This window comes from Eulemur rufifrons, chromosome 5 (genome assembly GCF_041146395.1).
Source record: "Eulemur rufifrons isolate Redbay chromosome 5, OSU_ERuf_1, whole genome shotgun sequence".
Classification (NCBI taxonomy): Eukaryota; Metazoa; Chordata; class Mammalia; order Primates; family Lemuridae; genus Eulemur; species Eulemur rufifrons.
Window position 1 is genome coordinate 55,009,905 of NC_090987.1, and position 288,358 is coordinate 55,298,262.

The following is a 288,358-nucleotide window of genomic DNA, read 5'->3' on the forward strand; positions in this document are numbered from 1 at the left end:
TCTCCCCTTGCTTCTGGTGGCCGTGGGCCATCTGTGGTGTTCCTCAGCTGGTACACACATCACTCCAATCTCTGCCTCCAGCTTCCCGTGGAGTTCTCTTCTCCCTTATGTATGTTACAAGTACATCCATCATTGAATTTGGGGCCTACCCTAATCCAGAAAGTTCTTATTTCAACTGAGGTCACATTATGAGATTTCAGGCAGATACGTCTTTTAGGGGGACACCACCCGACCCACTGCATTACTGTAGTGGGCGCTGTGGTGACAGCGGCTGACACACAGCCTCTCCTTCCCATGGAAAAATATTGGACCCGGAGTCTCCTGCTCAGGCAAGGAGGAGTGTGTTGTGCATGGTAATGAGATTAGGTTGGTCCCTGATTCAAGGCCAGCCATCTGCTTAGGGTGATTATGGTGCGGAATAGGCCAATCAGACTGGCTCCTTTCAAGATTTGGATTGAAAGGCCGGCGCGGTGGCTCACGCCTGTACTCCTAGCACTCTGCGAGGCTGAGGTGGGAAGATTGCTTGAGGCCAGGAGTTTGAGACCAGCCTGAGCAAAAGCGAGATCCTGTCTCTACTAAAAATAGAAAAATTAGCCGGGCATGGTGGCACATGCCTGTAGTCCCAGCTACTCAGGAGGCTGAGGCAGGAGGATCGCTTGAGCCCAGGAGTTTGAGGTTGCTGTGAGCTAGGCTGATGCCACGGCACTCTAGCCAGGGTGACAGAGCAGGACTCTGTCTCAGAAAAAAAAAAAAGATTGGATTGAGAATACGTACACAACGGTTGAGAGAGAGAAAAGGAGATGACAGTTGCCTTTAGAAAGAGACAAAAGCGGTATAAAAATACTATGCACAGGCCGGGCGTGGTGGCTCACGCCTGTAATCCTAGCACTCTGGGAGGCCGAGGTGGGCGGATTGTTTGAGCTCAGGAGTTCGAGACCAGCCTGAGCAAGAGCAAGACCCCGTCTCTCCTAAAAATAGAAAGAAATTATATGGACAGCTAAAAATATATACAGAAAAAAAAAAAATTAGCCAGGCATGGTGGCACATGCCTGTAGTCCCAGCTACTCGGGAGGCTGAGGCAGGAGGATCGCTTGAGCCCAGGAGTCTGAGGTTGCTGTGAGCTAGGCTGACGCCACGGCACTCACTCTAGCCTGGGCAACAGAGCGAGACTCTGTCTCAAAAAAAAAAAAAAAAAAAAAAAAAAAACTTTTAATGAGAGATGTACAAGATCTCTAAACTAGAAACTACTAAGCATTACTAAAGGGATCCAATAAAGATCTAAACAACGGAGCGGTATACTAAGTTCATGGATTGTTAGACTCATGGTTAAGACATCAGTTCTCCCTAAGTTGCTCTATTAGGTTCAATGCTATTCATATGAAAATTTTAAGCAGTCTTCTTGGAGAAATCAGGCTGATTCTAAAATTTATATGGAAATATAAAAAGTCAAGACAAACTTGAAGAAGGACAAAATTGGAGAATTTATGCTATGTGATATAAAAATTACTATACAGCTACAGTAGCCAGGACACTGGTATTGGTGTCAGGACAGATATACAGGCCAGTGGAAAAAATATAGGATCCAGAAATAAGTTCACACACGTATGGTGACTAGATTTTTAATAAAGGCTCCAGCGTAATTCAACAGGAAAGGAAGATCTTTTCAAAATGGAGTGGAAGCAACTATAAATCCATGTAAAACAATGAACCTTGATCCTTTGCCTTATACCAAACAGAAAAACTATTTAGAAATGAATCATAGACTTTAATGAGAAAGATAAAACAATAAAGCTTCTAGAAGAAAACAGTAAAATATCTTCACGCCTGAGAGTAAAGAAAGATTTTTAAAACTGGATATAAAAATCACTAATCATAAAAGGAAAAATATGATAAATTTGACTTCAATAAAATTGAAAACTTTTGCTTATCAACAAACACCCTTAAGAAAGTAAGGAAGCCACAGACTGGGAGAAAATAGTCATTGAACATATACATAGTACCTAGATTATATAAAGGACTCCTACACATTAAAAAGAAAGTGACAAAACAAAAGAAAAAAATTCGTTAGTCATCAGGAAAATACAAATTAAAGTCACAATGGGATACGACTGTACCCCCAGCACAGCTAACTGTAGAAGGCTGACAGCGGACGGTGCTGATAAGGCCGTGCCACAACTGGAACTTGCACGCGTGGCTGGAGGGAAACTGCTTTGCAGTTTCTTCTAAACTTCAATATATGGCTCCTCCATGATCCAACAATTTTATTCTAGGCATTCACCTAAGAGAAATGAAACCGTAAGTTCACATGGACCGTACAAGACTGTTTATCTAGTATGATTCAATTTATACAACTGTCACAACTAATGTGTGGAGATAGAAATCAGAACAGCAGTTGCCTCTGGGGGGATGTGTGTGGGATTGACTAGGTTGGGGCATGAGGACACTTTCAGGGTGATAGAAACGTTCTTCATGTTGGTCTGGGTGGAGGTTACATGGGTGTAGGCATGGATGGAAATTCACCAATTGTGTACTTAAGATTTGTGCATTTGACTGTGTGTAAATTATACCTCAACAAGAAAAATAAATAGATCAAGAGCCAGAGAGAGAATAGCTAAACCCCTCTATGCTATCTTCACAAGTTTCTTATTTTCTAACATGAGCTGACCTAGTCTATGATCTTTGTAGACGAAAGGACTTGCTCTTGACCCCAGAGTGGCTGCATCTGCCCCAGAGGAGCCCGCGCTCCCGAAAGCCCGAGTGCACATTTGCATGCACTGTGCAAACGCCCAGCATGGTGTTTCTTAGCCAGCAACAATGTGTTTTGATTTCTTTGGGTGTGAATGCCTATGAATGGCTGTAGATAGGGCAGGCACTCTCTGGCCTGTGAAGTCTGTCTCTCGCCACTGTCTGGCCCCTGAAGGCATTTTGCCCCAGGAAAAAGTACTTGGGGAAAGGAATGAAAATGGGGCCCCCCATTTTCATCAGCAGAACTCGAGGGCTGTCTTGCTCCAGCTCCTCCCTGGTGCTGCCCTGCACCTAGGCCCATGGCCCTCCCTCCCCATCTCTCTGCGCCCCCACTGGCCCCTGCCCTGGGCCCTGCAGGCCCTTCTCTGAGAGGCCCATGAGCAGTGAGGGCAGGACAGGGCCACAAGAGCTGGCTGTCCCCTCTTTGTCCTTCTGGTGGATCCCTTCCAGGAGCTCCCTGTGGGTGGGCTCTCTGTGGGCTGTCCCCACCTAGCAGCGATGCTGAGCGGCAGGCAGTGTGGTGCCCTGCAGCCCAGGCAGGACAGCTGCAGGGAGAGCCGCTCATCCCGCCCCCAAAGTGCTCGTGATCCCACTGCACACAAACAGCCCTGACCCTATGTCCCCGCTGAAATGGGTGGCAAGAGCGACAGCAAGGGAGGCAGAGAGTAAGTGAGGCTGGCTGAGCTGGGAAGGAGGGCTGTGCAGCCTGGCAGGGAGGAAATGACCAGCCCTGTGTCACAGCCTTGTAAACAAGCATGACCTCAAGCTCGTCCCCGCACACACCCCTCTGAGGTCAGGCAGACCCCTCCCATCCCCTGGGCCTGCCGCACATGGGCGCTGACGCCACAGGGCCTTGCTCCTGGGGGTGGGTCTGCAGCTTGCGCAAGGACCACAGGAACATTGGCCATTTGGGGAGGACACGCCAGCCCCACCCTGTGAACCATGGATGAGAAGTACCAGACGCCTCTGTGTGCCAGGCCTAGGCCTGGGTACTGAGGACACGGGGTGGGCCTTGCCCTCAGGATCTCAGGGCTTGGCGGGAACACCATCGTGTGAATATGTTACCACAGTACAGTGGCCAGACAGGAGGATAAACGGGGATTGTCCAAGGCCCCAGGGCACCCAGCAGAAAGAGAGATATCTTCTGCCCATGGGTTAGAGGAAGCTTCTGGGAGGAAGAAATTTTTCCACTGTGTCTTGAAGGAGCTTGCCAAAAAAAGATAAGGAAGGGATTCCAGGCAGGGCTGTCGGGGAAGGCCCTGACCATGCTGGCCCAACTGCCTCCGGTTTCTTCCATTTCTCCTCCCAGAGGTACCCCAGGAGCCATGCAGATTCAGAGCAGCCGAGCACTCCTGGTTGCATGTCCCCAGTGAGCAAGGATGGCAAGGGAGGTCCCTCCCCACCCCCACCCACCAGGCCAGGCAGGCCCCTGAGATCACGTGGCTCTGACGTGAGGACGGCCTGCCTCCTGCCCAGCGTGCCCCTTGACTCCTGGCCCCCATGTCTGTAATTTCCAGGTGGCCCTCAGGGTCTTTTTGTTGCTGTTTGATGACATTTTTGTGCACGCCCAGAGCAGTGGGGTGTTGCCGAGAAGTGCTGGTTTCTCAGGAGCTGTCAGGTGACCGAGCTGGCTGATGCATGTGGTTTTGCTGTTGGGGTCCTGAGTTTTGGTTGCCATAGCAGGAGTCGCCCATGTGACCAGTCCTCTCTACCAGCTGGGATCCTGAGACTCCAGTGGGCTTTCCTGGGAAGAGACATCCGCGTCAGTCCCTCCGGTTCTCTGTCACAGAGAAAAGTGTGCCCTGTGTGACCTTTCTGGGCTTCACACGACGCAGGTCTTTTTCCTGTCGCTTTTGTTAATAGTTTGTACCCTTAGCTGTGAATATAACCTGGAATTGAATCCTGTGAGCTCTTCTAGTGAATCATCAAACTCAAGGGTGGTCTTGAGGCCCCCAAAACAGCTGCTTAGGGGGAAGTCATGACACATTTGCCCACAGCTGGCACATGGAGTGGGCCTCAGGGATGGTGGCCAGAGTTACCATCGCCAGGGCTTCAGCCAGTTCCTGGCTTTCCGCACTGGCCCCATCCTCGCCTCTGACCAGCAGGGGGTTTAACCTCCACCTTCGGCTGGTTCTGCCCTTTGCTTCCGGAGTCAGCATTCTTTCCCCATGGCTCTTTCAGACCTGACCTCCCGCCGGAGCATCCCTGATCCGGAACACAGAGTGAAGAGGCTGACCCACGACCCGACAGGTGAGGCCGGCCCCTTCCACAGTCCAGCGGTGATCAGGCGTGTTCCCCGGACAGGAGAGCAGGCCCGCGGGGCTGGACACCCTCCCGTTGCACGTGCAGGGCCCTGCCTTCAGGAGCGGCCTCTCTGGGTGGCGCTGCCCCATCCTAGAGGAGGTCAGTGTGGTCCGTGTGATCAGGCTAGTCCTGTGGGGCCAGAGTGCTGGAGATGGAATCAGACCGCAGGAGGGCGGGGCAAGCCTGGAGCCATGGGGAAGACAGGAAGAAGTGTGTGTCAGATGGTAAATGTTGCCGGACAAAGAATGAATGAATACATGTTGTCAAAGCCGCCCAGCCAGAGCCCACCAGGAACACAGTCCGAGTCAAGCTGGGCCTCAGCGAGGGAGAGAGGGGTGGGGGAGGTGCTTACAGGATGTGGGCTCGTGCTGGGAGAGTCTAAGGAGGGCCTTAGGGAGAGCGGGTCACTTTTGGATTGGGTGCTGTCAGGAAGCAGGGGAAATTCGGTGATTCTTTTTATTTATTTATTTATTTTTATTTTAATAGAGATGGTGTTTCACTCTGTTGCCCAGCCTGGGGTGCAACGGCACGATGCCAGATCACTGCAACCTCCAACTCCTGGGCTAAAGCCATCCTCCTGCCTCAGCCTCCTGAGTAGCCGGGACTACATGCGTGCACCACCACGCCCGGCTAAAAATTTGGTGATTCTTAATAACTGTTACCCAGGAGGTGGGAAGAACAAAGAGGGTAGTATCATCATGGGTACAAAAGCAATATTTGCCCAGGGAGCCAGAGAAGGACCGTCTGGTGTTTATGTGATTGTGTGCTCGTCTCTGTCTAATTCTATCATGCTTATGGCATGGCCTTGCCCAGTTATTGTCATATTCTGCAAAAGTTGCTTATATTCATTTAGGAACATTATAACCTCTGTAGCTGCCAGGCCATTTTTCACTTTCTCAATGTGTAATCCAAGTGGTTCTGTGTTTTCCTGTTCTTTGGGGTCACCTTCCTCCCTCCACCTTTAATTTCCAAGTAAAATAATCTGGTGTGGTCCCTCCCAAGTATTCCTGGGAAGTGTGGACACATCTTACAGCATTGGTAGTCCCCGAGGAGTCATGCCTCCCAGTATTCAGACCTTCCTCATGTAGTCCTTAGGCTGTGAGCTGAGCTAGGCACTTGTTTTAGACAATAGATTGAGTCAGAAGTGACATGGAGCCAGTTCCAGTCCTAAGCCTTAGGAAGGTCTGGCAGCTTCCACTTGTGCACCTTCTGAGCTGTCATGTCAGGAGGACCCGCAGCCCCACTGCCAGCTGCCAGGCAGGAGTGACTATTACTACAGTACAAGGGCATTATCATTATTACATGATAGTATTACACTGTATTAGTATTACCACATATGAGCCATTATAGTGTTGTTATTATTACCATACACATGCTGTTCATCAGGGATTCAGGTTAATGCAAACCTGACCTAAAGCCATTCTCAGAAACATGCCTTGTCAGGAACCCTGTGTTCTATTTTTTTAAAGTGTACTATTCAGTGATACTAATTACATTCACAATGTCTGCAACCAACACCACCATCTGGTCCCAAAACTATTTTTTCAAGATTTTTTTATTGTGGTAAAATACACATAACAAAATTTACCACCTTAACCATTTTTAAGTGTAAGTTCAGGGGCGTTAAGTACATTCACATTGTTGTGCAACCATCACCACCATCTAATTCCAGAATTCTCTTTATCTTGCAAAACTGAAATTCTTACTCATTAAACAATAACTCCCTGATCCCCCCTCCCCTCAGCCCCTGGAAACCACCATTCCATTTTCTGTGCTGTGAATTTGATTACTCTGTGTGCCTCAAATAAGTGGAATCCGACAATATTTGTTCTTTTGTGTCTGGCTTATTTCACTTAGCACGATGATTCAAGGTTCACTGAGCTTGTGTCAGAATTTCTTTGGTTTTTAAGGCTGAATAATATTCCATGGTGTGCATATGACGGTTTGTTTATCCGGTCACCCGTCCGTGGACATCTAGGTTGCTTCCGCCTTTTAGCTGTTGTGAACAGTGCTGCTGTGAACAGGAGCACAACCGTGTCTTTGAGATCCTGTTTTTAATTCTTTTGGGTATATACCCAGAAGTGGAATTGCTGCATTGTATGGTAATTCTATTTTTAATCTTTTGAGGAATCGCCACACTGTTTTCCCCAGTGGCTGTACCATTTCACATTCCCACCAACAGTGCACAAGGCTTCCGGTTTCTCCACCCAGCCAACACTTGTTTTTTTTTTTTCTTGATAGTAGCCGTCATAATGGGTGAGAGGGGGTGTATCACTATGGTTTTGATTTGCATGTCCCTAATGATTAGTGTGTCAGCATCCTTTCATGTGCTTGTGGGCCACCTGTGTATCTTCTTTGGAGAAACATCCTTTGCTCATTTTTGAATCAGGTTTCCCTTGTTGAGTTGTAGGAGTTCTGTTATGTATTCTGGACATAAATCCTGTATCAGATATCTGATTGACAAATACTTTCTCCCATTCTGTGGGTTGCCTTTTACTCTGTAGTTAGTGTCTTTTGATGCACAACTGCTGCATTCTATTTTTTCTAAGTAATTATGTCCAGCCTTCCCATGAGGTGAGCTGAAGGATTGGCCTCACACCCGATCCATCAGGCAGAGACAAGCCTCAATGGTGGCAGTGACCAGCAGCTGGTGCACGTCCAGAGTTGGGTCCCAGAGCAATGTTGTTTACAACACAGGTGGGGCAGAGGCTGGCATGGCCTCAAAGCACCAGGCCTCTCAGGGGCTGGCCTGCCACCTAGGCAATATCTACTTGGGATGTCACTGGAATTCAAGTCCTTTGCTGGAAAAAATGGAAGCAAGGGACAATCACACAATACATCTTTATACTGTCATTAAAATTATGCTTATAAAGATTTTAGTGACACCGAAAAATCCTCCTTATACAATAAGTTTAAAACATAAATTAGATATACTTTAGGAAAAAATATACACTTTCGTATGAAGTCAGATTTTGGACTTAATTTACATAGTCCAATGAATACAATGAAGCCAGCAAATACCGACGCCGGCCGCGCAGGAGGTGCTTGGCAAGTGCTGCACCAATTAACCTGCTTCGCCAGTCACATTCATGAGCTCTTCTGGGCTGGGTGGCTGATGGGAGCAACTGGCTGAAATGTGACTGTGCTGATTGCTTAGATTTACCCAGGTTTGCTCGCCTTGGTTTGAGTATTTTGATTGATTCATGCGAAGTGTGATTAGACAAACACTTTTGTTTACAGATGCCTAGAAAAACATTCTGAAAGAAATCCATCAAGAGATCAACAGTGGCCGGGAGCGGTGGCTCATGCCTGTAATCCTAGCACTCTGGGAGGCCGAGGTGGGCGGATCGTTTGAGCTCAGGAGTTCGAGACCAGCCTGGGCAAGAGTGAGACCCCGTCTCTACTAAAAAATAGAAAGAAATTAACCAGACAACTAAAAATATATAGAAAAAATTAGCCAGGCATGGTGGCACATGCCTGCAGTCCCAGCTACTCGGGAGGCTGAGGCAGGAGGATCGCTTGAGCCCAGGAGTTGGAGGTTGCTGTGAGCTAGGCTGACGCCACGGCACTCACTCTAGCCTAGGCAACAGACTGAGACTCTGTATCAAAAAAAAAAAAAAAAAAAATCAACAGTGATTATCTCCGAGTGATGAGATTGTGATAATTTTATTTATTTTTTATACTTGTACATTCTGTTTTGTTCCAAATTTTTTGCCCTCCCCTTTCCTGTGAGAGATCCCTGCCCATTGCCTGTGACTCCATAGTGCTCCCTCCGGGAGGAGCAAACTACCTCTCCCCACTGACGCTGGACTTGGCTTTGTGGTTGCTTTAGCCAGTGGAATGTGAGCAGAAGTGACTCCTACGATGTCAGAGCAGAAGCTTCCAAAGCCATCGTGTGGTTCAGCCAGTTCTGCCCTTGCTACGAGAACAACGTATCCTAGTGGGGCTGATTCTTTCAGCCTGTGTCCTGCAGTGGACACATGCGAAACTGAGCCTCGCTGGCCACTGCCGCCATGGAACAGGAGTGAAAAATAAACCCTGTCACTGTAAGCACTGAGATGCGGGGTCACGCGTCACTGGGGCACGTCTCAGTGAAAGCTGATGAATGCTTTTCTTTATTTTCCAAGTTTTCTATAAGTAATATGCATGAGTTTCGTGATCAGTTTCTGTAAGTTATTAAAATACATATTACTCTAAGGGTATTTAACACATTGCTGTAAGTAAATCTATGATCTGTCCAGAGTCTGTGTTATGAAATTCTCACTACATTAGATTCTGATGGACCACCAGGGTCTGAACGTTATCTGGGAATAATTTAAATAAAGCCAAGGCTGTTTCGGCCCTTTTGCCTGCCTGAGCCCGTGGAGGGTGCTGGGTAGGTGTGTGCGGGCCCTGCTGGGGCTGGGGATCAGTGGTCGCTGGTGTTTCTGCTTGTCCCACACCCATCCCCTCTGCTGAAGGCGCCCTATTTTCCCTCCAAGCAGCCCTCACGCGGCCGGTGGGGCGGACCCCTGCCCCACTTCCGGGCGAGCGCGGAAACCTCCGGCCTCCGTGATTGGCTCAGGGAGGGTCACGTGGCCCGCGGCGAGCTGCCGTACCAGGCGTTCGCCAAACCGCTGTATTCTCCTCCTGACCGGCTCCGGCCAACGGAACATGGGCAGAAGTGACGGATGCCCCTTCCAGGCCTAACCTCACAATCTCCCCGGCAGATAACTTTCTCTCTTTTGCCTTCCCACGGTAACCTCGGGGCCTCACACTGAAGATGGTGGCGTCACAAAAGAGGAGGAGCCTGGACATCTCAGTGACCCCCCGACAAAGCTCCCATTCCCCACACACATCGGACTGTATGAGGGAAGCAGTAACATTTTATTATGTTAAGTCACTGAGACTTCGGGATTTATGTGTCACCAGAGCAAGCCTAGCCTACTCTGACAAATATATGACCCAAACCCAAGCCAGACTAATCAGAGTCGGCGCTAAGGACTTTGGTTTGGAAAGTTACTCTCTTTCCCCTGGAATTGCTAGGCTGCTAGGATGGGAACCTGGCGTGCTAAGGGCCAGCATCCACTGTACGAGTATTTACTTCACTGTGCAGTATTTATTGCTCCTGACTACGCTCCTGGCGCTGGCCTGGACTCACAGGGTAGGGCTGCAGAGCGGGGACGAGCCAACCTGAGGATGACGCTAACACAGAAGAAAGCCAAGTTGAGAAGCAGAGCACTGGTTTAGACCCCTGGACCCAACCATACCTGAAACCACCTGCACTCTTTATAAACCATTTTGAGTGGGGTTTCTGACACCTGCATGCAACAAATCGTAACTAATTCAAGGATAAAACTGAAAAGCAAGGTCATGGGTCTGTGGTGTCACCCAGAGGGGCTGATTAGAGAGGCAGCCTGCAGACACCGACTTGGACAGAGCTTGTGAGAGCAGAGCCCGTGAGCACCAACGCTGTGCAGGACCGGGCATGCCCTGGGTTACGGGGACACCGTGCAGTGAGTGGTGCCTGTGCCTCGCCTGGACCAAGGGCAGGAGAGGGAAGAGCAGCCCTGGCCCTGAACCACTGAGGCTTCCTCTGACGCCCAGCCTGGGCTGTGGCCACACATGCCAACCTTGGGTTCTGACTGCCCAGGTGTGCTCCAGGAGCACCCACCTCGCTCCTGACTCCAGACTTTGTAGGCTTGACAAAAACTACAGGTTGAAACTAGAAGAGGCACAAATGAAAGGCAATTCAGTTGCATTCGCCTCCTGTTTGCAGGGTCCTGCTGTGTTCCACTTCCAGTGCTGGCGTAGAAAAACCATCCCGAACGCTTTCTACATGGCAGAAAATGTTTTCTTCCTCCATTGCTCCCTCCTTCCCTTCCTTCCTGCCATTTAACAGTAACTGAACATGGTATCAGCAAGGCCATCCCTGTGTTGGGCAGTGATCGTACAAAAATAAGTGGGACACAGGGGCTTTGGGCTCACAGCAAGCGTGCGGTCGCTGTGCTGTTTGTGAAATGTTTTTAGCTCTCCATATTGTGAGCACGTGGTAGGATCACACTTTCTGGCCTCCTCGTTTGGGTGGTGTTGGACAACCTATGAGTCAGACAAATGAACTGGAGCAATTAATTGCTTATGCCAGATCTGCCAAAGCTCTCTTTCCATCTGTGATGGTGACAGTTGAAATGATAGCTGCTGCTTTAGCCTGGGTCCTGGAGAAAGAAAATACAGAGCAGAAGCCATAGATAACCTATTAAAAACATGTAACGTGCTATACATGTTATTGCGGCATGGCGTCACCTCTCCTGACTGATGTGCCAATTTGCCAAAGGGCACAACATTAAGCTCAATAACACACACAACAGAGCTACTTTCATAGCACAGCTATGGGTCTCTCAAGAAGCCCTGCTCCAAGAACACCATGCTCCTGCCTGCCGGAGGTCTTGTCCCCTGCGAGGGCCCTGCCTGTGCACTTCCGCTCTCCCACAGCAGACTGCAGCTCCGCTCTGCCTGGGTCTGGCTGCAGACTGAGCTGGCCTGGCCAGGACAACCTGCCAGCAGCCTTGCCTCTCTGAAGGTGTATTAGCTTCCTGTCATTGCTTTTACAAATTGCCACAAATTTGGTGGCTTAAAACAACAGAAATGTGTTCTCTCACAGTTTTGACCAGAATTCCAAAATCAAGGTGTCAGGGGTGTCCCGAGGCTCTAGAGGATGATCCATTCTTTGCCTCTTCTGTTGGTGGCTGCAGCTTCCTTGGCTTGTGGCCACATCACCCCAATGTCTGCCCGAGGCTCCACATCACCTTCTGTATGTGTGTGTTTATTCTCTTGTATGTCACTTGTAAGGACGCTTATTACTGGATTTAGGGCCTACCCAGACAATCCAGGATGACCTTCTCATCTCACGATCCTTAACTACAGCTGCCAAGACCCCATTCTACTAAGTGAAGTATCCCAAAAGTGGAAAAATAAGCACCACATGTACTCACCATCAAATGGGTTTCACTGATCATACCTAAGAGCACATTTAGGAAAAACATTAATCGGGTGTCGGACAGATGTGATGGGGGAGGGGAGGGGTATATACATACATAATGAGTGTGATGTGCACCGTCTAGGGGATGGACACGCTTCAAGCTCTGATTCAGAGGGAGGCAAGGGCAATATATGTAACCTGAACTTTTGTACCCCCACAATATGCTGAAATAAAAAAAAGAAAAAACAAGATAACATTTATAGGATCTAGGGATTAGGACAAGGACATACCTTCTTGGAAGCTACCACTCAGCCAATATGTATGTCCCCAGGCCCAACTAAGGGGTGGGTGTACTGGGGCCCTTTGTAAGAGCCCATGGCAATGACTCCTTTCTCTGGTTTTTATATTTTTATTTTAATGGAATATTTAGGTAACATAAAATGGACAATGAAAAGTAAAACAAACAAAGGCCCAAGACCTCATTGCTGTGAAGAGCAGGGACCAGCATCCTGTTGGTTGAGTTCCTTCCACGTGGCCCGATAAAGTGTCCAGGGCTGGAATGAGAATGTTCTCGTCATTTGGGTGTTGGCTCTTCCCTCTAAGAGTACTTCATGTGAATTCTTCTGTCCAAATAGTCTGCAACTTACGCCGTGGAAATTTTTCTGATCACTGAATGTGAGATCACCATGCCTAAGTTATTTTATGAGCATTTAATGATTTTTCCCTAATTATGTAAGTAATGCTCATTAGAGAAAATTTGGCAATTACCAAAAAGTGAATGAGAAACCTGCCCAAATCTTACCACCCAGAAATAACTGGTAATATTTTGTTAAAATATCTTCTTAATATTTTCTCTGGCCATATGTTTATTGCATTTTGCTCTAAAAAACAAACTGGGGACAAAGGTTCTAGTAAAGATGGCATAAGCACACTCTATCCTCTCTCTCCCACTAAGCTCAGTTAAAACTCCTGGACAGCATTGCCGCTGAGGACTCTGGACAATAAAGTGAGACTTCCCATTTTCAGCTCGGCAGGTGAAGAGCTAGAAGCCATCCCTCCACCCTAGCAAATAAAAAGCGGCATAAAGTGAAAAATCAACAGCTCTGCTTAGATCCGTCACAGAAATGAGGTCACAAGGCAAACTGCAGCCCCCAAAATTGGAGGGACAGACAGGCAGACACGTAGAATCCCACCTTCACAGGACAGAAACCTCCACCGGGAGGCTGCGCCGGGGCAGGGAGGCTGAGCTGTGGGGCAGGGAAGCTGAGCTGCGGTGGACGACGCGCCAGAGGCTCCACGTGGGCAGATCTGAGACACGAAAGCTGCAGGAGGAGCAGTCGTTGGGGCCGGGGCGACGCAGTTTTGTGAATCGCACCTCCAGGAGCTCAACCAGTTCTCATGGTGAATACTAGAGAAAAATCTCCTTGTTCTATAAGTAGGGGGTTGGGAAAAGCAACTTTTTTTTTTTTGAGACAGAGTGTCACTCTGTCACCCAGGCTGGAGTGCAGTAGTGTCATCATAGCTCACAGCAACCTTAAATTCCTAGCTCAAGTGATCCTCCTGCCTTAGCCTCCCAATAGCTGAGAATACAGGCGAACGCTACCATGCTCAGCTAATTTTTCTTTTCTTGTAGAGGTGGTGTTGGGGGATGGTTCTTGCTATGTTGCTCAGCCTAATCTTGAACTCCTGGCCTCAAGCAATCCTCCTAGCTCCACAAAGTGCTAGGATTACAGGCATGAGCCACCATGCCTGGTCAAAAGTAACACTTTCTAAACTACACCAGAGCATTCTCTTCTTCCTAACAAGGCCTGCCCTCAGAAGAAACTGTTTAGTTAGAGTTTTATCAGAGCCCAGCTGACCTGGGAGGAGGAAATAGCCAACTCCAGCCCCTATGGCCTGCCTTATGGGGGAAGGGAAATACTCAACTGCAGCCCCCTCCAACTATCCTGTCCCACCTACGTGGGGCAAAACTGGTCATCATTTTGTGAGGTTCACAGTCTACAGGTCCAGGCTCACAGGACTGTGGACTGCGTCCCCTCCCTGCACACCTTACCGCCATGTCATTAAAGGCCTATTTACAGCAGTTCCTTTTACCTACTGTTACATGTCTGCCTTTCAACAAAACATAACCAGGCATACTAAAGGGCAAAAAGCACAGTCGGAAGGGACAGAGGAAGCATCAGGACCACACTCAGATGTAGCAGGGGTGTTGGAATTATCAGATTGTGGATTTAAAACAACTATGATTAAAACGCTAAGGGCTCTAATGGAAAAAGTAGACAGCATGCAAGAACAGATGGGCAATGTACGCAGAGTTGTGAAAATTCTAACAAAGAATAAAAAAAAAAAATGCTGGAGAACAAAGTTACCATAATAGAGACGAGAAATGCCTTTGATGGGCTCAGCAGTAGACTGGATGCGGCTGAGGAAAGAATCTCTGAGCTTCCAGATGTGTCCATAGAAACTTCCCAAACTGAAATGCAAAGAGAAAAAAGAATAATAAAAGAAAATGAAACATAATATGCAAGAACTGTGAAATAAGTGCAACAGGTGTAACACAGGCATGATGGGAACACCAGAAGGAGAAGAAAGGAAGAAACAAGAGAAATATTCAGAGCAATGATAACTGAGAATTTTGCCAATGTCAGACCTAGGAAGCTCAGAGACTTATCAAGCAGGACAAGTCCCCCCAAACCCAAAAAACTAAAAACAAAAAGACTACCCCTCAGCATATCATATTCAAACTGTGAAAAATCAAAGATAACAACAACAAAAAATCTTGAAAGAAGCCAGACGAAAAAATTGTTACCTATACAGGAGCAAAGATAAGAATTAGATCTGACCTCCTCAGAAACCATGAAAGCAGGAAGAGTAAAGTGAAATATTTTAAATGTCGGGGCCGGGCGCGGTGGCTCACGCCTATAATCCTAGCACTCTGGGAGGCCGAGATGGGAGGATCACTCAAGGTCAGGAGTTCAAGACCAGCCTGAGCAAGAGCGAGACCCCATCTCTACTAAAAAAGAAAATAGAAAGAAATGATCTGGACAGCTAAAAATATATATAGAAAAAATTTGCCAGGCATGGTGGCACATGCCTGTAGTGCCAGCTACTTGAGAGGCTGAGACAGAAGGATTGCTTGAGCCCAGGAGTTTGAGGTTGCTGTGAGTGAGGCTGACGCCACAGCACTCTAGCCCGGGCAACAGAGTGAGACTCTGTCTCAAAACAAACAAACAAACAAACAAAAAAATAAATAAATGTTGGGAGAAAAAAATCATCAATTTAAAATTCTGTATTCTGTGAAATTATCTTCCAAAAGTAAGGGAGAAGTAAAGACTTTATCAGACAAACAAAAAGTGAGGGAATTTGTCACCAGTCGACCTACTTTGCAAGAAATGTTTTAAAAAGTTCTTCAGAGAGAAGGTAAGAACCTCAGATGTACATAAGAAAGGAAAAGTGGCCGGGCACGGTGGCTCACGCCTGTAATCCTAGCACTCTGGGAGGCCGAGGCGGGTGGATCGCTCAGGGTCAGGAGTTCGAGACCAGCCTGAGCAAGAGCGAGACCCCGTCTCTACTAAAAATAGAAAGAAATTATATGGACAACTAAAAATATATATATAGAAAAATTAGCCGGGCATAGTGGCGCATGCCTGTAGTCCCAGCTACTCGGGAGGCTGAGGCAGAAGGATCGCTTAAGCCCAGGAGTTTGAGGTTGCTGTGAGCTAGGCTGACGCCACGGCACTCACTCTAGCCTGGGCAACAAAGTGAGACTCTGTCTCAAAAAAAAAAAAAAAAAGAAAAGAAAGGAAAAGCATTGTAGAAGAAATAAGTGAAAGTAAGATCAAAACTTTTATTTTTCTTATTTTTAATTTATCTAACAAATAATTTGTTCAGATAATCATAGCAACAATATTCAATGAATATAGCTTATGTATAAGTGAAATGAATGGCAGCAATAATAGAAGGGACGGGAGGGAGGAATTGGAATATTTTGTTCTTATGAGGCACTTGCACTACCTGTGAAAGTGGTATAGTGTTCTTTGAAAGTGGACTTGGATTAGTTGTAAATGTATATTGCAAATTCTAGGGAAGCCATAAAAAAGTTTAAAAAGAAGTACAACTGATATTCTAAGAAAAAAGGGAAAATGGGATCACATAAAGTGCTCAGGAGAAACCATAAATGGCAGAAAAAGAATGGAAGACAAAATAGGAATAAAGAACAAGGGCAGTTAGTAGAAAACAGTAACAAATGTAATAGATATTAATCCAACTACATAATCACTTTAAACATCGGTGGTCTAAATACACTGATTAAAAGACAGAGATTGTGAGAGTGGATCAAGAAACAAGACCCAACAGTACATTGTCTATAAGAAATCCACTTTAGGCTGGGCACGGTGGCTCACCCCTGTAATCCTAGCACTCTGGGAGGCCGAGGTGGGAGGATAGCTCGAGGTCAGGAGTTCGAGACCAGCCTGAGCAAGAGTGAGAACCAGTCTCTACTAAAAAATAGAAAGAAATTATATGGACAACAAAAAATATACGTAAGGCCGGGCGCGGTGGCTCACGCCTGTAATCCTAGCACTCTGGGAGGCCGAGGTGGGCGGATCGTTTGAGCTCAGGAGTTCGAGACCAGCCTGAGCAAGAGCGAGACCCCATCTCTACTAAAAATAGAAAGAAATTATATGGACAGCTAAAAATATATATAGAAAAAATTAGCCGGGCATGGTGGCGCATGCCTGTAGTCCCAGCTACTCGGGAGGCTGAGGCAGGAGGATCGCTTGAGCTCAGGAGTTTGAGGTTGCTGTGAGCTAGGCTGACGCCACGGCACTCACTCTAGCCTGGGCAACAGAGTGAGACTCTGTCTCAAAAAAAAAAAAATAAATAAAAAAAAAATAAAATATATATAGAAAAAATTAGCCAGGCATGGTGGCACATGCCTGTAGTCCCAGCTACTCAGGAGGCTGAGGCAGGAGGATTGCTTGAGCCCAGGAGTTTGAGGTTGCTGTGAGCTAGGCTGATGCCACGGCACTCTAGCCAGGGCAAGAGTGAGACTCTGTCTCCAAAAAAAAAGAAAAAAAAAATCCACTTTAACTATACAAACACATGTAGATTAAAAGTAAAGGGATGGAGAAAAATATGCTAATATTCATCAAAAGAAAGCTATATGCTATTATCAAAAACACAAGAGAGGCCGGGCGCGGTGGCTCACGCCTGTAATCCTAGCACTCTGGGAGGCCGAGGCGGGTGGATCGCTCGAGGTCAGGAGTTCGAGACCAGCCTGAGCAAGAGCGAGACCCCATCTCTACTAAAAATAGAAAGAAATTATATGGACAACTAAAAATCTATATAGAAAAAAAAAATTAGCCAGGCATAGTGGCGCATGCCTGTAGTCCCAGCTACTCGGGAGGCTGAGGCAGTAGGATCGCTTAAGCTGAGGAGTTTGAGGTTGCTGTGAGCTAAGCTGACGCCACGGCACTCACTCTAGCCTGGGCAACAAAGTGAGACTCTGTCTCAACAACAACAACAAAAAAAAAAACACAAGAGACAATGAATTGTTGGCAAGGCTGTAGAGAAAAGAAAATCCTTGCACACTGGTGGTAGGAATGTAAATTAGTACAGCCATTATGAAAAACAGCATGGAGCTTCCTCAAAAAATCAAAGAGAACTACCATAAGACCTAACAATCCTACTTCTCGGCATATCTCCAGAGGAAATACAATGAGCATCTTGAAGAGATATCTACCCTTCCGTGCTCGTTGGAGCTTTGTTCACAGTAGCCAAGACACACAAACAATCTAAGCGCCATGGATGGATTAATGGATTCAACACATATGAACGGATAAAGAAGATGTGACATGGACACGGACAGTGGAATATTATTCAGCCATATAAAGAAGAAAATTCTGCCATTTGCAACAACATGAATGAACCTGGAGGACATTATGCCAAGTGAAATAAGGCAGTCACAGAAAGACAAATACTGCATGATCTCATTTATATGTGGAATCTAAAGGAGTTGAGCTCACAGAAGCAGAGAGCAGAACAGTGGTTGCCAGGGATGGGCGGGGAGCTGGGGGGAGACATGGGGAAATGTTGGTCAAGGGCATAAACTTTTAGTCATACGATGAATAAGTCCTGGGGCTCTAATATACAGCATGGTAACTACAGTCAATAATATTGTATTGTGTACTTGAAATTTGCTAAAAGAGCAGATCTTAAGTGTTCTTGACACACACACACACACACACACAATGGTAACTATGTGAGGTGATGGATGTGTTAATTAACTTGATTGTTGTAGTCGTTTCACAATGCATACACATATCAAATCATCACATTGTACACCTTAAACATATATAATTTTCATTTGTCAATGATAGCTCAGTAAGGCTGGGGGCAGGGGAGAAATGTGGAGTGGCTATATTAACTTCAGACAGAGGAAACTGTAGAGCAAGATAAATAATCAGGGATAAAGAGGGGGCATTCCATAACGATAGTGGAGTCAATTCTCAAAGAAGACATAACAATCCTTAATGTGTATGTACCTAACCACAATGCACCAAAATATGTGAGGCAAAAACTTTAGGAAGAAATAGATGAATCCACTATTATAGTTGGAGACTTCAACGCCCCTCTATCAGAAAAGGGCTGATCCAGCAGGCAGGAAATCATTAAGGACATAGCTGAACTCAACAGCACCATCAAACAACTGGATATAATTGACATCTACAGACAACTTTATCCAACAACAGCAGATACACATTCTTCTCAAGTTCACATGGACCATTCACCAAGACAGACCACATTCTGGGCCACAGGACACACCTTAACACATTTAAAAGAACAGAAATCATACAATGTATGCTCTCCGGGCACAAAGTAATTGAACTTGAATTCAATAACAGATACCTAGAAAATCCCAAATCATATGCAGATTAATTATCACACTTCTAAATAACACATGGGTCAAAGAAGAAACCTCAAGAGAAATTTAAGAATATTTTGAACTAAAGGAAACTGAAAATACAACTTATCAAAATTTGTGGGATGCAGTGAAAGTAGTGCTTAGAGGGAAATTTATAGCATTGAATGAATATTTTAGAAAAGAAGAAAAATCTCAAATCAATCATGCATCGTCCTTAGGAAACTAGAACAAGAAAAGCAAATTAAATCCAAAATAAGCAGAAGAAAAGAAATACTAAGAATTAGAGCAGAAAACAATGAAATTGAAAATAGGAAATCAGTAGGGAAAATGAGCTGGTTCTTTGAAAAGATCAGTAAAATTTATACACATCTAGCCATGTCAACTAAGGAAAAAAAGAGAGAAGACACAAATTACTAATATCAGAAATGAAAGAGGAGCAGCACTACAGACTTCAGGGACATTAAAAGGATAATAAAGGAATACTCTGCACAACTCTAAGCCCACAAATTTGATAACCTAGATGAAATGGACCAATTCCTTGAAAGAGACAATCTTCCAAAACTTATACAAGAAGAAATAAACAATCTGAATAGTCCTATATTAATTTTAAAAATTGAATCAATTACTGATAACCTTATAAAATAAAAAGCACCATGCCTAGATGGGTTCACTGGTAAATTCTGCCAAACATTTAGGGAAGAAATTGTAATAATTCTCTACTATCTCTTCCAGAAGTTAGAAGCAGAGGGAAAACTTCCTTATTCTATGAGGCCAGCATTACCTGAACACCAAAACCAAACAATGACGGCATAAGAAAATAAAACTGCAGACCAATATCTTTCATGAAGATATATGCACAAAGCCTCAAAAAATACTAGCAAATCAAATCCAACAGTGTATAAAAAGAATTATACACATTGCGAGTATGCGAGATTGATTCAACATTCAAAAATCAATTAATATAATTAATTATATCAACAGACTAAAGAAGGAAAATCATATGATCATATGAGTAGATGCAAAAAAAAAAATTGTCCTTAACTTGATGAAGAACGTCTACAAAAAAGCTCTGTAGCTAACATCACGCTTAATGATAAGAAACTAGAAGTTTTCCCACTAAGATCAGGAACAGGGCAAGAATGTCCCCTCTCAGCACTCCTTGTCAACATCACACTGGAAGTTCTTGTTAATGTAGTAAGATAATAATAAGAACTTAAAAGGATACAGATTGGGAAGGAAGAAATAAAACTATCTTTGTTAATAGTTAACATGATTGTCTATGTAGAAAATCTGAAAGAATCAACAACAACAACAAAAGCTCCTGGAAATAATGTGATTATAGCAAGGATTCAGGACACAAGGTTAATATAAAAAAGTGAATCCTTTCTTGTATAGTAGCAATAAGCAAGTAGAATTTGAAAGTAAAAAAAGGATACCATTTCATTAACACTCAAAAGAATAAAATACTTAAATATAAATCTTTATTTTTGTTTGGGGTTTTTTGTTTGTTTGTTTTGAGACAGGGTCTTGCTCTATTATCTAGGCTGGAGTGCAGTGTGTGGATCACAGCTAATTGGAACCTTGAATTCCTGGGCTTAAACTATCCTTCTGCCTAAGTCTTTCAAGTAACTGGGACTATAGGCATGCACCACCATGCCCAACTAAATTTTTTTTATTTTTTGTAGAGACAGGGTGCCATTATGTTGCCCAGGCTGGTCTCAAACTCCTGGCTTCAGGTGATCTTCCTGCCTCGGCTTCCCAAAGTTCTGGGATTACAGGAGTGACTGACCGCATCCAGCCAACTTAGGTATAAATCTAACAAAATGTGTATAAGTTCTATATGAGGAAAACCACAAAATGCTAATGAAAGAAATCAAAGAAGAACTAAATAAATGGAGAGATATTCCATATTCATGGATAGGAAGACTCAATATTGTCAAGATGTCAGTTGTCCCGGGTGCGACTGCTCACCCCTGTAATCGTAGCACTCTGGGAGGCTGAGGTGGGTGGATCCTTTGAAATCAAGAGTTTGAGACCAGCATGAGCAAGAGCAAGACCCCGTCTCTACTAAAAATAGAAAGAAATTATCTGGACAACTAAAAATATATATAGAAAAAATTAGCTGGGCATGGTGGCACATGCCTGTAGTCCCAGCTACTCGGGAGGCTGAGACAGGAGGATCGCTTGAGCCCAGGAGTTTGAGGTTGCTGTGAGCTAGGCTGATGCCATGGCACTCTAGCCTGGGCAACAGAGCGAGACTCGGTCTCCAAAAAAAAAAAAAAAAGAAAGAAAGAAAAAAGAGGTCAGTTATCTTAGTCTGTTTGGGCTGCTGTTCCAAAATACCTTAAACTGGGTAATTCATAACTAACAGAATTTATTGCTGAAAGTTCTGGAGACTGGGAACTCCAAGATCAAGACATCGGCAGATTTGGTGTCTGGTGAGAGCCCATTCTTCATAGATACCACCTTCTAACTGTGTCCTCACATAGAAGAAGGGGCAGACAAGCCTTATAAAAAGACTCCAGCCTCTTTTCTAAGGGCACTAATTTCATCCATGAAGGCAGAGCCCTCATGACTTAATCACTTTCCAAAGGCCCCACCTTTTAATACTATTGCATTGTGTATCATGTATTAATATATGGATTTTGTGGGGATATAAACATTCAAACCATAGCATCAATTATTCCCAACTTGAGCTATAGTTTAAATGCAATCACAAAATTCCAATAAGTTATGTTGTACATATCAACAAATTGATTCAAAAGTTTAGATGAAGAGGCAGAAGACCCAGAACCAACACCATGAAGGAGAAGAACAAAGTTGTAAGACTGACGCTACCCAATTTCAAGATTCCTATAAAGCTACAGCACTCAAAGCAGTGTGGTGTTGGTGAAAGAACAAATAGATCAATGGAATAGAATAGAGAGCCCAGAAATACACCCACACAAATACAGTCAGCTAATACTTGACAAAGGAGCACAGGCAATACCATGGAGCAACAACAGTCTTCATCACATGGTGATGGGCATCCATGTGGGAAAAAAGAATCCAGACACAGTCCTTACATCCTTCCCCCAAATTAACCCCAAAATGGATTATAGTCTTAAATGAAATGCAAAACTATAAAACCCCCAGAAGATAACATAGGAGAAAACCTAGATGATCTAGGCTACAGTGAGGACTTTTTAGATGGAACACAAAAGGCATGATCAATGAAAGAAAGAACTGATAAGCTGGACTTCATTAAAAATAAAAACTTGTGTTCTGCAAAAGATGCTATCAAAAGCAAGAGAAGACAAGCCATAGACTGGCAGAAAATATTTATAAAAGAAATATGTGAAAAAGGGCTATTATCCAAAATATAACAAAAAGAAGAAGAAAATGAACAACCCAGTTTTAAAAATGGGCAAAAGACCTGAACAGACACTTCACCAAAGAAGACATACGGTGGCAAATAAGCATATGAAAAGATGCCCAAAATTATATGTCATTAGGGAATTGCAAATTAAAACAATAGTGAGATACCACTACACACCTATTAAAATGGCCAAAATCCAAAAGAGTGACAACACCAAATGCTGATGAGGATGTGGAGCAAAAGGAAATTTCATTTGTAGCTGGTGGGAATGCAGACTGGTACAGCCACTTTGGAAGAGAGTTTGGCAATTTCTCATAAAACTAATCATATTGTTACCATACAACTGACCAATCACACTCCTTAGTATTTATGCAAATGAATCAAAAACTTATGTCCAGATAAAAACAAATATTTATAGCATATTTTTTCATAATTTCCAAAACTTGAAAGCATACAAGATGTTCTTCAATAAGGAAAAGGATGAAGAAACTTTGGTGCATCCAGACAATGAAATATTATTCAGTGCTGAAAAGAAATCGTCCATCGAGCCATGAAAAGACATGGAGGAAACTTAAATGCATGTTAATAAATGAAAGAAGCCAATCTGAGAAAGCTATATCCTGTATGATTCCAGCTACATGAAATTGTGGAAAATGCAAAACTATGGAGACGATAAAAGGATCAGTGGCTGCCAGGGTTAGGGGGATGGGAGGGATGAACAGGCAGAGCACAGAGGACTTTTAGGGCAGTGAAACTGTTCCGTGTCATATTAATACTATGGTGGCAGATACATGTCACCGTACATTTGTTAAAATCCATAGAATGCACGACATCAAGAGTAAACCCTAATGTAAACTACGGACTTTGGGCAATGATGATGGACCGCTCTGGTGCAGGGTGGTAAGAGTAGAGAGGCCATGCATGGGGGTGGGGGCAATGGCGCAGGGGGTGCATGGCACTTTCTGTACTTTCCACTCAATTTTTATATGAACCTAAAACTGCTCTAAAAAATAGTCTATTTTTTAAAAATATCTGATAGCAGATGGATTAGGAAGGAAAACAGATCACTACATACCACTGAACTAGCATGAGCCCCCCTTCCGCTTTTATCAATATTTCCCTTTGGTATTTCCTGGCCTAGACTCAAGGGCAGCATAAACCCAGATATGTGTGCTGGCTGTGAACAGAACTGCCGGTGCGCAGAGTGCGCAAAGGGCCCCGCACGGGACAGCGGGTGGGGATCTGTTTGTTTCCATCTCTTCCACCCCACTCCCAGCAGTCTCACAGAGGGACATCAGCGGTGGCAGCTGAGAAGGTACCTAAAACTCTGAGGGTGGAAAACCCTTTGTGAGCAAAGGAACTGTGGTCCCAAGAGCACAGGGGGAATCCTCATGGCGTTTTCTCCTGTGTCCTCTCACTGCTCCGCTCCACAGGCAGACACAGTTGCAGAAAGTATGTGACACAGCAGGAAAACTAAAGTCCCAGTATTCTAGTTAGAAACCCAGCAAGTTTTATGTATGTGTGTGTGGGCTTGACTGGAAGCAGAAAAGTGCTGGAGAGCTCACTTAAAGGAAGGAGCTCAAAAAATCCATCTAATCCTCATAAAATTGTGTATGAACTCTTGAACTCAACTCTTAGCTGTGCATGTGCCTCCACGGATCTACCCTAGACACTAAAGCAGGCCAGGCACGGTGGCTCTCGCCTGTAATTCTAGCACTCTGGGAGGCCGAAGTGGGAGGATTGCTTGAGGTAAGGAGTTTGGGACCAGCCTAAGGAAGAGCGAGACCCCATCTCTACTAAAGATAGAAAGAAATTAGTGGGGCATGGTGGCACTCACCTGTAGTCCCAGCTGCTTGGGAGGCTGAGGCAGGAGGATCGCTTGAACCCAGGAGTTTGAGGCTGCTGTGAGCTAGGTTGATGCCACGGCACTCTAGCCCGGGCCACAGAGTCAGACTCTGTGTTAAATAAATAAATAAATAAATAAACAAACATCAAAGTAATGGCTTTGAAATCTAAATTACCGGGTAGACCCCTGTTCACGTCCCAGATTAGCAATGGGATTGTGCACCCATAGGACAAATATAAATATAATACCTCCACAAAGGCTTTGAAAACTAACCTGAGATTGGAACTTCAGCCTTCAGAAGGCAGGTGGGCACTTGACTGCTAAAACATGCAAACAAAACTCAACATTCTCTATGAGATGTAAACAAGACTTAGAGTTCCATGACGCAGTAATTCAGAATGTCCAAGAGACAATACAAGATCGCTCAACATACAAAGAACTGGGAAAATCTTGACTGTTCTCAAGGGAAAAGATGCCAACCCAGAGATGACACGGATGTTACTGGAAGATTCTAAAGTGACTACTATACTCACGTTCCAGGAAATAAGGGCAAACAACCCCTGGAAGGAATGGAAAGGCAGAAAGTCTCAGCAAAGAAATAGAAGATACAAAAAAGAAATTGGAAATAAAATAAAATTGGAAATTTTAGAACTTAAAAATGCAATAACCAAAATAAAGAAATCCACAGACTGGGAAAGGAATCACTGAATTTGAAGACAAAGCAATAGAAATTATCCAAAATGAACAACAGAGAGGAAAAAATGTAGAAGAAATGAACCTTAGGAGCTTGTGGGACAATAGCAAAAGGTCTAACATTTATGTCATCCCAGTTCCAAAAGAAAAGGAGAGTGAGGAGTGCAAAAATATCAGAAAAATAATGGCCAAAAACTTGAAATATTTGGCAAAAACACATAAACTTACAAGTTTAAGAAGCTAAGCAAACCACGAACAGGATAATCTTAAAGAAGTCCATGCCCAGACATATCATAATCTAATTGCTGTAAACTAAAGATAAAGAAATATATCTTAAAAACAACTAGAGAAAAAGGACACACAATTAATAGGGAGACATCCATTCAAATTACTGCAGATTTCACATCAGAAACCATGGATCACAGAAGGGAATGGAAGATTATTGCTAAACTGTTGAAAGAAGAATTGTTCAACATGGAATCCAACATGGATCCAGGAAAAACATCCTTCAGAAATGAGGTGAGACAAAGACATTCTCTGAGGAAGAGAAACTAAGATAATTTGTCACCAGTACACTAGCTCTGAAAGAATCACTAGAGGAATTTTTTTCAGACAGAAGGGAGATGATATGAAAAGGAAACTTAAAACATCAGGAATAAAGGAAGAGCAGCAGGAACAGTGATTATGTAGTAAATATAAAGGTTATTATTTTGTTAGATTCTTTAAAACACTTTAAAACATGTGATGTCAAAAGTAAAATTTATAGCATCGTCTGATGGGGTTTCTAATGCATCTAAATACAAGACATAAGACAACTACAGTGTAAAGGGAGAGCGCTTGGTAAAGTTTCCTCTTTTCTACTTGAAGTTAAAATGTTGATTCTGAGAAGACCATGAAAAGTTACATACACATATCGTAATCTCTAGGGTAACCACTAAAAAAAACGATACCAAGACCTTTATCAGAAACATATAGATAAATTAAAATGGAATATTGAAAAATTTTCAAATAATCCGAAAGATGGCATCTTTAGGCTGATACCACACTGTCTTGCTTACTGTAACTTTCTTTCTTTTTTTTTTTTTTAATTTTATTTTTTATTTATTTATTTATTTATTTTTGTTTAATTTATATCCAACCCTTACATACAATTCACATGCAACTTTCAAAGTCCTAAAACCAGGTGTGGTTAGCCCTTAAACCTCATTGTTCTAAAAGTTACTTTAGCTATTCTAGGTTTTCTGCATTTACATACAAATTTTTTAAATTATTATGGGTACGAAGTAGTTGTATATCCTTATAGGGTACATGTGTTGTTTTGATATAGGCATAGAATGTGGATTAATCAAATCTATCATCTTGTCAATTTCAACAAAAAATCTTCTTGGGATTTCACTGAATCTATAGATCAATGTCAGTAGGACTGACATCTTAACAATATAGAGTCTTCTAACACACAGAGTATATCTCTCCATTTATTTAGGTATTCTTTAATTTCTCTCAGGAATGTTTTCTAGTGCCAATATACAGGTCTTTCACATCTTCTGTCAAATTTGTCATGTTCTTAATCCTATTTTAAATGATATTTGTTTTTAATTTCAATATCTGATTTTCCAATCCTGGTATGTTAATTTTTGTATATTTATTTTGAATTCTGTAACCTTGTTAAACCCACTTATGATTTCTAGTAGTTTTCTTTTTATAAATTTCATCATCTTTTCTCCTTAGGGGATCATGCCACCTGTGGATAAAGCCAGTTTTCTTCTTCTTTCCAAATGTGGAGGACGCTTTTTCATGCTTGATTGCCCTGGCTAGAACCACTAGTACCATCTTCAAAGGAAGTGGTGAGAGTGAACATCCTTGTCATCTTCCTGGTCGTAGGGGTAAAGCATTCGGTATTTCCCTGTTAATATTCTGTTAGCTGGGTTTTCCATAATGCCCTTAACAGGGTGAGGAGGTTCCCTTCTATTCCTAGTTTGCTGAGATATGGGGGCCTTTTTGTTTTGTGTGTTTTGTTTTTAGTTTCTTAGTGTTGTATAGCAATTTCCTAGAGCTGCTGTAACATATCACCATAAACTTGGTGGCTTAAAAAACACAGAACACAGAAATTTATTCTCACGTAGTTACAGAGGCTTAAAGTCTGAAATCAAGGTGTCAGCAGGGCCATGCTCACTCCGAAAGCTCCAGGGAAGAACCTTCCTTCCTTTTCCACTTCTGGTGGCCCCAGGCATTCCTTGGATAGTGTCAGCGTAACTCCAGTCCCTGCCTACCTCCGTCTTCATGTGGCGCCTTCTCCATGCTTCTCTCTATGACCTCTCCTCTGCTCTTTTTATAAGGACAACAGTCAGTGGATTTAGGGCCTACCCTAAATTCAGGATGATTTCATCTTGAGATCCATAACTATTAATAATTATTCCTCTAAAGCCCCTGTTTTCAAATAATGCTGCATTCTTAGGTTCTGGGTGGACATGAATTTGGGGGGAACACTATTCAACTCATTAAATATGGCAAGTTTCATTGTTTGATTTTAGAATGTAAAACTAACTAACCTTGTCTTCTCAGAATAAACCCCTATTGGTCAAAATGTATTAATCTTTTTATAAATTGTTGAATTGTATTTGCTAAACTTTTGTTTAAAATTTTTGCATCTATAGTCATTAAAGATTTTAGTCTATCATTTTCTTTTCTTGTAATGTCTTTGTCTGGTTTTGATATCAGCATAATACTGGCCTCCTAGAAGTAGTTAAGAAATATTCCCTCCATTTCAATTTTTTGGATTAGTGTGTATAAAATTATTATTATTTCTTCCTTAAGTGTTTTGTAGAATTCCCCAGTGAAACTATCTGGGCTTGGAGTTTCCTTTGAGGTGGGTTTGTAACTACACATTTAATTTCTTTAATGAATATAACGCTATTTAGGTTATCTATTTCTTCTTGAGTCATCTTTGGTAGTTTGTGGCTTTCAAGGAATTTGTACATTTTGGCCAGGCGTGGTGGCTCACGCCTGTAATCCTAGCACTCTGGGAGGCCGAGGTGGGCGGATCGTTTGAGCTCAGGAGTTCGAGACCAGCCTGAGCAAGAGCGAGACCCCATCTCTACTAAAAAAATAGAAAGAAATTATATGGACAGCTAAAAATATATATAGAAAAAATTAGCCGGGCATGGTGGCGCATGCCTGTAGTCCCAGCTACTTGGGAGGCTGAGACAGGAGGATCACTTGAGTTCAGGAGTTTGAGGTTGCTGTGAGCTAGGCTGACGCCACGGCACTCACTCTAGCCTGGGCAACGGAGTGAGACTCTGTCTCAAAAAAAAAAAAAAAAAAAAAAAGGAATTTGTACATTTTATCTAGGTTTTCAAATTTATAGACAAAGTTTTTCGTAATACTACTCTATTATCCTTCAAATATCTGTAGAATTTGTAAAGATATAACCTCTATCATTCCCAGTTTTGGTAATTTGTGTCTTCCCTCTTTCATTCTAATCAGTTTGGCTAGAAGTTTATCAATCGTATTGATCCTCTGTAATGTTTTTGTTTTCTACTTTATTGATTTCCTCCTTGATCCTTATTATTTCTTTCTGTGCTTGTTTTGGGCTTAATTTGCTCTCCTTTCTCTTATTTCTTAAGGTATAATATGAGGTCATTGATTTGAGATATTTGTTCTTTTCTAACACAGGTGTGTAGTGCCGTAAATTTCCAGCTGGACTTGCATCCCTCAAGTTTTGATATGTTGTATTTTCACTTTCATTCAGTTCAGAACATTTCTTCAGAACATTTCATTCAGTTCAGACATTTCTTTCTATTTTTAGTAGAGACGGGGGTCTCGCTTTTGCTCAGGCTGGTCTCGAACTCCTGACCTCAAGCGATCCTCCCGCCTCAGCCTCTCAGAGTGCTAAGATTACAGACATGAGCCACTGCGCCCGGCTGACAGAATTTTTTATTCCATACTTTCAAAATGTTGTTCCACTGTCTTCTCCAGGCAAGAAGTCTGCTTTGTTCCTCTGTGCAGAATGTGTCTTTCTTCTCTGGCTGCTTTCGGGTATTCTCTTTATCATTGGTTTTTGAGCAATGTGATTATGATGTGCCTTTGTGTGGTTTTGTTCGTGTTTTTTTGCTTGAGCTTTGTTGATCTTCTTACATCTGTGAATTTATATTTTTCATTAAATTTGGAAAAATTGGGGCCATTATTTCTTCAAGTATTTTTTTCTGTTTCTTTCCTCTCTCTCTCCTCTCCCTTGAGGATTCCAAATTACACATATATTATGTTGTTGACACTTCCCACAAATGCTGTTTTCATTTCTTAAATTTATTTTTTTCTGTCCGTATTTCTACTTCACTACTTTTTTTCCTCCTGAAATGTCCCATCTGTCATTAATCCCCATCCAGTGTATTTTTCATGTTAGATATTGTAATCTTCATCTCTAGAAGTTCTGTGTCTCTTATTAACTCATTGAATGTTGTGATTCAGGTATAACAACTGTTAATGTTGCTGTCTGCTGTTCTAACACATGAGTCAGTTCTGGGTCAGTCTCAATTGATTGTTATCATTCTCACCAGCTTTGTGTGCCAGGGATCTCTGACTGGATTAGAGGGGGTGTGAATTTCAGCTTGTTGAGTACTGAGTATTTCGTATTCCTATACTTTTTGCTTCCCATCTGTCGGGGATTACTGTCCTTACATTGACTAATGTTCTATGTCTTGAAACCCATTGTTTATATATTTTTCCTGGTTTTGCTTGTTTGTGTGTAGTTGTTCTTGTTGTTTTTGGAAGGAGGGTAAACCTGGCCCTGTTCATTTATCTTGGCCAGAAATGGGAGTCTACACCATCTGATTTTAAGACGTATTATAAAGTTACAGTAATCAAGAGTGTGATATTAGAGAAGGGCAGACACACAGATAAATAGAAGGGAATAGAAAGTCCAGAAATTAACCGACACAATGATGGCCGATTGATCTTTTACAAAGGTGCAAAGGCAATTTGATGAAGAACGGATAAAATTTTCAACAATTTTGTTGAAACAGTAATGAACCTCATGTTAGACAAAAATTAATTCAAAATAGATCATACATCTAAATGTAAAACAAAAACTGTAAAACTTTTAAAAGAAAACATAGGAGAAAATCTTCATGATCTTAGGTTAGGCAAACAGTTCTTAGATATGACACCAAAAGCATGATCCATAAAAGTAAAGCTTGATCAATTTGACTTCATCAAAGCGTTAATTTTTTCCTGCAAATTAAACCCACAATGAGACACCCTCACATACCTTTGAGAGTGGCTAGAATTAAACAAACAACCAAACCAAACCTCATCAATACCAAGTGCTGGAAGCAGAGCCACTGGAACTCACGCCCACGGCTGATGGGAGTGTCAAAATGGCGTGGCCACTCTGCCAGCAGTTTGGTGGCAGTTTCTCATAAAGTTAAACATGTACTACGTATGACTCAGTAGTCCCACTCCTACATATTTCCCCTAGAGGAAAGGAAAATATATATTCACACAAAAATCTTATGCAAATGTTTATAGTAGCTCAATGCATAATTGCCGGGAATCATAAATAACCCAAATGTGACAAGCCACTGGTTGAATAAACTTTGGCTCATTCGTAGAATGGAAGCCTACTCAGCAATGCACTCTTTTTTTTTTTTTTTTTTTTTGAGACAGAGTCTCACTCTGTTGCCCAGGCTAGAGTGAGTGCCGTGGCGTCAGCCTAGCTCACAGCAACCTCAAACTCCTGGGCTCAAGCAATCCTACTGCCTCAGCCTCCCAAGTAGCTGGGACTACAGGCATGCACCACCATGCCCGGCTAATTTTTTCTCTATATTTTTAGCTGTCCAGCTAATTTCTTTCTATTTTTAGTAGAGATGGGGTCTCGCTCTTGCTCAGGCTGGTCTCCAACTCCTGACCTCGAGCTATCCTCCCGCCTCGGCCTCCCAGAGTGCTAGGATTATAGGCGTGAGCCACCGTGCCCAGCCTAGCAATGCACTCTTGATACGTGGAACAGTGCGCGTCTCAGAGGCACTAGGCTGAATGGAGAAGGCAGACTCAAGAAGTTACACACTATATGATTCCATCCATATGACATTCTGGAAAAGGCAAAACTGCAGGGACAGAGAACAGATCAGTGGTGGCCAGAAGTTAGGTACAGAGGCTAGGTTTTCTACAAAGGGGTGGCACAAGGGAGATTTTTTGGGGTGGTGAAACTGCTCTGTACTCTAATTGTGATTGTGGCCAGCCTTCCCCAAAGCCAGAGGCTGGACTCTCTTCTCCAATTATGTAGCCACTGGATATGTCCTTATTTGGCTCCTATGACATGCATGCCACTGCGCTGGCCAGTGTGGGGAATAAGACAAACCCTGGGGGGCTCCAGACATGAGCACGTGGCAAGGCGGGGCTCCGACTCCGAGGTTCCCAAGTCAGGCGTGCGCGAGCGGTGGCTCCTCCTAGCGCGGGTGCTGGTCTCTGCCCCGAGACCTGCTGCTTGCGGAATCCTCTTCAAGCCACCCAGTAACTCCTGTCCAGTCCTGCGCTTTCTCAGACACCTGGTGTTTGAAACCAGTCCCTTCAAGGTTTTTCTCCCTGCCCCCCTCCCAGGGCGTCTAAGCTCTAGGGGCTCAGAGGTGAAGGGGAGCAGGAGGGTGCCCGGCTGTCCCCACTGCTGTGGGGTCCTGCAGATCTGGGCTTGTCCTTCTCACCCTCCTGGCACCCAAGAACTCTGGGTGACTGTCCACGTGTCTCCCTACTGGCAGCACTCGGGTCCCTCCTCCCAGGTGGGCCAGAGCCCTGCTGCTTTCTAGGCTGCAGGGCTGGGCCTGGCCTTCCTAGTGGACTCCTGCCACCCTGGGCTCACCTGGGAAGGTGTCCTCTGTGCTAGGTCCCTTGAGCCTCTCTGGATTCTGGCCCTGCTTTGCCCTCTGGGAGTTGGGAGGAGTTGAAGCAGCGTCCCTTTTCAGAGGCTCAGACAAGCCGTACTTGCCCCCTGCCCCAGGAGGCCCCGCACCAACCCCGGGAAACTGGCTCTCGCAGGCCCTGCCAACCAAGGGCTCACGCTTTCTAGTTTGGAATTCAACATCCCCTGTCTTTCGTACCTAAAGGCCTTTTCCCTAAGAGCTATGGATGATCCAAGCCATGGGTTCCAATAGTCACCCAGCAAGCACCTGGCACTGCCCTGTGTCTTCCTCCAAGGGCCAGGAGGATAGGATGCTGCGTGAATAGCAGGTAGGCAGGGAGCAGGAAGTACAGACAAAGAAATCCCAGTTATTCTGCCCAGCTGACTTTGGAAACAATGAGAAATGGGCTTGAATAATACCTTACCTACTTCCTAACCATGGGACCGTGGCAGCTTCTTAACCCTTGGCCACTGTTCTCCTGGCCTTGAACTGGGAATGCAGGCAGGGCTGGCTCCAGGGACTGCTGTGAGGAGTCGGGGATAATGTGGCTGACACAGCAGGAGTGTGTCATGGTGGCACTCTTAAGTGGTTAGCACCCCAGTGGGGGATACATGGCAGGAGTCTCAAACAGCCAGCAAGCCCTGCAGAGATGAGGCCCATCGCTGATTTCCCCTAAGCTGCGAGCCTCAGTCCCAGCCCAAGTGAGCTTGTCTTGACTGGGAGCAAATGAGGTTGGCCAGAATCCTAGCTGCTGCCACCTCCACTGGTGGAGAGCATGGCTTTTCCCTGTGGAGGCCAGGGCTGGACACAGCTCCAGACTCCTAGGGCACCTGAATGCATCATCTTGCCCCAAACCAACCCCTCCCTGTGGGCCCTCAGGCCCTGTCTTAGAGCTCCTAGAAAGCTTGCAGGTGAGCGGTTGGACATCCTCGAGACTGGTCTGCCCCGAGGGACTTCGAGGCCACCCCAAGTGCAGCAGAAGAGGAGGACTCCACACACAAGGGGCTGCCGAGGACTACGACCCGTAGGGGTAGAGCACTTGTCACAGACCCATGTGACCTTGGAAACAGTCCCATCCCCAGCATGAGCCTCCGTTTCTTAATCTGTAATACAGGAACAGCAATAGTAACTCGCAGAGTCACTGCACAGACCGGAAGAGACCAGGGGAGGGAGCGCACCCGGCGGCGGCGGCAGCAGCAGCAGCATTGCTGAGCCCGCCCTGATCACGATGGTGACAATGAGGATGACGATGATCGTACCCAGAGGGGTTTGGTGGGCTGGGAGTGAGGGGCTCCTACGACCTGCAAGGCTGAGCTGTTGGGGTCCTGCCTCCCCACATGTGCTTGCCTGGACGGTCCCCATGTGGCACAGTTTTTGGATTCTCTGGGAGAGAGAGGTCAGCGGTCCCCATGGTCTCCCAGAACTGGGGCCCCATGACCAGGTGGCCTGGGCTCGCTCCTCGGGCTTGTCCAGAACGTGATCGGTGCCGTCTGGTGGCAGGTGCCACCTGTGAGCGCTGGCGAGGGGAGAGGGGGGCCGGGCAGACCACCCGGCCGGAGGGAGGGCCTCCAGCGCGGGCTGCGCGGTCTGGATCAGATCCCCAGAATGACAGGGGGCTGATTGAAATACTTTTTGCATGATGTATTTATTGCATTTATAGAGCACATTATTTTAACTTAGACTTCTGGACAGCTCACTGTACATATTTGCGTATGACAAACAGAAAGAGTGTGTGTGTGTCCGGATCTGTCCTGATGCCCCTCTCTCAGCGGAGCAGCCCAGGACAGACCGAGGCAGCTCTCACCTGGGCCGCTGGGCGGGGCGGAAGCCAGGCCTGCCCGCGTGGGGGCTGGGAGGTGGGCGGCTGCATCAGGGCACCGGCGTCTGCCACCCTCATCGCATAGCTCTCAGGCTTTGTGCCCGGGAGAGCAGCTCTGATCGGCCTTGCCCTACCTTGATCCTTCTGGCGAGGGCTGCCCAGGCACGAGGGTGACAGCTGCCACTGAGACTGACTGAGCAGAGCGCGTGACCCGGAGCAGGAGGCACAAACTGGGTGCCAGTCCCTGTGACCCTCCCCTTTACAGGTGCAGATCCCGAGGCCCCAGCGGGGAAGTCACTCGCCCACGGCTGCCATCTTAGTCGGGTCCCCCAGAAGCAGACTCTGAGACAGGAGTTTGTGTGCCAGGAGTTAACTGGGCGCTGCAAGCAGGTTGTTTGGGTCCAGGTTCCCAGAAGGCACTGGGAGGGCGTGTGGAAGCAAGGCCGGGAGGCAGGGGGACCCACGAGGGTGTGTTATCGAGCAGGTTAGCTCTGGGGCAACAGGGGCTCAGACCCTGGGACCTTCTGAGAGACTCAGACGAACGCGCCTCGAAGGCTGTCTCGGAGCCGAAGGAAGCTGGGTCCTTATGCTCCCACCTCCATGCAGGGCCGTCAGGCCGGCACTGCGGGCCTGCCCTGGGGAGAGCCATGTGGGAGTGTCGTGTGACCTAGGGCAGGCCGTTCCCCTGGTGGCTGCTGTGTTCCCCAGTAGGAATAGACAGGCCGCAGTGGGCCTTCTCCCACTGGGACATCTGGGTTCTGGGCAAGACTCTGCAGCTCCTTCGCCGCAGACTCAGTTTGTCCCCTCCCCCGCACCGCCCTCCACTCACACTTGAAGCACAACCCCCAGTGGGATGGTGTTAGGAGAGGGGCCTGGGGGGAGATTAGGTCACGAGGGCGGAGCCTGAGGAACGGGATCAGTGCCCTGACAACAGGGAGCCCAGACAGCGAGAGCGCCGCTGGGCACGAATCCGGAAGTGGGCCCTCACCAGATAACAGATCTGCCAGTGCCTTGAACTTGGACTTTCCGCCACCAGAACTGTGAGAAATAAATTTCTGTTTAAGTAAAAAAGTATAAGCCCCCGGGCTGTGCTGTTGCGCTACAGCAGCCCAGAGGGACTAAGACACCTTCCTCGGGGCCGGATGATTTGTCCCCCATTACTGTGGCTGTCTCCAGGCCCCGTCAGCTCTCACCCTCCGCGTGGCCCAGCCCTCTCCTCTGTGGCCATGCCTCAGCCCCATCTCTGTGCCTGTGGTCCCACAGCCCACGTCGGTGTGACGCTCACGTGGCCACCTCCACTGGATGGCCCATGGGCACCTACAGACTGGCCTCTGTGTCTCCCCAGAGCAGGAACAGTGGCCAGCAAGCACCTGCTGAACCTAATGCAAGCTGTGTCTTTGCAGAAGAAACGTCTAAGGGCAGCCTTAGGTGGACACGTGCACACACTGACCCTTCCCTCGGTCACCACTGCCTGGGGGCAGCCACCCCGAGGGCCAGCTGTGACCCACGACACAGCCTGAACTGAAGGAAGGGGCAAGGGCCTCAGAAGAAACCTGCGTTCACACCCTGCCCTGCCTCTCCTCAGCTCTGGGCCCTTGGCCAGCCAGCACCCTGCCTAGCCTTGACTTCCTCATCGGTAAGTTGGGGACAATGACAGAGTCTACCCCAAGCACAGGATTAAATAAGATGAGGCAGCCCAAATGTTACTGACTTATTTCTGTTACGATCGTAACAGTGTTTTTCCTTACATGCTGTTGTGAAGACTAAATGTAACAGTACAGTCAGGCACCAAGCACGCTGCGGGCATATTAGCAGGTGTTCCATGAACCAATTTATCTTCAACTGGAAAGAAGGAATGAATGATGGACGATGGGATCACCATTCCTGGGGGTGCCAAGCTGACGAGTGGGTCCTCGTCGACCACTGAGCAATAGGCCCCCACCGAAACCTGGAACGTGGATGGGGGTGTCTCCCTGGGCAAGGCCAAGGTGGCATGGCTGAGAGAGGGCAACCAGAGGTCGTGTGCCTCCAACAGGCATGTGAGAGGAAGCTCCCAGCCTTGCCTCCGAGATTTTTGCCCAAAAAGTTGAGCCTGAATCCAGTGAATTAGTTTTACAACTGACTTTCAGTTTCAAGGCAGAAGGGGACATGGAGAATCCAATGAAACAGCCCCTCTAGGCAGCCCAGACAAATTGGGAGGGAGGGGCGACACTCTGCCGGCTGATGGACCCAGCCTACGCAGCAAGCCAATGGCAAGAAGGGAGGCTGCAGGGAGGACTCTAGATTAAAAGAGAATTAAAGCTAGGTTTGGTGGCTCACACCTGTAATCCCAGCATTCTGGGAGGCCGAGGCGAGAGGGTCAGTTGAGGCCAGGAGTTCAAGACCACCCTGGGCAATATAGCAAGACCCTGTCTCTACCAAAAATAGAAAAATTATCTGGGTGTGGTAGCACATGCCTGTAATCCCAGCTACTCAGGGGGGCAGAGGCTGGAGCATCACTTGAGCTCAGTAGTTTGAGGCTACAGTGAGCTATGATTGTGCCACTGTAATCCAACTTGGACAACACAGCAAGATCCTGGCTCAAAAAAATGTTTTTAAATTAAAAAATAAATAAAAGAGAATTACAAAGCATAACACCCAACTATGTATGGCTTTTGTTTGCATCTTATTTGAACAAAATGCACGAGAAAAGACTTAATGTTTGAGGCAGTGGGAAAAGTGACCACGGACTGGGCATTGGTGACATCAAAGACCTCTTGATCATTTAGTGTCATAGTGGCATTACAATCAGGTAGGGAAACGTCCTCATGAAGTATGAAGGGGTAAAATAGGATTTGCTTTTGAGAAAGAGACATAATTTTTCCTAAATGCCTGAGTTCCACAAAGAATAAGAAAGAAAAGAAAACAAAGAAAGGAAAAACTATGATGGCAGACCAAAAATTTACAGTTATTTTGCACAAGCTGTCTGTTTACCAGTGGCCTCTCTATTTGTCTATAGTACAAGAATATTCTTGACAAGCAGATTTTATTTCTAAAAACAAAACAACAAAGCAAAAATTTTGAAAAATTAATGATAAAAATTAATGCCAGCAATGCTGTTGTGAAACCATAAATTCATTTATCGATAGCAAAAGTATATAAGCATGTGGGAAAATAATCTGGCAGTGAGCCCCAAGAACCATAAAAATGTTCATATTCTCCAGTTCAAGAAGCCCACTGCTGGGAATTTACTCTGACGAAATAATTGGAAAGAAGGGGAAAACTCTCACAAGGGTGTGGCCCTGGAGTTATGTGCTTTGCTCCTTGGCGCTGGAAAGCAAAATTCCAAGGACCGTGTCGCAACTTGGGAGGCCCTGCGGGCAGATAGCCCGAGGCCGCCGCGGGAGGGACAGCCAGGGAGGCTGCACCGCCCAAGGGTTGGGACACAGGGGCCTGGCGTGCTCGCAAGCTGGTGCCATGCTGCCTGGCCATGGGTACAGCTTCAGCAGAAAAGGGTCCTGAACCGGAGTGCCCTGGGAACACCTGGTGAAAACCCAGCCAGCCTTACGTTGGGGTGAAGCTGGGTTGTCAGAGGCCCTGGGGGGTCCCTGTCCCCGCGGCACTCCCTAGTCAGCCAGTTCTAGGGCTCTGTGCTCACGCACTGACCAGCTTCCTCCATAGGCTGGGATTGTCACACCCTTTCCAGAAACGTCGGCTGGGGAAGGGGTGAGACCATGCAGGCAGAGTGGGAGGGGGGGAAGGGCTGGGGAGGAGGGGGAACAAAGTGAGGACACTTCTTGGTGCTAGGTCCTTTGCACATTCATCTCGCTGCCCCAAGACCTTTTTGAGGTGAGGCACAGTTTAACATCTCCCTTCTCTGTTCCTTCATCATAGTCTACAGTAGATATTATTATTTCCATTTTACAGATGAGGAAAACTGAGGCTCCAAGGGATTTGTTGAGGAGATTATTACCATTAAATGGCTTTGAGTTATTGTCTATTGATTGAAGAATTGTTTTTCTGGATGTGGAATTCTTGGTTGACAGCTTTTTTCTTTCAGTACTTTACTTTTTTTATTTAAAAAAAAATATTTTTTGAAATAAAGTCTCACTCTGTTCCCTGGGCTAAAGTACAGTGAAGTCGTCATAGCTCACTGCAACCTCAGACTCCTGGGCTCAAGTGATTCTCCTGCTTCAGCCTCCTGAATAGCTGGGACTATAGGCACCCACCACCATGCCTGGCTAATTTTCTTATTCTTTGTAGAGACAGGGTCTTGCTGTTGCCCAGGCTGGTCTCAAACTCCTGAGCTCAAGTGATCCTCCCACCTTGGCCTCCCAAAGTGCTGGGATTACAGGTGTGAGCAAACAAGCCCAGCTTCTTTCAGCACTTTAAATATGTCAACCTTCTGACCTCCACGGTTTCTCATGAGAAATTAGCTCTTATTGAGGATCTCTTATATGTGACAAAGTTTACTTCTCCTTTGATGCTTCTGAGATTCTCTCCTTGGCTAGATGGGAGGGTGAAGTAAGACTTTCCAGTGATTGTCCCACTGCAAAAACATCAGTTTGAACAACTATCCATGCTTGAAAATATCTTCATAAGAGCCAAGGAAACCAGGTGAGAGATCACGGTAGCTGGTTGTAGCATACGAATAAGAAATGACACATTGAAGAAGGTAGGAAGGACACTTACATTACCCACATCACTCCTTCCCAACTCTAGGCAACACCAAACTCGGAGAGATACCATCCACTTGGGGAAAGAGAGGGAAGTGAGCATAGACTTTAGCTTGGACCCCAACACCAAGCCTGCCCTAGTAAAGCCCATTACTGTAGCCCCATATTCCAGGCCAACACCCATGGACTTGGCCTCTAAACCTGCTCTAATACCACATCACATACAAAAATCAACTCAAAATGGACTAATGACTTAAGTGTGAAGAACCCAAATTATGAAACTACTAAAAGAAAACACAGGACAAAAGCTCCATGACATTGGCCTAGGGAATGACATTTTGGATATAAACCAAAAAGCACGGGCAACAAAAGCATAAATAGGCAAATGGGATTACATCAAGCTAAAAAGCTTCTGCCATCAAAGGAAACAACAAACAGAGTAAAGAGACAACCTATGGAATGGGAGAAAATATTTGCAAGCTATACATCTTACAAGAGGCAAATATTCAGAATATATAACGAATGCAAACAACTCAATGGGAAAAAAACAAAACAAACAATCCAGTTAAAAATGGGAAGGCCAGGCGTGGTGGCTCACGCCTGTAATCCTAGCACTCTGGGAGGCCGAGACAGGAGGATCACTTGAGGTCAGGAGTTCGAGACCAGCCTGAACAAGAGCGAGACCCTGTCTCTACTAAAAATAGAAAGAAATTATCTGGGCAACTAAAAATATATACATAAAAAAATCAGCCGGGCATGGTGGCGCATGCCTGCAGTCCCAGCTACTTGGGAGGTTGAGGCAGAAGGATGGCTTGAGCCCAGGAGATTGAGGTTGCTGTGAGCTAGGCTGATGCCATGGCACTCTAGCCTGGGCAACAGAGCAAGACTGCCTCCCCCCAAAAAAAAATTGGGCAAAAGACATTAATAGACATTTCCCAAAAGAAGACATACATATTACTAACAGGTATATGAAAAAATGCTCAACATCACTAATCATCAGAGAAATGCAAATTAAAACTACAATGAGATATCATCTCACACCTGTTAGAATGGCTACTATCAAAACAAAAGAGAACAAGTGTTGCCTAGGGTGTGAAGAAAAGGGAACTCTGGTACACTGTTGATGGGAATGTAAATTGGTACAGCCATTATAGAAAACAGTATGGAGGTTTCTTGAAAACTTAAAAATAGATCCACTACCACTAGGTGCATAGCCAAAGGAATCCTAGCTCATGCCTCCCAAGTAGCTAGGACTATAGGAGTGTGCCACCATGCCAGGTTAAGTTGTCTGTTTGTTTTGTAGACACACAGGGTTTTGCTCTAGTGTCCAAACTGGTCTAAAACTCCCGGCCTCAAAGGATTCTCCTTCCTCAGCCTCCCAAAATGCTGGGATTACAGGTATGAGCCACCATGCCTAGTCCCCGCCACCTCTCATGTAGAGTAGTTTTTGATGGTATGCTGGACATTGTTATGCTACATTATTATGGGAACAGATTATGTTATTTTCCTTTAAAGAGTGCTGTATTTTGTTTGCCTTTATGTTGTCTCATTTGAGTGCTTGGTATTCAGCAAGTTCCTTTTATTTGGGCTGTTTGGAGCTACAATTTTTTTCCCACATTGTGTGACTTCAGGAATCTCAGTTCAGCTCAGTTTCTCAGTAGTTTTTCTCTGATTGGCCTCACAGAGTATTACCCTGAGCATTCCAGCTTAGTATTCGGTCAAAGAGTCACGGGAACCACTATGCACATTTCTAAAGTTTCTTCTTTGCACCACACCCTCCTCTCTGTCAGTCTGCCCCACCAATTCCAGCTGCAACGGCAGTTCTAACCTCTAATCTTCGTTTCCTCTGCCCAACAAGACCAATGCTTCCTATTTCAGCAACAGTTTATTGTTTGGAAATTGCTCCCAGGCAGAAAGCTGGGATTAATATGAACTCACCACATGTTTCTCTTTTTTAAAAATCCCGTTTCTGTAGTATTGCATCACATATTTTATACAGTTTTACTGTTAGAAGGTAAGTCTAATACTTGTTTTGCTGTCATGGCTAGAACTGAAAATCCTCCATTCTACTTTTCTGCATTGTTTTTTTTGTTTTTTTTTTGTTTTTTTTTTTTTTTGGACAGAGTCTCCCTCTGTTGCCCAGGCTAGAGTGCCGTGGCGTCTGCCTAGCTCACAGCAACCTCAGACTCCTAGGTTCAAGCGATCCTCCTGCCTCAGCCTCCTGAGTAGCTGGGACTACAGGAATGCGCCACCATGCCTGGCTAATTTCTTTTTTTTTTTTCTATATATATTTTTAGTTGTCCATATAATTTCTTTCTATTTTTTTGGTAGAGACGGGGTTTCGCTCTTGTTCAGGCTGGTCTCGAACTGCTGAGCTCAAACGATCCACCTGCCTTGGCCTCCCAGAGTGCTAGGATTACAGGTGTGAGCCACCGCGCCCAGCCATGCATTGTTAAATGTTAATGAATAGTCAAGGATTACCACATGTTTGAAGAAAGCTTCTTATATCAAGTCTAGAGACCAAAACTAACAATCACGCAGACAACGAAACAACTTGAATGAGGAAGAAACCACACATGGAAAGAAAAACTTTTAAAAGAAACCTATTATTATCCCCAGAGAGATAGCGTATCCAGTGACTGACGAACAGGATTTTATAATATATTTTAAAAGGGTAAGAAACCATCCAGAGAAAAAGACTGGTTACAGAAAATAAAAACATGATCTTAGAAACATAAAGTTCAACAAGAGATAGAAAATATGAGGAGAAAAAAAGATTTAAAAATTTCTAACCCAGCCCAAAAAGTCTAATATCTGAATAATAGGAGTTTCAGAGAGAACAGAAAAATCAAAGGAGACGGAGATACCAAAGAAATGTTCAGGAAACCTCCTGGAAGCGTGAGTCATTCATTCTGAAGAATGAAAGGACCACTCCCCCAGAACAAGTGCCCTACACAACCGATGCAAGTACACCAACACCAAACACATCCCTATGAAATTTTAGCACATTGAATAAAAAGCACGTTTTGTAAGCCCCTGGGTAGAAAGACGGAAAAAAAAAAAAAAAAAAAAAAAAGAAAACATGTTCCGGCCGGGCGCGGTGGCTCACGCCTGTAATCCTAGCACTCTGGGAGGCCGAGGCGGGTGGATCGCTCGAGGTCAGGAGTTCGAGACCAGCCTGAGCAAGAGCGAGACCCCATCTCTACTAAAAATAGAAAGAAATTATATGGACAACTAAAAATATATATAGAAAAAATTAGCTGGGCATGGTGGCGCATGCCTGTAGTCCCAGCTACTCGGGAGGCTGAGGCAGTAGGATCGCTTAAGCCCAGGAGTCTGAGGTTGCTGTGAGCTAAGCTGACGCCACGGCACTCACTCTAGCCTGGGCAACAGAGCGAGACTCTGTCTCAAAACAAAACAAAACAAACAAACAAACAAACAAAAAAAAACATGTTCCACAAAAAAAAAAGATCAGTAATAATGCTTCGGATGTCTCAATAGCAGCTCTGGAAGGAAGCAGGCATCTTCAGAATGTGATGGGGAAAAAAAACACTTCCAACCTAGATACGTGTATCCAACCAAACCACCAATCATGTATGCGGGTAGATTAAATACATTTGCAGAGACGCAAGTTCTCAAAATAATTGTCTCCCATGCCTCTGGTTTCTAGAATGTGCTTACAATACCAAGAAGAAAATGAAGAAAGAGCAGTCATAGGATGCAAGAAAGAGGCTTGAGCTCAAGAATGAGGCCGAGGAGAGCCCCAGAATGGTGGCGGAAGGAGGCCCCTGGTGAAGGCCGTGGGCCGGGCACGGGGCCCACGCCGCTCGTCCAGACGCGAGCAGGTCAGCAGGCCCTGGGAGCCAGCTCCTCGGTAACGCTTCAAGCACATCCAATGTGTCTTTACACAATCGAAAGTAGATTTCTCTAATGAGGGAAAGTCTGGGGATAAAATTAGTGCTAAGTTCATGGAGAAACAGACGACGGTGATTACCTCTAGTGCAAAGAGCTGCTCTAGGAAAGGAACGGTGACCCCAGCACCACGTGGTTGGTCTGTGAATAGCATTTGTACAGCCACAGTGACATTGCTCCTGAGCAGCCATCTACCAAAATGACATGAAAACTGCATCTATTGGGAAGGTGAGGGGTTAAAAGTTGATGTGGGAGCTGGGACAGAGAGGGAAGGAAAGAGCCCTAAATTTTCATCTTGGATTGCGAAACACTTAAAATGAAACAATCAACAGTCCACAACATAACCTGCTACTTAGAAGTATAAAAGTTAATGTTTAAAGACTCAAAAAGAAGGGTTGAACAGGAAATGGAGGGACTGCTGTTCTCGGTATGATTCTTGCACAATTTCTGAAGTCTGTGTTATCCGCATGCAAAACTTTGATGATCAACAATAAATTTAAAACAAATAACGCTGTAATAAGCACTTCTATGCAGAGAAGGGTTTCTTTTTTACTTTTTAAGAATTACTTCCAAAGATTCCTAAAAGTGAAAATATTGGCCGATGGTGTACCCTTTTTAAAGTTTTTTGCCACATTTTGACGTATTCTTTAAAGAGTCGTCTCTGCCCTGTTCCCTGAGCAGTCTGCTCTGACCTGGACCCCCGTAGCCCTCCTGGCCGCTGCGCTGGGCTGCAGCCACGGACCGAGCATCTCTGGTGCAAAGGCCTGAAGTTGGACCGCTTACCGGTGGGTTGCAGGCCCCCAGAGGAGAGCGGGGCCTTCTGGGGTCGGCTTCTTGGAGAAGGAGATACTCAAGAAGAAAAAAGAGTTTTGCATGCGGGGAAGGCTCTCTGGCGGGAGTGGGAGAAAGGCATTTCCATGGTGGTGGTTTTCGTTGGTGTTTGTTCGGTCAGACGCAGCCGCAGGAGGAGACTGGGGCAGGGTCCAGCACACAGGGCGCAGGCAACGGAGGCAGGCACGCCAGCCAGGGAGCACCGTGCTCTGGGCGGCGGAAAGAGAAGCGAGGGGAAGGTCTAGGCCGGAGCCTGTTGGGGGGTTTCCCTGGGAAAGGCAGGAGGGGAGAGCAGCTTGGAACTGGCCAGCTTGGTCCCCGAGTGCCTAGGCCCCGGCCCTGGGCTGATTGAGGCAGAGGGATGTTTCCCCCGGGCGTGTGCAGCCCGGCAGGGGACGATGGTTTGCGCGTCCCAGGCCTGCAGGGTCAGCCCGCTGCTGGCGCTAAGAATTGGCTACTCAGGACAGCCTCTCGCCGGCCAGAAAGGTTTTTTTTTAAGATGTCAAAACATCATAATATACAGAAAATTAAAACTATAAACAAATCAAAAGCCGGCTCAAATTAGCTGTAGGACACACAGGAGGGGCAAGGGGGAGTAGCCTTAGGGATGATGGGAACCAGCAACAGGAACACCAGCTCTGCCTCAAGCCTCCCCTTGGAGAGAAAGAGTCACTGGCCTCGCCAGGGAGCCACACTGCCCAGGGCTGCCACAGCTGTGGTTGACCAAGCTCCTGGGTGCTCCAGGCAGCGTGTGGTTTGGAGGCCCTGGTCACCCCACTGGAGGCTGCTGGACCCCGGGGAGCTGCCCTCTCCCGGGAGCCCAGTGATGAATGCCCGCTGTGCCGAGGGACGCTCCGGCTGGGGGCCAGGGCTCTCCCCAGGGCAGGAGAGTACGGCTGGCTGAGTGATGGCCCGCAAAGATACCCAGGTCCAGTCACTGCAGCCTGCAAACGCTGCCTTCTGCAGCACACCGGGACTCCGCAGATGCGATGAAGTTGAGGGTCTCGAGAGGGGAGACTGCACGGGCTTATCTGGGCGAGCCCCAAAGGCAGCAGGTGTCCTTGTGAGAGGGAGGCGGAGACAGACGAGACAGAAGAGGACAGAGGACGTGATCGCAGGGGCAGAGACTGCAGCAATGCAGCCACCGGCAGCCGCCAGGGTCTGGGAAGGCCGGGAGCAGACACCCCCGGCACCTCCAGAAAGCAGCAGCCTTCTGACACCTTGGTTTTAGCCCGTGAAACGGACTCTGGGCTTCTGGCCTCCAGAGCTCTAAGGGAATAAATTTTTGTTTTACGTCATTGAGTTTGTGGTAGTTTGTCACAGCAGACATCAGCTGTGGGGTGGCTCCTCCTGTACGATACAGGGGTCCCACAGGGCCTGGGGAGGAGTCAGCTGGGGGTTGAATCCAAAGCCAGCAGCCCCCAAGCGCCCTTACCCTCCCCCGACGGGTGGAGCCACATCTGCTGGCTGTTGTTTCCAGTTCCCTGACCTGCTGGGGCCTCCCAGCCCGGCCCCGGAGCGGTGCCCGCTGGTGCAGCCGGCTCCCGGGGCATTTGCAGCCTGCCTGGCCCGCGGGATTGCTGAGAAGCCCCAGGCGGCTGGAGAAGTGGGCTGGGGCCCCAGGCAGGCACTCAGCGACCTCGCCAGCTCAAGCCCCCCCATTCAGGCCCCTCCTGCCCTTTCACCTTTCAGGGTCTCCACTTCTGTCCCTGTGACTTGCCTCCCTGACCCTCATCGTGCAGAACAGGCCTCGGAGGCTGCAGCAGGGACACAGGTTGCCTGGCTGAGGCCGGGCCTGCCACCCTTCCTGCCGCGAGTCCTGGAGCAGGGGCCAGCGCGGGTCTGCCCCAGCTTCCGCACCCGCTCCCAGGGACGGGCTGCAGCCCACAGCCCCCGAGAAGGCGGGTTTCCTCTGGAGAGAGTTGGTGCTGTCTTCCTACCCCACACCTCCCAGGCCTCCCTTCTGTCCACTCGGCCTCCACCTCCCCGTGGAGTCCCACAGCTGCGCTCTGCTGGGACTTCACCATGGCCTGAGACAACCGGCTCCGAGCCCGGAGTCCTCTTGGCAGGGGTGGAAACCAGTGGACACTGGACCTAGGACAAAGGACTGTGCTGGTTGGTTAGCTGAAGCCCGGGGCGTAGATGGCAGGCATGGCTGGTCAGGGCTCCGCCCAGTCCCCAGGCTCACGGATCTCCTGCCACCCCAAGTGTCCCCCAGCTCTGCCGCACTCTGTGTTGCCTTCAGTCTCGGCCAGGCCCCAGCCGAGACCTCAGACTTCCATGTGCCCAGCTGAATAAGCCCACGAGAAATAGTCCCTCCGAAAGTCCCTGAATAGTGTCTGCTCATCCTTGGTTGAACTCCTGCCCAACTCAGAAGCAATAACTTTGGCAGAGAGTGGAATTCTCTGAGTCAGCCTGTGGGCCCCGTGCCTGGTGTGGGGTGCGGAGGGGCCGTGCCTCTGGAAGCCTGTCCACCGAGGGTGGGGCGGGGGGGAGCCGTAAGGGAACACACCACGAGAGAGAGCGTATGCTTCACCTTCGACTGCATGTCTTGCAGGCTCCCCTGGGCACAGCCCTGTCCTCACTGTCCGAGGGCCGCCCCGCCCTGGCGGTGGCGCTGTGCCTGGCCCCCGAGCCTGCTGTTTGGGCTGCAGGGCCTCTCTGTGTTCTCTGCGCCCCTGTCAGCGCCTGCCTCAGCCCCAGCCTGATGGCCTTGGCACTTTGTAGGAACCAGACCAAGTCCTGCCACGAAACCCTCCTCACCTGCCCCAGCCAGAAGAGGCAGTGACAGGAAGCAGGGGAGTGAGATACGTCTGCCACGCAACACCTTGGGGAATTAAGTATCAATCTCTCTGACGTCAGCTTCCTCATCTGATGATGGGGGCGGTGGTACTTCCCGCTCACCTGCCTGGGCGAGGGCGAGGGTAGCTATAGGAGGATGCTGTGCCGGCTAAAAGGCGCTCTGCAGGAGTCCCGGCAGTTCCCCCTGAGTGGCATTGAACTTGGAGAATGTGCCCTGGACCAGGGTGTGTTCCCCAGGTCAGCAGGTCCAGGCTGGATTCGTCCGTGCAAGCCAGAGGCCACCTGTTAATTTTTAGAGAGATTCATCCTGGTCCACGGAAGGCCACCAACAGAGGGCGCTCTGGAGCCTGGGGCTCAGGGCTGGGGAGAGACCAGTCCAGTGTGGCTCCGCCTAGGCTGCATGGGCCTCACCAGGCACAGCCCCTTGCTCAGGGGCTCCTCACACCCTGTCCCTCGACAATACCCAGTAAGAACTCTGTGGCAAGGACAGGCCTGGCCAAACATCCGCTTTGCAGAGTCCCCTCTGCCTCGCCTCTTTCCCCGGCAGGGCTGGATGGGCAGCGTTTGCCTTGGTTTCAGTGGCTTCCCATGCCCGGCTCAAGCTTCCATATTCTGAACTTCAGGCCTAGTCCACTCCCAGGGGAGCAAGACTGGAGGATGGAGGGTTCCCAAACCCATCCCTCAGCCACGCGGAGGCTGGTGTGGCGGCTCCCATGTGTCCCTGATCCTGTCCAGAGAGTGGGAGGTCCCTGGAGGCTGCTCAGAGCTCAGCCAGGTTTACCAGTCTGTGTGCGCAGGGAACAGGGGAGGGGCTCACAGCAACCCCCAAGCACCAGGCACTTGGCCAGACACAAGGGGAGATGCTGCAGGCCACACAGCACTGAGCTAGTTCTGCACGAAGCCCAAAGTTACTGTTCCTGGGGGTTGGGGTCCTCGGGGAGGCTCCCCAGAGGAAGAAGCAGGCCTGGGACGGAGAGGGTGCCTGTGGGCGAGGCTGTGGTGGTGTTGGGAGGCAGGGTGTGGCAGCGTGGGTGTGGCCAGCCATGAGCTTGGAATTCCCCAGGGCTTTCCAGAAGCCAGCGACCCAGGGTGGAGCGGATCGGATGGTCCCTGCAGTCTTGTCCTCCCACACCAGCCACAGCTGGGAAGCCCTGGGCAGGCACCCATGGTCAGCTGGCACACTCTGCCTTTGGCGGAGAACTGAGATGGGGTGGGAGGCGAAGGAGAAGGGGGAGAGGTGTCCTGGGGCTGCGGGACAAGGCCCTGCCCTGCACTCAAGATAGGAATTGAGGTGCGGAGGGGAGTGGTGAGGAAGGGGGCTGCCCCGTCCAGCTGTGGACCAAGGAGAAAGGCAAGTCTCGCATCCAGTTCCAGGGCCGGTGGGGACTGTTTCACGGTCCCCGGTCAGCTCTAGCAGGCCTCCCCGTGCCCACTGGCCCGGAAGATCTGACTAGGGAAGGTGAGGAAAGCGTTTCCCATGGTCAGAGAGGAAATGGCCTCACCCCAGTTTACAGACAAGGAAACCGGGGCCCAGAGCGTGGCTAAGGCACCCCACGGGCTGGGCAGCGGGGGGCGGGCTGGGCAGCCGGGGGGCAGGCTGGGCAGCGGGGGGCAGCCTGGCAGCAGCCCAGGGTTGCTGGGCGCTGGCTCCAGATGGGAGAAGGAGGGGCCGATGGGCCTGTGCCGCGACGGGCAGCTCGGACTGCTGACCTGGAGAACAGGAGATCTGAGAGTCAGGGAGGCCAGGAAAGCGGCCCTGGCTTGAGTGTGTCCCCAGAGTTCGTGTGTTGGCAGCTTAGCCCCCAGCGCAAGTGCTGAGAAGTGGGACCTTCAAGAGGTGATTAAGTCACGAGGGCTCTGCCATCCTGAATGATCAATGCCATTTTCCAGGGAGTGGGTGTGTTGCAAAAGCAAGTTTGGCCCCTTCTTGCTCTCTTCTGACCCGAGTGCACACTCTCCTGCACCCCCACCCTCTGCCGGGATGGTGCAGGCCACACCAGATGCCACCCCTTGATCCTGGTCTCCCCAGCCCCCAGCACTGTAGGCCAAATAAATTTCTGTTCATTATAAATTGGCAGGCTGTGGTATTCTGTTACGGCGACAGAAAATGAACTAAGACGGAAGCAGAGGTCAGCTCAGGCGGGGCGGGGCCCAGTGTGAGCCAGGGTCAGGAGCAGGAAGTTGGGGCAGCGCGGGGGCTGCCCAGGAGTTCTGGATCTGCTCAGGGCCTCTGGGGCTTCCTGGGCCCAGCCTTGTCACCTCTGCGTTCACCTGCCTGACCCCTAGCTCCTTACAGCCCCCTGCAGCCAGCCTGGTCTCTTTCATGTCCTGCGCGCTCACTGCAGCTCCATCTCCCACACTGAACCCGCCTGAAACAGCCTGTGCTTCCGAAAAGCCTGCCTCCTTGAGCTTTATCTCGGGAGGCCCCCGGGGAAGCTTTCCCGGACCACTCTGGCCCCCAGGGCCCCGGGATTTCCTGGGTCCCGGAACACATTGGCCAGTCACTCAGCACCAGCTTGAATACAAGTGTCTGTCACTGCACAGAACTGACAGTCGTGGGGGAGAGACAGACGATATCACCTGGGCAATGAACCGATACATCATCGTCACGTGGACATCCGTGAAGAAGGAAATGCTCAGTGTGCCGAGAACCAGGGTGAGGGCAAGGCAGGGAGCCGTGCAGATCTGAGGGCGGGCGGAGGGAGGTGGTACCGCAGAAGCAGCGGCAGGGAGCGGCCCGGGCAGAGCTGGAGAGGTTACCGCCCGCATCGCTATCTTGATGATCGTTTGGGCTTTGTTCTAAAGGAATGGGAAGCCACCAGTGGACTCCTACAGGGAAGTATGTTGGAACAGATTTGCGTTTGGGGATGATCCCTCTGACTGCTGCAGGGGAGTGGATTGGAGACGTCTGCCACTTTGAAAGGTCTGATTGCTTCAAGATGATGTTCTTGGGCCCGGGTGGTGGCAGTGGGAATGAGGAGAACTGGATGGATTTGGGGAGCAGAATCAGCAAGACTTGGGAGATGGGGAAGGGGGACAAGCAGGACTCTGGCAGAAGGAGCAGGTGCGGCATGAAGCCTCGGCAGCTCTCCACTGTGAGTGTGCCATGCCGGTGAAGGACCGGGTGGAGGTGTCAGGTGGACAGGCTGTCACAGGGTGTGAGGAGGGATCCGGGCAGATGACACAAACCTGAGAGTCCCTGTGGCCCTGCAGACACTTGTCTGAATGACAGGCAAGCGCAGGCTCTCACCACGGAGTCAGAGAGCTGAGTTCAAATCTACTTCACCCATATCTGTGGCCGCCGGGGGACTGTCCAGGCTACTCACCCTCCCAGAGGGATTTCGTCTGCACTCGGAACTCCAGCCAGCACAGGTGTGCTCCCAGCTCCCACAATGCACCTCCTGCCACATCCCGCCCTCCCCCATTCCCCCCTTCAGGGCGTGCTCAACCCCTCCAGACACGGCGCCTGGTGTCGCAGGCTCCCCCACACTCTGTAGACCCCAGTGGAACTCACTTATCCCTCCACACCTGCTCCTGCTCCAAGGGCGGTGTCACTGGTCACAACAGCCAGCGTCCTAGTCATCACTCCAGACCAGGGCTTTCTGAACCTCAAGGAATGCATAAATCACCTGGAGGTCTTCTTGCTAAAACGCAGGTTCTGATTCAGCAGGTCTGGGAGGCCCAAGATTCTGCCTTTCTTTCTTTTTTTTTTTTTTTTTAAGAGATGGGGGTCTTGCTCTTGCTCAGGCTGGTCTTGAACTCCTGACCTCGAGCAATCCTCCCAGAATGTTAGGATCACAGGTGTGAGCCACCGCACCCAGCCTGCATTTCTCTTTTTTACTTTTATTTTTAATTTTTAGAGATGAGGGTCTCATTGTATGGCCCAGACTAGACTCGAATTCCTGGGCGCAAGTGATCCCCCCACCTCAGCCTCCTATAGCTGAAGCCACAGGCCGGATCGCACATTCCTAAGAACTCAGATGGAGACCGAGGCTTCGCTGGACCTGCCCCCCCGCCCCGCGTCTCCAGCACCTCCCGAATCCGAATCCGTCCTCTCCTCCCTCACCCGAGCTCAGGCCCCATCACCTCAATCCTGGACTATTGCAGCCACCTCTGACACACCGTCCTTGGGTTGACGGCGCCGAAGGGTGTCGCCAGGAGAAGTCACGTGTCCCGTGATAGGTGGGACGCGTCCGTCGCCTGCCCCCGAGGCTGTCCGCGGGGCCGTGCGCGGAAGCCGGTCCTCAGGTACGGCCGAGACCGAAGCGGGGAAATGGCTCAGCAGGGCCACCCCGGCCACCCCGGGGCTCGCCCAGCGGGGGGCGGGTGTCCCGGGCCGCGGCGAGGGCAGCCCGGGGTCACGACCCCCGCTCCGAGAGGAGGGAAGCCGGTGCCCACTCGGTGCTGTCAGCCGGCGGCTCTCAGATTTTCATGGTGTGGACTAAAATCGCTTGTTAAGATACACGGCTCAGCCCCACCCCAGAGGTTCTGGTCCCGTCTCCCCGTGGAGCCATCATTTTGAAAGAAAAACAGCGACCGAAAGCGGCGGCAGCTGCCCGCGCCCGCCGGAGTCGCGCGCCGCTCGCCGTCGCTGGTGCCGATGGCGCCGCCTGGCGGCCCCCGTGCGAGTTACAGCGCGTCCTGGCGGGAGGCCCCGCCCGCGCTCCTGGGGACACCGCTCGCTGCCGGCAGTGTTTCTTCTGATTTTCCTCACCCCACTGCGCTGACCGGGGAGCTGAGACTCAAAGAGTTACGGGGCCGGCTCCACAATCACACTTCTGGGAAGTGGAAGAGTCTGGACCCCAGCCACGGCGTCCATGCCAGCGACTTGTACATACACGTGGCCGGTAGGAAATCATCCCGCAGCCCCTGTGAGCTAGGGATGAGGCCATCAGATCACCCCAGGCACGTGGCTCCTCGCCCTCCCTAGAGGGTGACACTCAAAAGAGACAAAGTCAGGAAGACTTTGGCCACCCAGGCCAAGACTGGCCCCGGAGCTGGGGGGGGGGGGGGTGGAGGCCCTTCCCTGCTGAATCAGGCCCCCCCCCAGCTGCTGGATTGTGGATAGTGGGGCGTGTCGGCTGGGCTGTCGGGGAACCTGGGGCATGGGACCCAGATATTTCAGCATTTTCTTTCTTTCCTTCCTTTTGTTTTTCTTTTCTTTTCTTTTTTTCCTTTTTGAGACAGGGTCTTGCTCTGTTGCCCACGCTAGAGTGCAGTGGCATCATCACAGCTCACTGCAAGCTCCAACTCCTGGGCTCAAGCAATCCTACTGCCTTGGCCTCCCAAAATGTTAGGAGTACAGGAGTGAGGCACTGCACCCAGCATTTTAACAACTGGGGTGTGTGTGTGTGCGTGTGCGCGCGCGCATGTACAAGTACATACACACACACACACACGCACACACACAAGCGTGAGAACAGAAGAGGAACGGCAGCATACAGACTTGCAAGCTGGAGGGCAGACGCTGGAGCGGCCGCTGATGTGGCAGTGCACGCTTGCCGAGTGCCTGCTATTTCCCCGAGACGCTGTTAACCTGAGAGTGAAGCAACGAAGGCCCTATGAGCCCCTGACACGAAGAAAAGGGACGTTGGTAGGTAAAGGTTTCTACAAAGGAACGGGGCAGTGGGTGAATCGGCTGGGGCAGCACCCCTGGGGTCCCCAAGGCCACCCAGTTGAGCAAGGAGTTCAGGCACCCCTTCCAGCTGCCTGGCCAGGTCAGACAGTGCCAGGCTGGCCAAGAGGGTTTGCCACCAACGGCTCTGGTCTCCAGGGACAAAGTCAGCCCTGGGTTGACAGCTGTCAGTCAACAAGTGCTACCCCAATATTGTAGTTGTTTCTTCCACACACATAGAGCCCCTAGACAATTGAGGAAGGCCAGCTTCCTGAAAGGGAAAGAACAAGAGAAAGAGACCCAACCTGTGGCTCCCACAGACACAGGAACAATTCTGGGAATGGAAAAGAAATTGCAAAGGGAAACTCCAGCATCCTCAGGGAGATCACAGGTAATGTCGCATATTTTATCCTCATCTAAAAGATGTCTGCAATTTGCTTTTCTCTCTGTTGTTTTTGAGATTTATTCATCACAAATAAATCAATAATAAATCATAAATAAATCAGTTAATTTGTTCTACATTCCTTTGTATGGATGTTCCACAACTTATTGAATGACATTGAGGTTGATTCCAGGTTCTGGGTTTTTTTGGTTTTATTTGCAATTACAAATGATGCTTAATAGCCCTGTGGCTTTGGAAAATTACCTTTAACTTCACCAGGCTTTTGTTCATGAATACTTATTCTGTTTACAGATACTCATTTGTAAAATGAGGGTAACAGTAGGTTATAGTTAGCTACAGTACCGCGTAGGTTTGTGATGAGAGTTACATGAATTCATAAACACAAACCCTTGGGATAGTGCAGTGGTTCTCATTTGGGATTTTGCACCCAGAATACATCTGGCACTGTCTGGAGGCATTTTGGGTTGAACAACTGGTGGGGATGCTACTGGCATCTAGAGATGGGGAGAGAGGCCAGGGATGCTGCTAGAAGTCCTATAACGCACAGCACAGCCCCCTAATAGAGAATCACCTGGCCCAGAATGCCAATGGTGCCAAGGTTGAGAGACCCTGGGATAGTGCATAGCACAAAATATGCACTCAATAACTATTAGTTATTTTTTAAAAATTGCAATGAGGGCCAGGCGCGGTGGCTCACGCCTGTAATCCTAGCACTCTGGGAGGCCGAGGTGGGTGGATCGCTCGAGGTCAGGAGTTCGAGACCAGCCTGAGCAAGAGCGAGAGCCCGTCTCTACTAAAAATAGAAAGAAATTATCTGGCCAACTAAAATATATATAGAAAAAATTAGCTGGGCATGGTGGCACATGCCTGTAGTCCCAGCCACTTGGGAGGCTGAGGCAGTAGGCTCGCTTAAGCCCAGGAGTTTGAGTTGCTGTGAGCTAGGCTGATGCCACGGCACTCACTCTAGCCTGGGCAACAAAGCAACACTCTGTCTCAAAAAAAAAAAAAAAGAAAAAAGAAAAGAAAAGAAAAGAATTGCAATGAAACTTTTTTTCTTATTTTTAACTTATAAGCACGAGAATTTCTCACAGAAGCGATCACTCCCTTCAAATAAATACTCATGGAATATTTACCAAAATTATTTTACTCAGAACAACTAAGTAAATTCTAAGATGTAGAAATTGTACAGAGTATTTTCTTAACATGAAGAAATAATTGAGAAATTAACTACAAAAGGGAGCTTCCTCCTGCTCCCCCTTACCCTCCCCCCACCTACCTAGAATTCCAAAGCCATGTGGAAGTTTTAAAACTTCATGAGTAACTATTTGTTAAAGAAGAAACATGAAGTAAAGTATTAATTTACCAGGTAAAATCAACGAGAATATTAATCTTAGTAGTTATTGAATAAAAGGGGAAAATGCAAGAAGTAGTCTTATGAAATTTTGCAAAATAAAGAAAATTGAAAACAAATGAGCTACACTTTCACTTCTATAAAGAAAATGAATGATAAAATAAATACCACAAGAGTAGGAGGAAGTTAATAAAAATAGAAAAGAAATTAGTGAAACAGAAAATAAAAGTAGCCTTAATAAATGACTACTTTTTAAAATGCCAATAAAAAATAAGTAATAAAATGGACAAAATTCTGACAAGTCTGACTTTGAGGGAGGAAGCTAGAAACAGAAATAAAGAAATATTAGGAATGAGGAAACAGACCTATATGACCATAGATATATAGGAGATTAAAAATTTTAAGACAGAATTCTGTTGGAGATGGAGTGCTGACTATGCCCATCTGATTTATCTTATCCTCAAAACTCTATGGAAACTACAGTAAAGGAATGAGGAAAGGTAAATAAACCCACAAAACAAAAATGGGGAGAGGACAGGGGAAAACAACAATAAAGTTTTGGAAGCCGAAAAGCAGATACTCAAGTCAAAACGGATTTAGACTTCAGACAATATAAACTAATCCAGGAGAAAGGAGAGCTGAGAAACTGGATTAAAACCTCAGAATCTAGCCCCTGCACACACAGCTTGGCCGTACAATCCACTGGCATCCAAAGAGCAGGGAGGTCCTGGCCACCCCAGCTCCCACTCCACACCCAGGAGAGCTGACATCTGCCCTCAGCAGCAGCAGCAAAGGCTTGGAGTGTCCCAGACCCTGTGGTACAACCAGGGCACTAGTGGGCCCTACAGTGGCAGCATCAGCAAAGCCCTGTGTCTCCCTGCCCTCTACCCAGTGGCAAAAGAAGAGCCAGACCCAGTGGCTTCTTCCCTTTCTCCCCATAAAGGTCACCTAGCAACACGAGGCAAACTGGAGAAGTGCCTCTTGATCCCACAGAAGGCGCCAGCAGGGACTGAGTAGGTGCCCCCAACAGCACCAGAGAACAAAGCAGGTCGGAGTAGCATGGAGGGGCTCAGAATACTAACTGCCATTAGTGCTAAAGCCCACAAAAGTAGACAGAACCTACATGCCAACTCGGGCACCCGTCTGCTAAAACTTAAATAGGATTAAGGGGAGGGGCCCCTCACATAATAACCAAAGTATGAAGCGTAGAATAGAAAATCACTCATCATACCAAGAACCAGGAAAACCAGAACTTGTATGAAAAAAAGACAATCAACTGATGCTGGCGCTGAAATAAATCAGAATTGTCTGACAAGGATTTTAAAATCATACAAATGTTTCAATAATCAATTATAGGCTGGGCATGGTGGCTCACGCCTGTAATCCTAGCACTCTGGGAGGCCGAGGTGGGAGGATCGTTTGAGCTCAGGAGTTCGAGACCAACCTGAGCAAGAGCAAGACCCCATCTCTACTAAAAAATAGAAAGAAATTAACCAGACAACTAAAAATATATAGAAAAAAATCAGCCGGGCATGGTGGTGCATGCCTGTAGTCCCAGCTACTCGGGAGGCTGAGGCAGAAGGATCACTTGAGCCCAGGAGTTTGAGCCCAGTGAGCTAGGCTGACACCACAGCGCTCTAACCTGGGCAACAGAGTGAGACTCTGTCTCAAAAACAAAACAAAACAAAAAAGACAAAATTTAAAAGCTCACTGGATAGACTCAATAGCAGAGTGGAGATGACTGAAGACAGAATCAGTAAACTTTCAAACAGATTGATAGAATTTACTCAATATGAACAATAGAGAAAAAATAGACTGAAAAAAAAAAGAAACAGAGACTCAAACTATAGTAAAGTAAACTATAGTAGAGCATTCATATCACAGGAGTTCCAGAAGGAGAGCAGAAAGAGTGTGGGACTAAAAAAGTATTCAAAGAAATAATGCTTGAAAATTCCCCAAACTTAGCAAAGGACATAAACCTACAGACTCAAGAATTGGAGAGAACCCCAAATACAAGAAATCCAAAGAAACCCACATCCCACATCAAGACACATCATAATTAAACTTTTAGAAACTAAAAACAATGTAAAAAAAAAAAAAACCCCTTTAAAACAGCTAAGGAGACAGGAGGCATTGCCTGGAAAGGACCGGCAATTAGAAGGACAGTGGGTTTCTCATCTGAAGCCACGGGGTCAGGGGGACGTTGCTGAAAGAACTAGACTCTGAAGCCAGCTCTGTTAATAGCGAAACTGTCGTTCGGGAATGAAGGGGAAGTAAAGACATTCTCAAATGAAGGGAAACTAAGAGAATTTGTTGCTAGCAGACCTACTTATAAAGAACAGCTAAAGGAAGATCTCCAGAAAAAAAAGGATAACGGAAAAAGGCTGGGACCTTCTTCTTAAAGAAAAGAATACTGGGGTGGACAGACAGAAGTAAATATGCTAGACTACCCTCGTGTGTTTTCTTAATCATATTTTATGGTTGAAGCAAAAGTTATAGCACCATCTAACATGGTGCCCAATGTATATAGAACAATTATTTACGAAAATTATAATTTAAAAGTGCACCGGATATAAGGACCCAAATGGAAGTAAATTTTCTACACTTTTCCCAAAGTAGTAAAATGACACCAATAGACTGAGGTAAGTTACTTAGGTATATGATAATGCCTGGGACAACCTTTAAGGAAACTATGCAAAGTGATACACTAATACAACCTTATAAATACATCAGAATGGAGCTCTAAAAATTGTTCAAGGAACCATCAGGAAGGCCATCAAAAGGAAACAGAGGAATGACACACAGAGGAAACCAGCAGAAAACAAAGTGGCAGACTTTGTCCCAACATATCCACCGTTGCTTTAAATGCAAATAGTCTGAATACAGCAATTAAAAGACAGAGATTAGAACAGTGGTTAAAAAAGTCAAGATCCAGCCATATGTTTTCTATAAGAAACTCACATCAAACATAATGACGTAAGTACAACGGTTGAAAGGAAAGGGGTAGAAAAAGATAAAGGGCCTCCGAGACAGGATGGCTTCACCGGGGTATTTCACAAACCTCCGAAGAATGAACACAGACTTTCCCAAATCTGTTTCAGGAAATGCAGAGGAGGGACACTTGCCAAATCATTTTATGGGCCAGTGTCACTCTGATACCAAAACCACACAAAGACAGCACGAAGAAGAAAACTACAGACCAATATCCTTCCTGAACTTAAATGCAAAAATTCTCAAGAAAATTTTAGCAAATCAAATCTAAGAATGTATAAAAAGACTTATACACCATGGCCAAGTGGGATTTGTTCTAGGTATGTAAGGCTAAATTTCAATATTTGAAAATCAAGGAAAAAAGTCATATATGATTATATTGATTTATTCAGGAAAAGCATTTGACTAAATGTGGCAGCTATTTATATCACAATAAAACACTCATGATAAAAATTCTCAGCACGCCTGGAAAAAGGGGGAATTTCCTAAATTTCATAAAGAGCATCTTCAAAGTCTGTAGCTGACGTCATACTTGATGGTGAAGGCTGAACCCTCTCCCTCTGCCGTTGGGAACAGGGAGGATCCTGCTCCCACCACTCTTACTCAACAGAGTGTGGGGCTCCTAAGCACTGCACGAAGGCCAGGGAAAGCTCAAGAAAGCACAGAAACTGTACAAGAAAAAATAAAACTGTTTCTACTTGCAGATGACACCATTGTCTACACAGAAAATTCTGAGGAATATACAAAAAATCACCTAGAACTAATAAGTGAGTTGGGTAAGGTGGTAGGCTATGAGATTGTGATGCAAAAATTGATTTAGTTTCTACACACTGACAACAAACAAACAGAAACCTAAATGAAAAATATCATTTACAATTTCTCCAAAGAAATGAAATACTTAGGTATAAATCTAAAACACATGTACAAGGTCTGTATGGTAAAATTTATAAAACGCTGATGAAAGAGATCAATTGATGCATAAATAATTAGAGAGACATACCTTATTAGAAAGACTCAACATAATAAAGATGTCAGTTTTCCCCAAATTGATCCATAGGTTTACCAAAATTTCTATTAAACCTCAGCAAGATTTTAGTAATAAATATAGAACAGCTTATTCCAAAATTTCTGTGAAAAGAGAAAAGCCCTAGACTAGCCAAAACAATTTTTAAAAGAAAGAATAAAGTGGAAGTACCCACTCTTCCAGATGTTAAGTCTTTACCGTCAGCTACACTAACTAAACAGTGCAGCACTGGTAGAGAGACAATCACACAGATCAATGGAGTAGATAGGGAAAAAAAAGAAAAAAGAAAAAAAAAAAAAACCCCACCAAGGCTGGGCGCGGTGGCTCACACCTGTAATCCTAGCACTCTGAGAAGCCGAAGAGGGAGGATCTCTCAAGGTCAGGAGTTCGAGACCAGCCTGAGCAAGAGTGAGACCCCGTCTCTACTAAAAATAGAAAGAAATTATATGGACAACTAAAAATATATACAGAAAAAATTAGCCAGGCATGGTGGCACATGCCTGTAGTCCCAGGGACTGGGCAGGCTGAGGCAGGAGGATCGCTTGAGCCCAGGAGTTTGAGGTTGCTGTGAGCTAGGCTGATGCCATGGCACTCACTCTAGCCCGGGCAACAGAGTGAGACTCTGTCTCAAAAAGAAAACAACAACAACAAAAAAAAAAACAAAAAAAAAAACTTGACCTAATCTTCTCATCTTTTACAATTTTTAACTCAAAATGGATCATGGACTTAAATGTAAAATTATAAAGCTTCTAGAAAAAAATGGGAAAATCTTCAGGACTTAGGTCTAGGCAAAGAGTTCTTAGACCTGACACCAAAAACACCATCTGTAAAAGAAAAGACTGACTAATTAGACCTCATCAAAATTGCAAATTTTTGCCCAGTGAAAGATTGTGAGGAGTATGAAAAGACAAATTACAGACTGGAAGATAATATTTGCAAATCACATATCTGACAAAGGAATTGTATCTAGAATATATAAAGAACTCTCAAAACTCAGCATTTAAAAACCCAAGAATCTTATTAGAAAAAGTGCAAAAGACATGCATAGCAATTTCCTCAGAGGTTATACAGACAGCAAATAAGTACCTGAAAAGATGTTTCAACATCATTTGCTATTAGAAAAATACCAATTAAAACCACAATGATGGCCGGGCGCAGTGGCTCACGTCTGTAATCTTAGCACTCTGGGAGGCCGAGGTGGGAGGATTGCTTGCGCTCAGGAGTTCAAGACCAGCCTAAGCAAGAGTGAGATCCCATCCCTACTGAAAAATAGAAAAATTAGCTGGGTGTGGTGGCACGTGTCTATAGTCCCAGCTACTTGGGAGGCTGAGGCAGGAGGATTGCTTGAGCCTAGGAGTTTGAGGTTGCAGTGAGCTATGATGTCATTGTACTCTACCCAGGGCAACAGAGTGAGACTCTCTCTCAAAAAAAATTTTTTTAAATAGATAAAACCATAATGAGATATCACTGGAATGACCAAAATAAAAAATAGTGATAACACCCACTGCTGGTGAGGACATGGAGAAACTGTTTCATGCAATGCATTGTTGGTGGGAATATAAAATGATACAGTCAATCTGGAAAATAGTTTGGCAGTTCCTTTTAAAACTAAAAATATAGTTACCATACCACCCAGTAATTACATTCTTTGGCCTCTATCACAGAGGAATGAAAACTTATTTTCATGGAAAACTTGTACACAAATTTTCATAGTACTTTTACTCATAGTAGCCCCGAACTAGAAACTACCCAGATGTATTTTAACAGGCAAATGGTTAAACAAACTGTGATACATCCACACTATGGAACACTACTCAGCAAATAAAAAGGATGCAACTATGATACATGTAACAATGTGGCTAAATCTCAAGGAAATTATGCTGAGCCAGTCTCTGAAAGATACAAACTGCATGGTTCCATTTATGTAACATTTGTGAACTAACATAATTAAAGAGATAAAATTATTGATTAACCAGAGGTAGGGATGGGTTGTTGTGGCTACAAAGAGGTAGCACAGGGGAGTTTTGAGGTGATGCTACAGGTAAGTATCTTGATTGTGGTGGTGGATATATGAAGCTACACGTAATAAAGTTGCATAGAGCGTGCACACACACACACACACACGCAAATGACTGCATGCATAACTGGTGAAATCTAAATAAGCTCTATGGTTGTACCAATGTCAGTCTTCTGGGTTTGAGATCGTGCTCTAGGTATATAAGATGTTAATATTAGGGTGGTGGGTGAAGGGTGTATAGAACCTCTCTGTACCTTTCTTCACAACTTCATGTGAATCTATAATTATTTCAAAATGAAAGGTTTTTTTAAGAGGAAGGGGACTTCTGAGAAGCAAAATAAAACCAAAAAAAATCAAAAAATTTCAAAATCTTCAAAGATCTCAGAAATTGTCATTACTTACATCTGCAACTGAGAGTTCAGTTAGGGGGAGGCTAAAAATGAAACAGACAGAAGAGAGCACTCAGAGAGGAAATCAGACCCCCAGGTCCCCTCCTCCGCTCTGCTGGGCCGGGCATCTGCCCTGCCCCACTCTGTGAGGGCAAAGCAGAATACACAGTCATTTGTTCCCACTCAGCTCCGAGAACACTGGCAGGTAAAGGGAGATTGGAAACTTCATCTTTATTCTGGAAGAAGAGTTCTCCTGCAGTCCTGGTACAACCTGCCCTTTGGCCTTGTCTGCGTCCGTGCTCAGCCTTCCATCCACACAGCAGCCCGCCCTCATCCTCCCCTGCCGGGCGATACGAAGGCCTGTGTCCCAGCATGGCGTCTAGTGGTCCAGAGCCTGTGAACTAAGACTTTCATCTGCCTCCAACACACACAGTATAGGGATAGCAGCAGGAATAGAGAAATTGTAGCAAACAAACAAACACAATCTCATTCAGAAAGTGGGAAGATGGTAGTTACACAACAGTCACTGGTCCCTGCCCATCCGGTTTTCTGGGAACACTACAGTCCCCCTTCTCTGGAGTGAGAGCAAGTTACTGGTTGGCCCATCTGGGAATTCCCTGTCCATGGCCTCTGCTAGCTTTGCTCTTGCCTGCTGGAAGGTGTATGTTCTCTCACGGTCCCACTGGACTTGGGAATTAGAGCACCTGTTTCTTACTGGTGTAGGTTTGGGAGATCAGGCATTGCTTTTGAGATTTAATAACTGTAGGCCATATCTGTGGTTTCCCTGGCAATACATTTCCCTCTCAAACCTAGTAGGCATCTAGTCTATTCTCAGCCTATCATTAAATAGTTCCATGTGAAAGTATCTGTAGCCAAAGATCTTGTCCAGGCATAGTTTTTAAACTCTAAGACTCAGATATTTTACTTATTTGCCTTCGTGTTCAGTTCATTATCCAAATTTACAACTTAATGAATTCGAGGCCATTTTTATTTTATTTTATTTATATATATTTATTTATTTTTTGAGACAGAGACTCACTCTGTTGCCCGGGGTAGAGTGCCGTGGCGTCAGCCTAGCTCACAGCAACCTCAAACTCCTGGGCTCAAGCAATCCTCCTGCCTCAGCCTTCCGAGTAGCTGGGACTACAGGCATGCGCCCCCATGCCCGGCTAATTATTTCTATATATTTTTAGTTGTCCAGCTAATTTCTTTCTATTTTTAGTAGAGATAGGGTCTCGCTCTTGCTCAGGCTGGTCTCCAACTCCTGACCTTGAGCTATCCTCCCACCTCGGCCTCCCAGAGTGCTAGGATTATAGGCATGAGCCACCATGCCCGGCCAAGGCCATTTTTAAGATAATTAACTTGTTTTGGAAGACAACTGTGGGGAGTTAGCTACGCTCCCCGCAAAGAGGTTTTCTCTTCTGATCAGGTCTCTCAGGCAGGGGTCATCGCAAAGGATGAAAAAATAGCAGGAAACAGAAATAAAAGTAAAATAATGATAATAATACACAGAGCCAAAAATATAGTTAATAAAGTAAAGGTTTATGAAAATAGATAAAAGGAGGGTACCCAGATGGATATATTTCTTCCCGCATAAAATATATCAAAGACTGAAACGCCACACAGGTATTTTATAGGGTAGATACAGCCTCCTGTTGCCAAGGGCAATGGGATTTACATACTAACAGGCAGTTTGCTTTAGGGTCAAAGTCTCCTAAAAGGCTACTACAGATCCTTTAACTAACTCTAACTAGGAGAATGATGAGTTATAAAATCTTCTTGGGGCAAACTTCCAAGTTTTATGATAAGGCTATTACTTTAGCAAAAAACAGAGACATCTTGGCTCCGGTGATTGTGTTCTTGGAGACAGAGATGATCTCAGAAGTCAACATGAGCTGTGCTTTGTATTAATTACTTTAACCACATGGTTCCATCTGGGCCTGGCTTGGGCATTAGCATATCTATCTGATCAGCTCTCATCTCCGGGGGTCCTCGCCTGTCAGCTCCAGCAATCTTTGGTTCTAAGGGAGGCCTGCCTTGTCTTTCAAAACAGGTGAGAATCATAGGCCCAGTTTACAGCTGTCTCTTTGAAGTGCAGCTATTACTGACCAACAAGACGCCCTCCTGAGACAAGGCAGCTTTTGAACTAACACATTTATTTTTTCTTTAAGGCAAAGCCTTATTTGACTTCTGAAATCAAATTTTGTCTCCAGAAATACGGGCGGCATTTCTATAACTCAGTATTCTTAGGCTAAACAGACAACACCTTCAATCCACTTTCTGGCAGCAGGCATTTTGCATGGCAGGCCATCAGTCACATCTTCTGCCACATCTACGATTCGATTCCAGAGGAGTCAGCCTAGAGCTGGAGTGGGATCTCCACAACAAAGAGTGCTGGGGCCCCACTCCAGCTCCCGCTCTCATTCTGACACCAGAGCCCTTGTGTTCATGGGCTGAGAGGGCACCTATCTGCTCCAGGCAGCAGGATGGAAGAAAGACCAGGGAGAAGGGGGCAGAGACAGGGGGTGCCTCCCTTGACCACAGGAAGAAAAGGTTCCACTTATTGGAGGGAGCATGCATGTGGATATTTGGTGGCCAGATGGGAAGACTGTGGCAAAGATGTTCATCTGTTCAACAAAATTCCTGCTGTCCTGTTTATTGTACAGATCTATTGCTGGAAGCAGGTGCTCACACAGAATTGAGTAAGTGATTTCCAGACTTGGAGGAATCTTTCTCACATCTTCTTTGGTGGGGATATGTGACTAGTTCTTGCCAGTGGTTGTTGAGAGGAAGTGATGTGAGTGACTTCAGGCTGGTCTGGTTAGGAAGCACTTGTGCTCTCTTAGCGCTTCTTTCCTCACCAACTGGACACAGAGGGCTCCAAAGCCTAGGGCAGGGTTCTTGACATTTTTTTATGCCATGAGCCTTCTTGCAAGTCTTGTGAAGCCTATAGACTCCTACTCAGAATAAAGTTCATACAAAGCATAAAATTAATACAGAGGATTATAAAGGAAACTAGTTATATTGAAATACAGACTCAGCTACTCGGGAGGCTGAGGTGGGAGGATCACTTGAGCCCAGGAGTTCAAGGCTGCAGTAAGCTATGATCATGCCACTGTACTCCATCCTGGGAGACAGAGAGGGACCCTATCTCTAGAAAAAAATGAACGAGTAAATAAAAGGAAAAACAAAGAAATATAGTTACCAATATATTTCAAGCATCATGGCATAACAATATTTGTGTATTTAAATAGCATATAAAATAACAAGATCTTCTGGTAGATCTAATGTATATCACATTTTTAACATAGTAAATGAGTGAAAATAATATTTCAAGATATCTCAATGTTCTCTTTTAGGATGATGAAAATATTTTAGAACCAGAGAGCTGTGGTAGCTGCACAACATTGTAAGTGTACTAAATATCACTGAAGTGCATGCTTTAAAATGGTCATTTTATATTATGTGAATTTCACTCCAATAAAAAAATTAATTGGGGGGAAAGATCTTCCCAACAGCTGTGATAGTACAGGATAATATCCAGCTGGCATTTCCACTGGCGATAGTCACAGGTGTTGCTCACCAGGATTTGTTACCTGTGTTCAAAATGGCAGGAAATGCTAGATTTCTTCCCATCTGAATTCACAGGTTCCTTTCCCTGAATGCTATACACACATCTCTTGGTGGTGCATGGAACCCAGAATAAGAACCCCTGCCCTAGGGGACGATAGACCCATGAGAGCAAGGGACCTAGGTCCCTGAATCACCACATGGAAGACAATCACCTGCAGATTAGGAGCACCTCAATGGATTGCTAGCAAGAAATGAATTGTTAGTGTGTTAAGCCACAGAATTTTTTTGTATCTGTTTATTAGAGCAGCTAGCAATACTCTGTGCCAATAAATTCCCATTTCTGCTTAAATTACTTTGAATCAGGTTTCTATTCTAGAGACTAAATGAGTCCCAATAAATTCAGACAGTGGCCCATGAATCAAGTTATGCATCAAGAAACCTGGGGCTTCTGTCACAGGGGCTCCTGGGTGAAGTCCCCTGGCCCTCACCCTTTCTGGAAGGACCCACATTCTCTGCATCTCTTCAGATTATTGCCTTCAGCTCCACTGAAGTTCCCATGGAGACCCCAAGGGGAGTTCTGGGTCAACCCACTGCCCACAGAGGCAGAGGTGCAGGATGGGGCCATCAGTCCAGTGTGCACTGCCACCATTCCATAGCTGGCACACTATGGTTTCCCAGGAGCCTGGAAGGTCAGGCTGACAAGGTCAGTTTTTGGAAACTTAACAAGCCTTACGTTACCTGCCATGAACAAGAGTTATCATTCCAAGCCTGATGTGGTGGCTCACGCCTGTCATCCCAGCCACTTGGGAGGCTGAGGCAGGAGGATCCCTTGAGCCCAGGAATTTGAGATTGGCATAAGCAACGTAGCGAGACCCCATCCCAGAGTTATCCGCCAAACTTTTGAATCTCCATACTAAACATCTTTCAGACTCCCTTCCTAGGTCAGCCTTTTGCGATCACTCCAACACCTCATATCCCCTAATAAGTCGCAAGGTAACCCAAATGTTTTCACCCGGGGGAGTATTGGTGATTAATCTGCCTGTAGGCATTGGTGCCTTGCCATGTCTGAGTGGGAGGAATTGCTGGGCTCTCCTTGGAACCCAGCAAAGCCAAAAGAGAGTTCCAGCCCAGCCAGCCGTGCGCACAGCTGGTGCCAATTCACCTTCCAGCTGCTGATGCTTTGGTGCCATCCCTAACTCCTGCCTCTCAGGCCACGCACCCAAACTGTCAGAAAATCCTGGAAGTACTACAATGAATATAACATAGTGTCCAAAATAGTCTGGAGCTTTGTTTTATTCTTTTTTTCCAGATCGACAATGGGACCCACTGGTTTAAATTTAGAGGTTAATTTATCTGAAATGGCATATAGTAGTGGAAGAAAAAGATACAGAGCATACTATTTGAAATATGATTAACATAGTGTTTAAAAATAAATTTGTCCCATTTCTAGACTTTCTAGACACCCGGATTAAGCCTTAGGTCAAATAGCCCTAAAGGCTGCCCTACATTTGGACTTGCAGTCATGGGAGTCAGCCCAGCGGGGTTGAGGTTTGTTTTGTTTTGTTCATTATTTAAGGCCGAGGCATTGTAATCAATTCAAACGCTTGTCTTTGGTGAGCATGGCTGGGGCAGGGAAAAGGATGAGACATTCACTTTCTTTTTCATGCTTTTTAAATTTTAATTTTTTTTAAACCAAGACTACAGGTTATTTTTATAACAACAAAAAACGTGGTTTAATCTTTTAAAAAGTGACATATTCTTAAAAATAGAAACGGATTTCCTGCCTTTTTCCCCTTCCCCAAAATTCTCTAAGGTGAGTCTTCAGGGAGTGCATTTGAACTCTGAATGGGAAGACCCCCTCTGTCTCCCACGTTCTAAGATGCTTCCAGATGCTTCCGTCAAGGTGTCTCCTCTAGACTCCACGTGCTGGGAGTGAAGCCAGGAGAAGACAGGGACCAGAGATGCATCTGGCAGGGGGTCTGTCACATGCAGGGGGAGCCTTCCCAGGGCGTGGAACTCAGGCCTCTGCCTGTCATTCTACTTCTCTTCCTCTTTCTTCCAGCAACAGCAGCCTCAATTTCTCTTCCCCCGCCCCTACTTTCCACATATGTTTTGAGGTTGAAGACAGTCCAGCTCCAGGAGTGGGCATGTGACACTGTCCTGGCCAGGATACGACATTGTGTTAGACTCATGGATGGAAATGAGAGTCAGGCCCTGGAGATTTATTTGACTCTTGGGGAAAGCTCTCTCTCTTTCCTGCTGGGCTTGGACATTGAAGAATCTGGTGGCCCCTGATAATAAAGTCACCATAGAGGTGAGCAGGCTGAGAGTGGCATTACTGCCCTGATCAAGCCACACCTGAAGCTGATGGACTCTTCCTGGTCTTTTAAAGCTATTTGAGTCTGTAATAGATGGAATGGCCTAGAAAAAATGGCAAAAATATTTTGTCTCTTCAAATCATCCTCTACTCCTTTATGAGAACTAAAGCCTGCATCCCTGCCTCAGGCCAGTGGCCGGGAGGGGCAGGGTAAGTCTTTCGTTTATTTGTGCAACAGGGATGGCCCAGCCCAACCTGGCAAAGGGAGGTCCTGGGCAGAGGTCACGAGACTGTCGTTACGGGAGATGGGATGAGCAGAATCATCAACTGTAGTTGAACAAAAATTGCCTGAAGCTGAGAGACCATACTTTAAAAGCTCTGTATTTCTGCAAATGTTCAGGAAAATTCGGATTTTGAGATGAGAAGGTCTACCATTTTTCCTCCTTTGCCGGCAAAGTAATAAAACTTCCTTATCCTCCTCCCCAAACCACGTGTCCTCGTTCTTATTTGGCCTAGTGGACAAGTGCCGAGTGTTTGGTAATAAGCCAACTAATTCCTTTTTGTTTCCCTTAAAGCTGTTTGAGTGGGGTTTTCAATCAATTGCAGGCTAATACAGTGGAGCCAGAGACAAAGGATAATACAGGGAAGATGTGGTTAGGATCTGAAACTTTATCTATTATACCAGACCCTGCCTGAGGAAAACTGTGGTGTGAGGCCCAGACAAGCAGAGACAGACAGCCAGGATGTAGGCACGTCCTTGGCACCATATAGGAGTAAGAAATTTTGGTCATCAGTCCTGGTCCTTAGCCACCACTCCTCCAGCCCTGGAGAGGAGGCGTCAGCTATCACAGCTGAATGGCTCCACAAGGTCCATATTTCAGGCTCACCAAACTTCCTCTGGTACAGCTTATCTTCCCCTGCACTTTCCCACTGGAAGAGGATTCATGGATCTTCCACTGCAAGCATCCTGGTCACATGGCTGTTCAGATTGTCTTGCAAATAAACCTTGGGACCTACTTCATTTATCAGTCTCCTGTGAATTTTAGATATTGCAGTCAGTCTGAGCAACACTGCCCATCTCTAGGGATCCCGGCAGCTCCAGTTGCTTGACCCATAAAGTTACAGTCCACATCTGTTTAATCTGTTTCTGTTTCTTATAACAGAATACCTGAAACTGGGTAATTTATAAGGAAAGAAATTTATTTTTCACAGTTACAGAGGCTGAGAAGTCCATGATTGAGGGATGACATCTGGGGAGGGCCTTCGTACTGATGGGAACTCTCTGCAGAGTCCTGAGGTGACATGGGGCATCACATGGTAGGGGGCTGAGTGTGCTCATGTGCCAGTTCAGGTCTCTCTTCCTCTTCGTATAAAGCCACGAGTCCCCCTCCCATGATAATCCATTAACCCAATAATTTGTTAATCCATGAATGGATTAATTCATTCATGAGAGCAGAACCCCCATGACCCATCACCTCTTAAAGGCCCCACTTCTCAAAACTACCACATTGGGGTTTAAATTTCAACATGAGTTTTATAGGAGACAAACACTCAAACCATAGCATTCCACCCCAGCCCCCCGAAACACATGTCATTTTCACATACAAATACATTCATTCCAATCTCATAATCCCAAAGCCTTCACTCATTCCAGCATCAACTCAAAAGTTCAAAGTCTCATCTATGAGCCTGTGAAATCAAAACAAATTATCTACTTCCAAGATACAATGGTGGGACAAGACTAGGGTACACATTTCCATTCCCAAGGGGAAAAATAGGCAAGAAGAAAGGGATAATGGGCCCCAAACAGATCCGTTTGTTTGTTTCCTTGTTTTTTTTTTTTTTTTTTTTTTTTTGAGAGAGTCTCATTATGTCACCCCAGGTAGAGTGCCGTGGTAGAGTGCAGTGGCGTCGTCATAGCTCACTGCAACCTCAAATTCCTGAGCTGAAGGAACATCCTGCTTCAGCCTCCCGAGTAGCTGGGACTACAAGTGCATGCCACCACGCCTGGCTAATTTTTCTATTTTTAACAGAGATGGGGTCTTGCTCTTGCTCAGGCTGGTCTCAAACTCCTGCCCTCAAGTGATCCTTCCACCACAGCCTCCCAAAGTGCTAGGATTACAGGTGTGAGCCACATACCCGGCCCCCAAACACATTTGAAACCTGAGAGCAGACTCCAGAGTTATCTCCTTTGACTCCAGAGGTTGGGCCCCAAAGCCTTGGGCAGCCTTGGGCCTGGCTGGGCTCAGTCCATCCAGCTCTCCCAGGCTGCATGATTAAGGCAAGAAGAATTATTGACTGGACTGTTAGGACTGAACGTCGTCTTCAGGCAGACCTACTGGCTAAGACCAGAAGTCCGAGAGCTGTAGGCTGGGTGCGGTGGCTCATGCCTGTAATCCTAGCACTTTGGGAGGCCGAGGCAGAAGGATCACTTGAGCTCAGGAGCTTGAGATCAGCCTGAACAAGAGTGAGACCCCCATCTCTAAAAAAACAGAAAAGAAAGAAAACACAAAAAAGAAGTCGGAGAGCTGGTCAGTGTGACCACGTGACTGACTGACAGGCAAAGGCCTACGGAAAAGGAAGAGGAGAAACGAAGGGGAGGAAGATCAAGGAAAGAGGGAGGAGAGGAGATAACAGTGAGCAACCTGAGGCGAAGAAAGAGCTAGATGAAAATGGAGGAGGGTTAAGAAGAGGAGGAAATAGAAGTAACAGACACCACAGCTACATCAATGAGCACAGCCGCCACCTGGGTGTTCATCTTTGTTATTCATCCACCCATCCATCTATGCAACACATTTACTGAATCAAATTAGAATTATTTTGATTGCAAGTGACAGAAGCCCAAGTTAAACTAACGTAAGTACAATAATAATGATAATTTATTGGTTCATAAACCTGGGGTAGGTTCTGGGAAAGGTCACAGGCTAAAATGAAAAACTACCAAAATCAGGCTGTTGGCAGCCGGCACTGAGACTCCGCATCTTCATCGCTGTCTAAGGCGGTGCTGGCTGCCACCACTACATACGGTCCTAGCTTAGCACAGATCAATCCCAGGTTGGTCCTGCTTGGGTCACATGCCCACCCCCAGGGCCGAGGGGCAAGATGCTCTTAATAAAGAAGGAACATAGGAAAGCCTGCAAGACTCCAAAGCAACCCCACTTGGCGCAGAGACAGAAACAGGAGTCAGAGCCAGCAGCTCATAGCTTGGCAGGGGAGGCAGAAAAACAAAGGATAATCACACTGTCTGGTAAGCGTGGTTAGGAGGGGAACAGGGCTGGGGAACCTGAGGAGACTGTGACTAACAAAGTCGAGGAAGCCTTCACAGAGGAGGGCCAGGTGTCCTTGAAGAATATCCCTTGCCCCACTCTCAATACACGGGTTCGCATGGGGTGGACCTCATGCTGAGCTACAGGACTAGAGACAGTGCCCAGGCCAGGTCAAGGAGAGCCTGCGCTGGGTTTTTTGCTGGAACTATTAGGAAAGAAGTACTCTCTGTATCTAACTAGAGAAGCTGGTGGAATCCAAGCCTGCACCTGCAAAAAGGCCAGCAGAGACGAGAGCAGAGTGGAGGGTGGGGGAGTCAGATCGATTCTTGATGCCATCTTACGATGCTGAACATTTCAGGTATGTGACACCTGAATAGATAAATTACCTCTTTTTTGCATAAGTCTACTGAATTGGAGTTTTATAACTTGCAGTGGGAGGTCTTGCCTAATATGAGGGGCACTTTGATCTGGATCTGAAAAGGTGAGCAGACATTTTGCGGGATTTTCTTCAGATAGGCAGAAAGAACAAGACATGCCCAGGCAGAGCCACTGTTTGCAAGTTGCCGGAGGCAGCTAGTCTACTGAGACGGCTCCAAACAAGACCCCTCTGTGTGTGCAGCTCCTCCATAGCTACGTCCTCTCCTCTTGGATCTGGATTGGGCTTGTGCCTGCTTTGAGGGAAAGAATACAAGGAAGTAAAATCCTCTGAAAGGCCTGGTAGCTCTGGGTTGCTAGGTAAGAAGTCCCGGCTAATCTGCTGGAGAGGCCTCAGAGAAAGCCTGGAGGATGAGACACTACACAGAGAGACCTCATGAGAGGCACTGAGGTGCCAGATGTCCAACACCCAGCCATCATCTGAGGCACAGGCATGAGACCCCAAGCGAGACCAGTAGGACTGTCCCGCTGAGCAGGTGCACCATGAGACATAATAAAATTGTTGCTTAGGCCAGGCGCGGTGGCTCACACCTGTAATCCTAGCACTCTGGGAGGCCGAGGCGGGCAGATTGCTTGAGCTCAAGAGTTCGAGACCAGCCTGAGCAAGAGTGAGATTCTTGTCTCTACTAAAAATAGAAAGAAATTAGCTGGACAGCTAAAAATATATATAGAAAAAAATTAGCCAGGCATGGTGGCACATGCCCATAGTCCCAGCTACGTGGGAGGCTGAGGCAGGAGGATTGCTTGAGCCCAGGAGTTTGAGGTTGCTGTGAGCGAGGCTGATGCCATGGCACTCTAGCCAGGGTAACAGAGTGAGACTCTATCTCAAAAACAAAAAAAAAATAAATAAATAAAAATAAAATTGTTGTTTATGCTACCAAGTTTTTTGTTATGCAACCAGACTTCCCACATTGTGCCAGTCACAAAAAAGTAGCTCCCTCTGGGCAGATGAATTACAAAAAGGCACCCCTTTCTCCAGGCTGGAGCACAGGGGGCCAGGGCACAGCAGTCACATGGGGAGGAGAGGCCCGGCTGGATGTCGGCCCGCTGGCCCCCTAGCCTGGCACACTCTACAGCATGGGGATGCACGACTCCAGCAGCCTAGGGCTGGAGGCCGTGGAGAGATGCCTATAGTCTGCACTTGTTCTTATTAACTGCTGGGCTTTTGTGTTGCCCTGCCTTTGTCCAGTGTCCTATGGCACTAGAGGCCTGGGCTGTCACTGCTGATGCCATGGCAAATGGCAGGCAATGACCATCCCAAGGCCATGCTGGGGAGAGACAAGCACAGAACTCTTGCCCTGGCTAGAACATCTTGATCTTTGAACAGCTTTGTCCCTCATCTGTTCTTGCCCTTCCAGCTCTCCTCTGTCCCAGGCAACAGCCATTCACTTCTCACACCCCCAGCTCTAGGCAGCCTTCAGTGAGTGTGTGTGTCTCATTTTATTGCCTATTACTGGTCCCTGGAACCCATTTCTCTCTCATTTCTTCAGGGCTGATTTTCCCGGAAAGAGCCAGTAGCTCATCCTAGTTTGCTACATTAGGCGTTGGGTAGCTATTTCTTTTCCTTCCAGCCATACCCTTCACTGTAATCCCTAGTGGATGTTGACAGTCTGTTGGGTGTTTACTCCTGCCCCCAGACTATGAACTTGGCTCAGGGCAGGGTGGAGTCTGATTGATTCTGTGCCCTGACCACCAGTCAACTGATATTTTCTGATGTCAGCATCACGAATCAGCCCTGTCATTTCTCTGTTCAGCTTCAATCACCACAATTTGTCCTCAATAGAACATCTTTTTTTTTTTTTTTTTTTTTTTTTTTTTGAGACAGAGTCTCACTCTGTTGCCCAGGCTAGAGTGAGTGCCGTGGCGTCAGCCTAGCTCACAGCAACCTCAAACTCCTGGGCTCAAGCGATCCTCCTGTCTCAGCCTCCCGAGTAGCTGGGACTACAGGCATGCACCACCATGCCCGGCTAATTTTTTCTGTATATATTTTTAGCTGTCCATATAATTTCTTTCTATTTTTAGTAGAGATGGGGTCTCGCTCTTGCTCAGGCTGGTCTCGAACTCCTGAGCTCAAACGATCCGCCCACCTCGGCCTCCCAGAGTGCTAGGATTACAGGCGTGAGCCACCGCGCCCGGCCTCAATAGAACATCTTGATATTTATTTATTTATTTTCTCCCAATGACAAAATTGGGAAGAACATCTTGATCTTTGAACGCAGCTGTTTCAGTTACTCAGGCTAGGACACCACCACCAAAATTGTCCATTAATTTACTGGGCTGAATTACCATTAAGGGACTGAAACGGGCCATTAACTCATTTTTTTCTGTGTAACTGAGGCAGGAAGAATTATCCGACTGTTCACGATTGAATGGTTTTTTTTTTTTTTTTTGAGGCACAGAGTCTCACTCTGTCACCGGGGCCAGAATGCCGTGGTGACATCAGCTCACAGCAACCTCAAGCTCCTGGGCTCAAGCGATCCTCCTGCCTCAGCCTCCCGAGTGGCGGGGGCTGCAGGCGCGCGCCACCGCGCCGGCCTGAACGCTCTGTCTCCAGGCGGCTCAAGATACCGGCCAAGGGCAAAGTGAGAGCTGGCCTGTGTGTCCAGGTGACGGGCAGGCGAAGGCCTAAGGAGAGAGAAGAGGAGAAACGAAGGGGAGGAAGATCAAGGAAAGAGGAGATAACAGGGAGCAGCCCGAGGCAAAAAAAGAGCTAAACGAAAATGGAGGAGGGCCAAGCAGAGGAGAAAATAGACGCGCCCAGGTAGGCGAGGAGCGAGGAGAGCGGGAAGCGAGGGTGGGGGAGGGCAGGACGGCGGCAGGCGGGCCCGGGCGCGCGCCCGGCCGTCTCATTCCGGCGGGGGGCGAGAGGGCGGGGCCTGGGCTCCCCCGCCGGACGCCGGATGGTCGCGCCCGGCGGCGGCGGCCAATGGGCGGCCCGGATGTTGGAGCGGCGGCGGCGGTCGGGGCGCTCGCTGGCTGGGGACGGCGGCCGCCGCCATGATGCTTGTTTGCTTTCAATGAAAACGAAGGGGGTGCGGAGGAGGAGGCGTCGGCGTCGGTGGCGGCGGCGGCGGCGGCGCGGAGGCGAAGGCGGCGGCGGGCGCATAGAGGAGGGCGAGGCTGGAGGCCAAAAAGGCGGGAGGGCGTAGTGGCAGCCCGTCAAGGCGGCTGAGGCGGGCGGCTGAAGCGGTGGCGCTCGGAGGGGGAACAAAGAGCGGCGGCTGAGGCGCTGCAGCAGCGGGCGGGACTGGTATGGTGGTTCCACAGGGCAGACCCCGCTGCACTCACAGGGAGGAGGCGGCGGCAGCGGCGGAGGAAGGCGGCGCACTCCGAGAGGTGAGCGAGACGGACCCGAGGCCCGGCCGCCGCTCTGCTCCCCGCCCTGGCTGCGCAGGGACCCCCGGTCGGTCGTGTCCCCGGGAGCGGGGCGCGCCGGGCTCGGTCGCAGGCAACTTTAGTTTTGTGGGTGGCCGTCCCGCTGCTTGGCGGAGCTGGCGGCTGTTGGGGGCCACCCTCGACGCGCCGCGGTCGCGATCCCGGGCCGCGCCCCCGCGCCGAGTCGGGGGGCTGGGGCGCTGATTGACGGCGGCGGCGGCGCGCAGGGGGCGGGGGCTGGCGCCTGGGCCCTCGGACCCGGCCCTGGCCGCCCCGAGGGGGCGAGTCCGTGTCCCGGGACTGGCGGCCAGGGTGGGTGGCAACTTTCGAGGAGCCGCTCAGTGAGGTTGCGCGCTGTGGAGTGTGGAGCTTCACACGCCGTGGTCGCAGTTACCGCCGAGCGGAAAACTTTACTCTTTGCCCCGAAACGTATCTAAAATGCATTTTAACGCAGAGGTTTTGCGCGGAGGGCGGGATGGATTACATGATTAAAGCAGCACTTAGCACCAGATGAAGAGATTTATAGTATTGCAAAGGACTCGGAGATAGTACCAATTTCTTGAAGCAGTTTTCTCCAGTAACCCGAATCGCCTCTCTCATTTTTATTTTTCAACACTGGTCTTTATTTTCTTTAGAAACTTATTTTTCCTTTAAATCTTTTTCTCTTTCACCTTCCCCAAAGAGCCTGTTAAACAACACCTGTGACTTTGTTTCTTTTAACTGTTACTGCAAATGACAACATTGTGATTGGTCATCTTGTTTGACCTTTTGGATTTGTGTTATTCTGTTCAGCTGACGTTGTTTAAATGACCTTGAATTTGAAACCCCCCCATACTTAACCTGTTTTCCAGGTGGCTTGTCTAGTTATTGCTACTGCTGAATCTTCTTACCTACTTGTGTCTGAGAATTTAACTTTGGAGAGGAAGAGAATGAATATGAATAAGTGAAAAATAAGGTGGTATGTAATGGCACTTTGGATTTTTCGCAGTACACTAGAATTTACCGCTCCAAAACAGTTTATAGACTGTGGGAGCTCATGTGGCCATTGATCAAAAGATTTTGAAGGCTTTTTTGAGGTAGTTGCTGTTAAGACAGTTATTTAAGTTGGCGGTAATCACAGGCTTTAGAATGTGATGACTTTTAGAATAAAATTTAGAGAAATTGCTTCGTATCTTAAGACCAGTGATCTACTCCAGTCATCTTGCTTTAAACAAAATATTTGAACAGATGCTGATGAAGAAGCTGAGACTTTTCTAGGTGGAAGTGGCTTGCCCATATATTACAGTTGTGAGGGAAAGGACCGGGTTTCCCATGCGACAGTGCAGTGCGAGCGAGTGTGATGGAATTGCTAGAGATTTGTTCTGTTGGGAGTGCGGGGGATGTTTTGATGGTTAGAAGTTATTTGAGGTAGTTGAGTCTGGTCAGTTCTCAGTAGGTGAACAAGGTGCTTAATGAAATCGTCAAAAAGAGTATGTGACAAAAGTCATAAATTTTCTTGTGAGACTCCGAAGATTTTCTCTGAAAGTCAGTTCTTACATAATTTTGAAAGTGTCTTGATCAGTGGGGTTATAGCCAAGAGGCTCCTTTTGAATGCCTGTCCAATTTGTAGGTATTTTTAGGTTTCTTAAGTCTTGTTGGCAAAGTAAAACTACAATTACTGGGAAATTTTAGGCTTCTTTTTTTTTTTTTTTTTTAAAGAAATGAAGTTGGTTTATAGAACTTGATCCTGACAATAAATATGGAAAGGCATTGTGGAAATTTGCCCACTGTACTTGTAATTTATAACTTTGTATTTTGGTTAATACGTACACATCCTGCTATACCTGTATATTAGCTTATTCTTTAAAGCATAACTTTCATCATATCAAAGTGCAGCAGAAAAGGATAATATATATATGGCATGCTGGAATAAATAATTAAAGCTGCTTGTAGCTGTAGCCTTTGGGCCATGAGAGGTGAAGGGTCAATATCTCCAGCACATTGACAACCCATTCTCATATGCAAGGTCCACTGGTTTGGGAAGCTCCGCTGTAAAGCGTTTATCACTTTGGAAAAGTCCCAATAGGTTCATCTAAGAATGTATATTTTATTGGAGAAAAGACTTGGATTTGTGGCTATACAGTGCTTATATACACTTTTGTTGTGATTGGAACTTAATATATTATCTAGAAAAGTTCTTTTTTGGGGAGGGGGATTAGAGTCTCTCTCTGTTGCATGGGCTAGAGTGCTGTGGCATCAGCCTAGCTCATAGCAACCTCAAACTCCTGGGCTCAAGCGATCCTCCTGCCTCAGCCTCCCAGGTAGCTGAGACTACAGGCGTGTGCCACCACGTCTGGCTAGAAAAGTTCTAATATTAATTTTGAAATCCCCTAGTTTCTATAAAATCTTTTACTGATGTATTTTTTTCTTTAACTTTACCCACTACTCACTTTAGGAAGGTAGCCATTTTACAACAAAATGTGATTAATAAAACAGTATACATGAAGTTAAGAAATTCTGAATAAATTAAACTGTAAACATATTGTGTGTGTAGCCTGTGTGCATTAGAGTACAGTGGGATGCACCATATCTAGGTATTTGAACAATACCTAATTTGAGTAATTAATGAGAGGAAGGAGGGTTATTTGGATCCAAGATGAGGACTCATTTGGGCTGCCTTAACGTCACCCTTCTCTGGGCTTTCTCTCTCCCTCATTCGCTGATATTTTCTTGATAAGTTGCATGTCAAGGAACAGCATATGCTGGCCACAGTGTTGAACACTGAGAAGTCAAAGACGGTGCTCAGTTTCTGCCTTCTCCTTGTGTATATGCTTAGCAGGTGCACAAAGCGCTATGGGACAACAGAACAGAATGATTAACCTTGTGGAGGTTGTGGGAGCAATTTACAGAAAATAACACTGAATAGGAGTTTGCCAAACTGGAGAGGCGGGGTCATTTCAAACAGAAGGAACAGGGCTGTGGGTGCACAGAGGTGTCAAGTGTTGGGGGAAGGCCAATGGTGAGGTGTTACTGGAACAGTGGGAGTGACTTGAGATGAGCCTCCAAAGGTGTGTCCCGTCTAGATTTTGAAGGCCCATGCTTGCTAAGCTAAAAGTGAAGTTTATACCTGTATCTTATAGCAAAAGATGGAACAGAAATATTTTTGGCAGGGGAGCAAGGTGATTTAGAGATCACTTTGGCATCAGTGTGGAGAACAGAGTGGAGGCCCTAGAAATATTATGCAAATAAAGTCACATTTGAGATAGTATAGAGTTAGTGACTCTGAATATGTTTTTAACTTGTATGTGGTCGGTCTTGTGTCTGTGGTCACTTTTGTTGTGGGCTTGAGGGCTCTGCCTAATATCTCCATAATACAGGGTCATTTAAAATCAAAATGTCTATGTTTTGGAAGGGGTTAAAAGCAAAGAAAACAGTGAAAGCCATAAAATGGTACACATGAAAATAAAAGTTCAGATGTTGAGAACTTGTCTTTGGAGTTAGGCTTAGGCAGACTATAGAACTTAAACTGGAAAAATAAACTGTATAACCAGAAGCCACCAAGCTTAAAAATTAGTATCCTGATGGCCTGCTAGGATGTGGGCCTGTAAACATTTTGTGAAATTTTGGGACAAGGCAGAGTTTTCTCTTCAGTAAATTATTGGCATCTGAATATTGAAACTTTTCTGAAGTCTAAGAACTCCTCATACAGCTGTTAAATTATACAGTCATTTCTGTCGTAAAGCAACATACAGATTCCTAAAAATCACTGTACTATGTAGAATTTACAGTAGAAATGACAGGCCTTAGGGGAAAAATGGGATTGGGGTACCTCATTTAAAAGCTTTGTTAGTGACACATTAAAAAAAGAGCCAGGTAATTATGGTAGGACAGTTTTATTACACATGTTAAATGGTTAAAAATATAAATACTACAATAAAAATGGTACTACCTTGAAAAAGACCTGGTTTGCTTGTGGAAATGGACATCAGAAGGATTGCAGCTTGTGAATTACTGTGAAGTGGTGAAAGGAGAGTTACCTGGAATCAGGTGGAAACTGGTAACACCAGAAGTGATTGGGTGTGGCTCATGACACACAAGGTCAACTGACTTAGCTGGTAGGTTTTGAAGTGTATACTTTGTGTATTTCCACATAGCTCAGTTCAGCTGGGTGTAGTTTTCTACCTTCATCTATCACATTTTGCAGACAAAATGGCACATAAGTAAATGGGAAATTCGCATTATCCTCAATTGTTCCCTAATATATTTATCAGTCATGTTGGAACAAATTAACATTTTCAAAACAAGTGTTATAGCAGAACTGATTATATTTGAATACAGCATTTTAAAATAGTATTAAAACTCAGTTCCAAAAATACTCGTTGAGCAACTCATGTGTCAGGCACCATTGCTCCCCTGTGGGGCTTACGGTCTTTTGTCCCAGGTGGGTTTATAGTGGTGTAGAGAGAAAGACAAATGAACTAATAAAACACTCATCTGGTTATATAGTAATTAGGAATACATAAGGCATTTGGGACATGCTAAGGAAGGAGCACCTCGTTCTGCTTGAAAAACCTAAGGCAGTCATCTCAGACGTTTAAGCTGAGTTTTAAAGGATGTACAGGGATTTGTTGGGTTGAGTAGGACATTTCAGGGAGAAGGAACATGTCCAAAGTCAAGTTATGTACAACTTGGGCTTTGAAGCATAGAATGCAAGGATGAGAGGGACAGGAAAAGTGGTCAGAAACAGCTTGTGAACAGTCTTAGGCTTTTTTCCTAAAGTTTTGGGACTTCCACCTGAATATGGTGGGGATCCATTGAGAGTTTAGGTGGATGGGATGGGCAAATGGTGGGTGTGACGCACTTTTCCAGGAAGCACACAGTAAAAATGAGGATGCTAGCTTAAAGGAGTCAGGATACTGGGGTCAGAGGGTTCATTGAGATCCTTGAGAGCTCAAGGACATCAGCATAGGAGATAGAAAAGCATAGAATAGCATTGAGCGATACCAGAATTTGGGAGAGAGAAGCAATGAGCTATAGAAGTAGAAGAAAGAGTTAAATGTGATTCAGAAGTTCTTTAGCTTGGGGAACTGTTTGATTTAAGTTGGGAAACAGAGGAAGAAGAGCAGATTTGGGCAAGGAAAGTGGAATAGTTTGATTTTTTTATTCCGTTATGGTTGACATACCTCTCAGATATTTAGGTGGACATATCTAATAAATAGGTATCTGGACCAGAGAGTTGTGGGGGATTTGATAGATTTGGTAATTGTATAGTTGGCATTGGAAGTTAGGAGAGCACTCAGAGTGTATGAACAAATGTTTTTCACCTTTTTGGGGGAGTTAAGATCCACATTTCAGAATCAGTTGAGAATTATGGGCACTGCTGAAGAGAATGGAAGTATGCGCATACACGAGTGTGACACTTACTCATGGACCAGGTCCATAGGATAGGAAGGGGAGAGAGGACCAAGGGAGCCCTAGGGAACAGCCAACGTTTCGTTTTGAATAGGATTGAAGAGGAGGATTCAAGGAGATAGTAACAGTACAGATGTCAAGAGAGGTAAGAGTGCCAGGAAAGAGGGGGTTTTTAGTGGTGATCACTGGTCCCAGATTTAGGGTAGGATGAGGAGGTCTGAAAATGGGTCAGTAGGATTTGGTGGGTGGGTGAATATAAGCAGAGCAACTTTTTATGACACCGGGGAAGTAGAAGTCATGTTGGTGATTGGGCTTGGGAGCAAACAGGAGGTTAGGAAAGAAATTTCTAATACATATTACATGTATATTTTTTAAACTTTTTATATTGGCTGAAATGATTGCATTTTGGTCACATAAAATTATTTTATTTGATGGCCAGGCGCAGTGGCTCACGCCTGTAATCCTAGCATTCTGGGAGGCCGAGGCGGGTGGATCGCTCGAGGTCAGGAGTTTGAGACCAGCCTGAGCAAGAGGGAGACCCCATCTCTACTAAATACAGAAAGAAATTATCTGGCCAACTAAAATATATATAGAAAAAATGAGCTGGGCATGGTGGCACATGCCTGTAGTCCCAGCCACTTGGGAGGCTGAAGCAGTAGGATCGCTTAAACCCAGGAGTTTGAGGTTGCTGTGAACTAGGCACACGCCATGGCACTCACTCTAGCCCGGGCAACAAAGGGAGACTCTGTCTCAATAAATAAATAATTAAATAAAAATTATTTTATTTGAAATTTTATGTGATTTCAAAAACAGTAAATTCTTCCTCATTAAAGGTGGAGATTATCTAATGTAAAATCATAATATTATAACTTTCAGTTATTAAAAGAGTAAGATTTGTTTTCATACCCTCTGTGCTAGTTTTATACTTAGGCTGTTCTCCATAGCCCAAAGTTCAGGTAAATATTTGATGCAGTTTTAAATGTAGAATAGTAGCAAGGGGGGAATTGTTAGACGTAGTCATTTTCTTTTTTTTTTTTTTTTTTTTTTTTGAGACAGAGTGTCGCTTTGTTGCCCAGGCTAGAGTGAGTGCCGTGGCGTCAGCCTAGCTCACAGCAACCTCAAATGCCTGGGCTTAAGCAATCCTACTGCCTCAGCCTCCCGAGTAGCTGGGACTACAGGCATGCGCCACCATGCCCGGCTAATTTTTTTTTCTATATATATTTTAGTTGGCCAGATAATTTCTTTCTATTTTTAGTAGAGACGAGGTCTCGCTCATTGCTCAGGCTGGTCTTGAACTCCTGACCTCGAGCGATCCACCCGCCTCGGCCTCCCAGAGTGCTAGGATTACAGGCGTGAGCCACCGCGCCGGGCCGATTTTCTTTCAAAATTATTTGCTACAAACGTGGAAATGTAACAAAACAGAAATTAGGCAGTGGCTCTTTATATCCAAAAGGAATGTTACTAGTGATTCTTTTAGGTACATTGAGTGGTTGTGTATCCTTTTTCGAGGCAGATTTTGATTATGAGGAGATAGATGTATTAGGACCAAACGGAAATGAAGATACAACTTACTAAAATGAAATAAAAAATTTTATTTGTACTCAGCTTTTTGGGAGGTGAATTTTCTTCTTCCATAAGGTTGTGTATAGTAAGTAAACACCACAACATCATAAAGCAGTGTCTGATGAAGCTCACTTCCACGTTCATACTAGTAGTTTCTTTCATTTATTTTAATCTAAAATTACTGAAAATGAAAACTTGTTTATTTGAGACTAAAGAATTGTCATTTGGTTTCTAGTTTTATGGAAACTATAGAAACTCAAAGATTTAGAGGTTTGTAGTCACAGAAGGAAAAAAATGGTATTGAATGCTAGTAATGTGATGAACACTGTGCTTTTTATGTGTTGTCTCATTTAATCCTCACACTGAAATTGTGAGGTAGATATCACCATTTCATAAATGAGGAAATTTAAGCCTTAAAGATGAATGTAAACCCATTGCCAGCCAGGACTTGATATAGGTCTGTCTGACTCCGGTTTGTATTCTTATTGACACTGTGCTCTACTTCTCCCTCTTTCCCCTTAACACTCTTTCATGGTATTGTGACTTGGAATGGGCCTTTGATGTTTATTTAATACTATAGGGAGACCCAACTGCTGTCCCAGATTTGTAACCACTGCACGAGTGGCTGATCATGTTGACATAGTAGAGCTAATTGGCAGAATCTTTTAGTTTTTGTGATTCTCTTTTTGGTTATGGATGAAAAATGTCCTTAGAGTGCACATAAGAATATTCTTCATGCTGGTCAAAAATCCGGTTGGCATTTCACTATTTTGGAAAAGACAGTCACTTATACATCTGTAGTCTAAAAGTAGTGTATAAGCTGATGCAGTGGCGTGTGCCTGTAGTCCTAGCTACTCTAGAGGCTGAGGCCAGAGGATCAAATCCAGCCAGGACAACATGGCAAAATGGTCTCTAAATAAATAAAATAAATAAAAGGCAGTGTATAGCAGGACTGTGGTGTGTAAAGAACACAGGTGCTTTAGAATTCTTATCAGATGGTGGCTTTAGGATAATATTCTAGTGTTGTTCAAGGCTTCTTAACGCCCTGTAAGATCAGCATTTCATAAATAATTTTCTTAGTTTTAGTGGGAAAGACTAGTGGATCAAAACTGATTGCTAGTCTATTAGGACCTCTCAAATGATTGTATATGTGAATTAGCAGCTAGAATAAATATCGAATGTCTCAGAAGGCTAAAATTCCCACTAGAGAGTAGTAGTTAGAATATTATGATTCATTGTAAGTGAGGGGGAAGCAAATAGATTTTGGAAAATCTGACAAAGGATTAGAGAGAAATGAAAAGATTTATGTTGGCATAAATTTTTATTAGAGTACTGAAGCCATAAACTAGATGGTTGTTGCTTATCTTATGCAAAGGGAACAGATTTAGGGTTGATGGCCTCCCTCACTTTACCTTTTTAATCTTGGTGAGATTTTACTACACGTCATGGCTTTGATTTAGTACCCTGCGTATTAGTGGGCACACTTTAAAGATATTTGCAAAAATGTAAGACACTGTCACTCTTCTCACTAAATTTTACTATGTTTTTTAAATAGTTTTCATAAAAATGTCATTTGTGATGTTTATTTTTATTGAGTTCATAAATATTTTAAAAGTTCTCAGTTCTAATTTGATTGTGATTGATTATTGATAGCTATAACCTACATAAACAAGCTCTTTGAGGCACTGGTTAACTTTTAAGAGTGTAAAAGAGTCCTGAGATGTTTGATATTTGCTGTTTTAGTGTAGTATGGAGGGTTTGGGAGTAGAGAGGATAGGTGAGGAGGTTAACTTGGGAAAAATTATAACATCTGAGACGTAAACTAGGGCTCATAGGCCCAGCAACATAATATTTCGAGAATGAACATGAAATCTTTTTCTTGTCAGTGATACAGATTGTAGAGAATGAGGGTAGGAAAACTACAGCTTTGGAGCTAGATTGCCCTAGGTTCAAATCCCAGCTCTGTTACTTATTAAAAGTGTGTGATCTTGGACAAATTATTTAAACTTTGGATTTCAGTTTCCGTATCTATAAAATAAGGTACCTCAGGGGTTGCTATGGGAATTATATTGGGATAACAGGTAAATTATTGCATAGTAGTTGAAAGAAAGCACAGACTTGAATCACACTTCGGTTATTAATAAAATAACAATTGTGACATTTAGTATCTCTATGGGCTCAGGCAAGTTATTTATTCTCTGAACCTTCCTTTCTTTATGTATGGAGTAAGGAGGATAATACTATCTACTTACAAGAATATTGAGAGTTAAATGAGATAATGCATGTAAAGTGCCTGATAGGCCTGACAGTGTGAATGCTCAAAACCTGTTGGCTGTTATATGCCTAGTGCAGTGCATGGCAGATAGATGCTCAGCACGTTGTTTCCATGACCCCCGTCTGTTTGATGTTTGCTCTTATTTTGCCATAGCAGGTCACTGAGATTAAGTTCATACAGTTTAACCTTTAAGTTTGTCCCCTTGCTGCTTATCCCAGGCTATCCTAGAATAAGTATTCTCAGTTCTCTTGGATACTAAGGTCCTTTCTGTTTTCTCTAGATTTTGCTTTCAAGATTAGAAGCCTAGATGGTAGTTTTTCTTATTCTGAGTAAGATAGTCGCTGCTTCTGTTGCTTCTTTTGTACTCTGTTTGCTTTTTTACTGTCACAGCTTCTCCTCTTGAGTTCATATAAGCATCCCCTGAGTACTTACTATTTGCCAGGTTCTGGAGTTACAAAAAAAATAAAGTATAAGTGCAAGGAACCCTGTATGATAGAAGGTGAGTGAGATATGAAAAAAAAAATTAAGATGGGATTAATGAATATAACAGTTGACGTTTTTCAAGCTTTAGATTAACTCAGAGTGGGCAACAGCAAACTCCTGTGTTTGGGAGGGACAGGGAAGAAGGTTGTAATGGCCTTTTTGAAGTTGTGTATCTGAGTTGGCATTTGAAGGATGACTGGGGCCTTTTGGTGTCTGGGGCATTGCAGGCAGAAACAATAGCATATGCTCGGGCAGGGAGGTTTGTGAGAGGTGAGTGGAAATTAGTGAGATCCATGATGGTACTAGAGAGATACACAGGGGCAGGTCATATAGCCACCTTAATTTGTTTTGTAAATGAGCCTGAATTTCCTCCGTTTCCTTAGTTCAATACATGTGTGAGCCTTTTTATATCGGGTTCAGTGCCAGATTACAAGGGTGCTAAGAAGAACGAGAGATATAGTTTTAGGACCATGAAGTAAGTACTTGTGTTTTTGGGATAGTCACTTTGGACAGTGTCTAAGGTGGATTAGAGAGGAGAAGAGTAGTAAAAGAAAGAACACGAGGCCGGGCGCGGTGGCTCACGCCTGTAATCCTAGCACTCTGGGAGGCCGAGGCGGGTGGATTGCTCAAGGTCAGGAGTTCGAGACCAGCCTGAGCGAGACCCCGTCTCTACTAAAAATAGAAAGACATTATATGGACACCTAAAAATCTATATAGAAAAAATTAGCCGGGCATGGTGGTGCATGCCTGTAGTCCCAGCTACTCGGGAGGCTGAGGCAGTAGGATCGCTTAAGCCCAGGAGTTTGAGGTTGCTGTGAGCTAAGCTGACGCCACGGCACTCACTCTAGCCTGGGCAACAAAGTGAGACTCTGTCTCAACAAAAAAAAAAAAAAAAAAAAAAAGAAAGAACATGAATCTGAGACTGTTGGAATAGCTGAGGGAATTGCATCAGGGTGGATAAGAGATTTAGGAGGTAAAATGGGCTAGAGTTGGAGACTGGATGTGCAGGCTGGGATTAGATGGGAAAGGAGGAAAATATTCATATTTTTGGCTTGGAGAACTGGGTGGGGATCATGGGAAGGAGGGCAGGTTTGAAAACCAAGACGATAATTTTATTTTTTATTAAGTTCTTTTTGATACCTTATTTTTTTGCTAGCTTTTCTTTCTTTCTTTCTTGTTTTTTTTTTTTTTTTTTTTTTTGGAGATGGGGTCTTGCCATATTGCTCAGGCAGGTCCTGGCTCAAGCGATCCTCCCCACAGGGATCACAGGCATGCCCCATCGTTCCTGGCTCACTAGCTGCTTTTTATTCTGTCTCCCGTCTGCGCAATTCAAATACTTTGCTCTAAGAGATTATCATGGGTTGTAAGAAACCTGCCATAGAATAATCAGCTATTATTGTAATAGTAGTAGTCTCAAAATTTACAGTTAGGATTTAAGTTTTGCTTTTTAGAAAAGAGTAGTCGTCTTTTGCAGAGGTTTTTTGTTATTCTGTTTTTGTTTCCCACAAGGACACTAGTGAAAGACATTTGCCACTAAGGACAGCTCCCGAATGAGGTTTATCATCTGTAAACTTGTTTTTAGAGGTGGGTTCTTGCTGTTTCCCTAGCCTGGAGTGCAGTGGATTCTGGATTCAAGCACTCCTGCCTCAGCCCCCTGAGTAGCTGTGACTGCAGGTGCCACCACCGTGCCCAGCTCTAATTTGTAGACTTTCAGTTGTCTAATATGTGGTGGAAACCTGGCTGGAAAGAGAAGGAAACACATGTGATGACATTGAGAGGCAGGATGCTTTGGGTTTACAGTGAGAGTGCAAGTACCTTAACTGAACTGAGGCTGTGAAAAAGGCGTAGGACTGTAGTCCAAGAGAGCCAGCTGGTTCTGTTTACACTAGGACCACACCATATTTTTAATTTGTGGAATCCAACTAATACACTTGGCAAAAACAGAAGTTTTTTTTTTTTAAGAGACGGGGTCTTGTTCTGTTGCCCTGGCTGGAGTACAGTGGTGCAATCATATCTCACTGTAACATTGAACTCCTGAGCTCAAGTGATCTTTCCACCTCAGCTTCCCCAGTAGCTGGGACTACAGGTGTGTGACACCACGCCTGGCTAATTAAAACAAAAACAAACAAAATTTTTGTTTTTTTTTTTTTAGAGACAGGGTCTCAGTATGTTGCTCAGGCTGGTCTCAAACTCCAGGCTTCAAGCAATCCTTCTACCTTAGCCTCCCAAAGTGCTGGAATTATAGGCACGAGCCACTGTGCCTGGCCCAGAAGGTGAATATTTTAAAGAGTGGTAGGCTTGCCATCCCAGCCATAATTTTAATTTAAAATTCCAGGATATTTCTATTAATTATTGTGATTATATGATATTTCAAATGTCTTACAGGATTGGTAGAGACAGAATACAGTAAATTAGTGTGTTGTTTTCTAAAATTGTTTTAATGTATCTGTGAGTGAATTGTCATTTGGATCGTATTCATAGAGGGAGTAATTTGGGCAGGGGGTGGCCACTAGTAGTGGCTTGGCTTTTTTTAATATTGGAAAATAGGAAGGTTTTTTTGGGTATATGTAATTTGATTTCCTTTCTTTGAGTATTTCCTTGTCCATTTTAAAATACCACTATTTTCCTACTTCCCTTTCCACCAAAAGCATGGCTTGGAACTCATTTCTGTTAATCTATTTTGAAATTTGTAGACTTCTTCATTAAGTTCTCTTCTCACTTTAAGGTATGAAAATAATGAGCTGTAATAAAGACATAGAATTATTGGAAACATGAGTTACATTGTATTTTTGTTTACTCCTGAAAGCTGTGGATTTCAGAATGGTCTTTGAAGAACATTCAACAAAAGTCATTATTATTATTATTTTTGAGACACAGTCTCGCTTTATTGCCCGGGCTAGAGTGAGTGCCGTGGCGTCAGCCTAGCTCACAGCAACCTCAAACTCCTGGGCTTAAGGGATCCTACCGCCTCAGCCTCCCGAGTAGCTGGGACTACAGGCATGTGCCACCATGCCCGGCTAATTTTTTCTATATAAATTTAGTTGGCCAGATCATTTCTTTCTATTTTTAGTAGAGACGGGGGTCTCGCTCTTGCTCAGGCTGGTCTCGAACTCCTGACCTTGAGCGATCCACCCTCCTCTGCCTCCTGGAGTGCTAGGATTACAGGTGTGAGCCACACTGGCCAAGTTTTGCCTAATCTTCCTTTGTTCAAGGCATCGATGGCTCTAGTGTTATGGGAAAACTGCTCATGAGCAGCTCCACTGTGGGGTGGGTAGGAGAGGGATAGTATTTGGGCTTAATCTTGAAGTATGGGTAGAATTTCAATGGGAAAATGACATAACTAATGGCTTGGAGATAGGGCAGTGTGGAGCATATATGAAGGATGGCAGTTTGTCTGGTATTTGCATCAAAAGATACGGAGAAATATTGGGACAAAAGTCTGAAAGGTAGGATATGTTGAATTCTCAACTGTGGAGTTAGAGTTTATTTTCTAAGCAGTAGAGATCTTAAGGGGAGAAGAGAGGATGACATCATTTTAAAGCTGATATACTTGCAGTTTTATAGTCAGAAGTCTGCCCTACAAAGGATGGCTCTTTTTACCGAGTTTTGCAGTAGAATTAGAACTTGGCTTTAGGAAGAGTAATTTGAGGGTGGTATATAGGGTAGTTATAATCTTAAAAGCAGAAGTACCAAATAAGAGGCCATTTTCACAGCTGAAAAAATGTGAAATAAAGTCCAAAATTAGAGTGGTGGCAGCAAAAATACGAAAGGATTGTAGTGTGATTGCTTGGTTGTGAGGTTTTTGTTTGCTCCCTAATAGTTTAAACTGTAAAGGTATGTATTTCTTATTCTTTATTCATAGCATTTGTCAGAGTGCTTGACACATATAGTAGAAGATGCTCAGTAAATATTAATATTTGTTGAATGAATGATTCTGTAAAGAAAGCTCCCTTAAAGCATGGTTCTGCTTATCAAATTGCTTTTGGATTTTTTTTTTTTTTCTTGAAAACCTGATTTTGGGTCCTGAAGGAAAGATAGATCAGTTCATTAGTGTAAGATGCTAAGGTATTACATTACATAAGACACTGGGAGATACAAACTGGGGGTGTGTGTGGGGCTAATGGATGCTACATTAAACATGTGGTGTGCAGACCAGGGAGTATTGAACCTGTGTCTTCCTTGGAAAGGGTGTATAGAGGCTGTAACATGTCATCTTAGTTCCTGTGAAGGGCGAGTGGGAGTTTAGGATGAAGATTGTCTTTGGTAAAAGGATTAGCACGCATTGAAAGACTATGTCTTAGAAGTAGATTTACTCTAATTTATGGCTTTATAAGGTGGCACCTGTGGAAGTGGCTGAAGATGAGTGAGGAAAGAGTTAGCTAAGTCCAGGTTGTAAAGGACTTTGAGCTTTGGATTTTATCTAGGCAGCCAGGGAGGGCCATCTTAGGGTCTTTCCAGGAGAGTGGCCTACACAGGGTGCCAGTCAGGAAGCTAATCAGGAAGCTAATCTACAGCACTGCAGAGAAAGAAGGTTGTGTGACAGTTGATGGTGAGAGATGAGGGTGTATGTTAACTTCAATAGCAGTGAAAATGGAGGAGACAGGTTAAGAAATCCTGAGGAGGTAAAAATCAGTAGAATTTAGTGAAATATTGGATAAAACTTAGTGAACAATTGTATTGAAAGAAATAAATTGGCACCAAGATTAGTGTCACTACTTTCAGATGTGCCCTAACTTGTAGCGGTGAGAGGAGCCTAATCAATCTAAGAAAAGGGTCTTTCTGCAATTGAATTTATTTCTTCCTGCTTTTCTTCCTTCTTTCCTTTGCTGCTCTTCTTTTTTTCTTCTTTATGATTGGGAAAGAAGTAAAACACAAAGAATGGAAAAGGAGAAAATAAGGAACATGTAAAAGAAAAGAGATGCTAAGTTCAGCAGTTTATATTGTCAATTGAGATTGGCTGTAATACAGTGTCATTTCCCTTGAAGAAAATCTGGCCAACTAAAATAAATTGTTTACCTTCAGAGAGCCTTTGAACAAAAAAATCACATTTTTGTACATAGCCACAATAACATTATTACATAATTTTTTTTTTTTTTTTGAGACAGAGTCTTTCTCTGTCGCCAGGGATAGAGTGCCATGTGACACTCTATCCCTGCTCACAGCAACCTCAAACTCCTCTAGCCCAGCTCACAGCAACCTCAAACTCCTCGGCTCAAGCAATCCTGTCTCAGCAACCCAAGTAGCTGGGACTACAGGCATGTGCCACCATGCCAGGCTAATTTTTTCTATTTTTAGTAGAGACTGGGTCTCACTCTTGCTCACGCTTGTCTTAAACTCCTGACCTGAAGCGATCCTCCCACCTCGGCCTCCCAGAGTGCTAGTATTACAGACATGAGCCACTATGCTGGCCACATGTCTTTTTTTTTTTTTTTTTTTGAGACAGAGTCTCACTCTGTTGCCCAGGCTAGAGTGAGTGCCGTGGCGTCAGCCTAGCTCACAGCAACCTCAAACTCCTGAGCTCAAGCGATCCTCCTGTCTCAGCCTCCCGAGTAGCTGGGACTACAGGCATGCACCACCATGCCCGGCTAATTTTTTCTATATATATTTTTAGCTGTCCATATAATTTCTTTCTATTTTTAGTAGAGATGGGGTCTCGCTCTTGCTCAGGCTGGTCTCGAACTCCTGAGCTCAAACGATCCGCCCACCTCGGCCTCCCAGAGTGCTAGGATTACAGGCGTGAGCCACCGCGCCCGGCCCACATGTCTTTTTAATAGAATGTCTTTTTTTCTTTTGGGTGAACACCCAGTAGTGGAATTGCTGGATCAAATGGTGGTTCTACGTTGAGTTCTTTGAGGTATCTCCATATTAATTTTCATAGAAGTTGTACTAGTTTGCAGTCCCACCAGCATTGTAAGAGTGTTCCCGTCTCTCCACATCCATGCCAACATTTGTTGTTTGGGGACTTTTTGATAAAAGCCATTCTCACTGGAGTTAAATGATACTTCATTGTGGCTTTGATTTGCATTTCCCTGATGATTAGAAATGTTGAGCATTTTTCATGTGTTTATTGGTCATTAGTCTGTCTTCTTTTGAAAAGGTTCTGTTCATGTCCTTTGCCCACTTTTTAATGGGGTTGTTTGATTTTTTCTTGTTGATTTTCCTGAGTTCTGTATAGATTCTAGTTATCAGACCTTTATTGGGTGTGTAGCATGCGAATGTTTTCTCCCATTCTGTAGGTTGTCTATTTGGTCTGGTAATAGTTTCCTTGGCTGTGCAGAAGCTTCTTAATTTGATCAGGTCCGATTTATTTATTTTTGTTGATGCCATGATTGCCTTTGGTGTCTTCTTCATAAGTTCTTTGCCTAGGCCAATGTCTATAAGAGCTTTTCCAACATTTTCTTCTAGAATTCTTATGGTTTCATGCCTTAGGTTTAAGTCTGTTATCCACTGAGTTGATTTTTGTGAGAGGTGAGAGGTGCGGATCATGTTTCAGTCTTCTACATGTTTCTATCCAATTTTCCCAGTACCATGTATTCAATAAGTATTTTTTTCCCCAGAGTATGTTTTTGTCTGCTTTGTCAAAGATTAGATGGCTATATGAGGATGGTTTTATATCTGGGTTCTCAGTTCTGTTCCATTGGTCTGTGTCTCTGTTCTTGTGCCAGTACCATGCTGTTTTGGTTACTATAGTGTTGTAGTATAGCTTGAAGTCTGGTAAATTGATGCCTCTCAATTTGTTCTTTTTGCTTAAGGTTGCTTTTGCTATGCGGGGTCTTCTGGTTCCATACAAAGCGTATAATTATTTTTTCTAGATCTGCGAAAAATGATGTTGGTATTTTAATAGGGATTGTGTTGAATCTGTAGATCACTTTGGGTAGTATAGACAATGTTGATTCTGCCGATCCATGAGCATGGTATGGTTTTCCATCTGTTTATGGCCTCTGCTGTTTTCTTCCTCAGTGTTTTGTAGTTCCCCCTGTAGGTCTTTCACCTCCTTAGTTAAATATATTCCTAGGTTTTTTATTTTCTTTGTTGCTGTTGTGAAAGGTATTGAGTCTTTGGTTTGGTTCTCAGTTTGACTGTTGTTGGCATATAGGAATACTACTGATTTGTGTACATTGATTTTGTAACTTGAGACTTTGCTGAATTTGTTTATCAGTTCCAGTAGTCTCATGGCATAATCTTTGGGGTTTTCTAGATATAAGATCATATCGGCAAAGAGCTGTAGTTTGACCTCTTGTGCCCCCATTTGGATGCCCTTGATTTCCTTCTCTTGTTTGATTGCTCTGGCTAGGACTTCCAGCACTATGTTGAATAGAAGTGGTGATAGAGGGCAACCTTGTGTGGTTCCAGTTCTAAGTGGGAATGCTTTCAGTTTTTCCCCGTTCAGTATAATGTTGCCTGTGGGTTTGTTGTATATGGCTTTTATCATTTTGAAGTAAGTCCTGTCTATGCCTATTTTATTAAGCGTTCTTATCATAAAAGGGTACTGAATTTGGTCAAATGCTTTTTCTGCATCTATTGAGAGGATCATCATTTGGTCTTTGTTTTTACTTGTATTTGGTGAATTACATTTATAGATTTGCTTATGTTGAACCGTCTCAGGGATGAAGCCTGTTTGGTCATGATGGATTATTTTCTTGATAAGCACCTGAATTTGATTTGCTAGGATTTTATTGAGAATTTTTATATCTATATTCATGGGGGATATTGGTCTGCAGTTTTTTTGTGGCATCCTCTTCTGGTTTTGGTATCAGGGTGATGTTGGCTTCATAAAATGTGTTGGGGAGGAGTCCTTCCTTCTTCATATTGTGAAATAATTTCTGCAGGATGGGCACCAGTTCTTTGTAGCTCTGGTAAAATTTGGGTGTGAAACCATCTGGTCCGAGACTTTTTTTTTTAGGAAGCTTTTTTATTGCTGCTTTAATTTTGGTACTTGATACTGGTCTGTTCAGGAATTCTGATTCTTCCTGATTGAGCCTAGGGAGGTTGTATGTTTCTAAGAATTCGTCCATTTCCTCCACGTTTTCAAGTTTATGTTCCTAGAGGCTTACAGTGATTTTTATTGCTGATCTGTGGGTCCAGTGTAGGGACTAGTCATTGCATGTGGTTATGTCCCTTCATTCTCTTCAAATCTAGGCAGAAGACCAGTTGACCTGCAGAAATGCGTTCTCATTTTGTCCGATTGCTTCTTTGTTGTCATCTGGCCGGTTCCTCTAGTTTTTTTAATCAAAGTGTAAACATTGGTGATATGTGTTTCATACTCCATCACATTAAGAGATCCAATATCTGATCTGGGTCTCTCCACAATTAGTCTTGGTAAGATTGGTGAAGGGGATAACAAGTTCTACCTTATGATCAGAAAGTAATGTGTGGTGGTGTTTTCTTGGCATTTCTGTCAGTGCCAGTGATTCATGTAATGCTTTTAACCTGGCTGATAATCCTTGCCTGAACAATGGTTGATTAGAAATTACAAAATGATGTTGCTTTAAAAAAAAATTCTTCCATACTTAATTTATTACCTAATGTTGTTTTGTAAAGTAGGGCTTTCCTTCAGCTGGGGCTGTTTGATTACTCTGAATACAGTTCCTGCTGAAGGGATAACCACTTAAATTTTTCTCTTTAGTTACCAATTTTCATAGTTTATTAGCTGCCTCAGATGGTGGCTGGCTTGCAGGTTGTGTGTGCTCCAGGCACTCTCCCTCTCCTTCATGCCTTGATTACTGTAGTAGTTTCATCTTCTACATCATTGCCAGCTCTCTTTCAGCAGCACAGATAGGATCATGTTATCCCTCTTTTGTTTTGGCTTTCTTTTTTTCAGGTACTGATGGATTTTTATTGATTTCAATGTGTTTCATTCCATTATAATTAAGATTCTTTTTGCTCAAATTGTCATAACAATGTGGCCCTTCCAGCTGGCTCCTGTATCATGTTGACATGGTGAGCCCATCAGACTTAGCTTTGGGGCACTGAAAGATGTCCTAGGCTCATTTTATACACTTCCTGCCCCAGACTTGTAATTGGCCATTTTACAAAGTACTTTGCTTTCTTGATTTTCGAGCTCAAAATTGAGGATTAGGAGTGCTATTATTCCACAGGTAGCATTGCTTCTAGAAGACTTCAGTGAATAGTTAGAAATAAATTAAAAAGCATGAGTTTATGTTAATAGACTCAAGTTAATTTTAGTATTTTCATTTAATTTCCTTGATTTATAAACGTTCTCTTGCCCTGCAAATCTTGGTTCCTAATGTCAACCCAAAATGAACAACAGAAAGATCGACTCTGCAGAACAAAGAATTTATCTGGAAATAGCAGGGGATTGCAATCAGGGATATTGTGTGCTGTGAGGGATCATAGGCCTATCCAAAGAGGTTGGGGAAAGGGGAAACTTAAAGGGGAAGTCCAAGTAAGCCGTTTTGTAACAAAGACTACTGGTTGCAGGGGCTTATTTATTACAGGAGTTTGTGTTAGTTTATTGGTAGAGACAGGGTCTCTCGCTCTTGCTGAGGCTGGTCTCGAACTCCTGACCTCGAGCGATCCACCCACCTTGGCCTCCCAGACTGCTAGGATTACAGATGTGAGCCACCACGCCCGGCCTGAAGTAAATAATTCAATATAATTCCATTAGCTTACTTACCTAGCCTCATTCTTTTCACAGCTGCATGATTTTCCATAGTATGGCTGTATATGGGGTTTTTTTTTTTTTTTGAGGCAAAGTCTTGCTCTGTTGCCCGGGCTAGAGTGAGTGCCGTGGTGTCAGCCTAGCTCACAGCAACCTCAAACTTCTGGGCTTAAGGGATCCTACTGCCTCAGCCTCCGCAGTAGCTGGGAGTATAGGCATGTGCTACCATGCCCAGCTAATTTTTTCTATATATATTTTTAGTTGGCCAGATAATTTCTTGCTATTTTTAGTAGAGACAGGGTCTTGCTCTTGTTCAGGCTGGTCTACCCACCTCGGCCTCCCAGAGTGCTAGGATTACAGACGTGAGCCACCGTGCCTGGCCTATACACGTTTTTATTGGTGGCCATTTTGGATTAACATTTTTTTCTATCATAAACAGTGTTGTAACGAGTACTTATTTAGCAAAAGTACATATGTGTTTTCTTAGTAATTTTTCTCATGTGAAAAAGTCCTTTTGTTTGTCCTCACACTTGACCAAGTGTTTGCAATATAGAATATTTTTTAGTGGAGGTAAAATTTACATAAAATGAAATGTGTGGATAGGCCTTAAATGTACAATTTGAGTTGTAATAAATGTATATACCCATATAAACCACACCCCAATTAAGATATTGAATATTTCTGTCACTCTCCATAGACTCATCCACTGTTGTGATTTTGTTACTACAAAGTCATATACATGGAATCTCTTTTGGGTCTCATTCAGTTAATGTTTGAGATTCACCCATATTTGTGTGTGTAGCAGTTCATCAGTTCATTCTTTTTTATTGATCAGTAGTATTCAGTTGTGTGGACATACTAAAATTTGATTGTCCTTTCACTATTGCTGAACATTTGGGTTGTTTTCAGTTTTGGACAGTTATGAGTAAAGTTTTTAGGAACATTTATATACATATCTTTTTGTGGATGTGTATTTTTATTTTGGGGGGGTAAATTCTTAAAGGCAGATATGCTGAGTTATAGGGTGGGTAATTACCAGCTTGAATATTAATAATTTCTTTGCTTTTCTTCTCTTTTTTTTTTTTTTTTTTGAGACAGAGTCTCTCTCTGTTGCCCAGGCTAGAGTGAGTGCCGTGGCGTCAGCCTAGCTCACAGCAACCTCAAACTCCTGAGCTCAAGGGATCCTCCTGTCTCAGCCTCCCGAGTAGCTGGGACTACAGGCATGCACCACCATGCCCGGCTAATTTTTTTTTTTTCTATATATATTTTTAGCTGTCCATATAATTTCTTTCTATTTTTAGTAAAGATGGGGTCTCGCTCTTGCTCAGGCTGGTCTCGAACTCCTGAGCTCAAACGATCCGCCCACCTCGGCCTCCCAAAGTGCTAGGATTACAGGCGTGAGCCACCGCGCCCGGCCGCTTTTCTTCTCTTTTATCATAAAAACATGCTTAATTTTGCCCACTTTTTTATGTTATTGGGACTATGTTTATGTATTTTCCTATTAACTTACCTTTTTGCCTTAACCTTGTTTTAGGTATTGTAGCATTCAGATACTTATTTTTTTTTTCCATTAGGACTCTGCATCTCTTTTTATCTCAGTTTATCTTATCCCATACTTCTTTGTTTGTGGTTGTTGAGTTTTGCACTCTTTAATTTCTTTAAGTGTGAGAAGCATTTCTTGTGGAGTTTTTTTCCTATTTCTGTAACATTTCTCTTTTCAAAGTGGATTCTTCATTAGAGTTTTGCTGTGTTTGTGTTAAATTTGTGTTTGACATTGGCCACTCTGTGTTGACTTGCTTTTTATTCAAACATGGTGTGAATGGATGTGGTATGGTATGAAATATATTTGCTTTTTTTTTCCTGGATTCTTGTCACAGAGCACCTAAAACCTTTGGAATTTCCCCAGTGATAGGACTGTCTTTTGTTATTCATAATAAGCCCCCTTCGAGCACACCTTAGTTTATACTAATCAGGTGACTTAGGATGGTAGGTAGTCTCAGGATGAGGCTGTTCACCAGAAAGACCCAGTGCTTGGAGGGTTGGAACTTTCAGCCCCACCCTCTGATCTCTGGGGAAGGGGAGGAGGGTTAGAGATAATGGCTGTCAAACTCTATAAAAGCTCTTGAATGACGATATTTGATGAATTTATCTGGAGGTTCTAGGAGGGAGGCCCACCTGGAGAAGGCATGGAAGCTACGCACTCGTTCCACCATCCCTCGCCCTGTGTACCTCTTCATCTCTGTACTTTATAATGTCTTTCATTATATGCAGGTGAGCTGAAGTGTTTCCCTGAGTTCTGTGAGCCATCCTAGCAAATTAATCCAACTCAAAGAGGGAGTATTGGGAACCCTGATTTATAGCCGGTTGGTCAGGAGTATAGATGACAACCAACTACTTGAGATTAGTGTCTGAAGTGGGGAACAGTCTTGTGGGACTGAGCCCTTAATCTGTGAGATCTGACTCTAACTCCAGGTAGAGACCATCAGGTTTGAATTGAATAATAGGACACTCAGTTGGTTTCCCTGTCCCTGTCTCACTTTAGGAAAAACCCAGAAAAGGAGTGGTTGGCTGCCTAGGCATAAATCATGACTGATGAAATGATCATGGGTATAGGGAATGGTTTTCAGATTTCTTAGTTCAATAGTACTTGTCTGAAGTGTGATCCAGACTCTGGACATTGATTCACACTAAACTCAGATGAGACTGGTAAATCAGAACAAGAATTCAAATGATTAATAGGACTGAAATACTATTCTCAGTTGATCAGAGCAATTTTACCATTATTAAATTCTATTTAGGACAGCTAATGAAGATTAAATGGTTGTTTTGTAAGTATTAATAGTATCTTGTCAGAATAAGGACATTTGGGTTATCTTAAAGGAATGCTGTCATCAAGCTCTAGTAGCCTTATACAACATTTTATATTTCCCAAGTTGTTACTGGTATACTCATGGCATTCAGAAAGGGCACTTAACTTTATCATTGTCCTCTAGACAGAATGAATAGTTCTTTACTGTATAGCTTTGTGTCTTGGACATTTTGTATCAGTCTAAAAACTTCAGTTACTGTATTTCTATACTAAATAAATTGATATGTAAGAGGTTCATCAGTAATACTTAAGAAAACATATTTTAGATGTGTATTTCTTGTGCAGATTGTCTCACCATTAATATTCTTATTTCAAACAGCTTTTTAGGATTACTTACCTCCTCCAGTGCTTTGTCAAAGTCCATTTCTGTGTTTGAAGAATAGTTCTACTTTCCATCAGCAGGGAGGCAGCATAGCATAATTAAAGTAACTTTAACTTTTTTTTTTTTTTAAGGCAGAGTCTCACTCTGTTGCCCAGGCTAGAGTGAGTGCCGTGGCGTCAGCCAAGCTCACAGCAACCTCAAACTCCTGGGCTCAAGTGATCCTCCTGCCTCAGCCTCCCGAGTAGCTGGGAGTACAGGCATGTGCCACCATGCCCGGCTAATATTTTCTATATAGATTTTTACTTGTCCAGCTAATTTCTTTCTATTTTTAGTAGAGACAGGGTCTCGCTCTTGCTCAGGCTGGTCTCGAACTCCTGACCTGGAGCGATCCTCCCGCCTCGGCCTCCCAGAGTGCTAGGATTACAGGCTTGAGCCACTGCCCCTGGCCTAACTTTAACTTTTAATCAGACACATTCAAAGCCTGACTCTGCTATTTCCCAGCCTTGTAATACTGGACAAATTGCTGAAAACTGCAGTCTTCAACCCCCAGGCCGTGGTCTGGTGCTCAGTCCGTGGCCTGTTAGGAACCGGGCATCTCATCACTTCTTGAGCTTCCCCTACATCCCCCAACCCCCAACAAAAAAATTGTCTTCCATGAAACTTAGGAACCGGGCTGCATGCGGCAGTTGGGTGACTGAAGCTTCATCTGTATTTATAGCCACTCAGCTCAGCTGCTCCCCGTCGCTGGCATCACTGTCTAAGCTCCTTCCCCCCGTCCATGGAATAATTGTCTTCCATGAATCCCGTCCCTGGTGCCAAAAAGGTTGGGGACCGCTGGCTTAAGCCTTTCTGGGCTTTAGTTTTCTGTTGGTAAAATGGAGATAATTCCAACTCTGCAAGAAGAACTAGCAAGAGACTAAATCTAGAGGGATAGGAGGAAAACTAAGAGTAAAGATATTCTGGAAGCCAAGTGAAATAAATGTTTCTAGGAGGGAGCTATCATCTACATCAAACGTTGCTCATAAGACAGGTAAAAAGAGGTTTGAGAAATGACCATTGGAGATAAGAAGGTGAGGTCACTGGGTTTCTTTTGGACAGTTTTTGGTGGAATGTTAAAGACACTAATTTGAATGGGTTTACCTGGCAAGAGAAGAATAGGAGACAGTGTACACAACTCTTGGGGATTTTTTACTGCAGAGAGAATGAGAGAAGGGTAGTAGCTGGAGGGAGGAATGGGGTTAAAACTTTTAATTGAGGAAATGATACCATGTATATGTGTGCTAAAGGTTTTTTAGAAAGATGCAGCAGAGAGGGATAATGTGGCGAGAGAAAGAAGAGAATTGCCGGAGTCATGTGCCTGAACAGACTGAAGGGTGGGAAGGGTGTCCGTGCACAGTGGATCAAGTGCTGAGAGCGCAGGCCGTTGGTCCTTCGTAAGAGCTCGTAGATGGGCACAGGTGGCAGTTCACATAAAGGGCTCTGGCTTTCCGTTTCCCTGGGAGAATAGAAGTAAGGTTATCAGCTGAGAGGGAAGATGGAGGAATATGTAGGTGTTATAGGTCTGAAGAGGGAAGTCATATAGGAGAAGGAGATAGACTAGGAATTTACAGTGTAATTTGTAGACAGCGTAAAGAGTCCATTTGAGGTAAGTCAGTGCTGACTGAGTCACTTTAAATTCACAGAGTCACAGGTTTTTCTCCACCTATGTTTGACTGCATAGGTATACAGAGTAGGCCGGGTGTTGGTTAAACTAGGGTTATAGTTGATTTGAAAGAATAAGATAAAGTGAGACAGGGACAGGGGCTTTGAGAGAATAATGCATGGGAGCGATATTTCATTTTAACTAAATATTTCAGAATGTTATTATATAACAGACAAGGATTAAAAATAAAAAAACATAACCACAAGGAAAATGAACAAAATACTTCTTTAATATTTATCTTCAAATTTCTCTGGTTCTCAAAAGTGTCTTTTTACACTTGATTGGTTCAGACTGGAACCAAATAAGGTCAGTATGTTGTGTTGCTGTGTGTCTTAAAACATTTATTCCATGTCAGTTTCCTCTCCCCTTTTTCAAGCCATTAATTTGTTGAAGAAATCAGATATTTTGTCATCCAGAACTTTCCGTATTCTCCATCTGGCTGGCTGTATTTTGTGTTATATTTTTAATTATTTTTTTATTTTTAATTGTAAAATACATGTAACATAAAATTTACCATCATATTCAAATGTACACTTCTGTAGTATTAAGTACATTCATATTATTGTGTCCTGTGGGTATTGTTTTTAACATATTCTTCTAGATCCCTTACTTTCTGTAATTACACTGGTGCCAGATCTAAAGAGGTTTGATTTGATTCTGATTCAATTTTTTACTTTTTTGGTGAAGGCCAAGGGCATAAATAGTGTGTTTGTAGTTCGTATAGCATCTCCTCAGAAGGCACATAATGTCTGGTTGTCCTAGTGATGAGCTTGATCATTTAGTTTAGGTCTTCCAGCCTGATCGATCCATTTAAAAATTTTCCATTGATTCTTTTTTTTACCCCTCTAGTGGTTTTATTACCCATTGATGATCATTGCTCAGATCCATTATTTCATTAGAGCTTATAAAATAATTATTTTCCAATAGTGTAAACTCCTTTTGCATTTATTAGATAGAATTCTGTTAAGAACATTCACTCATCTAGTTTCTGCCAGAAATGCAGGATAAATGCTTGATTCTTTCCTGTTACTTTCCAATTATCAGATGACTAAGTTGGTTAATTTTTAGTTAAAATTATGAATTCATGAAGTTCAGAATGACTCAATGAATTGTAGTCATTCTTGTGACGTTCAAGTTGTCCTGTTATTGGCCAGTGGAAGCTTCTAAAAGCTGGCTCTTGTCTCCTCCATAACTGGAGCATCCTGGATAGTGCCTGAGCTTATTTGTGTTTGTCTTGTCCTGAACTTGATATTTCTCCAAGGAGCCCCTAGTTCCTTTCAGTGGGATTTAGAGTTCATAATATGGGTGTCTACTTTAAAAAGGTGTTGTTATTTTTGTTTATTTGGTTCTTCAGAGTACCATTTGGTTTCTTTTCTTGATTCAACAGGCATGCCCAAAGAAAAATACGAGCCCCCTGACCCTCGGAGGATGTACACGATTATGTCTTCTGAGGAAGCAGCAAATGGAAAGAAGTCACATTGGGCAGAGCTTGAAATAAGTGGTAAGACATGGAAGCATGAATTTATGGTATGGAAATTAAGATCTGGTAGAAAATTAAGTTTTCTAATGCCAATACACAAAAGAAGCAATGATTGTGTTTTATAAAAAAAATTGCTAATTTATCTTAGAAACAGGAGGGTTCAATGAAAAGAACATTATTTGAGTCAAAGTTCAAGACCCACTTGTTGCATAGTCTCTCAGTATCCATGTCCTGTTGTACAGTGGGGATGATAGTGACAAGGATGAAATGAAAATAACACAAGTGAAATGCTAGTGTGTTAGCTAAGAAACCAGTGGTTTGTTCTGATATTTACTTCTTTGAAAAAGTAGTATTGAGCTTTTGCTTTATCAAATAATAGATTTCCAGTGGAGTAGGAAATGGCTGGTCTTTATAGATTTTGGGATAGACTTGTTACTCCTGTTTTCTTCATTTGCTTTTCAGTTTGTGTCTCTGGGGACAGCTTTATTCAGAAACTCAAAATCTTGAGAGTTTGAAGCACATCTCAAATTTCCTTTCACTTTGAATGCCATATTCTAAGACATAGAGGAATTCATGGAAATGTATGAGCCTTCAGACACAAAGATATACTTTTCCCAGCATCCCTGCCAGTGGGCATATAGTCTGTTTCTAAATATTTCAAAGGTGGTAAAGAGATATTAATACTTTTCAGGGCAAACAATGCTAAAGAAATTTTGTGTTACTGTTGACCTAATATGCTTCCCCATATGCTCATTCCAATTTGTCCTGATTTTTGCCTTCTGAAATAGTACAGAACAAATTTTTTCTTCCTTCATCTGACTGCCCTTTATTTTTAAAAATTTAATGCAGCAAACATACTGAACATATGGTATGTGTAAAATATTTTGTCTGGTGCTGGGCCAGGCATATGGAAGATGCATAGGTGAAGAAAAACCCCACAGTCCCTGCCCTTAGGGAGCGTATGACATATTAGGGAGTGATAGAAAGGTAGTACACAAGTGTAAATAACACACAAAATAGAACTACCAAGTCTAGGTATAAAAGTGCTGTACAGGAAGCAGAAAGGAAGTAATGATTCCTCCTTTGTTAACTTAAAATTTCTGGTTAATCTATTAAGTGAACTTAAATGCTCTCCTTTGCAGCCATAGAAGAAGTCAGTACCCACATGGGTCTCTCTTGTTTTCCCTCTTCTGATTTTCTAGGGTGTTGGACTTACCCAAGTTCAGTTCAGTAAAGTAGGTGTGGTCGTAGACAGTGAGATTTCTATCTTCTTTCCTCTCTCCTGTTAAATTTGGCCTTCTGTGCCAGGAGCCCGAACAGAAATATGCTCTCTCATTTAGAAGTTACTCTCAAAGCACACAGCTGTCACTATTCCCTTTTAATTTCTGCAGGATTGGTATTTAACTGTATTTTTCTCTCCTTTTTTCAGCCTGAATTAGCAGTTTGTGAATTATAAGTTCTTTGCTTGTAAGGAAGTTTCCCCTATCTTACAGCATCAGGATAAGCTAGGAAATACTCACTTAGGTCATTGAGATTTTATCTTTGAGGGTAAGGGGATTCTTCTCTGTCCCTCCACTTCATGCTAGGAACTCCTTGGAGATCTTGAGTCACTGCTTACTCTGAACTTTGGGAAGAAGTTCTGTAAACAAGATACAAAGGAAGAGAGGAGACTCCTCTAAAGTAACCTTCTTAACACTTAGTCATCTTTAACAACTATCCTCATGGAGAATAAACTATTGGTTGACTAGGTCTATACAGTGGGACCTTGTAATTAACAAAGCCACTTAATACATAAGCTCCTATGTGTAGAAATTGTCTAGGCTGAATTCATTTCATGCTACGACTGTTATTTCATATAGGCAATTTAGCATCAATTCCTTAAGATGCTGTGATTAAAACGTTCTCAGGATCTGAGGTCATTGAATCCTGGACCTGCAGTTAGCTCCTGTGCTGTTCTGGTTCCAGGGCTTGGGGGTGAGAGTTCCTTGTGCCATTTGAAGGTAACCAGATAAGCTGGATCATTCTCTATCATTTACTTTTTTTTTTTTTTTGAGACAGAGTCTCACTCTAGTGCCTGGGCTAGAGTGCCGTGGCGTCAGCCTAGCTCACAGCAACCTCAGACTCCTGGGCTCAAGTGATCCTTCTGCCTAAGCCTCTCGAATAGCTGGGACTACAGGCATGCGCCACCATGCCCGCCTAATTTTTTCTGTATATATTTTTAGCTGTCCATATAATTTCTTTCTATTTTTAGTAGAGACAGGGTCTCGCTCTTGCTCAGGCTGGTCTTGAACTCCTGAGCTCAAATAATCCGCCCACCTGGGCCCCCCAGAGTGCTAGGATTACAGGCATGAGCCACCGCGTCTGGCTTATCATTTACTTTTTAAAGAGAGCCTTTTTCTTTTTTTAATTAAAATGAAACACCGATAAAGAAAACCAAGCAATATATTAATGAATTATTATAAAGCAAAAAAACCTTGTAACCACTATACAGGTCAAAACCAAAACCTTTTTCACTTTGCCGGGAGCCCTCTCCATATGCCACAGCCAGTCACACTGCCTACTCTGCTCCCAGAGTAACCATCATCCTGACTTTAGTCGCTTCCTTGTGTTTCCATATGGTTTTAACACCAAATTATGTATAGCTGAGCATCACAGTTTTGTTACCCCCACTTTTTGGCTTAATTTACAGTTGTCCCTTCCATCTTTTTCTTTTTCTTTTTCTTACAATTAATGTATCTGTGGATGAACCTCTTGTTTGCCCAAAGTCTTTCATTTTGCTGATTGCATACTCATAATGCTGTTGAGCTTGTTCTTCATTCTCAGCAGCTGGATCCAGAGGCTTGATTAGACTAAGGTTTAAGCCCTATTACAGGACTTAAGGTGTTATTTTACAGGTAGTATTGTGTAGGTGGTTTTGGTGTACTTTTTTTTTTTTTTTTGGTGTACTTTTTCTTGAGGAAGCACATAAGGTCTGAATGCATTTTCTATTGCTATTCATTGCCTAGGGCTGGTTAATTCTTTGAGGGCTGCAAAATAGTGATATTTTAATTTTATCATTTGTTTTTCATTACCTGAGATACATTTATAAAGAGACTTTCCCTCATTTACTGTTTGATTACCTAATGTACAATTTATATAGGAAAGACAGAAAAACATGCTTGTTTCTTTAGTTTTGTTTACTGGTATCTAAGATAAACTCATCCTTTGAAGGTTACCAATTAGAGTTTTTTTAAGTATCATTTATTAACTAGTATATTTAAACATTTGGGTTTCATACCTATTTGGTGAGTTGCAATTATTATCTCCATTGATACTTAAATTGTCCTGTTGTTGACTAAGAGAGAACCTCTTTAATTGTACTGAATTCTTTGACAGAACCATAGTTGTTTTTGGTAGCTCCTTGCTATCTGGCATGACAAGGTTTTCTTGGCTCATCTTGTTTATTTCCTGCATCAAAGCTGGAATGTGCCATTTTTCCAAGAAGTCTTTTTTTTCTTTTAATTTGGAAATGTTATTTCAAAACCATAATTCATGTGCCCCAGGGATGCTCATTGCTACTGGGTTGGTCATTGTTTCTAGGTCTTTTTGGTGGACAGAGTTAGGAAATATATGTATGTAATCTATACATTAATAAAAGTGATACATACTTATATAAGTAATATGTACATATTTGTATGATATATGACAAAATATCTTCAGAGATATAAAATATGTTCGTATATTTAAGGTTAAAATATCTTAGGAAAACATACTGATACTTTCAATTCAAATTTAGGGTCACAGGGTTTTTAGTTAACCTCTTTTATAATTACATCTATTTCTCCTTTAATACTGAGAGTCCCGGTACGTAGGGATATAGGATGACAAAATTTGAATGTCTATAATTACTCATTTGTTTTATTCCATATTACACACATAATAGTCTCAGTAACAGTGCCAATACTACCACCAATATGATTACTGAGAACAGATAAAACTTTGTGTGCATATCATCGTATCTCCTCCCCATTTAAATAGTTGGGCTCTGTCTACATTGTCAGAGTATATAGACATACTGTCAGTTTTCCCATTTATCCTGCGTAAACCTCTCAGTTTTGCAAGTCACTGCATACTAAATGTCCCCTACTAGTTCATATGTCTGTCTAATCATTTTGGTTCTCTGGAAGCTTGTTCTCTAGATAATTCCCTAAAAAGCCCTCACGGGAACGGTATTCTTTAAGTTTCTTGTACATTGATAACAGTTTGTACCCTTTATATTTGAAAGTCAGTTTTACTGAATGTAAAATCCTTGGCTCACACATTCTTTCCTTAAGTATCTTAAATGTATGTTACTCCAAAAAGAATTTTTTTTGGTATGACATAAACCCTTGCTATAGGTCTGGTGACAGTCTAATTTTCTTGTTATTTTTGCCTAAATGTCCAAAGGATGTTTTCCCCCACCTTAAAATCAGTAATTTTACTAGAATGTATCTTGGTGTTAGTTTTTTGACATTGATATTCTCAGGTATATTGTGTGTTCTTTCGGTGTGCAGTTTGAATTTTTTTTGTTTTTCCGGAATGTTTCCTTGAATTATAGTTTTTAGTATTTGTTCTGATCCCTTGGTTTGGTTTCCTTCAGAGAGGTCTATTTTCTGTATGTTACATATTTGTCACTCTCTTGAATCTTTTGAAAAATTTTTTCTTTTTTAAAAAAAGTGTAAAATATGATAAAATTCACTCTTACTGCTTTACAGTTCCTTTACAAATGCATAGTTGTGTAACCCCTACCACAATTACAATATGGAACAACTTCATCACCCTAAAAACCTTCCCCATAGACAGATCCTCCTCCCACTCCCACCATTGGGCAACCACTGTTTGTGTTGTTGTTTTTTAGGTAAACTTTAGTTTTTTAGAGCAGTTTTACATTCATAGCAAAGTCAAGTGGCAAGTAGAGAGTTTCTATATACTGCCACTCCCCCACATGCATGGCCTCCCACACTATCAACATCCCCCACCAGAGTGGTACATGTGTCATATCAGTGAAATTACATTGATATATCATCACCCAAAGTCCATAGTTTACTTTAGGGCTCACTTTGGTGTTATATATTCCAAGGGTTTTAAGATGTATAATGGCATTTATCCACCATTATAGTACCATGCAGAATAATTTCACTGCCCTAAAAGTCCTCTGTGCTCTGCCTGTTCATTCTTCCTGCTCCCCACCAACCCCTGAAAACCGTTGATGTTTTTTACTGTTTCCGTGGTTTTGCCTTTTTTAAAGTGTTATATAGTTGGAATCATATAGTATGTAGCCTTTTCAGATTGGTTTCTTTGATTCACTAATATACATTTAAGGCTCCTTGTGTGTTTTCGTGACTTGCTAGCTCATTTCTTTCTTCCTTTTTTTTTTTTTTTTTGAGGCAGAGTCTCGCTGTGTTGCCTGGGCTAGAGTGCCATGGCATCAGCCTAGCTCACAGCAACCTCAAACTCCTGGGCTCCAGCAATCCTTCTGCCTCAGCCTCCCAAGTAGCTGGGACTACAGGCATGTGCCACCATGCCCGGCTAATTTTTCTATGTATATTTTTAGCGGTCCATATAATTTCTTTCTGTTTTTTTTTTTTTTTTTTTTGAGACAGAGTCTCACTCTGTTGCCCGGGCTAGAGTGAGTGCCGTGGCATCAGCCTAGCTCACAGCAACCTCAAACTCCTGGGCTCAAGCGATCCTCCTGCCTCAGCCTCCCAAGTAGCTGGGACTACAGGCATGCACCACCATGCCCGGGTAATTTTTTCTATATATATTTTTAGCTGTCCATATAATTTCTTTCTATTTTTAGTAGAGATGGGGTCTCGCTCTTGCTCAGGCTGGTCTCGAACTCCTGAGCTCAAACGATCCGCCCACCTCGGCCTCCCAGAGTGCTAGGATTACAGGCGTGAGCCACCGCGCCCGGCCCTCCTTCTGTTTTTTTAGTAGAGACAGGGTCTCGCTTTTGCTCAGGCTGGTCGAGAACTCCTGAGCTCAAACAATCCACCCGCCTCAGCCTCCCAGAGTGCTGGGATTACAGGCATGAGCCACCGTGCCCTGCCATTTCTTTTCTTTTCTTTTTTATTTTTTTGGGACAGAGTCTTGCTCTTTTACCCAGGCTAGAGTGCCATGGTGTCAGTCTAGCAACTTCAAACTCCTGGGCTTAAGCAATCCTCCTGCCTCAGCCTCCCAAGTAGCTGGGACTATAGGCGTGTGCCACCGCGCCTGGCTATTTTTTTCTATTTTTAGTAGAGATGGGGTCTCGCTCTTGCTCAGGCTAGTCTCGAACTCCTGAGCTCAAGTGATCGTCGCTTCGGTCTCCCAGAGTGCTAGGATTACAGGCGTGAGCCACCGCGCCCGGCCGCTCGGTTCTTATTAGCACTGAACGTTTACCTACTGAAGGACATCTTGGCTGCGTCCAGGTTTTGGCAGTTTTGAGTAAAGCAAGTTTTTTGTGTAGACATAAGTTTTCAACTCCTTTAGATAAATATCAAGGAGTCGTGTTTGCTGGATCATATGGGAAGAATATGTTTAGTTTTGCCAGAAACTGCCAAACTATCTTCTGAAGTGGTGCCATTTTACACTACCACCAGCAGTGAATGAGAATTCCTGTTGCTCTACATCCTCCTCAGGATTTGGTGTTGTCATTGTTTTGAATATTTGCCATCCTAATAGGTATGTAGTGGTATCTCACGATTTTAATTTGCAGTTCTCTAATGACATAAGATGTTTTTCATGTGCTTATTTGCCATTGGTATATCTTCTTTGGTGAGGTGTTGGTATGAATGTTTTGCCCAATTTTTAATTGGGTTTTTGGTTTTATTGTTGTTGCGTTTTTTTTTTAATTTCAGCGTATTATGGGGATACAAAAGTTTAGGTTACATACATTGCCCTTGTTCCCCTCCCCCCATCAGAGCTTCAAGCGTGTCCATCCCCTAGATGGTGCACATTGCACTCATTATGTATGTGTACACCCATCCCCTCCCCCCTCCTTGTTGAGTTTTAAGAGTTCTTTATATATTTTGCATGACAACCATTTTATCAGGTATGTCTTTTTGCAAATATTTTTTCCCAGTCTGTGGCATGTCTTCATTCTCTCTACAGTGTCTTTCACAGAGCAGAAGTTCTTAATTTTAGTGAGAATTTTGATTGGAATTGTATTGACTCCATAGATCAAATTGGGAAGAACATCTTGGCTTTATTGAATCTTCCTATCCATGAACATGGAATATCTTTCCATTTATTTAGTTCTTTGATATTTTCATCAGAGTTTTGTAGTTTTCCTCATATAGTACTTAACATATTTGTTAGCTTTATACCTTTTTCTTATTTTTTTTGTTGCTAATATAAATGATGTTGTGTTTTTAATTTTAAATTCCATTTGCTTATTGCTGGTATATAAGAAAGTGATGGACTTCAAATCTTCTAACTGTTTAATTGTAATTTAAAAAAATTTCCTCCTATTTTTCTAAAAGCATTCTTTTTTATAGTTATTCATTATTAAGTTCCTTGTAGTTTTTCTTTACTGAGTTTTTCTAATTTTTTTGTTCTTTTATTGCTTCTATGATTTTCTCAGTATCTTTTAGTGCATTTTGAAACAGTAGAGAATAGTTTTGTGCATGTTTGTGCATGTTTGTGATATGCTTTTGTCTGTAGGGAGTTATTCTGGTCCGTATGCTCTTCTTTTTGTAATAACTTCTTGAAATACAACTTTTATGGGGTTTGACTTAAGCACTTTTCTGTTGCTCATTTTTATTTGAATTTAGTTTTTCAGAACTTTCAGAAGGAGGCTCCAGGTAGTTTTTCTAATATCTGAACTCCTTTTTCTGTTGTTTTCGTAGAGGTGGTCACAACTGTGCGAACTTGCTTTTTTAAGACTTTTTGGTTCTATTCCCTTTTCTCATTTTATATGGACCTTCTTTTTCCTTCATCTCTTTAATCCCTGCCCTACTAATTTTAACTCCATTCTTGGAGCTTTTTTTCTCAATTTGGGGCCTTGGCTGGTCGGTTTGGAGAGTCCCTGGGACCCAGACCCTTTCATTTCAGACTTACTATAGACACTGTGTATTCACTTATTACTAACTTGGACTGAATCCCTCCCAGTTGCATTGATGTTTTCAAATTGGCGCTGTCCAGTGTACACCAGTTGGTTTCTCTCTTTTCAGTTCCGTTAGGCACATTTGTGTTCAGTGTATTCAGCAGTCCCCAACCTTTTTGGCACCAGAGGCTGGTTTCATGGAAGACAATTTTTCCACAGTTGGGGGGGTTGGGATGGTGGGGGGTGGAGCTTGGGCAGTGACATAAGCCAGCAAGCATTGGGGAGCTGTTGTAAATACAGACAAAGCTTTGCCACTCACCTCCTGCTGTGTGGCCTGGTTCCTAAGTTTTATGGCAGACGATTTTTCCATGGGAGGGGACAGGGGCGTGGAGCTCAGGCAGTAATGCGTGGTCCAGTTCCTAACAGGCCGCAGACTGGTACCAGGCAGGGTCTGGGGGTTGGGGACCGCAGTAGTTATTGATACGGTTAGGTTTAAATCTGCTGCCTTGTGACTGACTTTGTATTCCTTCTGTCTGTTCTTTGTTGCCTTGCCTTTTTCTTTTTTCTTTTTTCCCTTCTTTTGGATTAAGTGGGCATCTTTTTTAAAGAGTCCAATTTATCTCCTTAATCGACAAGCTATAACTGTTTTATTTAATAAGTGGTTGCTTCAGAGTTTATGGTATAAATCTTTTATCAAGTAATATATCATTTCACATATAGTATAAAAGTCTTAAAACAATATTACAGACAATCCCTGACTTATTATGGTTCAACTTAAGTTTTTTTTTTTCTTTCTTTCTTTTTTTTTTCCTTTCTTCCTTTTTCTTTTTTTTTTTTTTTTCTTTACCATGATGCAAAAGCACTACACATTCAGTAAAAACTGTACTTCAGATATCCATACTACTGTTCCAGTTTTCACTTTTAGGGCAGTATTCAATAATTATCTAAGATACTCAACACTTTATTAAAAATAGGCTTTGTGTTATATGATTTTTGCCCATTTCTTGGCTAATGTAAATGTTCTGAGCACATTTAAGCTAGGCTGAGCTATGATGTTTGGTAGGTTAAGTATATTAAATGCATTTTTGACTTAGGATATTTTTTACTCACAGTGAGTTTATTGGGACTAACCCTGTGGTAAGTTGAGACACATCTATACTTCCGTTTCTTCTCTCCTGGCCTTTGTGCTATCATAGTCATGTGTTTTTCTTCTGCATATGATGTAAGTCTCACAATACATTGCTATTTTTCCTTTAAACAGTTGAATAATACAAAAAAGTTGTTTTTTTATTTCCCACATACTTAGCATTTCCGCTGTTCTTCATTCCTTTGTGAGTGTAAGTTTCTGTTATTTTCCTTCTGACTGAGGACTTGTAATGGAGGTCTGCTGGTGATTTTTTTCTGTCAGAGTTTAGGCCTGGAAAAGTCTTTATGTTGCCTACTTTTGGAAAGATAGTTTTGCTGAGCATACAGTTTTAGGTTGACAGTTTATCTCTTTCACTACTTTAAAGATGCTGCTACACTGTTTTCTTGCTTGCATTGTTTCTGAGAACTCTGCTGTCTTCTTTTATGTGTTCTTTTTCTGTGGTTACTTTAAGAGTGTCTCTTTATTACTGGTTTGAAGCAATGTGATTATGGTGTGCCTTAGTATAGTTTTATTTTTTCATTTTTCTTGTGCTTAGGTTTTGTTGAGCCTTTTAGATCTGAGTTTGTAGTTGAGCTGACTATTTTTTTCAAATAATTTTTTCTGCCTCCCTCCCCCTGCCCTTTGGGAAGTACAATTATTTGTATTTTAGGCTACTTGCAGTTGTCTCATAGCTCACTAATGCTATGTTTATTTTATTCTTATCTTTATTTTTTTTATTTTACGTAATTTTTATTACTATGTTTTCCATTTTACTAATATTTTTCTTTACAGTATCTAATTTGCCATTAATCCCATCTAATAATATAGTTTTCATCACTATAGGTTAAATGTGGGTTTTTAAAAATATCTTCCATGTCTTTACCTAACATTTTACCTCTACTTTTTTGAGCATATGTAATACATGTGTTAATACTTTTTGATGTCCTTATTTACTAATTTTGTCATCTTTTTCATTTCTAGGTTGGTTTTTAATTCATTTCTTTCTTTCTTTGCATGCCTGATAATTTTTGACTGGATACAGTACATTGTGAGTTTTACCTTTTTGGGGCGCTGGATATTTTTGTATTCCTAGAAATACTCTTGACCTTTAAGATACAGTTAAATTATTTGGAAACAGTTTGATTCACTCAAAGCTTATTTTTAAGTATTACCTTCCTCACTGTTCTGTGGGTTAAGAGGTCTTCTACTTTGAATAGTGGGTACACAAACTTTTCCTGACCCATGTGATCCCCAAGGATTGTTCGCTCTGCTCTTTTTGATTTGTCTCCACTTATTTCTCACATGTATTTCTAAGACTTGGCAGGGGGGAGGTTCCATCTTCATATCTCTAGATCTTTCTCTCTGTATAGCTCTGTTCTCTTTGGCCCTGTGCGTCCATGCATACCCATGGTTTCTTTTGCATCCCTCTGGAGTTCCTCAGTGCATATACACATACAGATTCTTATTCCACACCTCTTATTTTTAGTACAAAAACTAGTATATATATTCTTACACTGAACATTGTATTTTAGAGAGATTCTTAAGTACTATATAGCTAGCTGTCCTGTACTTTCTACGCTGCATAATATTTCTATTACTGTGCTGTAATTTATTTATATTATACTTATTGATGGTCAGTCATCTATGACAAGCAGTGCTGCAGTGTATATAACTTTATAGATTATTATATCTCTGCTAATATATCTGTAGGTAAAAGGCTGTATGCATTTGTGATTTTGACAGATGATACCTTGCTATTCTTTTTTATTTATGATGAAATTCAGAATCAGCTTATCTAGTCCATGACACTTTATTATGCTATTTTATAAATTAGGATGATTTATGATATGTTTTTCCATGTGGTCTCTTATATCCATCATTCTAATATACTTACTAGATTTATTCCTAGGTATTTTATCTTTTTGTTCATATTGTAAATTGGGTCTTCCGTTATCTTATCTGATGGTTACATATGAAAATTTTTGTCTACTGTATGTGAACATGTTCTGTATGTTAACATGTATGTTCTGTATGTTCTGTTTATAACATAACAAATGTTTTATTGAGATATAACTCAGCATACAATTCACTCATTTAATGTGTACAATCCAGGAGTTTTGTATATTCACAAAGTTGTGCGACCATTAGTACCAGTAATCTACTTTCTTCATCTATAGATTTGCCTATTCTGGACATTTCATTTAAATGGAATCATACATTATGTGGTCTTTGCGACTGGCTTCTTTCTTTCACTTTGCATAATATTTTCAAGGTTCATCTGTGTTAATAGTGTGTATCAGTGCTTCATCCTTTTAATAGCCAATAGAGGCCGGGCGCAGTGGCTCATGCCTGTAATCCTAGCACTCTGGGAGGCCGAGGCGGGAGGATAGCTCGAGGTCAGGAGTTTGAGACCAGCCTGAGCAAGAGCGAGACCCCATCTCTACTAAAAATAGAAAGAAATTATATGGACAGCTAAAATATATATAGAAAAAATTAGCCGGGCATGGTGGTGCATGCCTGTAGTCCCAGCTACTCGGGAGGCTGAGACAGGAGGATCCTTTGAGCTCAGGAGTTTGAGGTTGCTGTGAGCTAGGCTGACGCCACAGCACTCTAGCCTGGGCAACAGAGCGAGACTCTGTCTAAAAAAAAAAAAAATAGCCAATAGATACTATATTGTATGATTATATCACATTTTATTTATCCATTTACTAGTTGATAGACATTTGGACGATTTCTACTTTTTTTGCTTTAAAGAATGATGCTGCTATGAACACTCATGTACAAGTATTTATATGAACATGTATTTTCATTTCTCTTGGGTATACAATTAGGAGTAGAATTGCTGGGTCACATATACACACACACACGTAAATTTTTGATAACAAAAAAATTAATGAGTAGATGAGAGAAAGAAAGTGTAAAATAATATCTTTTTTTTTTTTTTTTTTTTTTTTTTTGCCAAGGTCTTGCTTTGTCACCCAGGCTGGAGTGCAGTGGCCCAGTCTTAGTTCACTGCAGCCTTCAAATCCTGGGCTCAAGCAATAAAATGATAGTCTTTTTATCGTTTTTTTTTTTTTTTGTTTGTTTGTTTGTTTTTTTTTGAGGCAGAGTTTCATTTGTTGCCTGGGCTAGAGTGCCATGGCATCAGCCTAGCTCACAGCAACCTCAAACTCCTAGGCTCAGGTGATCCTCCTGCCTCAGCCTCCCGAGTAGCTGGGACTACAGGTGCACACCATGACAATGGCTGATTTTTCTATTTTTAGTAGAGACAGGGTCTTGCTCTTGCTCAGGCTGGTCTCAAACTCCTGAGCTCAAGCTGTCCTCCTTCATTGGCCTCCCAGAGTGCTAGGATTATAGGCGTGAGCCTCTGCACCTGACCAATAGTCTTTTTATCTTTCATTGAAGAAGTTACTAAAACTATGAAGACTGTAACCTTTAATGTATAAGTTTAAAGATCGGTTGTTTCATCATTTTTTCCTTCTCCGGTTACATTAAAGAAACGTATAGTTTGATGCATTTTTATTCCAATTTATTTTTTATATTGCTATATATATTGTCCCTTGGAATGATATAATGGTAATTATATCTGAGTAGTAGAATTTTGGTGCTTTAAAACAGTGCTGGTCAGGTGCAGTGGCTCATACCTGTAATCTCAGTGACTCGGGAGGCTGAGACAAGAGGATCACTGGAGGCGAGGAGTTCAAGACCAGCCTGAGCAACATAGCTAGACCTCATCTCTAAGGAAAAAAATAAGAAAAATTAGCCGAGTATGGTGGTGTGGACCTGTAGTCCCAGCTACTCAGGAGGCTGAGGCAGGAGGATTGCTTGAGCCTAGGAATTTCAGACGCCAGTGAGCTATGATGGTGCCACTGTACTCTAGCCAGAGTGACAGAGTGAGACCCCATCTCTTAAAAAAACAAAAAATCTCACCAGTGCTAGATTATTTAATAAGCATATCCATTTAAAAATAAGTTTGTTGGGCTTTTTAAAAAAGTGTAGGATGGTGTACTGGTTTAGATGTTAGTTGCTCTGCTTTCTGATTTCCTTTTCCCAGGGTCAAACAGTTATTAAAATGGTAGAGCTACTTAGTGGTAGAGCACAGGCTAAAATGTAAGTTCCCTGACTGAATGGAGTGCATCGTTTTTTTCTTTTTATGACACTTCGGTGTTCATTTATTTTGAACATAATGTTCTCAGTTTTCTCTCTTCTTTGTGTACCTTCGCCATTGTGTTTGCCTTTATGGACTGAAACTTCCATTTGTTAACTCACATGCTTTGGTGCATTAAGTACCTTTCCTTACCCATCAACTTTACTATTTTTAAGTGAAGCGTTATAGTGGTATGGCTGGCCGTGGACCTGTCCTCTCAGCATGTGCCAGCACCGGCTGACAGGAGCCGGCCGGGCCAGGGGCAGGCCAGGTGCGGGGAGAGGGCTGGGGCAGGCGCGTGGGGCGCGGACCCCCGGACCGGTGTGCAGGGGGCTAGGGTTGTGGGTTTTCTCCGGGGGAGCAGGATCTTGGGGATAGGGGAGCTGGGGATGGAACCAGTTGGCCTGGAGAGAGTGAAGTGGGGTCCCTGTGGGGCGGCGGCTGCCCAGGGGAGGGTTTTAGAGGTCTGGAATCCTCCTGGCGGGGTGAGGAGTTGCGGGGGATGTGGCTGCCCAAGGAAGGTTTTTAGGGGCCAGGGACCACCTGGTTGGGTGAGGAAAGCCTGCTTGAGTCAGGGGTGTGGAGCCCGGGGGCACCAGGCCTGGGGGCCGGGTTTGAGTCGCCCTAGGGAGCGAGTAGGTGAGGGATGGGCATGGGCCTGGCTTGTGTGGGGCCAGGCGAGCTGGGCCCTGCATTGGGAGGGGCAAGGGCGGCCTCTTGGAGTAGGGGTTCCCTGGCTTTGGGTGCGAGGCCAGCTCTGGGCCCTGAAAGTCTAGGTTGGGGACCCAGGCAGGGCTGGGCAGGGCTGGAGCTAAGTAGTGTGGGTGGGGGCGTCCTGGGAAGAGGCTGAGCCCAACGGAGGGAGCAAAGGGCTGGGACTGGCAGAAGTGGGGTGGTGGGGGGTTGGCGAGAGGGAGAGCCAAGTTGGGGGCCTGGGGCATCCGAGTGAACTGGGTGATTCAGAGATGTGTTCCCCTAATAGCAGGGCAGCTGGGGAGGGGTGCAGTAAAAAGCAGGTAGGTGCAGGTGGGGTTCCGCTGCGCGGAAGTGACTGAGGATGAGGTCAGATGTTGAAGGTGAAAATAAAAAAAAAAAGAATAATAATCTGTCGAATGTTCTTTGTGCCCTTCATGTAATTTAATCTGATCTCTCTTTTCTCCCAGTTAATCCAATTTGCAGATCTCAGGACATGGTCTTTCCTGAGACTGTAGTTTCCCTTGCTAGGAGCCTGAAATCAGGAATTGTGACTTAGGAAAGTTCAAATTATTGCCTTTTCCAATTATAATTGATTCTTATTTGCAGTATTCTGTCCTACAAAGTCACTGTGAACACTGAATTAGTGAAAACTGAACCATTGCTCCCAGGGGAAATACAGGGTTAAGTTCTGTAAGCCTCTGGTCATAACATTTTTGTCAACTGATCAATACATGATCTTGTTTTATGCTGTTTCTGTTTAAAGACACTCACCCAATTTAATATGTATTGTTGACTCATTAACATTTAACTCACAGCCAACTGCACTATCACTCGATCCTGAACACATCTTCTCTAACACTTGTATATTCTGCATGAGGCACATCATAATGTTCTGGTGCTTAGGAACATTAGATAGTACTTCAGCAGTATGCTGGGGGCAAATTTGAATATCAAAATCACCAACAAAAAGTGCAACATGCAAAAAACGTGGCACTTAATAGACAGTGAAAAGCACACTTGTTTATGATATGAGAGCAGAAACAAGGAGGCAGAGTGTTGCCTTATTGGACCTCAACTGGGAACATTTGCATTGAGCATCTGAACATTTTTGCTACTTTTCTTGTGTCTGTAAATGACTGTGATTTTGGAGTTACAGATAAATTTTAGGGAGTAGTTTAATTCTGAAGTACAGAATTGGCAAATAATGAGAACAACTGTAATTCCTCTGTTTCTTCTACAATGTCAGAGTCTTTAGACATTCAGCCTAAAGTTTTTTCTTCCTTGTTTTTTCCAAATCTTCAAATGTGTAGATAGGCACATCTAGTCCTTTTAGTGTTTGCTGATCACCCCTCTGATTTCAGGAAATGCTAATTGATTCCTCCCGTCTCCTAGTATTTAGCACTAAAGGATTCTGGGTACTTTAGAATGAAATCACTTGCAAAACAGGGCTCTTACCCTAGGTCAGGATAATCCCAGCCCTGCTCAAGTTACTAAACTGCATAAAAGTGAATGCAAATTTTGGGATGCTTATGTATATATACAGTTTTATGGTAGATAGATGCCAACAGATTATCAAAAGGTGACTTCCTTTTGCTCATTGACCTTTCTCAGAAAATTAGGAACCTTAATTTCTTGTATTGCATAGTTCCACTGATAGAGATCTATCTTTCTTCGGTATCCTATGTTCTTTTACTCCTGCAATTGATCTTTTAGACTGTAATTTTTTTTTAAACAGAAATGGAGCACTCTAATGTTTTGAAATTTGCTTTTTTCTGCATCTTTCCACACCAGTGTATATAACTCTCTCATTCTAAAAGAGAATGGCTGGAAAATATCGTGAATGAACCATAATTAATTATGCCTTTTTTTTTTTTTTTTTTTTTTTTGAGACAGAGTCTCACTCTGTTGCCCAGGCTAGAGTGAGTGCCGTGGCGTCAGCCTCGCTCACAGCAACCTCAAACTCCTGAGCTCAAGCGATCCTCCTGTCTCAGCCTCCCGAGTAGCTGGGACTACAGGCATGCGCCACCATGCCCGGCTAATTTTTCCTATATATATTTTTAGCTGTCCATATAATTTCTTTCTATTTTTAGTAGAGATGGGGTCTCGCTCTTGCTCAGGCTGGGTAATTATGCCTTATTAATGATGATTTATGTTCTAATCACACCTGAACAAGTATTTTCATAGGATAAGTCACCAATTGTGGAATTGTTTTGGGGAAAAGAATACTGAATATGTCTGTTCAGATCTTTTACCTGTTTTGAAAATTGTGTTATTATTGAATTTCAAAGGGGCTAATACTGCCTAATTTCAGGCAATATTGGCCCTCTAACTATGTTCTTTTTCAAAATTTTTATTGGTGTTTCTAAGTCCTTGAAATTTTCATGAATTTTAGAATCACCTTGCAAGATTGAAACTTTGGCATTTTGATTGGGATTGTGTTGACTCTGTAGCCCTAATTGGGGAGGTCTGACACCTTAACGATATTGAATTTTCTGATCTTTGAACACTATATATCTCTTCATTTGTTAAGGACTTCTTTAATTGTTTTGTAGTTTTTCAGCGTACAGCTTCTGCACATTTTTGTCAGATTCACCTCTGAGTATTTCATCATTTCGATCCTGTTTTAAATGGTATTTCCAACTTCAATTTCTGATTGTTCATTGTTAGTATGAAGAAATACAATACACATTTTTTGATCTTGTATCCTATGATCTTGCTAAATTCACTTACTAGTGGCATTTTCGTAGATACCACAGGATATTTACATAGATGATTTTGCTATTTTCAAATACAGACAGGTTTACTTCTACCTTCCAAGTGCTTATTGTACTGGCTGGGACCTCCAGTATAATGTTGAATGGGAGTAGTGAGTGTGGATGTTCTTGCTTGTTTCTGATCTTAGGAGGATACCACTCACTCTTTACCACTAAGCTTTTTGTAGGTGCCCTTTATCAAGGTTAAGAGGTTCTATTGCCAAGCGTTGTAGCATGCCTGTAGTCCCAGCTGCTACTCCTACTAAGCTGAAGGATCGCTTGAGCCCAGGAGTTCTGGGCTGTAGTGTGCTCTGCCTGTCGGATGTCCGCACCAAGTTCAGCATCAGTGTGGTGACCCCCCCAGGAGTGGGGCACCACCAGGTTGCCTGTGGGGGGTGAACTGACCCAGATCAGAAATGGAGCAGACCAAAACTTCCATGCTGATCATACTAAGTTTTTTCTATTTTAAAATCAGAAGTAGATATTGTATTTTGTCAAATGCTTTTTAAAGTGCATCTATTTAGGTGATTATAAGATTTTTCTTCTTTAGTCTAAGATGAATTTACGTTGACTTTAATGTTCAACCTTGAATTTCTCCCATAAACCTTTCTTGACCATTATCCTTTTAATGTATTGTCGTATTTGAATTGCTAACATTTCATTAAGAATTTTTGCATTTATATTCATAAAGAACTTTTTCTAGTTTTCTTATACTGTTTGTACTGTTTTCATCTGGGTGGTATCAAGGTGATGTTGGTTTCAGAATAACTTGAAAAGTATCCTCTTGTTATTCGGTTTTTTGGATGAGTTTGGGTAAATTGGCATTATTTCATCTTTAAGTGTTTGGTGTATTCACCAGTGAATACATCTGGTCCTAAGATTTTGTGGGAAGGTTTTAAAGTACAGATTCAATTTCTGTAATATTGTATTGGTCTATTCAAGTTACCTCTTTTTAAGTGTGCTTTGGTAACTTGTGTCTTTCTGTGAAATGGTCCATTTCATCTGGTCTGAATTTATTGGAATAACATTCAAAATACTTTTTATAATCTGTTTATAATTTATTAATGTATAAGTTACCTACAGTAAATTTTACCCTTTTTAGTGTAGAATTATACAGGTTTTGTCAAACATAGTTCTGTAACCACTAAAATCAAGATATAGGATATTTCTGTTGTGTTCCCCAAAATCCCCATTGACTGTAGTCAACCTCTTCAACAGCCTCTGGTAGCCCCTGATCTTTTTTCTGTCCCTATACTTTTGTTTTTGCAAGCATGTCATGTATATGGGATAATATAGTATGTCGCCTTTTGCATTTCATACAAGTTGTGTGAATGAGTGGTTTTCATCATTTAGTAGCATTCCAGTGTCTGCACCATGTGTTCGTCCATTTCCTAGTTGAAGAACATTTGAGTCATTTCCTATTTCTGAAAATTGTGAATAAAGCCAATTGTGAATAAGCATGTGAACAGATTTTTATGACCCCATCTTTTTAATATTTATATTCATAGAATACATAGTGATTTTTACCTTTCAGTCCAGATTTATTTGTGTCTTTTCTCTTTTTCTCCTGATCAGTCTGGCTAGTGGTTTATCCATTTTATTCTACTTCTCAAAGAACAAGCTTTTGATTCATTGGATTGTCTCTTTTTCCTTGTTACATTGTTAATATTTTATTGACCTCTGCTCTTAGGCTTATCTCCTTTCTTCTGCTTACATTATGTTTAAAATTTTTCTTCTCTAGTTAAGGTGTAGCCACAGTCATTGATTTGAGACTTTACTTTTTTTCTAGTATGGATTTATAGTGTAATAAATTTCCTTCTAAGTATTTTCTTAGCTGCATCCTACAAAGTTAGATATGCTATATTTGCATTTCCATTCATTTCAAGAAACTTTCTAATTACCGTTTTGAATGCTTCTGACCAGTGAGTTAATTTCTGTGATTTGGGAATTTTCCAGATACCGTTATGGATTTCTAATTTAATTGCAACATACTTTTGTCAGAAAACATACTTTTTTATTATTTTAGTCCCTTTGAATCTTTTGAGGCTTGTTTTATGGCTTGGCATGTGATTTGTCTTGGTAAATATTCTTTGTGCGCTTGAAAAGAATGTATATTCTTCTATTATTGAGTGGAGTATTCTAATAAAAATTAGGTCTGGTTTATTGGTAGTGGTGTGCAAGTCGTCTATATCCTTTCTGATTTTCTTTCTTATTGTTAATTGAGGGAAGGGTTCTGAAATCTCTTGATTATAAGGATTTGTCTATTTCTCCTGTTAGATTTTGCTCAAGTATTTTGATGCTTTATTATTAATTGCTGCATAAACATTTAGGATTTAGGATTGTATATCCTCTTTTTTTTTTTTTTGAGACAGAGTCTCACTCTGTTGCCCGGGCTAGAGTGCCGTGGCGTCTGCCTAGCTCACAGCAACCTCAAACTCCTAGGCTCAAGCGATCCTACTGCCTCAGCCTGCCGAGTAGCTGGGACTACAGGCATGCGCCACCATGCCTGGCTAATTTTTTTTCTCTATATTTTTTTTTTAGCTGTCCAAATCAATTCTTTCTATTTTTTAATAGAGACGGGGTCTCGCTCTTGCTCAGGCTGGTCTCGAACTCCTGACCTTGAGCGATCCTCCCGCCTCGGCCTCCCAGAGTGCTAGGATTACAGATGTGAGTCACCGTGCCCGGCCTGTATATCCTCTTGATGAGTTGACTCCTTTATCAGTATGAAATTACTTTCTTTATTCCGTTATTCTTTGCTCTGGAATCTACTTTGTCAGATATTAATGAAGCTATTTCTATCTTTTGATTAGTATTGGCATAATTTATCTTTTTTCATACTCTTACTCTACTTGTCTTTATATTTGAAGTACATTTTCTGTAGGCAGTGTATAATTGGGTTTGCTCCTTTTAAATGCAAATTGACAATCTGTTCATTTTAGTTGGATTGTTTAGACCATTTAATTTTAATGTAATTATTATGGTTGGATTTTAAATCCACCATATTGCTATTAGGGTTTTTGTTTGTTTGTTTTACTGGAAATCCCTTTATCTTCTAATATTTGTTTTTTGTTCATACCGTTTATTCTTCTGTTTTTTTTCCTGCCTTGTTTCAAAATAATTGAGTCTTGTTTCTTTTCATCATTCCATTTTACCTCCTTTGTTGGCTTTTTTGCTATAATTCTTTGTTTCATTAGTTGATTCAGTGTACTTTCAAGTAATATTACACCACTTCACATATAGTATAAGCACCCAATACGCTTTTATTTTCTCCTCCCATCCTTTATTCTTTTGTCACTTCTGCATGTTATAAACTGGACACTATTTTGTTGCTAATTTTTAAAATAGTGAATTATCTTTTAAAGAGGTTTAAAATATGTAAGAAAGTATCTCTTATATTTACCCACATAATTTACTATTTCTGACGCTCTTCATTCCTTTATGTTAATATAGATTTCCCATCTGGTATTCTGTTTCTTCTGCCTAAAGAATTTTCTTTAATTTCCTATCATGTAGGTCTGCTCGCAACAAAATCTTTAAGCTTTCCTATATAAGTTGAGTATCGTTTATCTGAAATGGTTGGGACCAGAAGTGTTTCAGATTTTGGAACTTTTTAATTTTGAAATATTTTCATATACATAATGAGATATCTTGGAGAGGGGACCTAAGTCTAAACATGAAATTCATTTATGTTTCATGAACACCTTATACACATAACCTGAAGGTAATTTTATACAGTATTATTAATAATTTTTTGCATGAAACAGAGTTTGTGTACATTGAACCATCAGAAAGCAAAGGTGTCACCTTCTCATGTCAGCACTTAAAGTTTCAGATTTTCGAGATTTTGGATTTTAGGTTAGGGATGCTCAACCTGTATCAGAAAAAGTATTTAACTTGCCTTCATTATTGAAAGATATTTTTGCTGAGTTGCTAGGTTGGCAGGATTTTTTTTCCCTTTGAGTACATTAAAGATTTTGCTCCACTTATCTCTCTTGCGTTGTTTACAACGAGAAGTCTGCTGGCATCTTAACTTTGCTACAATGTAGTTTTTCCACCCCCCTGGCTGCTTTTTAGATTTTCTCTTTTTTATTTGTTTTAAGCCATTAAGATGTGCCTTTGTGTTATTTTCTTTTTTGCTTTTTATGGAATTTTCAAATGCTTGATGGATTCATTGAGCTTTTTTGTACCTGTGGCTTTATAGTTTTCATTAAATAAGGTAACTTTTTTGCCTTTCTCTCTTTTTTGTAACAGTTTGAGATAGAATTCACCATTTAAAGGGCTCATTTAGTGTTTTCTGTATATTCACAGAGTTGTGCAACATTTACCACAATCAGTTTGAGAACATTTTCATCATCCCAAGAAGGAACCATTAGCAGTCCTCCCTCTGGTGGACGGGAATACGTCCTGCCTTGGTTCTTTGTGAACCTGGGGGTTCTTGCCCAGCAGTCCTTTGGGTGTTTCTTCCTCTGTCTCAGGCAGTTTCTCACATGCGTGTGCTGATCATTACTCAGTTGAAAACTTGAGGAGGACCATCTTATCAACAAGTGCCAGAGTACAGATTGAATATTGTGTTGCAAGTTATTACCATTATGTTCTTAGTCACTGAGTCCCATGCCTACTACTGTTTGATTATAAAGTTATGACAATATCTGAAACATTTCTGGGAAGTATTTTTACTTGTATAATGCATATACAGTACAAATTTTGTTTAGTTACATGGTTCTTGGTGCAGTTATCCCTTGGGTACTCTGGTCCTAAAACGCAACTAAACCAAATATCTTGTTTTCCTTTTTGCTTTAAGGCAAGATTCTTATTTTATGGGGTACAGATATGAACAGCCTCTGAGATACTAGAATTTGTTTTTGTTTTTCATAAATCCCAATGAATCATAATGTTCAAATATCAGATTTATCATTACTATAAATTATTTTTACCTTTTCTCTCATATTTGCAGTCCTTTAAAGAGTAAATTCTTTCCCATTGTGCTCTTAAAAATAAAGATGCAATCTAAATATTGATATATTAACTTAAATTTTTGGTTTAATCTTCTAAATAGAGAGTTTATAACTTAATTGTAGCAGTGAATTGTTCAAGAATAGCTAACACGTCCCATTTTGGCCCCTTCCTACAAGTTTTTGGATAATAAGTTACTCATCAAAGCATCTAAGTCTTATTTAATCCACAAAATTGTACAGAACACTATATAATCCTTCCCCATTTTTACCTTCTTTTACAGGAAAAGTAAGAAGCTTAAGCTCATCTTTATGGTCACTAACTCACTTGACAGCTTTGCATTTGAGTGACAATTCCCTGTCCCGCATTCCTTCAGACATTGCCAAGCTTCACAATCTGGTGTATCTGGACCTGTCATCTAATAAAATCCGTAGTTTACCGGCAGAACTTGGAAACATGGTATCACTCAGGTATGCAGATTCAACTTAGTCCATACAGTCCATACTATCTCTATACCTCCTAAAACAAAATTATAGCCTTTGCTTTGTTAGGAAACAGCACTGTTCATTTAATAGCATTTAACAAAAGTAAACATAACTATATACTTTATGAAAAAGTTTCTGGGAAAATCAAATGTCAACTAATAAAAAATTAAGTAGATTCACTGCCTGAGATTTTTATTGCTATGTTTTGTGTAATGTACTTATTCTTGAACCAAAAGTTTTGGACAAAGTAGGTGTAAACGACGATAAAGCACTTGTGTTATCCCACATACTCACCGTGACGGACAGTTGGGGCACCATACCATCCTTCGTAGCACCGTGTGGTCCAGGAAGCCATTGCCAATTGGAGAAACCTTTTTTGCCATCCCAGGGCTTGTATGTATGATAGTAAAACTTGGACTTGAAAGAAGCCAAGTTAGTTTTTCAATTTGGAGGATTATAGTGTGATGTATAGGATTTAGAGTCGCATGGAATTCAGGTTGGAATCTTGACTTTGCCATTTACAAGTTGTGTGATGTTGGGCAAGCTTCTTAACCCATTTAGGGATAATTTGAGATAATGAGTAAAAAGCCCGTAGCACCCTGTCTGGCACGTACTGTATTTTAACAAATGGTAATTACTAGTTTTTTTATTACCTCTGTTTTATAAGGTGAATAATAGCTATTCAAGTTAAAAACAAATCCAAATTCCAGCTCCTCTGTTAATCCCGATGGAATATTTTATCCATTTCATAGCACCTGCCTTTTCTGCATGGTTCCATCCATGGTTCCACTGGGTTTTCTCCTGCCTTCTGCCATTAGCTATGTAGTAAAAATGAATAAGGACTTCATGAAAGTTCCTTTGCCTTTATTGCTCCCAGGCCAGCCTTTTGACATTTTTCTCAGATTAATTATTGAGTATATAATATAATCACTTTTAGTCCTTTGGAACAAATTTGCTTGAAGAACTTTCTTTTCCATGTATATATTTGGAGATTAAACAGGAGCCCCAGTTATGCAGAACTAGTTTTTCTTGTTCATTTTATGGCCTTACAGACTTTTGGTTTTCTCAGTAGTGACCTAGATTGACTTAAATTTCAAGAACCAAAGATGATAGAAATAGTTTTCCTTCATACTTAAAAAATTGATAAATAAAACTTAATTTAGGAAATTGCCAGTATCTCGTTGTTAGGTCTCTGGGTCCCCCCCCCCCATTGAAGATTTCTTTGACATTTATAGTATGGTTATCTGTATAAAACAAATTACTAAAATGATCATGAGTAGTTAATACAGCTGATGTTATTTCTAAAGTGAAACTTTAGTAAATATAATACAAATTATAAAGTTAATGGTGCAGCTATCATAAGCTCTTTTGAATTTTGAGTTGTTACTACATGATCATTTTATCATTTTAGTTCCTTTTTTTTGAGATGGAGTTTCACTTTGTCACCCAGGCTAGAGTGCAGTGGCATAATCAGAGCTTACTGCAACCTCACACTCCTGGCCTCAAGCGATCCTCTCACCTCAGCCTCCTGTGAAGTGCTAGGAGTACAGGCATGAGCCACCGGGCCCAGCCTCTCTTTAAACAGTTCACATGTTAGGCTGTTTTATCTGTTGAATCTAATACTTTTTAAATGGAGGCTTATATTTAGTCTTTTATCCCCTTGTTTCACTTTTCTAGTAATTCGTTTTTTCCTGTATTTTACAAAACTATTGCTCTATAGCAGTTGGTTTTTCCCCTACCTCCCGCCATATAGCAGTTGGTTTTATTTTAACCACATAGAGTTCATGAATCACTGTACTAGACATTGGAATATAACATAAAATCTTGTCATTCTCAGTTGCTTGTATTCTTAGAAATTACATTGTTGACTTTAACAGTTAAAGGTTAATATGTTTTCTGAAATCCTGGAATTTTTACATCAACAGGGAGCTCCATTTAAATAACAACCTGTTACGAGTTCTGCCTTTTGAACTGGGAAAACTGTTTCAGTTGCAGACTTTAGGCCTGAAAGGTATGACTTCCATATTTGTGCTTCTTATGGTTTGTATGTATGTCTTTGGATCTAAAGAAGCTGGAAGGATTCTTTTGCCAGGGGATTTTTTTTTTTCTTTTTCTTTTTTTTTTTTTGTACAGGATCACTTTTCCTTAGACTTCATCAGTTTCTTAGATGTATACCAATGGTTTTCTCTCATTTCTTCAGGTGTAGACTGTCTACAGTTTTTGAATTCTGTTTTGCTCCTGGCCCAGCCTTGTTTTTCTGGCCTCTGTTTTAGTCGATCCCCCATGTTTTGATGATACGTTCCTGAGGATACACTTTCTTTATTTCATTGTTATAAGCAGCTTTTTTTCCTTATGTTCAATCTCAAAAAATGGAGATTCTTCATAAAGTGCAGAAATCCGTTTGAGCCCGCTAATTAATAAAGATTAGGATTTAAGCATATTTTTTAAAGCTTAATTTATGAGGACTTGGTTAATATGTTAGCAATTGGGGGCATAATTAATCCAGCAAGAACTATTGGAAATATATATTATTTAAGCCAGCAAGATTAAAAGTCACATTTTGACAATATGTCAATGCCTGTAAATTTTTTATCACATTAAGTGATCCTTCACCAGTCTTGGGCAGGTGTGTCCTGCCTACTGTACAGTTGCTTCCTTCACAGAAGGTTACTGGATAAAGAGATCAAGAATTGTACTCTTATTTCTTAAAAATACAGATATAAAATTACATTTTATTCCTATAAATCCACTTCATTTATCAAAAAAACAGTATTTAAAAAATACAAATACATGTTTACAAATGCAAAATCATATTCAACAAACATCAGTTGTAAATGGTTCTTTGGAAAGTTTTTTTATGTGTGGGCTAGACTGGCTGATGCTTATTAAAATAAAGGCCAGTGAAATGTAGAGTGAAGATTTTTTTCTGTTATATCTCACAGCCTAGTCCTTTTTCTTTGTATCCTGTTTTTAAATTTGAAGAACAAAAGTACTGTGTAGCAAAGTGTGTTCATATGCTTGACCACCAGAATTAACAATGAATATTTTGTCACTTTCCTGTTAATTTTTATTTATTTATTTTTCTTTCTTTCTTTTTTTTTTTGGAGACAGAGTCTCGCTCTTTTGCCCTGGCTAGAGTGCCATGGCGTCAGCCTAGCTCACAGCAACCTCAAACTCCTGGGCTTAAGCAATCCTACTGCCTCAGCCTCCCAAGTAGGTGGGACTACAGGCATGTGCCACCATGCCTGGCTAATTTTTTTTTATATAGTTTTAGTTGTCCAGCTAATTTCTTTCTATTTTTAGTAGAGATGGGAGGGTCTCACTCTTGCTCAGGCTGGTCTCCAACTCCTGACCTCGAGCGATCCTCTGCCTCGGCCTTCCAGAGTCCTAGGATTACAGGCGTAAGCCACCTTGCCTGGCCACTTTTCTGTTAATTTTTAAATGTAAAATAAATAAAACCTTACAAAATGTTGAGGCTTTTTTATTCCTCTTTCAGTCCTTCTCATGGCAGAGGCAGTTATTATTGTATGTCCTTCCAGTTCAGAGTTTTATAATTTTACAGAATGTATTTTACAAACCATAATTTATATTCACTAAGAATTTTCACTAACTTTATTTGATGATAGGGTCATTAGTCACAAATTTTCATACTGAGTTAATATGCATAAAAGCATCTAAAATGTAAACGTTTGCAGGGCTAGGGCAGTCTTTATGGCACCTTCATTTTTGATGATCTCTTGCTCTTCCATTTCAAAAAGATCCTTTATTCTTTTACACCTAGACTTTTATGTTCTTCCTTGGAAGTACAGTTTCAAAGAGACATTTGTTTATCTGAGATATCCTGTTGGACAGTATTACACACCTGTCTGTAATTGCAGTCTTTTCACTGATTTCACCTTTTTTGGATAAATCCTGTTGTTTTTCTGAGCTTTTTGCAGCTTACACTTTAATTCTAATGTTGTGCCGGCTACTTCTTAAAGTGATTCTATCATCTTTGCTCTCTCTGAAAACTTGCTATCATTGATTTCTCATGGTACCTCTTAATTATTTGGAAGAGAGAAAAATGTATCACTTCATAGTCATGTCTATTTGCTACAAAATACATTCATACAGAGCCAGTTTTTCTGCCTGATGAATCAGTTCAGACAATTTTTTTTAAAGTTGATTGTATAAGGCTTGCATGCTTTGCTTCCCCCCCCCCACATTTTTCATATTCTTCAAATTGTGCTATGGTAAAAGACAGGACTGTGACTTTAGATGCTTACTTTTTTTTACTTAAACTTTTTATTTTGAGATACTTGTAGATTCACATGCATTTGTGAGAAATAATGCAGAATAGTCTTTGTACCCTTTACCCATTTTTCCCTTAATGATACTATCTTTCAAAACTGTAGTTTCACAGTATCATAAGCAGAGCAGTCAAGATACAGAACATTTTGTGAAATAAGCTAGGCACAGAGAGACACATACTGCATGATCTCATTTACATGTGGAATCTTAAAATGTCAAACTCAGGGAAGTAGAGAGCAGAAATGGTTGTTACCAGAGGCTGGGGATTGTGGGTGGGGTGTAAAGGGGAGATGTTGGTCAAAGGGTACAAAGTTTCAGTTAGACAAGGGGAATAGGTCTGGTGATCTATTGCACAGCATGGTGACTATGGTTAATAATGAAGTGTATTTTGAAATGACTAAAAGAATGGATTTAAATGTTCTCAACACAAATAAGTATTTGAGGTGATGAATATGTTAATTAGCCTGATGTGATCATTCCACAGTATATACATGTATCGTAACATTGCATCATACCTCATAAATACATACAATTATTTGCCACTTTTACAAAGATACAGGACATTTCCATCGCCAAAGGATCCCTTTGCTTCCCTTTTATAGCCACACCTACATTTTTCCTGCCCCAGCTCTCTGCTGACAACCACTGATTCATTCTCTACTTCTGTAATTTCACTGTTTCAGGAATATTATTAAATGGAATCATACCGTACGTAACCTTTTTGAGATTGGCTTTTCCCCCTCAGGTTTATTCTTTGGCTCTTCATCCAGGTGATTGTGTGTATTGCCAGTTTGTTCCTTTATATTGATAACTAGTATTCCATAGTCTGAATGTGTCATGCTTTGTTTGACCATTCTCTGCTGAAGGATATTTGGGTTGCTTCCAATTTGGGGCTGTTATGAGTAAAGTTGCTGTGAGCATTCCATGTGCAGGTTATTGTGTGAATGTAAGTCCTCATTTCTTTAGGATAAATGCCCAAGAGTGCCGTTGCTGGATCATTTGGGGGGTTGCGTGTTTAAATTTTTAAGAAATTGCAAAACTGTTTTCCATAGTGACAGTACTGTTTTACATTCCTACCAGCAGTGTGTGGGTGATCCATTTCCTGCATCTTCGCCAGCATTTGATGTTGTCATTATTTTTATTTTAGCCATTCTGATGTGTAGTCATATCTCATGGTTTTGATTTATAGTTCTCTGATGGCTGAAAACATTGAACATCTTTGTATGTGCTATTTGTCATCTATTTTTTTCTTCTGTTAAATATCTTCTTCATGTCTTTGTCCATGTTCTAATTGGATTGTTTGCTTGTTTATTGGAGTCGTTTATATATTCTAGATACTTGTCCTTTGTTGGATATGTGGTTTGGTACATATTTTCTCCCAGTATGTAACCTGTCTTTTCTTCCTTTTAACAGGACCTTTTGCATGGTAAAAGTTTTAAATTTTGATGAAGTCCATTTATAAGTTTTTCCTTTTATGGATCATGCTGAATCTGAGAACTCTTTAACAGCTCTAAATCTCAAAGATTTTTCTCCTATGTTTCGCTCTAAAAGTTTTGTTTTCCATTTAAGTCTGTGATCCACTTTGATTTAAAATTGAGTTAAAATATGTGAGGATTAGTTAAAGATTTATTTATTTATTATTTATTTATTTTTTTGCTGTGGATGTTCCAATGGCTCCAGCACCATTTTTGGATAGGCTGTCTTGCCTCCATTGAATTATTTTTGAACCTTTGTCAAAAATCGGTTGGGCATATCTGTGTGGATCTGTTTCTGGGTTCTCTGTTCTGTTCCATTGATCTATGTGTCTATCCTTCCAACACACACACAGTTAATTGTAGCTCTGTAAGTAGCTCTGTACGTCTTAATAGGGTAGACTGATTCCTCAATTTCAGTCTTCTTTTTCAAAATTGTTTTAGCTCTTCTAGTTTCTTTTGCCTTTCTTTATAGACTTTAATCTTGTCTATTGTTGCAAAAAATATTGCTGGGAGTATGATGTGAATTATGTTAAACCTGTGTATCAGATTGGGAGAGTTGACATCTTTACTGTGTTGAGTCACTCAATCTATGAACATGCTATATGTCTCTGTTTATTTAGTTCCTCATTGACTTTTTTCATCAGTGTGCTGTAGTTTGGGGCATATAAGTCCTGTACTTGTTTTGTTAGGTTTATACCTAAGTCTTTTTGTTTTTGTTTTGAGTGATTGTAAATGTTATTGTATTGTAAAATTTGCTGTCCATGCATGTTATTCCAAGTATATAGAAGTAGTCATCTGTTGCTTAACCACAGGGATAGTTCTGAGAAATGCATCATTAGATGCAAGCATCACAGAGCATACTTTCACAAACCTAGATGGTGTAGCCTATTACACACCTAGGCTATATAGGATAGCCTATTGCTCCTGGGCTACAAACCTGTATAGCATATTACTATACTGAGTACTGTGGGCAGCTGTAAGTATGTGTATATCTAAAAATAGAATGTTACGGTAGAATATTATATTATAGTCTTACAGGACATGGTCCACTGTTGACCAAAGCATTATGTGGTGCATGACTGTACAATGGATTTTTTAATGTTTGTTTTATATCCTACCATTTAGTTGCATTCACTTCCAGGAGTACTAGAAGGTGTTTGGTTTTTTTGTACATTTCTTGGGCTTTTCTATGTAGAAAATCATAGGAATTTTTGCCTCTGCATGCATGAAGGTTGTTTGTCTATAGTTTTGGCATGTTTTATATTTATACTCTGTTTTTGGTAGCAGAGTAATATCAGCTTCATGTAATGAATTTGAAAGTATTCCCTTCCATCTTCTGGAAGAAATTCTGTAGAACTGATATTAATTCTTTAAGTGTTTGCTAGAATTTTCCAGTGAAAACATTTGGGCCTGGAGATTTCTTTTTTGGACATTTTAAAATTACAAATTCATTTTCTTAATAGCTGTAGGACTATTCAGATTGTCTATTTCTCATAATGAGTTAGTTGTGACAGTTGTGTTTTTTTGCAGAAGTGGTCCATATGTCACACACACGTATATACACATATAAATATATGGTTGTTCATAGTGTTCCCTTATCCGTTTGCTGTCTGCATGGTCTATAGTAATAGCCTGTTTCATTCCTGATATTGGTAATTTTTGTCTTTTCTCTTTATCAGTCTTGCTAGAAGTGTGTCAGTTTTATTGATATTTTCAAAGAAACAGCTTTTTAAAAAATTTCTTCTATTTTTCAGTTTTCAATTTCATGAATTTCTGCTCTTTGGTATTGCCTTCCTTCTTGCTTTTGGGTTTATTTTGTTCTTTTTCTCTAGATTCTTGAGGTGGTAGTTTAGATTATTGAATTGAGACTTTTCCTCTTTTCTAATGTATCTTTCAACCCAGCTTTAGTTATGCCCAGCCACACATTTTGAAATGGTTGTATTTTCATTTTCACTTGCTCAGTACATTTAAAAATTTCCCTTGAGGCCGGGTGCGGTGGCTCACGCCTGTAGTCCTAGCACTCTGGGAGGCCAAGGCGGGTGGATTGTTTGAGCTCAGGAGTTCGAGACCAGCCTGAGCAAGAGCAAGACCCCGTCTCTACTAAAAATAGAAAGAAATTATATGGACAGCTAAAATATATATGGAAAAAATTAGCCAGGTGTGATGGCGCATGCCTGTAGTCCCAGCTACTCGGGAGGCTGAGGCAGGAGGATTGCTTTAGCCCAGGAGTTTGAGGTTGCTGTGAGCTAGGCTGACGCTATGGCACTCTAGCCTGGGCAACAGAGTGAGACTCTGTCTCAAAAAAAAAAAGAGAAACAACAAAAATATTCCCTTGATACTTTCTCTTTGACTTGTGGATTATTTAGAATTTTCCAGTGCTTGGAGATTCTCCTATTGTCTTTCAGTTATGGTTTTCTTGTTTGTTTGTTTGTTTTAAGAGATGAGTTCTCACTGTGTTGCCCAGGCTGGCCTCAAATTCCTAGGACTCCAGCCATCTTCCTGCCCCAGCCTCCTGAATATACCTGGGATTACAGGCATGCACCACCACACCTGGCTTAGTTTGTGATTTGTAATATGATTTCATTGTGGTCAGAGTATACATTCTGTATGACTGTAATTCTTTTAAATTTGTCCAAGTTTGTTTTATGGCCTAGGATTTGGCCTATCCTGGTATATGTTCCTTGAACACTGGAAAAGAATATGTATTTTGTTATTGGGCAAGATGGTCTATGAATGTCTATTAGATCCTATATATTAACCTAATGTCTATTAGATTGATAGTGTTGAGGTTTTTATTGAGTTCTATCAATAGTTAAGAGAAGGATGTTAAAGTCTCCAACTATAATTGTAGATTTATCTATTTTCCTTTCTGTTCTGTCGGTTTTTGCATAAAATATTTGGCAGTTCTGTTGCTTGGAAACACATTTAAAGTTGCAGTGTCTTCTTGGGGGATTGACCCTTTATCATTACATACTATCACTCTCTGTCTCTGGCAATTTTATTTCCTCTGAAGTTCTCTTTATTTTATTTTAATATAGCCACAGCTGTTTACCTTTGTTCAAATTATACGTGATACAGATGTATTTCCATTCCTTTCCTGCCTGTGGTGTTATATTTGAAGTGAGTTTCCCTGTATAGCATATAGTTGGGTCATGTTTTTTAATCCACTGTGCCAATCTGTCTTTTTTTTTTTTTTTTTTTTTGGAGACAGAGTCTCACTCTGTTGCCCAGGCTAGAGTGCCGTGGCATCAGCCTAGCTCACAGCAACCTCAAACTCCTGGGCTTAAGCAATCCTTCTGCCTCAGCCTCCCGAGTAGCTGGGACTACAGGCATGCGCCACCATGCCTGGCTAATTTTTTCTATATATTTTTAGTTGTCTAGATAATTTCTTTCTATTTTTTAGTAGAGACAGGGTCTCGCTGTTGCTCAGGCTGGTCTTGAACTCCTGAACTCAAACAATCCACCCGCCTTGGCCTCCCAAAGTGCCAGGATTACAGGCGTGCGCCACCGTGCCTAGCCCAATCTGTCTTTTTAATTTGGCATATTTAGACCATTTATGTTTAAGGTGGTTATTGATAAGTTGGGGCATGAGTCTGCCATTTTATTTTTTGTGTTCTATTTGTTCATCCAATTTTCTTGTTACTCTATTTTCTTTTTCCTGCCTTCTGTGGGTTTCCTAAGCATTTGTTTTCGATATTTGTTTTGATTCATCAGTGGTATTTTGAGTATATCTGCATAGATTCTTAGTGGTTGCTCCAGGTAGTACATTGTGTATGTGTAACTTATCACAGTCTAGTGGCGTTATTTTACCAGTTCAAGTGAAATGCAGGAACCTTAACTCTCTTTATATCCTTCTATTCGTCCCCATTTATAATGTAATTGCCTAAAACACTTCCTCTACATACATGTAGAATCACATCAGTGTTACATAATTTTTTTTAACTGCCAAACATGATTTAGAAAGTTTGAGAGGAGGAGGCCAGGCATGGTGGCTCACGCCTGTAATCCTAGCACTCTTGGAGGCTGAGGCGTGAGGGAGGATCACTCAAGGTCAGGAGTTCGAGAAAGAAATTAACCGGGCAACTAAAAATATGTAGAAAAAATTAGCTGGGCATGGTGGCAGATGCCTGTAGTCCCAGCTACTTGGGAGGCTGAGGCAGTAGGATTGCTTGAGCCCAGGAGTTTGAGGTTGCTGTGAGCTCGGCTGACGCCATGGCACTCTAGCCTGGTCAACAGAGTGAGATTCTGTCTCAAAAAAAAAAAAAAAAAAAAAAAAAAAAGAAAAGGAATGAAAAATTAGCTGGGCATGGTATTACATGCCTGTAGTTCCCAGCTACTTGGGAGGCTGAGGCAGGAGGATCACCTGAGCCCAGGAGTTTGAGGTTGCTGTGAGCTAGGCTGATGCCATGGCACTCTAGCCTGGGCCATGTCTCAAAAAAAAAAAAAAAAAAAAAGTGTAAGAGAAGGAAAGCACACATTTGCCCATAATTTTTGTTTACCATCTTTTTTTCTTCTTTTCTAATGTTCCAAGGTTTGTTCTTTTATCATTTCCTTTCTATTTAGAGAACTTCCTTTATTGGTTTCCTTAGGGCAGATCTACTGACAGCAGATTCTCTGAGTTTTTCATCATCCAAGAATGTCTTTATTTCTCTCTCATTCCTGAAGGATATTTTCACTGAATATAGGATTCTGGGTTTGACAGGTTTTTTTTCTTTCAGCACTTGAAAAATATTGTGTCACTTCCATTTGGCCTCTATGGTTTGGATGAGAAATCAGCTATCATTCAATTTTTTTTTTTTGAGACAGAGTCTCACTGTTGCCCGGGCTAGAGTGAGTGCCGGGGCATCAGCCTAGCTCACAGCAACCTCAAACTCCTGGGCTCAAGCGATCCTCCTGCCTCAGCCTCCCGAGTAGCTGGGACTACAGGCATGCACCACCATGCCCGGCTAATTTTTTCTATATAGATTTTTAGCTGTCCATATAATTTCTTTCTATTTTTAGTAGAGATGGGATCTCGTTCTTGCTCAGGCTGGTCTCGAACTCCTGAGCTCAAACGATCCACCCGCCTCAGCGTCCCAGAGTGCTAAGATTACAGGGGTGAGCCACCGTGCCCGGCCATTCAAATATTTTTTTCTCCTACAGATAAGGTGTCATTTTTCTCTAGCTGCTTTTAAGATTTGTTTTTTGTCTTTTGTTTTCAGAAGTTTAATTATGATATGTCTTGCTTGCTGTGGGCTCCTTTGGTTTTTTCCTGTTTAGGGGTTCACTCAGTGTCTTTTTTTTTTTTTTTTTTTTTTTTTTTTTTTTATTTCCATGACACTTCCTTGTCTGAACACTCAGTGTCTTGAATCTGTATGTTTATATTTCTCGCCAAGGGTGAGAGTTTTCGGTGGTTATTTATTATTATTTTTTAATGCTTTTTCAGTACTGTCTTCTTTCTCCTTTGCTTCCAAGCCCCTGATGACATAAACATTAAATCTTTTGTTACAATCCCACCTGAGTCCTGGAGACTCTGTTCTTTTTTTGGGGAGGGTGGGGTCTGTTTTCTTTCTGTTGTTCAGATGAGGTCATTATTTCTATTGTTCTATCTTCTCGTTCACTGATACCCTTCTCCCTCTACTCTGCTGTTGACCCCATCTACTGAGCTTCTTATTTTTTGGTTTTAATATTTCCATTTGGTTTTTAATGTGTTTCCTTTATTTGCCAGAACTTTGTTTTTCTTTGCTGAGTCTTCCTGTTTTTTCATTTATTTCAAGCATGTTTGTAATTTCTTATTGAAGCATTTTTATCATGACTGCTTTATCTTGGTCATCTAATGTTTCTGTCATCTCAGTATTAGAATCTATTGTTCATCTCTTTTCATTTGAAATCTTCCTGGTTCTTGGTGTGATGAGCGATTTTCACTTGAAACTGGACTTATTATGTTATGAGACTGTATTTTATTTAAACTTTATTTTAGCTGGCTTCCTCTAACACTGCTTTGGCAAGAGGAGCAGGGGCACTGTCTCCTTACTGCCAGCAGAGGTAGCAGTTCAGGTTCCACTCAGCCTCTGTTGACACCTGTCAGTACTGCTGGGCAGGGGTGGCAACTTTGGCTCTCCACGTAGTCTCCACAGACACTGCACTGATGTGGCGTCTTTACCTGGGAGATGTGAAAGTCTTGACTGTTCGGCCTCCTCTGACAGCAAAGGAGGTGAAGGGAAGCCTTAGTGCTCCCTGAGGAGGAGGAGCTTGTTCTTGCCTTGAGGGGAGTGAAGTTGGCTCTGACACTGCCCCAGTGGGGCAGGAACACCTCCTCGCTTTGTTACCAGGGTGGAAGTCTAGACTCCCCACTTGGTCTTTGCTGTCATGGATGGAGATGGGGCCACAGTTTTTCTTTGGTGTTTAGCTGGAGTAGAGTGGTTCTTATCTAAAGCTTTTATCTTTTTAGGCAGCCCTTTCTTGGTCCTTTGGGTTTTGTTGGGTGTTTTTAGTCTGCACCAATTGGTGTTTTTGTGTTGCTGGTTTGAGCTCCATGCCTGGCATAAATGAGGCAAGAAGTAAACTCAGGAAACTCACCACTTTCTCATTCCTCAGGTTCTGAGTTCTCTAGCCATTCTGCCTTCTCTCTTTCAGATTCTTATGTTTGCTTGACACATAATGTACAGGATTTTTAGTTGCACTTAGTGGGAGGAATAGAGAAAAGTATGTTTATTCCATCTGCCCTGAAGCAAGTTCTCTCATTTACTTTGTTCCTTACTTCTGAGGACTCAATGCCATGTTTTAATTCCAGAATTTTGTTGTTGTTAACTTTATACTATGTATAATATTTTCTTTTTCTAGGTAGGGAAGAGCAGATTAATTTTAAATTTAAAGGAATTCCCAAAAGCAAGCAGACATGGGGGAAATACACCATTGGGCTTCAGATGCATTTATTAGAAAGTCATAAATGTCTTTGGGGATGGTTTTTAGTTTCATAAGAAAGATCTTAAAAGGGAAGATCGTATAGTTACAAGTACTTAGCAGTCACCTCTAAATATCTCTTGCACTAGAAAGCGACAAAAAGACAGCATCAGTGTAGGTCTGGTTAGAATAGTTGCTTGCCTGGTGTTGAGAAGTTTTTGGTTGGCTTCATTTTCTTAGGATATGCTTAACAAAGGGTCCTGATAACTTTCAGGTTATGACTGTACCTATCTCATAGAATTTTAACTAAATGAAAATTTGAAAAGCCTGTGGTAGCTGTAAAGAACTGTACACATGTCAGGAAATGATGCCCTTGTAACTTATCTTCCTACAAAGAAATTTTGCACTTAGAGCAGGACATTTTTACTTTTATAATTCTTGGAATCCTAGAATCTTAAAACTGAAAGAGATCTTAAAGGTAAATCTACCTCACTGTTTTTCCCATGCATGTAACCCAACTTATTTGAAGGATACTCCACTAGCTCGTAACACTGGACATTTCACCTTAAATAGTTTTGCTATTTGCCAACCTCCTCTCCTCTGAGTTAGCTTTTCCTGTTAGTCTCTTGGTCCTCATTCTGCTTCTGAGCCTACTCTTCATGTGAGAATGGGGGGGGAAAAACACTTTTTTCTTTAGGTTGTAATCATTCTTATAGACCATATCCTTTCATTTTCTTCATTTGGTATGCTTAAGATCTTTCACCATTTTATCTGCCTTCTTCAATATGTAGAATTTATCTAGTCTTTGTTAAAGTGAAACTGTGGCATCCAGAATAACACACACCACTTGTGTAGCATGGATAGAAACTTTGCTCTTTGAAGCACACTGCACTGTACTGTAATTTCTCATATGTACATAAGAAATCCTGAGAGGATTTGAGGCTTTTGTAGATAATGTAACTCTTTGTTTTCATTTTTGGCACAAAACAGTTATTGAATTTACAAATGGCTCATGGCCCCAGGATTTTCCTTAACTCACTAAGGAAGTGAGTTAACTCTTAAACTAAGTCTACCCCATCTTGTTACTTTATTTAGTATAATTTTTAAAAATCTAAAGTGCAAGACTACATTTGTCATTAGGATGTTTTCTTGTTAGCTTTGTGGCATTCTAGACCTTTGATTCTCTGATTCATTAATACTGGCTTTCATCTTTCCCTTCTCTAATTCCTCTTCCGACCCCTGCAATCCCAGTTTTGCTCACTTTTGATCATTATAACCATCTGTGTTATTGAAAGTTTCGATGAGGCAAGGCCACATACAGAACACCACTAGAGTATTTCTAAGTTGACATCATTCCATTAATAATCATTTTTGAGTACGTCAAACTTCCCATATAGAAAGATTTTGGTGTATTTTTTGAGACCATGATATTATGAATCATTTTTACTCATCAAAAACTTAAAAAAAAAACCCAGTATTTTCTATAGTTTGGTATTTTACTAGTAACTGTTACATTGTTGTATATGATCTGATAATTTTGGTACATTTTTAAATTTTGAAGTATTTATTGCTTGTCTTGGTTTCATTTTACCTATTTTAAAAATATTTCCAGGAAATCCACTTACCCAGGATATATTGAACCTCTATCAGGAACCAGATGGAACAAGAAGGCTATTGAACTATTTGCTTGATAATTTGTCAGGTACTGCAAAAAGAAGTAAGTGGTCATTTGCTTAAACCTTTTTATCAGGAAGATATGTAAGAATATTATTTAATTCTGTGTTTTCTGTTCAACTAGTTTCAACAGAACAACCACCTCCAAGATCTTGGATTATGTTACAAGAACCGGACAGAACAAGGCCAACTGGTTGGTAGCCTTATTTTTTTCACTCTTATTTTCACTTGGTCTCTGTAAGCCTAATGGTCTTATTGGCATGCTTTAGATTATGGGCAACGTTGAGATAGAATGTTTAAAGTTGATTTGCTTTGGGGGGTAATAATAAAGATTTGATTACCTCGATGCCATAGAAAGCATGCTATAAACCAGTGTGTCTCAAATGGGTTGATTTTATCCCCCAGAGGACATTTGGCAATGCCTGGAGACAACTTTGATGGCCCAAACTGGGGACGGTGCTGCTGGCATGTAGTGGGTGGAGGCCAGGGATGCTACTGCACATCCTGCAGTGCACAGCGCAGTCCCTGACAGCAAAGACTTTGCCCACCCAAAACGTCGATAGTGCCACTGTTGAGAAAGCCTGCTATAAAGTATTGACCAAATTCATTTATAATAAATACATCAAAGTCTTTCTGTGTTGGAAGCTTACAAATCCTAGCATATTTCAAATGTATTTGACATTACAAAGTTGTAATACAGCTAAAACCCTAACTTGAGAGAAAAATTGAACTAATGGCCTCTAATCACTTTTCAACTTAAATTCTATGAAAATAGTTTGGGAGCTTCCATGGCATGTGTATCAGAATTTAGTCTGTGAAACCCCTTACATGAATTATTAACAGTTGCTCTATAGAAGAAAACTAGACATGCCTGTTAAGGAAAGTTCCTGTCAAGTTTCTACATCCTACGTTAACGATTGATGGTATGGAGGGGGAGGGGGAGTGTAGAAATGAGGAACTTTGGTCTTCTAGGCTGAAGGTCTCAAGATCTTAGTCTTTTGGCTTCCAAACCTTCCGTGTATCCCTCTGCAGGAGGTAATACACTGTGTTCTAACGTGTTCACATATCCGTCCTCCTTTCATCATTCATGTTCATTTGTATCCCTCCTGTCTGGCATATAGTAGCTTTTCAGTGAATATAGATTGAATGAATAAAGTCAAACTGAACATTTAAGTGAAAACTATTACTCAAATTAATTGTACTTTTTTTCCTGCCACGTGTGTGAATAAGTAAAGTTATTTTTCCTACAGCCTTGTTTTCTGTCATGTGCTATAATGTTCTTTGTGATAAATATGCGACCCGGCAGTTATATGGCTACTGTCCATCATGGGCACTAAATTGGGACTACAGGAAAAAGGCCATTATTCAAGAAATCTTGAGCTGCAATGCTGATATCATAAGTCTTCAGGTAAGTCATACAGAAGAGTAGACTGCATAAATCCCCCAGCACTGAAAAAGCAAGGAGGAAACTAGGAATACATTACACTGACACATTTGAAGTTTCAGCTTCTGTAGTTCTTAAAATACTGGCTTTTTCTGTTTTTAGTGAATCTTTGGAGCACTACCTGCTTTGCAGCACTTTGCTGCCAAATAAGCAAATGGGGTGGGCTAGGTTTTGAACGTTTGTTGTGACAGCTAAATATTTGCCTTCTTCCACCCTTCAGTGTCCCTGCACACTATTTTTTAATTGGATGGCAAAGTTACTGAAATTCTGGCATGGTCAGGTATAATTTTGCTTTACCACCAGGGCTACTAGAATAATTAGGGCATAGTGGGAAATGGGCTGGGGCTGGTGCACCGTAACTTTGGGTTGTCAGTCTAACTCCATAGTAATGTGAATGGTCCTGGTCAAGTCACTTTCTCCCTGTGGGTCTGAAATTATGAAGTTCCTTCTACCTCTGTGATTCTTGTTCCACACCAATTCTAAGACATAAGGCAATGTACAAGCATAGGGGTATGTGTCTTTCCATTCATTATTCCTAGACAACAAAGAATTGACCTTGGCAGCTAGTACCTGTAAAATGACAAGTAGGTGTTATGATTGGTTTCAGATGAGTAACATAGAAAAGATATTACATTCTTCAGTCTGTAGATCAGTGCTTCGAAATTATTTTAAGCTCTCAAACTGTATGTACAGAGTTAATACATAGGACTGATTTTTATCTTATGAAATAACTTTGCCACTTGTAATTTTTCAGGAGGTTGAAACGGAACAGTATTATAGTTTTTTTCTGGTAGAACTGAAAGAACGTGGCTATAATGGATTCTTTAGTCCTAAGTCTAGAGCTAGGACGATGTCAGAACAAGAAAGAAAACATGTTGATGGCTGTGCAATATTCTTCAAGACAGAAAAGTAAGTCTTTTTTTTATTTTTCCTTTTTTAAAATTTAGTAATTTCCTATTTTTTAATTTATTTTATCTTGTTTTATTTGCCTTCTCCTTCTGAGGCATCATCTTATTTTTAACAAAGAAAATTTTCTCAGAATCTGCAGGGTGGGGCCAAGGGTGTGGAAATTAGTTGGTAAATAAGAGAATGAGGCACTATATTTTTTCCAAGAAAACAGTGCTGTTGACTTGGGGGATTTTTTTGTTTGTTTGTTTTTAATCATCAGAAATAACCTTTTTTCGGAGACATACTGAAAGTGCTGCCGTTTCTTCAGGTGTTTACTAGGGATTAATTCCAATCGTTAATTGAAACACCTTGTAGTAGTTAATATTTCCTCTAGGATTGTAGAGGGATTCTTTAAAGTCGTACTTGGGAACCAAAGACTTGTTTAAAAATTACAAGATGGAATATTCCAACATGAAACCTAAACAGAAGATGACTACATTTTCCTAAGTTGCAAATGTATTTTGAGATGTCATTTGTATCAGTAACGAACTGAGAACAACTTTACATGGATGTGGGAAGCTTGATGCTAAATGTGGAGGATTTTCCATAATGTCATTTAAGTGCCATCGTATCTGTTAAGGAAGTTTGGGAAAACTATTTCCCACACAGCTAACATGTTGGTATTCCCAATTCTGTGTTTGTGTGTGTGTTTTTGTTTTTGTTTTAGATTTACTTTGGTTCAGAAACACACTGTTGAATTTAATCAGCTAGCAATGGCAAATTCAGAAGGGTCTGAAGCTATGCTGAACAGAGTCATGACAAAAGATAACATTGGAGTTGCAGTACTTCTAGAACTTCGAAAGGAATTGATTGAAATGTCATGTGAGTGACCCTTTTCACTTTCTGTAAATTGACCTCCAAAATTTAATAGTTCCTACTAGACATCTTCAAAAAGAATAGAAAGCAGAAATTTCATTGTGTATTAATGGTATTGTCTAACACCTGAAGAAACTCAGTGAGAATTTGTCTTTTGTAAAATATGTCTTTTTTTCTCTACCACAAAGCTTAAGATGAGATAGCATTGCCCAGAAATGTATTACAAACCTTGAAAGGCATAAAGCAAAAAAAAAAAAAAAGAAAAGAAAAAAAAAATTTTTTTACTCTTAAGAATTTTTCACATAAAAGAAATGTTGAAGTAAATAATCATTAAAATAACTGCTCAGGGGTAAGAACTCCATATACTCCCATAATTTCTTGGCATCGAGGTTATTATGTAAGCTAACTTCCTGATCTACTTAAAATAATTATTTTAAAGTTCTTGAGTTTTGGATAAATGGACAACTTATTTCAAATTGAAAGTATATTTAGAAGTGACCATTATGCTGAGAACTGAAAATTCTTTCACTTGAACAGTTGGAACTGGGAATATTTAACGTGGATAGAAAAGATGAAAGAGAACTTAATGACTGTCTTAAATATATCTGAGAAGGTTTAGATTTAATTTTGTGAAGCTCGATTTAGGACATCCAAACTAAGACCAAAAGTTTCAAGGAGACAACTTTAAATATCAAGCTGTCCCAAATAGATAGGACTGAATGCCCTATGCTGAAAGTATCAGCCAAAGGTTTAGATGTCTATTTCTTAGATTTGTTGTAGGGCATACTCAGTCATCAGGTGGGAAATTGTCAGATGAATTTTAGGTATCTTTCCTATTTTGAGACTCTGAGATATTATTTGCTTTCAGATTCTATAAAATCATATGGGCTGATGGGTGGGTTTTGTCCATTTGTTTGTTTTCTTTTTATCTAATGTAGCTGGAAAGCCTCATCTTGGAACAGAAAAACAACTAATTCTTGTGGCTAATGCTCACATGCATTGGGACCCTGAATACTCCGATGTGAAGTTGGTACAAACGATGATGTTCCTCTCAGAAGTGAAGAACATTATTGATAAAGCTTCTCGAAACCTCAAATCCAGTGTATTGGGAGAATTTGGAACTATTCCACTTGTGTTATGTGCAGATCTTAATTCTTTGCCAGACTCTGGTAAGAAAAGAACGTTAATTTATATAGAATGCTTTTTGACTTAAAACATTTTTGTAATGTGTTGTGTCTGATCATTCCAAGTTTAGTCAAAATGAAAATTCAGTTTGTAGTGGCAGCCATGAGCAGGTTTAAAAATTTTTTTGTGTGGGGTGGGGGAAACTGTTTTAAAATGAAATAGTATTATGGAACCCTAAGGAGGAAGGATATTACAATCATCTTCAGTAAACACATAGGTGGTTGTATTTTATTATCTCCAAGTCACATATAATCCAGACTCTGAAAAGGTTTATTGAGACAGCTGCTTTGGGATTCCAGCATATGATAATAATAATTGCAATTTAAATTTGAATCGTATATTCTAGGATCTCAGTTTTTTGTGTGTGTGACTTGATCAGGAAAAGACAACTCCAGGTGGAAATTGAGCTCCTTAGCACAAATCAGTCAAGTGATTTTTAACAAAGAGCAAGGATCCTGATTTTTATCACAATGTAGAACACAAAAAGCTTGATCTTGAATACTTTTCCACAGATAGTAGACGTAATAAACCGTAGCCTTTGTACCATCAAACTAAATATTTCTTCCTTTTTTATACTCATACACAAGAATACTTTTCCTTAGACTTGCATGAATGAACACGTTTGGAATAGGTGAATTTGGTAGCACATTATTGCCATCACAATTGATAAGAGCCATTAAGAAGAAAGAAACTGTTAAATTTTGTTTTCAGGGAAAATAAAGGTATCTAAGAACTGTAATTCTTCAGTCCATTTTCTCAACCTGTCTGGAGATTACTGCAATTGAAGTAGTTGAGGATTATTTTCTGGCAAATTCTCTGCATGCATTCTACCCTCTGTGTAGCTGTAAAGCATCTGGGGGGCAAGGAGAGAATCTAGTCAAATAAGACACATCTGACACCCATTTCAGAGTTAAAAAAACACAGCATTTTAATAGCAAACACATGGGGAAATGTCCAACCTTGCTAACTAATTAAATGAAAATTAAATATATTTGCAGAGCTGATCTTATGCTTAAGAAATTGGGAAAACTGTGTCCAGGATGGTGAAGTTGCTCTGGAAGTAACTGGTGGCATGTTCTTCCATAGTTGGCAGTGTTGTAAAATGGTATATTCAATCCTAATCTTGGGATTTTATATCGACTAAATAATTTAGCATAAACAGAAACCTGCATGCTAAGATATTTATTATGGTGTTGTCTTTAATTCTTTTTAAAAAGTGGAAACAACCTTTTAAAAATAAGTAGTTTAGCAAATATTGTACACCAGCCCAGTTGTATTATGTAACCATTAAAGAAAGATAATTGGGAAGGCACATATGTTCACATGGTACAGTATTAAATGAAAAAAGCAAAGTGTAAAATATTCAGTATACAGTGATTATGCATAAAAATAGATGTGGACAAGTGTATAAAAATGAAACATTTTATAAAGTAGGAATATGTGTGGTTTAAAACTATTTATTGCATGACCTTTTAAAATTACCTTTTGTACAGTGTATCTCACGACAATGAAAAATTACCTTTCTCTTCATTATAGGTGTTGTAGAATATTTGAGCACTGGTGGAGTAGAAACAAATCATAAAGACTTTAAGGAACTGAGATATAATGAAAGTCTTACAAATTTCAGCTGCAATGGGAAGAATGGAACAACCAATGGAAGGATCACTCATGGTTTCAAGTTACAGAGTGCCTACGAGAGTGGCCTGATGCCTTACACGAATTACACATTTGATTTCAAGGTGTGTCTTGAGATTATTGGTATGCTTTTAAAATCTTCATTTTATTGGCAAGTCTTGTAACTTCAGTATGTCTTTCAAATGTGGAATGTGGATATTTGTTCAGACTGGAATTAAGCAATCATGAAATTTTTGACAGCAGTATTTTTTTTATTTTTATTTTTTCCTGAGAGAGGGTCTCACTCTGTCACTCAGGCTGGAATGCAGTGGCATAGTCATGATTCACTGCAGCCTTACACTCCTGGGCTCAACTGATCCTCTTGCCTCAGCCTCCTAAGTAGCTGGGAGAACAGGCACCTGGCTATTTTTTTTTTTTTTTTTAATTTTTTGTAGAGATGGGGTCTCACTTTTATATATTTTTTTCTTTTTTTTTTTTAAATGGAAAATTTAAATTTTTATCTATATATTTTTAGCTGTCCATATAATTTCTTTCTATTTTTAGTAGAGACAGGGTCTCGCTCTTGCTCAGGCTGGTCTCGAACTCCTGAGCTCAAATGATCTACCCTCCTCGGCCTCCCAGAGTGCTAGGATTACAGGCGTGAGCCACCGCACCCGGCCTCACTTTTATATTTTAATTTAACTGTAACTTACTCTTTTGGGTGCCAAAATGTGGTTTCTATTAGCCATTTTTAAATCTTTCTAGGTGTGGATGGAAAAATCCAAATTCTAAAATAATTTAAAGAAGTTTATTCTGAGCAGAGTATTAGTGATCATGGCCTGGAACCATGCCCAAGAATCCTTGAGCAAGTGGTCTGGCCATGGTTGAACTACAGTTTGGTTTTATACATTTTAGGGAGGCAGGAATTACACATGAAGTCATAAATCAATACATGGAAGGTATACATTGGCTTGGTATACAAGGTGGGACATCTTGAAGGTGGGGGCTTACAAGTCATAGGTGGGTTTTAGGGATTCTTTAGTTGATAGTTGGCTGAAAGAGTTAAGCTTTGTCTGAAGACCCGAAGTCAGTGGAAAGGAATAGGGTCTGCTAGGCTGCTTGACTTAAGACTAAGGGAATCTTCTGTCTCTCATGTGGCCATACCAGAATCAGGTTGGGAAGTAAACCACATTATATTAGGTTAACAAAACCTGTATAGTGAGATTTTATTGTTTGTAGGCATGACTCACCAGGCCTCTTAGAAAGAAATTTGGGCAAAAGAAAAAGGTCAGAGTTCACTTCTCATAAGATATATATCTTATCTTTATGTGCCTTCTTACACAGTCAATAAGATACAATATGGAGCTTTTTCTCAGTGACTCTCATCGTTGTGTTTTGTTTTATCTTATTGGAGAGAGAGAGGGAGTCTCACCCTGTTGCCCTGACTAGAGTGCCATGGCGTCAGCCTAGCTCACAGCATCACAGCAACCTCAAACTCCTGGGCTCAAGCGATCATCCTGCCCCAGCCTCCCGAGTAGCTGGGACTACAGGTGTGCACCACCACGCCCAGCTAATTTTTCTATTTTTAGTTGAGACGGGGTCTCACTCTTGCTCAGGCTAGTCTCAAACTCCTGAGCTCAAGCAGTGAGCCTCGGCCTATAATCCTAGCCTCGGCCTCCCGGAGTGCTAGGATTATAGGCGTGAGCCACCACGCCTGGCCATCTCATTTTTAATATTGGTAATTGTTTAGAGCTGTGTCCCTTTCACTATGTACTGGATCCCACAGCTGGGTGCTGCTGAGGAGATACAGGACAGGCGGAGACAGCATTCCCTCATGCAGCTATGGTCTGGTGAGAGAGACAGGTCTTGGCCACACAAATGAGTATGTAATTGGGATGAGCGTTAGCAAGAGAAGAGAATTGGTGGTAAGCAGTATTAGGTGTGTGGGAGCAGGATTCAGGAAGGTCTTTAGAAAGTGGTTGGACCTGACATTTAAAGGTTGGGAGGGAATTCACCAGATGACAAGTAGAAGAGAGTGTTGTAGGCAGAAGGAACAACATAGGGAAGAGTCTGGTACTACAAACTCCTCCATTCCCCCAAAGGCTAGTAATGGCAGCAGGGTAGAGAGCAAGGGAAAATGGCACAAATTAGGTTAGGAAAGAAACAAAGGCTGTGTCCTAAAGCAGTGATCCCCAATTTTTTTGGCACCAGGACCAGTTTCTTAGAAGACAATTTTTCCACTGACCCGACAGGAGTTGGGGGGAGGTGGAGAAGCAGAGCTCAGGCTGTGGTGCGTGGCCCTGTTTTCCTAATAGCCCACTGACCAGTACCATGCATTGCCCCAGGGGTTGGGAACTGAAGTCCTGAAAGGTCTTTTAGGTCTCATTAAAGACTTGGTAAGGATAGGAGGAAGAATGCTTTATTCTGCTAGATTTGACATTTGGGGAACCATTTGGTTTATGTAGTACAGACCTCTCCCTACAAGCTAGGACATTTCATTTGTTTTGTTTACCCTTACATTACTGTAAGGGTATATGTCTTGAAAGCACTCGCTCAGTATTTTAGTGTTATCTTATGTGGGGCCTTGTCTTTTTTTTCCCCTTGTTTTTCAGGGTATAATTGACTACATCTTCTATTCCAAACCTCAGCTGAACACTTTAGGCATCCTGGGACCTCTGGACCACCACTGGCTGGTTGAGAATAACATCAGCGGCTGCCCACATCCACTCATCCCCTCTGACCACTTCTCACTTTTTGCACAACTGGAGCTCTTACTGCCTTTCCTGCCCCAAGTTAATGGCATTCACCTTCCTGGCAGGAGGTAGTTAAGTACCTTCAGAGGACAACCTCGATTCACTTGTAAACTCGTGAAAATCTGAATATAGGGGAGTGAGGTATGGCCACTAGGGATTTTTTTTTTTTTTTCCTAATGATGATTTGAATTTTCAATCTGATTATTTGATAAGGATACAGTATGAAAGCCAGGTGCTAGCAACAGATAAATTCTGAGCCCAATATGCTTTATATACTGTTAGACAGGGATCGGTGTGTTTGCACCTATCTTTAATTTGTTACAAGAAATTTTCCTGTTTCTTCAATATAATATTTTCATGCCTTGAAATAGGAAAATGTTTGAACAGCATATTCTTTTTGCACAGAGATCTGTAGCACTACTTTTTTGAGGCCAGTAGTAACATCCAGAGACCATTCTTCCGTACTTGACTCTCTCCTTTTTCAGACTTGTTTGTAAAATATAGAATTTGAATTTAGCCTTTATGATTGTATATGATCCACAGAAGACCTGATTTATGAAATTTTGTACTAAAAATCAGATTTGGAAATGATTGTATTGTAAACTAAGGCTAAATTTTTTTTAACTGTTTCATGTGTTATAAAGGCCAGCTTATAAAAGAAGCTGCAACAGACTTTCTCTGCTCATGTTTGCACTGTTAGGGTTTTGTTAGCCCTTTTGTACTACTTTATTTTTAAATTGAGAACATTGTTCTTTAAATCTGCTTAAACTTTAGGACATTTTCTTGGACCAGAGGCAACTTATTCATGAATTTCTGAATTTTTATGAAAACTATCTACCAGGACAGATAAGCTGAACAGTGAATGGATCTGTAGGCATTTATGGCTTGAATGTAATGGTTGGTATATGTACATTCTGATATTTTTAAATCTTTAACTTTTTTAAGTTACAAAAAAGTACAGCTGCTTAGGTACAGCTTCTTAACTCCTTTTTGAGACACTTCCTGTCCTATCTCCACTGTGCCTGCCTAAATTTGTTCTCACCAAGCACTGCCTGTGCATGCAGAGAAAATCTGTGCATCCTCTTTTATATTTTTAAAATCCTGTTTAACATTTGTGAGAATTTTATGAAAATGCTTTTGTATGAGCTGTGGCTTTTTCCCATTGTGAAGCATTGGATATCCCATTTTGGAACATGTTCATAGGGTGGGTCCCTGGATCTTTGCTCACCAGACCCAAGCACTGCTTCTTGGTGTCATTGCACAGTGCTGCTTGTCACCCAGAACACTACTATCATGTGAATTCTTTTTGTTATCCATGTATTCCTTAGTCTCTGTTTTGTTTTTTTTAATCATTCTCTTTTTTAAGAAAAAGTAATTTTCCATTTATGAAGCAGTATAAATTAGATGCATTTTCAAAACGGGTCCCTAAGACAATTCTTCAGATCATTTTTAAAGTGACTAAGTCATTTTAGTATGTCAACCAAGATAAAAGTTATATTGTACCCTGTATTTTGCCCATAGTGCCATTAGTAGATTAGAGATTAAAGCCAGCTTTGACTTTGCAAAGTTAACTTGTATATGTTCTTTTCTCATTCATTCATTCTTCTCTCGAAAATCAAATGAATTCAGAGGGAGCTTGGTCTAACTGCTTTTGTTTCAACTGCAGGCAGGGGAGCAAAAGGACACCATGTGAGCATTAAGAAAAAAATAGTTATTAGCAATTTTTATACAGAGAATGAGTCATTTTGGATAATGACTTAAAATTTTATGAAAAAATGTTCAGCACTTAAATGTGCTTATTCTGTTTTTAAGAAAAAATAAAATTACATGCTGTTTAAATAAGTGATTCTTTTTTTTCCCCCTTCCGTTCAGAAAATTTTCCAAAAGCTTTTATTCCTGAATCTTTGTCTTGGACCTGGTTTTTCCTTTGAGGTTTCTTTTCTTTTCTTTCTTTCTTTTCTTTTTTTTTTTTTAAGATTTCGTTGTGATGTGTTTTTTTATATTTTGCTTTTTGTTTAAGTTGTGCTGACACCAAACACATCCAGTTTTATAATCAGTACATTGGAAAGCTGGTATTGATGTAGAACCAGGGCGTAACTTTTTATGGGTTTTTTTTTTGGTAAAGTGTGAATAAAAGGTGTGTTTACTCATTTTTCCTAAACACTGTGTTGGTAATGTGCATCATGACAATTTCCAGTGAGGGTGAGCTGGAGCTGGTTGGACTGAGACTGAGGAAGCCACTTTTCCTATGATCTGCATTATGTAATCACAAGTCCAGAGAGCTTTATGGAGGAGGGAGGGGCGGAGCACTTACTCATTTTGTATTTGTTAGTGGAGGATGTAATCTTTTCATAGATGCTGGAACTAGAGTGCACTTGTTAGATGCTAAAGGTTTGAGCTTTACACAAAATGTTTTCATCTGTATTTGTTATTGTCTACGATATATTTGAATTTTAGGGCAACATATTAAGATACAATGGCCTGTTATGTCTTGAAAATACTTGTTTTTGCCTCTTCCAGTCATACTGCATTCTGTGGGTCAGTTTGAACAGCTTCTCCACCTTATTTGGATAGTGATAAATTGAACCAAGAGTGTAGATTTACAACTGTAACCTTCAAAAGAGAAAGAAATATTTGGGGTCTATAGAGAATAGTCATACCAAAATAGACTATGATACTTTTGTTAAGCAAGGTTTTGTGTTTTAAATATTTTCTGTTTCCTGAATAATTTCCAATAATCCACATTCCCTGTAATGCAATAAAAACTAGTATATTTTCACAGTGTAGATTTTTTTTAAAAATCTTTAACAAATATATTTAATGTATTGCCATAATGTAATTTCAGTGTTTTTGCTGGATAAATCTGTCTTAGGAATATTTTACAGAAAATTTGGGGCATGTTTTGTGTTTTAAAAATCAGAAATTTGGAGGCACTCAATTCCTTTTTGCAAATCTCTCAAAGTACAGTTTACTATATTGGTGGTAATTATTTATGCCTTGAGAATTTAAATAATGTTCATCAAAATTAATTTATGGCATAATTTACATTAAAGTTGTAGAAATAAGCTGTTGATTGCAACTTTAATAGTCCTAGAAGATGGGCAAAGAACATCTCCAAGAAATGTGTTTTGGGTTTTTTATTTGATTTGGTGACAACCAGCAAAATTTATTTGGGGTTAGCACTTTGAAATCTAGAGAAATTATTAAATTGGGTGGAATGCACTTCTCATTGTTTAAATTAAAATTTCAAAGCTCTTCTAAGATTCAGGTTTTCTATAATAACATTCAAGTTTCAGAGTTCCACTTTTATTACTAAAACTTAGTATTAATACTAAACTTACAGAATTAGTTTCCATAGTGACTTTTAAGATTTTGGAGTCGTGTCATACAAGGACAAAAGCCAACCTAGGTAAAACAATTACAGAAGTTTGTTCTGTAATGAAACAATCAGAACATCCAGTAAAATGTTGCAGATAATTCAAAGAACAACTTTAGCAAGTGTTTCTCCCCCACTCATATACAGTGTTTTAAGATGTTCACTTTGCTCTTCTTTTTGGTTACGTAAATTTTGATAATTGATACGTTTACATAGTGTCTAAAATAAAGTATCTAGTCTTTATTCACAGTACATTATATTGTGTAATGCACTGGACTAACTCTTGTTTGCCATTCATGTAACAAAACCCAGCACATTTATCTGCACTAAGCTCAAAGAATGTCACATTTGCCCAGGCGGCTCTTTGATAAGGGTGATGGGAAACTGAATATATACCATATGGACTGGTGGTAACAAGGGCTTTTACTGTTCTTTTCAGTGGAACCTTCTTGGTCGAATTGTAACTAGCTAGTATTATATTTATATACAGGGTCTCATTCTTTACCAATGTATTTTCCTACTCATAGCCAACCAATAAATTCAATATCTGTTTCAAATATTTAAAAAGTGTAATTTGTATAGCTGTAGTACTGAGGTTTGAGAAAGCAAATGTTAATCAGCAGGCCACGTATTTAAAATTCTGAATCATCTGGGACAGGGTTATAACTCACCCTTCCAAAGGGAAGAGTGAACCGGGACAGGGCCGTGATAAGGGGAAATGGTGTAAACTAATGTGTTTCCTTATTGGCTGTGTTATTCTGTATAACACTCATATCTTTGCCAAAGGTCAGTTTTATATTTAGGCAACTGATGGTTTTTTTGCATTTAGGATTTTTGTTGTTACCATATACCTCATAATATAAGAAATAGGCTCATGTGTCTTCCATCTTTTGGAAGAAGGTTGACGTATTTTAAATAAATACTTTTAAATACAGTAGCAAACATTGTGTTGGGATTATGCTGATTCATTAAATGTTTTACTTGTTACATGAATATTTGTTGTATATGTAAACTTTAAAAATAAGTCTTCATATGTTGGCTTACAGTTAAGAAAAAACATTAAGTCCACTTGCTTTTTAGAAACTACTTCTATAACAAATGTAAATTTTTATGTAGATGCTAGAAAAAAATAATTTAAAATCAGAAGACAATTTAGGTCAAATGAATGCTGAAATGCTCAGTTTTTAAAGCAGGGATGTTCTACTTAATCTATAATAAAGTCAAAGGAGATACTTTCTGGAAAATTCGTAGTTAGGTGATTTTGTCATTGTGCGAACATTATAGAGTGTACTTACACAAACCTAGATGGTGTGGAGTGTATGGGTAGGCTGTATGGTGTAACCTGTTGCCTCTGGGCTATCCGCCTGTACAGCATGTTACTGTGCTGAATGCTGTAGGCAGTTTTAACACAATGGTAAGAATTTGTTTATCGAAGTGGAGAAAAAGTGCACTAAAAATACAGTATAAAACATTATACACTTGTATAAGGCAGTTCCATTATAATCTTGTGGGACCACCATTATATATCCAGTTTCTCCTTGACTAAAATGCTGTTACACAACACATGACTATATAATTTTACCTATATAATGGGTCTTGTTCCTCTATATAATTGTCAAAAAATAAATTTAAAAAGTTAATGAAGTATGCCATGTTACTTTATAAATTCTAGTTAGTGTTCTTTAAAGGAACAAATACCTAAAGAAACACGAACTGAAATCTATTTAGAGTAAAGTTTTTAGGTTTCAGGTAACAACATTATATATTTGAGACTTCCCTTTTTAGACTGTTATTTAGGTATTCAAATTGATTTTAAAATAAGCTTTCACAAATATTACTAAGACAATTTTAACAATGGGTTATATTTTAGAAGAGTTTTGTAGAAGATAGTTTTTTACCAGAATTTTAGTAGGATTCTCCTGAATTTGAGAGATACTTGTGTAAGTAAATTTCCCTCAAATAATATTTTTAAGTAGCTTAATCCCCAAATGAGTCTAACCAACTAGTCTATAACTAGGAATTAGGAAAACTGCTGGATTACAAGGTAGTTTGAAATTGCTTTAGCACACTTAACATTTTTTTTTAATCAAATGAATGTCAGTTTTCTTTTTTTTTTTTTTTGAACTGCAAACTTCAAATCACTTTAATTTACCCAAAAGCTATTATTTGGGGCCTGTCATGAGAAATTTTGCTTACTTTATTAGTGTGACCTGAGGCAGGCTTCAAGAGCTTTTATTGCCGGATACTTTTCAGTTTAACCAGCAAAGCGAATCTAAGCTGCTGGGCTTGCAAAGTTACCACTAATAAGCTGCCTAAGCTTACTTAAAACTGAGACGTTTGAGGGAAATGGAAATTTACAGGCATGATTCCTGACTTAAAGTTGCTTGTTGACCATGATAATCTAGTGCAATAGGCACTAAAGTTACACCAGGTGTGGAGGAAGCAACTCTGTCTATGTGGGTTTACAAAATCTTTCAGTGGTGACCTTTGAGCTGGATTTTGAAGGACTAAGAACTTGTTTTCAGGATGAATAATAGCTACGTTAAGACCTTTTGTGAAACGTGTGTAAATATGAATAGCCTTTTGAACCACATGCTAAAGTTTGAACTTCGTGGTGTAGGTGATGGAGGAGCCGAACAAGGTTTTGATTGGGAGTAGCATTACCAGATTTTTGTGTTAGAACGTGTGCTGTAGCAGCACTGTGGAAGATGAGTGAACAGAATAAGACTAAATTGTCATCAGACTAGTTAGCTGGCTTCTGCTAAGGTCCAGTTGACAGATGATAAGCTGAGGAAGGCTTGCAGAGCAGTAAACATAGAAAGGAAGGGGAATTTGAAATGTTTACAAAAGAGGAGTGAGCTCCTGCGTCACACATGGGTGAAAAGACAGGTAAGTGAGTTTTGAATTCACTGTTTGATTACGTAAGCCCTGACTCAACATCTCCTGTGTCTACCGCCAAGGCTCTTGTTTTTACTGATTTGACAAAGTATTTAGTGAAAGAATTTTCTCAAGCTGCATTTTACTTCATGTTTCCTCATTTCTCCTTATCTTTCTCCCATCCAAGTACTAACCGGGCCCCACCCTGCTTAGCCTCCGAGATCAGAACAGATTGGGCACCTTCAGGGTGGTGTGGCTATAGACCATTTCTCGTTATCTTTCTTTCAGATTTTAGTCTGCAAGAGATCCGGCGTGCTCCCACTAAGCAGCCGAGTAATTAAAAATAATAAAAGATAGCATTTGATGCTAAGTGGATTCTTTTTAGCCTGTTTCCTTTAGGCTTTTTGTGTTATTCAAAATGGTTTAAGTGTAAAAAGATTGCCTTTCAGAAGTAACTGGTGAGACGAAGCATTAGAAGACAGTAAATAGAGCAGCAGCACATAACAGATTGAAGGTGTCCAAGAATTTCTAAACGCAGCTAAGTTTACCCTGATGCAAAGGATTGGCTCTGTGTTCTTCAATATGGTGGCCTCTAGCCATGTGTTGCATTTGAGCACTTGAAATATGGCTAATGTGACTGGTACTGTAAAAAATTTTTTGTTGCTAAACAAAGCTTGGTTATTTTTATAGGATCATATTTTCCTTTAACTGTTACAGTGTTTAAGATAAGGAACCATTGCATTGCTTGTCTGTATTGCACATAAACACATCATCAGTTGATGTCAAAGAATTGATTCCATTCTAACAGTGTTTTACTACTAACCAAAGCAACATTTTAATGTGTTTATCTGAATATTTTATGCAGACAGCGAGAATTACTGTACCTATGTAAATGATTATTAGTAATTAAGGTACCTATGTTCATATCATTTTCCTAGTTTATAGAATAAGTATGGACAAATTATTAAACTTTAAGATCAGTTCTGATACAGAATTGAGTGGAAATGCAGAGCAAGTTGTACAACTGGATCAGTAAAAACTAGATCTAGCAGATTTCAGGATGGATGACAATTGCAATTTGCTGCACCAGAGCAAAAGAAGAAAATCTGTTTTGTGTAAAAAAATAAAGGTAATAAAACAATAGTAAGACATCTTGAATTTAATGTTTCCTCTGAATGGTCAAAAAATAGATGAAATTAATCACCTGAAATCAGCATTAAATGTCCAACAAAGTTTTTAAACAATTTTGTAACAGGTTCTGAGATTATAGATTTGGCCAGCTATAAAAGGGCTTGTATTTTTGCACAGAAAAAAAATTTTTTCTAATAGAAGGTAGAAAAATTAATGATATGGCAGTTTTGTTTATAAAGCAGAAAAATGTTTTACAAAAATGAAAGATCTTCAGGTAAGCCAACAGTTACCTATAGAATACAAGATCTTTCTAATACTATTAAAGATCAGTTGATTCAAAATTTGAAAAATTTAAGATACTTGTTTAGATGAGTGTGCAGTATAAAACATTCTGCCCAGTTAATACTTTGTGTACAATGTGTCTTGAAGGATTTCCAAATTTACAAAGAAATGTGAATTCTTAGCCTAAAAAAATCAAACTTGTGGCATAGATATTTTTGCATCTTTTCCATCTACTAAAGAAGAACTTTAGCTACATATGAAAAGGAAAAAGGAGAGAGGGTTTGTTATATCACTGCAAATAGTGTTTCTGCTATGTTAGGTCAAAAGCCTGGATTTACTGGAATTTTAAAATGAGCCTGAGTTTCCCTTTTTGTTTCACCATATGGTGCTTATGGGAAATAAAGTTGTGTTCAGTTTTCTGAAACATTCTTCTTGAAAAGGTGTCCTAGACCTAGTTGCTAGAATTGTTTAGTGTATAGGTGCAAATCAAAAAGTCATTCAGAGAAATAGAAGACAGTTTAATCTTCTCTTTTGCTAATTGGCTTAATTATGAAGGAGTTTTAATGATTTACTGTTCTGTTGATTCCAATTTAAGATTATCTTGAAACAGAAGGAATACTTGCACATTTTCTCACCAATATTGCACTAAGTAAGAATGAACCAAAGTGAAGCTCCAAGGAAAGGAAAAACGTATTTGTGACCTTCACATACAGGTAAAAGAATTTATGTTGAAAGCAAAACTTCATAATACAAATCAAGAATATGGTTTTTACCTATCTTCTAACATTATGAAGTTTGATTGTAATCAACATTTTGTAAATTGCAAAAAAAAAAAAAAAATACAAGTAAAATTTGAAGGATACTTTTTTATGTTGATAAGTGTAGAGTTGCTTTTTAAATTATGCATTACCCCTTTGAATTTGATGTTAATAGTCTATAGAGTCAATAATTTATGAGTACTTGAAGAGAAACATACAAACTTTTGCTACAAAGTTCAATAGCTTCTTTGAAAAAAGAAACACCAGTTTTGTTGATACAGATCCAAATTTTTTTAAAAACGATTTTAGAGGATTTGATTCAGTTATGAGAAAATTTTATTATATTTGGCACAGCTTTGTTATGTGAATCAACTTTTTTAACAGTATGTTTTATGAAATTGAGTGCAAAAAAGTATTAAAGGAATTAAAATGTTACACTAGAAAATAATTAACTCAATGCAAAAAAAAAGTAGTAAAGGAGGAATAGAGGAACAAAAAAGACATGAGACATAGAAAACAAAGAGTAAAATGTCAGCCATAAATCCAACAATATCAATAACAACATTAAATATGAGTAGATCAAACAATCGAAGGACAGATTGGATAAAAATAAAGAAGATCCAAGCATATGCACTCTGCAAGAGATGCACTTTAGAGAAGAAAATACAAATAGGCTGACGGTAGAAGGATGGAAAAAGATGTCATGCAAACAAACTAGAAGAAAGTTGGAGTGGCTATCCTAGTATCAGACAAAATAGCCTGGAGAAAATAAATGTTACTAGAAATAAAGAGGAATATTTTATAGTGATAAGTAACACCAAAGTCCTGAACTACGTGAAGCAGAAACTGGTGGAATGGAAGGGAGAAATACACAATTCAGGAATACTAGACAGGGACACTTCAATACCTTGTTCTCAGTGGGTGGAACAACTAGGCAGAAGAGCTATAAGGTAATAGGAGACTTGAACAACACTGTAAACCAACTGAACCTAAACACATTAAAAAATAAAAAAGATCTCAAATCTTCCACCTTAAGACACTGGAAAACAAAAAGCAAACCAAATCCAAAGCAAGCAGAAAGAAGGTAGAAAATTATTAAGTAGAGAATAGAAAAAGCAATAGAGAAAAATCAAAACCAAAAGTTGATTTTTTTTGGACAGGCTACAAAATTGATGAGCCTTTAAGTAGATGGAACAGAAAAAAAATAACACTCAAATTAATCAAAAATGAAGAGAGGGCATTACTACCAACTCTATATAATAAAGAAGATTATTATGGAATCTATGGATAATTGTATACCAATGAATTAGATAATGCAGATGAAATGGACAGATTCCTATAAAGACACAAACTACCAAAGCTGAATCAAGAGGAAATAGAAATCTGAATAGACATAATAAAGAGATTGAATTAGTAATGAAAAAAACTATATGGAAAGAAAAGTTCAGACCCTAATGGCTTTACTGGTGAAATCTACCAGACATTCAAGAATTGATATCAATTCTTCACAAACTTCAAAAAATAGAGGAGGGAACACTCCTTAACTCATTCCATGAGGCCAGTATTACCCTAATATCAAAACCAGAGTTATCTCAAAGAAAACTACATACCAGTATAACTTACAAATATAGACCCCCAAATCCTCAAAAGCATACTACCCAAACTGGATCCAGCAATATATTAAGAAAGGAGTATACGCCATAACCAAGTGAGATTTATCCCAAGAATGCAAGGTTGGCTTAATATCCCTCAGTTAATGTGATGCTTTGTCAGTAGAATAAAGGACAAAAGCACAGGATGATTTGGCAAAATTTTAAGCCCCTTCATTAAAAAAGAGAGGAAAACTTTAACCTGATAGAGGGCATTTGCAAAGAGTTAACGTCATACTTAATGGTAAAAGACTCCCCCTAAGATCAGAAAAAAGACACGATGTCCTCCTATATTTGCAGAAGATATGATCTTGTACATAGAAAATCCTAAGTAATCCACACCAAAACGAAGTAAAAAAAAAAAAAATTAGAGCTAATAAATGAGTTCAGCAAGGTTGTAGTAGCATACAAGGTCAATATACAAAAATCAATTGTGTTTCTATTCACTAGCAATGAACAAAGATGAGATTAAGAAAACAATTCCATTTACAATAGCATTAAACAATAAAAGAGGAATAAATTTAATGAAAGAAGCACAACACTCACACTGAAAACTACAAAACATCATTGAAAGAAGACCTAAGTGAAAGATATTTCATGTTCATGGATTGAAAAACTTAATATTTGTTAAGATTGCAGTACTCTCCAAATTGATCTACAGATTCAATGCGATCCCTATTTTGTGTGTTGCAGAAATTGACATGCTAATCTTAAAATTCATATAGAAATTCACTGGACCCCAAATAGCCAATCTTGAAAAAGAAAGTTGGAGGACCCAAACTTCTTGATTTCAAAACTCATTACCAAGTTACAGTAATCAAGACAGTGTGGTACTAACATAAGGATAGCATATGGATAATGGAATTGAAGTGGGAGTCCAGGAATAAACCCTTATGTTTATGGTCAATTGATTTGTGACAAAGATGCCAAGGCACCAAAATAGGGGAAAGCATAATCTCTTCAAAAAATAGTGCTGGGACAACTGAATTTGTGTTTTGATTAATTTTTTAGACACATTTTTTATTTTTTATATCTTGTTGCAGATTTGGTTCCAGACCACTGCAATAAAGCAAATATTGCAAGGAAGTGAGTCATATAATATTGTGGTTTCCCAGTGCATATGACAGTTATGTTTACACTGTAGTCTAAGTGTGCCATAGCATTATGTCTAAAAAACCCCAATGTGCATGCTTTAATTAAAAAATATTGCTAAAAGTGCTAATGATTATCTGAGCCTTCAGCGAGTCGTAATCTTTTACTGATGGATGGTCTTGCCTCAATATTGATGCTGCTGACTGATGAGGGTGGTGGTTGCTGAAGGTTGGAGTGGCTGTGACAATTTCTTAGAAGACAACAATTTTGCCACACCAGTTGACTCTTCCTTTCACAAGATTCCTGTAGCATACAGTGCTGTTTGATAGCATTTTACCCACAGTAGAACTTCTTTCAAAATTGCAGTCAGTCCTCTCAAACCCTGCTGCTGCTTTATCAACTAAGATTATGGAATATTCTAAATCCTTTGTCGTGACTTCAACAATGTTCACAACATCTTCACCAAGAGCAGATTCCATCTCAAAAAAACCACTCTTTGCTCACCCATAAGAAGCAACTCCTCATCATTCAAGTTTTATGAGATTGCAGCAACTCAGTCCCATCTTCAGGCTCTGCTTCTAATTCTAGTTCTCTTGCTATTTCCACCATGTCTACAATTCCTTCCTCCACTGAAGTTTTGAACCCCTCAAAGTCATCCATGAGGGTTGGAATCAACTTCTTCCAAACTCTTGTTAATGGTATTTTTACCTCCTCCATGAATCACAGATGTTCTTAATGGCATCTAGAATGGAATCTCCTTTCCAGAAGATTTTCCGTCGACTTTGCTCAGATCCATCAGAGGAATCACTATCTATGGCATCTATAGTCTTACAAAATATATTTCTTACTTGAAAGTTGGAATTACTCCTTGATCCACAGGCTGCGGAGGAGATGTTGTTAGCAGGCATGAAAACCAGAGTAATCTTCTACATCTCCATCAGAGCTCTTGGGTGGTTATTTTTCGACAGTGGGCTTAAAATATTCAGTAAACCATGCTGTGAACAGACGCACTGTCGCCAGGCGTTGTTGTCTTATTTACGGAGCCCTGGCAGAGAAGATTTAACAATTTTTAAGGGCCCCAGGACTTTTGGAATGGTCAGTGAGCACTGGCTTCAATGTCAAGTCACCAGCTGCATTAGCCCCTGACAAGCGAGTCAGCCTGTCCTTTGAAATTTTGAAGCCAGACATTGACTTCTCTCTAGCTGTGAAGGTCCTAACTGGTGTCTTCTTCCAAAATAAGGCTATTTCATCCATATTGAAAATCAGTTTTTTAGTATAACCACCTTTATCCATTATCTTAGCTAGATATTCTGGATAACTTATTGCAGCTTCTCCATCAGCACCTGCTATTTTACCTCACACTTTCATGGTATGGAGATACTAGTAACGTCTTTCCTTAAACTTCATGAACCAACCTCTGCTAGCTTTTAACTTTTCTGCTGTAGCTTTCTCATCTCTCTCGGCCTTCATAGAATTGAAGAGAATTAGGTATGGCCTTGCTCTGGATTAGGTTTTGGTTTAAGGGAATGTTACGGCTGGTTTGATCTGTCCAGACCACTAGCTTTCTCCATATCAGCAGTAAGGTGGTTTCATTTTCTTATCGTGTGAGTGTTCACTGTTGTAGCACATTGCGTTTCCTTCAAGAACTCTGTATTCACAGCTTGGCTAACTGGTGCGAGAGGCCTAACTTTTGGCCTGTCTCGCCTTTCAACACGCCTTCCTTGCCAAGATGAATAATTTCCAGCTTTTTTTTTTTTTTTTTTTTTTTGAGACAGAGTCTCACTCTGTTGCCCAGGCTAGAGTGAGTGCCGTGGCGTCAGCCTAGCTCACAGCAACCTCAAACTCCTGGGCTTAAGTGATCCTCCTGTCTCAGCCTCCCGAGTAGCTGGGACTACAGGCATGCGCCACCATGCCCGGCTAATTTTTTCTATATATATATTTTAGCTGTCCATATAATTTCTTTCTATTTTTAGTAGAGATGGGGTCTCGCTCTTGCTCAGGCTGGTCTCGAACTCCTGAGCTCAAACGATCCGCCCACCTCGGCCTCCCAGAGTGCTAGGATTACAGGCGTGAGCCACCACGCCCGGCCTAATTTCCAGCTTTTGATGTGAAGTGAGAGACGTGCGCGTCTTCCTTTCACTTGGACACTCAGAGGCCACTGTAGGGTTATTAATTGGCCTAATTTAAATATTGTGTCTCAGGGAACAGTGCGGCCTGAGGAGAGGGAGAGATGGGGACAACCGGTCAGTGGAGCCGTCCGGACACACAACATTTATCAGCTAAGTTTGCCGTCGTGCACGGGCACAGTTCGTGGCTCCCCAAAACTACTCGTAATACTGTAGTAACATCAAAGATCACGGATCACCATAACAGATAAAATAACAATGAAAAAGTTTGAAATATTGTGAGAATTACCAAAGTGTGACACACACACAAGGTGAGCACATGCTGTTGGAAAAATGGCACCAATTGTCTTGCTTAATGCAGGCCTGCCACAATCTTCCATTTGTAAAAACCCACAGTATCTGCAAAGCACAATAAAGTGAAGCACAATAAAACAAGGTATGCCTGTATTCACAAGCAAGAAAATAAAGATGGACCTCCACCTCACATCATACTACAATGATTCAAAATGAATAAAAAATATAAGAGTCAGAACTATAGAACCCTGAGGGGGGAAAAGAACCATAAGTATAAATATGTGGCAATAGTTACTTAGATATGTGCCTTCCAGCACAAGCATCGAAAGAAAAAGTAATTGAACTTCATCAAAATTAAAAACTTTGGTGCTTCAAAGGAAAAGAAAGTGAAACAACAGCCAGTAGAATGGGAGAAAATATTTGAAATATTTGCAAGTCATATATCTGATGAGCCTAGTCTTCAGGATATGTAAAGAACTCTTACAGGCTGGGCGCCGTGGCTCACACCTGTAATCCTAGCACTCTGGGAGGCCAAGGTGGGAGGTGGGAGGATCACTTGAGCCCAGGAGTTTGTGTTGCAGTAAGCTATGGTGACACCACTGCACTCCAGCCCAGGCAACAGAGCGAGACCTCATCTCACACACACACAAAAAAAAGGACAAAGGATTTGAATTGACATTTCTCCAAAGAAGAGTGACTGATAATGGGCATGGGGGTTTTGGGGGGCAATTGAAAAATCTTTGAGCTGTTTCTAGTTTTCTTCTCCCACGTCCCCACCCTCTACTTATAAAATGTTCTTCTCTAAACATTCTGGTAGATAGAGATATGTAAGATTTTTCTCTGGAGTATAAACCTTAGGGTTGGAATTGCTAGGTGGTAAGGCATGCATGTGTAGTCATGCATTGCATATACAGCAGGGGTCCCATAAGATTTTTATACTTTACTGTTCCTTTTCTATGTTTAGATTTATTTAGATACACAAATACCATTGTGTTACAATTGCCTATAGTAATTCAGTACAGTAACATGCTATACAGGCTTGTAGCCGGGGAGCAATGGGCCATAGCATACAGCCTAAGTGTAGTACTCCGTGTGGTCTAGATTTGTGTGCAAACACTGTGATGTTTGCACAATGATGAAATTGCCTAACGATGCATTTCCCTGAATGTATCCCCGTCGTTAAGTGACACACGACTGTATTTGACTTTGCCAGACATGCTTAACCCTTTCCAAAGTGTTTGTTCCCATCTACTCTTCCACCAGCAGTTTATGAGATGTTTTTCATTGTTCCACAATTTTACCAATGCTTATTTTTATCAGGCTGTTAAATTTTGACAACCTGGTGGATATGAAATGGTATTTCACTGTGGTTTCAATGTCTGTTTTCCTTGTTAAAAACAGGCATACTTGTTGCTACTTGTTCAGAGTCCTCTTACGATTTTATGTCTACTGGGGATTTTGTCCTTTTGTTGATTCATAGTTCTTTATGTATTCAGGATACTTGTCCTATATTAGTTATGTGTGTTGCATGTATTCTCTCAGTTGACTTTTAATCGTTTTTTAACTTTGCATTTTGAAACGTTTGTGACATATACTGAAGTGTATTTAATCTACTCTATCCACTCATCACCAGTTACCCTTACATGGCCAATCTTGTTTTGACTTGGCTCCCACCTGGCATGCACACCCTGGATCATTTTGAAACAAAGTCCAGATACCGTATCATTTCATCTGTAAATATTTCAGTATATATTTCAAAGTGATAAGCATTCTGTTTAACAAATGAAAGCATTATGCTATTACCCCACCTAAAATATTCACATCACTAAATAGTCAGTGCTCACATTTCCCTAGATGTCTTTTTTAAAATTTACATTTTGCTTGAATCAAGATGGAATTCAAATGTGTATGTTGCAATTCTTTGATATGTTTAAGTCTCTTTTGTGATCTATAATTTCATTCCTGATTTCTCATCTTTTTTGTTGTTGATGTTACAGAAATTGAGTTGTTTGTCCTGTACAGTTTCACCCCAGTCTGGATTTCATTGGTTGCACCCTGATCGTGACCTTTAACATGTTCCTCTAGCCTCCACATTTCCTGTCATTTGATTGGTGGATCTAGAAGCTTGTCAAATTCAAGTTTTTTTTTTTTTTTTTTTTTTTTTTGTTTGAGACAGAGTCTCACTCTGTTGCCCAGGCTAGAGTGAGTGCCGTGGCGTCAGCCTAGCTCACAGCAACCTCAAACTCCTGAGCTCAAGCGATCCTCCTGTCTCAGCCTCCCGAGTAGCTGGGACTACAGGCATGCACCACCATGCCCGGCTAATTTTTTCTATATATATATTTTTTTTTAGCTGTCCATATAATTTCTTTCTATTTTTTTAGTAGAGATGGGGTCTCGCTCTTGCTCAGGCTGGTCTCGAACTCCTGAGCTCAAACGATCCGCCCACCTCGGCCTCCCAGAGTGCTAGGATTACAGGCGCGAGCCACCGCGCCCGGCCGTCAAATTCAAGTTTGATTTGGGGGATGGAAGACAGAACTACTTCAAAGGTGTCGTGTGCTTCCATCAGGTGTGCGTTGCTCGCTGTCTTTTTGTGGCTCCAGCAGCCTTTGACTGACATCCCTGCGCCCATCAGTCCATCACAGGCGGCAGCCAGTTCTCACCATTCCTTTGCTTATCCTTTGTGCAAAGACATTTCCTTCATCTACTGTTGGTTACCCTGGTATGGATTTTATAGAAAAGACAGGATACATCTTTTATCAGTTTTCAAAAGAATGAGGTAGTTTCCTTGTGTCTTCCAAAGGTTACCAAGCAGGATACGTTTTCCCTGCAGATGGATTTAAACAAATTTGATGGATCTCATTCATTGCCGAGGTTACCATTGCGTGTTCTTGGACCGTGGGGACTTTATTCAGATTGGGCCTTGCGTCTTGTTGGCCCAATCCTGACAGTCTTTGGTAGCCTCCTTCTATTCTAGTATCTTTTTTCATAAAAAGATATTCCAGGTTTATCTTTTCTGTTTTCTGCTCCAGACCTGGAATCAGCCATTTCTCCAAAGATTCCTGGTTCCTTCTGGATGCCAGCATTCTTTCTTGTTGCTACTGGGTGGGTCAGTTTGTCGGTCATTTCAGGAGTAGAGATAAGAGAAATTTTTTTCCCAAAGATAAAATACATCAGACATTTATAATTATGCTTCCAATTCTAATCTTGAGCCCTAAGGTTTTTATTTAATGTTAATGATCTTATATTATCAGCATCCCCTAATGATCTTATCAGCATCTCCTTTTAACTTTACCAGGAAGCTCAGGCTTCAGTGACACTGACATAATTACTCATTTGACTTGTCACAGAATCTGCAGAGATCAGCCTCAGTATAGCAACACCACCAATAAGAAAAGTTTAATACCACTTGGTTGAGTTTGTGAAGAAAAAAAAAGGAAGAAAAGTTCAAAATTGTTTTTGTAGTTCCTCTTGTCCTTGGGGTGTGTCCTCCCACCCCCTAGGATGTAGAGTTAAATTACTATGTTTGCACATTACTTGGAATAATAGTTCCTTTATGGTTATGGCACCATTAGAAATCAAGTTTATTTGTTTTGTTTTGTTTTAATTTCAATTTTTAGAGGTTGCTTTTAAAATTTTTTATGTGGTCTTTTATGGTAACGTAAGATATTTTTAAAATATTTTATCCTACACATAGACACCTTTCTTAGATAAACAGTAATGTACTGTCTTGCCTTGGGTCCCCTGGAAGCATTCTTCGAGACAGATTTGTGTGCAGGGATTTGGAGAAGATACAGCATTGGAATAGCCTTTTAAAGATGCAGCTGAGGCACCAGCTCCAGGGCACAGGACACACCCTAAATTAACAACTGTGATGTGCCCGGTTTGGGGAATCTGAGGAATTAATACTGGCCAATAGAGAAGTCACAAAGGCCTGGGTGGGGGGGGCAGCGGGTAGCACTGGGGCTGGGGGCACCCTGCAGATTCCTCTGCCCTGAGGCAGGGAGGCCGAGCCTTCATAACCTGCCTCAACCTAGCCTAGACGCAGACTGCCTCTGGGGTAGGAGGTGACCCTGGGCAAGGTGGATTTCTTTGACTGAGGGCAATTCCCAGAAAGCAATTTAGCTGATTTCTGCCAGCTACCAATGCTCCCAAGAGCCATGGGAATGTGGAGCTCCTTCTGGAGGGGAACTGGCGTCTACTACAGCCCACCCTCGGCGCTGTTCACTGCCATTGTGCGTATGTCACAGGTTTGGGACCAGGCCCTCCAGGACTGTGCTGCTGCTGACCCTCAGGGGCTCTCTCCAAGCACTTTGCTTCCCCTTCATTGTTTTCCTGGGGAGATCCCACAGTGGAGGGAACAGAGCTGCCTCAGGATGGGGTCCTTGGACCACCTGCCATCAGCTCCAACCAGCTCCTGTGGCATGTAGTGCTCCCCGAGAGATTCACTCAGACATTTTAATCCAGTCAGTTAAGGAATTGTTGCCGGACAGCCTGCAGAGAGCCTGGATGTGTAATGCTGGGAGAGGCTGGCCTAGGGTCCTATCAGGTCTGGGTCCCCACTGCCTTCCTCACCAGAGATGCAAAATGATTCCTCTCACTCCTGGTTCATTGTTGTCTAGACCAAAGCCTTCCAGAAAGATTCACAACCCTCGACAATCTTAGGGGCAATGTGTTGATACTGAGATTTACATGCAGTCTCTATCCAGGTGGCTTCCTTCCTGTTCTGGTTGGGCTGTAAATTTATCAAAAGGGCCAAAAAAAGTTTAAATCTCTAAATATACTTGTCAAAAGGAACAGAGGAAGGCCAGAGCCACATTTTAATTATAAAATACGTGAAAATGGGTTCCGTCTGGGTGCACGGAACAGTTGTTTATGCTTCAGCAAAGGCGTTGGCTGGGCAGCGCCCCCAAAGTGCAGGCGGTGTCTGGGTTCTGGGCCCCCTTCCCATCAACACGGGGGTCAGTCCGGAAACGCGGCCATCAAAGCCGCTCGGTTATTTGAATGAAGCCACCAGAAACCATAGGGAAACAAATATCAGCAAATTTTCTGTAGCCCCCAATTCTGCCCATTCTAAGGGAGAAATCTGTAAGTCAAGGGAAAAAATTAAAACTTTCAAATATTAGCAACAAATGGCTTTGGTTGCTAGGTGTGTTCTCACCAATCTTCAACAATTAGATAATTTCCATGTTTCATAAACAATTACAGAGCAATTTAGTTTCCAAATCCAGTTTAGTTTAACTCTGATACCTGCCCGATCTCTGTCACCTTTCATTGCTGGCTTTAGGCCACCTGCCACATGTCAGCAACCTTTCTTCTCTCTCTCTCTTTCTCTCATGCACACACACACACACCCCCTCACATAATCTGGGACATGGTGCTCTCGGCCCCCCACGGAGATTGGCATTCAGGCAAGAACACATCAACCCAGGTTGCTCTTAACCATGTTTATTAAGAGAGGGAGGGAAGGCCGTGGATGCTCAGGGGGGCGGCATCTTGTCCTCAGGCAAGGCTTCTCCAGCCTCCGGTCAACCAAACAGTGTCAGGGCCCCCTAGAAAGGAGAAGCCAAACTTCAGTGTGTCTTGCCCCTCACTGCCACCAAGGAGAACTCACGTGGGAACTCGGGCAGCTACCGGCTCTGGGGAGTGGGCCCTGGGACAGAGTGCCGTAGTCCCCTGGCGCCTCCCCATGGGGGCTGCATCCCATGCTCCACCAGCCCCTGCAGCTCAGCTACGGTCAGCCCAGTTCAACCCGAGGACCCGAGCTTCTCCCAGGGCCAGGGCTTGAGAGAGCAGGATGGGCATGAGCCTGATGTAGGGCCGGAATGCCTCTGGTATGTCGAGGATGGCTGGGGAGGGACAGCCCCACGGGGAGGTGCCCGCAGTGCCCGTGTTACCAGCAGAGTCTTCACGGCCCCCACGGCCTCGGGGCCCAGCTCAGCCACACACTTCTGGGATTCCTCTATGAGGTGCTCCACAGGGATCCCCAGGCTGGTCAGCATGAACTTCAGGGGGTTCAGGTGGCTGAGAAGGGGGTTGGCCACGGCCCCTGCGGCGGAGTCGAGGGCAGCCACAGGTTGGGCCACAGGCTTAGCCACTGAGTCCACAAAGAAAGCCGCAGCTACAAACACAATGGGGAAGAATCAGCCACTGTAGGCGGGGGGGGGGGGGGGGGGGGGGGGCGGGGGGGGTGCTCAAGGAGACCTGCTGATGACTTGTCCTCTCTGGGAGGTCCTCAAGGGAGCCTCCACTCTGCCCAGCACCCCTCAGCATCCTTCCCTCGCTGGTGGCTGCCCGGTGCCAAGTCCGGGGTCACAGAGAGGGGTCTAACCCAGCCCGGGCTCTGGAAGGCCCCTGCTGGTTGGGAGAAGCAGCCTCAAATACAGACGGCCATGGCCCAGCGAGGACACTGCTGCAGAGAGGGCCGTAGAGGCAGCCTGAGGGCAGAGGAAGGACAGGTGGACTCTGGGCAGGCTCCGCACAGGAGGGGACACTCGTGCTGTGCCTGGACGGTCACCAGACGGAACAGATGGGTGTTCCGAGACCAGGGGCAGCTGTCAGTGGGTCAGAGAGAGAAACCCGAGGCGGGCAAGGGTGTGAGAGGAGGCCAGAGGGCTCGAGGGCCACAGGAAGCCGGGGCACGGGAGCCCTGGGGGGCAGGAGGCTGGGCATGGGAGGTGAGCCTGGGAGGACCAGCAGGAGAAGCCTGGCGCCCCAGGTGTGGATGGCTACAGTGGGGAGCCCGGGGGTCACTCACCAGAGTGGCTGACCAGGGCCACACAGAGCACCAGGAAGGTGGCGGTGAATTTCATGGCGCAGCAGTGCTCCATGGACACTCCAGGACCTAAGATGGGCCTCCCGGAGCCTGGCCCTGAGGGTTTCATATACCCTGTCCTCACCCCCTCCTGGGCTGGGGCCTCAACCTGTCTGCCTGAGAACCTCACTGTTTGCTCAGCTAATGGACAGAGCCCCAGCCAACTTCCTGCTCTGGCCGGTGGACCCTGGGAAGCCCGTGTCCCCTACCCCTCCCGGGTCTCAGGGACTTCCTCTTGGCAGGGTCTCCTGGCCAGAGGGCTGGGAGCAGGAGCAGCAGCTTTGCCCTGGGCTCTGACCGGGTGAGGAGGGGGCTCCCCACACGAGGGAGGGCCTGCGGGCTGCAGAGCCCACTGTAAATCTGCAGGTCTGTGGCCCCGTCCTTTCCCCGATCCATCACCATGGAAATGTCCCTCAATGGGGGTCCTCGGGGTTCCTTCTAGTCGGGAAGCCAGGGAGTTTGAGCACTGGAGAGGAAAGTCCATGTGGCCCCCTACGTGACTGGGCCCTACTCCTGGCCACCTCCCTGGTTGAGCCACAGGCAGCCACTAATGCGACCAGAAGGACCTGGGACATTTTTCTGTCTTTGAAATTAGTCTCAATCCCATGGATGGACCCGGTTTATTCCAAAAGTCCTTACTCACCTGTCACCTATGGAAGTATGACAGGTGGAGGGCAAAACATAAGCATACCCCTGACACAGGCTCATTGGTGTGGTAAGAGGCACCAGCTCTTCACGGGTGTCCTGGAACATCCCTGCAGTGGCTTCCTGAGTGCCGTGACCTTTGCCGCGAGGTGGGTCTGCAGACAGCCTGTGGCCGGCGTGTGCACATTCACATTGTTTCTGTTCATTTCTTTCTTTTTCCTTGACTGTTTTGTTTGGGGGATTTTTGCATTATAAACCTGGAGTTTGGTTGTTTATATTTTGTTGATCATTGTGGAAGTAATTTCAATGGGGAATACATTTTCAGCTAGTGAAGATTCACTACCTTCCCAGGGCTTTTCTGGAGGAACGCTTCTTGCAATGCTTGGGTCCAGCACTGTCTTCTCAAGGCATTTGCCAGACGGACGCTGCTCTGGCCAGTCGCCCTTCTGAAAAGCCAGGCCAGCGCTTGGATGACCGCCTCCCAGCTGCCAGGGCAACTGCCTTGCCACAGGCAGAGGGCACCTGGGAGGGGCAGTGAGGTGGGGGCTTCTCCCCCAGAGTGGAGGCTGGTTCCCAGGGAGGCAACCACAGAGCAAGCTGGAGAAGGAAAATTTGAAAAGGCCTCTGGTGTCTTTCTGACAGCTTCCTTGTCCCATTCTCAAACTGATAGGAGCAACACTTTAAATTTCTAATGACCATTGTCAAGTTAAACACAAAGAAAGTAGGCCCCATATTTTCCCAAACAAGCGATGACTAAAATTGTTTTGCGTTTTTGAATGATTTATTGATAGAAGATGAGCAAAGACTTTTGGGGGAAAAAAGATCTCCATTGTTTGTTTACAAGTTGTATAGACAGCAGAAATCTCTGAGGGGATTTGAGAGTCCTTGTTGGTCTGAACTCAACTCCCAATCTCATTATTCTCCCTCTGCGCAAATCTAATTCTAGAAATTAGTCCTATGATACAACCAGACATGCCAACAGAAATGCCTTAGGAAAATGGTCATGACAGTCATTTGTAAGAGGAGCGCAGGGTGACTTTTGAGGGCCCTAGGCACTTTTTCCTTTGTGTGTGGGTGTCTTCTTCCTTAAAAAAATACTAAAAATATATTTAATAATGGCATTGGCATAAAGATAAATGTAATCCAGGCTGGATCCATTATAACATATTCATTACTATTAATTTTTTCTTCTGATTTAAAGGGAAATTGAAATGAAAACATTTTCATGGACCCTAAATGCATTGCTAGCCCTCAGCTTTGGGCCTCGTAGGCCTAGTGGGAAGTTGACCATGACAGTTAGTGACAGGAAACCATCTATCAAGTTGTCACAGAAGGTATGGTCCTTCTCTCTGATGCTGCTGTCAAAAATGATACAGGAAAATTTTGTGATATGGACTGGGCCTGGGTGTGTGCGTGGGGTGATGACCTGCCCCTCTTGGCCTCCTCCCAGGGCGACCCCAGCACACGCGGCCAGGCCACCCCACCCTGCGTCACAGGGGACGTGTGGTGGGGGATTGTTCTCTCTCTGTTCAGTTTGCCTCCGACACTCAGGAAAGGTCTCAGGATTTTTATCAAGCCCAATCCACCCTCTTCCACAGAAGGGGACCTGACTAGAAGAGGGAAAGGTGTGGCCCTTTGTCACGCTAGGAGAGCCTGAGAATGCACTCTGGGGCACGTGGCATGTTGGCTTCCTGGCCTCCCCTGCCTCCCAGTCCATGCCGTCAGAGTGGCAGCTCTGTCCCTACCAAGTGACTGAGCCCTGCCCTGGTGGACCAGAGGGGATTGGCACTGGCCCAGATGGGGACCCCTCTAGCAGGTTTCTTTTTTTACCCCAATTTTTTTATTGTGGTAAAGTACACAAAGAGTAAAATTTACCATCTTTACCATTTTATTTTATTTTATTTATTTATTTATTTATTTTTTTTGAGACAAAGTCTCACTCTGTTGCCCAGGCTAGAGTGAGTGCCGTGGCATCAGCCTAGCTCACAGCAACCTCAAACTCCTGGGCTCAAAGGATCCTCCTGTCTCAGCCTCCCGAGTAGCTGGGACTACAGGCATGCGCCACTATGCCCGGCTAATTTTTTCTATATATATTTTAGCTGTCCATATAATTTCTTTCTATTTTTAGTAGAGATGGGGTCTCGCTCTTGCTCAGGCTGGTCTCGAACTCCTGAGCTCAAATGATCCTCCCACCTCGGCCTCCCAGAGTGCTGGGATTACAGGCGTGAGCCACGGCGCCCGGCCTTTTACCATTTTAAAGTGTCCAGTTCTGTAGAACTGAAACTCTGTATCCATTCAGTACTAATGCAGCCCCTGGCAACCACCTTCCAACTTTCTGTTTCTGAGTTTGACTACTCCAGGCGCCACAATGCAAGTGGAGTGGCACAGTGTCTGTCCTTCTGTGTGTGGCCTCCACGCAGCACAACGTCCTCGAGGCCCACCCACGCGCACGTGCCAGCTCTTCCTTCCTCCCTGAGGCTCAGTCACTCCAGTGTGTCCCTCCACGATGGACACTTGCACTGTGCCACGTTTCAGCGCCGGTGAATGACCCGCCATGAGCTCTGGTGTAGGAATGTCCGCTGCAGACCCTGCTTTCCGGCTGCCGAGTCCGCAGGTCATTCTACGCTTAATTTTTTTTGAGAACCGCCACACTTTTCCACAGCGAGCACGGGCGCCCATCTCCGCACAGCACTTGTCCTTCTGCTGAGCAGGATTCTGGCGGCCTTGGCCCACGCGGTCAGAGTGGCGGACGCGGGAGCCCACCGCACCCCCTCCCCCCGCGCGGCCTGTGGCCCCGAGACGCTGCCCGCAGGGAACGACCAGAGCGAGGGGGGCCAGAGGAGATGGGGGCTGGCCACCGCGGGTCCCCAACAGGCTCGGGGGCCTGGCGTCGTTCCAGCGGCCCCTCCGACCCCTTCCTGGCGTTCTTTGCCTGTACAGGAACCCCCGCGGCCTCTCGGTGCGGCGGGCGCCCCGCTCGGCTCCCGCGACCCCGCAGGGTGGCCGCAGGCCCCTCCCAAAGCCACGCCCCGCGCCAGCGGCATGAGTGGTGGCGCCCCCTGCGGCCTCCGCGTCAGCCTTCTGAGGGCGCCGCGACCACCGGCCACACGCCCCGCGGCCGAAGGCAGCTCCGGAGGCCGGAAGTCCCGCGTCGCCGGGGCGGCAGCGAGGTCGGGGCCGGTGGCCGCCTCAGCGACCCGGGCCTCCTGGTCACACAGCCTCCTCTGCGCGGGGGGGCCTCCTGCATGATCCGGACAAGCCCTCATCTCCGGGTAATTCCCGCGACCGCGGCGCCAGGACGCTCCCCGCGTGAAGTGGGAGGTTCCGGGAGGCGGGAGCTGCAAGGCTTCGGGCGACCTCGGCTCCGCATGGGTGGCGCTCGGCGACCCAGGGGCCAAAGCAAACACTCAGCCTCGCCTGCCCCTTCGGGAATGCGGGGAGTGCTGGGGGTAAACAAGGACTTTGGCCAAACTTCGAATTTGGGCCTTGGGCGCAGCCCCGAGCGCTTGGGTGGAGCCCCGAGGAGGCACGGGCCTTTGTCTGTGTCCCCAACGCCTGTCCTGTCGCCACAGACCCTGCGTCTGCCCACGGGTGGGCTGCAGGAAGGGCCGGGCCGGCATCAGCCACCACGGAGCGCTCATCGCCACCGGCCTTGGGCGGCCCAGGCCTCCGGGCAGGCTTGGCTCCCTCGCCCTGGTCCTCGGGTCACATTCCAGCCCGCGGGCCGCCCCAGCCTGTGTGAGGCCGTGTGGCCATCCCCAGGTCCCCTCGGCCACAGAGAGCCCGCTGTGGCCCGAGCCAGCCTGTCCTGGACATGTGGAGATGAGCCCGACAGCGGGATCCCTCAGGTCCCAGGAGCTCTCTGGTTCTTTCCTCCTTCACTTCCTCTAACCAGCATCTGTTTCGGAGACTCCCGACCGGAGCTCTGAACCCCTCTCTCCCTGACACCCCCTCTCTGACACCCCTCTCCCTGACACCCCCTCTCTGACACCCTCTCTCCCTGACACACTCTCTCTCTGACACCCCCTCTCTGACACCCTCTCTCCCTGACACCCTCTCTCCCTGACACCCCCTCTCTGACACCCTCTCTCCCTGACACACTCTCTCTCTGACACCCCCTCTCCGTGACACCCCCTCTCTGACACCCCCTCCCTGACACCCCATCTTTGACACCCCTCTCCCTGACACCCCCTCTCTGACACCCTCTCTCTCTGACAGCCTCTCTCCCTGACACCTCCTCTCCGTGACACCCTTTCTACCTGACACCCCCTCACTGACACCCCTCTCTCTGACACCCTCTCTCACTGACACCCCCTCACTGACACCCTCTCTCACTGACACCCCCTCTCTCTGACACACCTTCTGACACTCTCTCTCCCTGACAGCTCCTCTCTGACACCCCCTCTGTCTGACACCCCCTCTGTCTGACACCCCCTCTGTCTGACACCCTCTCTCTCTGACACCCTCTCTCCCTGACACCCCCTCTCTGACACCCTCTCTCTCTGACATCCCCTCTCTCTGACACTTCCTTTCTCTGACACCCCCTCTCTCTGACACCCTCTCTGTCTGACACCCTTTCTCTGACACCCCCCTGACACCCTCTCTCTGACACCCCCTGACACCCTTTCTCTCTGACACCCCCTCTCTGACACCCTTTCTCTGACACCTCCTCTCTGACACCCTCTCTCTCTGACACCGCCTCTCTCTGACACCCCCTCTCTGACACCCTTTCTCTGACACCTCCTCTCTGACACCCTCTCTCTCTGACACCCTCTCCCTGACACCCTCACTCTGACACCCTCTCTCTCCGATGCCTTCTCTTTCTGCCACCCTCTCTGATACCCCTGCTCCGTGACTTGTTAAGCGAAGTGGAAGAGACACTCAGGACCAATTTCATCTCTTAGGGGACATGTGGCCACTCTGGTTAGGTGGGCATTGCCCCCTGACCTTCAACCCAGACATCCTGGTTACTGTTTGTCATTGGAGATACCTTGGAGGTCCTCTGCTTTCCCTACGACAACTCAGTGTCAGGTAGTATCACCATGGCCACTTGAGTTGAGGCTAGTTAGGTCACCCTGTGCGGTATAATGATTTGTGCTTTGGGATGTGTCTGTGGTGCTGTTCAAATATAAACTGCTCCCATTTCTGTCTAAACCTCATGCATGCACAACCCGGAAACAGGCCCCATAGGGCTTTTCCTTACTTGTTCCTTCTGAGCAACTGTCCCCCTGGCAGGGGGGATGGATGGGCAGCCCTGCGGGGGTCAGCCAGCACCCTGCTTTTTTCCAAGGTCCTGGGGCCCCTCCCCTGGCTATAGCCTGGTCTCTGAGGCACCCCGGCCAGCACAAGCACGCGGGTTCCTCCTGTGGAGGTTCCCCTGGGCCGGGACCACCACACCAGCCAGCAGGAGGTCCTCCCTCTCTGCTGCCTCGGGTAGTCACGGGGAGGACAGGTGGGCATGCCCCAGGTCTGCGCGCTTTCTGCCGCACTGGTTAGACGTGGCTTGCAGAGGAGTAGGCTGGGGTGCGGCAAGGCGGGGCCATGGGCAGGGCAGGGCCAGGGCAGGGAGAGCGGCTGGGCTCCTCCAGATGCCCTGGCTCACCCACCAGGCACACGAGGTGCCGCGTCCTGCCCAGGGGTCACCCCACTGATCCCAGTCAGCACTCCCTCCTCAGCCTCCTTCCTCCTTCCCCATAGCTCAGCCACACGGGCCCTGGGGCTGTGGGCAGCATCCTGAATGCATCCTGTTCCCACCTCCGTGGGCGCCTTCACCTGGGTCAGCGCTGATCTGGCTCTCTCAGGTACTTCCTTTTGCCCCTCCCTGACCAGGGCCTCCTACTCGCAGAGCCCTGCCCTGGGGAGGGTGGGCAGATGCCTTCCACAGGGTTCTTGCTGTGTGGCTTCGGGACATTGATGAAGGTGACAGAAAAGCTGAGGCACTGGTTGGAGCAAGGACTGAAATTCCAGAGATGGTTCTGCCTTCAGGCAAAGCTTGATCCAGGCTCAAATGATGGCACCAGGCCCTTGTTCTTCTCTGCCATCTCTTGGCTCCTGTTTTTTAGACAGTTGTCCTCCCTGGGGTGACAAGCAGGTAGGCAGCAGGGCCAAATCTCGGATACCGATTCAGGCTCAGGGGCATGAACCCGGCTGCTGTCTCCAGGGCCTCCCATGAGATTATACCGGGTCCCTGTTGCTCTAAGAGGCTGTGCTGACCACAGCAGCTGTGTCCGAGGAAACACGGTATATAATTAGGTCCAGTTTGCCTTTTCAGCCTGGGCTAGGGTGCAACCTATGGAGTCCATGGACTGAAGGTGTGGCCAGCAGTGCTTTCCTAAACGGAATGGTATTGGGGTGGGGTGGACATTATCACCCTTATGATTCAGAAGAAACACAGCTCAGAGAACATCAGTGACCTGCCTGAGGTCCCCTGGACAGTCGGAGTGGGTCTGCATGGTGCCCAGGCCATGCTCTTCCCACACCTGGTGTCCCCACGGGACTGGAAGTCCCCCCACTGCCCAGTGCCCTTACTGCCTCCATGCACTGGGGAGCAGCTGCCCGCCAGGCAGGGGTGTGAGTTGGTAGGTCGGTCCCCTGGGGTCCCTGCCCAGAACCCAGACCAACATCCCACCACATCAGAGATGCACTTGCTGCCAGCCCACAGCAAGAGCCCTTCTAGGAAGTTTCGACAGCTCAGAACCCAAGAGTTGAAAGGCAGTTCCTTCTGTTCCTCCCATCTCTCCCTGGGGGGATTGAGTGCGTGACTTCCAGTTACCTGGTTGTGCCCAAGGGCGTCCATGTGCTCCCCTTTTTGGGAAGGGGGAGCTGCCTCCTTCCAGCACAGGGCCGTACACGACTGCCTAGCTGCACACAAACCAGCTCTGAGGGAGCTCCTGGCAGCCCCTCAGAGCAGCTGGGGACAGGCACCCGGGGACAGGCACCCGGGGACAGGCACCCGGGAGCTGCACCTACCTGGCTAACGGGGGCCCTCGTCCCCCAGAGGCAGGCGAGGCCGTCAAGGATGCTGCCCGAGACATGTTCCAGATCCCCTAATTCTCTGCGTAGCCGCCCTGAGCTCCTCCCCCAAGCCCAGAGGCATTTCCCCCTTCAGATACGCTCCCTGGCCCCCGTCGGGTCTGTGGCAAACTTTGCCACCCTGGCTCTATAGGGGTCTCTCTGTGTCGGTGTGGCTCTGAAGGGAACGTGGGGTACTCCACTCGGTCCAGGATGGAAAAACAATCCACTGTCCTTGCAGTGGTGGCTGCAGCCAGTTACTCCTAAATTACTCAAAAGCAGGCCGGGCGCAGTGGCTCACGCCTGTCATCCTAGCACTCTGGGAGGCCGAGGTGGGTGGATCGCTCAAGGTCAGGAGTTCGAGACCAGCCTGAGCAAGAGCGAGACCCCGTCTCTACTAAAAATAGAAAGAAATTATCTGAACAACTAAAAATATATATAGAAAAATAGCCGGGCCTGGTGGCACATGCCTGTAGTCCCAGCTACTCGGGAGGCTGAGGCAGTAGGATCACTCAAGTCCAGGAGTTTGAGGTTGCTGTGAGCTAGGCTGACGCCACGGCACTCACTCTAGCCCGGGCAACAGAGCGAGACTCTGACTCAAAAAAAAAAAAAAAAAAATTACTCAAAAGCAGAACCTTGGGGGTGCTGGTTGACTTCAGACACCCCCGGTTCGGTCACATGTGACGGATGCATTTCCTCCTGTTAGCACCACTTTGGTCCTCACCCTCTGACAGCAGGCTTCCCATCCCCCTGTCCCCGGCCAAGGGCCCGGCGTCGGAGAGTGCCCCGCCCACGCCTGCATGCTGCAGCCTCAGCAGGCCTCTCTGATTCCCTGAGAGGCGCACGTGTGCACCCGTTTATTCGGCTGCAGATGGAGGGACAGGGGGATGGTGTCTTGGTTTGAGTTGCTGTGACAAATTACCACAGAGTAGGTGGCTTAAACAGTACACATTTATTTCTCACTGTTCTGGAGCCTGAGAAGTCCAAGGTCAAGGTGCCAGCAGATTGGGTGTCTGGTGAGGGCTGCTTCCTGGTTTGTCAACAGCTGACTTCTTGTATTCTCACCTAGTGGAAAGAGGGTGAGGGAGCTCTCCGGCCTCTTCTTAGAAGGGCACGAACCCATTCTTGAGGGCTCCACACGCGTGCCCTAATGGCGACCCAAAGGCCCCGCCTCCTGACACCATCACATTGGGAGTAGGGTTTCAACATACGAGTTTTTGGGGGACACAGCCAGTCCATTGCAGATGGGTAGTTAGGGGGCTGCTGAGAGCCTGTGTTGGTTGGTAGATGGGTGGGCAGGTGAGTCAGCGGGGGTCAGATGCCACTGCCCACATCACCTGGTTGGGGCAGGGGCTTCCTCCTCGGTGTGGTCACTCCCAGCACCACTGGGGCCATTGTGACTGTTACCACCAAAGCCCTGCAGGGTGGCAAGTCACAGGCAAGAAACTGAGACCCTGAGGGGAGGTGCTGAGCCCAGGATCACCAGCCTCAGGGTGTCACACCAGATCCCTCTCCCCTACTAGCAGCCCAGAGCAGTCCCCAGAGCCCAGCCTGGCCCAGGCTCTCTGCCCAGTGGCTGAGGAGACCCGGGCCTCACTCGATGGTCTGGAGGGCGGCCCCCTGTCAGTGGCACTGCCGTCCGCCCCCTTCCTGAATCTACACGTAGAGATCTCGGGGGGTAGCCCCAGTGACCCGGGCACAGGCCAGCACCTTGGACAGTGCGGCCGATTATCCAGGCTGAACACCCAGCTTTAAGAGTGGCTGGGGTGGGCGTGTGAGGGAGGGGCCCGCGTTGTCCTGGAAGCTGCTTTTTGGGCCCCCTCCTGCAGGTCGGAGGGTGCTCATGCCTCCAGGCCTGCCCTCCGCCTCTTGGCATCCCTCTGACCCCCCAGGACATGAGCACTCTCACCGTCTGTCATGTGTTCTCTCCTTTCTCTTGGGGACTCCTTCTGCTCCCCCCTGGACCCCGGCACCTTCCCAGGCCTCAGGAAGCCATGTAGACCTCCAGCTGGGGGTCAGGCTCTCTGTCCCCATCCTGCCTCGCCCTGTCCTCCCAGCCTGACTGGCACTTTGGCTGAACCCTGTCCTTAGCTGAGGATGCCAAGGGCCTCAGGTGAGGAGGGTGGGGCAGGTCCTAGGACCTACTGTGGGAGAAAATCACTTATGTAATAGGAAAAGGATTCTTTCCACATATCCGGCCCGTGTATCTGTAGGATTCTGCACTGGGGCCAGGCACCAGATAACAGCTAATAGCAGAGCTTTTTCCTCTGGGTCTTTCAGAGTCATCCTCACCTCCTCAGGGCTGCCCTGGTGCAGCCCAGGGTCCCTGCACCAGATGCCACCAGTCTCCTCGCCCACTCCTTCAAGATCCCTTCTCGGAGCATAGACGACAGCCAGAGCGGTGCCCCATGCCAAGGGCAGCGGTGACATCGGGACAGAATCAGTGGCATTGAGGGGCACTCCAGCTTGCCCTTGGCCCCATGCCTCTCCCAAAGTATGTGACTAAGGGCTGTCTGGCAGAAGTGACTGGCAGTGCGAGGTTGGGCTGGAGGCGGAGGGCCCAGGGGTGGTGAGCACGCGGGGAAGGGCTGGAGCCTGAGAGGAGATGAGCAGGTTCTTCAGAGACAGAGGGGCCAAGGGGCCCCAGTGTGGGAGCACACTCTTGCCTGGTGTGACTCCTCTGTCCCCACACAGCCTGGAGTGCCCCGCGCTCTGTGGAGGGAGGGTGTTGCTGGGACCTGGAGGGACACTTGAGCCCAGCCCTGAAAGTCCAGCCCAGGCGGGACCAGAGCAGCCCAGAAGTGTGAGTGCAGAACCCGCTTCTGCCCCCGCCGCCCCGGAAACCAGCATGCGGAAGCCCGTTCCCACCACATGTTTTTGGGCTTGGTGACCAGCGCAGTCCTGCGTGTGTGGGGACACCCTGTTGGCTGACACCTGGGGTCAGTGGCTACAGTCAGTTACATTGGAAAGTGAAAATGTCTAAACCCAATGTGGAGTCTTTTCTGTATTCCCACTTAGATTTATTATAGAAGCAAAAACAACAGTAAAGACCAAAAAATAATAAAAACACAAAACCCACCAGCAACAGTTGCCTTTGTGGGGAGAGGCTCTTCCCACGGTTTGCTGACAGCAACGGGCCCAGAGGGCGGGAGGGGCCTGGGAGCTGCAGCCTGCACACCAGGGCGGCGACCTCCGTCTCCTGCCCCTGGCTGGGGTCCACTCTGCCCTCTTGGGCTCGGGTCCCGCTGGCCCGTCCCGCCAGCCCTCGCCTCCTGGCTCCAGGCTGCACAGAGCGCGCTGGCAGGGCTGCTGCCGCCCCGCGGTCACCGCCAGCTTTCCGTCTGAGCCCCTGGAAAGCCTGCTGACCCGCGTCCGGATGGCCACTGTCACGCCCCAGCTTGCGGCCACCATTAGGGCAGCCGCTCAGGGGTGCGGAAGGCCCCGCAAACACTGCAGTCTCGCCAAGCGGTCTGCACCACGGCTGGAGCTCATCCCCCGGGGCGGCACCGAAGCCGGGGTCCCAGCTCAGATCCCCCTGACCTCAGGGCTCAGGCAGGCACCAGACCAGCCAGGTGACCTCGGGCGCGTGCACCCCTCCCGCCGGTTCCCCGAGTGGAAGCGGGGGTGGCCCCAGGCACCTGCCCCACCTGCGGGGCCGCCCTGGGCTGAGCCGGGTGTCCAGGACGTCCGCGGCTCGCCTGGCGCAAGAGGCTCAGCAGGCGGGGACGGAGCGCCAGTCACTGCAGATAAAGCAGGCCCCGGCCGTCCTCAGCAGGCGGGGGACCCAGCGGAGCGCCCCCGAGGACCACGCCGCTGGGCCGCCCTTCCTTCCCGTCGCCCGTCCAGGGGACTGGGGCTGATGGCCCGGCAGGCAGGAAGGTTAAAATCAAAACTTCACAGAGGGCTGGGACTTCAAGACTGGCATCAAGTTTATTATTATCTCTTGTTAAATATATTCCATCTTTTCAGAGAACATTGTCTACAAAGGCCTAGTAGATTTTCTTCCCAGGTACATGTTTGGGTGTGCAGTTACGTGACAGGAGGGGAGGTGACACAAACAGGCGGTACGCACGCGGGTGGGGGCCTCAGCACCTCACTTGGGTTTTCTGCGGACAGCAGCCCCGGGGCTTCCCCTGGAGAGGCCGCAAGTCCCACAGTCAGGTGACATGCAGAGGGAGGGGAGGGGCACGGGGAGGAGGATTAGAGTCATAGGTGCACGCAACTATCACAGAGCTAACACTTCACTCGGAGGGTCTGCTGAGCAAGCCCCTGGAGCGCGCAGCCGCCTGTCCTGCAAGCGTCTGTTGGAGTGGTGGGTCAGTCTTTGGGTACCAACCTGGAGGGGGGTCTTTCTCCTGGTGGGGGTGGCTGGGCAGTGTGAGCCGGGATGGGAGGCCTGGGCAGGATGGTCCCAGCCTTCAGGGGGTCTCTGGTGAGGGCGGAGGCATGGTCTGCTAGGGTGTCCAAGTCAGGGCCCCCAGGGCCACAAGAACACCCACTGGCTGCTGAGTGTCACCACGCAGTGCCAGGGGGTGGGGGGTCCTCAGTGCCAGCTCCAAGGCCCTCCTGGGTGCAGCTCACAGCGCTCATTTCCTGTGAGGACCACCACGCCTGGGAGGCACCTCAGGGGGCAGAGCCAGCCCCCGGGGAGGGCAGAACCACACCGGGCGGCTCTAGACCATCCGGACCAGGTGGGGAGGCGGGCTGGGGGGGGCTCTTCTCCAGAGAGGGCGTCTGCTCTGACGGCCCCTGACTTGGGGCTGAGAATCACTGCCCCGGGGCTCCCTTCAAACTGAATTTTGAAAAGGAAATTCCTAGTGAAAAAGACCCATTGGATGGTCCCCCTCATTCAGGGTCAGGGGCGCTGATTCACTCTGGAACTGGTCCCTCATGTACAGACGGCCACCCCATGGGACATTAGCTGTTTGGTCGGGCTCAGGAGGGGACCCTGACACCTCACTGTTGCTTTGGGCCAAAAACACAGCACCTCCCTGCAGCCGTGCGGGGGTGAAGCAGCTGCTCCCCGCGGGCAGGGCGGCTGCACATGCCTGCGGGGGGCAGCGCTGTGGGCAGGGGCTGGGAGAGCTGGCTCCAGCCTGGCTTTACCTGGACCCCTGTGTGACTCGCAGACCCACACAGTCCTCATCAGAAAGTGGGCATCGTGCCGCCCCCCCCACTGTGCTGAAAGGAGGTCATCGAGAGGACATTCTCCATGGGAGTGCCCAGCTTGGGCCGCTCCTGTGGACAGTGAGCTCAATGGCAGCTGAGTCTGAGGGAGAGCAGGGCCGGGCGGCTGCAGGGTGGCCCTGGGCAGGCGTGGTGCCCTGAGCCTGGAGTCCTGCTCTCCTAGCTGGGGAGGCTGTGGACAGGGAAGAGGGCACTTCTCTGTGGCCAGAGCTAAATGAGATGAGTGCCCGACCTGGGCCTCACGGCCCTCTGCTGGCCTGGCCAGGCACGGCCCCCAACTGTTGGAGCCCAGGGTCAGCAGAGAGCAGGGCCCTGGTCTGACGCTGCCTTAGTAGCTGTGGTCCGTGAAGGGCGCGCGGGCAGATGGGGCGCAGTCGTCCTCCTTGCACGGCTGTGACAGCTCCCCGTACTCGCTGTTGTAAAACACCTGGCCTCCTCGGGCTCCCCGGTCAGGGGGCTCGGAGTGCACCCTGGTCACATCCACATCCTGGCCCGGTCCTTTACAGCTGCCAAGACAGGGAAGATGGCGTAAGAAGAGGGAGGGGACCAGACCTGGGTCAAGGTCTGAATGGAGTCACCAAAGACAAGCTGGAGCATGAAGCTGCTTACAGACTTTGAGAAGCACGCACGGCCTGGCCTTAAAGAGCAAACCAGACCGATCTGGCAAACACTGGAACTTTCTTGGTCCCAAACCTGGACACGGGAAAGCGAAGAATGTAACCTGCTCCTGTTCTGTCTGGCCCCTCTCAGCGATGGCACCGACGTGCCCGCAGTCGTGCAAGCCAAGCGCCTACGGGTGGTCCTTGCTTCCTCCCTTCCCTCACCCCGCATATCCACCCACCCGGAAGTCCTGGCCATTCTAACTCCAAAACGCACATGCACGTGTCTCCGTTCCCCGGCCGCTACTGGGGAACGAGCTGTGCCTCGCAGGCTCTGTGGCCTCCTCTGGTGGCTGCCCTGCTCCCATCATGGCTGCCGTAGTCCAGCCTCGGAAAGCTCCTTCAAGTTGGCACACCATGCTCGTCCTGACAGAGGCGTGCCCATCACGCCCGGAATGAAATCCGAGCCCCTGCCCCACCCTCGGCCATCCTCAGCTTTCTCTGTGAGTGTTTGGAAGATGTTGATTTATTGTTGTTTTGCTACTGAAAATGCTGCTGGCTGTCTTTCTCTTTTCTCCTTTGTAAGCAACTTGGTCTTTTTTGCCTGAATTCCCAGAATATTTATCTTGAAAGTCAAATAGTTCTCCTAGGACACGTCTCAGAGTTTACTGTTTTAGGCCGGTTTTCCCAGGTATCCTCCTAATATGTAGACTCAGGTCTTTTATTTATTTAAGAGCATTATATGGAATTTTAAGTTTAAAACTATTAGCTCTGTGTTACTGTTTGCATTTTCTTCCTCTGGGACCCCAGTCGCACACGTCGGATCTCCTCTGTGCCCGTCACTCCTTCCCGTCCTTTGTGCCTCTTCATTGCCACCTTGACACTTTCGCATCCAGCCTGTGCCGGCCACTGTAGGTCTGGTGGCTCCTACTGTCCCTCTGGTGCCCTCGTCTTCTTTTTTGAGGACTTATTTTTTAATTTCAATTTCTTTCTTGAATTTAGTCAGCTCCCATTTTATATCCTCACATTGTTTGCCAATTTCTAGTCTGAAGTTCTGAATTTCTGATTCTCGGTATTGCTGCTTGTTGCACTATACATTTAATTCATGTTGGAGGGTTGTGTTACTTTCACTCTGTTTCATTAAAAATTTTTTCTACTGAAAAGTTTTAATTCAAATTTTCTGTTTTATAATAACTCTGTGTGGATAGTGCTTATTTTTTCTGCTCATGATTATTCACATTGGCATTGGCTACACCAGAAGTAGCTTGGAAGAGATTTAGGTGGCTCCCAAGCTTTCTTCACTCAAAAGTGCTGTATGGGACCCACATTTTCAGCATCTCCTCGAATTCTTTAGACTGCATTCTTCTTTCCAAGGCTCCACTCACATCCTCTGTCATTCTGCCACCGGGGGCCGGCCAGTCTCCTACCCTGCTCCCTGCAGCCGGGCTGACCGACCACAAGCCCCTGGTTTCCAGATCTCCTTTCAGCAACAGACTCGATGGAGCAGCGCACCACAGGCATCCCAGGTGGCCACGGAAAGGGCTGGATGATGCCACCAGGGAGTGAGGAAGAATAACTCCTGTGGGACAAGTGCTGACCAGCGGTTGACAGGGGACAGGAAAGAACAGGACAGATAAACGCCCTCCTTCTCCCCACAGGCCGCCCCAACATGCAGCCTGTTCTTGCGCCTGTCTGGGGAATGCTCCACGTGCCCGTGAGCGCGCCTGCCCGTGGTCTGCGGCGCCTCTTCCTGGCTCACCATGGTGTTTCCAAGGGAAACACGTGTGTCCCCTGTTGCCACTCTAGTGAGGTGCTGTTTCTGTAATGAATAAATCCATGTGGGTGGGTATCTGTCTTCTTCTGAATTCTGGATACTGTCTTGCTTCTATAGGACCTTTATCCTCTGGAACTTTCTTCTTCTTCCTTTGCCACCAAGCACCTGAGGTGCAGCACTCCCTCCCGACTCGCTGCCCTCCCGGGACGGCCACCGCAGTGCCTCAGACCTGGCCGGGACTCCGCTCTCACCAGGTCAGCCTCGCCGTCACCCTCCAGCCTGTGTGGCCACGGTCCCAAGGACCTGGTCCTGCTCTCCTCTGGGGGGACAGAACCCACTGGAGTCTCTTGAAGAGCTGTGTTGTTTTCAGGAAGGTGGGTAGAGGTTTGGAGTTAAATGCCGCCATCCTCTGGTTTACCTTTTTACTTAATCGCCTTTATTTGAATGATACAGCGCTGTTTGGTAAAGAAACATTAGCCAAAATCTATTTCTGTAAACGTACGTGTCATTAATTTCCTCAAACCAGGTTACTAACAGAAACCACCTGATAGAATCAATTAAAAAAAAAAAACACGGGAAGCAAAGATGCACAAAACAGACACAGTCACTGTTCCTGGGCACGGCCACCGCCGCCTGTGCTGACGGTGCCTCAGTCGCACCCTCTGCAGCTGGCAGAATAAGCCACCAAGTGGTGGTTAAGTGGTAGAAGCTGTAAATATACCTATAAGAAAGGCAAAAACAACATCGACTATCTTCATGTTATGCAAATAAATACCTGTGGTTTAGGGTGAAATAGGCAGTGACAACAGCATATATTGGTTCAGAAACAGTGTGGGGAGAAGTAAAGGATTTGCTCTGGACTGTGCCAGATGACCCCAAAAGGGGCTCTTGGCAGACAGCAATGTCAAAGGTGCAAGTGGATGGTCTGGATAGGATGGTCTGAAGAAAGAGGGAAGGACCAGTGTTTTTTAAATCATTGTGGGTCTTGTCATTTAAACAGGTGTGTATAAGTAAACGAATAAAGTGAATGTTTTAAGTAGACACTTAACTCTTTTTTTTCCTATACTCATAAAAGTTTAAATATTCAAGTTGGACAAAACTCCCCCCCACCCCGGGGATATCTTGCTGGGCAGATGGAGGCCATTGTCGATCCCGGTCCCCTCCGTACAGGCGTACGTGGGTACTTCTCTGGTATCAAAATCCGACACCAGCCAGCTCAGGTTACAGTGCGTGCCTGGCCTGTGTGACCACTGGGCGAAGTGCTGGGGTTTGGGGATGAGGGCGGCCTCCCCCTGGCTGGCGGAGGCGTGTGTCACACACGATTTCACAAAGCCCAGCATCTGAGCATCTGCCAGATGAAGGGGTGTCGGGCCAGCGTGGTGATGGCAGGGGCTCCTCTGGGGACGCAAAGGCCTTGGGTCTCAGGGCAGCTTGCCTTGAACACGCAGAAAGGTACCAAGGGGCCATGAAAGGTGTTGGGAAGAGTGAGGCACACCCAGCCCCAGCCTGCCTCGCTGGGCCACTGCTCTAGCCCCTCCTGGGGAGGGCAATGCCAATACCTGCAGGGAAGAGGCTCCGGAAGCCCTTACCTGAACCCGCCGGCTTGTCTTTGCCTGCTCGCTATCTGTTCAAACTCCTCCGAGGCCAGCACCATCCCACTGTCCGTCTGGTTGTCCTGAGTGCAGAGAACAAGCCACGGCTGCAGCCCCCACAAGACCCTCCCACAGGGCAACCGCCCCCAGCCAGGACGAACCAGCAGTCACCAAGGAGATACATCTGGGTTTAGTGGGCCTTGCTACCGTTCGACCGTGGCTTGGTGTGGGAGCTGCAGCCCAAGGGCTCCATCTGGCCCTGCAGGCACGAGCCTAGGTCCTGGGGGTCTGGTGAGGGCCCCCACTGTGTCCCACAAACCAGCCTCCTGGGCGGGCCCAGGAGCCCTGCCCATCCCGACCAACAGACCCACCCAGAGAGGGATCTGTTTTCCCACTGGGGTCTCTGCACTGCTGTGGTGGGGAGGCCTAAGTGGGAGTCACAAGGATGCCGGGAAGGGACAGCTGGGGGACTGCAGCGTCACACGAGGGCAAGACTCAACTGTGCCATGACACGCGCCATGACATTTTCAAGGGACAATCTTTTCTGTTAAAAAATGTCTGCATTTGTTTCTGTTACTTGCCTCAGGAGTTCCTGACACTGACTCCCTGAGGTCGCCCCGGCCCTGATCTGAGGCCTCACCCTTCCCATACCACAGAGGCTTTGTAGGCCGTCGGGGTCATGGGGAACTCTTCAAACGTCTTCATCCTGGAGGGACCCTGGCTCTGAGTCCCTCTGGCCAGGCACCCGGGAAAGGACACACAATTATAATATCTGTGGGGAGAAATCAGAAAGTGCTAAAGACACGCACCCTAGAAACTCTCCCAAAAGCTGCCCCCTCGCCTCCTGCCAAGGGCCTCCATCCTGGGGCCTGGGTCTGGGTGCTGCCCGGGGCTCCTCCCCTGCCCTGCCTCAGACGGCCCCCACGCAGCCCCCGTGGAGGGGCCGTGGGCATGCCCTGCCCCACCCTGGCCTCGTGTCCCCCGAGTCCACTGCTGTGCTCTGCAGGGAGAGGGGCACACGGCCCGGCCCCATGCAGTGTGGAGCTGGGCAGCACCCACGTGGCCTTCACCTCACGCTAGGGCGCAGGCCTGGTGTGCAAGCCAACTGGCCTGCCCATGTGTGCACACGTGTGTGTGAGTGTTGGGTGGTTGGTGGAAGGAGCCTGGCAAGATCCAGCTGACTATTCTTGTCCCCAGGGCCTGGCCCTGCCCCACGCTGGGGCAGACAGGGCAGGACTCTCAGGACTTGGGTCTGAGTAGCGCTGGTGGGAGTGTGGACAGCACAACCTTCCTGGGGGGTAAGCTGCCAGGGGCAAGAGGCCCCTGACCTAGAACTCTGGGAAGTCAGGCCAAGTTCCCGGAGCGTGGGGAGTGAGTGGCCTTCCCTGGCCCCGGGGGCCCTGCCAGTGGCCCTACAGACTCACCCCGAGATGGATCGGTGATTAGATCCCGGGAGGAGTTTCTGGCCCAAACCCAGCCCACTCTGATTTTCTCCCTGTGAGGTGTGCCATTGACATTGGGCTGGGGGCTTCCGGGGACAGGACTGCATGGCAAGGAGGATGCCGGTGGGCAGAGAGGACTGAGGAGAGCAGACGGTAGCACAGCGGATAGACCCTGGAGGGCCGCTCAGTGGAGGAAGCTTCCCAGAGCACCACGGCCCCTGCGCTGTCATTTAAGACCCCTGCTCTCTGGGTTGGTGAACACTTGTCTCTCAAGTCGCTACAATCTGCTTTTCCTCGATGACTCAGCAGGATGAAATACACCCTGTCCACAGCCCTTGCCCCTGCCTCATTTTTGGACTTGGGCGGGTGGCTGACCTGGCGGCCAGGCTGTGGCGGTGTAGGCTCGGCGGGCTGTCCTCGGCATCGGTCTTGGTGATGTGCAGGGCAGTGGTGGACGCCTGCAGGAAGCTGCCCTCCTCGGAGCTCTGAGAGCTGCGCAGGGCCCTGTGGTCCTCCTCCTCCTCCTGGTGGGAACAGGAGAGGCAGCCAGGGCCAGAGATGGGGAGGTGCTGCCCTGGGGCCCCTACCCCTTCCTCAGCACCGCCTGGCTCCCGAGCCCTGACATGGGGTCCTGGGGCTGCACCAGCACACGTGTGCTCGGAGGACCGAACAGCTGGTGCCAGAGCCTGTGGCTTCGGCTCTCGAGGCAGGCGAGGGCAAGGCTGCAGAAGGCTCGCAGTGCCAGCCTTGCTCAGCTCCCTGCAGCCCTCCCGGTGCCCCACTTGTGGAAGAGGCAGGCGGGGTGGGCCGCGACTCAGCCGAGCAGCCTCACACCCACCCCTGGCTGCGCCTGCAGTCCCAGAAACCAGGCCGGGCACTTGCCACCTTTTTCTTTGGGTGGATCCGGACCCAAAGTGCCCATCCCAGCCCCTGAGTCCTGGGAAGCAGGCCGCTCCCCGGTCCTTCCCTCCAGGTCCCCGGGCACAGGGTGCCTGCCATGAGCTGGGTCCCCACCCTTGAGGAGCACCATGTGGGGAGGAGAGATGCCAGGACACGCACTTGAAGGGCCCATGCGCTCGGGGGTGGGGCAGGGGCAGGGCAGGCACCAGGTGTAGGGACGCAGCTCCATGATGCCCCCAAGAACCAGCCTGGGGCTCTCCGCAGACAGGGGCAGGCTCTGACCATCCAAATGGCGTTCAGAGCAGGCACTAGTGGGTGTGTGCTCAAGAGGAAGATGCCTGTGTCTTGCCTGGGCATGCACCACCCTTGCCAGGCAGCTCAGAGGTAGGCAGAGTTTAGCGGGGCCGAGAGGGGCAGCCGGGGCCAGGGGCCCAGGCTGCAGCAGAAGGGCAGAGAGGGGGCTCACCTGCGGGTCCCCGGCCTGGAGCAGGTCCCCCAGGATCTCCACCAGCTCTGAAAACGCAGGCCTTGCCTTGGGGTCTCCAGACCAGCAGCTTAGCATGAGGCGGCGTCTGGGGGAAAGCAGGCTGCCGACTGTGGTCCGAGGACTCCCGCCCTGCCCCCGGGCCCCCAGCCTTCCCTGGGGCCCTCACCCCTGCTCTGTCCTCCTGCTAGGGCCCCCCCCCCCTTTCTAGCTGCCTCTCGCTCCTTCAGTGTCAGCTCAGTCCCTGATCACCCTGACTCTGGCTCCTCCCGTCGGGTGTTCCCAGAGTGCCTGGCCTCCCCGCCTGGTGCCTGTCAGTTATGCCGCGTGACTATCTGTGTGTCTCGAGGGTGGTGGCCAGGCCTGTCCTGCTAGCTCTGGCCTCCCCAGGGCCCCCTGATCATCTCAGATGCCCATCTCCATGGCCCATTCCCCACCCCCAACACCTGCAGGGTAGGGGAGACTCACATGGCAGGAGTGGCCAGCTCCGGGGCCCTCATCCGGGTGCCGTCTTTCAGCCGCTGGCAGAACTCCTCATTGATCTGCACCCCAGGGTAGGGGGAGGCCCCTGATGGCAGGAAGGGGGTAGGGTGGGTGGACAGCAGCCCAGCCCCCGAAATCATCCCTGTCCGGTCCCTTCCCTATGTTCCCCTTGGCAGGTGGAGATGGTGGCTCCCCATGCTGTGCTAGACCTGGGGGCCTGGGCAAGTCACTGCCTTCCCAGCGCTAGTTCTTTATGAGGTTAAGAGAGGATGATGCCGCCTGCGTGTGGAGTGCCTTGAGCATCCACACATTTGGGACAGTTAGGAAATCACAGTCACCGGGATCCTCGAGGTGGGGGAGCCATACAGAACCGGTTTCCACAAAGCCTCTCCTGCCTCTCCTGCCCTGACACTGCCTGCCTGCACCCTGGCCACCTCCAACACAGGAGGCTGTGGGCCTGGACGCCCCTGGGCCTGGGTGCTCTCCTCCCTCCCTGGGCCCTGCACCCTCACACGGGCCGCCGGGCCTCCTAGGGTCTTCTTGCTCTTTTAGTTTTGGTAATAGCATGAAGCACTGTTTCCATTTGGTGATGTTTTAACTTTTCCTTTTGCTCATGGCCTCCCCTACCCTGCTGTGGGACTTCACCATGTTCACTGTGGGGCCCCGAGTTCCCATGTGGGACTCGCATAAGTAGGTGTGTCAGCTGAGTCAGCACACCGGGCTCCCTCTGGGGCCTGGGGCCAGCCGGGGGGTGCCACACGAACAGGCTGGACCTGGCATGGGCTCGAGCTCGCACCCTCCAGGAGCGGTGCCTGCGGTGAGGGGTGGCCCACGTGGGGGGCAAAGTCCTCTTGAAGGCTGGGCCAGGCCGAGGAGAGGCGGGGGGCTCTTGGTGGCCCACGAACTACTTGCCTCAGAACCAGCTGGTGCCCACCTCCAGGTGCCCAGTCTCTCGCACCAGAAAGACCTATCCTGTAGCCGGGAGGTGGGCGACCCCCGGGCCGGACACCCCTACACTCACCCAGGGAGAAGATCTCCCAGAGCAGCACCCCAAAGGACCACACGTCGCTCTGCGTGGTGTACACCTTGTCAAAGATGCTCTCAGGTGCCATCCACTTCAGGGGCAGCCGGGCCTGAGGGCGATGGAGGGAGGCGTGTCCCGCGGTTGGTGGGGAGACAGGGCTGAGGCCAGACGCTCAGGCACCCCCCAACAAGTCCCTTCTGCCTGGATCCAAGGCTTCTTCCCGCTGCCGTTCTCCTGCGTCTGGCCAGGCCCCTCTCTTCCCCTGAGCTTTCCCAGGGGTGGGTGAGGGGTGCTCGCACCCCCTCCTCCACCACAGGCCCCGAGGAAATGGCGTTCCTGCACGCCCTCCTCACCTCCCCTGATAAACGCACTCTATCCATTTCCTTTGTCCCCACTCTAGGAGCCTGGGGGTCACTCCTCACCCCTCCCGTGGCTCTTGCTGCATCCTCCCCGCCATCTCTCTTCCCTCTCGCGGCCCCACCCTTCCTGGCTGGCCTCTGCCTCCATCCCAGCAGCCCCGTCCCGCCATGGCAGCTTTCTGGGCCTCCGGCAGATGCAAGCGGGACACTGGCCTCCACCCCGCGGCCACGCCCGGGACCCATCCTGGTCACCCCTCCCGCTGCCTGCTCACTAGGCACCCGCTCGCCGCTTCTGAGCTCCACCAACGAGCTGCACGCCGCCTCCCAAGCCGGCCCTGACACGGCCGCAACGGGCGCCCTTCTGCAGGCAGACACCACGTGACGCCTCCGCACACCCAGGCCCCGAAGGGCGGGCGCGGCAAGCCAGGGCCTTCACGTGGACCACAGCACTGTGGGCCCTGGCCGTCAACTCCGGTCTCCACGCCCCTATCCCTGGTTGCCTCCACGGGCGGGTCACCACGGTCCCCTGTAGGCTCAGGCCCTCAGACCTTGGCGGGGCTCAGGGCCAGTGAGCCCCCAGAGGCTGGGCAGTGGCCTGGCAGACCGAGGAGTCCGCGGCACCCTGCGCCAGCACGCCCCCTCCTGGACGGGAGGTCCGCAGTCCCACGGCTCCACGACTCGGCCCCATGGCCCCGCCCCTTGGTGGCCTGCACTCACACTGCCCTTGCGGACGTAGTCAGGGTCTTTGTAGATGTCTCGGGCTAGGCCGAAGTCGCAGATCTTCACCACGTCGCTTTCGGACAGCAAGATGTTACGAGCAGCCAGGTCTCTGTGTATGCACTGGGAGCACAGGGGCAGGGGGCCGAGGGGGTGTCAGGACAGGCCTCGAGTGACCCACACCTGAAGCTCCAGGGCGGGGGTGCCCTGCCTGAGCCCCGCTCTTTTGGAGAAAGAGTCCTGTGCATCCCTCGGGGCTTCTTACAGAGAGGGCTCGTGGAGAGGGCTGAACTTAGGACGGAGCACGCGGAGGCATGCTGATGGGGTGTGCCCTTCTCCCCCCTGGAGGGCCTGCCAGGGGGGCTCACCTTGCGGGAGGCCAGGAACTCCATCCCTCGGGCCACCTGGAAGCTGTAGCAGACAAGGTCTTCCATGGTCAGGGGGCTCAGCCACAGGTCCTCGGCTGTACAGAGTGAGGTGGTCTCAGGGGGTCCTCCTCCATGACTTCCATCCTCTACCCAGCCCCAAAGGGAATGTTTGTTCACCCAGCCCTGGCTGCCTCCCTCCGGGCTGGCCCCTAACCAGCATGTCACCCCGTCTCCTACCCGTCAGCCCCACTTACTACTCACTGCTCCGTAGTAAGTAGTAAGATACCCACTTACTACTCCCAGAGTAGTAAATACTGCTGCACCTTGGGGCCTGTGAAGTTTAGCCTAAAGCAGCCTCCTTACACATTTACAGTTTGACCTAAAGGTTTCTCCATACGAGTGAACTGTAACCTAACTGGATATGTAAACAGACTGTAACCTGCTCTTGACCAATCACTGAGTTTTGGCCACTCGAAGGCAGCCCAGTTTCCACCGTGTTCAAATAAGGCAAATGCCAAACGATAACCAACCCAGCTGTTTCTGCGTCCTACTTCTGTTTTCTGTACGTCATTTTCCTTTTTCTGTCCATAAATCCTCTCTGACCCTGTGGTAGTACAGTCTTTCTAAACTGATTCTAGCTCGGGAGCTGCCTGACTTGCAAATTGTCCTTTGCTCAATTAAACTCTGTTAAATTTTATTTGTCTAAGGTTTTTCTTTTGACAGATGGTTTCAGAAGTGAGACCTGAAGTCGAGCTCCCAGTGACCCCAAGGAGCACCGAGTGAGCAAGCATTTTGCCCACTGTTCTTCACAGCAACTGGGGGTCATGAGTACGTTCTCTCTTGGAGTCCGAAGCTCCAGGGATTTGTGTTTGGAGCCATCTGAGTTTGAGACAAGTTTTGATCTGAACTGGGTTCAGAAGTCTAACAAAAACTGGACTGGGTCCAGGACTGGAGCCAGTAATTGTCCTGGATCAGTTAGAAGCCTCAGATGTCTGACTGGGTTAGGCAGAAAGTGGAATAAATGGCAAGACTGCAGGGCATGCAAAATTCAGTTTTTAAAAATTTGCAGGGATTTTTGTGTTCTACCCTCTTTGTTTCTTTTTCCTGTGTGCTTAGGTAGAGAAAAATCATTGGCTAAGTTGATCAATGGTATCTGAGAGCCAAAGCAAAAACTCCAGGTAAAAGTGAGATTCCTAATTTCTAAACAAACTGAGCACTCTACCTTCTGGCTACATCTCTATATGTGCATAAATACTAGGTCTCAGAATAGCAAACACAAAAATAACAAAATCTTACAAAGATAATTTAAAATTACAGTAAAACATTCCAAATAAACAACACTGTAATTTAAAAAGTGCATTTAAAAATGAGGGCCCCCGAATTAGTCTCATCCAGGGATGCTTTTTATTTTTTTAAAATTTAAAAAATTTTTTAATTTTAATTTTAATTTTTTTTTTTGAGACAGAGTCTCAGTCTGTTGCCTGGGCTAGAGTGCCGTGGTGTCAGCCTAGCTCACAGCAACCTCAAACTCCAGGGCTCAAGCAATCCTCCTGCCTCAGCCTCCTGAGTAGCTGAGACTACAGGTATGTGCCACCATGCCCAGCTGATTTTTTCTATATATTTTTAGTTGTCCGGTTAATTTCTTTCTATTTTTTAGTAGAGACAGGGTCTTGCTCTTGCTCAGGCTGGCCTCAAACTCCTGACCTTGAGCGATCCTCTGGCCTTGGCCTCCCATAGTGCTAGGATTACAGGAGTGAGCTACCTCCCCCGGCCTTATATATTTTTTACAGACAGGGTTTCTCTCTGTTGCCCAACCTAGAGTGCAGTGGTGTGATCATAGCTTACTACAGCCTTGAACCCCTGGACTCAAGAGATCCTCCTGCTTCAGCCTCCTGAGTAGCTAGGACTACAAGCACTAGATGCTACCACGCCCAGCTAATTTTTTAATTTCTTGTAGAGTCAGGGTCTTGATATGTTGACCCAGCTGGTCTCAAACTCCTTGACTCAAGCAATCCTTCTGCCGTGTCCTACCAAAGGACAGGTGTGAGCCACCACGCCCAGCTCAGGGATGCCCATTAATTTATAGAAGCTTCTAAAAATATTTCAATATTTTTATTCTCTCTTTTAAAAGACTCTATAAAAGATACATAAAAAGCATAAGTGATTAATTAATAAAAAATTAAATCTACTAACCTTTTGGCTTAATTGCTATTCTGTCCCAAAAGCCAAAAAAAACAAAAAAAAAAAAACAAAAAAACCCCCAAAAAAACCACAACAAAAAAAAAAACAACTATCCTGGCTAAAGTGTTTATAAAAAGAAAGCCCTCAGATCTTTTTTTCAGATCTATAATGCTGAGTCCAGACATAAGAAAATGCTTTCTTTGCCCTATTCCCTAATGGGCTCCACCCTAAACACAATAATTTGAACTAAAAAGCAATAGCTAAGTTAAAAGACCACCTATTAAACTACACTGCTCTCCAAAATACACCTATATGACATTTAATCGACTATTCTAAAACCCTTTGATAAAAAAATTTACATCTACAAAAAGCTCCATTTATAAGGGTGTTTACCTCTATACACTAAAAACTCTTGCCGTTATTTTAAATTTACATATTAAGCCTTACCTTTGTTTAAGGTGCTTTTCCTAGTCATTTTGTCTTAACTAGATTTTTACCAACACCTTTTTCCTTAATTTGGGCAAATGATGACACAATATTTAGGACTAAAGTCTCAGCTCTGTGCTTTTAAAATATAAATTTTCTACCTTATTTCACCTAGAGTTATCCTTTTAAAAAAATTAGGATTGCCTAAGTAATAATTGCTTAGGACAATAAAACAGATAATTAAAAGATGAATGGCATAAATTAAAAAATGATTTAAAAGCCAACAAATAAAAATCCTTTATAAAAACTATAAGATCTGCTTCTGTCTGTGTGTATCTGTATGTCTCTATGTGCTATATATATGGGATAATATTCAATAAGTAAAACTACATTTTAAAAATTGTTAATAAAATAAAATAAAAATGACTTCAAATTTGTCTGTTAAGTATAATTCAGACATTTTTGCCTGAGTCTGCTGGGCGAGACAGGTTTATGCTGCCTCTGCTACATGTTTTGAGGTCATAAAACTGCTTCTATAACATTTTTAATACTTGCTTAATTTGTGAGCTGTTTTTGGTTTTGAACCTCTGGATTTTGGGGTCTAAACATGTGGCCATGGTGAGGCCTGGGGACATAGTCTCAGCATCTAGACCGCCAACTGTAAGACAAAGTCAAGCTCAATATGGGCCCTACTTCCCCGGCCCAGCTTTGCTTCCTGGCTATTCTGGGAGGGGTTCAATCCCTAAGACATTGTCTACACAGCTGTCTCATCTGTCCTGAGCTGTACACCTGGTATATAAATTCAAGAGGCAGACGGGCCCTGACTTTTATAACAGTCCTGGGGTGCCATGTGGCTAGCTGCGATCCAGGACGACTAGGAAAGACATTAAAGATGGTACCAGCACCACAGTTACAAATTTCTTTTCAATAATTTAAAATCTTGGCCAGGCGCGGTGGCTCACGCCTGTAATCCCAGCACTCTGGGAGGCCGAGGCGGGTGGATCGCTCCATGTCAGGAGATGGAGACCAGCCTGAGCAAGAGCGAGACCCCCGTCTCTACTAAAAATAGAAAGAAATTAACTGGACAACTAAAAATATATATAGAAAAAATTAGCCAGGCACGGTGGCACATGCCTGTAGTCCCAGCTACTCGGGAGGCTGAGGCAGGAGGATTGCTTGAGCCCAGGAATTTGAGGTTGCTGTGAGCTAGGCTGATGCCACGGCACTCTAGCCCGGGCAACAGAGTGAGACTCTGTCTCAAAAAAAAAAAAAAAAAAAAAAAATTTTAAATCTTAAAGTCATGTTATATTAAATTAAATAATCAGTTAAAATACTAAAACATTAGCTATTAACCATAGGTTTAAGCTTATTTGCTTTGACATCTTATTTTTACATGACATAAAAACTATATTTAAATCTATTAATAAATAAAAATCTAAAAATCTTTCTAAAAATTATAAAATACTTTTTATATATAATATTTTAAAAAATTAAAACAAAAATTATAAAATAGTTTTCATCTATAAATACTAATATATAACAGTTCAAAATTATATCCTAGGGTTTTCATTAAAAATTAGTTATTAATAATTAATATTATAATTAAAACTACTAAATATGAAAAAATTCTATATACAGAGTATATAAACAAAAAAGATAGTTTTGATAAAAAAGTTTTAAAGACATAAAAATGTGTTTGTTAAAGAAATAATTTTGTCTACTTTAAAAGTTACTTAAAAGATTGTTTCAGGCCAGGCGCGGTGGCTCACGCCTGTAATCCTAGCACTCTGGGAGGCCGAGGTGGGCGGATCGTTTGAGCTCAGGAGTTTGAGACCAGCCTGAGCAAGAGCGAGACCCCGTCTCTACTAAAAATAGAAAGAAATTATATGGACAGCTAAAAATATATATAGAAAAAATTAGCCGGGCATGGTGGTGCATGCCTGGAGTCCCAGCTACTCAGGAGGCTGAGGCAGGAGGATCGCTTGAGCTCAGGAGTTTGAGGTTGCTGTGAGCTAGGCTGATGCCACGGCACTCACTCTAGCCTGGGCAACAGAGTGAGACTTTGTCTCAAAAAAAAAAAAAAAAAAAAAAGATTGTTTCAAAGAAAAAATAAAATAAAATATAAAAAATTTAAAAACATAAAAATTATAAAAGGCTTATAAAAATCTTATGTGATGGTCAAAAACTGAGATTGGATAAATTTATTTACAAAATTTTATTAAAATTAACTTTAATACTGATAATAAAATTTAGCTGTTTGTTTTAAAAAAATTTCATGTAATATTAATAAGAGACAATAAAATATTTTTTTCACTTTTAAATTTTTTATTTTTAAAATTTTTTTCAAAACTAAGTTTTGTATATGACTGTTCACTTTTTGCGTAAACTACAAAAAAAAGACAAATTCTGTCTCGTGCTGTCTCTCAGGTCCGTTAATTATTTAAAAAAACCTAGTCTCCTCTCTATCAAAAAATAAGTATTTTTACTTTTTAAAACCTTTTAATTATCATTTTGGCTAAATAAATTATTATTTTAAAATGACTGATAATCCTATTTTGGTTAAGTGTTTTAAACTTTTGATATATATGACAGTCTTCCTACAATCAAATTTCGAATTGAATATTAAGTCTTTTTTCTGACCTCACACTAACTTTCAGATGCTACAGAGGGCCCCTACAATATCCAAAAGAGAGATAACAAACAGGCTTATTTAACATGTTAAATTACATAAAAAACATTGTCAAATAAAAACTAATGTTTAGCTTTCTTCAAATTTTATACTTTTATAAATGTTATTGATATATATTCCAAAATTATATGAGATTCCTACAATTCTAATATGTCTTAATATATGCTATTGTCATAATTATTATAAGCCACAAAAATAACCCAATTTCCTTGTCAATTGTGTCTTTGACTATTTTAAATCATTTCAGTTAATTATTTAAATTCTAATACATTCTCTGAAAGCTCTTTACAAGCAAAAAATATCCCAGAGTGTTATGTCTCTAAAGAGGTTCATAAAAAGAATAAAAAAGACCCTGACAAACATTTATAAATACAGATTTCTAATAACTTTAAAATCATATCATTTAGACTAAATAAAAATTCCCACAATTCTAATGAAGACACTTACTGGTTTATAAAATTACTAAACCAAACAAAAAAAAATTAATTAAATACCAAAAAAATGCCAAATTTTCATGCTAAATCAGCCAATATTAAAATTGTTTAAATATGCAATTTAAATTAACCTCATGGTCCAAGTCAAAATACCCGTGATAACCATCTAATAAGCAGGGCTATGTGCCTAAATTTAGAAAACAAAGTTAATATTAAAAAAAAATCCAAAATTAAGTGTGAATTTATCAAGAGCCTAGACAGCTACCTGGTCCTTCCTGAGTCCTTAAAGCTTCCATTATGAAAAACTCTACATTCCATGAGTCCTCATAAAAAAAATCCAAATTAAAAATATATATGTATTAGTGTGATGTTAGTAGTCCAGATTACCAAAATTATTTATTTATTTATTTATTTTTGAGACAGGGTCTTTCTCTGTCACCTGGGCTAGAATGTCTTAGCTCACAGCAACCTCAAACTTCTGACTTCAAGCATCCTCCCGCCTCAGCCTCCCAGAGTGCTAGGATCACAGGTGTGACCCACAGCGCCCAGCCTAACTGTCATTTTCAATACATGATTATATAAAAGCTTTTCCATATAAGAGGACTAATACTATAACAATAACTAAAAGGTTATTTAAAAATGTTTCTCTCATCGGATATTTCTAAAAACTCTAATAATAAATACTTATTTCACTAGACAGGTTACAAAACAGGTATCACACACACAATAACATTAGACAAAACTAAATCTGCTGAATTGCATTGGTCAAAGATATTATAAATTAATGACAATCAAATCTATTTCCAGTAAAAAACATAAGTTAACCCCTTATAAAATAGTCACGATGTCACTAAAAATCACTAAAAGGCCTATGCTCCTAGTAATAAAACCTCATACATCTTCCACTACTAAACTCTAATATGACTAAATGCTATAAGACTTTAACACATTGTGCCAAAATATATTTTCATCAGATAAAAAACCTTTTCATGGTCCACTGGCTAAAGACAATCAGACCCTCTACAATATAAAACCTGAAGATTGGGTCTTCTAAAAATGACATCAAAAAAAGACTGCTCTTGCCACCTGCACTACAACAAAACTTCGGGACCTTAAACCTCAAGTTTCTAATCTCACAACTTAAAGGGCCCCTTCAGATTCTTAAAACTGTACACCCACTAATGATCTTAAGATAAAACTAACCAAAAAAGTTTCTCCCCCAAAACAGATGACATCCTAGATATAGACAACTTCTCAAGATCACGAATCAAGACTTCCCTACTATCATGAGACTCTTACCTCTCAAGTTTTTCCTTACCTAATGACTCTATAAACAATAAAACTGAAAAAGGGGTCTTTCATATACACCCATGGGATATACCTTTATTTGTAAAAAAATTTCATAGCCAACCTTATACCTAGACAACCTATACCTTAATAAATAAAAAATAGACCAATATCGATGAAAATTGTTAATGATACCTTTATTACTCCATAATCAGTCAAAAACAAAACATCACTTCATTAAGTTGTCTAAGGTGATTTGTAACCTACATTATAGGTTAAAAAAATTATCAAAAGGCCTTCACCCTTCTAAATGGACATGATTCATTAAGTTACTGTTTTACCTCATTTAAAAATAAATGTGGGCCGGGCGCAGTGGCTCACACCTGTAATCCTAGCACTCTGGGAGGCTGAGGCGGGTGGATCGTTCGAGGTCAGGAGTTCGAGACCAGCCTGAGCAAGAGCGAGACCCCGTCTCTACTAAAAATAGAAAGAAATTATCTGGCCAACTAAAATATATATAGAAAACATTAGCCGGGCACGGTGGCGCATGCGTGTAGTCCCAGCTACTCGGGAGGCTGAGGCAGTAGGATCGCTTAAGCCCAGGAGTTTGAGGTTGCTGTGAGCTAGGCTGATGCCACGGCACTCACTCTAGCCTGGGCAACAAAGCGACACTCTGTCTACAAAACATAAATAAATAAATAAATAAATGTGGGCCGGGTGCGGTGGCTCACACCTGTAATCCTGGCACTCTGGGAGGCCGAGGCGGGCGGATCGTTTGAGCTCAGGAGTTCGAGACCAGCCTGAGCAAGAGCGAGACCCCGTCTCTACTAAAAATAGAAAGAAATTATATGGACAACTAAAAATATATATAGAAAAAAATTAGCCGGGCACAGTGGCGCATGCCTGTAGTCCCAGCTACTCGGGAGGCTGAGGCAGGAGGATCGCTTGAGCCCAGGAGTCTGAGGTTGCTGTGAGCTAGGCTGATGCCATGGCACTCTAACCCAGGCAACAGAGTGACACTCTGTCTCAAAATAAATAAATAAATGTGACAATAATTAAAAATTTATCCCTCATAATAGACTATACCAGATTCTACTACAAGGGCTACAGTTACACAACAGACTTCTTTAAATTCTCTTACTAAAGTCATACTAAATAATAAAATTACTCTAAATATTTACTGACTGGGTAAAAAAAGTACGGTTACTGACATTACTTATTGCACATAGACACATTAAATATTAATAAACATTCAATTATAAAAAATTAATAAACAGACTACTTGACGAAAACAAATTCTTTATGACTCATTCTTTAATCTATTTACTTTTAATTATTTTAACAAAATACTCCAAACTCTTAATATTATCCTCTTAACAGTCATAATAATAGTCTCCCTGATATGCTATATTCTCTCAAAAGTTTTAAGTAATTAGAGCCATAAAAGATCAAATGGTCTCTCTGACTAAAACAACAAAAACTTAAAAAAAAAAAAGCTGACTATGAGGACACCATAACCTGTAAATAACATACTGAGACCAAAGACCCAAAATAATAGTAACTCAAAAATATCTCCAAAGCCCTAAGTTTTGGTCACACTCTCACTTAAGTAAAAAATTTTAAACAAAATTATGAGGCCATTATTTTAGACTAAACTCATACACTGTGTCCCAACAGATCAGACCAAACCAGAGTCAGTCATACTAAATTTCACATAATAAAACTAAAACTTAAAAAAATACTACAAGAGTCCAGATTTTATTTTTCTGCTGAAAACAAAAAATTCCCCTGTAACCCTTCCAAAAAAACCATCTAAAGTCCTTATTCCCACCTTACAACCCCGCCATTCTATTATTTCCCAGTGAGATTTAAGACCAAATACATTTACAATAGTAAAAAAATAACATCATATGCCTAAAATTTTGGTCAGTCTCTCAAAATTAAGAAGTTGACTTAAGAAATTTATTAAACTATTTTTTAAGCTAAAACTACCTCCTTACATATTTTAAATTCAGCGTAAAGTTTTCTCCATACATAAACTATAACCTAACTAAATATGTAAGCAGACTATGACTTACTCTTTCTTTTCTTTTCTTTCCTTTGAGACACGGTCTCTCTCCGTGGCCCAGGCTGGAGCGCAGAGGCGCCATCGCAGCTCACGTCACCCTCACACCCCTGGGCTCAGATGACCCTCCTCAGCCTCCCGAGGAGCTGGGACGGTGACCTACTCTTGACCAATCACCGAATTTCGGCCAAAGGCAGCTAACTATTCAAACTGTGTTCAAACCAATACAGCTGTTTCTGTACCTCACTTTCCTTTTTCTGCCCATAAATCCTGTCGCCATGCGGCCATGCAGCCACGCGGGGTCTCTCCAGACCTCGTGGTTCCGTGCTGACCGCTTCCTCAATTAACTCTGTTACACTGCAGGCTGTCAAGGGGTTCTCTTAACCGGCCTTTGCACCTGCCACTCGGCTCTGGGGTGGTTCTCCACCCTGTTTGCAAGGCAAACTCCTACTCATCCTGTGATGCCCGAGTCACAGGTCACCTCTCTATGTAAGCTGTCCCTGCGGGTCGTCCCCTCCCAAGGCACAGTCCTTCACATACTCTCCCATGAAAGCCCCCACCGAGGCTGGGTTACCCCAGGGTGCCGGACCCCGAGTTTACCCGCCTGCCCGGCGCTGACCTTCCTGTGCCGGAGCAGCCCGCCGCGCGACGCCCTTGCCCATCGTCAGGAACCGCGCGAGGACGGCCCTGTCGCCGCTCCCGGGCCTCCGATCCGCCCTGGCGCCCTCCACCATGGCGCGGAAGCGCCTCCGCTGCTCCGGGGACTTCTCCTGCGGGCGCACACAGCACATCCGCGGCCGGGTCACCCGCGGCAGAGCCCTCACGCCCACGCTCGCCCGAGCACCCGCAGCGCTCGGGCCCCGACCCGCGCGCACGTACCGCGTGGGGGTCGAAGGCCTCCCGCTTGGCGCGTAGGAAGTTGGAGAGGTTGCCGTACTTGCAGAACTCCACGATCACCATGAGGGGGCCTGGGCAGGACCCGGAGGGACGCGGCTCACTGGAGGGCCAGCTCCGCCAGGACGCCCGCCCGACGCCGGCCACCGCCCACCCCACGCCCCGCACCTCCCTCCCACCCCACAGGCCTCGCCGCCCTCTGGCGCCCCAGTACCGTTGGGCTTGGTGCACGCGCCCAGGAGGTTGACCACGTTGAGGTGGTTACCGATGTGAATCAGAATCTTGAGCTCTGACATAAGGGCGCGGTGCTCGCTGGCTGTGGCTCCCTCTGGAAGGGACACAGGGCCTGGCACGGCGCGCGGTCGCCCGGGCCTCTGCCCTGATACCTGCCCGCCCCACCTTCCCCGCCACCGGCTTAGCCAAGGCACACCGGGCGATCTTGGGAGCGGCTGTGGGGGAGGGGTACGCAGGGTCTTCAGGACGTCTTTTTGGCCCCACTGAGGCAGGGGGTTCCAGTGGGAGCCTGGCTCTGACTCCCTCCGTCTCCCTGTAGAACCCTGGGTGAGTCTGGCTCTGAGCCTCAGTTTCCCTTCTTGCACCACAGTCCCCTGACCCACCCAGAGCTGCTGTTCCTCACCAGCTCATCCGCCCCTTGCACCCGCTGACCCCACACCTTTCAGCATTTTTACGGCCACGGTGTCACAGCCACTGCCCTTGTGGATGCCGAAAGCCGAGGCTTCTACCACCTTCCCGAAGGCGCCGTGGCCGAGCACTCTCCCTGTGGGGCAGGGAGCCGGTTGCAGGTGGGCCGTATGGGGGCGAGGGTGGGGACAGGTGGGCAGCAGGGCTGACCTGCTGGAGGGCCAGGAAGGTGGGCAGCCTCTCTGCCAAACAGGAAGAGCATGGGGACCAGGAGCGGGAAGAGGGGAGAGGGGAGGCGAGCAGGAAGGACTTGCATCCTCCCCGCAGGTGTGACAGGCCCACCCTGCTCAGAGCAGCAGGAAGTGACCTCGCGGGGCCTGGGAACTGCGAGCCCTGGCCGCGGCTCTGGGGACCCGTGCCCAGATGGGCAGGTCAGGCCAGGTGGGGGCCAGGCGGGCCTTCCTGGCACGAGTCCTGGGAATGAAGGGATTTCAGGCGCCCCAGCCTGCCAGACCCTGCAGCAGCTGCAGCTGCCTCTGCCAGGCAGGGTGTGGCCTCACCGAGGTGCAGCCGCTCCCGGGGGAACTCCCACTGGCTGTCGTCATAGGACAAGTATTCACACTGCTCCTCCAGAGGCACCTCCCCGGGGTCCATTATGATGGACAGGTAGCCCGTCTTGATGTCTGCGTGGGCCGGCTGGGGGCGGGGGTGGGGACAGCTTATTGATTTGGCCACACCACTGTGGCTTGGGTGAAACTTTGCCCACGACAGATGGCACTTCCTTCGGGGATCTCAGTCAAGGAGGGGACGGACTAACAGCCGCTGCTACTGTTAGAGCCCGGCAGCTACAGACGGGAGGCTTCCCAGGAGACTGGGCTGCGGGGTGAAGCAGCGTGGGGACCCTATTCTTAATGACTGGCCAGAGTAGGGACTGGCGCGAGAGACCCAAGCAGGATCCCGGAGAGGCTCGGCAGGGGAGGGACGCTCACCCTCCTCAGGTTACAGAAGATGAGGAGGAGAAGGAACCAGAAGAACACGGCGATGACCCCGGTGCCGACGAGGATGACGAGCTCCATGCTGCCTCCATCCTCCGAACCTGAGCGGACACAAAGGGCCAGCGTGTGCGCGAGGGAAAGGGCGCGCCTGCGGGAACGCCCCTTCTGGTGGGCACGACTTGTATGGGGCCCGGCAGGCAGGCGCAGAGTGGGGGCGGGAGGAGAGTGCAGCGGCCCGGGCGGACGCCGGACCTTCCACGGCCACGCTGGCGGAGGAGTTGACGCAGCCCTTGGCGTTGCACACGCGGCACAGATAGCGTCCCGCGTCCTCCTCGCGCACGCGCTGGATGCTCAGCTTCTGGTTCGAGTCCGCCAAGTCGATTCCTGCAGGGGTGGGGTGGAGATACGAGTTCGGGAGGGACAGGAAAAGGGAGGATTGGCCTCGCGGGCCTCCGGACCCCGCCCTTCGCCTGGCCACCCTCACTACCAGACTCTTCCTCCAGTAGCCTCTCGTCTTTGTACCACACGATGCTGGGCACGTGCGCTCCGGCCACCAGGCACCGCATCTCCAGGGAGTCGCTCACGTTCACTAGGAGGTCGGTCAAGTTCTGCGTGAGCCGAGGGGCTTCCAGGGCTAGGGGCAGGGTTCAAGAGGGAGCTAAGTGGAGTTGCACTAAGCAGGGCACCCCTGGACCGGGCCCTGCCGGCCGGGAACAGAGGGTGGAAAGAAGGTCAGAGTTTGCGCGCGGGCTAGAAGACTGAACCCCTCCACGGTGGGGTCGGGGAAGGGGACGCTCCTGCAGGCCCCAGGTTGTGAACGAACGCCCAGCGGCGTGCAGGGCTAGGGGCAAAGCCAGAAACAGCGATGGCTAGATGCGAAGCTTGGCCCCTCCCGCCTCACCCTGCACTGACAGGTATTTCTTGTGGCAGTGCTTGTCCTGGCTGCGCCGGTCCTGCACCTCGCACACATAGTCGCCCTCGTGCTCGGGTGCCACGTGGGGGATGTTCAGGCTGAGCGTGGCGTGGCGCGCCCCAGGCGCCGGCTCCTCCAGGCTGGCGGCCAGCGGGGTGGCGAACAGGTGCACGTTTTTGCAGTCGAGCAGCAACGGGTTCCCCTGCGCATCGTGCAGCGTGGAAAGATTGAGGCGGTACCAACGCAGATGCTCGTACGTGTAGTTGTCCGCTCGGCAGCTCAGGCGCACGGCCTGGCCCTCTAGCGGTTCCTCAGACGGCTCAGATTCGATACTGAAGCCATCAGGGATAGCTGGGGAGGGAGGAGGAACCCCTGTGACTCTGTCTCCGGTGTTCCTCCCACCTGCCACTGTGCCCGTGACCGGCACCAGCGGGGACAGCTCTCTGAGGTCAGCCCTACGGGGTCTCCTCCTGTCTCCCCTCCCTCTCTCTGCTGGAGGAGCCCAACAGGGTTGCAGCCCCCACCTCTCCCAGGAGTCCGGATCATCAGGAATTCCTGCTGGCCAGACTCAGTGGGCACTTGAGTCCTCATCCTTTCTTGCCACCACACCCCACCACTGTCCTCTTCTTGAGACCATTTCGTCATTAGCTTTTGCCTGTGCCACACTCCCAATTTCCTTTTGTCTCTCTGCCACTTCTCGTCAGGATCTTGTGGGCTACCCTCTTGCTCTGTCTCCCAGGTGTTTTCTCTGCCTCCATCTCCCTGGAAGTCCCCTCATCCACATCCCAGGGACTGTCCACTCCTGGGCATCTGAGCTCCCTTGAGGTCACTAGCGCACTTGAAAATCTGAGTCAATTATGGCCCTTCTCCCCAGGGCCAAATGCACATGCCAGCCTCAGGGCTCCAGGGCTTGGGTAGGGGGGTGGGAGGGGGTAGTGCTGGGAGGAGCTGCGAGGAGCAGGGGGCCATCCTTGGGAGAGGTGCCTCCAGGGCTGGGGGCAGAGGGTGCCAATCCATCCCAGGGCACCAGTACCCAGTCCCTATGCCGATGGACCCCAAATCTGTCCCTCCCCCACAGACCCAGGGGTCCAGTAAGCCCTGGATGTCTCTACTGGGTGCCCCTCAGACATCAGAAACTCAGTGAGCCCAAACCTGCTTCCAGACCCTGCACCCAAGCCTGCCCGGTGAAGTGGCCCTCCCTGGGGGTGGCCTGGCCACTCACTGGTCACATAGAAGTAGATGAGCCGCTCATCCTGGCCCACTTTGTTGAAGACCACACACTTGTACATGGCGGACACGTTGGCATCCTGGATCACCAGCTTGCTCACAGTCTGGGCAGAGCACAGACACAAGGATCCATTTCCTGCCCAAGTTTGCATGACCCAGACCCTCCTTTTCTGCAGGGAGGTCACTGTGCCCACCACAGTAATGGGGGACACTGAGGCTTTGGGCTGGAGAAGATAAAAGCTCAGAGCCAGGACCAGGAATGGTGAGGGAAGAGGAAGGGAAGAGGAGAGGCCCTCGGGCCACAGAGAGAGGTGGCTGCCCAGAAAAGTCAATGGACAGTGTATGGACAGCTGACATAGGCTGTGATGACTTCAGAAGGTGGCATTTGGCAGGACCAGATAAACCTCTGGCTGTGATTGGGCTCGGTGTGTGGCCATGCTGAGGAGGGGCCAGGAGCCAGCCCAACACCTGGGTCAGTCCGAGCCAGGGTTAGAATTCAGCCTGTGGTCACAGCAAGGGGCCAGCCACTCCTGGATGGGGTCAGGCTGTGGCCTAAGGCTGGTCACTGTGTGAGATCTTTGTAATATGCCCACACCAGTCCCAGGGCTGTCCACAGCACCCCTCCCCATGTCCAGGGTACTGGAGAGGAGCAGGGGTGGGTCCCGGGCTTCCAGAAGTACTCTGGTCTCAGGCAATAGAAAGCTCGAGACACGGGGGAGGAGAGAGGGCCACAGGCCCTGCCTATCATCCAAAGACCATCCCCCGCCTCCTAGCTGGGCACTTCCTGGCCAGGCCTGGAACAGGAAGAGGCTCTGGAGGTGTGTAGGAAAACAGGAAGTGACCGTAGGAAGTGGGTGCCTTTGTTCAGTGTCCCCTCCTTCTCAGCATTGCCTGTAGGCTGGTCCAGTGGCTCCACAGCCTTCTGTGGAGAACTGGTCAGCCCCCAGCCCTGTCCCCTCCCAGCCTGTGGGTGGCTGGGACCCGGCCCATGGCCTGGCCAGGCAGCCCTGGACCTCAGCTTCCTTGTCCGGGAAGTGGCTGGAGGTCTGGCCCTCCATCCACATGCAGGCAGGGGAGCTGAGGCCCAGAGACTGCAGAAAGGTCACCGACTTGCAGCTGCTGTCCCCAAAGCTCTGCAGGCCAGGTGGGAACCTGGAGAAGGCAGGAGAGCCCCTTCCCAACTCCTCTGTTCTTCTCCGCAGCCCTCAGTGGCACGGCTGGCATGTACCTTATTCTTCCCCTCCACAAACTCGGTCCAGGTGTCCAGGCTCTCGATGGGGTTCACAGCGTCTTGTGTGGTCACCTCCCTCCAGTCGTGGCACTGTGGCATGCGGTCCCGCTGCTGCCGCCGGCTGCTGGGACGAGGAGAGGCAAGGGCAGATCAGGGGTCCTGGCAGGGAGGGCCCCGGTGGAGGGGTGCAGGGGTGAAGGGGTCCAGCCTTCGCCACACTCAGAGTCATCTTCTCCCGTGGTGGTGGGTGAGGCTGGCCCTTGGGCCCAGGCGAGCGGGGAGGGGCTGTTTCTGGAGCACAGTCTCCCACCCTTCACGCCGAGGGGCCGACAACCCATCCCGCACAGGCTGCCAGACGCAGCCTTCCTGTGCTCGCCGTCCCCACGCACACATGCACCACTCTGACCTGCTTCTCTGTGTCCCTAACTGCAAAGGCCACCTTGGGTCTGCCCACCCAGCTCACTCAGGACAGCACAAGTCCCACCCTGTCCCAGGAAGCCCTCTGCCGGGCCTCTCCCTCTCTTGTCCTCCTTTAGGAGCTGCCGCCTCCCTCTGGGCTGAATGTGTATCTCCAGCACCTTTGGCCTCCTGCCGGATGGGGGTCTCAGGACCCCAAGGGGGGTTTGGTCTGCCTCTAGTGGAGGAGCAGACTGGGGCCCCCAGGGCTCCATCAGTTGGCACAGAGCATAATGGTGGGGCATCAGAGGAAGGCAGATTTGGAGGTGCCAGCCGTGAGTTGCAGGCCCTGTGGTCTGGAAGAATCCCTTGTGAGCCTTGAACATTTTGGGCTGGCCCCAGGCCATGCCTACTGAGCCTCCCGCACTGTCCATGCTGGAGCCACAGCCCCTCTGCCAGTGGGGCTGCCCTGTCTCCTGTCTGGGGTCCCAGCTTCCATCCTTCCCAGCTTTTCGAATTAGGATCTCTTGCTAAAAGACAAACCTGAGCCATCATTCTCTTGCTCAGTGATCTTCACTGACTCCCTAGTGCCTTCAAGACCCCTGCCCACCTTGGCACCCTCTTCTCCAGTCCCCTGATTGTCCAAGTACTCTCCCCAGCCTGTCTGTCCTGTGGGCATCCAGCCCAGTGTTGGGGAGCGGGGCTCAGCAGCTGGGTGGGCTCTGTGGCTTCCAGCTGTGAGCTTGGGGTAAGCTGCCTCCCTTCTCTGACCCTATTTTCTGAGCACTGCCTAGGCGAGCTGAGGTGTTCGAGCGTGCCTGGTGTGCCCTGGGGCTCAGCACAAGCTTCCTAACACTGTTCCAGGTCGGCCTGCTTGGTGCTCAGAGGCACAGCCTTTGGGCCTCTCCAGGTGGTGCCATGCGTGTCCAGGGGGCTTTGCTCTGCAGGGAGGCGGGGGACGGGGGCAGATCCCTGAGTCCAGCCCAGCCTGCTGGTGGAGGACTGACGCAAGGGAGGCTCTGAGCCTTGCTCAGGAAGCTGAGGCTGGGGATTGGCTACGGCTGAACCAGTGACAGGGCTCAAGTTCAGAGCAGGGCCCTGGGGAGGGGTATGGGCAAGGCCCGGGAGGCGAGGGGGCTGGAAAGTGGGTTCAGCACAGCTGGGGCTGGGGACCAGGCTGTGACATGGAGGAGGATGGGCTGGAGCCACACTCACAGGCTTCGCTGGGCAAACGTCTTGCAGGGCGTCCAGGGCCGCCAGTGCCACTGGACTCTGAGAGGTGGGGGCACCCCGTAGGCTGTGCAGGTGAGGGCCTGACGGCTGTGACGCGAATAGATGCTGGGGGAGGAGGCCTCCTTCTCGTGGATGTGGGGGGGCACTGGGGGCACAGCAGGTGGCCTGTCAGCTGGCCCTCATGCCACCCCCGCCCCCTCCCCCATCCCCGGCGCACCGTTCACCACTAGCTCCAGGCTGATGTTGCGCCTCAGGCCGGCCTCGGAGTTCCACAGGGCAAGGGTGTAGATGCCCGCGCTGGCCTCTGTTACCTCCTTGAGCACCAGGGCGTGCGGACTGTGGCGTCCAGATACTGCCTTTCTGTCCTTGTACCTAGCCCAGGAAGGGAGTTCAGAGGTCTGCATGGACCCAACCCAGCCCACACTGGCACTCCCAGCGCCTCCCAGGGGGAAGGGAGGGGGCGGCCAGGCCAGAGAGAGTAGCAGTAGATGCTGGTCTGGAAGCGAATGGCCTGAAGCTCTGGACAGGGGCCTGACAACCCGTCCTGAGGTCTGCAGCGGCACCCCTGGCCTCGCCCCAAACCATCTGTGGTTGTGCCATCAAGAGCAAGGTGACCGTGTCATTGCTTGAGACAGCTGCCTTCTCTCTGACCTGCCTGTGGCCGTGACCCTGGCCAGGCTCACCTGGCCCAGCCCAGGAAGGTCTGGGCTTTGGCTTCAGAGACCCTGTCCTCTTTCTCACAGGCCATGTGAAGGGGTGAAGGTGCAGTGCCAGCAGAGCTCTCTGCCTCTGCCCTTCCTTGAGCTCTCCACGTGGTGGATGCACTGCCCCCTTGCTTGGACGCTCTTCCTGTGGCCGGGAATCTTCACGGCTCCCTCCCTCCTTCATCTGGGTTGGGGTAGCAGCCTTCCTTGCTGCCCTGCCCTGCCTGCGTCCATCAGCACAGTGGGTTTCACACACGTGTCTGCTGACCATCCATCTGCCCCACTGAGCTGGGATCCTGGAGAGGGCGGGTGCTCCACGGATGTTTCTGCACATGTCAGTCAGTGGATGTCCCATACCCCAAAGGGCAGCTGCCTCTGTGACCTGGGCTCTGGACCCTGTTTGGAGACCATCCTCCCTCGGGCAGGTGCCTCCCTTCCGTGCTGGGTGTGCTAAGCCAGGGACGCTGTAGTGTGGCCTGGGAGAGACATGTCCCTTGGGCAAAGGCCAACAGTGCAGGAGCCGCAGGGGCCTGCTCTCAACTGTGACACCACAGCCGGGATCTAGAAAGGATGTGACTGGCCTGGAGTTGCAGAGCAGACAGGGTGGGGCACAGCCAAGGCCACGTTGTCTGCCGGGCGCTGGTGCAAAGGCTAGAACCTGAGCCGGCCCCTTGCTGGATCTGTGACCCTAGGCAAACCCCTTCACCACCCCAAGCCTCAGTGTCCTCATATGAAAAGTGGGGAAATGAAATGCACCTTGCAGGGGTTGTGAGGTCTAACCGCATGTAGTGTCAGCACCATGCTGGGCACCAGGCGGGCGCTTGCCCAGCCTGCCTGTGTGTTCTCCAGGCCTGCGGTCCTCAACCCCGAGCTGCGGACTGGTACTGGCCCGTGGCCTGTTAGGGACCTGGCCACAGAGCTGCGCTACTCACCCCCCCGCCACGTTCCATGAACCTTAGGAAGGTGGGGCGGTGCCCGGCAGGAGAGGAGCAGCCGGCCAGCAAGCGGAGCTTCCTCTGTATCTACAGCTGCTGCCCACTGCTCGTATGGCCGCCTCTTCTCCCAGACCCCCCCGCCCCGTGGAAAAATTGTCTTCCATGAAACCAGTCCCTGGTCCCAAAAAGGTTGGGGACCACTGCTGTAGACCTTCCATCCACTCGCTGACTCACAGCCATCACACAATGAGCCACATAAAGGGTGGCACCTATGGGGCTGTGGTGACCACGAGTGTCCTGGGGCGGGCGACTCAGGTGGGCACTTCCTGGAGGCAGGTGTTGGCCAAGTGAGAAGAGAAGAGCTGGATGTGGAGGGAATGTTCCAGTGGAAAGCTGTGCTGAGAGGCAGCCAAGCTGCCTAAGGATTGGGCTGGACCCTGGACGCAGCAGAGCTGGCCACCTGCCCAGGGCAGCTGCAGTCCTCTAGGAGCCTCTAGAGGGTGTCTCTAGGGGCCACACCTGTGAGTGAAGCTCCAGGCTGTCCGAGTGACTCAAGGTACTGCACCAGGTGCCGCCGGTGGACCCCAGAGCCTGTACCCTCAGAGGGAAGATCACACCAGGCCCAGGGCCAGGGTACCCTGGGCCCTCCCAGGAGCAGCCTGCTTCTCAGCCTTGGGCTGGTTCAGGGGTCCCGGCTGTGGACGCCTGGGCCTCGTATCACCCAGCACCAGAAAAAGCAGCCCTGCCAGGAGGAAGGTGCCCAGGCTGGAAGAATGAGGCTCCTCAGGCTAGCTGGGGGAGGACAGAGTGGAGACACCTCCCGGGGGGCTGGGGATCAGGCAGGAATGCCCTGCCCCCATCCTGGGCTCTGCTTCCTTGTCTGTGCAATGGGGACTTAGACTACAGGGTGACCTGCCATGTCTGGGCTGCGAGGACTGCTCAGATGGCCTGAGGGTACACGGTGGAGGGGGGGAGGTGCTGGACCTTCTAGAGCCTGCAGGGAGCACAGGGTGAGGGCAGAACCACTGCTGAGGGATCCCCTCCCTGGGCCTCGGCACACCCACAGGGGAAGCCTCATCCTCTCAGCTCGCAGACTGGGAGCCTGGGCCCCGGCAGCCTGCAGGCCTCCTGGAAGCTCTTGCGCTCACTGTCATGCAGCCAGGGCCAGCCCAGGGCTGGCTCCATAACAATTTGTCAACCTCCTGGTGGCATCTCCACATTTCTGGATAGGAGAGTCCTGGGAGAGGCAGCCTTGTTGGAAGGAGGCCTAGGGAAACTTCAGCCATTGCTGCGGGACAGGCCCTGGAGTTGACGCAGAGTGCAGCTGGGTCTAGTGTCAGGGCCTCGGGGATGCTGAGGGGCTGCAGGCACAGCTGGACAAAGCCCACACCATGCCACCATATCTACACATAACGGAAGCCAGCGTCCAACTTTAAACCTGTCACAGGTTGGCAGCAACCTGGGTCAACCTTCCTTCTAGCTGCAATACCATATTATGTGCATGCTCCCTAGCGGCTCTCCTTAGAGAGGGTCCCACCACCCTGGCTGTTATGGCATAGGCCTCATAGGGAGGGCCAGGTCCCCAGTGGGTGTCAGGGTACAGGCCTGATGGGGAGGATGCTGCCCTTCTCAACCCTTGGTCTGTCCTCCCTCGCGGGCCTGGCAGGGTAGCGAGGGGAGGGAGCCTGGGCTGCTACCATTGGAACTCCGGTGGCGGGTATGCTGCCAGCTTCACGGGTAGTTTCACCAGCTCGTCTCCTGCCGTGGCCTCCAAGACTGGTCCCTTGAGCCACTCAACGCTGATGAAGGGCTTTTCTGCCGGACGAGAGGCACCCTCGTAAATCCAGGGCTGATCTATCACTGACAGGGATTCCCAGCCATGACCCTGTGGCCCCGGCAGCCAGATGTCTACAGACTGGGGCTCACTGTGCCATCCGGGAGCTGGGTAGTTCCTTTGCTCATGCCCCCTCTTTCCCCCTGGCTGGACTGCCCGCACCCAGGAGCACCAGGACCTCTGGGCCAGGCCCACGCTGCACAAAGACACTTGTTCCTCAGGCTTGATGATGCCTGACCACTGCCCCCCTCAGCCCGTGCTGGGCAGGATGCCCCAGCTGCAAGTCATACCGTGCACAATGACCTCGGTGCTCTCCCGGAATCGCTGCATGCCATTGTTGGCCTCACACACGTACGGGCCCAGGTCATGCTGGCTGACATTGAGTATGGTCAGGATGCTGGACAGCTCCGTGTGCGTCTGCTGGGAGCGCCGCTCGGGCACCCACTTCCCCCGCTCCGCCTGCCACACCAGGGGAGCCCGAGGTCAGCAGGTGGGGTCCGCAGAGCCACCCGCCAAGGCACACGCCCCAGCCCAGCCAGCAGTGGCTCCGGGAAGCCTCGGACCCAGACTCGGAGTTTTCCTTGGGGTGGAAAACGTCCCCATCAGACTAGGGGCCCTGGGTCTGCACACCCTCCACACCGAGGCCATGGTTAGTGATGAGGACTCCTGGGGACAGGAAGGCATGGGCAGGAGGAAGGCACTCCGGCAGGGCTGTTGACCTCACCTGCTTCCCTGGATAGTCCCAGTCAAAGGTGACACCCGAGTTGAACTCAGCCCACACGGTGCAATTCAGGACCAGCTTCTCCCCGACCAGCAGCTCCAGCGACTTCTTGGGGAACAGCTGGATGTCATAGAGCTCGTTGCCTGGTGACATACGCACAGTGACTCCCACACCCTCCCAGGACACTGCACACATGGATACCCAATGCACACGGAGCATAGGGTGAGGCGCCTGACACCAGTGTGGCGGTGACAGCACTGTTACTGGGAATCAGACTGGGTCCCTGTCCTCCTCCCAGGGCGCCAAGAGCCATCACTGGGTGAGGGGCAGCTCCTACCTGTGATGTGCACGAGGAAGGGGTTGGAAAGGAAGTCCTGGCTGCCCCAGGTGGTCTCACACCGCAGGTACAGCGCATCTCGCAGCAACGGTGTAGCCACCCGCATGCCCCGCCGGTCATCCCACACCACCTCCTGCCCATCTGGCCACAGCACTGAGCTTTGCTGGAGGGATATGGTCACTGTCAGCGCCCGGCTGCCCGCGTCCTCCTGTCCAGACTGCGGCCACCTCTCCCAGGCTGGGACAGGAGGGCCAGATCCCGGGGTGGGGCTGTACCGAGCGCAGCGTGACGTTGAGGCCAGGGACGGACACCCGGCAGGGCACCCACACGGAGTCCTTCCTGTCGACCAGGAGTGTATCAGGCTTGTTGATGAACGGCTGCTTGAAGTCTGTGGAGAGGAGCAGGCGTTGGGCTGGGCCGGCGGAGGCCCTGTGGGGCTGCGTGGGGCTGTTCCCCCCTGCTGGCTGCCCTCCTGAGCAGGCGGGTCCCCTTCGCTCCTCCTGGGGTCGGCAGGCTGGGACTGGGAGTCAGGCACTGGCCCTCCCCCAGGATCCTGCCCGAGCCCAGCCTGCCTCGCTCACCCCGGGGGCCTCACCTCTCACAAACACGTAGGTGCTGGCGGCTGTGGTGCCCTCGATGCGGGCCTTGATGTACTTGTAGTAGCAGCGGTAGCTGCCCGTGCTGTTGGCCTGTGCGTCGTGCAGCAGCAGCACCTTGCAGTAGGGCCTGGCGTCCGTGCCCTCGCAGTCTCTCACCAACCCCGTGTCCTCCCCGTCCTTGTCGTCTGTGGCCGGTGCCTCCTGAGCCCCTGGCCAGGCCCACTCGAGGGGGTGCTGCCCCCTGGCAGAGGACGGGAGAGGTCAGAAGGGTCCCCAGCTGCAGCCCAGGGGCCGATCCCTGAGGTGCCTCCCTCAAAGGCCAAACCTTGTCGGTGCTGGTTCCACCGGGAGGATGGAACTGCGCGGGGCAGGGGACTCCCCGGGCCCCCAGGCCTCTACCTGGCGCCCGGGGCTGTGCGCGGCCGGCTGGCTGGAGGAGAAGCCCAGGCCTGGAGTCACAGCTGGGGCCACAGGGAAGACACCATCTCCGGGGCCCCCGTGTGCGGGCCTGGGGCCAGGGAAGGGGGGCGGGGGTGAGTGCAGGGTGATGTGTGCCCGGTGAAATGCTGAGGGTGAGTGTGGGCGAGGCCGGGGAAGGGCTTCCAGGCATCCATGTCCTGGGAGGGGGAGCCTGGCACAGCCTCGAGGCCACTCTCCCCGGGGGCGGGGGCTGCCTTCTGGGCCCTCAGCCACCGCCTCCTGCCTCCCTGCTGTTCAGCAGGAGGAGCCCGGTACCTGCAGGAGATGGACAAGCTGTCACTGGTGTCGATGACGTGCACCTCCTCTGTGATGTTCAGGGTCGGGGGGGTCATGGAGTAGCCGCTCACCAGACCTGGGGATGGAGAGAAGTCAGCGTGGCACTGGGTCGCGAGTCCACGTGACGGCAGCAGGCCTTCTCTGCCCACGGGGCAGACCCTGGTCTGGGGTGGGGGACAGCTCCAGCTCTCTGCAGGCACGGCAGCGCCTGGCCTCACCACATGCCCCCAGAGCAGTGCCAGCCCCCAGGCTCCAAGACAGCCAGTAACCTCCACGGGCTGACCCCTGCCTGGCCCTGCAAGTGAGCCCTGGCGACAGCTGGACTGAACCCCAACCTCTGGCCCTGGTGAGCCGAGCTGCGGGCCCCTCCCTCCTGGACTTCAGACCCCTGCCTGCCCTGCCCGTGACTTCACCGTCCCCGGGCACCATGGCGTCCACCTCACGGGTGTTCTCTGGCTGCGCCACAGCCTCCGCCCACACTGGGCTCCTGGCTGCCCTGCCTCCTCTGGGGCCTCCCACCAACCCCCGGGGGCTTCCCACAGGGCTCCTCCTCTGACGCACAAGTCGCCTCACCGGGGTGGAAAGCCACTCTGGCCCGCATGGCTGTAGGCTGACTGAGGCCAGGCTCCCTGCCCCTGCCCCTCCAGTCCACCACTCTGCCCCCAGGGCTATGAGGTGGTTGTATGCACGCGTGTTCATGTTGATAGGTGTGCGGCTCTGTGTGTGTGTCTGTCTGCATCCGTGGGCCTGGGTCTGTGAATCTGCGTGTATTTCTATGGGACTCTGTATGTGCTTACGAGTGGTGTGTGTGGCTTGTGTGTGTGTACAAGTGTGCATGTTTGCGTCTCTCTGACATGCTGGCCTGTGTGGGGGGTGGGATCCTGGTGGGGGTGGGAGCAGGCCCCCGGGGAGGTCTGGGCCTGGAACTCTGGCAGATGCATCCTGCCAGGACCATCCTGAGACAACAGGAAGGGAGGGCTGTGTGGCCAGAAGCCCAGCACTGCGTCCTGTCCCTTCCCCCAAGTCCTTGTCCTCCTGGGGGGCACAGCCCACTGTCCTACCCCAGCCCCTTCCAGGCCCACAGGCCTGAGCAGTTCGGGGCAGCAGAAGTCTGGCTCTTCTGTCCTCCCCAGTCCAGCTCCTTGAGGCCCTGGGGTTCCACCCTGCAGCTCATGAGGTGGGGTGGAACCCGGAGAACCCCATGATAGTTGGGGGGGTCCTGAGCCACCCAGGTGGCGGGACCAGAACAGCACACTCTACACATCAAGATCTCATGCCGGCATAATTTGGGCAACAGAGTCACCAGTCAGCGTCTCTTGCCCACTCCTACCCGTCTCCCTCTCTCTGGGCCAAACCCCTCCAGGCACCCTGCACCGTGGGCCAGAGCTGGAAGGCCCTTATGGAGCATCTAGACTCACTGAACGGACAGGGAAACTGAGGCCCTCCAGCCTCCCTGCGATGCGATCACCTGCCTGGTCGGCTGCTGTGCCTCCGCAGTCTGCTCTGCTTGACCCCAGCGAGCGCCTCCCCACACTCAGGCCGGCCGCCCTGGGGCCCCTGGTGGATGCAGGCGCAGCAGGGTCTGGGCATTTGTAGCCCCTACCTTACACCTCCGGGGCTCCCTCCTCTCATGAGGGAGGGAGGGCCCGGGAGGGGCTGGGAGGGGACCCAGGAGGGCAACTTTGAGCTGAACTTCGAAGGAGAAGTGGGTTTTTTCAGGGCACTGAAAGTGCCTGAGGCCATGCCAGGCACTGAGAGAGATGGCAAGCATGTGAGTGCCCGAGTGGAAGGTGGTCTGTCCTTGGAGCTGTAGACTGCGGGGAGATGGCAGGGGGGCTGGACCTGTGGGGGAGAAGGGGCTGTGCCGTCCGATGGCCCAGCAGGTGGTCAGGAGAGAGGCCAGGCCGGTGGGGGGCGCCCTCACTGGGGAGCGTGCATCACCACAGCAAGGTCTGGGTCGAGCTGGGCCGGGGGAGGCCGTGGCTCCCCGTCTTGGAGGTGACATCCGGGCACACCTGCTGGCTCCAGAGCAACGGACACTGCCAGCCTGGCTCCTTCGGTCGCTCCCTTTGCCCCCAGGATACAGCGGGGCTCCGGCTTCGTGTCCTGGGAGGCCCGAGGCCTCGCCCCGTGTTCCCACAGTGCGGTTCTTCTCCCCATCTTGAACGCTTTGCCTCGCGCGTCCTTTTGCCTGGGACGTCCCTCCTTCCCTCCTTCCCTCCCACGGACTGCCCTCTTCAGGGTCTAGTTCACACGTCCTCGTTACCACTCGGGCAGCATCCGTCTGGCTGTCCTTGGGCCCCACTGGAACACCTGTCAGACCTCACTGTGGATGGGTGGCCGGGGGGTGGGGCCGGCCTCTGGGAGCTTCGTCCCCGGAGGCCCCTCACCACCAAAGGAGGCGTCCCTGCGCTGTGCAGGGCCACCCATCATGCTGGCCAGCCTCCCCTGGGCAAGCTCTCCTTCCTCATGGGGTGCCCTGACTTACTCCAGTGCCCTGTGCCTTCACCAACCTGCCCCTGTGCCCTGTGATCAGCAGACTTTGCTGCAGACCCCCTGCTTCTCTGAATGTCCCCTCCTGCCTAACCTGAAGCCCGGCTTTCTGAGGACGGCACGCACTGCCCTGGGGCGGCTTCGGCCGTCCACCTGCACCCTCCTGCGTCCCGCCCCGCCCCCACAGCAGCCCCTCTGAGGCACTGCCCTCTGCCCACTAACGCTGTCACCAGCAGCTATCCTGGTCACTTGCCCTCACTCTCTGCAGACCTAGCTCCTGGCCACCACCCCCTCCCCACCCCACCTCCCACCGCTCCCCATGACTTCAGCATCCCCACGATGACTTGCCAGCATCCTGGCCTTGGCAGCCCTGCCCGCCTCTCTTGCCAGCCACTCCCTTCCGTGGCACACCCTGGACCTGACGCCCATCTCCTGTGTGTCCCTTGCTCGGGTGTTCTTGGCCTGCAGCGGCTCCATCCCACAGGGCCACCCCAAGCCCCCACTGCTTCCTCTTGCTGCTGCCCATCCTGGTGCAGAGGGATCATGGCCTGTCACTCCGCTTGTTCCCTGGCCTCTGGCCCTGCCTCTGACCCCATGACACCACACACCCAACGCCAAAGCACAAAGCCCCCTGCATGGGCTGCTGCCCTGATTCCCTGTTTGCGGATGTGGCTCAGGGTGCGCCCTCCTCCCTCCCCCTCAGCACGGACAGCAAAACCATCAGCTGTGGACACCTCATCTTCCTACATCTGACCCCACACCCAGCCTCTGACACTCCTGTTCCCAGAACCAGGCCCTCCCTTGTGCCCAGGGTCCCTGCCCTGACCTGGCTCTGAAGGTGATCCCTTTCTCTTCTGACAGCTAGTTCTTTTCTGGGGGGTCATGTCCCACACTCCCAGCCACTGCCCCTCTTCCTCCCCACTTCCTGGCCACTGCTCTGAGCCTGCCCCTTCCCCTAGTCTCCACCCACCCATGCGGTGCAGCCCCCAGCCCCTCAGACCCAGGGGCTTAGGGAAGGGAGCATCTGTGACCGCCCAACCCCCAGTGCTGCTCCTCTGTCGTCTCCACCGCCCTGTCTCTGGTGTGTTCACACACCCCCTGAGTCTGCCTCCAGCCCACATCACTGCTTTCAACTCCAGCCTTAAGTATCCTGCTGCCCACTGACTCGGGCACCCCACAGACGCCCGAGTTTTGCATTTCTGATGCTAAATTCCAGACTCAGACTCCCCTCCCCGCCCCACCAAAAGCCCGTCCCTTGATAGCTCCTAACCCCCCAGCTCCCCCCACCCCACCCCATCCGCTCACCACCAAGCGCATCTCAGCGCAGCCCCGGCTCTCCCGGTGGGGCTGGCGCAGCTGCACTCCCCCAGGGTGGCCTCCTGGGCCTGCTCCCGCCCTCTTGCGTTCCTTAGCGAGGTTTTGTGCTCAAGTCCCATCGGTGACTTACCACTGCACTTCCAGGAAAGCCCACAGCCCTGACCAGGCCTGGCCCTGCCCACCTCTCCACACCCTCGTGGTCCAGCCTCGCCTTCTCTCCATGTGCTGCAGCTGCCGTGGCCTCATGGCTGGCGTCTTTCACCCTCGGGCCTCAGCCCAGACGTGACTTCCCACCCCTGCTCCATCTCCGCCTCCTGGCAGCTTGCTCCATCCTTCTGGTCACAATTGTAATGATTTATTTGTTTGCTTGTTCATTTAAGTAATGTTTGTCCATGTCCTTCACTAGGCAGTGAGTTTCTGTGGGGTAAGGACCAAGATAGTTCTTTTTTTTTTTAACCCCACTGTATGCTTAGCACAGCACTTGGCACAGAGGAAAGTCTCAGTAAATACTTGCTGAATGAATAAATGGATGGATGGGACGATGGATAATGGACAGATGATGGATGGAGGAAGGATAGAGAGATGGAGATGGATGGATGGAAGATGGATAAATGGATGGATGGATGGATAATGGATGGATGGACAGATAGACAGATGAACTTCTGAGGTCTTCCTTTTGGTTGGAACTGTGTCAGGCCCTGTTGTTCTTTTGGGAAAGATACTTCCAGTCGTAAAGCACTGGCTCCCCAGTGACCATGTGAACCCCAGACTGCTCAGTAGCCAGAGCAGCTTCGGGCCTGAGGGCTGCCACGTCCAGAAACTCCATGACTGCCCAGCCCCCACCTGCAGCCCTGAAGAAGGCGCATCCTTCCTGCCTGGCTGTTGTCTGTCTCTGCTGTCCTTCCCTTCCTACAGCAGGAAGCACTGTCATCCTGGCCCCTGCCACACTCCCCCTGCCTTCCTGTTCCTGGCCTGGGAACTGGCTTCTTCCTTCCCCTGGCCAACATGGCCCTGGCCCCCATGGCTGCAGCAGAGCGGAGTGGTTGGGCCAGGCACCAGGCCGAGGTCAGTGAGGCCAGAGTGCACATCTCCTCTCCTCGTGCTGTCAGCAGCCCTGGGACACCCTCTGGCCTTGGGCCACGGGGACCCTGGTGTCAGCCACAGGCACAGCAGACTATGGGAGCCGTGCACGAGGGTCCTGCACCTCCCCTGGGGCAGCACCAGCACCTCTCAGGGAGGGGCGGGCAGGGTGGGCAGGGAGTCTGCGGGTCAGGCATTGGCCATGAACTGGGCAGGGGGTGGCCAGCCATCAGCGCCTCATCTGATCCTCACAGCAGCCTGGCAGGGAGGGAGGGACCACCAGTCCAGCCGTCAGATGAAGAAGCTGGGGCTCCAGGCCCCGTGGCAGCTGTGCAGGAGCCCAGGCTGGCTAAGCCCAGGCCTGTCCCTGCCCGGGCCAGGCTGCCTGCCAAAGGCAGAGGGCAGAGGTGCTCAGACTGGAACCCGGCCCCACCCCTCCTGTTAGCCCCCTGCTGTTAGCCTCAGAGACCCCCCACAGGCAAGAGGGTCCACGCAGGAAGGCATATGGCTGCTTGCACCCCCAAGCCCCAGCTGCCTCTACCACACCCCTCTTCCCGGCCCTGGCTCTATGAGCGGGTTGGCTGCAGGCAAAACCCTTTAAACCACTGATGCTATTTTTCAAGGTATCCTTCCTCCTCTCCTCTCTCTCTCTCTCTCCCTCTCTCTCTGCAAGCCAGGAGAAGGAAAAAAAAAAAAAAAGAATCAAAGTATTTTTCCTGAGAAACTGAGGGAAAACCCAACCACATGCAGGAAGAGCTGCTACAAGAGAGCGAGTCTTCCTTTCATCCCATGGATGTCTGAGTACGTCCCCTCCCTTGGCGCCAAACCTGCTTGTCCTGTGTCCCTTGGTCTGTACAGAATTCATATTTTCTCAGCAAATCCTCACTGGGCCCACCTGCATGGGATTTAAGGACACGCCCCAGGATGACGGGGTCCAGCCCTCCTTGCAGTGCAGGGGTGAGGGCTGGAGGGGTGGCTTCTGGGGAGCTGCCTTGAGACTGACTGCCGAGCCTGCAGGGAGTGGCTGGGCCCGGGTCCCAATACAGAAGGGGAAGGGAGACCCTTGCCTGTTGTCTCTCTGTCCCCTCCCCTCCTTCTGCCACCCTAAGCACCGGCCTCCCTACCTCCCTGACTGGGCTCAGGCCGCGGCTGTGTCCTGTGTCCTCTCCTGCTTCCTGTGCCCAGCCAGCCCTGGGCAGCTGGCCCTGACGCTTGTGGCGGAGTGCACGGCCCCTGCCCTGGTGCCGGCCACAGCACGTGGCAGGTCTGTGTACACAGGCAGCTCCTGGGGCTAGGATGTCATTGGGCCGCGGCTCTGTCCCCTGGTCCAGCATGGTTGGCACAAGGGTGACATGAGGAGCATCTGTGAGTGCCAGGGCCCCTCCACACTCTGGTGGGCAGTGAGGCCCTGCCATGGCCACCCAGGGCCGGGCTCCTCTTTGCTCTCTCCCTGGGGTGCCTTGGAAGATGGAGCTGTGTGGCAGTCCTGCCAGTCAGACCCATGCTCTGGCGCAGCTGTGCCCAGGAAGACAAAGGCAGCTGGGGGCCAGGTGGGGCTCGGGATCTCAGGCTATTGGTCTTGGGGCTGGGGTGGGGGCACATCTACACCAGCACCCTCTCTCTGCCCTCCTGGGGCCAGGTCTCTGCAGAGACCTGGCAGGAGGCGGCAGGGGTATTTCTGTCCTGGAGCCCATCCTGACCTGGCAGTCTCTGAGCCTCCAGAGCTCAAGGGCCCCTCGGTTTCCCACCTGCTACTTCAACCCTGCAGGCCTCAGGTGGCTAGGGTGTGTGTGGCTGTTCCCAGAATGTGCTCAGAGCCCCCTGCACCTGGCTGGGCATCCCATGATGCCACCCTCTGGCTGTATGGCCTCGGGCAAGTCACTTCCTCTCTCTAAGCTCCAGTTTTCCCATTTGTGAGATGCAGACTGTCCTAGGATCTCTGAGACCCACAGACCACAATAACAGGACAGCACATTTAAGAACCAGAGCAAGAGTAAATGGTCACTGGCTCACGTACACTGGGTGCAACCCTGTCTCCTGCCTGCTGAACGCTTGGCTCAGCTTGGCTTGCCAAGCTGCTGCATCTCACTGTGACCCTGTGCCGTGGTCAGAGCAGGGCAGGGAGGCCAGGGAAAGCCTCACTGATGGAGGGGTTCACGTGGGCCAAAATGGGTTCTGTAGACTGAGTAGGAGCTTGCTGGCCCAGGAGAAGGGCACACAGGGCACAGGAATGTGTGCAAAGACAGGGGTGCTGGTGACCTGGGGCCATCAGGTAGATGGAGCAGTTAGAGCATGGTGTGGGGTGATGAGGCCACGGAAGAGGGCCCTAGTCACAGGTTTAGCCCAGGTCCCTGTCTGCTTGCCGCATGTAGCATCTTCTCCGGATGGTGGCACACCCGGGGCTCAACCCCACACTGTGCTCCCCACTACCCCCGACAGCTCTCCCGGTGTACCTGGGGACCCAGCGCTCAAACCCAGACCACACCCAACGCTGGCGAGGACAACTGGAGCTAAGGAGCACACAGCTGTCCACCCACCAGGTGAGCAAATGCCAGTGAGGATGACGGTTCCTGGTGCCGGCAAGGCCGTGGGGAACCAGGCACCCACACGGTAATAATAAAAAACATCCAGACACTTTGGCTGCCAAATTCTGCTTATACCGATACGTCCTGTTAGAACAACAAGTGCAAATGCATACTTAGCACTTTCTGCATGCAGCACAGTCTCACGCACTCGTACATGTGACAGGCCTTTGCACGCCCCCGAGACAGATTCTATGATTGCCATGTACAGATGGGAAAACTAAGCACACGCAGGTTAACTCACCTGAAAGTACATTACTATTAAGAGATTATCTTTGGGGGACAGGATTAGGGGAAGCTACCATTTACTCCCCAGATGTCAGCATTATTTGCATTTCTGCAGTTTACAAAATGTAAAGGCCTTTAGTGGATCAAATCATCTTTCTTCCGTCAGCCCTGAAAACGCTGCTCTCCCTCCCCCTAGGCTGGCTGTCCAAGTGGCAGTCAGCCCACCAGGCATTCCTGATCCCATTGATCCCCCAGAGCCAATTGCCACCAGGTCACATCCATTCTTAGAGCTGAAATGTGCTTTGCAGACTGAGTAGGAGTTTGCTCGGGAGGAGGGCAGCGAGGACGGGTGGCCAAGAGGCCACCAGGAGAGGTGGCCTCTCCTCTCCTCGCCATCCCAACCAAGCACTCTGCACTCACAGTGTTTGGACACCTTCTGGGGCTGCTGCCCCTCTCTCTTCCTCCTCCAACACTACTGGCCCAGTCCTTACCCCAGCATCAGATGACCTTTCCAGAACACAAGCCCGTCTCCTACCCCAAACCACTCCCTGCCTCTGTGCTCCTGTGGGTGGGTCTGAGCGCCTTGTCAGCCTCCCACCACCCATGGGGCTGCTCCAGCCCTGAGGACTCTGCCCTCCACGTGTCATCTGTCTGGAATGGTCCCCACACCCCGACGTCTCAGCCCAGTGCCACCTCCCCAGAGTCCATGTTGAGGCTCCCCTCCTCAGCACCCCTGCGCTTCTCCATAGCCCTGTGTAGCGACGGGCTTATTGCATTCGGCAGTGCTTCAGTTCAAGGACAAGGGCTTTTGCTTATCTTTCCATCCTGGCATTCCCAGTACTGGACTTGGCTGGTGGTTGACCAGTGACTGGCTCTGAGGATCTGAGGGACAAAAAGGACACCACATAATGTGTGGGCAGGTGTGGAGGTGGCAGGGACAGGCACAGTGGCACCCCTGATGCTGGGGATGCCAAGCACTGAGAGGGCACAGCAGGCAAGGGGGTACCTGGGTGAAAGGCAGCGACTGTCTGGGGCATGCTGCTTTTGCAAGGTCTCGGAGCCACCAGGAAGAAATGTCCATGAGGTGGTCCGAAATTTAGAACCCCCCCACCCTTCTAGGGCTTTCCCTGGGAAATGTGGACACCTTGCCTTCTGCGCCTGCCCTTCCTTTCTCTGTGGCCTTCACGCTTTCCGGGGCCAGACACCAGACACTTTCACGTCCCTGAAATGAGCCATTGCACCCTGCTGGCCTTAATATCCTAATCTCCAAAATAGACACAATAAGGTCTGAGTCGCAAAGTTAAAACCTGTACACACCCTAGTGAGAAGCAATTTGATTAACCGTTTTACGCTGAGGTGGGGCTCACGACTAGACACTCCAGGTGTGGTGTGTGTGTACATGAGCACGCACGCTGGCTGCCCAGTACAAACGAATCTCCATTTGGCAGAACTTAGAGTAGCTCTGAGGATAGTGCTTGGAGTGGGATAAGGGCCTCCTCTAAATCTACCTGAAAACCTGGATTCCGTGCTCCTGGGGGCATGCAGTGAGCAGGGTTGCAGCCGCCTAGTGCCCTGGTAGGCCCCCCACTTGGAGCAGCACCCCTTTCTGCCTGGAGTTCTCAGCAGGCTCCCAAAGGGCTCATCTGGACGGAGCAGGGGAAAGGCCATGGTCTGGGGCTGGGGTGTGTAGTGGGTGAGGCTGGGTGGACGTGGGCTAGGGATGACCTTGGGCTCCAGCGGAAAGGGCCTGTACCACTAGCCTGAGAAGCTGGTGATTATCTTTTGGGAGCCACTGAAGGATCACATCTATGTTTTAGAGCAGTCCCTTGGGGGTAGAATGGAGGCAAATTTCTGGAAGACCCTGGAAGTAGGGACTGGTGGTGAGGCTTGGCAAGGGCTGGACCTGTTGGGAGCATGGGCTGCCTGAGCACCCAGCAGGGGTGAAGGCAGGGAGGAGGGGACCCTGGCAGAAGCTGAGCTCCCAGTGCAGGGCAGCTCGGTGCAGCGAGCTGTGCCAGGCCGTTATCCTGGCCTCCCTGGGGTCAGGGCTCTGCTCCCTGGCCGGCAGGACAAGCGGTGTTATCAGACAGCCCAGCTGGCTCAGAGATGGCCCCCCAGTGCTGCTAAATCGGGGACACCAGCTCCTGCTGCAGGAAGAGGGAAATGCAGGCAGGATGTCCTCTTTTGTGGCCGAACGAGTCCTTTCCCATGAACCCCTGCTGACCTTGCGGGCCACGTGGCTGGGCTCCCCCACTCGCCACTGGACCTCCGACCTGCGCCTGCCCAGGCCTCCCCTCCAGCGAGGGTGGCCGGGCCTCAGGGCCCCAAGGGCAGGCCTGCGGTCCGCCCTGCCCAGCACCCTGAGCCTCCTCCAGCGATGAATGCCTACACCTTCCTGCTCCCAGACTTGTCCCCTCAGTGTGACCGGAAAACCGAGGTCCCAGAGGAAGCCAGTGTCTGAAAAGGATTGAAACTCAGGAATCCCTGGCTCCAGCTGGACATGTCGGCTGCTCTCGCTCAGAGGTCGGCTTAGGGAATGCGAGAGTTCTCTGAACCTTCTCCTTATTTATCCTCTACTCCGAGGGGCATCTCGGAGGGCTGTGGGGCACAGGCTAGCCCCTGGTGGAGAGAAACCTGCCCCATGGTGGAAAATGCCCAAACAATAGCAGGAGGGGTATAAGCTAGACACAGAGAAGAACTTCCCCCTCATGGCTAAGGCTCCACTTAATTTCCCTGAGTTCCCCGACTCCCCTCTGCCCTATCACACTCAAACGCTCCCAACTTTCCTCCTTCCTTATTTGGCCTAGTTGCATCACCTGGGGTCTCCCAGGAAATTCTGCTGGACACATCCGCCTGGAGGCCATGCCTCCTCCTCCCAGGGTCCCCATCGGACAAACTGTCTCATGATCTGCCGTGTTTGCCTGAGCCAGAACCTTAGCCCTCCATCCCCCGTCACTAACTCTTCCAGCCCTGCTTTTTCTCCGCGGTCCGTCCACCTGCGATTCCCCGGCGCCCGCCCTTCCCAGACAGCAGCCTCCCTGCTGCTGCTGCGGCTGCTGCGGTCTTCTCCCGTCTTGTCTCCCCCAGCCCCCACCCACCCCTCCCAGGCTCTGGCCTCACCCGGCCACTCACTTGTCCACATTTGCCATCTGGACTGTCCTGCCGGGGCCTTTCCTTCCTGTGGAGCTCACAGCCACCAGCTGGGCCTCCCTGGGGCCAGGGAGCACTTTCATCCCTGGGCTACAGACATCTGATGCCACGTCCGTGTTCCTGCAGTCTGGCACTCAGGAAGCCCCTGCAGGACGGGGCCAGGTCCAAATCTTCCCTGGGCCACCCTGAGCAGGCACCATGGCTTGCGGCTTGCACAGAACTGCAGTCTCACTCCCAGGGTGGGGCGTTTGCCAGACAGTCCACTTGTCACACCTCGCACCCCATCTGGGGCCTGGCCATGCCGACACTGTGCTCCATGAGGCAGCAGAGCCCCTTCAGCCACACTGGGTCTGTGCCTCAGGCTTGGCGGGTGCATGAGTGGCACTGGCACGTGAGTCCCCCAGGCACCAAGCCAGGGCTGGAAGGTCCACAGGCACCAAGGGAGGTGGGCCAGCCCCCATGTCTTGCCTGTATCCCTGTCGACCCCCACACACCTGTCCCCACCTGGGCCTGGTTCAGGGCCGGGATGAGCAGGATGGCCGCGTATGACAGCCTGAGGCAAGGGCGAGTGTCCTCTGCCCAGGCCAGCACAGGTTCCCAGCAGTCTCTGCTTCCCCTAATGTCCCTGAGCTGGCAGCCTGCAGTCCAGGGGTGAAACAGCCTCTCTCTAGATGAAGCCCCAAGGGCCATCTGCCATTGGCCCTCTCCACAGGGACACTGCTATGGCAGGACTGTGGAACTGGACTGGGACCCTGAGCCTTAAAGTCTAGCCTAAAAGCACAACACTTCAGTGCTTGCCAGCCTGCACCACTGCTGTGCATGGGGAAACTGAGGCACAGAGAGGAGAAGGGAGGGCCCCAGCCTGCACCACTGCTGTGCATGGGGAAACTGAGGCACAGAGATGAGAAGGGAGGGCCCCAGCCTGCACCACTGCCGTGCATGGGGAAACTGAGGCACAGAGAGGAGAAGGGAGGGGCCTAGCCTACACCACTGCTGTGCATGGGGAAACTGAGGCACAGAGAGGAGAAGGGAGGGCCCCAGCCTGCACCACTGCTGTGCATGGGGAAACTGAGGCACAGAGAGGAGAAGGGAGGGGCCTAGCCTACACCACTGCTGTGCATGAGGAAACTGAGGTCCAGGGGGGAGAGGGGAGGGGCCCAGGCCACACAGCAAGGGCTTCGGGGGCAGAGCCAGGACAAAAGTCTGGTTCTATGACCTACGGCACACTTTTAAGGGTAGCCCCAGGGCTCCCAGGCCTCTTACCTGCCTCCCACCTGGTGCCCTTACGCTTGACTGCAGCTGAGGGTGGTGTATGCTTCTGTGGTAGTAGCCCCCATCAGGCTGGAGCTCCCGGGGTCCTCCTCAGCCCAGCAGGGGCTGCAGCAAGGTGCAAGGCTGAGGCAGGGGTGGTCTCTGTCTCCACTGGCATCTCCCTGACAGCCACATGCAGGCCCAGCCTGGGACAACCCATCCATGGCCCCCTGCTAACACCCTCTTTCTTCCCCTTCATAGTCTGGTTTCGTAACAGTCAGCTGCACTCACTGCAGGGAATGGCCTCACCACCCTTCGCTCTGCCACCTCCCACTCTGCTCCGCCTGGGAGCACTAGGACACTGGCCTCTCCTGGTTCTCCTTACACCTGTGGAATGTTCCCTGTCTCCCAGGAGCCCCCTTCCTCTCTGGCCCCCTCTGCAGGGTCCCCTCCTGGACTCTGCTCTCTCTCTCTCTCTCTACTCAGCCCAGCCTCCCTCCTGAGACTCAGGCACTAAACCCAGCTGCCTGTCAAATGTCTCCTCAAGGTGGAGGTTCTCCCATTCCTCACCCCTGCAGTCCAACGAGGGCCCTATTCACCCCTACCCTATACTCATCCAGTCACTCAACAAACACACACTGAACACCTGTGAAAGCCCAGCCCCGGGCTGGGTGAGGGCAGGAGAGCAGGGAACAGCCAAGGGGCAGCACCCTGATCAGACCTGCCCGACTCTGAGGCCCAGACAGCCGTCCCCTTCCCTCGTTCCCAGGTTCAGCCACACCTCCCTCCCCTCCTCTGTCCTCAGCCCTTCAGCCTGTGAAGGTACAAGGGTGAGCAGAGAGCAGGGCTTTTTTGTCTCTTACTTTGGGCCTCCCCGGGACCTTGGGGAAATTACATATATCCTTGATCTAGGCTTCCTCATATGTAAAATGGGTCTAACAGTCCTGTGAGAATTAAGAGATGAAGCATGCAAAACCAGTATTCAATTCCTATGGTGTGCAAAAATACCTAGGTCCCCATTCCTCCCAGCACTCTTCCCTCAAACACTGGGGACCGGTGAGCCCCCCTCCCACCCTTTGATTTCCAGGGACACCAGATCTTGGGTGCACGCTCAGCTCATCCTCTCATGCTTCCTCGCTTACACCTCTGCCCAAGCCCTCGGCCCCTCCTCACCCTCCGCAGTGCCTGTCCCCAACCCCACAGCCTCCGCCTGGGGTCTGGGTCTCTCGGCGCCAGAGCCATATTCCCAGCACAAACCCAACCCTGCCTCTCCTGTGCTGAAGATCTCTTCGTGGGGGCCTCCGCCTCATGGTCCTGGCTTCCTAGTTGGCCTTCAAGGCTCCTGGCCCCTTGGACCCCGGCAGGCCTCTTCTGTGACTGTGATAGTTTACGAGTTGTCAACTCAAGATTGGCCTTGAGTTCCAATAGGCACCTGCGCCCTCTCCGCCTCCAGCACCCGGATGACCCAGAGCCACCGCCCCGAGGTCCCTGGCGAGGGGGGTGGGAGCGGACACCCGCCCAGAGCGCCCTCTGGGGGACCTCGGGGCACCGACCTCGGGCGCAGACGCGAGGCGTCGGGAAGTGAGCACCGAGTCCGGGCCGGGCGGGGATTGCCGCCTCGCGCCGGGCAGTGGTCCCCGCTGCGTGCGGGTCGGCGCCGATCGCTGCGGCGCGCGTGGGGTCGTGAGTAAGGGAACGAACGAGCCAGGTTAAGGATGCAGCCCGACGGGGCCAGGCTCCAAGAAATCCGAGCCACAGACAGAGGAGCGAAGTCGGGGACCCGGAGGACTACACCTGCGCTGAGGCACAACCCGGCCGCCCTGCCCCTAACCCGGCTACAGTCCCCGCCGCCCTTTCTTCATCCCGGCCGTCCGGGGCCCCGACCCGCCGTGCTCCATCTGGCGTCCGTCCCCGCAGGCTCCGGGCCGCGCCGTCCCCGGCCAGTCCCCTGCCTGTGCGGCCCCACCACTCGCCCCAGGCGCAAAGTTCCCCCTTCGCGGCCAGTCCCGCTCCCGGGCGGGCGGCGCTCACCGTCGAGGAGTCCCAGGCAGAGCCACAGGCGCAGGCCCGGCGCGGCGCCCCGCTGCATCTCCGGCCGCTGCGGCGCGGGTCCGACCCGGCGGCCGCGGCTCCGAGCTGCGAGTGAGCGCGACGCGGCGGGCCGCGGGCGGGGCCGGGGCCGGGGGGTGGCCGGGGCGGGCCGGGGCGGGGCGGGCCCTCGGGGGGCGGGCCGGGGGCGCCTCTGACCGCCCGGGCCCCTCTCGGTCCCTCCCGGCCCCGGGGCACGTCCAGGCTGGCGGGGAGAGTACCCGCCCGGCACCGCCGGCGTCTAGGGTGCCCGCCCGGGCTGCTCGGGGCGCGCGGAGGGCGCAGGGAGCGCGTGTCGTTGTGCACTGCGGGGGAACCGAGCCTGGCGGGCAAGGGTGGGCAAAGTGTGGTAGCGCGTACTTTTTTGTAATTTTTTCAAGTAATAAATACGTTTCGAGGAAGCAAAAAAAGCAGCACATGTAATTTAAAAATAGCAGCATGTTAAATCTTTGAAAGCGTTCGGCAGACTTTATCTTCCTACTTACAGTGTCGATGCCGGGCACCCATGTAGCTGACCCCACCCTGCAGGCCTGGCCTCCGCCGTGTCCCCCGGATATTCTGTTCTGAGATCATTCACAAGTCCTTTTTAATGAAGTGACACTTTACTTGCTGACTTGGCAACCCTCTCACAGACTTCCTTTCTCTTTTCAGTTTGTCTCTAGAATTTTCCTATTGAACAATAAATCCTGTGAAGGTGCGTGTATCAGCTTCCCTGCCCTGCTAATACTTTACTTCGTTCACACTTTTTCCACCCTCCCGCCACCCCCACCAGAGTCCACTCACCCTCGCCAAAAACCAATACCAGATTTTTGATAACCATTACCAACTCTCTCAAGCACAAGTAAGAATTGGGTATGTGATTAAGTTAGAATCACAGATCAGTGGGGAGAGTTTAGATAATTTCATGAATAATGTTGGGCAACTAGGCAATCAAATGATAAATGAAGTGAGATTTTTTTCCCCTCAATTACATATTGATTTTCTTCCATTTTTAAAATTTTAAAATAAATTTATTGTGAGATATAACACACTTATGGAAAGTATATATCAGTGTATTATAAATGTGAATTTTAAAGCAAACATGTATGTTTCCACTCCCCAGGTCAAAGGATCTAGAATGGCACTAGCATTCCAGAACCTCCCCTTCCCGTCACAAACCCCCAAAGTTTCCCACTATTCTGGCTTTCCTCATTATATATATATATATATATATACACACACACACACACACACATATATACTGTTCTCTAGTTCTACCTTGGTCATAAATTAAGGGTCTATGTTGAGTAGGTCATTTTCTGGGCTTTTTGTCTAGTTGTCAATTTTTGTACCAATACTAACATATCTTGATTGACCATAGCTTTACAAAAATCTTCATATCTGGAAATGTAAGTTCTTCCAACTTGTTCTTCAAAAGTGACTTCGCAATTCTTCATAAGTTGCATTTTCATTTACATTTTAGATTCATTTTATTGGTTTCCACACACATGTGATTTCCTGGGATTTTGATTAGAGTTACAATTAATCTGTGATTGTTTTGGGGAAAACCCAGTTTCTTTGAATCCATAAACATGGACCATATCTCTATTATAAATTTTTAAATATATAATTTTATTTTTAACACATTAACTGCCATGTGAGTTGTATTTAACTCACACTAGTTTTGAGCCTGGGGCCTTGTGAGGCATATGTAACTCACATGTCTCTTCACCTTGGGAGCCGCCAGAACTATTTTTCAAGTTGCATATAACTCATGCACAGAAAGCAATAAAAAAATAACAAATTTTTCATTAAATTAGAAGGAATCGCTTTGTTTTCAAAGTTTTTATTCTATTTTTGTAATAAAATACCATGGTCCGAAAGAAAAAAATTGTTAAATTTTTAACTGAAACATTCTTGTACATATTAATGGGGTACATGTGTTACTTCAATGCATGTATACAATATATACTGATCAAATCAGGGTACTTGTGATCTCCATCACCTCTAATATTTATTATTTCTTTGTGTTGAGAATGTTCAAATTCATCTCTTCTACCTATTCTATTATATACAATAAATTGTTGTTAACTATAGTCTCCCTACTGTGCTACAGAACACTAGAACTTACTCCTCCTAACTGTAATTTTGTACCCATTAACCAACCACTACCTGTCCCCCTTTCCCATTCTCTGGTGACCAACTACTGTTCTATTCCCTACTTCTATGTGATCAACTTCTTTAGCTCCCGCATATGAGTGAGAACATGCAGTATTTGTCTTTCCATGCCTGGCTTATTTCACTTAACATAATGTCCTCCAGTTTCTTCCATGTTGCTATAAATTACAGGATTTCATTCTTTTTTTAATGGATCAATAATATTGCATTGTGTATATATGGCACATTTTCTTTATGCATTCATTCATTGATGGACCCATATCTTGATTCCATATCTTGGCTATTGTGAATAGTGCTGTAACAAACATGGGAGTGCAGATATCTCTTCAACATACTGATTTCCTTTGCTTTGGATATATATCCAGTAGTGGAATTGGTGGATAATATGCTAGTTCTACGTTTATTTTTTTGAGGAATCTCCATACTATTTTCCATAATGGCTGTACTAATTTATATTCCCCCTTTCTCTGCATCCTTACCAGCATTTTTGATTTTTTTTGTCTTTTTGATCATAGCCATTTGAACTGGGGTGAGATGGTATCTCATTATGATTTTGATTTGCATTTTACTGATGATTAGTGAAGCTGAGCATTTTTTCCCCATATACCTTTTGGCCATTTCTGTGTCTTTTTTGGAGGGAAATGTCTATTCAGATCTTCTATTTTTGATTTTTTTTTTTTTTTTGAGACACAGTCTCACTTTGTTGCCCAGGCTAGAGTGAGTGCCGTGGTGTCAGCCTAGCTCACAGCAACCTCAAACTCCTGGGCTCAAGCGATCCTCCTGCCTCAGCCTCCCGAGTAGCTGGGACTACAGGCATGTGCCACTATGCCCGGCTAATTTTTCTATATATATATTTTTAGTTGTCCATATAATTTTTTTCTATTTTTAGTAGAGACGGAGTCTCGCTCTTGCTCAGGCTGGTCTCGAACTCCTGACCTTGAGCGATCCACCCGCCTCGGCCTCCCAGAGTGCTAGGATTACAGGCGTGAGCCACTGCGCCCGGCCCAGATCTTCTATTTTTTAAATTGAATTATTTGGTTTTTTTGCTGTTGAGTTGCTTGAGTTCTTTGTATATTTTGGACATTAATTCCTTGTCAGTTGGACAGTTTGCAAATATTTTCTCCCGTTCTGCAGGTTGTCTCTTTATTGTGTTGGTTGTTTTCTTTGCTGTGCATTTTAGTATATTGTAATCTTATTTGTCTATTTTTTAATTTGTTGTCTGTACTTTTGATACCTTACTAAAAAAAATTTTTACCCAGACCAATATCCTGAGGGTTTCCCTATATTTTCCTCTAGTATTTTCATAGTTCCAAATCTTACATTTAAATCTTCACTCCATTTTGAGTTGATTTTTGTATATGGTGAAAGACAGGGCTCTAGTTTCATTCATCTACACATGGATATTCAGTTTTCCCAGCACCGTTTATTGAAGAGACTGTCCTTTCCCTAATGATTGTTTTTGGTGCTTTTGTTGAAAATTGGTTGGCTATAAATGCATGAATTTATTTCTGGATTCTGGATTCTGTTCCATTGGTCTATGTGTCTGCTTTTATGTCAGTACCATGCTGTTTTGGTTACTATAGTTTTGTAGTATATTTTGAAATCAGGTGGTGTGATGCTTCTGGCTTTGTTTTTTTTTGCTCAGTGTTGTTTTGGCTATTCAGGGTCTTTTGAAGTTCCATACAAATTTTAGGATTGTTTTTTCTATTTTTTTGAAAAATGTCGTTGGTATTTAGGTAGGGATTGCATTGGACCTATAGATTGCTTTGGGTAGTATAGACATTTTAACAATATTAATTCTTCCAATCCACAAACATGGGATGGATTTCCATTTTTTTGTATCTTCTTCAATTTCTTTTATCAGTGTTTTAGTTTTAATTGTGGAGATGTTTTACCTCTTTGGTTAAATTTATTCCTAGATATTTTTTTGTAGCTATTATAAATGTGATTTTTTTTCTTGATTTCTTTTTCAGGTTGTTTACTATTGGCATATAGAAATGCCAGAGATTTTTGTATATTGATTTTGTATCCTGTCACTTTACTGAATTCATTTATCAGTTCTGAAAGATTTTTGGTGGAATCTTTTGGATTTTCTAAATATAAGATTGTATCATATGCAAACAGGAAAAGTTTGACTTTCTCCTTTCCAATTCGGATGCCCTTTATTTCTTTCTCTTGCCTAATTGCCCTAGGTAGGACTTTTAGTGCTGTGTTGAATAAAAGTGATGAAAGTGGTCACCCTTGTCTTTTTAGATCTTAGAGGAAAGGCTTTCAGGGTTTATTTTTGTTTTGTGCTTTTATTTTTTCCCACCCCCACATGTTTGTTTTTAGAGACAGAGCTTCACTCTACCACTACAGGTTGGAGTGCAGTGGCATGATCATAGCTCCCTGCAACCTTCAACTCTTGGGCTCAAGTGATTCTCCTACCTCAGCCTCCTGAGTAGCAGGGACTACAGGTGCATGTCACCACACCCAGCTAATTTCTCTTATTTTTTGTAGAGACAGAATCTCTCTATGTTGCCCTGGCTGGTCTCAAACTCCTGCTCTCAAGTGATCCTCCTGTCTCAGCCCCCCCAAAGTACTGGAATTACAGGCATGGACCACTGCTCTCAGCTCAAAGGCTTTCAGTTTTTTCTCATTCAGTATGATGTTAGCTGTGGGTTTGTCATATGTGGCCTTTATTGTTTTGAGGTACTTTCCTTCAGTACCTAATTTGCTGAGAATTTTTTTATCATAAAGACAGATTGAATTTTATCAAATGCTTTTTCTGAGTTTATTGAGATATTCATCTGGCTTTTGTCTTTCATTCTCTTGATGTATCACATTTATTGATTTGCATATGTTGAGCAAGACTTGCATCCCTGGGATAGATCTCACTTGGTCATGGTATATAATCTTTTCAATATGCTGTTGAATTTTGTTTGCTAGTATTTCATTGAGGATTTTTATATGTGTGTTTATCAGGGATGCTGGGCTGTAGTTTTCTTTTTTTGTTGTGTCCTTGTCTGATTTTGTTATCAGGGTGATAACAAATCTGGCCTCGTAGAATGAGCTAGAAGTGCTTCCTCTTCAATTTTTTTGAGAAGAACGGGTGTTAGTTCTTCTTTAAAATTTCGATAGAGGGGTAGAATTTAGCAGTGAGGCCATCTGGTCCTGGGTATTTTTGGTCTGATCTTTATTATTTCTCTTTTTTCCTACTGATATTGGGTTTGGTTTATTCTTACTTTTCTAGTTCCTTGAGTTGCATCATTAGGTTGTTTGTTTGAAATCTTTCTATTTTTTCAATGTAGGCATTTATTGCTATAAATGCCCTTCTTAGTACTGCTTTTAGTGTATTCCACAGGTTTTGGTATGTTGTACTTCTATTTCATTTGTTTCAAGAAATGTTAAAATTTTCTTCTTAATTTCTTCGTTGACCCCATTGGTCATTCAGGAGCATGTTGTTTAATTTCCATGCATTTTTACAGTTTCCATAGTTCATCTTGTTATTGATTTCTAGTTTTATTCTATTGTGGTCAAAAAATATACTTGATGTGATTTCAGTTTTTAAAAGTTTTTTGAGACTTGTTTTGTGGCCTAACATCAGGTCTATCCTGGAGAATGTTCCATGTGCTGATGAGAAGAATACATATTCTGTAGCAGTTGAATAAAATGTTCTGTAAGTGTCAGGTAGGTCCATTTGGTCTAGTGTGTAGTTTAACTGCAATATTTCTTTGTTCATTTTCTGTCTAGCTGATCTGTCTATTGCTGAAAGTAGGTGTTGAAGTCCCCTACTATTATTGTATTTCAGTCTATCTCCCCCTTTAGATGGGTTAATGTTTGCTTTATATATTTGGATGCTCTGGTGTTGGGCACATATATATTTGCAATTGTTATATCCTCTTGCTGAATTGATCTCTTTATAATTATATAATGACATTCTTTATGTCATTTATATAATGACTGATTTTATAGTCATTTATATAATGACTTTATATAATGACTGATTTTACAGTGTTTTATGTAAAGTCTATTTTATCTGATAGCTGCTCCTGTTATCTTTTGGTTTCCCTTTGCATATAGTATTGTTTTCCATCCCTTCATTTTAAGTCTATGTATGTCCTTATAGGTGAGGTGAGTCTTTTGTAGGTAGCATATAGTTGGATTTTGTTTTTTTATCTATTCAATCGCTCCCTGTCTTTTAATTGGTGAATGAATTCATTTACATTTAAGGTTATTATTGATAGGTATGGGCTTGCTTCTGCCATTTTGTTAATTGTTTTCTAGTTGTTTTGTAGATCTTTTATTTCTTCCTTCCTCTCTTGCTTGCTTTCTTTGTGGTTTGATGGCTTTCTATTGTGGAATGACTTGGTTGTTTTCTTTTAATTTTTTGTGTATCTATCATAGACTTTTACTTCGTGGTTATCCAGAGGCTGACATAAAATATCTTATAACAGGTTAATTTAAGATGAAAATAATTTAATTTTGATTGCACACAGTCTCTGCTTTTACTCCCTCTCCTTTATGGTTTTATGTTTTTGATATTTCACTTAATATCTTCTTTTTTTCCTAAGCACTTTCTCTCTCTCTCTCTCTCTCTTTCTCTCTATGTATATTCTTTTATTTATTTATTTATATTAAGGGGTAAAAATGTTTTTGTTGTATGGATAGCTTTTATAAATGTGTTAGTCAGGGCTATTAGTGTGCCCATCACCTGAGTAGTGTTCATTGTACCTGTTAGGTGGGTTTTTATCCCTCTCCTCTTCCCTTGTTGATTTACAACAATTTTTACTTTTTTCTGTGCCCATGTGTGCCCATCAGTTAGTTCCAAATTGTTAGAGAGTACATGTGGTGTTTGTTTTCCCATTCTGGAGATACTTCACTTAGGATAATCACCTCCAATTCCATCCAAATTGCTGCAAAAGACATTAATTCATTTTTTTTTATGGCTGAGTAGTACTCCATGGTGTATGTGTATATAAACACATACCACATTTTGTTAATCAACTCATGGACTGATGGGCACCTTAATATATTTTTATCATGTGTATCCCTTAGCGAATTATTGTAACTTTCATTGTTTTTAATAGTTTTGCCTTTGTCCTTTACCCTAGAGATATAATTGATTTACTCATCACTTTTACAGTACTAGAGTGTTATGATTATACAGTGTACTTACTTTTACCAGTGAGTTTTTTTTTAAATTTCAGCATATTATGGGGGTACAAAAGTTTAGGTTAATTGTACTGCCCTTGCCCCCCTCCCCCCATCAGAGCTTCAAGCGTGTCCATCCCCTAGACGGTGCACATTGCACTCATTATGTATGTATACACCCATCCCCTCCCCTGCCCACATCTGCCCGACACCCAATTAATGTTATTCCTAAATGTGCTCTTAGGTGATGATCAGTGAAACCAATCTGATGGTGAATATATGTGGTGCTTATTTTTCCATTCTTGGGATACTTCACTTAGTAGAATGGGTTACAGCTCTATCCAGGAAAATACAAGAGGTGCTATATCACCATTATTTCTTATAGCTGAGTAGTACTCCATGGTATACACATACTACATTTTATTAATCCACTCATGTATTTGATGGGCACTTGGATTGTTTCCACATCTTTGCAATTGTGAATTATGCTGCTATAAACATTCGACTGCAGATGTCTTTTTTATAGAATGTCTTTTGTTCTTTTGGGTAGTTGCCCAATAATGGGATTGCTGGATCGAATGGTAGGTCTACTTGTATCTGTTTAAGGTATCTCCATATTGCTTTCCACAGAGGTTGCACTAGTTTTCAGTCCCAACAGCAGTGTATGAGTGTTCCTGTCTCTCCGCATCCACGCCAACATTTATCGTTATGGGACTTTTTGATAAAGGCCATTCTCACTGTAGTTAAGTGATATCTTATTGTGGTTTTGATTTGCATTTCTCTGATGATTAGAGATGTTAAGAATTTTTTTCATATGTTTGTTGGCCATTCTTCTGTCTTCTTTTGAAAAATTTCTATTCATGTTCTTTGTCCACTTTTTGATAGGGTTGTTTGATTTTTTCTTGCTGATTTTCCTGCATTCTAAATAGATTCTAGTTATCAATCCTTTATCAGATGTGTAGCCTGCAAAATTTTTTTCCCATTCTTTAGGTTGTGTGTTTGCTCTCGTGACAGTTTCTCTGGCTGTGCAGAAGCTTTTTAATTTAATCAGATCCCATTTATTTATTTTTGTTGTTGCTGTGATTGCCTTTGGGGTCTTCTTTATAAATTCTTTGCCTAGGCCAATGTCTATAAGAGTTTTTCCCACATTTTCTTCTAGAATTCTAATAGTTTCGCACCTTTTTAGGTCTGTTATCCAGCATGATTTGATTTTTCACCTCACCTTGTGAGAGGTGAAAGGTGTGGGTCTTGTTTCAGTCTTCTACATGTGGCTATCCAGTTTTCCCAGCACCATTTATTGAATAAGGACTCTTTTCCCCAGTGTATCTTTTTGTCTGCTTTGTCAAAGATTAGATGGCTATAGGAGGATGGTTTTATATCTGGATTCTCAGTTCTGTTCCACTGGTCTGTGTCCCTGTTCTTGTGCCAATACCAAGCTGTTTTAATAACCACAGCCTTGTAGTATAGTTTGAAGTCTGGTAAATTAATAACTCCCATTTTGCTCTTGTTGCCTAAAATTGTTTTTGTTAAACAGGGTCTTCTCTGGTTCCATACAAAGCATAAAATTATTTTTTCTATATCTGTGAAAAATGATGGTGGTAATTTAATAGGGATTGTATTGAATCTGTAGATCAGTTTGGTAGTATAGACATTTTAACAATGTTGATTCTTCTGATCCACAAACATGGTATTGTTTTCCACCTGTTTACGTGCTCTGCTATCTCTTTCCTCAGTGTTTCATAGTTCTCCCTGTAGAGGTCTTTTACCTCCTTAAATATATTCGTAGGTACTTTATTTTCTTTGTGGCTATTGTGAAGGATATTGAGTCTTTGATTTGGTTCTCCGATTGACTGTTATTGGCATACATGGATGCCTCTGATTTGTGTGTATTGATTTTGTATCCTGAGACTTTACTGAATTCATTTATCAGTTCCAGGAGTCTCTTGGTTGAATCCTTGGAGATATAATATCATATCATCAGCAAAGAGGGAGAGTTTAATCTCTTCTGTCCCCATTTGGACACCCTTGATTCTGCTCTCTTGCCTGATTGCTCTTGCAAGGACTTCCAGCACTATGTTGAATAGCAGTGGGGACAGTGGGCAACCTTGTCTGGTTCCAGTTCTAAGTGGGAATGCTTTTAATTTTTCCCCATTCAGTATGATGTTGGCTGTGGGTTTGTCATATATGGCGTCTATTGAGAGGATCGTATGGTCTTTCTTTTTGCTTCTATTTATGTGGTGTATTACATTTATAGATTTGCATATGTTGAACCATCCCTGCATCTCTGGGATGAAGCCCACTTGGTCTTGATGGATTATTTTCTTGATAAGCACCTGGATTCAATTTTCTAGGATTTTATTGAGAACTTTTGCATCTATATTCATAAGGGATATTGGTCTGTAGATTTCTTTTTTTGTTGTGTCCTTTCCTGGTTTGGTATCAGAGTTAGGTTGGCTTCATAAAATGTGTTGGGGAGGATTCTGTATTTCTTGATTTTATGGAATAACTTTGGTAGGATAGGCACCAGCTCTTCTTTGTAGGTGTGGTAAAATTCAGGTGTCAAACCATCTGGCCTCGGACTTTTCTTTTTGGGAAGGTTTTGTATTGCTGTTTCAATTTCAGTTCTCAATATTTGTTCAGGAATTCTGTTTCTTCCTGGTTGAGCGTAGGGAGGCTGTGTGTTTCTAAAAATTTGTCCATTTCCTCCATATTTTCCAGTTTGTGTGCATAAATGTTTCTGTAGAATTCATAGATGATATCTTGTGTCTCTGTGGCATCAGTTGTAATTTCTCCTTTCATGTTCCTGATGGAGGATATTAGAGATTTTTCTTTTCTATTCTTAGTCTAGTCAATGGCATGTTGATTTTGTTGATCTTTTCAAATAACCAACTTTTTGTTTTATTAATCTCCCGTATAGTTTTCCTGTTGTCCATTTCATTTAGTTCTGATTTGATCTTATTAATTTCAGCCCTTCTGCTGGGTTTGGCGTTGATCTATTCTTGTTTCTCTAGCTTTTGGAGTCTATTCATTAGGTTGTCTATTTGTAAGTTTTCTGTCTTTTGGGTATAGGCATTTATGGAAATAAACTTTCCTTTCAGGACTGCTTTAGCTGTGTCCCACAGATTTTGATATATCAGTGAGTTTTGTACTTTTGTATGATTTTTTATATGATTTTTGTGTTACTAATTAGCATTTTCTTCCTTTAGCTTGAAGAACTTCCTTTAACTTTTTTTTATTTTTTGTAATGCAGGTCTAGTGATGATAAACTCTGTTTTTGTTTGTCTGAGAAAATCTTTATCACCTCTTTGTATTTGAAAGACAAGTTTTCTGGGCATAGAATTCTTGGTTGGCAGTCTTTTTTTTTTTTTTATTTAATTTTACAGAATCAAAGAGTCTAACAGTATATCTTGTTAGATACAGTATGTCCTCATAATGTATACATTATTTCTTGTACAATGATATGAAATAATATGGGAAATATTCATGATAAATTATTAAGTGAACAGTGCAAGTTAAAAAAAATAGTTTCATATTTTTTTCCCCACCCCCCCTTTCCCGAGTCAGCACCTTCAAGTGTTACCACTCCCCAAACGGTGCGCAATGCACTCATTGTGTAGGCATACCCCCATCCCCTCCCCCACCCCCCACCTCAGTCTGATGTCCAATTGGTGTCGTTTCCAGATTTGTATTTAGGTGATGATCAAGGAAACCAATTTTCTGGTGAGTACATGTGATGCTTGTTTTTCCATTCTTGGGTTACTTCACTTAATATAATGGGTTCCAACTCTCTCCAGGAGAACCATAGAGATGTTGTATCTTCATCATTCCTTATAGCTGAGTAGTATTCCATGGTATACATATACCACAGTTTACTAATCCAATCATGTATTGATGGGCATTTGGGTTGTTTCCACATCTTTGCTATTGTGAATTGTGCTGCTATAAACATTTGGGTACACGTGCCTTTGTTACAGAATGACCTTTTTTCCTTTGGGTATATGCCCAGTAATGGGATTGCTGGGTCAAATGGCAGGTCTACTTGAATCTGTTTAAGGTACCTCCATAATGCTTTCCACAGAGGTTGCACTAGTTTGCAGTCCCACCAGCAGTGTATTAGTGTTCCTGTCTCTCCACACCCACGCCAACGTGTGTTGTTTTGGGTTTTTTTGATAAAGGCCATTCTCACTGGGGTTAAGTGATATCTCATTGTGGTTTTGATTTGCATTTCCCTGATGATTAGAGATGTTGAACACTTTTTCATATGTTTGTTAGCCATTTTTATATCTTCTTTTGAAAAATTTCTATTCATGTCCTTTGCCCACTTTTTGATAGGGTTGTTTGATTTTTTCTTGCTGATTTTCCTGAGTTCTAAATAGATTCTTGTTATCAGTCCTTTATCTGATGTGTAGTATGCAAAAATTTTTTCCCATTCTGTAGGTGGTCTGTTTATTCTCTGGACTGTTTCTTTGGCTGTGCAGAAGCTTTTTAATTTAATCATGTCCCATTCATTTATTTTTGTTGCTGCTGTGATTGCCTTGGGGGTCTTCTTCATAAATTCTTTGCCTAGGCCAATGTCTGTAAGAGTCTTTCCTGCATTTTCTTCTAGAATTCTGATTGTATCACGCCTAAGGTTTAAGTCTGTTATCCACCGTGATTTGATTTTTGTGAGAGGTGAAAGCTGTGGGTCCTGTTTCAGTCTTCTACAAGTGGCTAACCAATTCTCCCAGCACCATTTGTTGAATAGGGATTCTTGTCCCCAGAGTATATTCTTTCCCGCTTTGTCGAAAATTAGGTGACTATATGAGGATGGTTCTATATTTGGATTTTCTGTTGTGTTCCACTGGTCTGTGTCCCTGCACTTGTGCCAATACCAGGCTGTTTTAAGAACCACGGCCTTGTAGTATAGTTTGAGGTCTGGCAAATTAATACCTCCCATTTTGTTTTTGTTGCTTAAAATTGCTTTTGCTATACGGGGTCTTCTTTGATTCCATACAAAGTGTATAATTATTTTCTCTATGTCTGTAAAGAATGATGTTGGTAATTTAATAGTGATTGCATTGAATCTGTAGATCACTTTGGGTAGTATAGACATTTTAACAATGTTGATTCTTCCGATCCACGAGCATGGTATATTTTTCCATCTATTTGCAAGTTCTGCTATTTCTTTTCTCAGTGTTTCATAGTTTTCCTTATAGAGGTCCTTTACCTCTTTAGTTAGATATATACCTAGATATTTTATTTTCTTTGTTGCTATTTTGAAGGGTATTGAGTCTTTAATTTGGTTTTCCGATTGACTGTTATTGGCATATATAAATGCCTCTGATTTGTGTATATTAATTTTGTAGCCTGAGACTTTGCTGTATTCGTTAATCAATTCCAGGAGTCTCTTGGTTGAATCCTGGGGGTTTTCCAGATATAACATCATATCATCAGCAAAAAGTGAGAGTTTGATCTCTTCCTTCCCTATTTGGACTCCCTTGATTCTGCTCTCTTGCCTGATAGCTCTTGCAAGGACTTCCAATACTATGTTGAAAAGTAATGGAGACAATGGGCAGCCCTGTCTGGTTCCAGTTCTAAGTGGGAGTGCTTTCAGTTTTTCCCCATTCAGTATGATGTTGGCTGTGGGTTTGTCATATATGGCTTGTATCATTTTTAGATAGGTTCCATCAATGCCTATTTTGTTAAGCGTTTTTATCATAAAAGGGTGTTGAATTTTGTCAAATGCTTTTTCTGCATCTAATGAGAGTATCATATGGTTTTTGTTTTTGCTTCTTTTTATGTGGTGAATTACATTTATAGATTTACGTATGTTGAACCACCCCTGCATCTCGGGGATGAAGCCCACTTGGTCGTGGTGGATTACTTTTTTGATAAGTACTTGGATTCGATTTGCTAGTATTTTATTGAAAATTTTTGCATCTATATTCATGAGGGAAATTGGTCTGTAGTTCTCTATTTTTGTTGTGTCCTTTCCAGGTTTTGGTATTAATGTTATATTGGCTTGGTAGAACGTGTTAGGGAGAACTCCATCCTTCTCAATATTGGAGAATAGTTTATGTAGGATGGGCACCAGTTCTTCTTTGTATGTATGGTAAAATTCAGGTGTGAACCCATCTGGACCAGGGCTTTTCTTTTTGGGAAGGTTTTTTATTGCTGTTTCGATTTCAGTTCTTGATATTGGTCTGTTCAGGTACTCTATTTCTTCCTGGTTGAGCCTGGGAAGACTATGTGTTTCTAAAAATTTGTCCATTTCCTCCACGTTCTCCAGTTTGTGTGCATAAAGATTTTTGTAGAATTCATAGATGATATCTTGTATCTCTGTAGCATCGGTTGTGATTTCTCCTTTCATGTTCCTAATGGAGGTTATTAGAGATTTTACTTTTGTGCTCTTGGTTAGTCTAGCCAGAGGTGTGTCTATTTTGTTTATCTTTTCAAAGAACCAACTTTTTGTTTTATTAATTTCCCTTATAGTTTCTTTGTTGTCCTTTTCATTTAGTTCTGATTTGATCTTAGTAATTTCTCGCCTTCTGCTGGGTTTGGGATCGTTCTGTTCTTCTTTCTCCAGTTCTTTGAGTCTATTCGTTAGGTTGTCTATTTGCATGTTTTCTGTCTTTTTGATATAGGCATTTATGGATATGAATTTTCCTCTCAGGACTGCTTTAGCTGCATCCCATAGATTTTGATAAGTTGTATCTCCATTGTCATTTAATTCAAAGAAATTTTTGATTTCCATCTTGATTTCTTCTTTTATAGAATAATTATTCAGGAGAAGGTTATTTAGCTTCCATGACTTTGAGTAAGAGTGAGGGTTTCTGTTTGTGATCATTGTTACTTTTATTCCGCTGTGATCTGAGAAGATGCATGGTATAATTTCTATTTTTTTGAATTTTTGAAGACATGATTTATGTCCTAGGACATGGTCAATCTTAGAGAATGTCCCGTGAGCTGATGAGAAGAATGTATATTCTGTGGACTTTGGGTAGAATGTCCTATAGATGTCAGCCATGCCCATTTGTTCTAGCATTCTATTGAGGTCCATTATGTCTTTGTTTATTTTCTGTTTAGAGGATCTGTCCTGTACTGTCAGTGGGGTGTTAAAGTCTCCAGCTATTACAGTATTGTTATCTATCATTTGGTTGAGATCTAGTAGGGTTTGCTTTATGAATCTAGGTGCACCTAGGTTGGGTGCATATATATTGAGTATGGTCATGGCTTCTTGATGAATTGTGCCTTTAATCAGTATGTAGTAGCCATCTTTGTCTTTTATTGTTTTTGTTGGTTTGAAAGCTAAGTTATTGGAAATTAAGATTGCCACACCAGCTTTCTTTTGGTTACCATTTGCTTGAAATATCGATTTCCATCCTTTTATTTTCAGTCTAAATGCATCTTTGCAGGTTAGGTGAGTTTCTTGAAGACAGCAGATACTTGGATTGTATTTTTTTATCCATTGGGCCAGTCTATGTCTCTTGAGCGGGGAGTTCAAGCCATTCACATTTATTGAGAAAACTGATAGGTGAGACAGTTTTTTGTTCAGCTTGTTGGGTAGAACTTCATTGTGATGTTTTCTCTCCTGGGCCATTGTGGTATCTGGAATTTCATCTTTAGCTCTTGAGTAGTTTTACATTCGTGGATCTTTCTTGTGCTGATCCGTGTATAATTCTCTTTTGAGTACTTCTTGGAGGGCTGGTCTTGTCTTGGTGAATTCCCTCAACCTTTGTTTATCTGAGAATGTCTTGATTTCTCCTTCGTATAGAAAACTTAGCTTAGCTGGGTACAAGATTCTAGGCTGGGCATTATTCTGTTTCAGAAGCGTGAAAATGGGGCCCCAACCTCTTCTTGCTTGTAAGGTTTCAGCTGAGAAATCTGGCGTAATTCTGATGGGTTTTCCTTTGTAAGTTACTTGTTTCTTTCTCCTTACAGCTCGGAGAAGTGACTCTTTAGTGGATATTTTGGTCAGCCTGATGACTACGTGGCGTGGTGTTTTCCTATTTGCTATGAATCTCCCAGGGGTCCTTTCAGCTTCTTGAATCTGTATGTCTAGAGTATTGGCAAGGCCTGGAAAATTTTCCTCAATTATGTCTTCAAATAGCTTGTCCAACCCTTGCTTGTTATCTTCTTCACCCTCAGGAATGCCAATAACTCTCAAGTTAGGTTTCTTCACATAATCCCACATTTCTTGAAGACTCAGATCATTTCTCTTACTTTTTCGATCTATCTCTGTGACTGACTTATTTAGTTGGAAGGAGTTATCTTCAATTTCTGAGATTCTTTCCTCTGTTTGATCTACCCTGCTCTTGAGACTTTCCACAGTGTTTTGTAGCTCTCTGAGTGAATTCTTCACTTCTAGGAGTTCAGTTTGGTTTTTCTTCAATATTTCAATTTCTTTAGTGAATTTTTCCTCCAAATCCTGTATTTTTTTTGTGTTTTCCTTGTGCTGTTTATCCATTGATTCTTGTATATTATTCAGCTTGTTTATAATCCATAATTGGAATTCTTCCTGTGACATGTTGGTGTTTTGAGTCTGGTTTGTGTCAAATGGTTGGCAGCTGGTATTTCTCTTTGGGGATGAGCTTTCCATTTGATTCTTTTTGCTCTCCGTGTTTTTTCGCTGGGCCCTTCCCATCTAGATTTGTCGTTGGATCTTTACTTATAGGTTTAGTCTGGTTAACAGGACTCTATGTGCTCTATTCTTAGGCTGTGAAACAGTCTAGGTATGTTGCTTCTTTTGGCAAGAGGGGGAGACTGTTGTGTATTGTTCAGAGATTTTTCTGTTTCCGTTGGGGGACTGCTTCCGATGGGTCCAATCCTAGAGGATTGGAGTGATCCAGGACCGCTTTGGTGAGTTAGGACACTGTGTTGTGGTCTTTCAGAAGGCAGGCAGGGTCCACACTAATAGTAGACCGAAATTCTCTTTGTTTGTTTGTTTGTTTGTTTCCCTTTGGTTCTTCCTCTATAGGGGAGGTTTCTGACTCTATCTGCCGGCAAGATACTAGCTATGGGGAGAGGACGGTGACTTTGCTTGCTCAGCGCCCCAGTTGCTGTAGCTCCCACGGGCAAAAGTCTGTCTTGGCCCAATGTCCCCAGGGATCAGGTTCCACACTCTCGCTTCTGGAGAAGTATTCAGTGTTTACACTTGGGCAGGGATCCTATATAAGGTCCGTGGACCAGGGGAGAGGGCCGTCCAGGGAGCCTCTTGGTACCCTATTGCTCCGCAGTGACTTGGCTGTGGGCCCTAGAGTGGCAATTGCGTGCCCGCAGATCTCCGGCCCTGGGGGTGACTACTCAGGATCCGGTATGTACCAGAGCTAGGGACCTGGCCCGTTCCAAAGCTCACCGTGGGTCCCCAGTTAGAAGGCGAAAAGAGAGGAGAAAGAGAAGAGAAAAAAAGAAAAAAGAAAAGGATAGAAAGAAAAGAAAGAGGAGAAAACGAAAGAGAAAAGAAAAAAAAGAAGAAAAAGAAAGAAAGAAAAAGAAAAAAAAAAAAAAAAAAAAGAAAAGAAACGCAAAAAGCCAAACCAAAAAACACCAAAAACGCCAACAAAAATGAACAAAAACAAACTACATAGCACTTCACCACACCGCAAGGCAGAAAGATACACAAATCTGAAGTATATAATTCAGCGACTCAATGTTTTTTTGTTTGTTTGTTTGTTTTACGCCTTAGCGCAGCTCCGCCCCTTCACTTCCGCTCGGCTGGGTCCGGAGCAGCCATTAGATGTTTTTGTTTTTACGCCTTAGCACAGCTCCGCCCCTTCACGCCCGCCCGGCTGGGTCCCGGGCGGTTTCGCAGTGGATTTCAAGATGGCGTCTGCGCGCCCGCACAGCTCCGAGGGTGGTGGGGATCCAACCTCCGCGCTCAAAAAGGCGCGGCAGCCAGAGGCCCAGAGGGCAAAGGTGCCCGCCGAGGCTGTCCGCTGCCGGAAAAAAAAGAAAAAGAAAAGAAAAGGAAAGAAAAAAAAGAAAAAACCCCAAAAAACCAAAAACAAACACAAACAAACAAACAAAACCCAGAAGAAATTTACCAAGAATAAAATATACAGTTCGGCGAGCCTATTCTTCTTGTTCGTGTTGTTTTTTTTTTTTTTTTTTTTTGCCTTAGCGCAGCTCTGCCCCTTCACCCCGAGCGCGGCCCTGGCATATCCCGTACTCCTGGCGTTGGTTCAGAGACCAGCGGAGGGCGCCGGGCAGAGAGAGCCGCTGGGCACTTTATGGCTCCCGAGCGGTTTCGTCCTCGCTTTCAAGATGGCGCCTGCAGAGCTCCGGGGCTGGAGGACACCGGCTCCTCGGCAGGCAGAGACCACCACTGCCCGGGGGCTGGCGAGCAAGGATGCGCACCAGGGGGTCACCGGCTGGAGAACCGCCGAAAAAGGCAGCACGGGCAGAAAGAGCCGCTGGGCACTTTTTGGCTCCCGAGCGGTTTTGCCTTCGCTTTCAAGATGGCGCCTGCCGAGCTCCGGGGCTGGAGGGGACCGGCTCCCCGGCAGGCAGAGACCGCCACTGCCCAGAGGCTGGCCAGCAAGGACGCGCACTGGGGGTGACCGGCTGGAGAACTGCCGAAAAAGGCAGCACGGGCAGAAAGAGCCGCTGGGCACTTTTTGGCTCCCGAGCCGTTTCGCTCTCGCTTTCAAGATGGCGCCTGCCAAGCTCCGGGGCTGGAGGGGACCGGCTCCCCGGCAGGCAGAGACCGCCACTGCCCAGGGACTGGCCAGCAAGGACACGCACCGGGGGTGACCGGCTGGAGAACCGCCGAAAAAGGCAGCACGGGGTACAACGCTATTTGCTGTCCGGGAGTCTTTTGTGTTTTTCTGCCCTGGGGCAGATCCGTCCCTCCTCGCCAAGCGCTGTCTCAGCTGAGATCCCCCAGGTTCTAAGGTAATTTCTCAAAAAAAAGCCTCCTGTCTCCAATGCGCCACGTATCCCTCAGTGATTCTGTGCTGGCCTGGGTCAGGGCTCTGTTCAATTGGGAGCGGAGGGCTAGCCGCTTTCCCGAGAGGCTGCACCCGCCCCGGCTGGGGGCGGGTGTATCCGACCCGCGCTCTGCTGGCTAGTGTCTGTCCCGCGTTCCCAATTTTCGTTCACCTCAGACCTCACTCGCTCTGTTTGTCCCACGCTGATTCTCCGTGGATTCACACCGCTGTTCCTGTGTGGGAGCGGTCTTCTAGCGTTGTGGCAGGTCCGGATCGATGCCTTCCTTCCCGGGAGCGCAGATTCAGGCCGTCACCACCACTCCGCCATCTTTGATCTCCTTCAGCTACTATCAGTCTTTTTGTTTGAGACTTTTGAATATATCATCTTACTCTCTTCTGGCTGTTGAGATTTCTGCTGAGAAATCCACTCAGTCTTATGGAGGTTTATACGTGATGATTTGCTCTTTCTTTGCTGCTTTCAACCTTGCCTTTAACTTTTGACAATTTTACTATGATGTGTTGTGCTGTGTGTCTTTTTGGGTTTATCTTATTCGGTGTCATATGGGTTTCCTGAATCTGGCTTTCTAATTCCTTTCCCAGACTTGGGAAATTTTCTGCCAGTATTTCTTTGAATATGTTTTTTGTCCCTTTCATTCTTTCTTCTACTTGTGTCATAAGTGTTTCCCTTGATGGTGCTCCATGAGTCACTTAAGCTATCTTCACTCTTTTTTATTTTGCTCCTCAGATTGGTTGATTTCCAATGACCTGTCTTCAAGTTCACTGATCCTTTTTTCTGCTTTGTCTAGTCTGTTGTTGAACCCCTTTATTGAATTTTTCAGTTTGTTTATGGCATTCTTCAGATCTGTGATTTCCATTTGGTACTTTTTTGTACTTTCAGTCTCTTTGCTGAAGTTCTCAGCTTGTTCTTGCATTGCCTTCTTGACCTCTGTGAGCATCTTTATCTATTATTTTGAATTCCCTGTTGGTAAATCACAAAACTCCACTACATTTGGGTTGGTTTTTGAAGATTTATCTTATTCTTTTGTTTGGAATATATTCTCCTGTTTTTTCATTTTCCTTGATTCTCTGTATTGGTTTCTGTGCATTCAATAAGACACCAACCTTTCTCTTGTTAGACTGGCTTTGTGTAGGAGATAGTGTTCACCAATCCATGCAGCCAGAGACTTTAAGGTTCTTGTCTAATTTTAGTGTTTGTACAGATTGCTACTGCTATCTTAATTTTTTTTAAGAGACAATTGGCCTGGGTAAACTGAAATTCCTGGGCTCAAGGAATCCTCCTGCCTAGACCTCCTGGGTAGCACTATCTCTATTTTTGATGGCCTCCTGGAGTTTAGGATGTGCCATGTCTTGTCCATTCCCTGTGACTGGTATGCTAGGAGCCAGGCTCTTCAGATGTAGCTGGGAGGGTTGGGGTGTGAGTTCCAGTTATTTCTTTTTTGTAGGGCTGGGTGTAGGCATTTACCATCCACTCTCTCTGCACTAAGCTGGGGAGAGGATCCATGGCATATACCTGTATTCACATTCAGGGTGTACCTTCTGATCCTGAAGAGATGGCTGCTGGGAGTGGGCTCATTATATGTCCACCTGTTTGTTTTTTGTAATCTTGGGTCACTCAGGGTTGCAAAGCCCCCTGGACTTCTAGAACTGGGTCATTAAGGAGGCAGTCTCTTGGGTGAGAGCAATGGACATTGTGGGATTCAGTGCATGGCCATACTCCTTCCAGAAAGATTAGAAAGTCCTGAATTTATCTCCGGGGCAAGCTGGGGGCAGTTCTCATGACATGCCAAGCTCTGGGTTCAATTCCTAAAGGGCTACGGTTTGTTGGTCCTGTTAGCTGCCCCCATGCAAGTTCATTAGAGACCAGGCCATCATGTAGCCACTGGGAGTGTGTGTCATAAGCCCCTTACAGAGAGAAAGTGAGAGCTGCATGTTCCTTCCTCTTTTCTATATTGCGACTAGGAGGCTTATTCCCATGGAAGTGTTTGGATGCCCATTTAAAACCTCTTCTTTATTTTGGGTTCAAGGCAGACTCACATGTGCCTAGTCCCTTCTTTCCCCAGAGCTACTAGGTTTAGGATGGAGTCCTTTGAGGGGTAGCTTGGGGCTCTCAATATGTATCCTAAACCCTTTTGGAGGAGAAACAGGGAGTTGTGGTTTTTTTCTTAATGTGTCTTATCTGCTCTGCTCAGGGGGATGAAGTCCCTGGAGGTGCTTGAATGTCTATTTAAAGACTTCATTTTTCCCCCTGCTAGCTAGAGAGACATGTGTATGCTAGTTCCTTTTGCTCCCAGACCTAGGAACTTTATGATGCAGTATCTTAGGTGAATGTTGTAACAGTTGGGGCTCTTGGTGTGAGTGCAGACTCCTCCCAGACTGGTGGCAGGCTAATAACTGACTGTCTCTTGAACTCCCTAATGTAAGTTTGCTAGAAGCCAGGCTGCATGGCAACCACTGGAACGGTGTTTTGTAAACCCTTTCCTGGGGAGTAGGGGAAAGCTGTGATTTTTTTCAAGTCCTTTCTCTGCCCTGCCCCCAAGGTGATAAAATACCTGGAGGTGCCTGCTTACTTGTATAAGATTGACACTTTATTTTCTATGGTCTGGAGGGACACACATACATCTAATCCCCTCTGCTCCTGCAGTTTAAATTAAGAGTCAAATTGTGGGAAACAGGGTTAAGGCCCTATATGTGAGGTCCAGACCCTCCTCTCCACAGGATGAGACTGGTGTTGGGGAGTCTTTCCCGATTTTATGGCACAGTGCCCAGGCTGGGGTCCATGCCTGGGTATGCCTCAGGTTTTCCAACCATTTGATGTGGATGTTTTCTCAGTTGCCCAGTGGATAGGGGTGTCTTGACTGGTCTCTGACTTTTTCTGGGGGGAACTGATATGTGGATAGATGTTTATTTTGTACATTTATGGGAGGCGATAGAGAGAGTGAGAAGCTTCCTATTCTGCAATATTGGTGACAGAATATTCCTATCAACAAGGCATCATCTTGGAAACAGAGCAATCTCTCCATTTTTGGATATTCTTTAATTTCTATTAATGGTGTTTTATTGCTTTCTGTGTAGAGCTCTTGGACATTATTTCATAGATTTATGCCAAGACATTTAATATTCTTATGCTGTTGTAAAGATAATCATATGTTGATATTTCATTTTCTAATTGTTTGCTCTTTGTATACAAAAATACAATTGATTTTTAAAAATAAGGTAGTTTGTTTTTGTATATTACTGAGTTTTTATGGTTTTTTATATATTCTAGACAAAAGTCCTTTATCAGAAATATGATTCACAAATATGTTCTCTTAGTCATGGTTCCATTCTCCTCTCTCTCTTTCTTTCTTTCTTTCTTTCCTTCTCCTTCCTTCCTTCTTTTCTTTCTTACTTTATTTCTTCTTTTTCTTTCTCTCTCTTTCTTTCTCTCTTTCCTTCTCTCTCTTTCTTTCTCTCTCTTTCTTTCTTTCCCTCTCCCCTCCCTCCCTCTCTTTCTTTCTTTCCTTTCTCTCTTTCTCTCTCTCTCTCTCTCTTTCTTTCTCTCTCTTTCTTTCTTTCCCTCCCTGCCCCCCCTCTCTCTTTCTTTCTTTCTCTTTCTTTCTTTTCCTCCCTCCCTCCCTCCCTTCCATTCCTTCTTTCCCTCCCTCCCTTCCTTCCTTCCTTCCTTCCCTCCCTTCCTTCCTTCCTTCTTTTACCTGGACTGGAGTGCAATGGCATCATCATAGCTAACTGCAACCTCAAATTCTGATCAAATTGCGATCCTCCTGCCTCAGCCTCCTGAGCAGCTGGGAGTACAGGTTCGCCCACACCCAGTTACTTTTTAAAGTTTTTGTAGAAATCGGATCTCCCTACTTCCCAGGCTAGTCTCAAATTCCTGGCCTCAAGTGATACTCCCGCCTCAGTCTTCCAGAGTGTTAGGATTACAGACGTGAGCCACCATGCCCAACTTGTCTTTCCATTCTCTTAAGAATGTCTTTTGAAGAGCAGCAGTTTTAAATTTTGATGAAGTCTAATTTATTAAGTCTTCTCTGTTGTGGATTATACTTTAACTTTAATATGGCTGCTACAACTTTTTTTTTTTTTTTGCATCACTGTTAGCATGGCATATCTTTTTATAACCTTTTACTTTTAATCTATTTGTGTTTTATATTTCAAGTGTGTTTCTTATAGTCTGCATATGGTTGAATCTTGCTTTTATATTCAGTTTGATACACTCTGTCTTTTAGTTGGGGTGTTTAGTCCTTTGAAGGTTATTATTGACATGGTTAGGTTTAAATTTTTCATCTTAAAAATTGTTTCCCATTTGTCCCATCTGTTCTTTGTTCTATTTTTCCCCTTTCTCTTCCTTTTTTTTTTTTTGGAGTCAGTATTTTTTATGATTCTATTTTATTTCCTTTGTTGGCTTATTAGCTATTCTGTTTTATAACTTTAGAGGTTGCTTTAGTGTTTACAGTATACATCTTTAGCTCATAATAGTCTACCTTCAAGTGATAATGTACAACTTCATGTAAATATAAAAACCTTATAATAGTTTGTCTCCTTTCTCTCCTCTCAGCTTTTATAGTGTTGTTATCGTTCATTTTATTCATGCATACCATAAACCTCACAATACATTGTCATTATTTTTGTATAGTCACTTATCTTTTACAGACATTTAAATAATAAGAAAAAATCTTGTACATTTACCATTTCTGATACTGTATTTTCATCAGGTATCATTTTCCTTCTGTCTGAAGAACTTCCTTTGACATTCTTGTAATGTGGGTCTACTAGTGATAAATTCTTCCAGCTTTTGTATGTCTGAAAGAGTCTTTATTGCTTCTCTCTTCTTCTGGGACTCCAGTTAAAAGTATATTAGACCACAAAATATTGTTCCATAGTTTCCTGAGACACTCTATTATTTATAGCCTTTTATTTATTTATTTAAAAAAAACTGTGATATAATACTCATACCATAGAATTTACCATCTTAATCATTTTTAAATGTACAGGTCAGTGGTGTTAAGTACCATCACATTGTTGTGCTACCATCACAGCCATCCATCTTCAGAACTCTTTTCATCTTGCAAAATTGAGATGAACTCTATACCTATTAAACAATTCTCCATTCTGTCCTTCCCTCAGTCCCTGGCAACCACCATTCCACTTTCTGTCTGTATGAATTTTATTACTCTAGGTACCTCATATAAGTGGAATCATATTGTATTTGTCTTTTTGTGACTTATTTTTTGTTCTTAATTTACCTAGCATAATGTTCTCAAGGTTCATCTATATTGTAGCATGTGTCAGAATTTTCTTCCTTTTTAAGGCTGAAAAATATTCCATTGTACGTATATAACACACTTTGTTTATTCATTCATTTGTCATGGCACTTCGGTTGCTTCCACCTTTTGATTATTGCAAATAATGCTGCTATAAACATGGGTGTAAAGATATCTCTTTGATTTCTTGCTTTCACTTCTTTTGCGCATATACTCAGAAGTGGAATTGCTGAATCATCTGATAATTCTATTTTTAATTTTTTGAAGATCTGCCATACTGTTTTCCATAGGGCTATAATATTTTACATTCCCAGCAACAGTGCAGAAAGACTCCAATTTCTCCACATCCTCATTCACACTGGCATTTTCTAGTTGTTTTGATAGTAGCTATCCTAATGGGTATGAGATGATGCCTTATTGTGGTTTTGATTTGCATTTCACTAATGATTAGTGATGTTGAGCATCTTTTCATGTTCTTCTTTGAGGAAATGTCTATTCTATTCCTTTGCCCATTTTTAGATGTGCGTGTGTGTGTGTGTGTGTGTGTGTGTATGTTTTGTTTTAGCACTTTTTCATAGTGTGTTTCAGTTGGATAGTTTCTATTGTTATATCTAGAAGTTTCCTGTTTTTTTTCCTTCTTCAGTGTCTAATCTGCTGTTAAGCCCTTCCAATGAATTTTTCATTTCAGACATTACATTTTTAAGCTACAGAAATTCATTCGATCTTTTTGTAAATCTTCTGTTTCTATATTCATTATGTTCATTTGTTTTCTTTTTAAATTCTTCAACATATTTATAACTGTTTTAAAGTCATCATCCGCTAATTCCATCCATCTTTCTCACTGATGGGTTTGTTTTTCTTGAATTTTTTTTTTCAGATTTTAGGTCACATTTTCCTGCTTCTTTGCATGTCTAGTAAATTTTGATTGAATGTGAGTCATTTTGAGTATGATGCTGTTGAATGTCTGAGTTTATTACATTTTTTCAAAGGGCACAAATATTTATTATAGCAGGCAGTTATTTGTAGATCAGCTAGATTCTTTTGACATTTATTTTTGAGCTTTGTTTTTGGGGTGTGATACTCTCATACTAATGTCTTATGCTTTTTGAGTTCAACAAAGTCTCTTCATTCTGGCTTCATTCTGGCTATTGCTTCCAACCCTTTCTGTGTTGCTCAGCCTTTAGTCCTCTGTCTAGTCTCTTGGAGTTTTGCCTTGTGCAAAGGCAAATACCACTTATCATTCATAAAGGAATTAAGGTGAGCCATCTGAAGATTTCTAGAGCATATCATCTACCTAATTCACTATTGCCCTATACCTTGTAACACAAATTCCTGTTGTCTCAGCCTCCCTAATTCTAAGGTCTGTTTTCTCATCTCAGCAGGTCTGCCATGTTTTTTTTGGTTTCCTCTCCTTGTATCCTGATCCAGAAAATGGCCTTTGCCAGAAAGTTGAGATATTTGTAGGGCTTACCTGATTTGTTAATTTCATGCATTTTTGTCTAGTTTTTTTACTTGCTCATAGTACGAAGGAAGATATGCCATGGTAAAAGTGGAAGTCTCATTTTGGCTTAATTTGTATTTATATTATACTAGATATTTGGATATTCTGTTTGTAAGTACCTATTCAATTCTTTTGCCTATTTCTTGTTGGTTTATCTTTTTCTTATTAATCTATAGGAGTTCTTCATATATTCTTTTTTTTTTTTTTTTTTGGAGAGACACAGTCTTGTTATGTTGCCCAGGCTGGTCTCAAACTCCTGGCCTCAAGTGATCCTCCTGCCTTGGCCTCCTAAAGTACTAGAATTACAGGCATGAGCCACCACACCTGTTCTCTTTATATATTCTTAATATAAATCCTTTGATGAGTATATGTGTTACAAAAAATCACCTGCTCTATGAATTACCTTTGCATTATTCTAATGCTGTCTTTAATTAATGAATTCTTTTTTTTTTTTTTTTTTTTTTTGAGACAGAGTCTCCTTCTGTTGCCTGGGCTAGAGTGCCATGCATCAGTCTTGCTCACAGCAACCTCAAACTCCTGGGCTTAAGCAATCCTTCTGCCTCAGCCTCCCGAGTGAGCTGGGACTACAGGTATGCGCCACCAGGCCTGGCTAATTGTTTCTATATATATTTTTAGTTGTCCCTATAATTTCTTTCTATTTTTAGTAGAGACGGGGTCTTGCTCTTGCTCAGGCTGGTCTCAAACTCCTGACCTCGAGCGATCTGTCTGCCTCGGCCTCCCAGAGTGCTAGGATTACAGGCGTGAGCCACCACACCCAGCCTAATTAATGAAATTTCTTTCATTCATTTTTTACCTTTGTGGGAAGTGTGTTTTGTGTTCTATTCTAAAAATATTCTACATACTCCAAAGTCATAAAGATATTCTTTTCCACTTCTTTTTTACTCAATGCATAACAGTTTTTGCTTTCACATTTTAATTGACAATCTATTTGGAATTTATTTCTATTATGGTGTAAGGTGGGTATCAATACTCTTTTATAGGTTGCTATTTCATTGACTTAGTAGAATTTATTAAAACAATCAGCCTTTGCCCACTACATTGCAGAGGCACATTTGTTATAAAGCATTTCACTCTATGTGGCTGGGCCTGTTTCTGGATTGTTATGTTTCATTTATCTACTCGTCTGTTCTTGTCCCAATGCTACAGTTTTGTAGTTACTGTGGGGGTTTTTTGTTTGTTTATTTTCTGAGAAAGCGTCTTGCTCTGTAGCCTGGGCTAGAGTGCAGTAGTGTCATCATAGCTCACAGCAACCTCAAACTCCTGGGCCCAAGCAATTCTTTTGCCTCAGCCTCCTGAACCGCTGGGACTATTGGCATGTGCCACCATGCCTAACTAATTTTCTATTTTTTGTAGAGATGGGGTCTTGCTCTTACTCAGGCTGGTCTTGAACTCCTGGCCTGAAGCAATCCTTCTACCTTGGCCTCCCAAAGTGCTAGGGTTACAGGCATGAGCCACAATGCCTGACCTGTTTTATAATAATTTTTAATGTCTGGTAGTATTTGTCTTTGAAGTTCATGCTTTTTTCTATAGTGTCTTAATTTTTATCAGCTTTTCTCATTTCCATATTAATTTCAGAATCAGCTTGTCAATTTTCAGAAATGAAAAATCTACTAGAACTTTTACTGGAATTACATTGAATGGATTTGAAGAAGTTGTCATCTTAATTTTTAATTCATGTATATGATATGCCTATCCATTTATCTAGTTTTTCCTTCATTTCTATCTATATGTTTTGTAGTTTTGATTTGCCATATTTTCATTGTAATTCAGATTATCACATTTTATAATTTCCAACATGATTTCTTCTTTGAATTATGGGTTTCAAAAATATACTGTGTAATGGATACTTTTTCCAGTCTTTGACCATCAGAAACAAAAGAAGGATGCTATTCACATTTCTTTTCAACGTTGTACTGGAGGTTCTAGACAGAAATTAGGCAAGAAAATTAAATAAAAGACAACAAAGGAGAAAAATCTAAATGTTCCATGTTCTTAATTTTTTTTTTTTTTTGAGACAGAGTCTTGCTTTGTTGCCCAGGCTAGAGTGAGTGCCGTGGCGTCAGCCTAGCTCACAGCAACCTCAAACTCCTCGGCTTAAGCGATCCTACTGCCTCAGCCTCCTGAGTAGCTGGGACTACAGGCATATGCCACTATGCCCGGCTAATTTTTTCTATATATATTTTTAGTTGTCCATATAATTTCTTTCTATTTTTAGTAGAGATGGGGTCTCGCTCTTGCTCGGGCTGGTCTCGAACTCTTGACCTTGAGCGATCTGCCTGCCTCGGCCTCCCAGAGTGTTAGGATTACAGGCGTGAGCCACCGCGCCCGGCCTATGTTCTTAATTTTTATGCTAGTTCTTTTTGTGTTACTCCTATAGTAAAATACAATTACTTAAGTCAATATCAAAATAGTTAGAAATCTCTAACTTAGTATAAAAATGTAGTAGCCAAATCGGTTTATTGAAAGTGCATTGTATCTTATGCAAGAAAGTCTACTCTTATAGATTTAGGGGTACAAGTGGGATTTTGATACATGGATGAATTGTATAGTGGTGAAGTCAGGGCTTTTAGTGTACCCATCACCTGAATAGTATGCATTGTACCTGATAGGTAATTTTTTGACCCCTCAGCCCTTTCCCACCCTCCCCTCTTCTGAATCTCTAAAGTCCATTATACCACTCTGTATGGGACCACGTGTACTCTCACTTATGAGTATGTGCAGTATTTGTTTATCTGTTCCTGAGATACTTCACTTAGGATTGTGGTTCCCATATTCATCCAAGTTGCTATGAAAGACATCATTTCATTCATTTTTATGGCTGAGTAGTATTCCATGGTGTGTGTGTGTGTGTGTGTGTATAACATACCACATTTTCTTTATCCACTCATCAGTTGATGGGCACTTAGTTTGATTTCATATCTTTGCAATTGTGAATTGTGCTTCTGCCAATATGTTTTAAATGGAATTCAAGGTTAATATCAATATATGAGGTTTTGTTCCTGTCTATTGTTAATTGTTGTCTGGTTGTTTTATAAATACTTTGGTTTTTTTTTCTTTTTCTCTGTCTGTCTTTGTGGTTTGGTGGAATTCTGTCGTGTTGTGATTTGACTCCTTTCTCTTTTTCCTTTGTGTGATGGTTTTACATGGCCTGTGAGTTTTATACTTTAGTGTGTTTTTATGATGGTGAACATCAACTTTTCTTTTCCATGTTTAGGATTCCTTTGAGCATTTCTTATAGGGCTTGTCTAGTGGTGATGAATTCCATCAGCATTTGCTTGCCTGGGAAAGATTTTATTTCTCCTTCATTTATGAAACTTAATCTAGCTGGATATAAAACTCTTACGACTTTTTTCTTTTGGCACTTTGAAAATCCTATCCCATTATCTTCTGCCTTGTAAGATTTCTACTGAGAAGTCTGCTGTTAGTCTGATGGGTTTTCCTTTGTCAGTTACTAGATGCTTTTCTCTTGCTGATTTTAGAATTCATTCCCTCATGTTGACTTGAGAATCTAATGACTGCATGGCATGATCGAGTCCATTTTGCAATATATTTATCTGGGGATGGTTGGACCTCCTCTATCTGGATGTCTAAATCTCTTGCTAGAGTTGGGAAGATTTTGTCAATTGTTTCCTTAAATGAGCTTTCCTTACTTTTCACTTTTTCTTCCCCCTTGGGAATACTGATAATTTGTAGGCTAGGTTGCTTTATGTAGTCCCATACATCTCAAAGGCCTTGTTCATTCTTTTAAAATTCTTTTTCTTTATCTTTTTCTTTATTTTTTTCTGAGTAGGTTAATTCAAAAGAACTGTCTTTAAATTCTGAGATTCTTTCCTCTGCTTGTCTAGTCTATTGTTGAGGCTTTCAAACGTATTTTGTAATTCCTTCAATGAATTGTTCATTTCCTGAATTTATGGTTTTTTAAATTTATTTTATTTTTTATTTCAACATATTAAGGGGGTAAAAATGGGTTTTTTGTTTTTTTTTTCATGGCTTGAGTCAGGGATGTAAACTCTGTTTTTTTAAAAAAGACATTTATCTTTTTGGTAAATTTCTCATTCATATCCTGAACTGATTTTTTTTTTATTTCTTTGTATTGGTTTTCAGATTTCTCTTGCATACTATTAAGCTTCTTTACAATCAATATGTTGAATTCCTTATCTGGCATTTGAAGGAATTTTTTTGGTTAAAATCTGTTGCTGCAGAATTATAGTGTTCCTGTGGGGGTGTCATAATACCTTGCTTTTTCATGATTCCTGTATCTTTATACTAATTTCTGTGCATCTGGAGAAGCTGTCACGTCTTCGTATTTTGCATTTACTTTCATTGGGCGGGGGGACTTTTTTTCTTGAAGGTGTGACTATGATGTATTTTGGGTAGGGCCGTTTGGCTTTGCTTCTGGGTGCATGCATCAGCAAAGACTCTGTGTGACTTCCTTGGCTATACATAGCCTTAGCGTGCCAGTTGCAGTAGCAGCGCACCAGGTCAGTGAGTGGGCTCACTACCTCCTTAGCACTTGGGGTGTTGTGGTCAAGGGGGTGGCGGTGGTCACTAGCAGCTTGCCTTGTACCTCGGCACTGTGTTCTTGTGTCAGCAGTTTCTGTAATGGCCTGTGCAGGCCGCCTCCAGGCCAGTAGGTGGCTCTTGCAGGTAAGAGCCAGCTGTGGTGGTAGCGGTAGGGTTTATCTGTGACCTTTATTAACGAGGAGAAGTGCTTGGGTGTCCCAGGTCGTGGGTTGGGCTATGGACCCCTCAGGGGCCTGGATCCTGCACTCAGTCTTGTAAGGGGGGCAAAGCTGGGTGGAGCTGGACCAGGGAAGGCTGCACTCAGGCCTCCCAATGGGGCGTGCAAGCGCCCACCCTGACGAGGTTGGCAGGGCAGGGCGGTCCTCAGGCGGCCGGAGAAATGCTTAGGTGAGGGGTGAATGCTGCTGAGGTCTCGGTGTGCGAAGGGAGGGGCAGTCCTGGTGCCACAGCCCGGGCGGGTGGGAGTGAAATTCACTTCCCTCTCACACCCCAGACACGGTTGGGATTTGGGGTTAGTTACTGCTGTCTGCCCCTCGTCCCTAACACAGCCCTGGCCTTAACAGTGTTGCCCAGGTCAATACCACACCTCCCAGCGACCGTCCTCCTGCTCCGGGCCCAGGTGGGTGTGGGAGCCCGGTTCCACCGCCAGCTCCTGGAGCCCACGCTGCGCTCCTAGCTCAGTCCTGGGGCGCCTCCCTGGCTCTGGCCCCAGGCTCCAAGCCGGAGTCTCCCCGACGGCGAGAACTGCCGCCGCCGCTGTCTCCCAGGGCCCCACACTTGCCAGCAGCTGGGATGAGAACGGCGTTTACCGTGGGCGCCCCGTCTGGGGGAACGCACGGCACTGGACTGGGGGCCCTTCACAGCTCTTGGCCAAGTCACATCCAGGTCTGGGGGGATCGAGGTGCCATGCCGTGGCCGGGATTGCACACTTCCTCCGCGGAGAAGTGGGCTGTGCAGAGACAGTCGCTCACGCCTTCCCGTGCCGGGGATTTACACGTGGTTTTCTGCCGGTCCTGGTCACGTGGGCTGCCTTCCTCCCTTTTCCCAGATTCTGGGGTCTCCTTTCATTGGTCTTTGAAACCCCATGTTTCTGTGTTCCAAGTGTGACTGTCCACCCACTATTTTAATTATTCTGAGTGCACGGGGCTGCTGGAAAGGCTTCTAGTCAGCCATCTTGGGAAAAAACCAAGACGCCATTCTACTTTCAGTCTGTTTTGACTTACCTATTACCTCGGTACTTCATATAAATGGAAGCATAAAGTACTTGTCCTCTTGTGACTTGGAAGTATTTGTCCTTTTGTGACTTTTGGAAAGGTTCCAATTGCTCCACATTCTGGTCAGCACTTGTTAGTTTCTATTTTTTAAATAGTGTCCATTCTAATGGATTTGAGGTTATATCTTGTGATTTTGGTTTTCATTTCATTTATGATTAAATGATGATCATTTTTCGTGTTCCTATTGGCCATTTTTATATCTTTTTTTGATCTTTTTTTCTCTTCATCAAAGGTTCTGTTGCTGTACATTTTTATCTCTTATTTGGATAAATGTCCAATCCAGTCTTATGCCTACTTTTGAATCAAGTTTTTTTTTTTGTTGTTGTTTTTCAATTTTAGGAGTTCTCAATATATTCTGGACATAAATGCCTTTTCAGATATATGATTTGTGTGTATTTTCTCCCATTTTGTGAGTTGCATTTTATTCTGTTCATAATGTGTTTTGATGCATAAATTTTTTAATTTTCACGAAGTCCAATTTGTCTATTTTTTCTTGTGTTTCTGTGCCTTTGGTATTTATATTATATCCAAGAAATCATTGCCAAATCCAATGCCATGAAAGTTTTGCTCTATGCTTTTCTCAAAGATTTTTATAGTTTTATGTCTTACATTTAGGTCATAGGTCCATTTTGCATTAATATTTGTATATGCTGCTAGATAGGGGTCCAATTCATTCTTTTACATATGAATATCCAGTTTCCCAGTAATATTTCTTGAAAAGACTGTCTTTTCTCCATTGGATGGTCTTGGTATCCTTATCAAAAGTCATTCGGCCATACATGTGAAGATTATTTCTGGACTGCATATTGTATTCTATCAGTCTGTATATCTGTCTTTATGCTAGTACCTCACAGTTTTGATTACTGTACCTTTGTAGGAAGTTTTGAAGTCAGAAAGTGTGAGTCCTCCATCCTTGTTCTTTTCAGGATTGTTTTGGCTACTCCATATAAATTTTAGAATAGTTTTTTCTATTTCTGGAAAAAACATCATTGGGATTTTGATAGGGATTGCATTAAATCTGTAAATCACTTACCTTCAGTAGTATTGACATCTTAGTAATATCAAGTCTTCCAATCCATGAGCATGGGATTTCTTTCCATTTATTTATGTCTTTCAGAAATGTTTTTTAGTTTTCATTGTACAAATGTTTCTCCTCATTGGTTAATTCTTAAGTATTTTATTCTTTTTGATATTATTGTAAATAGAAATATTTCTTCTTCTTCTTTTTGTTTTAGAGACAAAGTCTAACTCTGTCACCCAGGAGTGCAGTGGCATGATCATAGCTCACTGCAGCCTCGAACTCCTGGTCTCAAGCGATCCTCCTGCCTCAGCCTCCAGAGTAGGTAGGACTACAGGCACACACTACCGTGTGCAGCTAATTTTTAAATTTTTGTGTAGAGGCCAGGTCTCACTATGTTGCTAAGGCTGATTTTGAACTCCAGCCTCAAGAAATCCTCCCATTTTGGCCTATCAAAGTGGTAGGATTACAGGCATGAGCCACCATACCCAACCTGAAATATTTTCTTAAATTTCTTTTTGAATTATTCATTGTTGGTGTATAGGAAACGCAACTGATTTTTGCATGGTGACTTTGTATTCTGCTTTGCTGAATTCCTCTATTAGTTCTAATACTTTGTGTACATGTGTGTGTGTAATCCTTAGGGTTTTCTCCCTATAGGATTGTATTATCTGCATACAGAGATGGTTTTTACTTCTTCCTTTCCAATTTGGACACGGTTTATTTCTTTTTCTTACCTAATTTTTCCATCTAAGTCTTCCAGTACTATGTTGAACCGAAATGGCAAAAGTGGAAATCTTTGCCTTAATCCTGATCTTAGAGGAAAGGCTTTTGCCATTGAGTATAGTATTTGCTGAGGGTTTTTCATAAAAATACTGTAGCTTAACATAAAACTACAGTAATCAAAACAATGTGGTATGGGCATGAAGACAGACATATATACCAATGGATTAAAATAGAGAGTCCAGAAATTACCCTCCCCCCCCATATATGGTCAAATTATTTTATTATTACTATGTAGTTTCCTTCTATTTCTAGTTTTTTGAGTATTTTTGTCACAAAAGGGAGTTGAATTTTGTCAGATGTCTTTTCTGCATCAATGGAAATGATTTCTATAGTTTGAATGTTTGCCTTCCTCCCAAAATTCATGTTGAAACTTAATCCCAATACAACCATATTAAGAGGTGAGGTCTTTAGGACGTGATTGAGCCATGAAGGCTCTACCCTTGTGAATAGATTAGTGTCTTATAAAAGGGATTGTGGGGCTGAGTTTGCCCCTTTAGACCCTTCCACCCTGTGAAGACACAGCATGGATCCTCTCTGGAGGATGCAGCAAAAAATTGCCATCTTGGAAGCAGAAAGCAGCTGTCACCAGACACCAAATCTTCTAGCCCCTTGACCTTGGACTTCCCAGCCTTTTGAACTGCAAGAAATAAACTTCTGTTCTTCATAAATTATCCAGTCTCAGATATTTTGTTATGACAGCATGAATTGACTAAGACAACGATAATTTTTTTCTTTATTCTGTTAATGTGGAATATTACATTAATCAATTTTCATACATTGAACTACCCTTACAATCCAGGAATAGATCTTACTTAGTCATGGTGTATAATGTTTTAAATATGCTGCTATATTCAATTTTCTAGGGTTTTGTTAAGGATTTTTGCATTAATGTTTATAAGCAATATTGGTCTGTAGTTTCTTGTAGTATCTTTATGTGGCTTTGCTATCATCATGCTGGCCTCATGGAATATATTAGGGAGTGTTACCTCCTCTTAAATTTTTTTGAAAAGGAATAGGGATTGGTATTAGCTTTTCTTTAAATGTTTGGCAGAATTCACCGGTGAAGCCATCAAGTCTAGGACTTTTCTTTGTTGGGAGGTTTTTGATTACAAATTCATTACTGACTTCATATTATAGGTCTTTTTGGATTTTCTGTTTCTTCATGATTTAATCTTGGCTGGTTTTGTGTCTCTAAGAATTTGTCTATTTCATCTAGGTTATCCAATTTGTTGTGTACAATTGGCTATACTACTCTCTTACAATCCTTTCCATTTCTATAGAATCAGTACCAATGTCCTCACTTTCATTTTTAATTTTAGTAAGTTGATTCTTCTCTCTTTCTTCCTTAGCCCATCTAGCTAAAGTTTTGTAACTTTGTTGATATTTTTAAAGAAACATCTTTTGGTTTTATTGATTTTCTCTATTAATTTTCTATTCTCTATTTCATTTACCTCTGCTTTAATCTTTATTATTTCCTTCCTTTTGCTAGCTTTAGTTTTAGTTGGTTCTTTTTCTAGTTTTTTAAATTATCAAGTTGTTAATTTGAGATCTTTCTTGTTTTTTAATCTATTAATAAGTGTTTATATCTACAAATTTCCCTCTTATAATTGACTGCTTTTGCTGTGTCTCATAATTTTTGGTATGTTGTATTTTGTTTTCATTTGTCTCTAAGTATTTCCAATTTCCCTTGTGATTTCTTTTTTGATCCATTGATTGTAAAAAAGTGTGTTGTCTAATTTTCACAAATTTGTGAATTTTCCAGTTTTCCTTCTGTTATTGATTGCTAACTTCATCCTGCTGTGGTTGTAGAAGATACTTTGCATGATATCTATCCTTTAAAATCTATTGAGGCTTAATTTGTGGCCTAATGTATGTTGTGTCCTGGAAAATGTTTCAGGTGCCCCTGAGAAGAATGTGTGTTCTGTCGTTATTGGGTAGATTTCTCTGTATATGTCTGTTAGATCTAGTTGGTTTATTGTGTGTTCAAGTCCTCTATTTCCTTACTTATTATTTGTCAGTTTATTCAATCTGTTAAGGTGAGTAGGTTATTGAAATCTCCAAACATTATTGTAGAACTATCTATTTCTCCCTTAAATTTTGTAAATTTTTGCTTCATGTGTTTTGGGACTCTGTTATTATGTGCATAGACTTGTAAATGTTAATATCTTCTTGATGCATTTACACTTTTATCAACATCTAATGTCCTTCTTTGTCTCTTGTAACAATTTTTGCCTCAAAGTTAATTTTATTTTATATCAGTATAGCCACACCAGCTCTCTTTTAGTTACTATTCACATGGAATAACCTTGTCCATCTTTTCACTTCAGACACTATTTGTGTCTTTGGATCTAAAGTGAATCTCTTTTAGACAGCATATAGCTGGATCATGTCCTTTTTAAAATTTAGTTTTCTAATCTCTGTCTTTTGATTGGAGGTTTTAATCCATTTACATTTAAAGTAATTACTGATAAGGAGGGACTTCCATAATTTTTAAATTTGTTCTATATATGCCTTATAGATTTTTTGCCCCCTATTTCCTGGACTACTGTTTTCTGTTGTGTTTAGCTGAAGATTTTTTGGTTGTGAAACACTTAAATTCCTTTCTCCTTGCTTTTGTGTATATCCTTTAGCTGTTTTTTTGTAGTTACCATAGGAATTACATTTAGCATCCTAAATTCATAACATTGTAATGTGTATAACACTGTAATTTGAATTTATAACAGCTTAAAAATGTTTTAAAAAACTTTGTTCCTTTAACTGCTCCATCCCCAACTATTGCAGTTCTTGATGTCGCAGAATTACATTTTTATACATCATGTGCCTAAATCATAAGCTAATAATTTTTAATGCATTAGTCTCTTAAATTATGTAGAAAACAAAATATGCAGTTATAAACCAAGTTACAGTGATACTAGGTTGTATAGTTGTGAATGTATTTACCTTTACTGTGACCTTTATCTCTTCATACAGCTTTGAGTTATTGTCTAGTGTCCTCTCATTTCAACCTGGAGAACTCTCTTTAGCATTTATTGCAGGCAGGTCTAGTGGTAAGAAAATTCCTCAGCTTGTGTTTATCTGGTGTTGTTTTAATTTCTTCCCCACTTTTCCTTGATAGTTTTTATTTTTCTTTTAGCACTTTGAATATATTAGCTCACTGCCTTCTGGCCACCAATGTTTCTGATGAGAAATCTGTTGATATTCCTATTGAAGATCCCTTGTTTGTGACGAGTTTCTTCTCTCTTGATACGTTTAACATTCTCTTTGTCTTCCTGCGGTTTGATTATAACATGTCTTGGTATGGTTCTTTTGAGTTTATTCTATTTGGGGTTTTTGAGTTTCTTAGATGTTTATATTCATGTCTTTCATCAAATTTGGGAGTTTTGGGACATTATTTTTTTATATTCTCTGCTCCTTTTTGTCTTCTCCTTTTGGGAGTCCCACAGTGCACATGCTGGCCTGCTTCATGGTGTCCTCTCAGGTCCCTTAGGCTCTGTTCACTTTTCTTCAATCTTTTTTCTTTTTGTTCTCCAGACTTGATAATTTCCACAGTCTTATCTTTTAAGTTTGCTGATTCTTTTTTCTGCCTGCTCATATCTGCCTTTGAGTCCCTCCAGTGAATTTTTCCTTTCAGTCATTGTGCTTTTCAGTTCCAGAATATTTTAGTTCTTTTTGGGTTTTCTGTCTCTTTATTGATATTTTTATTTTGTTCTTACATCTTCTTGCCTTTCTCTACTTTTTTGAGGATATTTACGACTGTTGTTATAAAGTCTTTGTCTAACAGATCCCCTTCCCAGTCTTTCTCTAGGACAGTTCCTATTGATTTACTTTCCTTCCTTTGGAAGGATCATACTCTCCTCTTTCTTTGTAGGATTTCTGACTTTTTTGGTTGAAAACTAGACATTTTAATCTAATCATTTGGTAACTCTGGAAATCAGATTCTCCCCCTTTTCTAGGGTCTTGTTACTGTTATTTTTTGTTTTACTGATTTTTTTGAAATTGTGTAGGCTTTCTCTGTGCTGAGGAATAGCATGGGTATAACTTTAAGCTCTTCTCAGTTTTTCTCTGAACCTGCACTAATTTCCCCTGTGTATGCAGTTGCTTTTGAGGGTCCTACTCTTTAATGTCTGTCTCCGAAAGGGTGAAAAAAGAGAGAGACTAATGGACGAAAGTCCATTTGAATCCCTTGGGAGTCACTTCAGCCAGAGGAGGAGACCAACAATAGCTGCCACCTCTTTGTCTGTACCTCTGATCAGATGCAGCAATCAGTAATCAGAGCACAGACACCCAGTATCTGGAGGACAGAGTCACTGATGCCCACCCTGGCTCCTGTAAGCTGCTTCAGGAACATGTGCACAGCTGCCTGCCATGAGGCTGAGGGGTGGGGAACAGGTAGCTGCTACTGTGCCAAGAGCTGATTGACCAAAATTAACCACAACTTACCATCTAAGCCCTTTCCTGGAAGTTGCAAGGCTTCAATAGAGTTAGAGTTCCATTTACATCAGACAGATTCTGCCAGTGCCATTGTCTAGGTGGGGAGAAAGATTTCTGGTACTTCTTATTCCTCTATCTTCCTAGAATCCTCTCCTCAGTCAATTTATTTTTAACAATGCTCCTAAGACCATACGCTGGGGAAGAAATAGCCTCTTCAACAAATGGTGTTGATACCGCTGATAGCCACAAGCAATGAAGTTGCACCTCTACCTTACATTATATGTAGAAATGAACTCAAAATGGATCAAGGGCTAAATGTAAAAAAGAAACTATAAAACTCTTTGAAGAAAACAAAGGGGCAAATCTTCATGACCTTGCTTTTCATGCTGGACTCTTAGATATGACATCAAAAGCACATGCAATGAAAGAACAAATGGATAAATTAGACATCAAAATTAAGACTTTTTGTGCATCAAAGGATACTATATGTGAAAAGACAACCCACAGAATGGGAGAAAATATTTGCAAATCATATGTTTGATAAGGGGCTTTATCTAGAATCTATACAGAACTGTTACAACTTAATAATAAAAGGACCACAAATAACCCAATTAAACATGGGCAAAGGATTTTAATAGATATTTCTCCAAAGAAGATACACAAATGACCAATAAGCAAATTAAAAGATGTTCAACATGATTATCCATCAGGGAAATGTAAATATAAACCTCAGTGGGATACACTTCACTCCTACCAGGATGGCCATAGTCAAAATAACTGAAAATAAAAATATTTGGCAAGGATGTGGAGAAATAAGAATTATCATACACTGCTGATGGTATAGCCACTCTGGAAATAGTCTGGCAGTTCCTTGAAAAGTTAAACATGGAATTACCAAATGACCCAGAAATTTCATGCCTAGGTTTATATCCAAGAGAAATGAAATTATGTGTCCATGCAAAAGTGTGTACACAAATATTCATAGCAGCATCGTTTAGAATATCCCAAAGGTGGAAACAACTCACATGCCCATCAACTAATGAATAGATAAATAAAATGCGGTATAGTTACACAATGGAATATTATTTTGGTATAAAAAGAAATGAAACATAACATGGATGAACCTTGAAAACATTATGCTAAGCGAAAAAAGCTTGCCACAAAACATATATAATATGATTCCCTTTGTATGAAATATCCAGAGTAGGAAAATATATAGAAACAGAAAGTAGATTATTAGTTGCTTAGGGCTGGTGGGAGGGGGCAGGGGAATGGGAGCATAGAGGAGTGATAACCTAAAGAGTACAGGGTTTCTTTCTAAAGCTACAGAAACATTCTAAAATTGATTATGGTGATGGTTGCACAACTCTTTGAATATACTAAAAGCCACTTTAAATGGGTGAAGTGTAGGGTATGTGAATTATATCTCAATAAAACTGCTACCAAAAAATTGGCAGCATAATTTTACATAGGCTAAATAGTTAATAAATACATAGACACAACAACAAATGTGGTATTTTACCCTGAACAAGACCTCAAAGTTGCTTGTTGAAGTGGTTGTTGGAAGGGCTGTAGTTTATAGGTTATTGTGAAGTGGTGGAAGGGAGGTTACTTGAAATCAGACGAGGTGGAAAATCGTTAAGCCAAATGTCTAAGGGTATGGCTCATAGCACACACAGCGAAGTGGCTGGTAAATGTTGGAAGTGTGTGCATATATGCTTTTTGTGCACTTCTACATGGCTTAATCAGCTAGACTGGGTGTACTTTTATGCATTCACTTAATGTTTCTTGCAAATGAAATCATATATGAGCAAATGCAAAGTTTGAATTATGCTCAAATTTTCCCTAATATATTATTGCATTGTGTAAAATTAACATATTCAAAACAGGCTTTATAAAAGCAGAACTGACTGTAGTTGTGCCCTTATATTTAAAATGTGTCTCTTGTAAATAGCACATAGTTGGCTTTAAAAATACCCAGACCAACAATCTTTGACATTCGAGTGTTTTTTATTATTACATTTTTTTCTTTCCTATTAAGGTAGTAGATAGCAAAGATGGCTACCATTCCTTTCTTCCTGCTATATCCACACACTTTTACAATGTGAATTTGCAGCTTTTCCTACCAAGAGTTGAAGTTGATTTTTCCTCTCTTTGATTATGAGATGGCTTCTTGTCTTACTTTAGCCAAGAGAATTCAGCAAAAGTGACAACATGAAGACCTTGTCCATTTACACTCTTACAACCCTGCCACCACCGTACACAATATGTTCAGAGCAGCCCACTGGAGGATGGGAAGCAGAAGTAATGGCTCAGCTACCAATTCCAGATGAAATGTTTTAAGGCACAGAGCAAGAAAACACCCTGAGAACTAGAAGACTTTTGATTTGCCAGTGTTAGGTGCTAGAAAAAGAAATAGATCTGGTTTGAACTCTGGAAAAGGCCAAGCTTGGATGTCTCACACCATAGAGTTTGTAGAATAAAGCCACAAAGTAGGGAAGAAAGCAGCCATGGCATAAGAACCATTTCCCACTGGGAAAACTGTGCATGTCGTGAGTGGACAGGAAGAAGAGAATGAGACAGGGCCTGAGTGGGAGTCGGATGAGTCCTGGGCCCTCCAAAGGACTTGGTGTCCCCGGTACTTGGGCGTTGGCCCAGGGAGGGGCAGGACACAAGATGGTGGTTGGAGGATGTCTCGAGGTGTGTAGGCAGTGCCATTTTTGCTTGGGGGTTATGACGTGGGTGCTGCACAGAAACCCACATCCAGCACAGTGCTGAGCACCGGGCCTTTAGAGAGTAGATGCCCGGGGGTCAAGAGAGATGCCCGGAGGGGTGGGCCCAAGGCAGCCTCCCAGGGAGAGCCCCGCTCAGTGCCTGCCACGCACGCTGAAGAGAGGTCCCTGGGCCAGTTCCCACAACACACACCCTGCAGGCGTGGCCTGGAGGAGGCAGCAGGGCAGAGCGCTAGGTCGGCCAGCCACACTCTTGAGTGGTCAAAGACAGAGGAGACCCCAGCCCTGTTGGAGCGTGAACTCCGGGGAGCCCCTGCAATATCCAAGCACAGATCACTCTCAGGGAGGAAGGGGAACCCTGGAGGCTGAGGGGAAACCACGGCAAACAGGCCTTTCCCCAAAGGAGCCTGAGTCAGCCTGGGAGGGATTTGAGATTGAATCGCCTAGAAACGGCTGAACAAATTGTAGGTGCCAGTTTGTTTGTTGACACCATCTACGAAAATGGGGGGTGGTGACTGAGAGTAATTTCATTCAATTATGGATACAGAAATATGTATTTCTGTGCCTCTCAGTTACAGTGTGCAAATGTCAAAACCTCCACATTTGTGTGAGAGAAAGAAACCCCAAGAGGGGATTTGGCTAAATTAATTAACATAGCTACAGCGCGAAATTCCAGACAGCCATGGAAAGGATGTGACTAGTCTACATGCACAGAGGCAGCGAGATGGCCTTGAGATGTCATTAGGTAAAAAAGGCAGGTGCCAGAAGCAGGCGTGCAGCGGAACCCCCGTGAGTGAGTGAGCTGAAGGAGGGAAGAGGGAAGAAAGGGAGGCAGGGAGCGGGCTGGGGGGTGGGGATGAGTCCCGGGACCTGCCAGCTGTGCTGTCTGCCCTGTGGTCAGGAGTGGGGGGCTGCTGGCCCCAGCCTAGGGGTGCCCATCTGAATGAGGGCAAGGAAGGCCCCCTGCCCCCTCTCCACAGCACAGGGCACGCCTGTGACTTCCTTTCCTTGAAATTGGCCCAAATGGGGACAGTACCCCATCCTCAGATATCTAAAGGGCTATTGTGGGGAACAACATTTGATTCCTTCTATCTGGCTCCAGGGTCAGATTTAGGAACAATGCACCAAATTTTTAAGGTGGTTTCATTTTATTTGAAGCAATGTGCTTCTGAATACATAATTCAAATATCTCAATTTCTCAAGACTAGTTTTTCCCTTAGATTGTGTGTGTGCGTGTGTGTGTGTGTGTGTGTGTGTGTGTTTCTTGGTGCCCATCTGCCTATGGCTATTGTCGTGTATTTCTACTTGAATACTTTCGCCTTTCGTCTTCTCACGACCTTGACCTTGTGTCTTCTACCTCTCGGACTCTCAAACTTGGATTGCTGTGTGTGTTTCTCGGCTGTGGCCCTGGCGCTGCGGCCTAACGCGCACGCGCCGCACCCCACGTGCGCGTCCTCCGCTCGGCTAGAGGAACCGACCGAGCAGCCACGGCGACGATCTGCGGATGCCTAAATGGCGCCACCGTGTGGCCACAGTATGCCGTGACATGCCCGAGACCAGTCATCTTTGAAATCGCTCCTCCAATTATTATTTTTTTTTAAATTTGGAGTGATTCACATTATCTTTAAAAACTGTGCACACGGTGAACTTAATGAATGGCTTTTGGCACGCAATTTTAAATTCACATAACTTATGCCTATGGAAAATAAGAGCACACCCAGAGATAAAAGTTGAACTACTTAGAGGAAAAGCTGCACAGACCTTCTGAGAGAATTGAGGGTCAGTCTTCTCCCTATTTTTCCACTAGTTCTGGGATCTTTGTACCCAGAGAAGAGAACCTCTCTTTAGAGAAGGTGACAGGTCCAGTAATGGTCATTCTACTTATTGGGTACTGACTGTGAGCCAGTCTCTGTGCTGTGTGTGTCTCGCATGTGTTGAATAAGTCGAATGGCTTATTCATTCGACAGTTATTTATTGTGCTCCTACTATGTGGCAGGCACTCAGGTTAGAGGGGTAAATGAGAAGGAGGCTGTTGCTCCTTTGTAGTCCTTTAGCCTCTCTACAACCCTCTGAGGTATGTACTGTGTTAATAATCTTTGCTTTGCATGTTCAGAAAGTGAGGCTTGCAGTGGCAAGTGGACTTGTGCAGTGTCAGTGGTTTGGAGATGCCTCTGCCACCCCTGGTCTCCAGCCGAGGCCATCTTCTGGGGAAGGGATCATGTGGGCAGAAAGGCCACAGATGGAGGAATATTGCCTGGCATGCCAGAAGATCTTTCCACATCCCAGTCTTCTATGAATTTTCCACTCACTCTCTCACTCGGCAGGGACACTCAATCCTGTACAGCGAGCTCTTGGAGACATACGTATGAGCCACACATCAGGGCTCAGGAGTGGGAACCTTACGTTGAAAGGGATTTGAGAAGTGGCTCAGCTCACCCTGCAGCCTAGCTCAGCACCTTCAGCACGGGACTGTGCCTCTGGCTCCGGGACTTCTAGTGATGAGGGCTCACCCCTTACCAAGCAGCTGGGGAAACAGCCCAAGCTTCCCTTCATATCTGAAGAAAAAAGCACAAGTCTCACAAAAAAGTGAATATTCATTTCCAATTAGTATTTTATCCACATAAGACCTGGGTAATTTCTTTGCCAAAATTGACAAATACTTAAAACTCATATATCGAGTAGCCCCTCCAGACCCCCTGTGAAGCTCTGTCACCTACGATGTGTTTTAAAGTTGCACATGAGCCCAGTCTGTTTCTGGGTGCTCTGTTTTTTCCATTGGTTTATTCATCTATCTTTGTGCCAGTACCAAACTATCTCATTGTGGCTTCAGAAGAAATCCTGATATCTGGCACAGCAAACCACATCTCTTTTTTGTTTTCTTTTGGAAGTGTCTTGGGGATTAGAAATAAATTTTGCATGTTTGTTTTAATATAGGTTTTTATTACTCAAATATGACAAGGCCAACAGAACTGGAGACTACTGCCATTGAAAAGATAGTTCGTTACTCACAGACCCCCAGAGGAGGAGGTGTTACACCAGGGTTGGGGGAGTACACAGGAAGTACCAGGGTGAGTCGGGGGGCAGAGGGAGAGGGGGACTGTGGGCAAGAGCATTGACTGTAGTTTCTGAAGGAAGGAAGGGGTGAGGCAGGGTGAGCAGGCTTAGGAGTGGCTAGTGTGAATAACTTCAGGGGGCTCTGGGGCATGGGCTGTCCCTAGTTGTTTGATACCTGGTGCTGGAGTGATTAGGTGGTTAGTGGCAGAGTGTGAGAGTCTGACAGAAGAGGTGGTGGTTGTGGGCTCTGGGTTGGTTGGGTTACATCTGGAAGGCCGGCTCGCACGTGAGTTGCTTACTGTCTCTAGGAACTGACTAACCTTGGGAGAGAAAGCCCCGCCAGGGTCAGCAAGGCCCTAGATTTCAAAGCATCAGACTACAAAAAAGTGTCTATTTAAAAATCTATTTTAAAATTTACCCATAATAAAGTTCTCTGTGATGTACAGTTTTATAAATTTTGTTAAATGCATAGATGGTTTTATCAACTACCACAACCAGGATGAACAATTTTATCACTGTCCCAAATTCTTTCATGCTCTCCTGTGTGGTCAGCCCCACCCCAGCCCCACCCTGGAAACTACTGTCTCCATCCCTTCAGTTTGCCTTTTTCCAGAATATCACATAAATGGAATCATGCAGTAAGTAGGCAGCCTTTTGGGTGTAGCTTCTTTTACTTAGAACAATGCTTTTGAGAGTCACCTAATTTGTTGTATGTATTAGTAATTAATTCCCTTTTTATTGAGGTAGAATTCACTTAACAAAATCCTCTATTCTAACCATTTTAAAGTATACAATTCAGTGGCATTTAGTACTTTACAATGTTGTGCAACCATTATTACCATTATCTATTAATAATTCCGGAACATTTTCATCACCCCAAAAGGAAATCCTATGCTCATTAGACAGTCATCAGCCCTGTTTCCCCTCTCCCTAGACACTGGCAACCACAAATACGCTTTGTATCTCTGTAATTTGCCTATTCTAGATATCTAATATAAATAAAACTATACAATATGTGACCTTTTTTGTCTGGCTTCTTTCACTTAATATAATGTTTTCAAGGTTCATTCATGTTGTAGCATGTATCACTACTTCATATTACAACGCCCCCTAGAACAAATTGCAATGACCACTGTATGTTTTTATAATCCTCCCCCTTAACTACTTGAGCTTTTGAGTTGTTTCCCAGAAATGGCAAGACAAAGGAGCTGGGATTCTGAAGGCTCTGGGGCAGACTTCCCGACTCCAGGACTCTCCAGGCCCCACCACCTCCCGCAGCGCATGTGGCCCCTTGTTAGTTACACCACCTGCCCCAATGCACGTGGCCCCTTGTTACACCACCTGCCCCAGCGCACATGGCCCCTTGTTAGTTACACCACCTGCCGCAGCGCACATGGCCCCTCCTTGAAAAGCCATGAGCTCCTAATATTAGTCAGACAGGTGGATTTGAGGCAGCTTCTCCCATTCTCCGTATTCTTTAATATGAAGACATCTTTCATATTAAAAAATTCCTTTCTTCCTTAGCAATCCTCATTGTTTCAATATCTGGATCTTTTTGTGATGAGCAAATGAACCTAGGCTGAAGCCCCCTTGTGGTTTAGACAACAAAGCTTCTTATAACTAAATAATATTCCATCCTATGGATATCCCACAATTTGTCTATCCATTCATCCACTGATGGACATTTGGAATGTGGTTAACTTTTGGCTATTGTGAATAGTACTACTATGAATATTTGTGTACAAGTTTTTGTTTGAACATCTGCTTTTGTTCTTTTGGGTATTTAGGAGTGGAATTCCTGAGTCATATGGTAATTCTAGCTTAACAAGTTGAAGCATCAAAGTGTTTTCCTCGGCGGCTGCACCATTTTATATTCCCACCAGCAATCTGTAAGGGGTCCAGTTTCTCTACACCTTGACCAACATTTGTTATTTTTTGTTTTGTTGAATATGGTCATCCTAGTTATCTCACTGTGGTTTTGATGTGATTTCCCTAATGACCAATCACATTGAGTATCTTTCCATGCGCTTCCTAGCCATTTGTGTGTCTTTTTTGGAAAAATGTCTATTCAAGTCTCTCTTAGTCCATTTTGTTTTGCTACAAAGGAATAGCTGAGACTAAGTAATTTATAAAGAAAAGAGGTTTATTTGGCTCACAGTTCTGCAGGCTGTACAAGAAGCATGGCACCAGCACCTGCTTCTGGTGAAGGCTTCAGAGAGCTTCCAGTGGAAGCAGAAGGCGAAGGGAAAGCAGGGGTGTCACACGGTGAGGGCAGGAGCAAGAGAGGGAGGGAGCAAGGTAGAGAGCGAAGGGAGGTCCCAGTCTCTTTTTAACAGCCAGCTCTCCTGGGAACTAATAGATCAAGAACTCACTCATTACCTCAGGGAGGACACCAAGCCATTTGTGAGGGATCCACCCTCATGACCAAAATGCCTCCCATTAGACCGCACCTCCAACATTGGAAATCGAAATTCAACATGAGATTTGAAGGGGACAAATATGCAAACTATATCAAAGTCCTTTGTCTGTTAATTTTTTTTTTTTTAGAGACAGGGTCTCACTCTGTTGCCCAGGTTGGACTACAGTGGTGCAATCATTGCTCATTGCAACCTCGAACTCCTGCCTTTGCACACTTTTTTAATTGAGTAGCTTGTCTTTTTTTTTTTTTTGTTATTGATTTGTAGGAGTTCTTTATGTATTCTGGATACCAGAACCTTATCAGATATATAAAATAATTTTCCAATATTTTATCCTATTCTGTGGGTTGTCTTTTCACTGTTCTGATAGTGTACTTTGTTTTTTTTCCCATAGAAAGCAGAAAAGGCCAGGCGTGGTGGCTCACGCCTGTAATCCTAGCACTCTGGGAGGCCGAGGTGGGCGGATCGTTTGAGCTCAGGAGTTCGAGACCAGCCTGAGCAAGAGCGAGACCCCATCTCTACTAAAAATAGAAAGAAATTATATGGACAGCTAAAAATATATATAGAAAAAATTAGCCGGGCATGGTGGTGCATGCCTGTAGTCCCAGCTACTTGGGAGGCTGAGACAGGAGGATCGCTTGAGCTCAGGAGTTTGAGGTTGCTGTGAGCTAGGCTGACGCCACGGCACTCACTCTAGCCTGGGCAACAGAGTGAGACTCTGTCTCAAAAAAAAAAAAAAAAAAAGAAAGCAGAAAAATAATTTATTGCAAAAGATGGGAAAAGATCCCATGGCGGAGTGGAGGTGACCTCCTGGATTTGTGCTCCTGTAGGGGAAGGCATGGATCTCGGCCTACCACAACACTAGAGGATCGCTCCCCCACAAGAACAGCGGTGTGAATTCACGGAGAATCAATGTGGGACACAGAGAGCAAGAAAAGTCTGAGGTGATCGGGAAATAGGATCGCGAAATTCTGGAGAGTGCGGACGGACAATAGACAGCAGAGTGCAGGACAGCTGCACCCGCCTCACCATCGAGTGGGGCGGAGTCAGCCTCATGGGAAAGCAGCTTGTTCTCCCCACTGACCTCCACACCCACTTAATTAGAGACCTGCCTGAAGCCGGTGCAGAATCACCGCGGGAGACTTGTGGACAGGAGACATCAACGGGAAATAGCTTAGACTCTGGGGGATCTCTGCCAAGACCGTGCTTAGTGGGGAGGGACAGAGCTGTGCTAAGGCAAAAAGCAGCAAAGAGTCGCCGAACCACAGATTTTTTTGTATTTTTTTGCTTTTTTGGGCTGTTCCCTAGCCGGGGAGCCCCTGTGGGCCTCTATGCTCGCCAGGCCCCAGGCTCTGGTGCTTGCCGGATCCTGAACATTCACTCCGAGCACCGGCAATCTGCGGGCATGTGGTCTCCATCTTGGGGTCCATAGCGTAGCTGCTGTGGAGCCATAGGGTGCCAGCTGGCTCCTTGGGTGGCTCACTCCCCTAGTCCTTGAACCCACGCCAAGAGCTCGGGCTTTGCATGAACTCTGTGGACAGGAGACATCAACGGGAAATAGTATGGACTCTGGGGGATCTCCGCCGAGATGGCACTTGGCGGGAGGAGGCAGAGCTGCGCTGGGGCAAGGGTTAGCGAAGGGTCGCAGAGTTAGAGATCTTTTTTCTTTTGGGGGCCCCCTAGCCGGGGAGCTATGGTGGGTCTCTGAGCTCCCCGCCCCCCAGCTCTGGTGTCTGTTGGACCCTGGGCGTTCCCCCAGCACTGGCAATCTGCGGGCACGCGGTCGCCATCTTGGGGTCCACAGCATAGCTGCTGTGGAGCGATTGGGTGCCGGGCGGCCCCTTGGGCGGCTCGCTCCCTTAGTCTGTGAACCTATGCCAAGAGCTCAGGCTTTTCATGTACTCTGTGGACAGGTGACATCAACAGGGTGCAGCTTGGACTCTGGGGGATCTCCGCCGAGACAGCGATTAGTGGGAGGAGGGGCGGAGCTGCGTTAAGGCAAAAAACAGCGAAGGGTCGCTGAATTACAGAATTTTTTTATTTTTATTTTTTTAATCTTTTTATTTTATTATTTTATTTTATTTATTTTTATTTTTTTCTTTTCTTTTCTTTTTGGTGGCCCTCTAGCTGGGGAGCTACTGTGGGCTTCTGAGCTCGCCAGGGCCCCAGCTCTGGTGCCTGCCAGACCCTGAACATTCACCCCCAGCGTTGGCGATCTGTGGGCACTCAGTCGCCATCTTGGGGTCCACAGCCTAGCCGCTGCAGAACCATAGGGTACTTGTGGCTCCCTGGGCGGCTCCCTCCCCTAGTCCATGGACCCTCTATAGGAGGTCCGCCCTTGTGTGAACACTGAGTACTTCTCCAGACGCGAGAGTATGGAGCCTGGTCATTGGGGGCATTGGGCCAGGGCAGACTTTTGTCCGTGGGAGCTGCAGCAGCTGGGACACTGAGTGAGTGAGGGCACTGCCCACTCCCCATAGCCATTGTCTTTCCTGCAGAAAGAGACAGAAACCACCCCTATAGAGGAAGAACCAAAGGAAAAACAAACAAACAAACAAACACAGAGAGAATTTCTGCCTGCAACTAGTGTGGATCCTGCCTGCTAACTGAAAGTCCACAACACAGTGACTTAACTCGCCAAAACAGTCTTAGGTCATTCCAATCCTCTAGGGCTGGACCCACCAGAAGCAGCCCTCCAACTGAGGTAGAAAAAACTCTAAACAATACACAACAGTCTCCCCCTCTTGACAAAAGAAACAACATACCTAGATTGCTTCACAGCCTAAAAACAGAGTACAAAGTGTGCTGCTAACCAGACTAAAACTGTAAGAAAAGATCTAACGATAGATCCAGATGGGAAGGGCTCAGTGAAAAAACATGGGGAGCACAAAGAATCAAATGGAAATCTCACCCCCAAAGAGAAATACCAGCTCTCAACCAATTGACACAAATCAGACTCAAAATACCAACATGTTACAGGAAGAATTTCAATTATGGATTATAAACAAGCTGAATAATATACAAGAAAAAATGGATAACCAACACAAAGAAACCACAAAAAAAAAAATACAGGATTTGGAAGAAAAATTCACTAAAGAAATTGAAATATTTAAGAAAAACCAAACTGAACTCCTAGAAATGAAGAATTTATTCAGAGAGCTACAGAACACAGTGGAAAGTCTCAAGAGCAGGGTAGATCAAATAGAGGAAAGAATCTCAGAGATTGAGGATAACTCTTTCCAATTAAATAAGTCAGTCACAGAGATAGAACAAAGAAATAAGAGAAACGATCAAAGTCTACAAGAAATGTGGGATTATGTGAAGGAGCCTAATGTGAGAGTTATTGGCATTCCTGAGGGTGAAGAAGATAATAAGCAAGGGTTGGATAAGCTATTTGAAGACATAATTGAGGAAAATTTTCCAGGCCTTGCTAAAACTCTAGATATACAGGTTCAAGAAGCTCAAAGAACCCCTGGGAGATTCATAGCAAATAGGAAAACACCACGCCACGTAGTCATCAGACTGACCAAAATATCCACTAAAGAGTCCCTTCTTTGAGCCTTAAGGAGAAAGAAACAAGTAACATACAAAGGAAAGCCCATTAGAATTACGCCAGATTTCTCAACTGAAACCTTACAAGCAAGAAGAGGTTGGGGCCCCATTCTCATTCTTCTGAAACAGAATAATGCCCAGCCTAGAATCTTGTACCCAGCTAAGCTAAGTTTTCTATATGAAGGAGAAATTAAGACATTCTCAGATAAACAAGGACTGAGGGAATTCACCAAGACAAGACCAGCCCTCCAAGAAGTACTAAAAAGAGAGTTGCACACGGACCAGCACAAGAAAGATCCACAAATGTAAAACTACTCAAGAGCTAAAGATCAAATTCCAGCTACCACAATGGCTCAAGAGAGAAAACATACCAATGAAGTTCTACCCAACAAGCTGAACAGAAATCTGTCCCACTTATCAGTTCTCTCAATAAATGTGAATGGGTTGAATTCCCCACTCAAGAGACATAGACTGACCCAATGGATAAAAAAACACAAACCAAGTATCTGCTGTCTTCAGGAAACTCACCTAACCTGCAAAGATGCATTTAGACTGAAAATAAAAGGATGGAAATCAATATTTCAAGAAAATGCTAGCCAAAAGAAAGCTGGTTGGCAGTCTTAAGTTCCAATAACTTAGTTTTTAAACCAACAAAAGTAATAAAAGACAAAGATGGTTACCATATACTGGAGAAAGGCACAATTCAACAAGAAGACATGACTATACTTAATATATGTGCACCCAACTTAGGTGCACCCAGATTCATAAAGCAAACCCTACTTGATCTGAACCAGATGGATAACAATACTGTAATAGCTGGAGACTTTAACACCCCATTGACAGTATAGGACAGATCCTCCAAACAGAAAATAAACAAAGAAATAATGGACTTAAATAGAATGCTAGAACAAATGGGCCTGACTGACATCTACAGGACATTCTACCCAAAGTCCACAGAATATACATTCTTCTCATCAGCTCATGGGACGTTCTCTAAGATTGACCATATCCTAGGCCATAAAGCATGTCTTAAAAAATTTAAAAAAATAGAAATTATACCATGCATCTTCTCAGATCACAGCGGAATAAAAGTAATAATGAACCCTAAAAGAAACTCTCATTCCTACTCAAAGTCATGGAAGCTAAACAACTTTCTCTTGAACAATTATTCTATAAAGGAAGAAATCAAGATGGAAATCAAAAGTTTCTTTGAATTAAATGACAATGGAGACACAACTTATCAAAATCTGTGGGACACAGCTAAAGCAGTCCTGAGAGGAAATTTCATATCCATAAATGCCTATGTCAAAAAGACAGAAAACTTACAAATAGATAACCTAATGAATAGACTCAAAGAGCTGGAGAAAGAAGAACGGACCAACCCCAAACCCAGCAGAAGGCGAGAAATTACTAAGATCAAATCAGAATTAAATGAAAGGGACAACAAAAAAACCATAAGGGAAATTAATAAAACAAAAAGTTGGTTCTTTGAAAAGATAAACAAAATAGACACACCTCTGGCTAGAATAACTAAGAGCAGAAAAGAAAAATCTCTAGTAACCTCCATTAGGAACATGAAAGGAGAAATCACAACTGATGCCACAGAAATACATGATATCATCTATGAACTCTACAAGAATCTTTGTGCACACAAACTGGAAAATGTGGAGGAAATGGACAAATTTTTAGAAACACATAGCCTTCCTAGGCTCAACCAGGAAGAAATAGAATTCCTGAATAGACCAATATCAAGAACTGAAATTGAAACAGCAATAAAAAACCTTCCCAAAAAGAAAAGCCCTGGTCCAGATGGGTTCACACCCGAATTTTACCACACATACAAAGAAGAACTGGTGCCCATCCTACATAAACTCTTCTCCAATATCGAGAAGGATGGAATTCTCCCCAACACGTTTTACCAAGCCAACATAATATTGATACCAAAACCAGGAAAGGATGCAACAAAAAAAGAGAACTACAGACCAATTTCTCTTATGAATATAGATGCAAAAATTCTCAATAAAATCCTAGCAAATTGAATCCAAGTGCTTATCAAAAAAATAATCCATCACGACCAAGTGGGCTTCATCCCAGAGATGCAGGGGTGGTTCAACATACGTAAATCTATAAATGTAATTCACCACATAAATAGAAGCAAAAATAAAAACCATATGATCCTCTCAATAGATGCAGAAAAAGCATTTGACAAAATTCAACACCCTTTTATGATAAGAACGCTTAACAAAACAGGCATAGACAGGGCCTACCTAAAAATGATACAAGCCATATATGACAAACCCACAGCCAACATCATACTGAATGGGGAAAAATTGAAAGCATTCCCACTTTGAACTGGAACCAGACAAGGCTGCCCACTGTCCCCATTACTTTTCAACATAGTATTGGAAGTCCTTGCAAGAGCTATCAGGCAAGAGAGCAGAATCAAGGGAGTCCAAATAGGGAAAGAAGAGATCAAACTCTCACTCTTTGCTGATGACATGATGTTATATCTGGAAAACCCAAAGGATTCAACCAAGAGACTCCTGGAATTGATTAACGAATACAGCAAAGTCTCAGGTTACAAAATCAATACACACAAATCAGAGGCATTCATATATGCCCATAATAGTCAATTGGAGAACCAAATTAAAGACTCAATACCCTTCAAAATAGCAACAAAGAAAATAAAATATCTAGGAATATATTTAACTAAAGAGGTAAAGGACCTTTATAGGGAAAACTATGAAACACTGAGGAAGGAAATAGCAGAACTAGTAAATAGGTGGAAAACCATACCATGCTTGTGGATTGGAAGAATCAACATTGTTAAAATGTCTATACTACCCAAAGTGATCTACAGATTCAATGCAATCACTATTAAATTACCAACATCATTTTTCACAGATATAGAAAAAATAATTATACACTTTGTATGGAATCAGAGAAGACCCCGTATTGCAAAAGCAATTTTAAGCAATAAAAACAACATGGGAGGTATTAATTTGCCAGACTTCAAAGTACACTCCAAGACTGTGGTTCTTAAAACTGCCTGGTATTGGCACAAGTGCAGGGACACAGACCAGTGGAACACAACAGAAAATCCAAATATAAAACCATCCTTATGTAGACATCTAATCTTTGACAAAGCAGACAAAAACATACTCTGGGGACAAGAATCCCTATTCAATAAATGGTGCTGGGAAAATTGGATAGCCACATGTAGAAGACTGAAACAGGACCCACAGCTTTCACCTCTCACAAAAATCAAATCATGGTGGATAACATACTTAAACCTTAAGTGTGAAACGATTAGAATTCTAGAAGAAAATGTAGGAAAGACTCTTACAGACATTGGCCTAGGCAAAGAATTTATGAAGAAGACTCCTAAGGCAACCACAGCAACAACAAAAATAAATGAATGAGACCTGATTAAATTAAAAAGCTTCTGCACAGCCAAAGAGACAGTCACAAGAATAAACAGACCACCTACAGAATGGGAAAAAATTTTCACATACTACACATCAGATAAGGGACTGATAACAAGAATCTATTTAGAACTCAGGAAAATCAGCAAGAAAAAAATCAAACAACCCTATCAAGAAATGGGCAAACGACATGAATAGAAATTTTTCAAAAGAAGATATAAGAATGGCTAACAAACATATGAAAAAATGCTCAACATCCCTAATCATCAGAGAAATGCAAATCAAAACCACGATGAGATATCACTTAACCCCAGTGAGAATGGCCTTTATCAAAAAGTCTCAAAACAACACATGTTGGCGTGGGTGTGGAGAGACAGGAACACTAATACACTGCTGGTGGGACTGCAAACTAGTGCAACCCCTGTGGAAAGTATTATGGAGATACCTTAAACAGATTCAAATAGACCTACCATTCGATCCAGCAATCCCATTATTGGTCATCTACCCAAAGGAACATAAGTCATTCTATGACGAAGACAACTGTACCCGAATGTTTATAGCAGCACAATTCACAATTGCAAAGATGTGGAAACAACCCAAATGCCCATCAATTCATGATTGGATTAGTAAATTATGGTATATGTATACCATGGAGTATTACTCAGCTATAAGAAATAACAGTGAAACAACATCTCTTTGGTTCTCCTGGAGAGAGTTGGAACCCATTATATTAAGTGAAGTATCCCAAGAATGGAAAAACAAGCATCACATGTACTCATCAGAAAATTGGTTTTCCTGATCATCATCTAAATTCACATCTGGGAATGATACCAATCAGATATCAGACTGAGGTGGGGCTGGGGGAGGGGATGAGTGTATACCTACATGATGAGTGTGTTGCGCACTGTCTGGGGAATGGTCACGCTTGAAGGTGCTGACTCGGGGAGGGGGGAGTGTGAGGAGGGGATGGGTATATACCTACATGATGAGTGCAATGCGCACTGTCTGGGGAATGGACACGCCTGGAGCTCTGACTTGGGGGGATAGGCGGCACATGGGCAACGTATGTAACCTGAACTTTTGTACGCCCCATGATAAGCTGAAAAAAAAAGAAGAGATGGCAGAAATAAGAAATTCATCCTGAAAATAATTTGGTGTAATTCTGTTGGGACATATCTTTGCTCTGAACATGCTCTCCTACTGACTGCCCCACTGGAGTCTTGTCTTGCAGCAGTTTTTAAACACTTTGCTGATTCCAATGTTGTGAGAAGGCAGGAGCCACCGTGAAATCCACAGATGCTCAGAAGAGTGAATAAAAATTTTGTAGAGTTGGCATAGTTCAGGTTAAGTAGGCACATAATTTGTTACAGTGTAAAAAAGTGAAGGAAAAAAATACTGCATTGTAGAATAAGATATTCAAATGTGGTATGAATGTTTAAGGCAGTTGATGCCTAAATTGGGCAAGTCAAGGAAGATGGTCTGGGTTTGGAGGTTATTTTGCTTCTAGAAGGAATTTTCTTTTCATGACTTCAAAGACTGAGCACTGTGGAGCATGTCTTCTTCCTGAAGGCCAGTGATACCTCAGATACTAGATGGCTTCATTTTTCAACTGTGGTCCAGAGAGAGGATTGAGTTGGGACGGAATTGCAATCAGCCAAAAGAGCAGCAAAATGAACAGGTCACCAACGTGGTGATGATAACTCCCTGGTTAGGACCCTTAGGGATGAACCAAGGCACAAAGAAGCCCACGAAGCCCCAGAACATGCTCATCATGACGAGAGGCACCATGGAGCCGTGATATGCCATGGTGGTGTGGGAGCTGCCAGTCTCTGCCCCACCACCTCACTTTGGTCCCACTGTGATAACGTGCTTCAAAAAGCACAAAATTTTAAAATTTTCATGAAGTTCAGCATTTTTCCCCCTTTGGTTGCTTTAGGTGTCAGCTAAGAAATCAGAGCTGAATCCAGAGTCACAAAGATTTACTCCTTGCTTTTATTCTTTGAGTTTTATAGTTTTAGCTTCTACATTTAGGTTTTTGATGCATTTCAAGTTAATTTTTATTCATGGTGTGAGACAGAGGTCCAATTTCATTCTTTTGAATGTTGAATATCCAGTTTTCTCAGTACCATTTATTTATTATTTTACCTATTCCTTTTTGAAATATCAGTACCATTTATTGAAGAGACTGTTTTTTCCCCATTGAGTGGTCTTGGCACCCAGGTTGCAAATCAATTGACCATAGATGTTTGAGTTTATTTCTGGGCTCTCAATTCTATTCCATTGATCTCTATGGTTTTCCTTCTTCCAGTATCATGCTATCTTGATTACTGCTACTTTGTAGTAAGTTTTAAAATCGGGAAGTGTAAGTTTTCCAACTTTGTGTTTCTTTTGCAGCTGTTTTGGCTATACAGGTTCTTTTGCAATTCCATAGGAATTTAGGACTGGCTTTTAAATTTCTTAAAAAGAAACTGTGTATGGATTTTCATAGGGATTGCATGGACTTTATAGATTGCTTTGGAGAGTATTGTTGTATTAACAATATTGAGTCTTCTATTCTGTGAACATGGGATATCTTCATCTATGTTTGTCATCTCTGATTTCTTTGACTTTTTTTTTTTTTTTTTTTGGTTTTCAGTGTGCAGATCTTACACTTCCTTAATTAGATTTTTCCTAAGTATACTATTCTTTTTGATGCTATTGTTAACTGAATTGTTTTCTTTTCTTTCTTTCTTTTTTTTTTTTTGCAACAGAGTCTCACTCTGTTGTCTGGACTAGAGTGCCGTGGCATCAACCTAGCTCACAGCAACCTCAAACTCCTGGGCTCAAGCGATCCTTCTGCCTCAGCCTCCCAAGTAGCTGGGATTACAGGCATGCGTCACCATGCCCAGCTAATTTTTTCTATATGTTTTTTGTTGCCCATATAATTTCTTTCTATTTTTTAGTAGAGATGGGGTCTCACTCTTGCTCAGGCTGGTCTCGAACTCCTGAGTTCAAACGATCCGCCCACCTCGGCCTCCCAGAGTGCTAGGATTACAGGTTTGAGCCACCACGCCTGGCCAACTGAATTGTTTTCTAAATTTCCTTTTTGTTCTTTATTAGTGTTTAGAGATACATTGGATTTTTGTGTCTTGATCTTGTACCCTGCAACTTTGCTAAATTTATTTATTTGCTTTTTTAGTGCACGGATTTTCTTTTTCTTGAGACAGAGTCTCACTGGGTTGCCCAGGCAAGCTCTGTGGTGTCAGCCTAGCTCACAGCAACCTCAAACTCCTGGGTTCAAGTGATCCTCCTGCCTCAGCCTCCCGAGTAGCTGGGACCATAGGTGCACACCACCACACTTGGCTAATTTTTTCTATTTTTAGTAGAGATGGGATCTCGATCTTGCTCAGGCTGTTCTTGAACTCCTGAGCTCAAGTTATCCTCCTGCCTTGACCTCCCAGAGTGCTAGGATTATAGGTGGGAGCCACTGTGCCCCGCCAATGCATGGCTTTTTTTTTTTTTTTTTTTTTTGGATTTTCTGTAATAGGATCATGTCACTTGCAAATAGAGATAATTTTACTTCTTCATTTCCAATTTGCATGCCTCTTATTTTTTTTTTTATCTTGCCTTACTGCTCTGGCTAGAACTTCTAGTACTGTCAAGATCTCCAACTATTATTATAGAACTGTCTATCTCTCCCTTCAATTCTGTCAATTTTTGCTTCATATATTTTGAGGCTCTGTTTTTAGATCCATATATTTATAATTCTTATATCTTATTGATGGTTTTACTCTTTTATCAACATCTAATACCTTTGTCTCTTGTAACAATTTTGACTTATTATAGTTTATTTTGTCTGATATCACTATAGCCACAACAGCTCTTTTTTGGATCTATTTGTATGGAATATCTTTTTCCACTCTTTCACTTTCAAACTATTTGTGTCTTTAGATGTAAAGTTAGCTTCTTTTAGACAGTATGTATTTTTATTGTGTTTTTAAAAAATGCATTCTTCCAAGCTCTGGCTTTTAACTTAACTTTTAAATTAGAGCAAATGATTTAAAGTAACTTAAATATCCATAAGGAGGGGCTTATTTCTGTTTTGTATTTGTTTTCTATATTTTATATTATCTTTATTCCCAATTCCTCTATTATTGTCTTCTTTTATTATTAATTTATATTTTTTAGTGTACCTTTTTGATTCTCTTGTCATTTCTTTTTCTGTGTATCTTTTATTTTTCAGTGGTTACACTGGGGATTAAAATTAACATTGATTTATAACAATCTAGATTGAATTAATACTAACTTAGTTTCAATAATATACAAAACTCTGTTTCTATGCAACACATCACCCCCTTATGTTGGTTACATCTTTATAGATTCTGTGCCATTGTTATAGATTTATAATGATTCTTCTATGCATTTGTTTCTAAAATCATATAATAAAAAAGAGGAATTACAAACCAAAAATATAATAATACTGAGTTTTACCTTTACCTATGTGGGCACATTTACTGGTGTTCTTTATTTCTTCATACAGCCATGTGTTATTGCCTAGAGTCCTTTCATTTCAGCCTGAGGTACTCCTTTTAGCATTTCTTGTAGGGCAGGTTTGACAGAGATGAACTCCTTCAGCTTTTGTTAATCTGAGAATGTCTTAATTTTTCCTTCAGTTTTGGAGGATAATTTTGGTTGATGTAGATTTCTTGGTTGACAGTTTTGTTCCTTTGGCACTTTAACTGTGTCATCCCACTAGCTTCTGGCCTCCATGGTTTCTCATGGGCAGAAAGCTGTTAATCTTACTGAGGATCTTTTGTATGTGAAGAGTCACTTCTCTCTTGCCACCTTTACAATTTTTTCTTTGCCTTTTCCTTTGACAATTTGTGTGTATCAGTGTGGATCTCTTTGATTTTATCATACTTGGAGTTTGAGCTTCTTAGATATGTAGATCCTGTTTTTCATGGAATTTGGGAATTTTTTGGATGTTATATCTTCAACTATTCTTTCTATCCCTTTCTCTCTCTCTTTCTGCTTCTGGAACTACTATGGTACATATGTTGATACTCTGATGGTGTCTCACAGTCTCCAAAGATCTGTTCTTTAAAAAAAATTCCTTTTTCTTTCTGCTCCTCAGAGTAGATAATCTCAGTCAGTTTATTTTCATGTGTGCTTCTTCTTTTTCAGCCTATTCAATTCTGCTGTTGAAACTCTTTAGTAAATTTTTCATTTCAGTTATTTTACTCTTCAGATCCAGAATTTCTGTTTGGTTCCTTTTTCTATATCTTTACTGATATTGCATATTTTATTGCATATTTTTTCAGATATCATTATCCTGTTTCTTTTTTTCAATTTCAATGGGTCCTTTGAAAATCTATAGAACTGCAGTTAATCTTAGTTTATTGATCGTGTATACTGAAACCTTGTTAAACTCACTTATTAGTTCTATCTGTTTTTTTTAGATTACATGGAGATTTCTACATAGAAGATCATGTCATCTGTGAATAGAGAGTTTTACTTCTTTTCCCATCTTAGTGCCTTTGATTTTTTAGTCTTGACATTGCCTGGACTCTCTAGTGCAATATTGAATTTAAGTTGTGTGAGCAGATGTTCTTGCTCTGTTCCAATCCTAGGGGAAGGCATTTAGTCTTTCACTGTTAAGTGTGACATCAGAGGCTAAACACTACAGGGCAAATAGACTTCACAGGAAAGGCATGAAACAAATAAACAAACAAAAGAGCCAAGGCAATAAGCCCTGGGAGATACAAATTCAGAGTTGCTACAATATATTTTCTAGAATGTCCGGTATTCAACAACAACTACGAAACATGCACAGAAACAGGAATGTGTGACCTATGCATAGAAAAAAAAGGCAGGCAAAAAAACTACCTTCAGGAGGTTCAGGTGTTGGCTTTAGCAAACAGGCTTCAAAGCAGCTAGTATAAATATGTTCAGAGAACTAAAGAAAACCATATTTAAACAATTAAAGAAAATTAAGTTGACAATGACTCATCAAATGGAGACTATCAATAAAGAAGTAGAAATTATTTTTAAAAAGAAACCAAATGGAAAATTTGGAGTTGAAAAGTAAAATAATTGATAAGAAAAAGTTCTAGAGTAGCTCAACAGTAGATTTGAGCTGGCAGAATAAAGAATCAATGCACTTGAAGATAGATAAATAGAGATTATCCAATCTGAAAAACAGAAAGCAAAAAGCATGAAGAAAAATGAACATGTCTCTGAGCCCTGTGGGACACAATTAAGCATATCAACATATGTACAATGGGAATATCAGAATAAGAGCAAGAGAGAAAATGGCAGAAAAAATATTTAAAGAAATATTGGTCAAAGACTTCCCAAATTTGATGCAAAACATTAGTCATATATCCAAGAGGCTCAATAAATGCCAAGATATATTCAAAATAATCCACACTTATACCCCATCATAGTCAAACTCTTAAAAGCCAAAGACAATGCAAAAGTTTTGAAAACAATGAGATAAAATTGACTCGTCATGTACAGAGTAACAATAACAGCTGACTTTTCATCAGAAGCAATGGGGGGCACACATGTGCAATAACATATGCAACATGCTAAAAGAAAAATTCCTCCTCAATCTAGAATTCCATATCCAGCAAAATTATCTTTAAGAAAAGATCAGGTATGTGCAGTGTGGTATGGCTGTAGACAAAAACCTATCTTTCAAAAAAAAGTAAAATATAGACATTATCAGATGAACAAAGACTGAGAGAATTCATTACTAGCATATGTACATTACACGAAATACTAAAGCAGGTTATTTTATTCTGAAAAAAGTGGCATTTCATTTGAATCTACATGGGGAAAAACACTCATAAATGTAATTAGATAGGTTACTATACAGTACAATTAGATTTTTCTCCTTCCTTCTTACCTGATTTAAAAACAGTTGCATAAACCAATAATTATAAATTATATTATTGGCCTTTTAACATACAAAAATGTGATATTATGTGACAATAATAGCATAAAGTAGGAGGTAGGGAATGAACCTATATCCAAGCAAGAAAATGAAACAAGATAGAGTATATTGAATCCATAAGAAGAAATGAAGTGTATTGAAAATGATAAATAAGTAGACTGATACTTAAATATCTATAAATATATTTTTTCTTTTCTTCTGTTAGCTTCTATAAAAGACATGCGATTATATAAAGCAACAATTATAACACTGTATTATTGGTTTATAACACATATAGATATAATATAGATGGCACCTGAAAGGAGGGGGAATAAATGGAGTTATACTGAAATAAATTTTCTGTATTTTACTAGAATTGTTAGTATCAATATGAAGTAGACTCTGATAAGTTAAAATGTGTATTATAATCAGTAGAGGAACCATTATAAAAATAACTACAAAAATAGTTTACAAATAAACAAAAGAGTTAAGATGATACACTAAAAAGATTTCACCTAATATAAAAGAAGGTAGCAGAAGGAGAAACAGTAACATAAGCATCATACGACATATAGAAAGCATAGCAAAATGGTAGATATAGCTCTATCCATATTAATAAAAACAATAAATATGAATATATTAAGCAATCAAAAGGGAAAACATTTTTCAAATTGTACAGAAAAACAAGATTCAACTGGGTGCTGTGTACAGGAGATACTTCTGATTCAAATGTACAAATAAGTTAGAAGTAAAATTATGAAAAAATATGTCATGCAAACAGCAATATAAAAGAACTGTCAAAATTATCTTAATGTTAAAGAAAATAAACTTTAAGACAAAAATATTGCTAGAGACAAAGATAATTTGTAATGATTAAAGTTAGAATTAATGAAAAAAAATATGATTCCAACAACAATGCCCTAAAAGACATAAGGCAAAATGGCCAGATTGAAGGAACACAAAAACTCAGTAATAATAGTTGGAGTCTTTAATACCTCACTCCAAATAACGTATAGAACAATTAGACAGAAAATCAGCAAGGATGTAGAATATTTGAACAATGTTATATATAAGCTACACCTAGCTGAAACCTATTGAATACTCCACTCAACAACACCATAATGCATACATACTCTTCTCAAGTGTACATGGAACAATCTTCAGGACACACCATATACTATACCATAGAACAATTTTCATAAGTTTAATTAAATAAATAAATTTATAGATGTCAACAAGAGGAAATTTGGGAAATACACTAATATGTGGAAATTAAGTAAAATACTATTACATACCAATGAGCATGAAAAGAAATCACAACAGAAATTAGAAAATATTTGAGCTGAATTAAATAAAAAATATAACATCTTGAATTTATGGAGTACAGATGAAATAGAGTTTAGAAGGAAATTTATAGTTTGAAACACCTATATTAAAAAAGAAGATTTTAAATCAATAACCTAATATTCCATCTTAAGAAACTAGAAAAAGAAGAGGAAATTAAACCCAAAGCAAGCAGAAGGAAGAAAATAATGAAGATTGTAGTGGAAACAAGTGAAATAGGAAACAGAAAAAGAGAAAATCAATGAAACTAAAAGTTAGTTCTTTGAAAACATTAAAAAAATTTTGACAAACCTTTAGCTAGCTTAATCAAGAAAGATGAGAAAAGATACAAATTGCTAAAATCTGGATGAAAGAGGGATATCACTACCAACCTTGCAGAAATTTAAAGGATTTTAAGGGAATACCAAAGATGTCTTTATTCTGACAAATTAGATCCCTAAGATGAAATGGAAAATTCCTAGAAGGACACTAGTTGCCAAAACTGAATCCAGAAGAAATAGAAAATCTACATAGACCTGTAAGATGTAAAGATTGATAGTAATTAGGGTGTGGATATGGCTACTGGGGGACACATTAGAAGGTCTTGTGGTGATAGTAGAGTTCTGAATCTCAGTGTGTGATGGTTATGTGAATCTACAGATACAATGTATACAATCTACACACATGTGATACAATGTCATAGAACCATGTACACAAATGAGTGCATGTAATGTGGTAAAATCTGAATAGATTCTGTACATTATACCAATGTCAATTTCCTGGTTTTTAATATTGTATGATAACTGTGCAAGATATTATCATTTAGGGAAACTAGTACATACTACCTCCCAGTACATTGTTTTTTGCAATTTTCTGTGAATGTGTAGTTATTTGAAAACAAAAAGTTAAAAAAAAAAATCTTCCCACAATAAAAAAGCCCAGGCCCAGATGGCTTCAATGGTAAATCCTGCCAATAATTTAAATAGGAAATAAGAACAATCCTTCACAAACTCTTCAGAAAATTGAGGAAGAGAGAACATTTTCCAAGTCATTCTATAAGGCCAGTATTATCCTGAATACCAAACCCAAATAAGACATCACAAGAAAACTACAGACCAATATGCCTCATGAATTTAGATGCAAAAAACCTCAACAAAATATAGGCAAACCAAATCTGGCAAAATGTAAAAATGATTATATGCCATGACCAAGTGGGATTTAGCCAAAGTATGCAAGGTTAGTTTAATATTTTTAATATCTTAAAATCAATTAATGTAATTAACAATATTAATAGAATACAGGACAAACACTACATAATGATCTCAATAGATGCATAAAAACATTTCACAATGTCCTAGGATTGCAAAAAAATGGTTTCACAAAATCCACCATCTACTCATAATAAAATTCTCCACAAACCAGGAACAGAAGAGAATTTTTTCAAGCAATAAAGGGAAATTGCAAAAATCCCATAGCTGACATCATACTTAGTGGTCTTAATAGTGAAAGACTAAATACTTTCTCCCTAAAATCAGGAAAAAGAGAAGGAAGTCCATTCTTACCACTTCTATTCAAATTTGGGGCTCTATTTAGTGCAATTAAAGAAGAAAAAATGTCCAGATTGGAAAATAAGTTTTTTTATTCACATGCATGCACACATATTCACACAGTTCTACAAGTTTTTAGAAGAGTTCAAGAAGGTTGAAAAACCTTCTTGTATATATACAAAAATTAATTGTATTTCTATGAACCAGCAATGAATAGTACAAAAATGAAATTAAGAAAAATAATTATGTTCACATTATCAAGAAGAATAAAATACTTAGGAATAAATTTAACAAAGGTGTTCAGGACTTACACACTGAAGACTACAAAACATTGGTGCCAAAAGTTAAAGATCTAAGTAAATGTAAAGATAGCTCATATTTATGCATTAGAGACAATATTTGTAAAATGGTAATATTCCCAAAGTTGATCTACAGCTTCATGCCATCTTTAACAAAATCCCAGCTAGCCTTTTTTAGAAATTGACAAGCTGATTATAAAATTCATATGGTAATTAAAGAAACCAAGAATAGCCAGAATAATCTTGAAAAAGAACAAATTTGGAGGATGCACACTTCTCAGTTTTAAAACTCACTACAAAGCTACAGTAATTGAGAGAGTGTGGTAGTGGTATAAGAAAAGACACACAAGTCAATGGAACAGAATTGAGAGTCCAGAAATAAACCTTTATGTTTATAGTTTATTGATTTTGGACAAACATGCCAACACAATTCAGTGGGGGAAAGGATAGTCTTTTAAATAAAAGATGCTAATTCAACTGCATGGCCACATGCAAAAAGATGAGTATGGATCCTTACCTCACAAAAGCACAAAAATTAGCCAAAGTGGATCATATATCTAAATGTAAGAGCTAAAACTGTAAAACTTCTAGAACAAAAATAGGGATAAATCTTCAAGATCTTGAGTCAGGCAAAGATTCTTTGGATATAAAACCAAAAGCATATATAGTGAAAGAACAAAATAAATAAGACTATCAAAATTCATTTTACTTAAGATTGCTTTGGCTATACGAGGTCTTCTCTGGTTCCATACAAAGCGTAGAATTATTTTTTCTAGATCTGTAAAGAATGATGCTGGTACTTTGATAGGGATTGCATTAATTCTGTAGATAACTTTAGGTAGTATGGACATTTTAACAATTTGATTCTACCAATCCATGAGCAAGGTAGACTTTTCCATCTGTTTACATCTCCTACAATTTCTTTTCTTAGTGTTTCATAGTTCTCCCTGTATATGTCTCTCACATCTTTCATTAAATATATTCCTAGATATTTAATTTTCTTTGAGGCTATTGTAAAAGGTATTGCATTTTTGATTTGAATTTCAACTTGACTGTTATTGGCGTACCAGACTTCAAGCTGTACTATGAGGCTATAGTAACTAAAACAGCATGGTACTGGCACAAGAACAGAGATGTAGACCTTTGGAACAGGACTGATAATCTAGAGATGAAACCATCTGCATATGGTAATCTAATCTTTGACAAAGCAGACAAAAATATATGCCAGGGAAAAGAATCTCTTTTCAACAAATGGTACTGGGAAAACTGAATAGCTACACGCAGAAGATTGAAACTGGATCCCCACCTCTCACCTCTTACAAAAATCAATTCAAGATGGATAACAGACTTAAACCTAAGACATGAAACCTTAAGAATTGTACAAGAAGATGTTGGGAAGACCCTTTCTGACATTGGCCTACGCAAAGACTTTTTGATGAAGATCCCCAAACCAATCACAGCAGCAACAAAAAATAAATAAATGGGATCTGATCAAATTGAAAAGCTTTTGCACAGCCAAGGAAACTATCATTAGAGCAAATAGCCTACCAAATGGGAGAAAATATTTGCTCTCTGCACATCCGATAAAGGGCTGGTAATAAGAATCTATCTAGAACTTAAAAAAATCAACAAGAAAAAATCAAACAACCCCATCAATAAATGGGCAAAGGACACAAACAGAAACTTTTCAAAAGAAGACAGCATAATGGCCAGCAAACATATAAAAAATGCTCAAAAACTCTAATCATTAGAGAAATGCAAATCAAAACCACAATGAGATATCACCTAACCCCAGTGAGATTGGCCTCTATCAAAAAATCCCAAAACAACAAATGCTGGCGAGATGTGCAAAGAGAGGAACTCTTTTACCCTGCTGGTGGGACTGCAAATTGGTGCAACCTCTGTGGAAAAGAATCTGGAGATACCTCAAAGAGCTAAAAATAGAAATAGCATTTGATACAGCAATAGCACTATTAGGCATCTACCCAAAAGAGCAAAAGGCATTCTGTAATAAAGACATCTGCACCTGAATGTTTATGGCAGCAGAATGCACTATAGCAAGGATGTGGAAACAACCCAAGTGTCTGTCAATTCATGAGTGGATTCTTAAAATTTGATCTAATTATTAAAATTAATCTAACATTTGTACCCCGATAATATGCTGAAATTAAAAAATAAAGATATAAGTGAATATTTAAAAATAGATTTTAAAAAAAGATAATACTATTATATACTGATTGCTTTAAATCATATTAAGTCATATGTGGAATACATTCCATTCTTGAATATTATCTCTTTACTAGTTCTTAATAAATGACATATCCATGATCAAAGCACAAAATAAAAAAAAGGACTATCAAAATTCAAAACTTTTGTGCTTCCAAAGACACCATCAATTAAATGGAAAAGACAAGCCACAGATTGGGAGAAAATATTTGCAACTTATTTGATAAGGGACTTGTATCCAGAATACATAAAGAACTCAAACTCAGTAATAAGAAGACAAATGGCCCTATTTAAAAATAGGCAAATTATTTGAATAGGTATTTCACTAAAGAAGGAATATGAGTGGCCAATTCTCTCATGAAAAGATACTTAGTATCATCAGTCATTAGGGAAATGCAAATTAAAACCACAATGAAATATGATTTCTCAACCAGCGGGATAGCTACAGATGGAGACAGACAATAACTGTTGGTGAGGATGTGGAGAAATGGAAATCTTCATACATTGCTGGTGGGGATTTAAAATGCAGCAGCCACTTTGAAATAAACAGTTTGGAAGTTTCTTGAAATGTTATACCTAGTGTTTCATAGTGAGCAGATCTATGAAAACCTATCCCCAAACTTTGTGGAAGCTGAGAGGCCAAAGAAAGAGGCTGACATATCTAGTTTTTCAGAAAGAAACATTT

General features: G+C 44.5%; 3 protein-coding genes, 1 long non-coding RNA gene and 1 pseudogene across 9 annotated transcripts; 2 read left to right on the plus strand and 3 right to left on the minus strand.

Annotated features, from left to right (window-relative positions):
• Window positions 1–72,141: 72,141 nt before the first annotated feature.
• Window positions 72,142–143,974, plus strand: CNOT6 (CCR4-NOT transcription complex subunit 6). 2 transcript variants are annotated; one of them, XM_069468324.1, is made up of 12 exons: window positions 72,142–72,451; window positions 98,105–98,218; window positions 120,200–120,386; window positions 122,327–122,412; window positions 134,661–134,750; window positions 134,847–134,915; window positions 135,973–136,130; window positions 136,921–137,075; window positions 137,782–137,936; window positions 138,869–139,099; window positions 140,652–140,854; window positions 143,342–143,974. In XM_069468324.1, the coding sequence occupies exons 2-12, from the start codon at window positions 98,107–98,109 to the stop codon at window positions 143,552–143,554; spliced, it is 1,659 nt and encodes a 552-aa protein (XP_069324425.1). In that variant the 5' UTR covers window positions 72,142–72,451; window positions 98,105–98,106; the 3' UTR covers window positions 143,555–143,974. The 2 variants fall into 2 exon arrangements, with proteins under 2 accessions (XP_069324425.1, XP_069324426.1); XM_069468325.1 differs by lacking the exon at window positions 72,142–72,451 and having other exon boundaries at window positions 98,098–98,218.
• Window positions 143,975–162,519: 18,545 nt separating this feature from the next.
• Window positions 162,520–163,952, minus strand: SCGB3A1 (secretoglobin family 3A member 1). The gene is made up of 3 exons (XM_069468327.1): window positions 163,822–163,952; window positions 162,962–163,185; window positions 162,520–162,616 (listed from the first exon to the last, which is right to left on the minus strand). Exons 1-3 carry the CDS (start codon window positions 163,946–163,948, stop codon window positions 162,593–162,595), a joined length of 375 nt encoding a protein of 124 aa, XP_069324428.1. The 5' UTR covers window positions 163,949–163,952; the 3' UTR covers window positions 162,520–162,592.
• Window positions 163,953–167,707: 3,755 nt separating this feature from the next.
• On the plus strand, window positions 167,708–174,584 carry LOC138383429 (uncharacterized). The gene is made up of 3 exons (XR_011233585.1): window positions 167,708–167,837; window positions 170,221–170,324; window positions 173,815–174,584. It is a non-coding gene; the product is annotated as an uncharacterized lncRNA (long non-coding RNA).
• Window positions 174,585–175,458: 874 nt separating this feature from the next.
• Window positions 175,459–223,178, minus strand: FLT4 (fms related receptor tyrosine kinase 4). Of its 5 annotated transcripts, none has more exons than XM_069468606.1 (30): window positions 223,095–223,178; window positions 208,942–209,038; window positions 208,203–208,447; window positions 207,883–207,995; window positions 207,608–207,770; window positions 207,274–207,413; window positions 206,840–207,008; window positions 206,413–206,530; window positions 203,294–203,448; window positions 203,059–203,221; window positions 201,445–201,568; window positions 200,212–200,320; window positions 198,978–199,340; window positions 198,564–198,710; window positions 198,329–198,460; window positions 198,071–198,177; window positions 197,642–197,777; window positions 197,113–197,217; window positions 196,654–196,767; window positions 196,425–196,513; window positions 196,165–196,315; window positions 186,464–186,558; window positions 186,096–186,218; window positions 185,017–185,128; window positions 183,981–184,080; window positions 183,495–183,600; window positions 182,504–182,652; window positions 181,338–181,458; window positions 180,684–180,769; window positions 175,459–177,227 (listed from the first exon to the last, which is right to left on the minus strand). In XM_069468606.1, the coding sequence occupies exons 1-30, from the start codon at window positions 223,150–223,152 to the stop codon at window positions 177,050–177,052; spliced, it is 4,068 nt and encodes a 1,355-aa protein (XP_069324707.1). In that variant the 5' UTR covers window positions 223,153–223,178; the 3' UTR covers window positions 175,459–177,049. The 5 variants fall into 5 exon arrangements, with proteins under 5 accessions (XP_069324707.1, XP_069324708.1, XP_069324706.1 ...); XM_069468607.1 differs by having other exon boundaries at window positions 182,504–182,649; window positions 201,445–201,571; XM_069468605.1 differs by having other exon boundaries at window positions 201,445–201,571.
• A 53,676-nt stretch (window positions 223,179–276,854) lies between these two features.
• LOC138383195 (V-type proton ATPase subunit e 1 pseudogene) lies at window positions 276,855–277,168 on the minus strand (annotated as a pseudogene).
• Window positions 277,169–288,358: the final 11,190 nt, after the last annotated feature.

Excerpts from the sequence above, each read along its gene's own strand:
- CNOT6 (XM_069468324.1), top strand. The coding sequence starts at position 98,107 with ATGCCCAAAGAAAAATACGAGCCCCCTGACCCTCGGAGGATGTACACG. Across the intron at positions 137,937-138,868 it reads GGAATTGATTGAAATGTCAT|CTGGAAAGCCTCATCTTGGA; the intron begins GTGAGTGACCCT and ends TATCTAATGTAG. Across the intron at positions 140,855-143,341 it reads ATTACACATTTGATTTCAAG|GGTATAATTGACTACATCTT; the intron begins GTGTGTCTTGAG and ends CTTGTTTTTCAG.
- SCGB3A1 (XM_069468327.1), bottom strand. The coding sequence starts at position 163,948 with ATGAAACCCTCAGGGCCAGGCTCCGGGAGGCCCATCTTAGGTCCTGGA. Across the intron at positions 163,186-163,821 it reads GGCCCTGGTCAGCCACTCTG|CTGCGGCTTTCTTTGTGGAC; the intron begins GTGAGTGACCCC and ends TTGTGTTTGTAG. Across the intron at positions 162,617-162,961 it reads GGGCCGTGAAGACTCTGCTG|GGGGCCCTGACACTGTTTGG; the intron begins GTAACACGGGCA and ends TCTCCTTTCTAG.
- FLT4 (XM_069468605.1), bottom strand. The coding sequence starts at position 223,152 with ATGCAGCGGGGCGCCGCGCCGGGCCTGCGCCTGTGGCTCTGCCTGGGA. Across the intron at positions 203,449-206,412 it reads CCGCCACCGGAGTTCCAATG|GTACAAGGACAGAAAGGCAG; the intron begins GTAGCAGCCCAG and ends TTCCTGGGCTAG. Across the intron at positions 186,219-186,463 it reads AGTTCCTGGCCTCCCGCAAG|TGCATACACAGAGACCTGGC; the intron begins GTGAGCCCCCCT and ends CTGTGCTCCCAG.